The sequence below is a fragment of the Meriones unguiculatus genome, chromosome 14 (assembly GCF_030254825.1).
Source record: "Meriones unguiculatus strain TT.TT164.6M chromosome 14, Bangor_MerUng_6.1, whole genome shotgun sequence".
Lineage (NCBI taxonomy): Eukaryota > Metazoa > Chordata > Mammalia > Rodentia > Muridae > Meriones > Meriones unguiculatus.
Genome location: NC_083361.1, coordinates 36,244,312 through 36,494,739, shown reverse-complemented (window position 1 = coordinate 36,494,739; position 250,428 = coordinate 36,244,312). Strand labels below are relative to the sequence as shown.

Here is a 250,428-nt window from a genome sequence, read left to right as displayed (position 1 = left end):
CAAGGCCAGCTTGGTGAGACTATTTCCAAAGAAAAAGTAAGAAGGCTGAGGGTGTAAATCAGTGGTAGATCACCTGCCTAGAACACCCTGAGTGGGGGGTGGAGATGTGGCTCAGTGATAAGAGCAATTGCTTACCCTGTGTGAGGAGTTAGAAAAAACAAACAAACAAACAAACAAAAAAAAAAACAGAAAGAGAAGCAGCAATCTCTCCTAGCTCATCTGAAGAGACTCCTTACCTCATGGTAGACAGGCCTCAGAAGAAAGGTTTGGGGCTAGTTTGCCTCCCAAGGCACACCAAGTAACTTCCTTCAACTCCTCCCACTCTCTGCTTTCTCCACCACCTCCTGAAAAAGCCACCATATGAATCCATGAAGGGATGAGCCCACTGATTGAGGCTTTAGGATCCAATCACTTCCCAAAAGGCCAACAATCCAAAACTACACTTTATATATATATCTCCCCTATGGAGGCCATTTCATATTCAAACCATAGCAACTGATGAGTAGACGAGGTCTGCTGTACTTGGATCTTTCCAAGACCTCTATAATAAAGTTTAAGCAGGGATGTGGCTCAGGCGGTGGGGTGCTTGTTTAGATTTCACAAGGCCCTGGATTCAGTCCCCAACACTCATAAGCTCTGTCCGTGGTGCCTGCACATATGGAAACCCAGTAGCTGGGAGATGGAGGCAGGAGAATCAAAAAAGTTCAAGGTCATTTTTGGCCACAGAAGGAATTTGAAGCTAATCTAGGGTACATGTACATGAGATATTTATTTAAAAAAAAAAAGGAAGGAAAAGAAAGGAGGAAAGGAGGGGCTGGAGAGATGGCTCAGTGGTTAAAAGTGTATACTGCTCTTCCTGAGGACCTGAGTTCAATTCCCAGTACCCATATCAGGTAGTTTACAGCTGCCTGTAACCCCAGCTCCAGTGGGAATCTCTGACCTCTGTGGGCACCCACATTCATGTGCACATGCCTTCTTACACACACACATAATGAAAACAAATATAAAAAGAAAGAAAGAAAACAAAATCAGGAAGTCAGGAATCCTGGTGCATACTGAAAATCCCCAGCCCCACAGAAGCTGAAGTAGGAATAATGGGTAGTTCCAGGCCAACCCCGGGCTGCACAGTGAGACTTTCTCAGCTGACTACAAAAGCTACAGAGGGTATAAGTAACCGTGTGACAGGGCAGAGCCACTCAAGGTAAGCTGGCTGAGATGAGGAATATGAACAAGGATGAGCGAGTTTCACACAAATTCCAAGGAGTAGGGAAGAAAAGACTGATGAGTCCCTGTAGATTTGGCAAAAAACAAAAACAAAACAAAACCAAAAAAACATTGTGTTCCAATTCTGATGGGAAACACCTGGAGAGATTTCAGCACAGGCGTGCTGGGATCATAGTTTTATTTAAACAAGACAAAAGCAGAATCTTCTTACTGTGCTGGCAATGATACCACTGTCAAAAAGTGGGCTGGGTGGAGGTGGCGAATGCCTGTAATCCTGCGCTCAGGAGATGGTAGTGAGAATATCAGGAGTTCAAGATCATCCTTGGCTACTGGAGACTCTGTCTCCCAAACCAAACTGGACAGTGGTCTGGGATTGTAGTTCAGTAGAGGGCTTTCCCAGCGTGCAGGGGCCCTGTGGCTGCACCCCACCACTGTATAAAAGGCATGGTGCCTCATGTCTATGATCGGTATTTGGGGGATGGAAGCAAGAGGATTTTATGAGCTCAAGGCCAGCTTGAGCTATATGAGACCCTGTATCAACAGCAACAACAACAAATCAAAGGGAAGCAAGCATTAGGGGCATGGAATTTTACAGATTGTGTCTGCAGTGGTGGTGAGCTAAGTCTGGGGGTGGGTGAACACCAAGAAGCCAAGATAAAAAGAAGAAAGGACTCTGAGTTGAAGCTGCCCTGTTGGATATTGAATAGAAGAGCTTAGGTAGGAGGAACCAAGCCTTCTCTTTTGAACATGCCCAGTTGGTGATGACTCTGGAAATCCAAGTCAGGGTATCAGGTAGCTGGCTGGTTATGATGAGAGTGGCGAAGAGGTCAGAGCTGGAAACCCAAGTTTTAGTAACATCAGCAAACAGAAGACATTTAATGCCACAGAGTGGTATAACTTTGAAGGGTAATGTGGATAGGGTTGACTCCGGGCAGAAATTTGGGAACATCTAAGTCATCTCTATGAGAGACAGTGACTTGGGGGCAGGAAGAAAGGCAAATCCTCTCACACGGACAAAAGGAGTGTTGGTGGGGTGCATGGCTCAGTGGTAAAGCACCTGCCTAGAATCCCCCAGGGAGGGGCTAGGGATGTGGCTCAGGGCTACAGAACTTGCCCTAGGCTCAATCCCTAGCACAAAAGAAAGAAGGAAAAGAAGGAAGGGTAGAAAGTACATAATGCTTTAAGAAGCAGGAAGTCGGCCAGCTGTCCCCAAGGCTGCTGAGAGCTGGAGGAGGACATGGAAGACTAGGAGGTTTGTTAAAGCGGACAGGGGTGACAAGCTCAGTGCGTGGTGACCAGGCCAGTTCCACAGACAGAAGCCTCGATCCAGCACAGGGAGGAGGGCTGCAAGGGAAGAACGGGGAGGCAGAATCGAAGCAATTATTATCTTGGTATGAAAATGATAGAGCTGGGTGTAACAGCTCATGCCCATAAAGCTGGAACTAAAGAGGCTGAGGCAGGGGGATTGAATTGCTACAATCCCTAAAGTCATGTCTGAGCTTTAGAGAGAAAGAGAGAGATTTTCTTAGAACAATAAGAAAAATTTTAAGGAGGGCCAGAGAGACAGTGGGTAGTCCCCACCCTGGGCCCTCTTGGTGGAAGGAAAGAACCGGCCCCTGAAGTTGCTTCTGACCTCCACATGCACCCCACAAAATAATAACTTCTCGTCTTTTGAAAATAAAGAAGGACAATGGCAGAGAAACAAAACATACAGGCAAGAGGACCGCAGACACACCCTGCACTTCCAGAGCTACGACAGCAGACGACAGCAGACGGGACTGAGAAAGATAGCGGATCCCGGACCCAGTGGTGGGGGACCAGTTCAGTTGCAGGCAGAGAAGAGGAGCTCTGGAGGACTTCCAAAATGAGGCTGTGCTGCCCACTTGCCAGCTCCTGCTGATGACACCATGGGGGCTTGCTTTGGGAGACCATCAAGCCCTGAGGAGATCCAATGAAGTTTACGTGCCCAGGAGTGTCTACTGGGGACACTCAGTGATGCCAGGCCCTGTCACTTCAGACAGAACTGTGTTTACCTAGTTATGGAGTGGAGAGACAGGTAGCTTAGTCATGCAAAATAGAGACTACAGAGAACAGTTCCAGTGAAGAGGGGAAGGTCACATCTTTCCTAGTCTGGGAGAGGGATGTATGTGCATGCCATCTTATTGCACCATTCATTCACCTATACTTCATTCATTCATATCACCCAACTGAAGTGTCTAAGGCTTCTTGTATACCTGGCCTTGAAACAGATACTGGAGAGGACCGTGACCATTTGGGCCAGTCTGATGGGAGAGCCACACATAAGCAAAGCAAATCACCTTTAATGGTAGTATGGGTTCCAACCAAAAAGCCCAGAGCAGGGCCAGCAGAGGTGATAGGGGTGTCCTAGGAGCCTGGTCATGGCACCAGGCCCACCTGGAGAAGCCCTTGGGGAAGGAAGGAGTTGGTAAAAGGTGGGTTCCACCTGGGTGGTCCACAGAAGGGCTGAGAGAGGGAGTGAATGAAGAAGGGTTAAAAAAAAGGGCCCTGCTGCCCTGCTACCCTGCTACACGGCAGTCCCTGTCCTGGTCTCTGCCCCTGGGGGAGCTAAAACTGCATGAAAGGTCCCCCAAGGGCACCCAGTTTAATAAATCCAACGAGGATAGTTGCTCTGCTTCATGCTTCCCAACCCCTCAGTTCCCTGAGGTCTGCCTTTTCTACGTTCTGGGACACTGCAACCTGTCTATCTATTGACACCCAGGATTCTGGCCACAGTGGCCTCTTCCAGACCTTGAATGGAGGTTCTGACAACTCCTCTAGGGATACAAGCACTAGACCTACTCCCTCAGACCCTGGAGCCCTACCCTCATCTCTGACCCCGATCCAGACTCAAGGGTTACAATCCTCCTCTCTCAGACCCAGAAGTCCAGGCCTTAGCCTCCTCCCTCAGACTCAAGAGTCCAGGGTCCAGTCTTCCTTCCTCAGGACCAGGAGCCTATAAGCCCTCCTCCCTCATACCTAGTTCAGTTTTATTCCTGAAACTCAGGAGTACATACCCACGCCCTCCTCCCTCAGACTTGAGGGTCCATCCCATTTCCACCTCCAATCCTCTCTATCCTCTGACCCTCAGAACCCAGTAATTCCAGCTAGCCTAGCGAGCTTCCAGCTTGGACTGCTCAGGACAAAACACAGGTTCTCTGCACTTCACTGGCTCCCCGGCTTCCAGATTTTGGAGTCTGGGTTTTGCAGCCTCGCCTGGACCCTTGGGGAAACAAATCGCCCTAGGTTCAGCTTGTTGAAGACCCGGCCCCTCCTTCTTAGAGGCCTCCCTCCCCCACCCCTTGTCCCCTTAAAATACCCGGGATCCCTATGGCAACAGGCGCCCGCGACAGGTGCGGGTGTTATTTACGGGTCGAGCCCGAAATAGCCAGTGGGGTGAGGGGGTGAGGGGGTGGGCAGATGGGGCGAGGCAGGGAGCGAGCGCAGCGGGTCCGGAGGGCCGACTGGGCGGAGGCGAGCAAACCCGGACGCTTCGGAGGCATCGCGGAGCTGGGGCCGGCGCGGCGCAGAGGCAGGAGAGCGCAAGGGGCCCGTGCCCGGGAGACCCGGGTGGGAAGACCCAGGGGAGCGAAGGACCCCGAGCTGAGTCTGGAAAGATCCTGGCCTGGCAGGCCCTGGGAGCCTGGGGGAGGGGGAGCCGAGTGACTGCAGACGGACTGACTGAGAGTCCTTTTCCAAGTCCTATGTCCCCCCAGGCTCTTTGCCCTGGTTTTCTGAGCCAGAGTGTGGATCACAGTGCCTTGGTCTGAGCCCTGTTGGAACCCCAGTCTTTCTCCTGGGCCCTAGCCTCTTTTTCTGGACCTCGCCGTGATTCTCAGCCACGTAGAGACTTAGGCTTTTTGTCTGAGTAGTTCCTGGCTTGCCCATTGCCCCCCCCCACCCCGCCCCGAATTCCCGTCCCCCAACCCCCGTCCCCGATCTGCTGTGAATATTGGAGGATCCTTCTTGCCTCTCTGAGACTTGAAAGGATTTGTTACTTTCTCTGTGAAAACCCAAGTCTAACTCTCGTATAATCCGAAGGTGTTCTGATATCTCCCTTCTCAAACTCTGAGCCGGAAGAAACCTAGACCATATTTTCCAAATAAACGAAAACCCTCAGCGTCCCCTCTTTGGGAAAATTCTGAGGCTTATTGGAGACCCCATAAGCAGCTTGTACAGACAGAGCAGGTGCTCCCTCCTGGAGCTCCCCAGTCCCCCTCTTAGAGAGGTGAACCTCAAAGGGAGCCTGGCTTCCCTCTAGGCCTCACCTGTGCCAAATTCATGGGCACAAGTCCAAGTGGCATCCTTAGGTCAAGAATATAGTTTCTTTTTGTTTTTATTTTTAGTTCTGAGGGGCAGAGGCCTCCTCTCTTGCACTTGGGGTTCAGCTTTTGCTCATTCCCAATCTAGTTGACACTGAAACTCCTACTTCTTTCGAAAGTCCAGGCCTTGCTCCCTATCCCGCAGGCGCTCTGTTCAGACAGGTTTCTCTGACGCTTTGAAGCTCTCCTGAGCTCCAACCACTCCCTCCCATCATCATGATGTGGTCTAACTTCTTCATGCAAGAGGAGGACCGTCGTAGGGCAGCTGTGGGCCGGCGTCGTGCCCAGGGACAGCAGAATCTCGGCCTGACTCCGGAGCATGAGGGCAAGATCAAGCTGGTGCTGTTGCTGGCCGCCGTGGGTGCCACGCTGGCTGTGCTGGCTGTGGGCACTGAGTTCTGGGTGGAGCTCAATACATACAAGACCAACGGCAGTGCCGTCTGTGAGGCTGCCCATTTGGGGCTGTGGAAGGTGTGCATCAAGAGACTGTGGCAGGCGGACGTGCCCCCGGGCAGGGAGACCTGTGGCCCAGCTGAGCTGCCAGGAGGTGAGAGGCTGTGTCCTGAGCCAGACCTGTGTGCCGCAGTCAGGCAGAAAGAAACTTATGTCTGGGAAAACCAAAAAGTTTTATCCCCAAGAACAAGTTTGTTCCCAAATCAACCTGTGCTCAGAGAAACTGGAGAGAAAGGGGGCGGGGAGAGGGAGGAGAGATACCCAGGCATAGCCCATTGTCGAGAAGTAGCATATCCCCTCAGAAAATGTGTTTGTAAACGTTGTCTTCTAGCTATGGCCTGTGCCCCGGACCAGCCGGTACCCACTAGAGACAGCCTGTGCTTTCAGACCCAGCTGGTACCCTCAGAACAGCCTGTACCCACCCCCGCCAACCCATATCCCCTAGAACTGCCTGCATTCTCCACCAGACAGCCATGCACCCACAGACAGCCTGTGCCCTTAACTAGAAGCCTGGAGACATCCCACATTCCCACCCTGTGAGCCTCTGTGGAGACAGACCACCCTACGCCCACCCGGAAGTAAAAAAAAATCTATGCTATTCTCTGTTTGCGGATACAATGAAATGAAGTTTTTACTAGGCACCTCTAGCAATTCTGAGTGCAACTTGTACCCCCTTAGAAATGCTTATTCCCAGACCCTCTCACCTTTACATGGTCAGTGTGGACATCCCAACCCTTCTCCCTTGCTCTGCAAACACTCCACACCCTTCATTTCCCCACATGGTGGTTCTTTTCCTCTCAGCTGTGCCTCTCACTCTGACAGAACATGCCCTTTGCTTAGACAAATGGGACATTCTACATACCACCCAGGGAACTAGAGATGTGTTTATTTTACCTCTTTTGACTCGAGGACACTATTTGACACCTATCAGAACCCACTTTGGATATCATTTGTTTGATGAGATCCCTGCCTTGCTGTTCCCCAATGTGTACCTGAGACTTCTCAGGACCCCTCAAGGACTATCTTTCATGCCCTCTGGGCTCTGGATGAATTCCCTTTCATTACTCAACCTCTACTTTTCCAGATGTGATCTGGAACCCAAAATAGGATGTTCTAAGTCTTTGATAGCCAAGTGGGATGCTAGGAACTGTTTGTGTTTTGAATTACCTCTCTGTCCTGATCGGCTATCTTAAACAGTTTCCTTTTGCTGTTTCTCACTGCTTGGGACCATGATTAGGGTGATCCCAAACCTTTGCAGAATGGGATAATGAAAACAAACACAGGATGCTAGCTGGGCCTGGTGATACAATTCTGCAATCATGGGCACTATAGAGGAGGCAGGAGGATCTTGAGTTCAAGGGCAGTGTGGAATACAGAGGGAGATCAGAGACAGCTTGGGAAGCTTTGTGAGATCCTCTCTCAAAAGGCAAAAAGAGAGCTGGGGTCATATCTCAGTGGTAGAACACTTGCCTAGAGTTCCACAGTGAGATACTGGGAGTGTGGCTCAGTGGTAGAGCACCTGTCTAGAATTCTCCAGCGAGGGACCGGAGCATAGTTCAAGGATGGATTGCCCCCGTATCTGCTCTACAGGGGAGAAAAATTCAAGCTTAGTGCTCAGTCTGGCCTCAGGCTAGTTCTATGTGGTTTGACTCTTAGGTGTCTCTGTTCCTAAGAACTATACTTTACTGTACGTCACTAGTGCTTAAGAAGGTCTCAGAGATCTTCAAGGTCTTTGGGAGCAACTGTCCTCTGTGACTTCACTGTGTATGATGAGGTCCATCACATCCCTTGCTGTTCCCTCTACTTCTCAGGACTTCACCCTGACCATGGTGGCACAAACCAGCACTCAGGAGGTGCAAGCAGAAAGACCAAGAAGTCAGTCAGCTTGGCTACAGAGTGAGTTGTAGGCCAGCCTGGGCTACATAACACCTTGGATCAACAGTTGTGTCTGTTGGGTATCAGAGAGTGTCTCACCCTGTTGCTTCCCGAGCAAGTTTGCCCTGTCCTCCAGGGGACATGGACACAAAGTCCTGTTACTAGCAGCCAAATGGGATGCCAGGCACCACACCCAGCCCCAGAAAAGACTGTGGTTCTCTTATGGGTACAGACTGTATCCCCTACTAGTGGCTGCAAAGAGCATCTTTCTTTCCCTTTGTCTCTTGATGCTGTAGGATAGGCTGACACTTGTTGTTGCTCTGGCCTGGAAACCACAAACCCTTCTTCCATGAGCTGGTATTGTGCATACCTCATACCCTCACTTGATGTGGATTTATCCACTTGTCCCTTCATAGCTCTCCTTCAATTTATAAAGCTCCATTTCCACTTCTCCAAACTGTCTGGCCTCTTTTTCAATGTTCTCTACTCCCTGTGGTTCTTTTCCCTCCTGTCTGTTCTTTTGTATCTCAGTTTCCCCATATGTAGAATAAAAGAATAGGTCAGAGTGTAATGCACTTCAAGAGCCCGGATGTAGGGAATGGGCAGAGTGCTTGCCTTGTATGCACAAAGTCCTGAGTTTTTTTCCTCAGCACTACATAAACCAGGCAGTACACACCAGCAGTTCTAGCATTTGGAAGATGGAGGCAGGAGAGTCAGGAGTTCAAAGCCATCCTTAGCTTCATAGCCAGTTCAAAGTCAGCTTAGGATATAAGAAACACTGTCTTAGGAAGTTAAAACTGCTGTTTTTAACTTTAAGATTTCTCATATTTAAATTAACAATGCTTTGAGTAAATCTTACATATGTTTACACAAAATTATTGTCTTCTTTTGCACGGTCCTTCTTATGGGTCTGTCTTTTAAAAAGTTTCTTTTCAAAGACAAGGTCTCATGTAGCCCTGACTGGCACCACACTATTTAAAAAGCTTATTTCCCAAGTTGTGCATGTTATATGCCTTTAGTCCAAGAACTTGGAAGGCAGAAGCAGGAAGATCTCTGTGAATTTGAGACCAGCCTGGTCTATGTAGCCAATTCCAGGACAGCCAGGGCTACACAAGGAGCCCCTGTCTCGAAGAAACTTCTTTCCTAATTCAGTTTTCTGATGTGTATGGCATGCATACATGTTTTGACTTAGAAACATAGAGTTTGAGTTTATATACATGTATGTTTTGATTTGAGGAAATGGTATATGTAATTTTATGCTGTTTTCAATGTGATTTTTCTTGATTAATACTGTGATTTCCAAATCTCTTTCACTTGCTTATGTTTTTGTAGTTTATAGCAACTCTGTGCTATAAAGCTGTCCATGAGAGCACCTGTCTCAATTGCCCAAGAGATGGACACAAGGTTAATTTCTATTCCATCTTAGTAAACAACCACATCTATATTCCTATGTGTGTGTTTTTTTTTTCCTTCTCTGAATATCCAGACATAAAATTGTGTCATAGGGCATTGACATACAGGCGTGTGTCAATGGTGGTTAGTGTTAGTGGTAGAGATGTGTTCTGGGAAATGCATGTCTAGGCCAGTTCATCTCGAGAACACCGAAGTGTATACTTACATAGATTAGGATGGCTTCTGTATGACAGAATCTTGCTTTATTTCATTTTTATTTTTTAAAAGTTATGTGTATGTGTGGTGATGGTGTGTGCCTGTGCGTGCAGGTACCCACAGAGTTCAGAAAACGGCATTGGATCCTTTAGCACTGAGTTGCTCGTAAGCTGCCTGATCTCAGCAGGGGTGGGTGGTATGTGCTCTTAACCACTGACCCATCACCTGGCAGCAAGGTGACATACTGTCACCGTGCCTCAGTCATCCACATGGCCCTCTACTAACTGAACTGTTGTCACCTACTATACACTTGTACTTCGTTTTCTAAGTATGTAAAAGTCCTTCACAAGTAGACCAGTGACAGTTTACAGTCCCAGCTGCTTCCTCTTGTCCCTCTGATGCTTGATGCTGCCCTTTCAACATTGGCCCAGCTAATTGATCTGAAGTGGCACCTCCCTGCTGCTTCAAGTTGCGTTTCTCTGACTCCTGCTGCAGCAGGGTCTCTCTTCATGTACTTGTGAACTATCCAGACTTGCCCTCCTGTGAATAACTATTCATATCTGTTGCCCATGTTTCAACGGGGTTATTTCTCTCCCCACTTCCTAATCTGCAGGAGCCCTTTGTTCATGCAGCATAGGAGAGAGGAACCTTTCCTGAGTCTCTTAGCCTCCTGGTTCTTGCATCTTGGTGTTCTTTGTTGAATAAAATGGTAACTCATTTTCAATCCACTTGCTTCTCAGACTCGCATGAAGGAGCCAGGAGAGAGATTATCAGCTTATTTAAAGAGGAAGAATTGGAGGGCCAGAGAAGTTAATGGCTCACTTGTGCCAAAGACTTAGACTGCAGGGTTTGGGGTTAAAATCTCAGTCTCTGAACATTAGTGATGTGGCAGATGATATTTACATCATAGTGTCATTTCCCATCTTTGTGCATTTATTTATTTATTCCCTTCTCACACCTGTGTGTGCTTGTGCTTGTGTGTGTGTGTGTGTGTGCGCGCGCGCACGCGCGCGCGCGAGTGCTCGCATGCACACATGCACACACACACACACACACGCAGGCATGCACACAGGTCAGAGGTCAACCCATACAAGTTTTCTACCTTGTGGATTCCAAGGATTGAACAGGGGTCATCAGGCTTAGCACCTTTCTATGCTGAACATTTGTTCAGCCTGATTCTTCTCCTCTGTGGGTCAGCTATACTAACACTCTATTTTTAGCTGGACGCACCCAGCCTTGAGCTTACACACAGTTTCATTTCATCACCTCCCTTCTTTTTTCCTGAACAGAATCAAACTGCACCTACTTCAAATTCTTCACCACTGGGGAGAATTCACACATCTTCCAGAGAACCACCAAGAAAGGTGAGGACATCTACTGTGACAGGGGGCAGGAATCGGGGTAGGATGGCTGCTGTGAAGGAGTGACTGACAGCACCATGCTCAGGGTGGGGTCAGCTTCTGTGGATGTCCCATTTTTGGAGGGTGATGGTAGGTTAAGAGTGGGGAAGATGATCACCAGACCTTGTGTCCAGCACTCTGGCCACTAACTCTGCCTGTGCTGTGGCTTGGGCAAATCATACTTTCTCTGTGTATTGAGCATTATAAGGACATTTTACGTGCTAATTCCAGCACCCAAAGCTCGTTAGCATAGTTGCTGGTTCTTGCTAGAACCCTGCAAGGTTGGGACTTTAGCTTCATAGTTCAGGTGAGAAAACAGATCAGAAATGGTTGAGAGTATTACTGTCCTTTTCCCACAAAAGGGCAGAGGCAAGATCCCAATCTAAATAAATATGAATCTACAGCATCGTATGCAAAAAATGAAACTGTTACGTGTGTACAGTCGTCTATGTGATGGCCTCCAGCCACATGTAACCGCATACTACTCAGGTGCATGGGTGAGGATGTAATTTAATTAAAAATCAAAATGTTTAATTTTAACTTAAGTGAATTTAAAATGGTATCTGGTAGCTACTACTGTACCCAACAGTGCAACTCTGCGGACTTTGTCCTTTCTATCCTAAGCCCAGCGTCGTGACCATCACTCCAGTGCCCCAGTATCTCCCAGAGGAACTGGGGTCACTCCTTATCGCTCACTGTTTTTTTTTTTTAAATAAGGATTTAATGAGTGAGGCAGCTAAACATGTGAGCCCTGGTGCATAATAGGGCCCCTTACCTTCTCCATTCTTTTCTCTTATGAGCTGGGTCAGGTCACTGTGCACCTCTGAGACGATGAAATATCAGCCAAGTGAAGTGGTGCACACCTGTGATCTCAGCACTTGGGAGGCAGAGGCAGGAGGATTCCCTATGAGTTTGAGGCCAACCTGGTCTATAAAGAGTCGAAGACAGCCAAAACTACACAGAGCAACACTGCCTTGAAAAAAGGGGGTGGGGAGAGAGCTGGCAAAAATATCCTGGCACACCCATATGGACCACCCACTATTCTAATCCCAGTTTTCCAGAGCTAAGACTGACAGGGGTGGAGGATTTTACTAGAATTTTCAAGCTGGGAAGTAGTTGGTGAGAATTACAGCCTGGTTGGTTGCAAGATAGTGAATCCCCTTCACCACTCTTCCCTCTCCTTCATCATCTGAACCCAGTGAGGAGAAAAGAATAAGTAGCAGTCGGTCCTCCCAGTGTCCCTGACCTGGCCTTGTCCCCCTTTTTGCTCTGTAGCCTGAGCCGAGTAACTAACTGACCCACCCGAGTCTCCATTCCTTCTACAGTGTAAGTAACACGCTCTCAGGGGGACTTTGAAGTCTTCCATCCTTCTGGTCCTGATTGCTTTTTTTTTTTTTGAGACAGGGTTTCTCTGTGTAGCCTTGGCTGTCCTGGACTTGTTTTGTAGACCAGGCTGGCCTCGAACTCACAGATATCTGTCTACCACTACTTGCCTAGCGCTGGGATTACAGCCATGTGCCATTGAGCCTGGCTGGTTCCGATTCTTATGGAGGAGTGCTCTCCATTCTCCTGTTCCATGCTCACTCCCTCTTCTTTGACCCCTCCTTGCAGACATAAACTTGGCAGCTGCAGTGATAGCTGTGCTGGGACTGACAGCCATGGCCTTGGGCTGCCTCTGTGTCATCATGGTGCTCAGTAAAGGAGCAGAGTTCCTGCTTCGCTTGGGAGCTATCTGCTTTGGCCTCTCAGGTGAGGGCTGAGTGTGGGGGGACCAAGGGGATTGCATGCTGAGAGGTGAGATCCCTACACACTGTTGCATGCTGGGAGGTGGGTTTCCATGCATTGTTACGTGCTTGGAGGTAGAAATTCCATATGCTGTTGCATGCTGGGAGGTGGACCTCCACACATCATTACATACTGGGATGTGGGACCTCTACCAGCTGTTGCATGCTGGAGGCTAGGATCTCCACACACTGCTGTGGGAGCAGTAGGAACGCTACACAGCATTGCATGCTAGAGAGTAGAATCTCCAAGCATTGCTGCATGCTGGGAATGAGGAAAAACCCAAGGGCTCTAGTAGGTTCAAAGATGGAAGAATTCCAAGGACTTTTCCTGGCAAGGTTTATTTAGATTTAAATGCTGTTTTAGACTTGAGCCAGGAGTGCCAAGAATCTTTGCACACTGAGAATGGGATCTCCACTCACTATTCCATGCTGGGAGTAGAGGAGGGGGCAGTCCAACGGCTGTAGTAGGCTCAAAGATGGAAGAATTTCAAAGCCCGTTGTTGGCAGAAGAGCAGACTGTCTCCAAATACTATTTTAGGTTTGGACATGGGCTCTCCAAGGATTGTTTCATGTCAAGGGGAGGGGGTAGTCTCCAGGTACTGTTGTGTGCCAGAAGTTGAAGTGAGTTCATGTAAAATGTAAAAGCTAGGCGCATCCCAAGCTCTGCTGCTGCACATCAATTGCGAGTGCTCCAAACTCTCTTTTAGATTTGGCCTGAAACTGTTGCATACTTAGAGGTAGAGGCAGGACTCTGAGCAGTATTACATGCTGGAGGTCAAAGAAAGTCAAGGGTTGAGTAGGTCTGAAGATGAGAGTCTCAAGCCATTAAGAAGAGCTCCAAACAGTCTATAAATTTTGGACTTGACATCTGCAGGGCTGTATACTATTCTTATAGGTAAAGAAAGAAATGCCACATCTTGTCAAATACAGACCTCAGTAATACCAAAGACTTCTGTTTAGTCTACATCTAGTTCTAAATACTGTAGCGATAGACCAGCTAAAGGTTGCTATTATTTTTTATGTATTTATTTTGTATGTGTAAACGCTTGCCTGCAAGTATCTCTCCCTTTGGCCAAAAATCACTTATATCTCCCCTCTTCCATGATGGATTGTTGGTGGATCGGTGTCATGCAGGTCTTGGGCAGGAAGCCACACAGAGACAAGGTTTGATGCTGAGCTTTCTTGGCCTCTTTTTCACTGAACTGCATCACTGAATTTTGGGATCTTTGCTTCTGTGCTCCTGTGGGTCTTTGCAGGCTTAGAGCTGGTATAGTAGAATGGATGCTTAGATGGAGACCATGTGGTTTATGTCCTAGGGCGATAGGTGTGTCCTGAATCCTGGTGTGTCACAGAGAAGTTCCTTTATTATCCAGAGCTTCCTTGTTGAGCCAGATGCTTTCTAAAGTGATTAGAGAAATCATTCTCATACAAGCTTCATTTCTTTATTCTTTGTGAGTTTGCTAGCACTCATTATGCTCTAGGAGATCCTGGTGCTACAAGGCTACATCAAATAAGATGCCATGTCTGCTACCAAGTGCTTTTCATTCTGGTGAATAATGACTAATAATTACATGTATAAAAACTCAACTACGATTATGATTGGAATGGATGTGCAGGCGACACTGTCATGGGCATGCATCTCAAAGAAACTGCCAGAGTGACATTTAAGCTGATGCTCAAAGGATAGTAAGAGTTATTCCACACACATAAAAATGTTTGCCAAGGGTTCTGGAGAGATGGCGCAGTGGTAAGAACACTGTCTGCTCTCTCAGAGGCCCTGAGTTCAATTCCCAGCAACGGCATGGTGTTTCACAACTGTCTGTGCTGGGATCTGATGTCCTCTTCTGGCACGAAGGTGTACATGCAGATAGAGCACTCATTTACATAAAATAAACAAATAAATCTTTAAATAAAAAGTGTTTACCAGGCATGGTGGCACACATCTTTGATCCCAGCACTTGGGAGGCAGAGGCAGGAGGATTTCTGAATTCCAGGCCAATCTGGTCTATGTAACAAGCTCCAGGACAGCCAGGACTACATAGAGAGATTTCATCTCAACCCCTGTCCCCACAAAAAGTGATTAAGCCAGGCATAGTAGAGAATGCCTGTAATCCTAGTATTTAAACAGATGGAAGAGGATTTCTGAACTTCAGAGCTAGTCTGGTGTACATAATGATGAGAAGGGCAGCTAGAGCTGTGGGAAACTTTGCCTCAAAATGAGGGCGTGGGAGGCTGGGGAAATGGCGCAGTCAGTTAAGTGCTTGCTGTGTAGGCAAGGCTGCCTGAGCTTAGTCGCCAGCACCCACTGAAAGCAAGGCAGCTTTTATAATCTGTACTTTATAAGTCCACAATCCCAGCAGGCTGGCACAGAAAGGAGAGCTTGCTGGCCAGTGAGTCAAGCCAAACTAGTGAGCGCTGGGCCTGTAAGAGACCCTGTCTCAAAAAAATAAGGTGTAGGGCCAGCAAGATGGCTCAGCAGGCATAGGGACGTGAAAACAAGTCTGATGTTCTCTCCCCAACATGGTGAAAGGAGAGAACTGACTCTCACAAGGTGTCCTGTGATTTTCACACATGTGCCATGGTGCACACACACAGACACACACACACACACAGACACACACTCTAAAATGTAATTTTGAAATATCCCCATTCCCCATAATCCTGCCAGAGACAGGGTTTCCCTGTATAGCCTTGGCTCTCTCCTGGAACTCTCTATATAGCCCAGGCTAGCCTCAGACTCAGAGATCTGCCTGCCTCTGTCTCCCAAGTGCTAAAAACATCTTAAAAATAAAGTGGAAAGTAATTGAGAAAGGCATGTGATGGTGACCTCTGTCTGGCTTTCACACATATACACATGGACCGTGGACCTGTGTGTGTGCACACCTGCACAAGTGCACACACACGCACATAGAGGGAGAGAGGAAGGGAAAGAGAGAGAGAGAAGAAAAATGCATGTTAGGCATAGATGTAATATTGCCTGTCCTCCATTGGTGGAATGAGGATAACTGACAGCGAAAAGCTTAAGAAGAGGATCCTGTTTCTTGGTTGATAAAGGGATGAGGAGGTGACAATCCCAAACCTGAACTGGAGTCCCTGGGCTGAGAGCCTCACTCTCTTCCTCCTCCTTCCTCAACAGGCCTGCTGCTCTTTGTCAGCCTGGAAGTGTTCCGGCATTCCGTTAGAGCTCTGCTCCATGGTGGCGTCAGCCCTGAGACCCCTCCAGCTCCACGCCTGGCCTATGAGTATTCCTGGTCCTTGGGCTGCGGTGTGGGCGCTGGTCTAATCCTGCTGCTGGGGGGAGTCTGTTTCCTGCTGCTCACCCTGCCTTCCCCGCCCTGGGGGTCACTGTGCCCCAAGCGGAGTGGCCCAACTGCCTAGAGACCCGGCCTGCTTTCTGCAGGCATCTGCCAAGCCTGCCTCAGTTTCCAACTTTTCACCTATCTTCTAGAGAAACTGTTCTTCCCACTTTGGGGGTCCATTTCACAAAAAGTCTTGGTCTTTCATCTTCTTCTTTTAAATAATGCTTTTGTGGGCATGGGAGATGGCTCAGTAGGTAAAATGCTTGCTGAGCAAGCATGAGGACTTGAGTTTGAGTCCCCAGAACCCACTTTAAAAGCCAGCACAGTGGTACATGTCTGTAATTCCAGTGTTGGAAGGCAGACCCCGGGGAACTCTGGGACTCACTGGCCAGCTAGCCTAGCCAGTTAATGAGGTCCAGGTTCAGCGAGAGAGTCTTTTTCAAAAATTAAGGCAGAACATAGAGGAAGATACCTGATGCTGAACTCTCTCTCTCTCACACACACACACATACACATGCACACATTCACACATACACACACGCACAGATTTTTCTTTCTTGGTAGCTGAATTTGGGTTGCTTGAGGTAGGCTATGTTCAAATGGGGGCCTCCCTGGAGAAACGTGCAAGGACCTGGTGGAGAGATGGGTCTGAGCTGGTGGAAGGCAGGGGTCCCAGAAGGATTTGGGAGTCTTCTTTGTCCAAGTCTGTGCTGATTCACTTGAGGGAGAATCAACTCCTACAACTTCCTGGCATGCCGGGGAAGAGCCTAGGTCTGACTTCACTGTGATCTGATTTGGGATTAAAGGTTTGAAGATGTGACAGCCTTGGTTTGGAGCCTGTCTGTGGTGGAACACACGCGTTCTAGGGTGAAGCAAGGAACCTCTGTCCTCTCCACTCACTGGCCATATGCTGCCTGTCCTGGAGTCACTTGCTCACATGCCCACACAGATGGCAGACAAGAACTTGGAAAAGGTAACGGTTCAGATCACAGACATTGCCACAGCTTGAATCTTGTCCCTCACAAAAGTACATGTGCTAGAGACTGTTAACGAAGCCTTGTTTGGTTACAGTTTCCTGTGTGTGTGTGTGTGTGTGTGTGCACATGCGTGCGCACACTTATATGGTATAAAATGTTGGGTTTCATATGACTTTATTTTAGATTTATTGATTTTTATTTTAGGTGTGAATATTTTGCCTGCATGTCTGTGCACCTTGTGTGTGCTTGGTGCCATTAGAGGTCAGAAAAGGTTATCAGAACCCCTGGCACTGTAGTTACAGATAGTTGTGTACCCCCATGTGAGGGGGCGTCAACCTGGCTCCTTTGCAAGCATAAAATGTTCTCTTAGCTGCTGAGCCATCTCTCCAGTCTCTCATGCGACGCTTGATACAGATATACTTGGACCACTTTATCATCTCCCCGACCCCACTCTCCTATCTAGTCCCAAGTAGTCCCCTTTCTATTTTATTTTATTTTTAAAATTTGAGACATAGTCTCGCTATGTAGTCCAGGCTGCCTCAGTCTCCTGAATACTTGGATTACAGGCCTGTGCTACTGTGCACGTGTGATGGGTTTGTGGTTGGTTTGTTTTGAGACAAAATCTTGCTTTGAAGTCCTGGCTTGTCTGAAACTTACTGTGTAGCCAAGGCTGCCTGCAAACTTGCAGTGATCCTCCTGCCTCAGTGCTGTGATCACAGGAGTGGTTCTATAGACCAGGTGGTTATAAAATAATCATAGCAAAGCAAGGTCACTGGGATTGGCTCTAATTCAACTCAGCTAGTGAAAAGGAGAGATGGGGTTTTCTCAGAGAGCAGAAAGCATGGAGGGACGCGGGAAGACAGCTGTCTGTAAAGAGAAAGGCCCCTGGTGGATCCTTGCCTCCAGCCTCAGAAAGAAGGAAGTGAGATGCTCCACCTGCATTTTATTCCTAAAACACCCAGAACCATAAGGCGACAGGTTTGTTGTCCAAGCACCTGGCAATGATTTGTGACAACATCTCCAGCAGGTGAATCCAGACTTTGGCATCCAGGCATGTGGATGCTTCTAGAATAGAAACTGAAAAGTGTGGAAAGGAGGGGCCATTGAGGCAACTCAGAGGGTAAAGGCACTTGCTGCTAAGACTGAGGACCTGAGTTGGATCCCCAGGACCCACATGGTGGAAGGAGAGGACCAGCTTCAGAAAGTTGTCCTCTGACCTCCGCACGTGCACTCTGACATGTGCACACATACGCACAAATAAAATGTAACCAAACACGTGGAGGCAGGGGCTGGGAAAATGGCTCAGTAAAGTGCATTCCCCGCGAGTGTGAGGACCAAAGTTTGATCTTCAGAATCTATGGCAAAATCTGGGCATGGTGGTTCAGTTCTGTCATCCCAGCGCTGGGGAGGTAGAGCCAGAAGGCTTCCCAGGTCTTGCTCTTCAGGTAGTCTAGCCTCTTCAGGAGACCTGTGTGAGGGGAACTGTCTCAGACAATAAGGTGGGCAGCATCTGAGTAGTGATGCTTGAGGCTGCTATCTGGCCTCCATACACACACACACACACACACACACACACACACACACACACACACGTACCGACACACACGGGAGCACATTCTCATACTATATGCAGGTGTCTTTGTGTGATGATGGGTAGAGTTTGGATAGTATTTGAGATTCACCAAAGGCAGCTGCGTCTTGTTGGGGACATGGAAGACACATAAGAACTTTTTCTTACATTTTCTTAGAAAAAGTATCTTTTATTCTGTAACAATTTAATACATAGAAGCACTCTTCTCCCCTCAACTCCCAAAACATATCCATATACCTTCATCTCCCCCTACCGCTGCTAAACAACTGAGTCCAGTTAGTGCTCCCTGCTGGAATGTTGGGTGATCTTTCTGCCTTGGTCTTGCATAGCTGCTGTGTGTTCTTGAGTGCCGCATGAGGTCCAGAACACAGCATTTCACAGCACTCCTCATCCTGCAGCTCTTAAAATTCTTTCTGCCCCCTTTTCCAAGATGTTCTCAAAGCCACCAGGCAATGAGGAGCTGGTGTCAGTGCCGGAATCTCTCAGCAAGAAGGCCCAGCTCCTCTTATGAAGAACAGTCTTTCCCTGCTCACGTACCACTGTGTGCCTGGCACTGCTTCAAGTGTTTTATCATGTGCTGCAAGCCTGCTGCACTGCTCTCAATGACTCTACCAAAACACAGAGAACTTAAGTGTGGTCCTTCATAAAGCTAGACAGCTATTACATGGAAAAAGTAGATTTCCAACTCAGGCTTTTCATGCCACACTCATATCTGCTACAGAGTGTACAATTGTGAGAAGCCAGAATGATAAGCTCAAAACTCAGGCCTTTCAATTGAAGTCATGCTCATCTTTAATATTGGGCTCTGGAGGCAGAGGCAGGCAAGATCTCTGTGACTTCCAGGACGCCAGGATTATTTATGATGCCCTGTCTCAAAGGTAGTAACAGAAACCCCTCTTCGGCATTAGACTGCCTTCGAATAAAGCCCTCATGCTGTAGTCCTTACCTTCATAAATAGTTGTAAGGATTCTTTTAATCCAATTCTAATTATAAGGAAAATACCAAACAAAATCTAATTGAGGCATTTAGTCAAAAACATGCCTGAGCATGTGGTCAGCAATGGGCAAAGGACACTGAGACTGGAGCACTTGAGACACACAGACCCTTCATTAGCTAGCAGTGGAGTGTCTGTGGTGGTAAAGGGTGGTGACTCCGAAATGACAAGAAATTCGGGTGAGGATGTGGAGGAACTCGAACCTTTATGCACTGTTTCAGACACTGTGGAAGTCAATGTGGAGCTTTCTCAAAAAAACTAAAAACAGAACTACCGTGTTATAAAACTACCCAGCTATACTACTCCTGAGCACATAACCAAAGGCCTGATGTCTTACCACACCCCTCTTCATCCCTGTCCATTGCTGCACTTTTTCAGTAGGAAATGGGATTCATCAGGTCTCCATCATAAATACATAATGAAAATTTGATACAGGGCCAGGAGAGAATGGTTCAGCAGTTAAGCATTTGCTTCACAAGTTTTCGTAAATCAGACTTTGGAATCCCCCAAACCCACACAAATGCCAGGTGTGTTGGGTCAACCAGAACCATCTATGAAAATATGTGTTATTTTAAAAGGGAAAAATCTGTGTTACAGAGATGGCTCAGTAGTTAGAAGCATGTACATGGGGCTGGAGAGATGGCTTACTGGTTGGTTAACAGCAGTGGCTGCCCTTGCAGAAGACCTGGGCTTGAATCCTAGCACCCACTGTGTGGCTCACAACTATCTGTAACTTCAGTTCCGGGGATCTGATCTCTTTTGACCATGGGTTCCAGCCACACTTACGGTACACATACATATATGCAGGCAAAACACTCATAAAATAAGAAAAGATTTTTTTAAAGCATGTATGTGCACAGCAACAGAGTTCAGTTTCCAGAACCCGCTTTCAACCATTCACACTCACCTATAACTCCAGCTCCAGGGATGCCAATGCCCTTTTCTGGCCTCCTCAGGCACACATGTACAAGCACACACATACTTACCCAAAAATAAAAAATAGAAATAAAACTTTTGGGGTGGGGTGGGGTTGAGACAGTTGTTCTGTGTAACAGAGCCCTGGCTCTCCTGGACTGGCTTTGTAGACCAGGCTGGCCTCAAACTCATAGAGATCCTCCTGCCTCTGCCTCCTGCATGCTGCAATTAAAGGCATGCCCCACCACAGCCAGCCCAGAAACAAAACTCTTAATAAAAGGAGGCCAGGTGTGATGATGCACACTTTAATCCCAGCACTTGGGGGGCAGAGGCAAGTGGGATTCTGTGAGTTTGAGGCCAGCCTGGTCTGCACAATCTAGACCAGTCAAGGGGCTACAGAGTGAGACCCAGTCTCAAAATGAATCAAAAATAAAAACCACCAGCCAGTCAAACAAAAACCTCAGAAAGGAAGGAAGTAAAAATTCTGTTTTAAAGAGTGGCTCGCTCCTCCACATGGCTAGAGGAACTTGCTTAAATTCTCTGAGTTTTCATTCCATCAACTTGAGGCCAGCTCGTGGGCTTGGAGCAGCACTGGCTTCTCCAGGCCATGTCAAGGAGCAAATGTGCTAATAATCCCTGCAAAGCTGCTTGGAGGCCTCCTGGCACCAGATCACAGCTGCATCTGTCTTTGCAGTTATTATTGTTTAGCAGGCAGCACTTCGGGCCTGGCATACAGTAGAGGGTGAAGGCGGACCCCTGAAGAGCTGACTGTCTGCCCATGGAAACAGATATTAATCCCATCATCATGCTAATGGCCATGTAATTATAAGCTGAGATAAGTGCTAAGAAAGATCACCAACCATCCTGCTTTCTCTGAGTTTGTGCCTCGCCGGCTCAGGCAATTCCGGAGAGCTGTGTGACAGTGGGGCTGAGCAGGGTGGGAGGACCTCTGGCTTGGGGAAATGGTCCTGCCTTGTGGAATCTCAACCTGGAGCACATGCCTGAGCCAGAGGATGACATCACGTGTCTTCCTCAGTCATCCTCTGCTTTGTTTCCTCTAAGACAAGGTCTCCCACTAAACTGAAAGCTCGGTGTTTTGGCTACAATGGCTGGTCAGCAAGTACCCAGAATCTGCGTGACTCTCTCTGCTCCCCAGCACTAGGGTTACAGGCACCCACAACCATGTCTAGCTTTTAAATGGGTACTGAGAGCCTAAGTATACCCTCATGCTTTCACAGGAAGCATTCTTACCCACTGAGCCATCTCTCCAAGCCCCCAAATCTCCTTTTTACCTGGGATCAAGGCAAGAAAGGGACTGCCCTGAGATAAGACAACCAAAGGAGCTGGCAACCTTCCTCCCCACCTTCCCCAGACATAGCTCCCCCGAGGCAGTCAGCTTTGGTCACTGTGAGAAGAGAGCTGATAGCAGGTGATCAACTTAAAGCAAATGTGGCGGTGGACACCTGTCAGCTCAGAACTTGGGAGGGCTCCAAAGCAAGACCTTTTCTCAAGAAACATGTAGCTCATGTAGAATACAACAGGGAGCGGGTGTATGTGGCTCAGCAGGAGAGTGCTTGCTTAGCATTCACCAGCGAGGGGCTAGGGGTGTGGTGGTAGCAGTGCTTACCAGTGTGGAAGACCTTGAGTGCCAGCCTCAGCACCACAAAGACAGGTAGGTAGGTAGATAGATAGATAGATAGACAGACAGACAGACAGACAGACAGATAGATAGACAGTTTTCAGCCCATGTTCAGCTGGCCCTGTGACTTTGGGTTTTGCAGTAGTAGAGGAGGCCTGCGTACCCATGGCAGCAATAAGCAAAGAGGTGAGTCCTGACATCGCTGTGAAGGACATGCCGCCAGTGACCTCATTTCCTTCTTCTAGGCCTTGCCTTCTAGGGGTTCCACTCTCTCCCAGTCACCACAGGTTGACAACCCAGCCTTTGACTCAAGGCTTTGGGAGCTATTCAAGACCAGGTGACAGCACCTGCCTCATGGTGCCACAAACACAGCATTAGTTTCCATTCCAGGTGAGCAGAGATGGGAGTGGAAGGAGGGCGCATGGACATCTCAAAAATGGAATGGGAGTACCCCTCCCCCCAAAAAAGACAAAAGAATCACAAACTGTGGAACCCTGTGACCAAGCAGTAATTTGTAAAACTATAGTTGTCAACAATGTATCCTTGTGTCCTAGTTTGCTTTCCTATTGCTGAGATAAACATCATGACCAAAAGCAACCCTGGAGGAAACGTTTATTTCAGCTTCCCTTCCAAATCACAGACCCACCACTGGAGGAAGCCAGGGCAGGAACCCAAGGCAGAAGCCCGAAACAATCATAGAGAAATACTGCTTCCTGACTCACCCACTGGCACTTGCCAGCGTTCTTATATAGCTCAGGACTATCTGCCCACAGTGAGCTGAACCCTTCCCTGTCAATCTACAATCAAGACAAGTCCTTGAAGAGATGGCTGTAGGCCAATTGTTTAAGGCAATTCTTCAGCTGAGGCTCTTCCTCAGTGACACTAAGGTTGTGTGAGAATAAACACTAACCAGCATGAGAGCTGAAGAGATAGCTCAGGCCTGTAATCTCAGCACTCAGGGAGGCAGAGGGAGGCGGATCTCTGTGAGATCGATGTCAGGCTGGTCTACAAAGTGAGTCCAGGACAGCCAAGGCTACACAGAGAAACCCTGTCTCAAAAAATCAAAAGAGAGAGAGAGAGAGAGAGAGAGAGAGAGAACAGGGGTTTGTTTCCAGCACCCACATGGTGCCTCAAAACCATCTGTAACTCCAGGTCCAGGAGATCCAATGCCCTCTTCTGGCCTCCATGGGTGGTGTGTGCACACTGCACAGACATACATACAGGCAGAACACCCACACAAATACAATGAGAGCTTAAATAAAATAACTAACCAGCACAGCTCCCGTTCACTTGCATTAACTTAGGTGGCTGAAGCTGACAACAGCGTATCTCTGCATTAACTTGCCTGACTATGATTGCTAAAATCTCATGGTTCCAAAGTACTTAGTACAGATGCTCTTGAAACGATAATGGAGGGGCTGGAGCCTTGGCTCTGTGGTTTAGGGCACCTGTGGCTTCTGCAGAGGATTTGGGTTTGACATCCATGTGGTGACTCTGTAGCTACAGTTCCTACCTCTTTCTTACAGTAGGGGGGCTGGGATTACTGGTGCATGCCGCCATATCCAGCTTTTTCCATGGATTCCAGGGATTGAACTCAGGTCATCAACCCCGTGTGCCTAGCACTTTAATCTGCCAGCTATCTCCCTGGCTCCCACCTGTTTTTTGCAACAGGATCTCTAACCTCTTTTTGTTGGTACAGATGAGGTTTTTCTTTTCTTTTCTTTTTTTCTTTTCTTTTCTTTTTTTCTTCTTCTTTATTTTGGTTTTTGAGACAAGGTTTCTTTTTTAATTATTAATTAATTAATTCACCTTACATCCCAATTGTAGTGCCTTCTTCCTTTTCTCCCATTCCCACCCTCCCTCCCTCCTTCCCCTATCCTCCTTTTCCTCCCCCTCAGAAAAGGGGAGCCCTCCCACTAGCCCACCCCAGCACATTAAGTCATATCCTCTTCCGAGGTGGCCTGGCAAGGCAGCCCGACTAGGGGGAAGTGACAGAAAGGCATGCAACAGAGTCCTTGTTAGAGACAGACCCTCACCCCTGTTCCCTTACCAGGGACTGCACGTGAAGACCAAGCTGCCCATTGGGTACGTATGTGTAGGAGGCCCAGGTCCAGTCCATGCATAGTCCTTGGTAGGTGCTTCAGTCTCTGCAAGCCCCTCTGGGCCCAGGTTAGTTGGTTCTGTTGGTCTTCTTGCGGAATTCCTGAACCCCTCCAGGTCCTTCTATGAGACAAGATTTCTTTGACTCATAGATGCCCTGGCCATCTTGGAGCTCGCTCTGAAGACCAGGCTAGCTGGTCTCAAACTCAGAAATCTGTCTGCTGAGTGATGAGCTTAGAGGTGTGTGCCACCACTGCCCAGCACTGGATTTCCTACCTTCACTGGAACTTGCCAGTTTGGCTGGATGGACTGGCCCCTGTGATGCATCTATCTCTGCCTCTCTAGCGCTTTAGAATAAAAGCACATACTGCTTACTGTTCCCTAACATTGCCTACCATTGTTTCAGTGTGAGTACAGGGGATTGAACACATGTCTTCATGCTTTTTTGTAGCCAGCACTTTGACGACTGAGCCATCTGAGGAAGTGCTCTTTTCCTGGCATCTGTGTTCTCTGCTGCTCCAAATGAGCAGGCAGGTGCTTCTGTGAGACCCTTTGCACTGTGGTCGGTGTCTGTCTGGTTTGACTATGCCCTTTTGAGTGCTTGAGGGTCTGACTCTAAGGGCCTGTAAGATGCTTCTGTGATATGCAAGCTCATGCCTGGGCTGTGCTTCTTCTTCAGGGGAATTCGAAAAGTGAAGTCTAACATTTGAAAGCAGAGACCTTGGTAAAGCAAAAAGGAGAAGTAGTAGAGTTTGTGCTGAGGAAAAAAAGAGGAGCTTCCCTGACCCCATGTAAGAGCTACTTCCTCACTTCCTCACTTCCCAGCTATGTGATCTTGGACAAGCTGTTGAATCTCTGTCTCAGCTTCCTCCTCTGTATTCAGTTGTCCTTAAACCTGGATAATAATAGTATCTGCTTCATAGGACTGTTAGCAAGGTTAGGGAGTAAAGTTTTTAACAGAAGCCTCTCATATTATATACACTTAATAAATATTTTCTTGCTGGATGATGGTGGCACATTCATCTAATCCCAACACTAAGGAGACAGAAGCAGGTGGATCTCTAAGACTTCAAGGCCAGTCTGGTTTACAGAGTGAGTTCCAGGGACAGCCAAAGCTACAGAGAAACCCTGTCCAGAAAATAAGTATAATATAATATAATATAGATTATATTATATATTGATCTATTATAAACAAATATATCAATATTATATATTTATAATACAGAAATATAATGTAAATATATATCTGTTACATATTGATATATTATAAATCAAATATAAACTTACAAATAAAATAGAATCACCTTTTGATGACAGTTATAGTACACAGAGCTTAACATAGTTGATAAAGTGGTAGCTATTTTCTCATTTAACCTTTCTGTCTTCACCTTGCCCTCTGCAGATTCTGACTTTGGCTAAGTTTAGGCAGAGGTCCAGGGTTTCAAATAAGAGCAAGGGGCTGGAGCAGTGGATTGCCTGGAAACAGAGGTGTTAGGGTACACAGTACCAACTCCCTGTGTGGGGCAGGACCTAGAGAGGAGACAGGAGGGAATGAGGGCTGCTCAGATCTTCAGTTCTTGAGAATGCCTCCTTCCCACTCCCCAAGTCTTCCAAACACAGCCTCTGCCAACCCTCTTCCTCCTTCTCTCTCCTTCCTCCTTCCTTATTCTAAAAATACACGTAACAGCACACACATAGACTTGCAGTTATTCTGAAATATTTATTATTTTTTAAAATATTTATTTATTTATTTACATGTGTTTTGTGTTTGGGGAGGTGCACATGTACCACAACATGTATGTATTTGAGGTCAGGGGACAACTTATGGGTGTCAGCTCTTTCTTACCACTAGATATGCGTTGGGGATTGAACTCAGGTCATTGGGCTTGGTAGCAAGTGTCTCTAGAAAATGAGCAACCTCACTGGCACAGTTAGTTGTTTTAGAGACAGGGTCTCATGTAAGCGAGGCTGGCCTTGAACTCATGATTTGGCTGATGATGGTCTTGAACTCCTGATCATCCTGTCCTCAACTCCAGAATGCTGGGATTAGAGGCTTCTACATCACACAAAATTTATGTGATGCTGAGGACTGAACCCAGAACTTTGTGTGTGCTAGGCAAGTGTACTAACTAAACTACCTCCCAGCTTTTTCTGAAAATATAAATGTAAGTGAGTATCTCACAGTTTTATGTAAAGTCTGGTCATCCAGCTTTGAAAGCCTCCTGCACCTGCTGCCCTCCTGCACCAGCACCGAACTGTCACCTAGAGAAGGCGGATTCAGAGTGGTCGCGTAGAGTTAGAGCTTGGCTTAATGGCAGACCCCTTTAATCCTAGCACTCAGGTGTTATCTCTGTGAGCTCGCAGACAACCTGGTTTATAGGTGAGTTCCAGGACATCCCAGGGCTACACAGAGAAACCCTGTCTTGAAAAAGCAAAAGCAAAACAAAAAGAGAGAAAGAAGAGAAGAGAAAAGAGAAGATTCAGAGCTGGATCCAGCAGACACCGAGGAGGCAGGGGCCTACCTGCCCCCTCCCAGCCTGTTTGCTCTCCTTCACGAAGCTGCAGTGTTCTTTATATCTACAGGAGTAGGAGGAAGGGACCAGCAGAGTCTGACAGTGTCAGCCCCAGAAATGAGTCATCATTACTCATTTCATGTGCAGGAGAAAAGAAGAGGCTCTGAAATGTGAGGTGTGAGAAACCACAGGATATGGAGACAGAGGAAGGTGTTGGTCTCTCTCATCAGTGCTTAAAAAATTATAATTATTGAATTTGAGGGCTGGGGCGATAGCTCACTGATGAAGAGCACTGGCTGCTCACCCGGAGGACCACCATTCCATTCCCAGCACTTACACAGTGGCTCACGACCAGCTATAATTCTAGTTCCACGGCATCCAACACCCTTCTCTGGACTCCCCGTGGGCACTGCATACAGGTACAAATGCTGTGCAGATATACATGCAGCAAAACATCCACACCCATAAATATATACACACAAAATTATGATTACAGTTTAATGGGGGAGGTTTGGGGGATGGCTCCATGCTTGTGCTGTGAGAGTTGGTTTTCTCCTTCCAGCACATGGGCCCGGGTGAACTCAGGTGCTCATCAGAATTTCCAGGAAGTGCCTGTCATCGATGACACACATCATTGGCCCATGTTTCAGTGTTTTGAAGTTGCATCAAACTTTCATTGATGGAAGCATGGACCTGAGATGGATCAGAAGATAAAATGCTTGCCACACAAGCATGAGGACCTGAGTTCAATCCCCAACACCCGCATTTTAAAAAATCTGGATTCAGGATGGCTCGGTGGGTAAAACATGCACCACTATTTCTGGTGCTGGGGATTGGACCCAAGGCACTAAGGACTCTAGGCAAGCACTCCATTTTACACGGGCCACGTCCCCACCCACATCGGCCACATCTCGTCTAACCACTCATCCACACACCGACATTTGGGCTGTTGCTTCAACCTCTTGGTCATGGTAAATAATCATGCTACAAACACGAATGCATAAATATCTGTTTGAGAACCGGCAAGGTGGCTCAGCGGATAAAGGCACTCGCCGTCAAGCCTGAGTTCAATTCCAGGAATCCACACCATGTTCGGAGAGGACTGATTCCCACCAGCAGTCCTCTGACCTCCATCCACACAGGTGCCACAGCAAGCACACGCCCACATGAATGCACACACCAATGAATAAATGCAATTAAAATTAAAATACCTGCTCGAGTCCTCATGTTGATTATCTTGGGTCTTCATGCACACTCTGAGTTGCTGAGTCACGGGGTAGGTCTATTTTGGGTTAGAATTGGAAGTATGAACTTCCACTGAGTCAGTCAGTGACTCACACTGAGGAAAGCCCAGTGGGGAGTAGCTTTTGAGAGCCTGACGCTGGCTACCATGGAGAGCAATGCATTGTACCCTTAAAAATTGAGAGGAGTAGATTTGAAGCATTCTCCCCACAAGAAAATGATGAATAGGTGAGGTTTTCGGCATCTATCAGCTTGATTTAGTCATTCCCCAAATGCCAAGTATTTCCAGATGGCATGTCATGCACCATGAATACACACAGTTTTTATTTGTCGATTAAAAACCAGCTGATTAAAGCTGGGTCTGGTTGGCGCACCTGTAACCCCACCATTAGGCCAGAGGAGACGGGGAGCAGAGGAAGAGGATTGTGTGGGGCTGGCCTGGTCTGAGTCCGGGCCAGAGCTATATAGTAAGTGCTTGACTCACTGTCTCAGAATGGATGGATGGATGGATGGACGGATGGACGGACAGATGGGCAGGTGGGCCGGCAGACAGACAGACAGATAGATGGAAAGAAAATCAGGTGTAGTGGTAGGACTATAATCCCAGTGCTTGAGAAGGAGAGGGAGGAGGACTAGAAGTTCAAGGTTGGGCAAGCAAGATGGCTCAACCAGTTAGCTCTCCATGCCCCACATGGTGGCAGGAGAGAACCTACTCCTTCAAGTTGTCCTCGGCTTCCACACAAGTGCCATGGCAGACGCCCTCACACCTCCCCTTTTTATAAATAAAATGTAATAAAAATTAAAAATAAAAGAAGTTCAAGGTCATCCTTGACTACATAATGAGTTCAAGGCTAGACTGCGCTACAATAAATTCTGTCAAAGAAAGGGAAGGAGGGAGGAAGAAATAAAAAAAGGAAGAAGAATATTTAAAAAATCAGGAATGCTTTAAAAATCAATTTAATATTGTGGGTCCAAAACAAAGGCAGGATGATGGCAGGTGTCTTTGCCAGCTGAACTATCTTGCTGGTTACAGGTGTGCACCATCACACCCAGTTTTCAATCTTGGTTTTTCCTGTGCTGGAGTGTAGACTAGCCTGGCCTCGAACTCATAGAGATCCAGTTGCTTCTGCCTCTGCCTCTGCTGGGATTAAAAGCGTGAACCAACACTACCTGGCTGATCATGGTTTTTTGTTTGTTTGTTTTGTTTGTTGTTGTTTGATACTAGCTTTAAGGCCCTTGTAGCTGCCCCCCCCCAAAAGCGATGGCTGCCTCCTGGACCTCGTTTTTTTGTTTTGTTTTGTTTTGTTTTTTTTCTGAAAACGATCACTGGTGTCACCTAGCGGCAGGAATGGTAGCAGTGACAGACACCTACAGCAGGAGCTTCCAGAGCGGAGTAATGGCTATCACCCCTTCCTCCCTTCTAACTGAGACACAATCACCCCCTCCCCAACAACTATCCTTTATATCAATTCAGATTCTGTGAGTCAGAGATTTTAACAGATCTCACGGTGGATGGCAAGGTGGATGTTTCACAGTTCCTGGAGCCTCAGGTGGCAGAATTACCTAGAATTATCTGGAAGCTTCTTCACTCATTGGTGGCATGCTGGGTCTGCATGAATCCAAGGCTGAGCTCACACGTACTAAACAGATACTCTACCACACTGGGCTACATTGCTAGACTTAAGATATATGTATGAAACACGCACACGCACGCACACACATACACACACACACGCACACACACACGCAAACACACACATGCCCACACCTGTGCCTGCACCCACACTCAGGCCTAGAGAGATGGCTCTCCAGAGCACTTGCAGTCCTTGCAGAGGACCCAGATAGAGTTTCCAGCCACACACGACAGCTCATAACCTCCTATAACTCTGGTTCCAAGGCATCGGACACCCTTTGGCTTCTATGGGTACTCTACTCATTGTTGTACTTACACACAGATAAAATACACACGTTGACACATCTTAAAAATTATATTTGAATGTTGGGCAGTGGCGGCACATGTCTTTGATCCTAGCAGAGGCAAACACATCCCTATGAGTTCAAAGCCTGCCTGATTCACAGAGCTAGTTTAGGACAAGCAGGGGTACACGAAATCCTGTGCCCTTGGGGCGGGCTGTGTTGAATGGGCTAGAATGTGGTGTTATATCTTGACTGGGCTTGTTAGGTGAGCAGAGATGAGAGTTTGATTGATGGACTTCAATACCTTGGTGGTCAGCCTCAGAAGGAATAAGGAAGCCGACCCTGGTGGCTAGCTTTAGGGATGTAATTGAACAGTTTTTAGCAAGGCAGAGGGACAGGGGAGAAGGGCGAGGTCTGCCAGAGCCACGTTCGAGACAATTGAGCTAGCCAGAGTCCCTTCACGGTTCCCTCGGTGGCTTTTTTAATTGTGCATGTATGTATGTATGTTTAATTGTGCATCCGTGTGTGTATGTGTCTGTTTCTAAGTTTGAGCATTTGAGTGCAGTGTCCTCAGGAGCATTCGGGATGCCCTGGAACTAGAGTTACATGGGTGGTTGTGAGCCCCTGATGTGGGTGCTGGGATCCCGGTGAACTGTGTGCCTCTGCAAGAGGAGTGCACATGCTTAAACTGAAGCATTTCTCCACACACACAGCCAGGGTGGTCTTGAATTCATGATTCCCTGCCGCCGCCTCCCAAGTACTCAGATTACAGATGTGCACTCTCATGCCCAAGAGCTGCTAGTGATTTTCAAGGGCACAATATGTTGTTGTTGTCATAAGCACAATCACTATGTTTTACAGTGAAATAGAATTCAGCTTTTAGCAAGAAGGAAACCCTGTCACCGAGACAGCACAGATGCTCCTGGAGGGTGTTGTTATGGGAAATGAAGCAGGCCCAGAAAAAGAAGCACCACGTGATAGCACCCAAATGTAGAATCTAAAAGCCCAACCCATGGAAGCAGAGCGTACAATGGATGTTCTAAGAAGCTGGGGGTAGGGGCAGAGAGGTCTGTAGTGCAAAGTCTTGAGTTTGGCTTGGGGGACACTGAGGTGGGCTGTCTTTTTGATTGAGAAGTTTTCTGAATTATTAACCCCATGGGCATACAGACAGCAGGATTTAGGGGTGGGTGGGGGTGGTGAGGTGCCTCTGAGGAGAGTCTGGGCTCAAGAGGCAGTTGAGGGTGTTGCTTCTCACAGACTTCAGAGAAGCCTGGAGGAGCCTCAGCATGCAGGAGAGGAGGTAGGAGGGGCTACCGGTAGCCTCTTTGATGTCTGGATCTAGCAACCTCACTTGGAGAAGTGAGAAATCTAGGAACCTAGGGAGGATATTGCAGACTCACAGGCAGGCTCTCACGGGGCCTGTGAGTCGCTTTCAAGCTGGGGAAGAAAGGGGAAGGCTGCTGTTGGTGTGATGGCCTGGCTAATAGGGAGGAGCTAGTCACCTCCTGACAAGGCCTTGGTGACGGTGACGGAAGGTCACAGTGACAGGCACCACTGCATACTCTGCAGTATATGAGCATGTTTGTACTTCATTCTGTGGAAGAAATACACACACACAGCTGAGAGAGATAGAGACAGAAAGAGGGAGGGGGAAAGGGAGGGACACACAGAGAGATAGACAGACAGAGGGAAAGATAGAACCCTATTGGTTCTGTTAAAGTAGAAAAAAACTGGCTAAGATGGTGGACACCAGGACTCCCAGGTGGGCTGGGTCAGTCACTTTGGTTAAGGGGTCACCCTTAGAAAGGTGAGATCATCTTAAGCCAAGCCAAAGAGATGGGAGGAATAACTAGTTCTTTACGGAGGTACTGGGCTTTTCCTTTCCAGAATCCCCTCACACGTGGCAGCCTGTAAGGCTCTTAAGTCTGCCTGTATTTCTCAAGAGTTAGTCGGAGCATAACTTCTTTCTATCTATTATCTAACCATGCTTTCCTTAACACTTTGGGTTTCCCCAACATTTTGGGTTTCCTTACTCTTTCTCTAAAGCCTCCCTCCCCACTAAGTGGCTGCTTGACTGCCTGATCTCTACACCAGGTTAAATGGCTGGCCTCTTCTCTTCTACCCTCCACCTTCCAGGCAGCTGCTGAAGTTACAGCTTGCTGCCTTGCGGGTTTTCTCTTAATATTTAATGAAATTGTCCTTAAGCTTCTATTTGAGTCCAATCATATATCCATTCTTCCTTCCTTTTCTCTCTCCCTTCCTTCCTTCCTTCCTTCCTTCCTTCCTTCCTTCCTTCCTTCCTCCCTCCCTCCCTCCCTCCCTCCCTCCCTCCCTCTTTCTTTCTTTCTTTCTTTCTTTCTTTCTTTCTTTCTTTCTTTCTTTCTTTCTTTCTTTCCTCACCTCCCTACTCCCATCCTGCCCCATCAGGGTTTCTTTGTATAGACCGGCTATCCTGGAACTTGCTCTATAGACCAGGCTGGCCTCAAACTCAGGGATCCATCTGCCTCTGCCTTCCAGTGCTGGGATTAAAATTGTGCACCACCACTGCTCAGCCTACTTAAATTCTTTTATTAATGAGACAAAGAGCCCCGAGAGAGGATCCTGGCTTCCCCTGTATAAGTTTGTTTGCTCTGAGTTAACCTTCAATCTAGATATCATCCTAAGACTAATAATCCTCCCCCTGCTACAGAGAGGCAAGGATAAGGAGAAAAGCACCAGCTCCATAAATCTCAGAGACAAGACTGACCACTTGACCAGAGGGGCAAGAAGAGACTTTGCAATGACTGACTGCCTTTGTTTCCCCTCCCAGTATAAGCTGCTGGCTAAAGACCACGTGAAGGCAGATTTTTAGGGTGCTAATCCACTTTGTTGTCAGATTGCTGGCTCTCTGAATAAAAAGCAGATTAGAGATTCAGTGCGTATGCCAGGCTGATTACAAAAATATGGAAAATTCCAGGGTGAGGGAGAAATTAATGCAAGCAATCTATTGAATTTGCTGTTTTCAGGACAGCACTTAGCTCCTGAGTCAATCCACACTGAGATGACCCACATTCTGGTTCTCAGTCAGGTGAGGGATAAGCACCTCTCTTACTTTAATGACTTTACATATATATGTATATGCAGATTCTGGGGAATATGTATTTATATGTGCATGGGGGCAGAAGTTATCTTAAGGAAATGTCTACCTCATCTATCTATCTATCTATCTATCTATCTATCTATCATCTATCTACCTATCTATATGTCTATCTATCTATCTATCTATCTATCTACCTATCTATCATCTATCTATCATGTATGTGACTACCCTTTTTCTTGTGCACCTATGGAGGACAGAAGACAACTGATGGGTCTCCATTCTCTCATACCACCACAATGGTCCTGGGGCCCGTAAGCATGTCGTAATGCTGAGCAGCGGGTGCCTTTATCCTCTGAACTGTGTCTGCCCCTTTACCTTGTATTTTCAAAACAGGCTCTTTCCCTGGGACCCAGGGCTGATAGGTTTGGCTAGACTGTCTCAACCTCCAGAATGCTGGAATCAGAGTACAACACTATGCTTGATTTTATGTTGAAGTTTATTAACAGGGATTTTACATGGATGTAAGCCTAGCAGTAAACTGAAAGAAGTGCTCAGAGAAAGAGTAGGACACATCCAAGAGTGTGGGTGTGATTTAAACCACCCAGTACTGGGGATGGGGAAGCAGCTCTCTGGACTGGGTATACAACCATTTCAACTATTCTGCCTCTTTCCAGTGCTTGTGAGATAACATCACAGTTCTCAATTTATGATAGTTTCACAAGTTTAGGTAGCTGGCCAGGTGTAACTTCGCACGTCCTTGTTTTTGTTTGTTTGTTTGTTTGTTTGTTTTATGGTGTTCAAAAGCCAGATTACAACAACAGATGGTTTGTTTGTCAGTGTTTGTTAGTGGAATTAAAAAGGCAAATTTGCAACAGATTAGCAGAAAGATCTAGCTGACCTTTATCAGTGGGCTGCAATCAAGCACACCTCACCCTGAATGAAAGGGTTGAAGGGAGCTGTGTCACAGGGAGGTTGGCTTCACAGGCAACAGGAATGTGAAAAAAGCCGAAAGCAGGAAGCTGTGTGTGAGTGTGAGTGTGAGTGTGAGTGTGTGTGTGTGTGTGTGTGTGTGAATGGTTTCACTCTCCTCACCACCCAGTTAAGGCACAGGGGATTTCCTTACCGTGCCGACCCAGGTGGACTGGAAATTTTCTGGTTTTTGTAAGGTTCAGTCAGATGGCATGGCTCTTAGGACAGGGGACTCCACTGTGGTTTGGGCTGGTCTCCTGGGGCCTGGTTCAGGAAGCCAGTTGCCCACCAAAGCCTCTGGTGGAATGGATTTAATTAGTAGCGGGGACTTTCTCTGGCACTGGTGGTGCAGGCCTGTAATTCCAGCTTCAGAGAGGTTGATGGAGGAAGAGAGGAGGGAAAAACAAACAGGAAGGAGAAAGGAAGAGGAGGAAGGAAGGAAGGAAGAGGAAGAAGAGGAGGAAAGGAGAGGGCTGGGAGGTAACTAAGTAGAGTGCTTAGTATACACAAAACGGAGTGTGGAAGCTCATGCCTGTAATTCCATCGCTCAGGAAATGGAGGAAACAGGAGGAGCAGCAGTTCCAGATCATCCTCGGAATGGGCTGGGGGAGGAGGGGAATGGACAGAGACATGAACAGGGAGAGAAGTGAACCCTAGTCTTATAACTTTTGCACGAGCGCCACCTGGAGGCAAGTGGTGGAGCTGCAGAGAGAACCTGGAAATGTACAGAAGGCTCCCTTGAGGTTTCACGTTGTCCTTAGATGGCTGACCAGGAGGAGACAGATTCCCAATACAGGAGTTGCAGATGAGAAGCGGGCATCCTTGTGAGAGAGCAGGAGAGGAGTAGAAGGTCCAGGTGGGGAATAAAGAAATAGCTGAGTGTTCTAACTCTGCAGCTGCAGGCAGCCTGCCAAAGTGTTTCAATTACTGAGCTGACACCATTTTTTTTTCCTTCTTGCATCTAATATAAAAAAGTGACTGAAAGTCTTTATGACCTAAGATAACTATGAAGGTCATTAGACTCACCTTTTCTGGCAATCAGAGTCACAGGCAAAATTTAGATCAAGGTTGCCCGGCGTGGTGATCCATGCCTTTAATCCTAGCACTTGGGAGACAGAAGCAGACAGATCTCTGTGAGTTTGAGGCCAGCCTGCTCTACATAGAGAGTTTCAGAACATCTAGCATCCGGAACTATACACGGAAAGCCAAAACCAAACAAACAAAAAGAGTGAGTTGAACAATAGGGAAAATTAATGGAATAACCACATCTGTGTCTTTATTAACTTAAAAAAAAAGTATTTTCAGGGAAGCAGAGGCAGGTGGATCTCTGTGAGTTTGAGGCCAGCCTGGTCTACAAAGCGAGTCTAGGACAGCCAGGACTACACAGAGAAACCCCATCTAGAAAAGAAACAAAGAAAGAAGATATATATTTGTGTGTGTGTGTGTGTGCGTGTGTGTGTGCGTGTGTGTGTGCGCGTGCGTGCGCACATGCACAGAGGCCAGAAGATATCAGATCCCCAGAATGTGGAAATCCAGGCCAAGGCGAGCCTCCTAACATCAGTGCTGGAAACGAAGCCCACTCTTCTGCAATAGCAGCCTGCCAGTGTCAGACACGAATCCCATCTCATGGAGTGGTTGGTCACTCCCATGATGTCTGTGTCATGGCTGCACCAGTAACCATTGTACGCGGAAAGGTTTGTAGCTGTGTGATACTAATGTGAGGGAGACTTTGGAACATTCAGGTGTAAATGGGATGTCTTCATCAAATCTCTCCCCTCAAGGCTCAGGTGTGTATTTGGAAGAGGGGGAAGGAAAGACTGTAAAAGCCAAAGGTGGCAGATAATGCCAAAGAACTGACACGTATGAACTCACATAACCGCACAGGCTCAAGACAGACAAAAGTCCCCCAGCAATGAAAGTGGGTGGCTGTCATGTTTGCTTTTTTACTTTTTCATGAGAGGGTCTTACTATGTAGCCCTGGCTGGCCTGGAGCTGCCTATGTAGACCAGGCTGGCCTCAGACTCACAGAACCCCACCTACATCTGCCTCTTGAAGGTGTGCACCACCGCACCCAGCCAGCCACTGAGTTCTGACTGTGTCTATAGTCCCAGATACGAATTCCCTCCTGTGAATCCTGCTTCAGTCCGATCAGCAAGCAGCGGGTTACTCTGCAGCCGGCTTGCCTCTCCTACCCCACAGTGCCCATTGTGCGTGGCTGTGTGGTAGTGTTCACACGGAGTCCATAGCTGAATAACGGATTCTCCCCCAGCAATCCGCAGAATGCTCTGGCACCATGTGGCCTAACCAGCCCGGCAGAAGCTTCTAGTCCAATCCTGTCTTGATGTTCCTCTGTCTTGTAAGTGGTATCATTATCCCGCCCCCCCCCCCCACTTTTGAGACAGGGTCCATGTTGCCCATCAATTGGCTATGTAGCCAAAGATGACTTGGCCTTCTGACCCTCTTGCCTTTACCTTCTCAGTGCTAGAATTACAGGAGTGCATCAGTATATCCAGATATGTGGTGCTGGGAACGGGACTGTGGCCTTCGTGAGTGCTAGGCAAGCCCTTCATCATCTGTGCTACACCCCAGCCCCACTGTGACATGCTACACATGTTTATCACTGCAGTTTCTTCAGCCACCCTCTGCTGCTGCTCCTTCTCGTCCTCTCCCTCTCCCCACTGCTCTCCTTTCTCCTCTCCCCTTTTATGCCTGTGTATGTACATCTAGATTTTGCTAATGAGAGAAAGCATGAAGAATTTTTCTTTCTGAGTCTGGTTGACTTTCAGTTTCATCTATTTTTCCTGAAAATGACAAAATTTCAGTTTCCTTTGCGGCTAAATAAAATTCTCTTGTGTGTTTACTATATGTTAAGCTGTACTTTAAAAACATTTATTTTTTCATCATGCATGTTTGTGTGTGGCTATGTGCACAAGAGTATGTCGGGCCTCCTGGATCTGGGGTTACAGGTACTTGTGACGCCCCCAGTAGTGGTTCTGGCAGCCTAACTCAGCCTAACTCCTTCTGCTCTGGAGGAGCAGCAAATGTTCTTAATTGCAGAGTCATCCCTCAGCCCTTTAAAGCAGTATTTGAATCAATTCCTTGAGAATTTCATGGGACGTATTTTGATCATATTTGCCACCCACCACAGCCCACCTCAGATCCACCGCCTTCTCCACCTACTCAATTTCATTTCCTTTTTATCCTTTTGAATTCATTACTGCCTGGATACCGATGTCAGACCATCCCATGGATCCAGATCAGCCCACTCGGGGCCACACCCCTAAAGAACACCCGTTCTCCCTCTCGCAGATGAGGACTTTGAGCTCACCTCTCCTCTCCAGGCTGGGATGATTTGAGCTGTAATTTCTGTAAGTTTATAGATGCTGCTAGCCACCCGACCGTGTCTTCCAAACTCTGTCTCATTGTAATCATCTACCACCTCTTATAATCTGTCTACACTCTGCTTGTTTTGTTTTTTGAGGCAGTATCTCTCTCGATAGCCCTGATTGTCCATCCTGGAGCTTACCATGTAACCAGGCTGGTCTCCACCTCATGGAGATCCACCAACCTCTGCCTCCCAATTACTGGGCTCAAAGGTGTTCGCCGCTACGCCAGGCTCCACCCTCTTTCTCCATGCTTTCTGAGCGCTGTAAGGATGGAGTATGATATAGATTTCCCACTTAGGGTTAAGTGTTCCAAACTCTCTTATTCTCTTCTCTCATGCATTTGTACCACATTTTCTTTGTTCATTCCTTGGCTGATGGAAATCATTGGGTTCAAATCTTGGCTGTCGTGAACAGTAAGCATGGACATGCAAGTATCACGGTGCTGTGCTGATTGAAGTTCCGTTGTGTGTATGCCCAGACACGGTACAAGTGTTACAGATGGATCATTTGCTAGTTCTGGGTTGTTACTGATTTTTTGTTTGTTATTTTTGTTTGTGTTTTTGGAACCTCCTTTCTGGTTTCCATAGTGGCTGCATCAGCTTACACTCTAAGCAGCAACGAATAAAGGATCCATTTCAGCTCATTCTCTTCAGCATTTTGTCTTTGATTTCCTGGACCATAGCCATGTTGAGTGGGGTGAAATGGAATCTCAATGTAGCCTTGATTTGCATTTCCCTGATGACTAAAGATGTGGAATGCTTTTTCATGTATTTATTGGCTCTTTGTTTTTCTTCTTTTGAGAACTGCATGTTCCTTCCATTGGCCCATTTACTGACTGGATGATGTGTTGTTTGCCTACATCTTTACAGTCTCTGTGCTCACAGCTAGGGTGGCCACCCCATCTCAATGTACGCAATGTATTATGAACAAATTTACCCCTGTTAATCTGTGCATGTGTGTTCTCATTAGTCCAAGAGTGGTGTGTGTGTCTGTGTGTGTGTGTGTGTGTGTGTGTGTGTGTGCAGGCACAACTACTGTCTGTCCTGAGAAATCCCTCAATCCTCTTTTCAGAACACAGACACCCACATATTGAGAGCCCCTCACCCACAGAGGCCAGTCTTGTGCAGTCCAGGACAGCTGGCCTCACCACTAACAGCATCCTATTAGGAGGTCTTCTGTTCACAATGCAAAAGGAAATTACCGTCTTCACTCAGCCCAACCTTTATCCAACACTGCAAACAAAAGACTTTTAGTCCCATAATAATTCTCAGCTTCCTCCCCAGCATGTCCCTCAGGGGTAGACCAGATGACAAAATAAAACAGGACAAATTCATTTTTCTCACAGTCTGGAGGCTAAAAGTTAGAGATCAGATGTCAGTAGTTCTCCAAGGAGAAATTTCTTTCTTTCTTTTTTTCCCAAAAATGAAATAAGAAAAGCTGTTGTCCTTGGCTGGCAGATGGCAGCCTTCCCACTGTGGCCTCATGTACCTTTCTCTCTCTCTCTCTTTTAAAGACAGAGTTTCTCTGTTGTAGCCCTGGCTGACTCCCTTTGTAGAACAGGCTGGTCTCAAACTCACAGAGATCCACCTGCCTCTGCTTCATGAGTGATGGGATTAAAGGTGTGCACCACCATGCCCATCCTAACATTATGTTTTTATATATACCTAAGAAAGATTTATTTCTGTGTGTGTGTGTGTGTGTGTGTGTGTGTGTGTGTGTTACATGTGTATGCACTTGGACAGGTGCGTATATCTATGTGCATGTGCCAGAAGAGGGCATTCCAGTTTCTTTCTTTGTCACTCTCCACTTGTCACAGTTAATTTTAACTGTTAACTTGGCATAGCCTAGGGCCATCTGAAAAGTGTGTCTCGATTGAGGGATTGGCTGCTGGGCATTTCTGTGGGGAACTGTCTTGACTGCTAATTGATGTAGGATGTCCCAGCCCAGTGCACATGGCACCACCCCTAGGCAGGTGTGCTGTATAAGAAAGCCAGTTAGGTAAAGACTGGTCCATGAATGAGCTGGCAAGAGGTCTCCTCCGTGGTTTTTGCTGTACTTCTCTGGCTGTGAAGTGGGTTCCTTGTTTTCGTGAAAGCCAGCAGGCCTGCCTTCAGTTCTTGCCTTGTCCCAAGTTTTTTTCCTGATTTCCCCCAGAGATGGACTGTGACCTAGAAATATAAGTCAAATAAACTCCTTTTCGCCTAGGTTGCTTGGGGCCAGCATGTTTTCTCACAACAGCAGAAAGGGAAGCAGAACACCACTTACTACTTTAAGACAAGGTCCCTCCTTTGCCCAAGACTTGCCCTTTCTCAGCAAGCTGGAAAACCCCAGTGACCTCCTTTTATCCCTAGTAGTCCTCCCCTATTTCCACATATGAGAGAAATAAATGAGATTTGTCTGTGAAGGTCTGTCTTATTTCACTTAACCTGGTAATCCCCAGTTCATCCATTTTCCTGAAAAATGATAGAGTTCCATTTTTTTCTTTTGCAACTGAATACGATTCTCTTGTGTATATATACCAGATTTTCTTTATCCTTTCATCTGTTGATGGACAGCTAGACTGATTCCATGCTCTGGCCTTTGTGACTAGTATTACAATAAGCATGGATGTGCAAGGATAGTTCTTTTTGTTTTAGTCAAGGATGCAGACTGGGCTGGTTAAGGTAACCATTTTTATTTATTTATTTACTTATTTATTTTGTCTTTAAAAATTTTTTAAATGAGCTGGGCATGGTGGCACACACCTTTAATCCCAGCACTTAGGGAGGCAGAGGTAGGCAGATTGCTGTGAGTTTGAGGCCAGTGTGGTCTACAAAGCAAGTCCAGGACAGCCAGTGCTACACAGAAACACCCTGTCTGGAAAACAAACAAAAACTTAAAATACGTCATCATATATCTAAGAGTGTTTTATCCGCATGTATGAATGTATGCCAAATGCATGCTTGGTGTCCAAGGAGATCAGAGAAAGTATTGGGTGTTCGGACACTGAAATTACAGATGATTAGCCAGGTTTGGTGGTAAACAAAGAAACCCTGTCTCAAAAACAAACAAACAAAAGAGAAATTACGGATGGTTCTGAATCACCATGTGGGTGCTAGAAATCGAACCTGGGTGTTCTGCAGGAGCAACAAATACTTTTGTGGTCACTGGGCCATCTCTTCAGCCTCAGGTTCTGATTCTTTCTCCAGAACTCAGCGGAGAAGACTGGGTATAATGATGGCATGTGCTTTTAATCCCTGTGCTGCACAAGTGGAGACAGGAAGATGCCAGGGACATGCTGGCCAGCTGGATTAGCCTAATCAGCAAGTCCCAGGCCAGGTGAGAGACCCTGTCTCAAAAAAACAAAGTTGATGTCCCCTGAGGAACAACACCCAAAGTTGTCATGTGCACCCTCACCCATATGTGCACCCCTCTCCACACACACAGAGAGACAGAGACAGAGACAGACAGACAGAGAGAATGACAGGCAAAGGGAGCTTCAGAAAACAGAAGGATGCTGAGTTGGAAGCAATTAGAATCAAGAAAACGAAGCTGAAGGCATCACCACTCACCCCCGGTTCCTGCATGTTTTGAATCATCTTTCTTATTTCTTGTTAAAGACCAGCTTCCTCCACATGGCAGGGACAGATGGTCCTGAGGGCTCCCAAGTTTTAAAGAGCGTGACTGTGTGCAAGGAGAGGAGATGTGGATCCTCCTTCTCCTCCTGGTGCTCCCAAAACTTAGGCACTTTGTTGAGTGAAGGCTGTGGGGCGAGAAGAGAGGCCAGGAAGGATGGGAGAGACTCCTTTAGGGGCCTGAAACCTCCATGGGCCATCTGTGTGGGCACTACAGCTCACATGTGTGTGCTCCGTCAGCTTGATGCAGGCTGGCGTCACCTGGGAAGGGGAAACACCTTCAGCAGAGGCGTTGCCTCCATCAGACTGGCCTGTGAGCATGTTTGTGGGGCATTTCCTGACTGATGGTTGATGTGCTGTGGTGCCGCCCCTGGGCAGGTGTCCTGGGTTCTATAAGGAAATATGCTGAGCAAGCCAGGAGAAGCGAGTCAGCCGGTTGCAATCCTCTATGGTCTCTGTTCAGTTCCTGCCTCCAGGTTCCCGCTTGACATCATGACCTGACTTCTCTCAGTGATGGAAATATAAGATGAAATAAACCCATTCCCTCTAAGTTGTTTTTGGTCATGGTGTTTTATCATAGCAAATGTAATTCCCAACGTGATGGTGCTAAGAGATGGGGCCTGTGGGACCCAATGGGATCTGTGCACCCCTTACAAGAGACCCTAGAATCTTTCCACCCCTTTCACCATGTGAGGACACAAGTGTGACATTAGCTGTGGTGGCTCTTGGGAAGCTGAGGCAAGAGGGTCCTTAGAAGTTCCAGATCTTGTCTCAGTGTGTGTGTGTGTGTGTGTGTATGTGTGTGTATGTATATGTATGTGTGTGTATATGTATGTGTGTGTATGTGTGTGTGTGTGTGTGTGTGTGTGTGTGTGTGTGTGTGTAGACCAGCAGGTAAAGGTGTCTGCTGCCAAGCCAGGCAAACTGAATTTGATCCCTGAGACCATAAAGTAAAGAGAGCCGACCACCCCCACCTGAGGGTCTGTAGGCAGTTAACTGTTGTTCACAGACATTTTTCAGTAGTGTAGCTTCTGCTAAATTGTCCATTCTGCTGTAATGACTTCTCACCCATATTCCTGACAGAACCCTAATGAAAGTCACTGGTTCATATACCTTCCTCCTTGATGGGAAAATTGAAATGTCCAAATCAATGCCATTTATAACAGCACTTAGAAATAAAAACATCTAAAGTTGCTTAGGGATAAAGCTGACAAAAGATATACAAGACCTGTACACACACACACACACACACACACACAACTCAAACACAAACAGAAAATAAAATAGAGCATATAGATGGTTTAGTAGGCAAGAATGCTTGCTGTGCAATTATGAGGACCTGAGTTCAAATTCCCAGCATCCACTCAATAGTGAAAGATGAGAAGTGACTAAGAAAATTGTCCTCTGACCTTTACTTGTGTACTATAGCATGCACATCCACACACAAAATAACAATTAAACAAAATGGATAAAAACGAAAAAACTATGAGTCAAAAATAAAATAAACAGAATCATTATTAAAAAGAAATAATTAATGGAGTGATATACCTCATTCATGTGTTAGAAGAATAGTGTTACTTCTCAAAAACAAACAAAAATTTAAAAATTGATGTTAAATAAATGAAATAAAAAGGTACTTCTCAGATAGATCTGTAAATTTAATGCAATTTCAATAAAAATCTTGGCTTGCTTTTTTCTAAGGATTTGTTTTTATTTGTCTGTGTGTATCTGTGAATATGTGCACATGAGTGTAGGCAGGTGCACATGGAGGCCAGAAGAGGGCATCAGAGCCCCTGGAGCTGCAGTTACAGGCAGTTATGAGCCATCAGATGTCAATGCTGGAAACCAAGCACTGGTCTCTTATCTGTAAGACCAACAAGTGCTTTTGTTGTTGTTGTTGTTTTTCTGAGACAGGGTTTCTCTGTGTGGCCTTGGCTGTCTTGGACTCACTTTGTAGACCAGGCTGGCCTTGAACTCACAGAGATCCGCCTGCCTCTGCTTCCCAGCATTCTGGGATCACAGGGATGAGCCTCTGTGCCCAGGTACAAGTGCCCTTAACCACTGAGCCATCTCTATAGTTCCATTGGTTGGCTTAAATTTTTTAATTACATTTAAAAATTAATTAGTTAATTAATTAATTTGTGTGTAAGTGTGTGCGCACATGTGAAGGTCAGAGGATAGCTTGTGGAAGTCAGTTTTCTCCTTTTACCATGTGGTTCCTGAGGATACAACTCAGCACCTTTCCCACCATTGCCTCATGAGGTTTCTCAAAGGCCCTGTCTCCACCTCCCTTAAAAAAGTAAAAACACAAAAAAGCTGTTTTTGTGGGCCCTCAAAAGCAACTGGGCCCTCAGCAGACAACAGATCGGCCACCTTTATCTTGAGATGTCAGCCTCCATAAGGTGAAAATTTGTTATTTATAAGTCTTGCAGGCCATGGTGCTTTGTTACAGCAATCAGGATGAAATGAAACATTCTCCCCTTGCTCTCATGCCTTAAACCTTAATTAGGTACAGGCCTGGAGAGGGTGATGGTGTAGGGCTTACAGCCTAGGAAATCAGACTCAGATAAAGATCATGACCTCTGTTTAAGAACCTTTGAGTTTGGGACTCTATAAGCTGTAAGATGTGTGTGTTGTCTGTGTTTGTGTACACATGCATGTCCTGTGTCTTTGTGTTTGGTGACTCTGTAAGTTTTGGTCTGTGGTTCTGAAGAGCTGGTGGCTCTCTGTAAGAACACAGGCTTGCCTGTGGGTGACTGTCTAGCTGTCCCTGTGGGTCTCTGCATAGTACAGCATGTTTGTTTGGCCTCCATCACTGCATCTAGAGTGCTAATGACTCGGGCTGCAAAGGGGAAGCCATGAACTCAACCAAGTTGCTGAGCCTGCTCAGTCTCTTCCCAAAGTAGGCTTTAGTCCCCTCACAGGACATCCCACACCCACTGTAAGATGGTCCCAGAGTCCCAGTTTGTCAAAGATGAGACGGTCTTGAGTAGCTATCCCATCCTGGGGATTAAAAAAGAAAGTCTTCCTTTATGCCCTAGGACACAATTCTGTGTCTACAATCCTGGTAACTCTTGCAGATTTACACAATGCATTTGCCTAGAACAAGAGCTGGTAAACTATGCAAACTACGCACCCTGCTTCCTCCTTTTGTAAACCAGTGCCATGTGTCCCAGGCTGGCTCAGAACTCAAAGAAGCCAAAGATGACCTTGAACTTCCTCTTCCTTCCTCCACTCCTGAGTGCTGGGATTACAGGCTTCCAAAATCACACTCAGTTTATGTAGTACTAGAGAGGCAACCCAAGGCTTTGAATATGCTAGGCAAGCACTCTACCAACTGAATCTAAATATTTGATTTTTAAAAATTCCCATATTCCATATTTCTATGAGTTAGTTTTCTATCCTCTTCTGAAGGGAGTCAATAATTTTTTTTCCCTAACAGATCCAGTAAATAAGATCCCCCAGCCCCTCCTTTTTCTCCTCAGTTAACAGTCTGTGAGTCTGTAAGCCTGGAATTGTCATTATCAGTCATAGACTCATAGGAACAGCTGGTCTGAATAATAATAACACAGAAATAGAAATGGAGATGAGAGGCAAAGGAAGAGAAGATGAAATGGTTTTCATTATGTGGATGCAGGCATCTGAGGATGTCTCCACAGCTCTGTTTTTTCTTCACTCTGGTTACGTAACTTTCCTCCCTTCCTTCCTTCCTCCCTCCCTCCCTCTCTCCTTCCTCCCTCCCTCCCTCCCTCCCTCCCTCCCTCCCTCCCTCCCTTCCTCCCTCCCTTTTCTCCTTCCTTCCCTCTTTATTCTCTCTAAGGTTTTCTTATTTGGATTTTTCTTTTTGTCACTTCCATCCAAGAGGCTAAACTAAGCTAATTGCCGAGGAGGGTATACATAAAATATAAATTAACATATACAAACATTAGAACCCCTACTCAGGCCCAAACTTGATTCTAATTTAGATTAAAGCAATTTTGAGGCAAGATGGTGGCACACCATTTTAATCCCAGTGCTGGGGGGGTAGAGGCAAGGACATCACTGAGTTTGAGGCCAGCCTGGTTCACAGAGCGAGTTCTAAAATAGAGATACACAGAGGAGCCTTACACAGTAGAGTGCTTGCCTAGCATTCCAAAGCTGTAACAACAGCAAAACAGTTCTCAATGGGGCCAAGAGATGGCTCAGCGGGTAAAGGCTCTTGCTGACAAGCCTGACTACTAAATGTGATCCTTGGGACCCAACGGTGGAAGACGAGAACCAACTCTCACAAGTTATCCTCTGACCTCCACAAGTGTGTACCCACTCAGACACATGAAATAAGTGTAATAATAATTTCAAAAGCACCTTTTAAAAAGTTCAAAATGTATGAAATATTGCAACAGTAAAAAATGTGATTCTTGTGTCTATTTATGCATGTATGAATATTAGCATAAATATTACCATACATGGAAAAATACACAAGAATGAAGCCAGGCATGGTGGCACAGCCTATAACAGTAGCACTTGGGAAATGGAAACAGGCGGATCAGGAGTTCGAGATTATCCTTGAACTCAAGAGTTCATGGTTAGTTTGAGGCTAGCCTAGGATGCCTGAGAACCTGTCTCAAACAAACAAAAGAGCATGGGAGATATATAGAGTGCCTTACATACTGTGTGCCTATGGTGACCAGGAGAGAGGGGGAGGAAAATAATTAAGGGTAGATATGGATGTGGGTATATCTCAGTGGGAAAATGCTTGCCTGACATGTGTAAGTTTGATTCTCAATACTGCAGAAAAATTCTAAATTTTTCTAAAGGAAAATTTAGAAACTAAAAAGAATGGTAGGAGGAGGAGAAGTCGATGTCTAGACAATGTCAAGCTATATGTTTCCATTTGTATTATTTATTTTTTTCATTATGATTGAATTATTTTGAAATTAAAAATTTAAAAGGGGGCCAAGGAAAACGATACAAGCCTTTTTTTTTTTTTCTTTTAAATCACAGTATTATACAGGCAGAGACAGGTGGATTTCTGTGAATTTAAGGCCAGCCTATTCTACATAGCAAATTCTAGGCCAGCCAGGGTTGCATAGTGACACTCTGTTTCAAGAAACAAACAAACAACAACAAAAATAAACAAAAGAAAACCCAAACACCAAAAACCATAAAAAGAAAAAACTGTCCAAAAGCTGCTCATGAGCTAAGGATATTTATATGGATGATCCAAATGTTAACACTTGCATTTCTTCCTGTTTTAACACAATGCCTTGCAAAACCAAGTGACAGAATTTTGGGAGCAAAGCTTGTGTGTGTGTATCTGTGTGTCTGTGTGTCTGTATGTGTCTGTGTGTCTATATCTCTGTGTGTCTATCTCTGTGTGTGTATATCTGTGTCTCTGTGTGTATCTATGTCTCTGTGTGTCTGTGTCTTTGTGTCTCTGCCTGTGTTGTGTCTCTGTGTGTCTGTATGTATCTATGTCTCTGTGTGTCTGTCTCTGTGTATGTATCTGTGTGTCTCTGTCTCTGTGTGTGTGTGTGTGTGTGTGTGTGTGTGCACACGTGTGTGTTGGATATGCCTTCCTTATGCACCTCAGGTTGACCTCAAATTCACAGTCTTCTGTTTCAGCCTCCTGAATGTTGGCCTCCAGATGTCACTCACCACAGCTGGCTTCATGTTCATGTTTACACAAGTGATCATTCAGTGTCACTAAAACAAAGAAGCCCATGCTACAGAAACCTTACAATGATGCATTTAAATAGTCAAATTGTGGTCTCTAACTGACAGCATACACATTAAAAACTCAGGGGTAGCTCACCTATCTCATGCTGGGTTTGAACAGTCACATCCCCCTCTCTCTACCTGTGGGGTTAGAAAGTTCCAGACATTCAGGTTTCAGCTGAAATCAAGGCACATTCTCTCTCTCTCTCCATATATATGTGTATGTGCTTGAGCATATGTGTGCAGGAGCCTGTGGAAGCCAGAAGAAAGCACTGGATCTCCTGAAACTGAAGTTACAGGCCATCAAATCATGTGGGTGCTGAGAATGGGACCCAAGTCCTCTGCAAGAGCAGTAAATGCTCTTAACAGCTAAGCCATCTCTCCAGCCACCAGGATACATTTTTTCATGGATCTCTTTCTTTATGTTAGGTCAGGCTGGGATGAATGAACCCCTGGAACAAGCTGAAACCTAGAGCTGAACTGTTTCTAAGGGGTACAGGCAGGGGTGTTCCTGGGGGCAAGGTCCCAGAAGAGCTGTAGCTGGGTCACTCAGTTGTTTTGTTTTCAGTATTTCTGAGGAACCTCCATACTAATTTCCACATGGCTGCACTAGTTTACAACCCAACCAACAGGGGTGGGGCTCATTCCCTTTGCCTACTGTTTAAAAAAAAATCATGATTTTCTGGTATCTTTTCACTTACCTATATCCTCCTCCTCCTGTCTTGGAACATCAGAATGGCTGGTTCTGAGAGAGAAGGGGATGGAGGGAGGAGGGAAGGGGATGTGGAGGAGAGAATATGAATAGAACATGGAATTATAGGCTATAAAGACTTCAGGGAGAGGGTAAAGATTCTGGGGAAGTGCGCCATGAATAGGCTGGGGTGAGGTGGGGCTGAGGAAGTGGGGTGTGAGGCTTGCCAAGGATGTGCATTCATCTACCTCTTGGGGGGTTCTTCATGTGACGAACCTGTAAAACACACCAGGAAGAATTTACATTTGTATTTGTATATACATGTATACGTATGTGTGTGTGTGTGTGTGTGTGTGTGACAGAGAGAGAGAGAGAGAGAGAGAGAGAGAGAGTCACTATGTAGCTCTGGTTGACCTGAAACTCACTCTGTAGACCAGGCTGGCCTTGAACTCACAGAGATCTACCTGCATCAGCCTCCCAAGTGCATCTTATTAGAATCTTTCTCTTGCCTCTCCCTCCAAGCATGGATAACTCCTCTTAACTCACCTTGCCGAGTGCATCTGTAGAAGATGGAGACAAAGAGGAGAAAGATGCAGAGGCAGCTGAAGGTGGTAAGGAAGATGAGTTTGCTGTCTGATGGTCTGGGGCAATTTTCTTCATCTCTTTCATCTGTATAGTGGAGACAGCAATGGCAGCCATATCACAAGATGAAACTGAGAGTGTGTGTCAGTATAGCTGGAGAGGGTTGAACAGGGCCTCACTTGGGGAATTCCATGGGGAATTCCAAGTCAGCATCTCACATATAGCCATAAACTTGATCATTTATTGAGAACCAAGTCACAGGATCTGTATGCTTCCCCAAATGCACACATACAGTTTAGCAGAATGGTAATGAATCCAGACACTCTAGGTGTGGCAGCACATGCCTAGAATCCCAGCTTTCCAGTCAGAGGTGGGAGGATTTTGAGTTCACGCCCAGACTTGACTATATAGTTCCAGGATAGCCTCCAGTGTGTAGTGAAACCTTGCCTGAAAATAAAAATAAAAAAAGCCAGGAGCCAGAAAACCCAGTTACAATACTGGTGGCACTGTCTTGGGAAGCTGTGGGATCTTTTGGACAAGGAGTCTAGCCAGCAGTTAGAAAATATAATCCAGTAGTCATACTTCTGGCCCGATCTCTCTGCTTTCTGGTCCATCAAGATGTGAATAATCCAGGCTCATCACTGTGTGTTTTAGTATCTTTTTTTTTTTTTTTTTTTGAGACAGGGTCTCACCATGTACCCCAGCCTGTCCTGAAACTCACAAAGATGTACCTGGCTCCTGAGTGCTGTAATTAAAGGCAAGCATCGCCATGTTTTGAGTACTCAATTTGATAATTCTTTCTCTCTTTCTCTTTTCTCCCTCCCTCTCATTGTTTATTACTTCATAAACTCACTCATTAAAAACAGAAAACATAGCTATCATAGATCATTCTCCAGAATGTACAGAACAGAAAGGTGGAAATTTTTCATTGATAATGTGATCAATTTGTGGGGCTCAGGTACAGTGTAGGTGTTGAGGGATGTATTCAGTTTGTAATAATCATTATGCAATGTGTATCTTGAGCAAATCTTTGTCTATTAAATAGCTTTTTAAATAAAAGAGAAATCACTCTACTGTCTAAAACACAGCAACTGCTATTGTCTTGCATTCCTCCAAATGCACTTTCCAAAATCCTAAAACCCTTAAGACATGTAAAGAAATCACTTCACTCTCCTGTTCCAATGCTGCCAGTGGAGTCACATGTTCTGCTGGACAAAATCCATGATCAGTTTAAGCACCTGTGATGATTAGTTTTACTTGACAATTTGACACAGTCTAGAATCACCTGGGAAGACACTGTCTAGAACAGCGGTTTTCAACCTGTGGCTCTCAACCCCTTTGGTAAGCCTCTCTCTTGACATATATTTACATCACGATTCATCACAAAACTACAGTTATGAAGTAGCAACAAAAATAATTTTATGATTGGGGGGTCACCCCAACATCAGAAACTGTATTAAAGGGTTGAAGCATTGAGAGGTTGAGGACCACTGCTATAGATTATGTTGGCCTGTGGGCGTGGGGTGGGGGTAGCATTCCTGAAGTTTGGGGCCTGAACCGTGTTAGAGAAAACAAGCTGAGCAGTAAGCTTGCGTGCACGCATTCTCTTTCTGCCTGCACGTACACCTGCACGCCAGAAGAGGGCTTCAGATCCCATTACTGAGGAGTGTGAGCCACCATGTGGTCCTTAGGAATTGGACCTTTGGAAGAGCAACCTGTGAGCCATCTCTCCAGCCCCACTCATTCTCTTTCTGATCTCAGCTGTGGAATTTCGAGGTTTTGGCTCTGGATGTGACTAGCCGTTTCAAGTTCCTGCCTTGATTTTCTTCAACGATGGGCTGTAATCTAGAGTTATAAAACAAATAAACTCTTTTCCCTAGGTTGTTGGTGTTTTGTTTGTTTTTCCTTCTTTTGGCCCAGGTACTTTGTCACAGCGATTGAGATGAAACCGTGACAGGGCTCAGGCCCTAGGTCTTGTTTTCCGCCATTCTATTCTACTTTCCCTCTTTCCTGTTCTCCTTTCTACACCATCTCTCCATTCTGGAAAAACTTTTTCTGTTAGTGGATTTTCCTGTTCTCTCCCCCAAAGGCTTGTCTTCCAATGTCAATGTGTCTAGGTATTTCTCATCCCCCAGGACTGTGGTGGACAGACCCCAAGTAGCCTAATGAGCCTCACTTCCTCCTGGTGTTCACAGAGCTGTGAACACCAGGCTGGCCTTAAATTCCTGATGTAGCTTCCAGATGAAAACTCAGCCCAGAATGAAAGTGTGATTGCAGGCTTGAGACCCAAAGCTGAACTCAACTAAACTCTATCTGCCTTCCTGACCCACATAAGCTGTAACACAAATAAATGGATTTTTAATGGGGCTAAGGATGTAGTTCAGTTTCTTGACTCACTGCCTACCTTGAACAAAGCCCTGGGTTTGATCCCCCAGTACCTCATAAACTGGGTGAGGTGGTCCATGCTGTGCTCTCAGCCCTTGGAGGTGGAGGCAGAAGGGACTAAATCAAGGTTGTCCTTGACTACATCAGGAATTTAAGGCCAGCCTGGTTTACATTTTTATTTTAAAAAATAAAATAAATGTTTTGAGCTTCCAAATTCATGGTTATTTGCTATGTAGCTCTAGACCAATCATGATCACTCAGCACCTTAGCCTTTCCTTTTTGAAGTTTCATTTCTGACTGTGCTCTTCCTGATTCTTGTGATCACCAATGCTTCTCCACTCATGTGCTCACCGCCTTGAAATCAGTTACACGTTACAGCCCTAACAGATTTTATCTCACAGCCATTAGAACTTCACATATTCACATTTAGCTCAAAACCCCCCGTGCTGAGTTGCTGCTTCCAAGTATGTGTCTTCTGGCACATCATACTGTCATTGATTGAAAGACCAAAGGATTAAGAATTAGTGGTTTTTTTGTTTTTTGGGTTTTTTTTGTTGTTTTTTTTGTTTTTTTGTTTGTTTGTTTGGGTTTTTTTGTTTTTTGTTTTTTTTGAAGGGGAGTGTTATTGAATTAAAGTTTAAAGCATAAGCCAGCCAGGTGGAAAAATGTCCAGCCTCCTGCAGGGAGGAACCAGCCTTACAGCATTACTTTCCTGCCCACTAGAGATACAGTTGCAATTGCTAGGAAACCAGCCCAGATGGCCTGGCTGGAACCACTTAAAGAGATACTGTCTCCTGGCAACCCACCATGATGTCCAGGCCAGAACCATGTATGGTCTTGGCGCTTAAAGTAAGCCAATCATTTCAAAAGTCAATTTCCCTTACCCAGTCATGTAACGTCAAGGCATGTAACTCCCTGCTTGCTGTTTTTTCCTTTAAAAACCTTATTCCCCTAGAGTGCCCCAGTGCACACCTCTCTGTTTCCACAAGGATCTTGTGACCTGGGTTCGAGCTTGTATCCAATAAACCCTCCTGTGTTTTGCAGCAGAGTTGATTCCTGGTGGTTTTTGCGGGTCTCATGACCTAAGCATAACACTATCTTCTGATCTACTGGCCTTACTGTACAACTGATTTTCCACTAATTCACTCTGCTGAGACACTCATTTACAAGCACACTGCTGAAACCTGCTTAGAATCCCCATAAGATTCTTCTCTCCCATGCCCAGGTCCCACTTCCCCAATCCCTTGGAGGTATTGCATCTTTATTGCCTCCTTGGATCTCCAGTCAAGTCCCATTTCAAAAGAAGAAATATGTCCACAAAGGAACTGATCTGACCATTTAGAAAGAGGGTGTGTGTTGGGGGGGGGCAGTGAGGTAGTGAGGAGCCAATGAAGCTGAGCAATGATATACTGGGAGGACAATGCCATTAAACCTATCACTATGTAGAAAACATGTGAAATAATTTAAAAGGGGGGCAAGGCATGGCAACCATCTATAATCCCAGCACTTAGGAAGCAGAGACAAGAGCATCAGGACTTCAAAGCCATCCTCCACCACATAGAGTTCATAGAGAGTTTACTCACTATGTATAGGGAGTAAAAGGACAGCCTGGGTCAAGACCAATCTTGTCATCATCATCATCAGTTATAAACATAATCAATTATATCAGCCAGGTGCGGTGGTGCGCGCCTGTAATCCCAGCACTCTGGGAGGGATAGACAGGTGAATCTCTGTGAGTTTGAAGCCAGCCTGGTCTACAAAATGAGTCCAGGACAGTCAAGGCCTTACAGAGAAACCCTGTCTAGAAAAAAATTAATTATATCTATTTATTAATTATTATAACAACTATTATTATAAAATTAAGAAGATGATGTTATAAATATTACAAATATATGTACATATAATTATATAAACATAAAGATATAATTATATTTATAATTATTATAGCATTATTATTATATAACTTAAGAAGCAAGGCTGGGACAATGACTTAGTGGGTAAAGGACCAATTATTAAGGACCTGAGTTCTGTAATACCAATGAGATGGGAGGAGGCAGAAGACTCTCTGAAAGCTCTCAGGCCAGCTAGCCTGGAGTACAATACAATACAAAAAGGAGACTCTGCCTCAAACAAGGCAAGAGGTGAGGATCAACATGTAAGGTTGTCCTCTGATCTCCATATGTATGCTATGGTACCCTTGCACCCAAACTCCAAACTCACACACACAATGTATATGTATATATATATATATATATATATATACACACACACACACACACACACACACATATATATAACATATGCACACACAAAAGTATTTTTAAATTCAAGAACGGAGGGTTGGCTCACTGAGTAAAGGTGTTTGCTGTTAAGAAAATGACCTGAGTTGGATCCCCAGACCCACATAGTGAAAGGAGAGAATCAAGTGTCACAACTCTTCCTCTGACCTCTTCTCACATGCTGTGGCATGTATGTGTACACACGTGCACACATGATAGATAAATAACTGTAATTTAAAGACATGCAAGGAGCGGGTCTGAGGCTGCTCTGCTCACCTGTGACCACCAGCTGTAGAAGCTGACTCAGTGTGGACCACTTCTGGGAGGATGCTCTTCTGTACACACAGAAATACTCCCCAGCATCCTCGGGCTGCAGGTTAGTGAGGTGGAACTCGGCCTCCTTTCCCACTGACCTCTGCTCCTGCTGGTACTCAGAGTTGTACAACTTTCCCAGAGTGACTGTAGCATTCTGGAAATGAGCCCAGCATCGCAGAGTGACATTACTCTTGTACTTGACCACAGAGCTGGGCCAGGCAATGATGGAAGGCCTGGGAAGTTCTTCTGAAAAGAATTCCAAGTTAATTGATTCTTCATCCTAGTGAGCCCCTGCTAGAATTCTGAGGCTTGGAGGGATCATCTTAACTGAGACCCATCTGCTGTGGTGGAACCATTCCCTATGGTCCTGGATTGTATAAAATGAAGAGGGCCAGGAGGAGGGCTCAGCTAGTAAAGGGGTCACTGCCACACCTGATGGAATTTGACCTGTTGCTCCTGTTCATGCCACTTCCCTACCAGGATGGGCCCAAACAAATTTTTTCTCCCTTAAATTGCTTTGTCAGAAATTATGAAGAGCAACAGGAAAAGTTGCTACTGTAGGGTAAAAAAAAAAAAAAAAAAAAAAAAAAAAAATCCAAGCTTACATCCAGGTTTTGGAAACCCACCAACCCCTGAGCTTACTCCAAGTTCAGGACTTGAAATCCCACCAATCCCCACCCTAGAAATCTCCATCCTGGGAAACTCTGTCCGACCAAGAACAGCTACATAAAATCTGCCTCCCACTCAGTTCTCTGATGCCTTTCTCCTGAGCAGGGGAAACCACCCTCTGTGTCTGCCCCAATAAATCTGTGGTGTGAGGTTTGTTGTGCAGTGTGACTTTGTGGTGTTCCTTGGCTCCTGGCTGCCAGGATACCTTTCCCCTAAGAGCTGTAAGCAGCTACTACGGAAGGAGAAGGTTATGGATAGTGGAGCCTGGCAACACAGAGGTCACGTAGAAGGAAACTCACCTCCACCTTCCTCATCTCCACAGCACAGGCACAGCCCTGCAAGAGAGACCTCAGTGAGAGACAGTTCAGTGGCTGTTTCCTCTGACTCGAACACTACCGCCTGGCTGAAAAGGGAGGGTATACAACTGCGGGAGTGAATGAAACTCACAAAGCTCAGGGAGGAAACAAAACCTACAAGGCTCCTGAGGCTTTCCAGGCTCAGAATGTTCACAGAAGCCCTCCCCAAGGGTTATGGAGGCAGTCACCATTGCTGGGGAGAGGGAACTCTAAGGGTGCACAAATTTTGGGCTTTACTAGGTATGTAGCTCTTATGAGTTGTGACTTATGCCAGACCTCCTAATGGAAGTTCCAGGCAGTGACCAGGTGCTCTTGAGCCGTCTAGGTAGACTGCTGTGATCTTGTACTGTATCTGACCTGCATTTTCTCTTTGCTTCTGAATAACACTCCTTGCTGCTAAACCATTTGTTTACATGTCTCCAGTTATTTCAACAAAACACCCAAAACCTGGAAATAGCTGGTCAAGACTGAGACCACCAGTAACAGAACCACTGCTTTGATCCGTTGACGGCACCCTATCTGAAATGATAGAATTTGATTGACTTCTGGTCTGTTGTAGTTTCTTTCTGTTGCTGTGATTAAAAAAACAAAACACTCCGATGAAAAGCACTTTGGGGAGGAAAGGATTAATTTAGCTTACATATCCAGGTAACAATCCATCGTGGAGGGAAAACAAGGCAGTAACTTGGAGGCAGAAACTGTGGAGGAACTGCTTGCTGGCTCACTCACCCCGGCTCACACTTAGTTGGCATTTTTTATTCAGCCCAGGCCCACGTGCCCAGGAATGGTGCCGCCTACAGTAGTGGGCTGGGCCCTCCTCCATAAATCTCGACAATCCCCCAGAGACACGCCCAGTGTGATCTAGGTATTTCCTTAGTGGAGGCTTTCCTCTCAGGTGACTCTAGGTTGTGTCAAATTAACAACTAACGCTAACTAGGACAACCCTGAGGGTGGATAGAGGTGGTGGTAACCATTAGAATGGCCATGACTGGTAAGTAGACTCCTTAATTCTTATTTTGAAATTAGGGGCTGGGGATCTGACTCAGTTGGTAGAATGCTTGTCTGGCATGCTACCCCTAGCCCCACACAGAGTGGGCATTAATTTGCGCTACTGTAATTTCTGCCCTTGGGTGATGGAGGAAGGAGGCTGACTTGGGAGGTGGAGGCAGGAGGACAAACTGAAAAAAACAAAAAACAAAAAAAACAACAACTAAAAGTGAAGGACCAAGGATTACACATTGTGGCATTCTGTTTCATACCTTATCTAGAATATGCAAATGCAGAGAGACAAAAAAGCTCTTAGTGGATGCCAGGAGCAGGGGCGTGGGGAGTTTACAAGCTCAGTGTTTCTGTGGGGGTGATGACAATATCTTGGAACTAGATGAAGGCGGTGGTTGCACAACACTGTGAATCTACCAACTGTCCCTGTTGTGTAGACTTTCAAGTGGCTGGTTTTATGTTCTGAGACTTTTGCCTCAGTCACTGTTTAAAAATCAGTATACCTCGGGTATTTTTACTCTCTCTCATGGAGGTTTGTCTGAATCCATAGCAGCGGTCAGCAGAGGATCAAGCCAGTTAAAATTCCAGCAAGGTTTCTAGGTAGTGCTGGCACACACCTTTAATCCCAGCACTTGGGAGGCAGAGACAGGCAAATCTCTGAGTTTGAGGTCAGCATGGTCTACAGACTGAGTTCCAGGACACCCAGGGCCACACAGAGAAATCCTTAGGGTGGGATGGACTCCGTCATGGAGTGGTAAGGGACTCGTGTGGTTCCACCCCCAGTGAAAAGCTAATTACTGCTGTGAGAAGCTGAACCACTTTGCTTTAGGGGTGTAACCACAGGTAGGTTGCCCATATCCCATTGGAGGATTCCCTACCTACAGATGTATGATCAACACTAATGGGACACTATGAGTTAAAAAAGAGAAAGGAAGGAAAAAGAAGAAAGGAAGGAAGAAAGAAAGAAAGTAAGATAGATGTGATGGGGGAGTCCTGGAGGGGGTTAAGAGGGAGAGTGGGGGTAAATTATTAAGATAGATTGTATATGAGAGATAGCTCATGTTAAGACCACTGACTACCCTTCCAGGGGACCAGGATTCTATTCCCAACAGCCACATGGTGGCTCCTGTCTACAGCTCCAATTCAGTGACACATCTCCTCCAGCAAGGCCACACCTCTTAACCCTTTCCACACAGTCCCACCAACTAGAGACTAAGTATTCAAGTATATGAGCCTATGGGGGCCATTCACCACCACAGTGAGTGAGTGAAGCTGTAGAGCTACAGCTGCCCAGACAGCCCTGCTTTCAGAGACTTGACCAACACAGCAGCTTTCCAACAGGACAGAGGGAGGAGGGCCTGGTCAAACCAGGCTCAGGCTACTGCAGATCCACACTGCCCTCAGCGAGGCTCCTCACATTGGGGCACTTCTTCAGCTTTCTGCTTCATCTTACTTCTGGTGAGCTTTTCATATTGAAATCTATACAAACATTTGTATTCACTTCATTTTTATTTATTTATTATTATTATTATTATTATTATTATATATTTTGAGACATGGTTTCTCTGTGTTGCTCTGGCTGTCCTGGAACTTCCTCTGTAGTCCAGGCTGGCCTTGAACTCATAGAGAGCAGCCTACCTCTGCCTTCTGAGGGATGGGATTAAAGGCCTGAGCTGCCACCACCCTCCTTATTTTTTATTTAACATGTTACTATTTCGTGTGTACATCATGTACACAAAATAGTAAACATCCTTGTGAGAGCATCTAAGTGGATACATGCCACAGCATGCATATGGAGATGAGCTTTCATTCCGGTTCTCCTCCATCATGGGATTAATGTCCAGGAATTAAACACTGTAGTCAAGTGCTTTTGCCCACTGAGTCATCTTTCTGGCCTTATTTTTCTCATTTAAAATCCTTATACAGAGCCAGGCAGTGGTGGTACATACCTTTAATCCCAGCACTCAGGAGGCAGAGACAGGCAGATCTCTGAGTTTGAAGGTAGCCTGGTCTACAGTGATTTCCAGGACAGCCAGGGATACCCAGAGAATCCCTGTTGATGACAGATGGATAGATAGATAGATAGATAGATAGATAGACTTTTTAAATGTGCATGGCTATTTGGCTTGCATGCATGTCTGTGCACCATGTGCATGCCTAGGGCCGGCAGGGGTCAGAAGAGGCCTGTGAAATTTCCCAGACTGGAAATGTGTCTCAGCTTGCCTGTATGCACAAAGGCCTGGGTTTGAACTCCAGTTACAGTGTCACATGTTTGTAATACCAGAACTGGGAAGGCAGATGCAGGAGAATGCAAAAGTTAAGATCATTCTTGCCTCCATGGCAAGTTCAAGGGCAGCCCAGGATACACAAGAGCCTGTCTGAAGGAAGGAACAGGTAAGGGAAGAAGCCTGCCAGCAGAGTCCAACTAGCCCACTTGCATCACAGCTCCCTCCCTGGAACAATTATAACGATGGGGGAGGGAGAGTAGCAAGGATTGATTTGTGCTCTCATCATTTAAGTCCTGTGCATGGGTCTGGAGAGATGGCTCAGCCATCAGGAGCACTGACTGCTCTTGCAGAGGTTTCAGTATCTAACACCTGCATGGCAGCTCACAATCAATTGGAACTCCAGTCTTAAGGGATTCAGCGCCCTCTTCTGACCTCCAAAGGCACTGCAGGTACACATACAGACAGAACACCCATATACATAAAGATAAATACATAATTGAAATTAATAAATCAAATTTTCGTGAGCATACTCTTATTAGGAAATAGTAGTGTTTAGTTTTTACAAATGTAGTTAAGACAAAGCCATCCTGGGCCTCTGATCCATTATGACTGAAGTCACTCAGAATAGAAAAGAGATACAGAGAAGGACAGCCATGAAGACTGAGGCAGTGTTTTACCTACTGATCAAAGAATGTCTACAAAATTGTGCATGGTGACACAGGCCTGTGATCCTAACCCTTCAGAGACTGAGTTAGGAGACCATCTAATATTTAAGGACAACTGGTCTACATAGCAAGTTTTAGGCCAGGCAGGGATAGATAACAGATCTTGTGTGAAAACAAAACAAAAAAAAACAACAGTGGGACTAATAAGATGACCTAGCAGGTAAGTGTGGTTGTAACCAAGCCTGAAGATCTAAGTTCAGTATCCCAAGTTCAAATGGTGGAAGCAGAGCGCCAACTCCAGAAAGTTGTCTTTTGACCTCCACACGTAGGCTATGGCTTGTGTGTGCCCACATACAGACACACAAAAAATAAATAAAAATTGCTGGGCATGGGGATGCATGCCTTTTATCCCAGGAGGTAGAGGCAAGTGGATCTATGTAGGTACCAGGCCAGCCCTAGCCTTAGTGAAATCTCATATGATGGTTTGAATGAAAATGGCTCGCAGAGGCTCTTAGGGAGTGGCACCATTTGAAAGGATTAGCACATGTGGCCTTGCTGGAACAGGTGTGGCCTTGTTAGATGAAGTGTGTCACTGGGAGTGGGCTTTGCGGTTTCAAATGCTCAAACCAGGCCCAGCCTCTCACCTTTCTCTTCCTGCTGCTCCAATGTAGAACTCTCAACTACCTCTCCAGTGCCATGTTTGCCTGCTTGTCATCATGCTTCCTGCCATGATGATAATGGACTACTCCTCTGAACCTGTAAGCCATTCCAATTAAATCCTTTTCACTATAAGAGTTGCCATGGTCATGGTGTCTCTTCACAGCAATAGAAACCCTGACTAAGACACTCCATCTTTAAAAATTATATATAATTTAAAAATGTAAAACAATAACAACAACAAGCAATGCCCCCCAAACACAGTGCCAGTTGCCACCAGAAGCTACAAGAGGGGCATAGAGCCTTTCTTCCCTTCCAGAGGAACCAATGTTGTCTCCACCTTGATCGATCGCTGTAACTCATGTAAAAAAGAAAAATATTTTCCTTTGTTTTAAACCAACAGGTAGGTGGCACTTGAGCACAGAAGCCCCAGTAAAGCAACATAGGGTGTATCAGGATATTTCCTGGAGGAGCTATTTACTCTGTCCAGTGGCTGGAGGTTAGAAGTAACTTTGGGTGAAGACACCCTCTAAAAGGCATACACAGAGAGCAGAGCACTGGTCTGGTGGAGGGGGGAGGCTGTGAGCAGAGGAAGAGGAAGGAACAGGGCAGATGGGGCATTTTGATGCTGCCCCCACACACCCTATCCCTGCTCTTGCACCAGGGAGGAACTAGGGCCCTCTTAAAGGGGAGCTGCCGTATAATGTAACCAAGCCAACAATCCAACCTTTTCTTCATACACTGAGGCCAGTTCCATGAGGTTAGGTTCAAACCCAGGGTATTAAAGTTAGCTCAAGGATGGGAATGGTTGGAAAAATCTGCATAAAACCCATGGCTTACAATTGACAGTTCCTACACCTCAACTTCTTCTGAATTTAGTGGAATGACTAGGCAAGATTGTGAAGCCCAGAAAGGAGATGCAGAAACCCGGTGGAGTTTGCATTTCTTGCAGTAAACAGGGTCTTTTAAGTGTGGCACCGGTACTGATGTACTTGAGATACCCCTGCCTTTCATGCCCTCACATAGACATCCTCATTTCTGCATTTCCATAATCACCACCTTGACCTCACTATGAATTTTTCTCACACAGCCAAGCAATTGTCACAGCCCTGGAGACTCACCCAGACAAAGCACGTATATGAAATCTATGTCCATAGCTCCCCTTCTCCCCAAGCCAAGGTGCAGTCTTTGGCTCTCAGGAAGAAGAGTCAGGGCAGGAGACCACCACAATTCTCTCCTGGCTCTGCGCCGTCCCTGTAACCTCAGGCTGAAGCTTTGCCCTGACACTCAAGTTGCCTGCCTCACTGTTTGCACAGTTTCCTTCCTGAACTAACCCAGGAAGCCAAGGTGCCATGTATGACAACATCTCCCCCAGCCCACGTGCAGCTCTGCCCACCCTGGGACCCGCCCTCCTTAACTGAACTCTTACCTGAGATGTTTAACATTTGATTTGTTCATTTTTGACAATTTCACACTTTCATATAGTATCTTGTGTCACATTCAACCCCTTCCTATTTTCATCAGCCCCCTCTTTCCAAAGTAATCCCACCTCCTACCTTTATGCCCCTCCTCTCCATCCTTTCTACTCTTCCTTCTTTCATTTTTATTTTTAAGTGTTACACTTTCATTATCATTCTCTTCTGGTTATTTGGTCTATTTATTCCATAGCAGTAATGTTATTAAGCAAATTATTTTCTATCCTTTTTTATTTTATTAATTAGAGTTTATTCTAGTTTCTCTCCATGTGTGGTCCTTGGTTGGAGTATTAATCTCAGAAAAGACCTCTGAGCCCAGATTTCTTGGTTCTGTTGCTCTCCTTGTGGAGCTTCTGTGACCTCCAGGTCTTTCTATCTCCCCCTTCTTTCATAAGATTCTCGGCACTCTGACCAAAGTTTGGCTATGAGACTCAGCATTTGCTTTGATACACTGTTGGGTAGAGTATTTCAGAGGCCCTCTGTGGTAGGCTCCTGTCCTGTTCCCTGTTTTCTCCCTCTCCCAATGTCCATCTCGTTTGCCTTTCTGAATGAGGATTGATCATCTTACCCAGGGTCCTCCTTCTTGCTTAGCTTCTTTAGGTGTACAGATTTTAGTATGTTTATCCTGTATTATATAAGTATTATATAATATAAGTGGATATTATGTGTCTAATATCCACTTATAAGTGAGTATATACCACGTGTGTCTTTCTGTTTCTGGGATACTTCAGTCAGGATGATCTCTAGTTCCCACCATTTACCTATAAATTTCATGATTTCCTTGTTTTTAATTGCTGAATACTATTCCATTGTGTAAATGTACCATAATTTCTGTATCCATTCCTCCGCTGAGGGACATCTGCATTGTTTCCAGCTTCTGTATATTACAAATAAAGCTGCTATGAACATGGCTGAGCAAATGTCCTTGTTGTATACTTGAGCATCTTTTGGATATATGCCTAGGAGTGGTATAGCTGGATCTTGAGGTAGCACTATTCCTAATTGTCTGAGAAAGCGCCAGATTGATTTCTGGAGTGTTTGTACCGGTTTACATTCCCACCAGCAATGGAGGAAGGTTCCCCTTTCTCCACAACCTTTCCAGTATGTATTGTCACTTGAGTTTTTTATCTTAGTCATTCTGATGGTTGTAAGGTGAAATCTCAGGGTCGTTTTGATTTGCATTTCCCTGATAGCTAAGGATGTTGAGCATTTTTTTAAGTGTTTCTCTGCCATTTGATACTCCTCTATTGAGAATTCTCTGTTTAGCTCTGTACCCCATTTTTTAATTGGATTGCTTGCTTTGTTGCTGTTTAGCTTCTTGAGATCTTTATATATTTGAGATATTAGCCCTCTGTCAGATATAGGGTTAGTGAAGATCCTTTCCCAATCTGTAGGCTATCGTTTTGTTCTGATGACAGTGTCCTTTGCTTTACAGAAACTTTTCAGTTTCATGAGGTCCCATTTATTGATTGTTGATCTTAGAGCCTGTGCTGTTGGTGTTCCGTTCAGGAAGTTGTCTCCAGTGCCAGTGAGTTCAAGGCTCTTTTTCACTTTTTCTTCTAACAGGTTTAGTGTGTCTGGTTTTATACTGAGGTCTTTGATCCACTTGGACTTTAGTTTTGTTCAGGATGATAAATAGGGGTCTATTTGCATTTTTCTACATGTGGATATCCAGTAAGACCAGCACCACTTGTTGAAGATGCTGTCTTTTTTCCATTGTTTGGTTTTGGCTTCTTTGTCAAATATCCGCAGGTGTGTGGGTTTATTTCTGGGTCTTCTATTCGATTCCGTTGATCCACCAGCCAGTTTCTGTGCTGGTACCATGCAGTTTTTACTACTTTGCCCTATAGTACAGCTTGAGATCAGGGATGGAGATACCTCCAGAAGATCTTTTATTGTAGAGGATTGTTTTAGCGATACTGGGTTTCTTGTTATTCCATATGAAGTTGAGAATTTTTCTTTCAAGGTCTGTAAAGGATTGTGTTGGTAATTTAATGGGAATTGCATTGAATCTGTAGATTGCTTTTGGTAAGATGGCCATTTTTACTATGTTAATCCTGCCAAGCCATGAACATGGGAGATATTTTCATCTTCTGATATCTTCTTCTATTTCTTTCTTCAGAGACTGGAAGATTTTTACTTGCTTGGTTAGAGACACACCAACGTACTTTATGTCCTTTGTGGCTATTGTGAAATTGGTTTTCTTTGAAAGTTTCATAACTTTACAGTATATCTTGATCATACCGTCTGAACTCTCCCCAGGCCCTCCATCACATCTCGCTCTTAACTTCATTTCTTCCTTTTAAAATTATTTATTTTTAAGGGCTGGAGAGATGGCTCAGTGACTAAAAGTACATGCCTATCTTCCAAAGGACCTGAATTCCAGTTCCAGCTCTCACGTCAGGTGGCTCACCACTGCCTGTAACTCCAGCTTCAGGAGACCTGACATTTGTGCCCTCCCATGCACATACACATACATACATACATCCGAAAAGTGAAAATAAACTATTAAAATATGACTTATTTACTTTAAGTTAACATACAAATTGATAGATTTTGTAGACACTTTCATGCATATATATCCTCGTGCTTTTGTTCTTAGTCATCCTTCTTTGTCTTGGCCTCCCCTATCTTCTCCAGTCCTTCCCCCCACCCCAATAGCCCTCCCTTCTGCATTCATAAGACACAACCCAACTGAAATTAAACTTATCAGGTGGATCTCTGTGAGTTTAAGGACAGCTTAGTCTATATAGTGAGTGTGAGGGCAGCCCAAGCTACCTAATGAGACCCCATTTCAAAACAAAAACAAAAGCAAAAGCAACCCAATACAATGTGACTTTATTTGCCTCACAATTACAGGTTAAAGTCCAGCACTGAGAGGTCATTAAGGCAGCAGCAGCTTGAAGCAGTAAGTCATATTGTGTCATAGTCAGGAGCAGAAGGTAATGAAGTAATGCATGCATGCCAATGAGAGACCAAAGGATTAAAAATCAGTGGCTCTTATTTTGAAGTTTAAAGCACAAGCCTGAACTAAGGCCAGCCAAGTGGAGATATGTCCAGCCACCTTGAGGAAGAACTGGCCTTAATGCCCTGAGAGGGAAGAACTAGTTTTACTGCACTCTTTCCTGCCTACTAGAGATACAGTTGCTAGGAAACTGGCCCATCCCCCTAGGGAGGGACATCAGACCATTTATGGTTTGGGAGCCTTCCTATAGCCAATCAATTCAAAATGCAACATCCCCTTTTGTGTTTCCACCAATAGATGCTTGCCAGGCAGGAATCCCCCTGCTTTGGGTGCGATGGGAGGAACCGGAATCTTTAAATCACCCAACTAACCTGAGCATGAGGAACCTGCCTCTCACCACTTCGGCGGTGAGGGTGTGAGCCCAAGCTGCAGCTTGTAATAAAAAGATCCTCATGTGTTTTGCAACGGACTTGACGCCTGGTGGTGGTCTTTTGGGGTCTCGTGATTTGGGCACAACACCAACACCCAACTCTTGTGCTCTCAGAAAATTTGGTGACCCAAGAAATGGTGCTCTCCAAATTCAGAGTAGGTCTTCTGATTCTAATTAAACCCAATTCCGAAAACCTGTCAGACATGACCACAGGCCAACTTAATGTAAACAGTCCCTCATTAAGATGCCCCAAGTGGTTCTAGATTGTGTCAGTTGACAATCAAAACTGAGTATTAGCTGGGTGTGGTGATGTAGGCCTTTAATCCCAGCACTCAAGAAGGCAGAGGCAGGTGGATCCATGTGAGTTCGAGGCCAGCCTGGTCTACAAAATGAGTCCAGAATAGCCAAGGCTACACAGAGAAACCTTGTCTGGAAAAAGCAAAAAAGAAAACAAAAACAAACAAACAAACAAAAAAACCCTAACCATCACACAAGTATAACCCTGAAGGTCTACCTCCAGTGGCCCACTTACACCAGCCATGCTGCCTGTCCCAAAAGTTCCAGGGGACCAAGCACATAGCCTCAGGAACCATTAAAGATGTGGAAGAAGACTGGAGATGAGAAAGAGCAATAGAGGGGTGAATATGACGAAAGCTTATTACACGCCTGTATTGCACAGCTGTAACAAGCTCCCTTACTATAAGCCACTATTTTACATTGATAATTTTCTAATTTAATTTTATTTTATTAATTACAGTTTATTCACTTTGTATCGCCCCTGTAGCTCCCTCCCTCCTCCCCTCCCAATCCCACCTCCTTTCCTCATCCCCATTGGTGCCCCTCCCCCAGTCCACTGATAGAGGATGTTCCCCTCCCCTTCCCTCTGATCCTAGTCTATCAGGTCTCATCAGGACTGGCTGCATTGTCTTCCTCTGTGGCCTGGTAAGACTGCTCCCCCTCAGGGGGAGGTGATCATACATTGATAATTTTTAAAAGAATGGACAAAGTGGTCACTAAGAATATATATGGGGCAATGGTTCAACAGCTAAGAGCACTTACTATTTTTGCAGAGAAACTTCTTCCATTTCCGAGCATGCACATGTTGGCTTACAATCATCAAAACACTCATACACATGAAAATGAATAAATCCTTAAAAAAGAATATAAGCAGATATGTAGGAAACATAATGTAGTATATATAGGTAAATATGTAATTTACATATTCTAGATAGTCAACAGTGCCAGAGATGTTGAGCATGTATTTTGTTGTTATTGTTGTTGTTCTGTTTTTTTTAAGACAGGGTTTCTCTGTGTAACCCTGGATGTCCTGGAATTTGCTCTGTAGACCTGGCTGGCCTTGAACTCACAGAGATCCATCTATCTCTGCCTCCCAAGTACTAGGATTAAAGACATGCACAACCACTGCCCAGCAATAAGTTCTTAAGAAAAATGCAAAACTGAGACTAGGGGTGGAGACAGGTGTCTGTAATCCCAGCACTGGAATGAAGAGGCACCTAGATCTCTGTGAGTTCAAGGTGGACCTGGGCTGCATAGGGAGTTCTAGGACAGCCAAGACTACATAATAGAGAGACCCTTTCTCAAAAACACCAAAGAGGGAAAACATTGTTTAAAAAAATAAAGAAAAATGTATATGTGTATATATGTATGTGTGTGTGTGTGTGTGTGTGTGTGTGTGTGTATTGTATGAGTGTGTGTGAGAGAGAGAGACAGAGAGATAGGCATCTATGCTCAGGCCTGGCCTCTGTTCTATGTGAAGAGTCAGGAAGAGGCAGACATTATCCTGTCCCTGGATGATTCCCAAAAAGCTGGCATCAAGGTTTCACAGAAATTCATAGGGATAATTTGGTCCAAGGTTTCATTTTTCCCCTGGGGCTCTGTGGTGACTTTGGGTAAAGAAAAACAGAGCTGAATTGAGAGGAAGAAAACTTCTAAATTGGAGGGATTCCTACTCACGCCCATTTCCCCTTGTTTTTATCTGGAAATGTTTGAAAGGTATAATCTTCCCTAAATGCTTCATTTTGGGGTAGGTTGTTGAGATACAGTCTCATGGTCAAGCTGTCCTCAAATTTGCTATGTAGCCAAGCATGACTTTGAACTTCCGAATCTCCTATTTCCCAAGTGCTGGGATTACAGATGTGCACCAGTATATACTGTTTTTGCAGGGCTGAGGATCAAGTACAGGGCTTCATGACTAACATCTGTAACTCCATTTCCAGGGGACTGGTTATTCTATTCTGGCCTCCTTAGACACTGCATACACATGATGCACAGACAATAAATGCAGGCAAAACACCCATATACATAAAACAACTTTTTAAAATATTTATTTGTTTATTTATTATGTATACAATTTTCTGTCTGCATGTACACCTGCAGGCCAGAAGAGAACACCAGATCTCATTATAGATGGTTGTGAGCCACCATGTGGTTGCTGGGAATTGAACTTTTAACCTTTGAGCCATCTCTCCAGCCCCCACATAAAATAACTTTTAAAAAGGGAATGATGGGCAAACATGCCACCAATTGAGCCAGTCACAAACCACTTTTTTCATTATTTGATATTTATTGTTTGACTTTATACGTATGGGTTTTTGCATGAATTCGTGTCTATGTACTATTTGTATGCCTGGTGCCTTCAGAGCCAGAAGAGGGAATTGCACACCTGGAACTGGGGTTACAGGTAGTTGTGGCCACAACGTGGGTGCTGGGAAACAAAGCCCCATCCTCTGTAAAAGCAACAAGTGCTCTTAACCACCAAACCATCTCTCTAGCCCCGGTTTCTCATCACTACCATATGGTGAAAATAAATTTCCTGTGTGCCTGTGTGGAGAAACCTGAGAAACCACTGGGTGGGACCTAATTTTTAGATAAACCCGTATTTATTTAGGGTACAGCATAGTATCCTCTATCTATAAGTAACAAGGCTAAGTAAGTGGGCAACAATTAAATTTTGCCACAAAAGTAGCTCTTAATTGGTTTGTAGATTTGAAGCTGCTTTCTGGCAGCCATTTCATGACTGGTAAAATTTCTTATTCAGTACGTAATTGGTTAATGAATTGTTTTTCCTAGGGTGATTGACGTATAATTGACACATAGACATTAAATATGCGGGGACTGGAGAGATGGCCCAGCAGGTACAAGCACTGGATGCTCTCGCAGAGGACCATGGCTCAATCCTAGCATACACATGGTGGTTCACAGCCATCTGTGAATTCAACACCTTCTGGCTTTGCAAGCCTCAGGTATGCACATGGTACAGACATACATGGGCCACACAGCCATACATTCAGGAAAACCACATTAATTTTTTAATTAAATATGTCAAGATCTTACTTTATACATAGTAAATTCATTCAATTTGTACCTGTCAATTATACCTGTTTACCTGGGAAGCAGAAAACAGTCACAACCACACAATGGCCCATTAGAACAAGGAGTGTTCAGTTACTTAACCAAGGTCTATTTGGAGACAACCTCTGGCTATGCCAGGCTTCAACCAGAAAACCTCCCATTATCAGCACGAGTATAGCAGCTACTCCAATCCGAATGAGGTTGCCCATGGTGTAGCCTTCTGTCATGGTACCGTGGGGCTCTGGAGGCTCTGAAAAGGAGATGATCATCACTGGCCACAGAGAGCATCCCTCCTGACTGAATCTGACTCCCAGATGTCTGCTTGCATCCTGGACTGCGTTCTCTAAAGATTTAGCTGTGAGTTGAAATGGGTATTCCTTTACCTTCTCTTCTTTATGTTCAACTCTGCCTCAGCTCTTTTCCTTTTTCTCTTTTCATTTTTGCCTCTGCATTCTTCCATTTCTCTATCTCCCTTAATGTATTAGGAGTTAATCTTAGGCGAAGCACATAGATCAAAGCACATAGATCCACAGAACACAGCAATCAGTGGCAGGTCAGCATGCTTCCTCAGACCACAAAATGCCATGTTGGCAGTGAAATTCAGAGGATTTGAACCTACCAAAGGAAAGTTTGGTTCACCGTGTATCTCCCCTTCAAGAGGATGGAAAGGAACAAGGGAAATAAATGGCTAAGTGGGTAAATATCTCAACCCCAGAACCCACATAAAGGTGAATACAGCAGTGTGTGTATTTATTTTGTGATTTATTTTGTGTGCCTGGCCCTTTAAAGGATTTCCAGTGGCTAGTCCACGGGCCCTATGTGGAATGCTTAGCCATTAGAACTGTTTGACCTTTGTTCTTCAATGTCGATTGCTTCTTAGACTTCTGGGATGTAAAAAAGCCAGCAGAGGATCCAACGGCAGAAGAGTAGAGTCTAGGTGGCAGAAGAGTAGGGTCCAGGAGAAAGAAAGTAGGGTCCAGGAGAAAGAGAGCAGGGTCCAGGTGGCAGAGAGTGGGGTCAGAGAGTAGGGTTAGAGAAGACCGTTGGTGTCGAAGGAAAGAAGATTGAGTAGAGCTATAGAAGAGAAGAGATTGAGCAGAGTGAAAATAAGAGACCGTTGAGCCAAGAGAAGTTGAGCCGAGCCAGAGAAGATATTGTTAGGAGAAGAGCCCACACAGCGAAAAAGGCAAAAAGCTACAGTAGTGCACACCTAAAGCCCGTATGCGCTGTAGTGAGTCAGGAGGAGAACCCACAGGGGCTTGTGGGCCAGCTAGCCTGACATCTGCAGTGAACTTCAAGAGACCCTCTCTCCCACAAGGCAGAAGACAAGGACCGATACCAGCCAAGGCTGTCTTCTGACCTCCACACATGCACCTAGGCATGTGATTGTCTGTGCTTATGCACATGAACACACACACACACACACACACACAAGAAAAGCAGGAGGAGGAGAAGGGGGAGAGGTGGTACTGATGTGATGCTTGGCATTGATCTGTCCTTAAAGAAGCCAGCACACGAATCAGCTCATCCCAAAGACTGCAGCTTCATAACTAAATGCAGCAACAGACCGGTTACCTGCAGGAAAGACCCACAGGGAAAGGCAGGTAACATCACTACTCCACAGAAGATCATTCTTCACCTCATTACTGACCACACAGGCCTTCATATCTGACAGTGAGAGTTCACAAGCAAGGTGTGTGGCATTTAATGGGGCAACATTCTAGAAGGAAACTGGATGATTTTGAAGACTTCAAACGTAACGGAATTATATCAGGGAAAAAAACTCACTTATAATTGCTTACCTATATATAGGAATATGTGTAGGAGACCTCCACAGTGAAAACTTCAAAACACTGAAGAAAGAAACTGAAGAAGACACTAGAAGATGGAAAGACCTCCCCTGCTCATGATTGGCAGAATTCTTATTGTAAGAGTGGCTACATTACAAAAAAGCAATCTGCAGATTTGATGTAATCTTTATCAAAATCATAATGATGTTCTTCACAGTGCTAGAAGAAACGATGCTAAAAACTCATGCGAAGGATGTACAGGAGCCATCAAATAGCAAAACTGATCCTTAGCAGAAAAAGCCATGTTGGAAGCATCATGATACCCAGTCTCAAATTATAGTATAGAGAGATAGCAACAACCACAAGCCCACAAAACACAGAATGGCACTGCATAGACACAGACATGTAGACCATTCAAACAGAACAGATGGCCCAGGAATCAGCCCAATTCTGCCAAAGGGGTCAAAAACATGCTGCAACCAGGAATGGTAGTGCACACCTATAATACCAGTGCTCTGGGGGCAGATTTCTCTGAGTTCCAGGCCAGCCAGGGATATATAATGAAAACTTGTCTTAAAAACAAACAAGCAAAAAAACATTATAGATAAGATATCTGAAGAGGTTAAAAGTAACAGAGCTAACTCCATTTTGTTTGTCAGACTCTATCTTAAGTTGACTGTCCTTAGAGTGACTTGGCCTCCACCCTTGAGTTCCAGGAAAAGCTGCAGAAAGTCCTTAGCAACTTGCAGCCATACACAGCAACTCAGGCTAACTGATAACGATGGGGATGGTCAAGAAAAACATGAGTTGCTCCCAGGTCAAGATATACTTTTGGACTAACTGTTTTTCTCTGTGGTTTGACCACATGCGATTAACCAATTTGTTTACAGTGCATTGCATTCCTTTGATCCTTTGTCCAATCATGTAACATCAAGGCTTGGAAGTCCCTGCTTGCAGTTTTTCCCTTTAAAAACCAAGGTCTCCCTAGACCTCGGGTCGCTCTCCCAACCTGATAATGTCAGGAAGGATTGTGACCCAAGCTCGAGCTTGTAATAAAAGAACTCTCTTGTGTGTTTTCATTTGACTCGTGTTCCTGGTGGTCTCTTGGGGGAAGTCTCATGATCTAAGCATAACAATATTCTCTTTAACAAATGACATTGGGAACAACAATGTTTGCTTGTTGAACATGAAAATAGATCCGTATCTTTTACCCTGCACAAAAATCAATTCTAAATAAGTCAAAGGCCTTAGACCAGACACTACTAGAGGAAAAAAACAAAACAAAAAAATCCACTCAAACATATAGACAGGCAAGGACTGGATAAAAAATTCTTTGTTAGCACAAGAATCCAGAGAACTAACAAATGGGATTACATGAAATTAAAAGGCTTCTATACAAGAAAGGAAACACTCTACAGTGTAAGGAGACATAATGTAGAAAGGGGGAAAAACTTGTACGATTATACTGCAGAGGATTATTATATACAAAAAATAAAGAACTCTGAAAATTAAGCAACAAAAATCATCCAAACAATATATGAACAAATGAACTGAATAGGCAGTTCTCAGAACCAGAAATGGCCATTAAATAGTTGAAAAAGATATTCAGGGAAATGCTAATTAAAACTGTTATGAGAAGCCAGGCATGAGTCCAAGACAGCCAAAACTATAGTGAGAAACCCTGTCATGAGATTCTGTCTTATGAGATTTTATCTTATCTCATAAGATTCTAATCACAATCAAAATGGCTGCGTGAGCATCAACCGGTGCTGGTGATGATGCGGGAGAGAGGCATCCTTAACACTGCTGCTGGGAGTGTAAACTTGTACAGTTACTATAGACATCAGTGTCCCAGCTGTATCATTCCTCGGTACATATGTGGAGGACTCTAAGCCAGCATACCACAGGGATGCCTGCTCATCCATATTAATTGCTACCTTATTCACAATGGCCAGATACAGCGATGGATGAACGAAGCAAGTGTGAAATGTGTACATAAAAAGTTTATGCAGTATGAAGAAAAACAAAGTCATGGTGTCTTCTGGAGTCAATTTTATTAAATGAAATAAGCCAGCTTCAGTAAGATTAGAATCATGTTTCCTTTCAAATGTAGTACCTAGATTTAAAATTATACTTGTGCACATATGTGTGTATTTATATTTGGGGGGGGGGTTTACTAATGTATACAGGGATAGTGAGAAGTGGGGATGAAAAGTAGGGGGAATAAAGAGTGTGTAATGGGATGCATGTAACAGCAAAGCCGACACTGAAACTAAGGGAGAAGAGAAGGAAGCAGCTGGGGTCCGGGAAGATGGCAAGGCAGAGCAGAGGGGGAGGGAATGGGAATAAATGCCCGTATGGAGTCACCTTGATTAAACTTTGTGTGCTAACTATTAGTGGTCAAATACTTGACTAAGGCATCCAAAGGAAAGCTTTGTTTTGACTCACTGTGTGAGGCTGTTGTCGATCCCGGTGGGAAAGGCAGCGCAAGCGCGAGGCAGAGGGCCGTGTTGTCCGCAGCCAGGAAGCAGAGAGCAGTAAACACTTCGGTCAGTTCCCTTTAGCGTTTTTATTTGGACCCCAGCCCTCTGATGGCACCGCCTACCCTCAGGATGAGTCTTCCTACCTCATATCCTAATCTAGATAATCCCTCACGCGCAAGGCCAGAGATGTGTTTTCTTGGTGATTCTAAATCCCATGAAGATTAACTTTATATTAACCTGAAAGATTAATATAAATTATAGGAAGCCAGAGTAGCAGAGTAGCAGTGTACCCCTTCGGCCCTAGCATTTTCAGGCAAAGGCAGGCAAATCTCTGTGACTCTGAGGCTAGCCTGATCTACATAGTGAGTTACAAGGCCAGCTAGGCTACATGCTGAGACTGTCCTCAAAATAATAATAGCAATAATCATAAAAATAGAAATATAGATATTGCATAGCTTTAAAAATGTCTACTAACTATGATCCCCCTACACACATACAACACACAACATACACACACACACACACACACACACACACGCACAGGTATTCACAAAATTACACAAAACCTTACCTATCACAGAGATCTCAAGGAGATCGCTGGGGGTTGAGGCCCGATAGGGAGCCTTCGCCTGGTAGTATACACAACTGTATTTCCCTGAGTCTCTGGCTGTCACGTTCTGAATAGAGAAGTCTACTACCATTCCTGTTGCGCTCCTAGTCTGCACAGGCAATGAGCGTCCCACCTTCAGCAACGCAAACTGTATGGGTCCAAGCACACTGCCAGCTTTCTGGCACTGCAGAGTCACCTTGCTTCCTGCAGTCACTGTGCCCCTGTGGTGGGCTTGCAAGGAAGGTTTAAGTAAGTACCCTAGAAGAAAAAGAGGCTCTGAGCTCAAGGGAAGAAGCTGTGGGCCTGTGCTAACTCTTGATCTTTTTCTCTTTTCCACTCCCACAAACCCTGGGTGGAGCCACATTCCCCCTCCTCTAACTCTTGCTCTGGAGATCCCACCCTCTCCTTCCTCCCTTCTTCTAGTCCCTCCCTCAACCTCTGCCTGAGGATTGCCACAGTCTCTCTGAGGCAGGCCTTCCTCACCTGTGACCAAGAGGAGAAGGGCATCACTGGACTGTGCCAGTGTGCTGTGGAGCCATTTGCTGTAGTATTCACAGGTGTAGTATCCTCCATCATTCTGTTGTAGCTCAGTGATATGGAAATCAGCCATTTCCTCTGAAAAATTATAAGGCTTCACAGAATCCAGAACAACACCTTCCTTTTTTAGTATGAAGTATTTACTTGGGGTAAGGCTGTTACATCGCATTGTCACACTGCTCTTGCTGGGGAGAACTGAGCTGGGCCAGGCACTGAGGCTGGGCTTCGGGAGAGGCCCTGGAAGGAAACGGAGCCCAGAGCTGCACCTGACATACTTACCTGCTCCAAGAGTCGTCTCCATGACACACAGACACACACACACACACACAGACACACACACACATTGTCCCTACTTACCTGCTCCAAAAGTCGTCTCAGTGACACACAGACACACACAGATACACACACACACACACACACTGCCCCTGTCTGCAAACCTAGTCATCCAGTTGTTGACTCCATTTGCCTCCTACCCCTCTTCCATCTTGCCCCCCCCCAACACACACCTTATTTTCTTTAAAGAGGGAGAGAGCACTGGGGAGATAGATCACTTAGTAAAATGCTTTTATTCGTGAATACCAGAGTTTGAATCCTGGAATCCACATACAAATCAGTGTGGTAGTGCATGCTTGTAATCCCATTCTGGGGACGTGGAGACAGCTAGATCCCGGGGCTTCCTGGGATCCTTGTGCACGCACACACACACACACCTTCAACCCTGGGTCCAATGAAAGACCTTGTCTAACCAAAAGAAAGGAAGGAGGAAAGAAAGAAAGAAAAAAGGAAAGAAAGAAGGAAGGAAGGAAGGAAGGAAGGAAGGAAGGAAGGAAGGAGAAAAGAAAAGATGGAGGGAGGGAAAGATGGAGAAAGGGAAAAGAAAAAAAGAATTACAGTACCACCACCACCCAAAACTAAAACAAAAAGGATGGAGGACTCCTGAGAAATAACACCAAAGGTGTTGACTTCTGACTTCTACATGCGTGCACACGTACATGTGTACTCAGATATGTGCCCATGGACATACACAAGGATGATATAAAAGGGGGAAGGAAAAGCAGGGTGTTGAGGGTAAAGGATCAAGAAGAGTTTGCCTTAAGACCCACTTACCATTGTCAGGAATGCTTATTTGCCCAACACACAGCCCTGAGGGGGAAAAAATCACACCTGAGCACAAGTTCCTGTCTGGAGTCATCTCGTCACCATTCTTGAGGGCACCCTGAGAGCACTGTCATGTTATCACTTGGGGTCTGCCTCTCAGGGGGTTGCATGCTCCCTGCTCTGGGATGTGGCTTTGGTTTCTGAGATTGGCCATTATTACCTTGTTGCTCTCATTCCAAGGGTCCCATGTCAGTTCTACAAACTCCCACAAATGCTTCCAATTCTCATCCCTATCCCCAAGCTTCATATCACCCTCTCTGCTAGAGCATGGGTCCCATTGTCTGGGTCATAACCTCTCCTGGGAAGGAGCACCAGCCTTGTAGGACACTGGGGAAATCAGTTAGCCTGCTCCTCATGGTATCAAGACCCTGTGGAGGAAGCTGGGAATGGTGGGACACACCCTTAATTCCAGCACTTAGAAGTCAGAGGCAGGAGGACTTCTGTAAGATTGAGGCCAGCCTGGTCTACAACAGGAGTTCCAGGTCAGCCAGGACTTTGTAGAGAAAGCATGTCTCAAAACAAACAAGTGAAAAAGACACTGGGGACAGCCAGGCATGGTGGTGCACGCCTTTAATTCCAGCACTCGGTGAGGCAGCAGCACTCAGATTGCTGTGAGTCTGAGGCCAGCCTGGTCTACATCATGAACTGCAGGACAGCCAGGACTGCATAGAAAGAGGCTGTCTTAAAACAAATAGACAAAGGGCCTGGAGAGATGGTTCCGTGGTTAATGGCACTGACTGCTCTTCCAGAGGAGGACCCAGGTTCAAATCCCAGCACCCACAGCTCACAAATGTCTGTAACTCCAAGATCTGACACACTCACTAGAGATTGACCTCCTGCCTCCATGCATGCATGCACATCTGCACAGGTGCACACATGTACACACAGACAAAACTTATTTACAATGTACACACAAATAGATAAAGTGTAATAAAATAAAACTAAAATAAAACTTCTCCTGCCTGCACATGGTGTCACCCTAGATGAGGAGCTACAGATGCTGAATGGTTGTTGAGAGAAGAATCAGTCTCCTCCAGGGATGAGTCTCACACAGGTTGACCAATGCTGAGTGGTCACTCCTGGACACATATCCATACGAGTAAAGCTGCATGGACTCACTAGTTGTATATATGTTCTCATGAACATGTATACACACATATGTACATATATATGTTATATATATTGTATATAACAATGATAGTTAAAGAAGAGATTGTAAATTTGGAAAGTCAGACATGAGGACATGGAAGGAAATGAAGAGCAGGAATGATGTAGATGCAGTGTGAAAGAATTAAATTAGCAGAACTAACTCTATGTTGTTTCTCAGACTCCATCAAGGTTAGCTTGTCCCTGGAGTACCTTGGTTTCCAACCGTAAGTTCTCAGAAAGAACCATAGAATGTTCTCAGCAGCTTGCAGTTAGACACAGCAACTGAGGCAGATGAACAAAGACAGGGTCAGTAAAGAAAACAAACAAACAACACAAAACAAAACAAAAGAAGACAAACCCCAAGTTCCTCCAAACATCCCCAAGATAGCCTCAGAACAAGGAACCCTGTAAGTTCGGTCCTGTTCATTGAACATGGCAACATGGAACCAGTAATATTGTTGGGGTTAGACACACATGGGTTGAAATTCAGTTTCCTCAAAATCTCTGAAATTTACAGCAAATCACTTCAGTTTGCAAATTCAGACCAAATTTCTAACCTGTGAAAGCAAACTTAATTTTCTTCAAAAAGTTTTGGAGTTTTTTGTTTTGTTTGTTTTTAAACACAAAGTGAGTCAGAATAGTCTCATTATGTAGCCGTGGCTGGCCTGAACTTGCTATGTAGTCCAGGCTGCCTTCAAACTCACAGAGATCAACCTGCCTCTGCCCCCTCAAAACTGGGATTAAAGATGTTCTACTGTCCATGGTTCATATAAATATATTGTATATGGTTCATATATATATATTTAGAGAGAGAGAGAGAGAGAGAGACACCCATGTAACCCAGGCTGAACTTAAATTCACGAGGTAACTGGATGGCTTTGAACTTCTGATCCTCCTGATTCAACCTGTCTAAAGCTGGGTTACAGATATGTGCCACCACATCCTGCTAAGAAAAGTTATTTAATACTATTTATCCCCTCTTATAGATATTATTATATCAAAAGAGGTGGGTGTGGAGGCACACGCCTGTAATTTCAGCACTTGGGAGCGTAGGCAGGAGGATCTTTATGAGTTCAAGGCCAGCCTGGTCTACATAGTGAGTTCCAGGTCAGCCAGAGCTGCATAGTAAAAGCTTGTCTCAAAATCAATAAATTAATTAAAATAAATAAGCAAGACGGTCTTTCTGAGTTGGTCCCTGACATATCTCAACCATAACAAGTTGGCTTTGTAGAAAAGTAGACAGCTGCTGACTCAACCTTGCTAACAGTACATACAAGTTCCCAGTTTTAATCCTTACACTATATCTATGTTCTATCTGCTTTGTGTGTGTTGGGGGGTGGAGGAGGGAAATCTCACGTAGTCCAGGCTGGCCTGGAACTCCTTATTTAGCTGAAGATGACCTTTACTTATGGTCTGCCTGTCTCTGTATCCCATGTACTGGGATTACAGATTCATGTCCCCATACTTGTTTTTTAGCACTGGGGAAGGAACCAGGGCTTCACACTCACTCGGTGAGCACTCTGTCAACAGAGCTACAGACCAGCTCCTATTTTTTCCTCATTTATGTTACTGCATGTTGAGCATTAGTTTTGTCCTAACACATAGAATGTACTCAGATTTCTGGCTTGTCCTATGTACTGAGGACACCCATCTGGCTACAATCCCCATCTAAGTATCTCACCAGCTTTATGATTTCCTGGAGACTGGGTAGGTGATCCTGAGCAACTTACGGATGCAGAGAAGGGGAAGGAGCCTAGGGATCATGGTGGCTCAGCAGCTGGTCCAAGGATCTTCGTCAGCTCTGTTATCAGCAGAAGAACCTGGCCAGGTTACTGCAGTCTCTCCAACCTCAGGGAGTAGGCAGAGCTGGGTTTGAACTGGCTGCTCAGTTCCTTCTTCCACGTCCACCCTCAGGAAATGTGTTGATGCCATCTGTTGCAACATGTTCCTGTAAACCCCTTCAGAGACTTGCCTCTCTTGGTCCTCTTCTGTCTCAGTCATGTTTCAGACCTTACATGGGTAACCTTCAAAAGACCTAACACTGAGCTTGCCGAGTTCATACTGAGATGATGTGAACAAGTCATTGCTGAGATTTATGGAAATTGGGAAGCAGACATGGTAGTTAGTAGACATTGGCCAATACTCCTTTCCTAACAGAGCTGATCGGATTCTCATTATGGAGGCAGATGCACAGAACCCAGACAGCCTCTCTCTTTCCTATTTTCACTTTATTTGGCTTTGTATTTGAGAAAGGATTCCATGTAGCCTCAAAACTCCTGCTTTCCACATCCTGATGGACACATGCCCCAACATGTGGGTTAGCTAGTGCCAGGAACTGAACCCAGGGCTTTGTGTTTACTAGACCAGCACTCTACCAACAGAGCCACAGCCACAGGCTCAGAAATGCTTTTCCGGCTCAAGTTACATGAGTGAGTACTGGTCATGATTGCATTTGCCTTTGATTTTAGTTTTAGTATGAGAGTTTTGTTTATTTTAGTTTTTGTTTGTTTTGTTTTGAGGTTAAGTCTCAGTATGCGGTCCAGGCTGGCCTCATATTTACTGTTGGTGAGGATGACCTTGAACTTCTTTTCCCCCTGCTTCAATCTCCTGGGTCCTGGGAACAGAGTTTTTAAGTCAAGGAAGCTGCTGAACACATGAAGATGCTAGTGTCAAGAATAGGCCTATAAGCCGGGTGTGGTGGCACAAGCCTGTAATACCAGCACTTAAGGAGGCACAGGCAAGTGGATCTTTGTGAGTTCAAGGCCAGCCTGGTCTACAAGTGAGTCCAGGACAGCCACGGCTACACAGAGAAACCCTGTCTCAAGAAACAAAACAACACAACAACAACAAAGGCTAGGCCTGTGACTCAGGAGTATAGTGCTTCTCTGGGACACTTGAGTCACTAAATGTAATTCCCAATACCATCACCAAAAACAACCCCAAAAGGAGTGATCATGGTAGCATTATCCATAAAAGATCAGACTAGAAGGAGCCCAAAGAGAGTGATAAACAAATCAGGACATAATCATTTAAGAGAATAACCCCAAACTTCAACAAGAATAAATAAATAAAATGCACGTAAGGCCATCAAGTCTCAGAAGCAACATGGAGTGTAAAAGAACCTGGATACAAAGCTAGCTATACAAAGGTCAATGATGGGCAAAACTTGGTCACAAAGAAATCCAGAACTTATTTTCTAAGGGGAAACAGAAACCAACTGGAGACTGTGCCAAGAGAACTTCTAGGAGTGTTAAAATAGTATGGTTTTAGCTATACAATATGAACACCAAGTTGGGAGAAAGAGATATGATACATAATAGGCATGGCAGATGATAAATAGACAGATAGATAGATAGATAGATAGATAGATAGATAGATAGATAGATAGGATACTGTGATTCTCTGTTATCAACTTGACTATATCTGAAATGAACTACAATCTAGAAATGGAGGGCACACCTGTGACCCGGATCTTGAGGCAGGAAGACAACAAGCTTTTGATCCAGATCTTGAGGTGGGATGACACACACTGTTTAATCCAGATCTTGAGATGGGATCACACACATACACACACACACACACACACACACACACACACACACACACTTGATCCAGATCTTGAGACACATCCTTAATCTAGGCCACACCTTCTGCTGGAGGCTTATGTAAGGACAATTGTAGGCATAAAGTCATTGTGTAATTCAAATCTGATTTCTGTACCCCTCAGATCTGGTTCCAGTCCTTGTTCTGAGAATCTCCTGTCTCAATGTTGTGTAAACACTGCTACCCAATTGTCCCCTGAAATGCCAATAAAACAGCTTACAGCAAATTCCTGATCAGGGGGAGAATAGGGCTGGACTTCCTGCCTTCCAGGGCAGGAGGAGCTAGAGGAGGAGGTAGAAAATTCAGACATGGGCAGAGGTCCAGGAAACATCAGGAGGGAGGAGCGGGAGTAGAGAATTCCATAAACCGCGAGTATCTTAGGGATTTACACTGGGAGGAAGCCAGACTAGCTTAGAGAGTGAAGAACAGCTTAAAACTGCTCAGGATTGTGCTGTAAAGATCGATAAACAATATAATTGAGTCTCAATTATCTGGATTAAGAGAGAAACTGAGAAACAAACAAAATTTTACAAAAAATAACTTCAAGAGATAATGGAAGAAGGAAGGGGTTTTATTGTTCTTCACCTGCTTGCACTTACCTTGCCATCACATCCATTGAAGGCTACTTCTTTCAGATTCCAGCTTATACACAAGACCAGCTGAAACACACAGCCTCGTGGGACTGAGCAACTACTAGATTCTTGGCGTTTCCATTCACAGGCGGCAATTGTTGGATTAGTTGGACTACAGCCTGTAAGTCATTCCAATAAATTCGCTTTATGTATACGCAGATTCATTCCACAGTTCTTTGACTCTAGATAACCCTGACTAATACAGATGGATGGATAGACAGAGAGACAGACAGATAGAGGTTTGGAAGATGATTTTATTGGTAAAATGCTTGCCATACAAGCCTGAGGACCTGACTTTGATCTCCTAGGACACACACAAAATGTCAAGAGCAGGTGGCATGCTTGTAATCCTAGCATAAGAAGAGCAGAGGGAAGATCTCTGGGCCTCTATCTAGCAAAGCCAAATAAGTAAACTGAATGCCAAGTAAGAGATCCTGTCTCAAAAAATAAAGAGAACATAGTTGAGAGCACCTGAGGCTGACTTCTTGCCTTCATGTAGACACAAATACACACACATGTGAGTGCGTGTGCACTGGCACACAAATACACTCACATAAAAAATGAAAATTGTATAAATGATAGATAATAGATATATAGAGAGAAGATGATTATTGTTGCATAGATGATAGATTAGATATATGGTAGATGATAAACAGACTAGACAGATAGATGGATGGATAGATAGATAGATAGTTAATAGACATATAGTCAGACAGTCATAGTATTGATCTGGAATGTCTGTTTCCAGCATAAGAGATCAGGCACCTTTAAAAGGTGAGGCCTAGGCACTGGTTGATCATTCCCTCAATCTCTGCTCTGTTTTTATCCCTGCACATCTTGAGGGCAGGGTAAATTTTGAGTTGCAGTCTTTGTGAGTGGGTTGGTATTCCTCTCCCTCCACTAGGATTCCTGTCTGGTCAGAGGATGGCCTATTCAGTCTCCATGCGACTATGGTCTCAGCTAGACTCACCCCCATATCCTCCCAGGAATCTACTGTGTTGTAGGTCTCCAGCTTGTCTCAGGGATGCCCCCACCCACATTTCTCTTTTTTTCATGCTTTCTCTTCTCTCTGAAAGCCCCCTGTCCTCTCTCCCCCACTCATCCCACACCTGATTCCCACCCTCATTTTCCTCCACATTCGCTCCCCTATCTCTTTCTCTCTCTTCAACCACTTCTGCTATTCTATTTTCCCTTAAGAATGAGATTCGATCATCCTCCCTTGGGCCCTCCTTGTTATCTTTTTTTGGTCTGTGGCTTGTAGTATGGTTATCCTGTACTATATGGCTAATCTCGCTTATAAGTGAGTATATACTGTGTGTGTCTTTCTGGGTCTGGTTTATTTCACTCAGGATGATTTTTTCTAGTTTCATCCATTTGCCTGCAAATTTCATGATTTCCTTGTTTTTACTACCTAAGTAGTAATCCATTGTGAATGTACCACATCTTTTTTATCCACCCCATAGGAGAGAGCCAACCCCTGACACTATTGATGATACTTTGCTATGCTTGCAGACAGAAGCCTAGCATAGCTGTCCTCTGAGAGGCTCCACCCAGAAACAGATTGAAACAGATGCCGAGACTCACAGCTAAACCTTAGGCAGAGTGCAGGGAACCTTGTGAAAGAGTTAGGGGAAGATAGAAGGTCCCGGAAGGGACAGGAGTGCCACAAGAAGACCAACAAAGCCAACTAAACTGGACCCAGGGGTAACTTGAGGAGACTGAAACACCAACCAAGTACCATGCATGGATTGCATATAGGACCCCTACACATATGTACTCAATGGGCAGCTTGGTCGCATATGGGTCTCATAGTAAAGGGAGCAGGGGCTGTCTTTGACATGGGCTCTGTTACATGCTTTTCGATCACTTTACCCTGGCAGGGCTGCCTTGCCAGACCACCATGGAAGAGGATGAGCTCAGTCCTGATGAGGCTTGATGGGCACAGGTGGGTTGGTAAGGGGAATGTTGGGTAGGAGAGGGGTATAAGGGAAAGAGGAAGAAGGGTGGAAGTGGAAGGAGAAGAGGGATGGGGCTATGATTGGGATGTAAGGTGAATACATACATACATACATGAAACCGAGAAGATCTTGAATACCTTGGAGTATGCCCTTAAAGAAGATGGTAATATCCTAGCTCTCCCCTCTTCTTCTTTGTTTCCTCCTCCACAAGGAGACTGGCTTTTCTTCACCATCTAATTCTGCCATGATAAACTGTCTCAACAGAGGTCCCAATCAGATGAAACTAGAAAAGATCATCCTGAGTGAAATAAACCAGACCCAGAAAGACACACACAGTATATACTCACTTATAAGCGGAGATTAGCCATATAGTACAGGATACCCATACTACAAGCCACAGACCCAAAGAAGATAAAAAGGAGGGCCCAAGGGAGGATGATCGAATCTCATTCTTAAGGGAAAATAGAATAGCAGAAGTGGTTGAAGAGAGAGAAAGAGATAGGGGAGCGAATGTGGAGGAAAATGAGGGTGTGAAAGGGTTAAACCAACTTTGTAACCTGTTTGTGTTCTAAAGCCTATAGTTTTGAGTTTTAGGTTCAGGTTAAGCTAAAGCCTCTTATACCTCTCCAGAGAATGGAGAAATGTGACCCTATCTGTGAGGACAGATATAAAAAAAGCAAGCAAGCAATGACCTTCACTCAGCAAAAAGAACAACCAGACCCTTGTCTTCAAGATAATGTTTCTTAGCAACCAACCCAGATGGCCCCAATTCTTCTTCTGAGTAGCTCCTGACCTCCAGCCAAGAGTCGCAGCCCTAATCTTCAAGGATGAGCTAACCACCCCCCTCTTCAATTGCAGCTGCATCCACACTTGGCAGGACTGGCCAAGCTTGAGCACCTAAGACTAACCAGTTATCTTACTTTATAGCTTCCTCATACAATCTTAAATTACCAAGACTGCAACTTCAAATCTCCTGCACTTTTTCTTTTAAAAACCTAAGGCCTTTGTCTCCCAGGGCCACTCTTTGCTGACCAGCAGGGGTGGCCCCATTGCACAATGGTTAAATTAAACCTCTTGCTTTTGCATTGAGTCGTGGTCTGTGGGAGTTTCTTGAAGGGTGCGATCTTGAACTCCTGATCTGTGAGACCCCAGGTCTTACAGGTGGGAATCAGATGTAGGAAGAGTGAGGGAGGGAGGACAGGGGACTTGCAGAGAGAAGAGAAACAACTAATCAGACAGAAACCATGAGCAAAAAAATGAAACTTTTCTCTTTATAAGTTGATTTATCTTGAATATTTATTACAGAAACAAAAAGCCAACTGACACACATAGCTAGCTAGAGAGCTATGATGTCCTAAAATGCATCCTAAGTGTACATTTTACTTGGTAAATGATACTACTCTTTAAAAAAAAAAAAAAAGGATGTGAATGTAGGTCAGTAGGTAGAGTGCTTGCATAGAAAAAGCAGCAGAGTCTGATTCCCAGCATTTCATAAAATGAGCATGGTAATGATCCCAGCACTTGGGAGATGGAGGCAGGAGGATTAGATGTTCAAAGTTAAGGCTGTAGGGACTGCTCAGCCATCAAGACCTCTCAGGCTCTTGGAGAGGACATGCATCCAGTTCCCAGCATCTACGTGGACTGGCTCACAACCTGTATCTCCAGCTCCAGGATATCTGCTGCCCTCTTCTGTCATCTGTGCACATGGACACTCACATGCACGCAGCCATACACAGTCACGAACAGACTGTTGCTAAGATTCCTTCTCTGGGAAAGATGTCAACAACATCTCCCCCTCTTCTTCAGGTCCCAGTGACAAACTGAGGTACAAATTCCACCAAAGTTCATTCTAGGGCAGCAGTTCTCAACCTGTGGGACACAACATATCAGATATTTACATCATGATTCATAATACTCACAAAATTACAGTTAGGAAGTAGCAATGAAAATAACTTTATGGTTGGGGTCACCACAGCATGAGGAACTGTATTAAAGGGTGGGCAGCATTAGGAAGGTTGAGAACCACTCCCTAGGGGAATCAATGAGTTTGCTAAGCTTACTTACAGAGCAGTGGGTGAAGGGTTGTGGGCACAAACATGAGTGACCCCAAAGCAGCCACCCTGTGAGGTCTTCACCCAGCATGGTGATAACTCCCCGATGGCTGCATACACAGTGCTCCATCAAGAGTCCTTCCCAACTTGTACTTCTCGCCCCTAACTAAAGCCACATGCAATTAAGTCAGAATTGCAGAAAACTAGTTTGAAGGAGTAGCTGGGTACTCAGGTGAGCATGCTATGACACTTCCCTCCTCTGCTTCTGTGGGAAAGTCACAGGAACCAAACCCAGCTGTGACGATTATTTTGTTGACCTCAGGAAGATAGTGGCAGTTCAGCTCATAGGATAGTCTTGTGCAACACATGTAACTATAAAAATAAGAATCTTTCTTTAAAAGTAGCTAGGCAAATAAATACTTTTTTTTTTTTTCTCACAAAGAAGAAGTCTTCACTGGAGATTTCAAGAAAGGGAACTCCAGTGTGGCCGTTGGCCCACCCCTGTTTCCTCATCTGATGACCCGGCTGTAGCTCTTCTTCTCTTTCTTTGGAACTAAGCACACACAGGTGCCATGAGGTTGCCTGGTCTTACTGGAAGGACCTCACTCATAGCCCTGGCAACAGGCTGAGCATAAGTCACTCCACAGGCTTCATCGGCTCTTAAAGCCTGGGGTTCCTCCACTGGACAGAGAGGAGTATTTGACTGTGAGGATTCTTGATGTGTGGTGGTGCCAGAACTGGAGATCACAATGGGACACAGGCAAGGGGGCAGATAAGATGTAAGACGTGTGGCTAGAAGCAGGGCTGGCATGCTGCCTTCTGGACGAGGCATGGATGCTGCTCGCTCATCAGCTCACAGCAGCTGCGGCTACCTGCACAGGACCCAGGCACTTGTCACTTCTGGCATGAACAGGAAGTGTTTGCCTACATGCATATCTGTACACCATGTGTATGCTGGGTGCTTGTGAATATCAAAAGAGCCTGTTAGATCTCCTGGAACTAGAGGTGTAGATGCTTCTGAGCCAGCATGTGCGTACTGGAAACTGAATCTGGGCTCTGTGAAAGAGCAACAATACTCTAACACATGAGCTATCTCTCCAGCCCCTATATGTAGTTTTCTGCTAAGTAAGACTGAGAGCCATCCTGTTTAAGGCAATAATTTTTCTGATAGTAAAAACAAGTTGGGTTTTATTCTTATTTTACACATTTTTATTTAGTGTGTGTGTTCGTGCACATGTGTAATGGGGATGTGCAGAGGAGAAAGAACAACCTGCAAGAGACAATTATCTTTTTCCAGATATCACACTATAATCACTGGGCTTAGTGCCTTTACCTGATTAGCCATGTCACCAACCCCTAAAAGTTTTAGCCTTTAAAGAAGAGACAGTTTTGATGGTTGGTGATGGTTGGTATTTACCAAAGTTCGAATTTTTTTTTTTTTTTTTGCATTAAAAAGACACCACAAAAGCCAGGCACGGTGGCAAACACCTGTAATCCCAGCATTCGGGGAGTCAGAGGCAGGTAGGTATCTGTGAGTTCGAGGCCAGCCTGATCTACAAGCAAGTCCAAGACAGCCAGAGCTCTGTTAAACAGAGAAACCTTGTCTCAAAATAAAAAAAAAAAAGAAGACAATCTTTATATTCTTACAATTCAAAGTAAAAAAGGTAAATAAAATAACTAAAAAAGGCAGGCTAGGGATATGGCAGAGCCAGCAAAATGTTTTCTGTACAAGAATGAGGACCTGAGTTGTTTTTTACTGTATTATTATTATTAGTATTGTTTATTATTAATATTTCATTATTCTGTCATAGACTACATCCAGAGCACAGCTTCTCCTGCCTCCATTCCTCCCAGTTCCCTGCCACCTCTCCCCTCCTGTCGGGAACCACACAGGGAGAATTATAAAAAGTGAGTAAACCTTTCTGGAGATGCCCCACCAGTTAGCATGGCTATGTTGGATTTTCCCGGAGATGGACATAGTCCCTCAAGGCTTTTGTCTTAAGATTGCTTCATGCTACTACACTTCCCCATGCTTGTCTCATGTCGGATGTGATGGAAAAATCCTCACTGCCTATGCTCTGTGTATTTGTTTCACTTGTTGGGCAGATTTCCTGCCCGTCAAATTGAAGATGTACTTCCATGTACTAGTTCTGGTCAGAATTGATGATTTCATAATTCCTGATACGATGTTATAGGGCTTCTTATTTGATTCGAGTAATTCCAGGCTTCCATTTGCAGCACAAGGAAGCTGCAATAAAAACCTCTATGAACCTCTGGATGTCAAGTACATAAATCTCACTAGAGAGAGGGACAGACTTATGGTTTAAGATAAAGGATTCACCCTGGGTTAAGTCCAGGTTAAGTCAGAGTTGGCACCATGAGTCCTGAGATGTACCATAAGGATAATAATAATATTATTATTTTATTATTATTTAAATTATTATTTGAACTCTCAACAAACCCAGAAATAATAGACAGCTAAGGAATGTCTAATTAAATACAAACCTTGATGGCAGAATATATAAATTGTTTCATTGTAGCTTTTTACACACACACACACCCAGACAAGGTTTCTCTGTGTAGACTTGGCTGTCTTGGACTCACTTTGTAGACCAGGCTGGCCTCAAGCTCACAGAGATCTGCCCTGACTCTGCCTGAGCACTGGGATTACAGGCATGGCCCCCACCCCACCCCCACTTCCATCCCTACCCTGGCTCCTGGCCATTGTAACTCTTTATACATTGTTAACTTATGATGTGAAGAACTATCATTTTAAACTTACCCTAAACATATAGGAATGCAAAAATATGTAGGAAGCCTGCTGTAACAATTTTATCTGCTGCTTCATGACTGTGAGCTAATTCTTCAGACATAGAGGACTTTGTCTTAGACGTATTTAAGCTATGGACATAAAATAAAGAGCATTAAAGCCCACTGGAATTTGCTTCATCCATAAGTTGTATATATGTAAATATGTGTCCCTCTGTCTGATTATCTGTGTATGTGTATATATGCTCATATGTGAATAGGTATGTATATATGTATTTATATCTGTATGTCTGCATGAACGTGCATGTGTGATTGGGTACCTCCTTGTCTTATTTGCCAAATGAATGTCTATATGTGAATGAATGAGAGTCTTCTTTTTCCTTACTCTTTCCCACTGGCTCACAGAGGGTTAATAAGTTCCTGAGCGAGCTGGCTGTTGCTTCTTTGAAAAGTCAAGAATTTTTCCTTTAGCTTAAGCCTTTATAGCCAGCCTGCCCAGTGCCCAGCCCAGCAGGAGGCATTAGCCAGAGAAAGCAGTCTGTTTCCCAGGCCCCCAAATAGCTAGATAGATCAACCTGGTAGCTTAAGAGTTAAAGCATAGAGAAGAAAGAAAGAAAGAAAGAAAGAAAGAAAGAAAGAGAGAGAGAGAGAGAGAGAGAGAGAGGGAGGGAGGGAGGGAGGGAGGGAGGGAGGGAGGGAGGGAGGGAGGGAGGGAGGGGGGAAGGGAGGGAGGGGGGAAGGGAGGAAGGAAGGAGCTAACAGTTTCTAGCCTGAGGAGCTGAGGAGCTGAGGAGCTACCAGCTTTTTGGCTTCTGTCATCCTAAGATTAACCCTGTGTGTCAAGGCTAGGCTTTGTCACTTTCCCCCAGACCCATCCCATCCATCTCTTCCCCCAGAAAAAAGCAGGCGTGCCAAGGACATCAACTGAACATAGAACAAGATACAATAAAAGTAGGTACAAACCCTCACATTAAGGCTGGGCGAGGCAACCCAGTGGGAGGAAAGGGGTCCCAAGAGCAGGCAAAAGACACAGACACCCCACTCCCACTGTCAGGAGTCTACCCCAGACAGCAAGCCCACAACAATAACACATGCACAGAGGACCCAGCACAGACCCGTGCAGGCTCCACAGTTGCTGCTTCAGGCTCGGTGAGTCCCTATGAGCCCTACTCACTGATTCTGCAGGTTGTGTTTTCTTGCTGTCCTGGAACCCTCTGGCTCCCACAATCTTTCCTCTCCCTCTTCCACTGAGTTCCTGAAGCTTCAAGGAGAGCGACATGATGGAGACCTCCAAGGGTTGTCTCTCCAACTAAGGTTTGACGGCGGGGAGGACCTGACTTCTTATCTCCAGCACCCACATAAGTTAGATGTACCATCATGTCCCTGTAACTCCCTGCTGGGCAGAGGAGACAGGAGAATCTGTGGGGCTTCTTGTCCACAAGTCGAGGCAAATCATTAGCCCCAGATTCAGTGAGAGACCTTGCCTCAAAAAAACAGGATGGAGGGATGAAGAGAGAGAGAGATGGTTTAGTGGTTAAGAGCACTTGCTGCTCTTCAGAGGATCCATGGAAGTTCAAATTCTTTAGCATTAAAAAGACATCATAAAAAAGACAACCTTTGGGCTGAGAGGGCTCAGCGGTTAGGAGCATCAGCTGCTCTTCTAGAGGACTCAGGTTCTAATCCCAGCACCCACATGGGAGCTCAAAACCATCTGTGACCCCAAGATCTGTCACCCTCACTCAGACGGACACAAGTACACATGGGCAAAGCACCAACACACATAAAAATAAAAATAAATAAATTATTTTTTTAAAAAGACAATCTTTATATTCTTACAACTAAAAGTAAGAAAGGTAAGTAAAATATAACTAAAAAAGCTGTACTAGGGATATGGCAGAGTTACAGAAAAGTTACAGAACTCCAGCTCAAGGGGATCTGATGCCCTCTTCTGGCTGCACATAAGACACACACACTCACAAATAAATAAATCTGTTAAAACATAGTGGGGAGTAATAAAGGAAAGACAGGTGATACTGGCTTCCACATGCACACATACATCACAAACACACACATGTGAGCACACACAAAATTAACAAAGCATCGACCCAATAATTTATCAAAAGCATTACAATTAGTTGTATATTCGACACATGTAATCTATGCGATGTAAAAGTACATAATTTGCATACTACAAACACAGAGCCAAGCATACCTGAGAAGGCAAACAAAATGCATTCTAAAGGAATTATAAAATAAAGCCTTCTGGATCACACTAACACAATTGTGAACACAGAAACAGATCCATAGTACAAAGGCTTTGGTTTATGTTCTAGCCAACATGCCCTGTCTGTACAGAAAAATACGATTGTGGTTTTCAGTGTAGTAAGTGTAAAACAGTGAAGTATCCAATAAGTATCCATGCCCAGTTCTGTCCTCTGTGGCATTGAAGGAATGAAGAGATGGAGCTGTTATCCCATCCCTGGATAGCTCTAAAAGAGTGGGCAGTGCAGGCTCCATAGAAAAATGAAGAGCTGTTTGTTCTCCTTGACCAAGGATTCATGGCTGCCCTGGGGTGCCGTAGGGCCTGTGGGTAAAGAAGGTTAGGCTGAATTTAGTGGAGAAACTGTTAGGGTGACCTGCCTTAAATAGTGTAAGTTTATTCTATTTTCAATTGTTAATTCTCTACACGCAGAGAGCTAAGTGCTGGCAGGATTTTGGTGTTGTGTCATTTCTATGGCCCACCACCGGGTTTCCTCACCTGCCCAACGGCAGCCTAAGAGGCATATCAGATTTTGTCTGTCTGCTGATTGGTTTTAATAAGGAGCTCACAGCCAGTATCTGGGGCAGGAAGTACTGAGGGCTGAACTCCCTGACAGAGAGAGTGACACAGGGGAGGGGATCCTAGGGACCAAACTCAGGTGTCAGGTCTGGCAACAAGTGCTTTTATCCACGAAGCCATGTCAACTGCTTGAAAAATATTAATTTTGTGGGGCCTCCAAATATAGGTTCTACTCTGAGGTCGCCACACCCACTTCCTCTCCTCTCCATCTTGAGATATTTGGAAGGTACAGAGGTACTTTAAAAAAAAAAAACAAAATAAAAAACAGGCTTTTAAAAAGTTGTGTTGGGGGGAGTAGACATGTGCATCCTGGGGTGGAGCCAGCAGAGGACAGGAGGCCGTTAGACCCCCTTGGGCCTGGACGTAGAGGCAGTTGTGAGCTACCCTTTGTGGACGCTGGGAACTGCACTCAGGTGGTGCAAGAGCAGGACACACTTTTGCTATTGCTGCTGTTGTTATTCTTATTTCCTATATGCGAGTGCACTGTCTGCAGGCCAGAAGAGAGCATTAGACTCCAGTACAGATGGTTGTGGGCCACCATGTGGTTGCTGGGAATTGAACTCAGGACCTCTTGTAGAGCAGAGAGTGCTCTTAACCAGTAAGCCATCTATCCAGCCCCATGGGTAATTTTATATTTCCCAAATTTGAGGCCTCACTGATATTTAATGAGAAAGAACATTGTACTGCTTAGTAATCTAGATATGGTAAATATATCTATGCATAAAGTAAACAGGATAACACAACATGGTAAAAAAAATATACTCTACATAAAATGATATTAGTGCCCATGTGGAAAACCATGAGAAGTCTGCACAGTAAAGCCTGATGTTTAGATAACTCCCATGATGATCAAAACCACGGTGTGATGACAGTAATGTACTATGGGAATTTTCTATAAAAGTAAATTTTTCTTAAGTAGGTTCATAGCTGCTTTGTGGTAATCATTTAATTATTAGTGTAACTACTTAATATACATTTAATTATTTAATTCTTTTTCTCATGTTGATTCATGTATAATTAACAAAAATTAAAGATAGCAAAATTTGTTTTTCTTTTTTACATTGTTTTGTCTTCTGTTTGTTTTTTAAACAAGGGCCTACAATGTAGCCCTTTTTAAAAAGAGATTTATTTATGTATTTAAGCATTCTATTTGCATGTATGCCAGCACGACAGAAGAAAGCATCAGACAGAAGAGGGCAGCAGATCCCACTGTAGATGGTTGTGAGCCACCATGTGGGTGCTGGGAATTGAACTCAGGGCTAGCAACCAGTGCTCTTAACCACTGAGCCGTCTTTCCAGCCCTACAATGTAGCCTTAACTGGTCTAGAACTCACTATGCAGACCAGGCTAGCCTAGAATTCATAGAGATTCACCTGCCTCTGCCTCCTGACAGCTTGGATTAAAGATGTGCACCATCACACCTGACCATTTTTTATTTCTCAGTTGTAACTCCATTAATTTGGTGGCAAAAACAAACAAACAAACAAACAAAAACCAAACAAACCTCATAACTACCCAACAGTTCGTGAAATAGAGAAAATCTTGGTTATTTTACCTGGGTCTGTTTGGTGGTGGCTTCTGGCTGTTCCAGGCTTCAGCCAGGAAAATTACCATAAAGACCACAAATATGGCAGACATTCCCAGCCGGATGATATTAGTCTTGGTATAGTATTCTGATATGTCACTTGGGGAAACTGAAAGAGAATATGATCAGCACTGTTTGGAAGGAGCATCCTTCCTCCCCAAAGTCAGAATCACCCACATCTGACTTGGACATTGGCCAATGGGCATCTGTCCATTCTTTGCAGTTTTAACCCCTGAACACAAAACATAGGGTTTTATGACAGTTGAAATGTGGATTTTTTTAAGAAACCTTATTTTCTGTGTATTCTTTCTGTCTGCTCTGGTTTGTTTTCTGTTGCCATTATAGAAACATTCTGACCAAAAGCTGCCTGGGGGAGAAAAGAATTTATCTCATTGTGCAAGTTACAACCCATGGTCATAGGGAAGCCAGGGCAGGAGCTAAAACTAGAAACCATGGAGAAAGGCTGGAGAGATGGCTCAGTGGTTAAGAGCATTGGCTGCTCTTCTGGAAGGCCTGGGTTCAGTTCTCAGCCACCACATGCAACTCACAACCATCCATAACTCCAGTTCCAGGGCCTCACCCTCTTCTCACCTCCTTGGGCTCCTAGCACCAATGTGATACACAGACATATATACAAATAAAAGCCTCATACACATAACTCTTTAAAAAGAAAAAAGAAGTTGCATTCCAGCTCGCTCTCTGGCTCACTCTGCCTCATGCTTAGCTGCTCTTTCATACATTTCAGGATCACCTGCCTGAGGAATGGTGTCACCCAAAGTGAGCTGGCCTTCCTACATCCGTCACTAAGCAGGACAACCCCTCACAGTCAAACCAGCCTGACCTAGGAAATTGCCCTGCGGAGGCCTCTTATTTCTTATGGACGACTCCAAGCTGAGACAAGTTGACAGTCAGGCCAACTGGGATTCTGCCTGACTTGATTAGGGTTTCTTTCTTTCTCTTTTTCTTTTTTATTAAAAATTCTTTTTTTTTTCTTTTCTTGTTTTTGAGATTTATTTAGTTATTATTTATACACTATTCTGCTTGTGTTTGTGCCTGCTGGCAAGAAGAGGGCACCAGATCTCACTATAGATCATGTGGTTGCTTGGAACTGAACTCAGGACCTTTGGAAGAACAGTTAGTGCTCTTAACCTCTGAGCCAGCTCTCCAGCCCCTTGATTAGGGTTTCTGTTGTTGTAATAAGAAACCATGATTAAGACAATTCATAAAAGAAAGCATTTAATTCTGGGTTTACAGTATGGGAGGGTTACAGCTCATGACCACCATAGTGGGGAGCATTGCAACAGGCAGGCATGGTGCTGGAGCAGTGGCTAAGAGCACACACAAGCCTGAGACAGAGAGCTGACCGGGAATGGCATGGGCTTTTGAAACTTCAGAGTACCCCTCCAGTGACATACCTTCTCCAACAAAGACACACCTCTTGATCCTTCCCAAACGGTTCCATCAACTGGAGACCACGGAATGTATGAGCCTAATGGGGACCATTCCTATCCAAGTCACCACACTGCCTTAGCTCTTTCCTTTATTTATTTTGTCTTTATCTCATTTATAACCTTCTTTTACTTCCTTTCCCCCATCTCCTTTGAAACTTTAGGAATTAGTTTTACAAGCAAAACATAGACCAAAGGAAATTCATAGAACGCAGAAATCTGTGGCAGATCAGCATCTCCCCTCACAGTGCAGAGGTCTGTGGGCCTTGAGCATAGAATAACGTCACTTGGCATCTGAGCCCCTGGGAGTCTCAGCTTCACTCAAGAATGGGCTATTGCAGTATGGCAATAGCACAAAACAGACACATGTACCAAAGGAACCCAACAGACAACCCAGATATAAGCTCACCCAGCTGCAGACAATTTTTGACAGAGATGCCAAAAATTCACATAAAAGGAAAGATAGCCCCTTCAGCAAGTGCTGGGAAACCTGAATTCCCACACACAGAAGGAAACTAGATCCCTATATCTCACCTTGCACAAAAGCAACACCAAATGAATCAAAGACCTTAATATAAGAACTGAAATTTAAAATGTTATAGGAAAACAGTTAAATGTATAGGCATTGGCAAAGATCTGATTTCAGTTCCCAGCACCTATATCAGGCAATTCACAATCATCACTAACTCTAGCTCCAGGGGATCCAGTGCCTTCTTCTGCCTCCTGTGTGCCCTGCACTCATGTGCATGTACCCACACTCATACTCATGAGCACACACACACACACACACACACACATACACATCATTTTCAAAAATATATCTTTTTCAAGAAAGAAAGAAATTCGTACAGTGATGAATCAATAAAATTATAGAATAAACTATATCTTATTAGGGGAAAAAACTGCCATCATAAAATCCTTACTTGCCACTAATATAGCAAGACGATCACTTGGATGTGAGGCCCTGAAGGGGGCTTCTGCCTGAAAGTACACACAGCTGTACCTTCCTGCATCACCGACCGTCACATTCTGAAGGGTGAATTCCACCTTGTTGTTCTCTGAACTCAGAAGCTGTAGGAGTGATGGCCTGCCCTCCTTTAGCAGAGCAAACATTTTATACTCTGTCAAGTTGTGTGGCCTCTCACACTGCAGGTTCACCTTTCCTCCTGTGGTCATCTGGCCTGAGGGGTGGACTTGAATGGAAGGCTTAGACGAGTATCCTGTAAGAGAAACAAGTTCCGAGGGGAAGGGACGCCTGATGTCCTATATTTGTTCTTGTTTTGCAAGGGTCCTGATAATGTTTAATCTTTCCCACAGTCTATCCTGACTCTCAACAAACATATATATATATATATATATATATATATATATATATATATATTAAGTTTGGCTTTAGACAGTTTTGCACATGTACATGGTACATACTGACCGTTTTTACACATCCCCCCTAATGCCCACACTAACAGCCCCACAAATATCTCTTGTGTTTATTTCCATTCGTTTTGTTTGGGGATCTACTGAAACAGGGCCATCTGAGTGACGGTTGCTTTGGAGCTGTCTGTTGGACACGGTGGGCTCAGCACCACAGCTAAAGACAGTGGTCCCTCTCACACAGAGTCTACCCACAGCCAATAGTTTAGTCATAACAGTAGGGCCCTGTAAGTCCTTTCCCTCCTTGACTTACTTGTTGCCATTCTTGTGAAGCACCAGTACAGAAAAGAGCTTCCCCCCCACTCCTACAGATCTGAGGAAAGCTGGGGTGTTCAATGTTGCCCTCATCGCCTCCTGTCCTCCCCACATCTTTTGAAATTGCGCTCTTCTTTATGTATGAGGGTGGGCAGCACGCCACGGCGGGAATGTGAAGGTCTGAGTAGAACTTGTGGGTGTCTCTTCTTCCACCGTGTTGGGCCCCTGATACCAAACTTGGGTTGGCAGCTGAAGCTCTGTCTTCTGAGCCATCTTACCAGCCCTAGACCATGCCCTTTTGTCCCTGCCTGCATTCCCTTAGGTCCATGCTCACTCATCCTTTTCTGAAAATCACCATATGCTGTTCTAAGGTAGCCTCTCCTTACCTGTGACCAACAGTAAGAGGACATCACTGGAAGATGAGATTTTACTGGGGGACTCCTTTATATAGTACACACAGGTATAATATCCAGCATCCCCCTGCTGCAGGTTATTCAGACGGAACTCAGCAGTCCTCTCTGTTAGATGATGTGGCAGCCTGGAATCCAAAATAACACCTCCCTTTCTGAGAACAAGTTGTATGCCCGACCTGGGACTCACACATCTCAGAGTCACACTGCTGTTCTCTGGTGCCACTGAGCTGGGCCAAGCACTGAGGCTAGGTTTGGGAAGCAAATCTGGAAGGAAACAAAAATCAGTCTGAATCTGACACATCCACCTTCTCCCAGGAAGCCCAAGAAGGAAACAGAACATTTGGGATGCAAGCTCAGAGTGGGCATGGTTGAGTCACTTACCATCGCTCCTTGTGTCTGTTTGGCCAACATTTGGCCAACATCTGCAAAACAGTCATGAATGAGGTACAAGCGGATGCTGAGAGCCACCTCTCATTACCATCCTTGGTTCTGAAGAGGATGCCAAAGGCTCTGGCTGAGTTCACACATTAAGAGTGTGCATGTTCCCAGGGCTGGACTCTGGCTTCAGGCCAACTTAGCACCTCCTTTGTTTCCTGAGACTCTCCTCAGCTACCTCTCTGCCTTCCCTCCTAACTTTAGTGCTTCTTGGTTTCCTAAAATCCCACAAATCCCTCTATTCTCACATTCATTCTATCCCCAAATTTTACTTATTTTCACCACTGCTGTTAGATCAGGGTCTGGGTTCTAACCTCCACTCCAGGGATAGACAGAAGCTATGCAGGACACTGGGGAACTCCTATAGCCTGGGTATGAGTCTGGCTTCTTCCTGATGGCAGAAATGCCTTCCATATACCTGGGAGTCTCTGAAAGTCTCTTGGAACAGGGTAACCCTCATAGTAATGGCCGGCTGGTGCTTTAGGTGACATGAATTAGGACAGATATTTCCAAGGTATGAATGAATGACTGGGTGAGTGACACACAAAATAGAAAGAGCCAGGTATCAAAGAATCACCTCTAACCCAAAAAGAGAAAGAGAAAGAGCATTAGAAACCATAAAAGATGGACTCAGGAGTTAAGAACACCAGCTGCTCTTCCAGAAGATCCAGGTGGCTAACAACCAGCTGTAATTCCAGTTCCAGGGGATGTGGCACCCCTTTGGCCTCTACATGCACCAGGCATGCAATTGCAGTGGGCCGCAGTCAGTGGAGAGATGCAGAACTGATAAGAGTGCTGGGAGTAAGAGACCAAATGCTCAGCCTAAAGGGGAGATCTATATCACCACCACCCCGACTATCACCAAAGCTCAGGGACCATCATAGAAGAAGCAGAAAGAGTGTGAGAGATAAGGATGGGAAGGAGTGCTGTGAAATGCTGTCTTCTGGACATGACAGAACTAATTAACTCTGAATTTGCAACAGCTATGGCTACCTGAACCAGACCTGAACAAGATCAAGCCTACCAAAATCTAAGCATAGATGGGTAGAAGATCTTCCCTTACTGAGCAACTAGTGGAGGTTGGTTGTGGCCAGTAGTAGAAGGAGCCACTCTTTTTTTGAGGGTGCATGACCACTTGAAGGTTTCCCATGCTGCAGTGAACCTGAGTTTGATTCCCAGCAACCATGTTAGATACCTTATAACCACCCGTAATTCCAACTCCATGGGATCTGATGCCCCTTCTGACCTTCATGGACATACACACACACACACACACACACACACACACACACACACACAAATTAAAGACATGGAAGAGGAAGATGAGGGCTGGGTATAATCACACATTTTCATTGTGTATATGCATGAAATTCTAAAGTATAAAAACAATTTAAAAAATAATAGGACATGTGAAAACCCCTACAGAAACAGAAAGTTAAGTGTGAAAGTGGAGACAATCTGCTTGGCTCCTCTTCAGATGAAGAAAAGCCAAAGACTCATTCACAAAGTAAGCCTTGGTTAAAACAAAACATAGGTTGTCCTATCCACAGGCTAAAACTACAAATTTTACAAATTTAAGCCCTGTGGGCAATGTAGAATGACAATTGATCCTATGGGACAAGTCAGCATTAGGAATGAATTTGTTTTCCTATCTGTGAGGTTCAAACTCTGAAGTCAAGAATACAGGAGGGTCACAGGCGACCTAAAGGTTAAAGAGAATTGTGGGCAGATATACTATGTTTATTCACCAGCACACAGATCACAGGTATCCAGGTACACACCAACACACATAGGCAGGCAGAGGTACACACAGACAAGCACACAAAAACCACACAAAGGCAAGCACACAGGCCTACAGGCACTTGTGTGTGTGTGTGTGTGTGTGTGTGTGTGTGTATGTGTGCACATACACACAGAGACAGAGACAGAGAAAAGCAATTTTGCAAAGGTAACGGCTCTTGCCTCTGACCTCAAGGTCATATTTATACAGAACCACACAGAAGTGGCATCCTGTCACAGTTATATAAGAGATTGCATCACTTGTTTACTTTTGGGTTTTCTGGACATTCAGTGTCAGCCATTTTGTTGTTGTTGTTGACTCTTGGCCCTGGATATCCAGTGTCAGCCATTTTGTTGTTGTTGTTGCTCTTGGCCCTGGATATCCAGTGTCAGCCATTTTGGTCCAGATATCCATGATGTCTAGGCGGCCCTCACAGCACTTTGCTTCCTATACCTTTTCCATACCTTGCTAGATCACACCCAGGCACTGTTCTGAGATGGGGCTTTCTGATTGAGATACTCTGCAGAGCCTGAAAACAGGGAATGATTCCAGTCTGGAAAACTGAGTACACTCTGATTCAGTTTCTGTGTGGAAGACAGCTGTAGTGATGGGGAGGCCAGCTGCAGACATGTTGAAAAGCTGAGGTAGCAGAAGGCTTGAACTTTGAATGATACAGTGGTCATTGGCCTTACCCTGTGGTGAGAAGCAGACCCCAACACCTCAGGATGACTGGAAAGAATGATAACACACACACATACCTGCGATCAGCAGACAGATCAAATGTTAGGATCTGTGGAACAGGAGAGGGGGTTGAGACACAAACTAAATACATAGAAGACCTATTCAGTGGAATGGTAGTAAAATATTTTTAAATCTAGAGAAGAAAATGGACAGCCAAATACCAAGTTATGTAGGGGGGATGGTGGCACATGACTTTAATCCCAGCACTCCAGAGGCAGAAGCAGGCCGATATCTGTGGACCAGCCTGGTCCACAGAGTCAGTCCAGGACAGCCAAGATTACACTGAGAAACCTTGTCTCAAGAAACAACAACCAAAAAGCCACAACAACAAACAAACAAAAACCATACCAGGTTATAAAGAGACATACCAAAAAAAAAAAAAAAGAAAGCCTCTCCATGGCAAATTATAGTTAAAATGCTAAGACAGCAGAGTGAAGAAATGATATTAAAATTGAAAGAGGGAAAAAAAATATGAAATAAAAAAACAGAAGAAAAAAAACCCCACCAGACCTCTCAACAGACCCTAAACCATGGAAGCATGGAATGGTATATTTCAATTCCTGAAATCGAATAACTTCTAATAAAGATTACTACATACAGATTTAATCAAGAAGTAGGAAAGACCTGACCTTTTTCAACTCAGCAAATCAATACATGAATAGTGGACAAAGAATAAATGTGATTTATGTCAACCAGAAAAACAATCAGAATAATTATAGAAACTGGGAGATTTCTCTCATCAACTGCCCTAAGAGCTGGAGGGAGGCTCTGCAAAGGACCAGAGCTCAGTTCCCAGCACTCACAAGGGAGGCTTACACCTGCCTGTACGTCTAGACTCAGGAGATCCCATGCCCTCTGCTGGCCTCTGCAGGACCTGCATTCATGTGCACATACCCACACAGAGGCACACAGTTAGTGCTGGTGTGTGCCAGCACTAAGAAGGTAGAGGCATGCGAACTCTGAGTTTGTGGCCAGTTCCAGGACAACCAAGGCTACACAGAGAAACACTGTCTTTAAAAGCAAACAAAACAAACAATGAAAACAAGTCTTATAGACCCACAGAGAGAGAGAGAGAGCCGAGGTGCACACCTTTAATCCCAGTGCTCTAATTTCAGGCAGAGGCAAATGTATCTCTGTGAGTTTGAGGCCAGCCTGGTCTACAGAGCAAGTTCCAGGACAGCCAGGTCTACAAAGAGAAACCCTGTCTTTAAAAACAAACAAAACTAACAAACAAGCAACAAAAAACAAGTCTGAGAATGAGAGAGAAAGAGAGAGGGGGAGAGAGAGAGAGCCGAAATGCATACCTTTAATCCTAGCACTTTAATTTCAGGCAGAGGCAAACAAATCTCTGTGAGTTTGAGCCCAGCTTGCTCTACAAAAAGAGTTCCAGGACAGGCAGGGCCACACAGAGAAAAACCTATCTTGAAATTCGAAATAAATAAATAAAATTAGATAAAATTAAAAAAAAGTAAAGAATTGCCCTAAACGTTTCTTCTCTATTTAAATGACAACCAGGACGATAGAATTTTAAAAGCAAGAGTCAACTGTGTCCTCTCTGTGAAGAAATACCCCTTCCCTTGTAAACACACACAAACACTGAAAATGAAAAGATGGAAAATTATATGCCAAGTAAATACCCACAAGCCAACAGAATAGCTATACTTATATCTAACAAAGTAAAGTTCAAGTCAAAATTAATTATAGGATTTAGGCATAATGGAACACACCTTTAATCTAAGCGTTTGGAAGGCAAAGGCAGGCACATCTCTGTGAGTTCAAAGCCAACATGGACTGTATAGTAAGCTCTCTCCAGGCCAGGGAGAGCTACATAGTAAAACCCTGTCTCAAAAAATATAGTTATTTAAAGGATACAAAGATAACCATGTATTAGCAAAAGGAACAATCCAACAAGAAAATGTAAGATCAGGCTTGTGAGATGTATCAAGCAAAGGCACTTGCCACCAAGTGTATGATGATGGACTGATGTGTACAATCTGTACTACAGTAGAAGGAGACAACTGCCTTTCTCAACTGTCTTTTGAACTCCACATGCATGCTATGGTATGCACATGCCCACACACATATGCACATGTATGTCCAAAATAAATAAATAAACAAATGTTAAAAAAAAATAGGTTGCAATGATTCAGTTGAGCTTAGTGACTCATGGCTTCAATCTCAGCACTCAGGAGGCAGAAGTGGGAAGGCTGTGAGTTCAGGGCCAGCCTAGACTATATAGAAAATTCCAGGAAAGCCTAAACTATATAACAAGATGAAAAAAAATTTATATATATATATATATAGAGAGAGAGAGAGAGAGAGACAGAGAGAGACAGAGAGAGACAGAGAGACAGAGAGAATGCTTATACGCCCATTTAATGGACATAAAGTGACAGACATGTCTGCCAGACAAGAATAATGGATGGCTTCAATATACCCCTAGGAAACCTCAGAATTGAACTGTGCTGTGGTTCAATCAAATGAACCTAACAGACATTTAAATGATATTCTATCCAACAGCACTATCCAACACACATTCTTCACAATAACTTCTTCCAAAATAAAGCACATTTGGGCCATTGCTGCAAGGCAGTTTCATCCAGACATTCTTGCAAGAAGGAGGAGGCTCATGGGAGATGGAAGATTCTCAAAGCCCCCACCCCCCAGCATATAAAAAGGAGTCAGCAACTTCCAGGGGAGGCCACTCTGACCAGCCCAACTACAGAGAGAAGAGAACTCTTGGACGGTCCAGCTGCCTGCAAGCTGTGCCAAAAGCGGCAACGTGGCAGCGTTTACGAGCCTTCAGGCATGCTGGTGTGGGCTCTGTGTTGATGCAGCTGAGTCATCCCTACTCCATGGAAGAAGTCCCTCACCCATACTCCTGCTGGGAACCCCAGTAATAATCCACTGGTTCACCAACTTGGTGCACTTGTTTCTTTAGTCTAGGAGCTCCTTTCTGGGGTGAGTAGGTGTGTGCGCTGTGAGTGTTTGTGTGTGTGTGTGTGTGTGTGTGTGTATGTGCATATATATGTTACATCTACCCAGGTAGTCTGCCACATAACTGCCATAAAGCAAGTCTTAATAAACACAAAAATATCTAAATAATTTCTTTTTCAATTATGGTTTTCTTTTCAAGAATGTTTGTATTAGTTTTTTTGGGGGGGAGAAAATTTGTGCATGAGTGCAGGTGTCCTCAGAGGCCAGAAGACAATTTCAGATCTCATGGAGCCCTGGAATTACAGGTGGGTGTAAGCTGCCTGGTGTGAATACTGAGAACTGAACTCCAGTTCTCCACCAGAACAGTAAGTGTGCTTAACTTGAGCACCCTAAACAATTCCTTTTATCTCTACAGTAACTATGAAAATAATTTTAAGGAGAGTATTTAAAACTTACCTGACACCAAGATCTCAAGGTGGTCACTGGGGTGCGAGGCCCAGAAAGGGGCTCCTGTCTGGTGGTAGACACAGCTGTAATTTCCTGTGTCCTTGGGTGTCACATCATGGAGTGAGAAGTCTGCTCTGTTTCCTTCTGAACTCTGAATCTGTACAGGTGATGGAACTCCTTCCTTCAGTAGCATGAACGTTTTATACTCGGTTACATTATCTGCCTTCTGACAGTTCAGGGTCACATTCCCTCCTGCCATCACACTGCTCCATTCATGAGCTTGGAGGGAAGGTTTAGGTAAATGTCCTGAGAAAGAAGAATCCTGTGGTCATACAGAGGAAGGCCTTCCCAGACCTTGGTAAGTTGCACAAAGATGCAACAGACTGCAGTCAAACTCCCCCACCTAAGGAAGCAGCTGGCCTCACATGTGTTCTCTCCTGTGGAATCTGGAGGTTGATGTTCGGAATCCTCCTCAAATTGCTCTTCCACCTTCTTCACCAAGGCAGGATCTCACAGTCAAATCATAGCTCCTGGATCCCCTGTTTCTGCCTTCAGAAGCTGGAGTTACAGCAGGATCACTACACTAAGCCAGCAATCACGTGGCTGCCCTAAGGAACCTCTCTTCCCCCTTCCATATCCCTAGCTACCAAAACCTCAGCTTAAAAAGCATGGGATCTGTGATCTCTTGAATTCTGGTCATTGGGTGATGGAGTTCTGTGCCCTAATCATGGCATGGTCAGAACTAGAGACCGTGCCCATCTGGCATTAAATAAAGTATCTACTAGCTGTTTGAGGTCATGTAAATTCTTATCTTTTATTTTTTTCCTACAAACTTTTTTTTGGAGACAGTGTTTCTCTGTGTAGCTCTGGATGTCCTGGACTCTCTTTGTAGACCAAGCTGGCCTCAAACTCACAGAGATCTGCCTGCCTCTGCCTCCCTGAGTGCTGGGATTACAGGCGTGCGCTACCAAGCCCAGCTTCTTCCTACAAACATTATTCTTTCTTATCCTTATACTACCCAGGCATGAGGACCAGAGTTCAGATCCCCATAAGCCACATAATTACGTGTGTGGCCTGACTGTAACTCCAGCTTCAGAAAGTCAAGAGAGGGGATCTCTCCAAACAAGCTGGCTAATGAAAGTAACTATATCCGGGAGCTATGGCTGTGAGTTCTTGCCTTGGAGAAGAAGGTGGAAGAGCAATTGAGGATTCTGAATATCAACCTCCAGATTCCATGGACATGCACACATATGTACATGCACACCCACATCCTTGGGTGTCCACGCACATGCAAATATACATGCACACACTTGCACAACACACACATACAAAAATGAAAACAATAACTAAAAGTACTCATTTCTGTCACCTCAATCCCTGCCCTCCCCAAATGCTCTGAAGATGATCACCCTTTCTCCCTCCCCTCCTTCCTATGATAGATTGACACATGCCATGCTAAGGAAGCCCCTCGTCACCTGTGATCAATAACAGAAGCGGATCACTGGACGTTGCATCAGAGTTCTCATCTTCATGGCATTCGCAGGTGTAGCATCCAGCATCACTCTGCTGTAAATCTCCGAGATGGAATTCAGTTGTACCGGACCATCCCATAATGAGATGTGATTTAGATATCCACCCTCCTGTCACACCAGTTACTGTCCTGTTATCCAAATTAGTACCATCTTTTTTAATAACACACTTTGCATATTGCATAACAGTTATACACTGCAGAGTCACATTGCTCCTTGTGGGAAGCACAGAGCTGGGCCAGACACTGAGGCTGGGCTTGAATATGGACTCTGGAAGAAAGGCAAAACTCAGAGTTGCATGTGGCGTACCGCCCAGTTCCCTGTGAACCAGTTAAAGAAAGGGATGAAGCAGTCTAAGTACTTGGGATGAAGGATGGGTGGGGGCTTGATTGAAGAGACACTTACCAAAGTTCCCACTTATGTCTGTTTGCCCAACACATAGCCCTGCAAGAGAAGGACTTGTGAGACACAGCACCTCCCTGGAGCTCCCTCATCGCCCTCCCTGATCCCAAGATTCTACTCCTGAGTTCAGACTCTGGCCTCATTTATCCAGGATTTTCTGTGTTCTCCACACTGGACTCTGCCATATTGCTTACTCACCAACAGTCCATGGGAACACATGTGGCATCAGTCTCTACCTGCATGCTGCCATAATAAAATAAGACAAGCCTGACAGTGTGTAATGCTGTAAATTTACTCTCTTGCCATCTATCTGCAAGTCAGTTCCCTGCCTGCATGTGATGCATGTTGTGCCCATGACAGCCAGAAGAGGGCTGCAACATGGCTCATAGTGGCTGAAATCAAGATGTCCAGGCTGTGTGCTCTTTTACACACTCTCAAGGGCAAGACCTATTGTATTACTTAGAAGATCCTAATGATTCTACCAGAAGAATCCTTGAGCTGCTAACTTACAGCGAGCCGGAAGGATGGCTTGCTGAGTAAAGGCACTTAACTTGCTGCCAAGTCTGATGACCTGAGTTCAGTCCTTGCAATCCACATTGTAGAAGGGGAGAGCCTGCTCCTGAAAGTTGTCCTCTGACTTTCCACAGGTGTGTGTGTGTGTGTGTGTGTGTGTGTGTGTGTGTGTAAATCAGACATAGACCAATGGAATGTAATAAACAACTCACAAACAAACCTCTATAGCTGTGGTCATCTGGTTGGCAAGGCTGAATACATTTGAACACATATACAATGACAGCTCAGGCTCAATACTTTTGATGTCTGGGGCCTGTGCATTGTGGGCCAACCAGCAGAGGTCCTGGCTTTTTCCCTCCAGTCTCCTTTAGGTGGGGCAAGCAAAGTTGAAGCCATGACCCTGGTTGAGAGCCACTGGTTTATAGAAGTGTAAACACCCAGAAAAGAAGAAAAGGAGCCAGATGTGGACAGTCACTACCCAACAAGTATGTGTAACAGGTATTGGGTGCCAGGGACCACACCAAGCACATGATAGGGATTAATCAAGGCTGGCAATATGGTTTATGGGTAAGGTCACTTCCTTTGCAAATCTGGCAACCACAGTTATATGCCTGGAACACACACACACACACACACACACACACACAAACACACAGAGATTTATATATGAATATATTTGTACAGCCTGGCGGTGTTGGTATATACCTTTAGTTCCAGCACTTGGCAGAAGCAGGTGGATCTCTGGGTTCGAGGATAGCCTGTTCTACACAACAAGTTTCAGGACAGCCAAGCCTATACAGAGAAACCCTGTCTTGAACCATCTCCCCTTCCCAAAAAACAATAGAGCTATTTATATATAAAAACATCAGGTTAATATTGTCAACTTGAAAGGCTCTAGAAAGACCTAAGTGAAAAGCCTTTGATTATTACCTAGATTAGATTAGCCTCTAAGAACGCCCTTGAGGTATTGTCTTGGTCAGTTTAATCCAGGCGGGAAACCCACCTTAGCCATGGGCGGCATCATGCCAGTGTCTGGGGTCCTGAGCACCAGCATTTACCATTCTGGCTATCCACACAGTGACCAGCTGCCATGAGCAATATGACTTCCCACCGTGACTGATCCCTCAAACTGTGAGTCAAAATAAACCCTTCCTTCCTTGAAGTTAGTAGTGAGTGTGTGTGTGTGTGTGTGTTGTGTGTGTGCTGTGTGTGTGTGTGTGTGTGTGTGTGTGTGTGTGTGTGTGTTACAGACCATGACAGGAGAGGAATGGGAGGGTAGGGAGAGGACAGGGGAGAGACAAAAGATCATATACTTTCTCTCATATGCAAAATATAGTTAGCTCTACTTAATGTGACATGAAAGTAGAGTGGGGACTATTTGAGGCAGACAAAGGAGAATCAGAGAGAGGTAGGGAGGAGAGATGGAGAGGGTAGTTGGGAGATGAAATACAAGCAAGGCATGGTGATCTGTACGTGTCACAGGTAAGCCCATTATTCTGCATGCTAATGAAAATACATAAGCAACCCGAGTGACAAAGATGTTTCCCTTCTTTTGTTTACATTCCATGCAGGTTATCGTAAAAAGCAAGGGGTCTGATCACCCCGTGTTCTTATTACATTTATTCACCAGGGGCTCACATGCCTGCCGCGGTGAACATGTGGAGGACACCTTGTGAAAGTCGGTTCTCACATTCTACCACGTGGGTGTGAGGGTCATCAGGCATGGCAGCAAACATCTCTACCAATGAGCTGCCTCACAGCTCCATCATCATAATGCCTTCATTCATTGTTCCTGCACTTTGTTCTCAGCTGTCCTTCTCGCTGGATGCCCTCCCCTGTCCCCCCTCCCCGACACCTCCAGCTTCTTCCTTTTCCTCTCTCCCAGTCATCCTTTCTGTCTTCCTTTCACATGTAATCCATTTCTCTGTCTATTATCCACCTCCACAGCAATCTCTTCCTTTCCTTTCCTTTGTAACACACACACACACACACACACACTCACAGGATTTGTCTTTCTGAGTCTGGCTTATTTTCCTTAACACCATGAGTAACAGTTGCATCTATTTCCCTGAAAATGTCATGATTTCGTCTTCTAAAGGAAAAAAAAGCTACATAAAGTTCCATTGTGCATATGTGCCTCATTTTCTTTATCTACTCATCTGTTTTGGATATCTGGGCTGTTTTTATTAAAGCTTTTTGGAAGTAGATGGGCTTGGGAGAGAGAAAGACATTTTCTTCACTGATGTAGCCACTGGCTCAGTGGGTAAGAACAAGTCCTGTGAAAGCAAGAGGACTTGAGTTTAAATCTCCAGTACCGACATAAAAATAGGACATGGTTATGCATGCCTGTAAGCCCAGCATTGGGAAACAGAGATAGGAAAATCCAGGAAGCTTCCTACCCAGCCAACTTATTTGAAACAGCAAGCTTCAGCTTCAATAAGAAACTTCAAAAATTAGAGGAGAGAACAAAGAAAGATAGCTAGTATTCTTCTTGGCTTACCATATGTGGGCACACAGGCATCTTCATATGCATGCGCGCACACACGCTATGCACAACACACAACACACATACAACAAATACAAAAGGAAGACTGGAGATGTCTTCTCGTTCACATGGCAGAAAGCCATTGAGAAGTTCAGAACCTACTGATCTGGAGGCAACAGGAAAATCTCACATACTCACAAAATAAAACGTACTCACTTATGCTTTCAGTCTCACTAGCTACCTCACTGTCTTCACCAATCCATCTGCCTCCACGACCCACCCGCCCACCCCACACAGCCCTGCTCCCTCTCACACTTACCAAGATAGAGCAAGAGTAAGAACTGGGAGCTCATGCTGCCCTCAGTCACACTGAGGCTTTCCCAAGAACGCCTCCTCAGCTTGCCATTCCTGTTAAACGTTAATTCCGCCACCAGCAGCGATGGCTTTCCTTCAGGTTTCAATCTTCAGAGCTAGCCCACAGCTTCTGTTTCTTGCTGATAATCAGAGTGGGATCTCTCGACACTATCACGCCACTTCCTACTGGCATGGTTCACACAGACCTCCCACCACACAGAATTCAACCACCTACTTCTAAGCTTATTCGTGCATTCCAACCAAGTTTCTGAGAAAATGCCCATCAAATATTAGTTATCACAGACCTGACCTCTGACCTTTCATTGTTTGGGTAGTTTGATTTGGCTCACTGGAATATCTTTTATTCATTGTTTTATAATTTCATACATGTAAACAATACATCTCAGGCGTTTCCATCCCCAACTCTAAACTCCCACTTCTCTCAGGCACCCACAAGCATCCTCCCCTCCACTTCGTGTTCTCCCTAGACTTTTTTTTAACCCGTTGTGCTGACTTTTATGCCAACTGACACAAGCTAGAGTCATCTGAGAGGAGGGAGCCTCATTTGAGAAAATGCCTTCCTGAGACTGAGCTGTGGGCAGCCCGTGGAACACTTTTTAATCAGTGATCGATGGAGGAGGGCCCAGCCCACTGTGGGTTGTGTTACCTCATTAGCTCGTGGCCCTGGCTTCCATAAGAAAACAGGCTGAGCAAGCCATGCGGAGCAAGCCAGGGAGCTTCTTCATCACCAACTGCCTCCAGGTTCTGCCTAGCTTGACTTACTGCCTTGGCTTCCCTCAGGGAACTGTGACTCCAGATATAGAAGCCAAATAGACCGTTTCCTCCTCAAATAGCTTTTGGTCATGGTGTTTCGTCACAACAATAGTAACCCTAAGACACCCACTGAGTCCAGTTTGATGCCAACTGTCGGAACTGTGACTAGTTTTGTGGGCTTGAATCTGTCAGATAACTACAGCTGCAATGCAAAGCGTCCTGAAGACAGCACTTCACAGCACTCCTGTCTGTCCTCTGCTCTCACATTCGCTCCTCAGCTTCCGTGCTCCCTGAGCCGTGATATAAATGTCTCCGGTAGGGTACCCTATAGTCATCTGTACTCAGCACTTTGGCTAGGTGCACATCTCTATGTTAATTGCTGATTACTGTGGAGAAGTGGTCCCAGCCAAACCCGGCCACGGTTAAAAATAGCACTATTAAGCATGAATACAGAAAAGTCCTTGGGATCCCTTTCTTAGTGCAACCTAGACTTTTTGTTTGTTTGTTTTCTGAGACAGGGTTTCTCTGTGTAGTTCTGGCTGTCCTGGAACTGGCTCTGTATAGACCTGGCTGGCCTTGAACTCAGAGATAGGCCTACCTCTGCCTCCCCAACATTGAGATGCATGTGCCACCACGACCCGGCTTATAACTTAATCTTTAAAAGCTACCAACCCTCTCCTAACCTAAAATAATACTGCAGTTTTTATTTTAAGACATGTTGGTCTCATGCTGGTCTAGAGAAAATTCTAAGTTCTTCTCTACGAAAAGGAGATGGATGATTAACAATGAGAAGAGAGTGACTGTACAAACCACGCTTCCAACCTCTGCTTCAGAAGTGCTGCAACAGCGCCACCTACCTACAGGAGACAAGAGGCTCCTCAAAGAAAGAGACACCAGGCTGGAAAAAAAATCTATCCAAATTAAAAATGAAGAAATAAAATTGCCTTTGTGCTGCACTCACATGTGATTTATATATATACAAGCAGGCAAAACATAAAATGAAACAGCCTGAAAACTTGAGAAACAAACAAAATTCTAAACTGTTGAGGGAAAGGGAAGAGTCAGATGCCCCATGGGCATTGCACTCATGACCCATAGCAGCTGTGGCTATCTGCCCAAGATCAGGCCAGAACGGATGGGGGAGGAGTTGAGGTCCCACTTCTAACTATGGAACTGTTAGAAGTACGTAGCTGCCGGGCTCAGGGCACAGGCTGTAATGCCGGTACTCCAGGAGGCAGAGGCCAGCCTGGTCTACAAAGCAAGTCCAGGCCAGCCAGGGCTACACAGAGAAACCTTCTCTCTCACTCTCTCTCAAACACACACACACACACACACACACACACTGTAGTTGTTGGGGAAGAGGGGAATTTTTCTTTTTTATATTTTGTAAGATCTGTTCAGCCATGCCACAAGCCTTTCATCCCAGCACTAGGGAGGCAGAGGCAGGTGAATATCTCTGAGAGCTCAAGGCCAGCCTGGTCTACAAATCGAGTTCCAAGACAGCCATGGCTGTGCAGAGAAACCCTGTCTCAGAACAATGTTCTTTATTTGATATTTTGTGTTTGAGTGTTTCGCCCGTACATATGTGTATTCACTATGTGTGTGCCCAGGGCTCAGGGAAGTCAAAAGAGAGCTTTGGGTCTCCTGTAACTGGAGTTACAGATGATTGCGGGCATGGAAACTAGGTCCTCCGCAAGAGCAACAAGTGCTCTTAGCTGCTAAGCCCTTTCTCCGGCGCTGGAAGATCATTCTTTTATAGGGTATGGACACTGGCGGATTGCCCATGTTCCACTGAATACCCATGTGCATATGGGCAGCAGTGATTTGACTGACAAGCTGAATCAAGCCAAACTAAAAGTAAAAATTCGGGTTTATTGGGGGCAGGTCTCAGGCAGTGTCACTAACGTCACAGGAGGGGGTCAGTGAAGTCACCATGCAGAGGGAGACAGAAGGGGAAGCAGAGAGAGAAAGCATGCACACACAGAGGAGAAAGGAAGTGCAGAGAGAACAAAATGTCTGGCTTATATAGCGAAGAGCTTCTGGGGGAAAGCAAGTCCAGCTCCTGGGATGGAAAGTTCAGGAAAGAGGACAGGGTGTGCCAGCCATGGCCTGTAACAGGTGGGGACTGAGGGATGCTGGGAGAACCTGGAGGCCTGGTCTGCTCCTGGTTAAATGGGCATCTCAGCTGCTTGTCCCGGGTCTAAATCTCAACATCTTCTTATTCAGTGCTTGGAAGGACACCATGACCACTGCAACTTTTATAAAAGAAAGCACTTAATTGGGTATTTGATTTCAGTTTTAGAGGCTTAGACCACTGTCACCTTAATAGGAAGCATGGCAGCAGACATGATCCTGGAATAGTTGAGAGCTGTACCCTGATCCCTAAGCAGCAGGTAAGGAAAAGGACAAGGCTTGACCTGGGCTTTTTGAAACTTCAAAGCCCATCCCCAGTGACAATCTTTCTCCTCCAAGGCCAAACCTAACCCAACAAAGCAGCACCTCCTAATCCTTCTCAGGTAGTATCACTCTGTGATGACTAAGTATTCAAATATATGAGCTTCTGAGGTAATTCTTATTCATATCACTCACAGGCCCCATATGTTCATATATTTGAATGCTTAGTCACCAGGGAATGGAACTCTGAAAAACTAGGATTAAGGGGTGTGGCTCTTTGTTGAAGGAACTGTGTCCCTGGGGGTGGGTTTTGAGGTTTCAAAAACCCACACCAGGTCTAATCTCTCTCTCTCTCTCTCTCCTTGATCCTTACAGATCAGAGCATAGCTCGCAATTACTTCTCCAGCATCATGACTGCCATGATGACAACAGACTAAGCCTCTAAAACTGTAATGAAGCCCCTAATTAAATCTTTCTTTCTTTCTTTCTTTCTTTCTTTCTTTCTTTCTTTCTTTCTTTTTTCTTTCTTTCTAATGGGTTCAAACTCAGAGATCTGCCAGCCTTTGCCTCCCCAGTGCTGGGATTAAAGGCGGTAGCCACCACCACCACCGGCCTAAATGTTTCTTTATAATAGTTGTCTTGGTCATGGTATCTTTTTACAGCAGAAGAGTGCCTAAGATGGTGGGTTATTTATGTACAGAGAGAAAGCATGAAATTAGAAGAGGGATCTAGAGAAAGCTGAAAGGGATGGATATTAACATATTTCATTGTCTACATATATGAACTGCTCAAAGAATAAATTTTAATACATAAAAAGTGTGGGGTGTGTGTGTGTGTGTGTGTGTGCTTGTGGAGGCCAGAAGAGAGCATTGGGTTTCCTGGAGCTGGGGTTAGAAGCTGTTGTGAGTCACCTGTCATAGTTTTGGGAACTGAACTCAAGTCTATTGGAACAAAACTAACCTCTGAGTCTCCCCAGACCCTGAAAACTTCTCTTAACATCAGGAACAAGACAAAGCGCTGTTCTGAATATTTATTCCTCTAAATTCTCACACAGAAACCTAACTAAAGATGTAGTATTAGGAATTGGGGGTCTGCGGGAAATGAAGGTGAGGTCTCCAGTGAAGAGAATTAGTACCTTTTAAAAGAGTCTCAAGTGGAAGTTAAAGAGAAGGCTCAGAGGTTAGAGCACTTGCAGAGGACTGAGGCTCACTTCCTACATCTACATGGTGGCTGGCGTCCCTCTGTACTCCAGGCCAAGAGAATCCAACACCCTCTTCTGCTCCCATGGACACTGCACACACATGGCATACAGGCATTACTTGCAGGCAAAACACTTGTAAAAATAAAAATAAGGGCTGTAGAGATAACTCAGCAGTTAAGAGCACTGTGTGTTTTTCCAGAGGCCCTGAGTTCAATTCCCAGCAACCACATGGTGGCTCATAATCATCTATCCTAGGATCTGATGCCCTCTCTGGCATGCAGGTGTACGTGCAGACAGAGTATTAATAAACATAAAATAAATAAATCTTTAAAAAATAATAAAAATAAAAATAAGTAAATTACCCCTTTTCTTGACTTTTTAAGACAAGGTATCACTATATTGACTTAGCTGGCCTGGAACTCACTATAGAGACAAGGCTGGTTTCCAACTCAGAGAGCTGCCTGTCGCTGCCTCTCAAATGCTGGGATTAAAGGAGTTTACCACCACACCTGGCTATTATGTTTTTTTAAGAGTCTTAAGTGCTCTCTTTCCACTCCTAACAAGTAAAGATACCAAGAGGTGTCTTCTAAGCGGGAAGCCATCCTCCTCATGGCGGTCAATGACTCCATCTCAGACTTCCAACACCTCCAGAATCATGAGAAATAAATTTCTCTATCTTACATGACATCTAGTTTAAGATATTTTGTTATTATAGCATTAACTAAGACAATAATGATGGTTACTTCTAGCTTGTCCGATGGGCACAGAATGTAAGTGATAACCACAGCAACTGAGCAAGGAAAAACAAATGCATCCAAATTAAAAAGTAGGAAATAAAATTGCCTTTGTTTCCAACAGTTGCTGACTTTAAAAAACTTAGCTATCCAAATAAGTGGCTGCATCTACTTTCCCCCCAAATAGCCAAGTTTAAACATTTTATTACATTTATTCATTTATTGGAGAGAAGCTGAGGACCCACTCCAATCTATGGAGCTATCAGCCTCTGCAGGCACTGCATGCAGAGATGCATGAGGACATACATACAGGCAAAACACCAGGCACATTCCAAATGACAATAACATAACAGGAAGACAGAGGTCAAGGAGCAGGCTGAGCAGGATTCCCAGGTCAGCAGATGGGCTGCCTTCCTGCCTGCATCTGAAGACAGAGGTCAAGGAGCAGGCTGAGCAGGATTCCCAGGTCAGCAGGTGGGCTGCCTTCCTGCCTGCATCTGAAGTGCACGCCAGCCCACTGCTTGCACCTGCATGTTGATGCCTGGAGGCTCTTTGGTGAAACCCCGCTTTACCCATCTGCGAGTGTGCTAGGAAATTAATGACCCTGGAAACAGCCACCAGCAACATCTGCCAAGGGTTGTGATGGGAAAAAATTCTGAAGTGTGTGTTATTTCCCAACCCCCAAGCTCCCCAGTGTCTCCCAGGGCTTCCGTACCACTAAACAAGAGTGTGAGGTTCCAGAAGCTTGTCGGTGCTTGACTCTGGCTGGAACATTCTTAGCAACTTCATTCATGTACCCTTCTCTCCCCCAAGATTCTCTTAAACTTGAATCTTTTTCTCGAGGTGGGATTCTGGAAGAATGCAAAAATGTCTAGAAATCAGATCACAGAGCAGTTTTGTAGTGTGATTCAGGAGTAGACATGGGACAAGTTATGTAGTCTTCAGGATGGAATTAGCTCAGCTTATTCTGAAGTAATGAAAATGTTCATTACAGGGCGAGGAGTGTCAGTAAAGTGCTTACCTAGCATGCATAACAAGCACCCCAGATTCAAAACCCAGCACCTCATAAAACCAGCCCTGGTGGCACATGTCTGTAATCCCAGCACTTGGCAGGAGGAAAGGCAGGAGGATGAGAGCTCAAACTCTTCTTTGGCTGGAGAGCAGGTTTGAGGCCAGCCTGGAGAACATAGCCTGTTATACTTTATAGAGAAATTCCCTCTTATGGACTCATCTTTTTAATCTCAGACTATTTCAGTACATGGCTATCCTTATCGGATAAGAACTGCTTTTGAAAGTAATCTAACCACCACAGACAGTGTCACATCAGGAAAATTCACGTCTTCCTTGACACTGGCTGATATCCAGTCAGCATTCACATTTGCTTAGATGCCACTAAAATGTGATTCTACCATTTTGTAACATGTGGAGCCAAAGCTAGGAATACAAGTCAGTTGGTAATGTGTTTGTCTAAGATGCATAAAGCTCTGGGTTCACCCCAGTACCATAAAAACTGGGCATGGTGGTGCGTATCTATAATACTGGTCCCAGAACTCAGGAGATGAAGCTAAGATATTCAGTAGTTCAAGGTTTCCCTGTTTTGCAGAGAGTTAGAGTACAGAATGGGTCACATAAGGTCTGTCTCAAAAGAAGAAGAGGAAGAGAAGGAGAAGGAGGAAGACCAGTTAGCTCCCACATCAGACAGTTTAAAATTGCCTGGAACGCCAGAGAATTTGACTCCTTCTTTTAGTTTACATAGGCACCTGCATGCTACACACACACACACACACACACACACACACTTTTAAAAAATAAATCTTTTTTAAAAATAGCTAAAGCCATTCTGGTCATGCACACCTTTAACCCCAATACTTGAAAGGCAGACACAGGCAGATTTCTATGAGTTCAAGGCCAGCTTGTCTACATAGCAAGTTCCAGGAAAGCCAAGGGCTACATGAGACTTTGGTGGTTTGAATGAGAATGATCTCCATAGGCTTGAATGTTCCAATGCTTGATCCTCAGTTAGTGGAACTGTTTGGGAAGGATTAGGAGGTGTGGCCTTGTTGGAGGAGGTGTGTCACGGTGGGCAGGTAGAGGTGGGCTTAGAGGTTTCAAAAGCTCATGCCATTTCCAGTTAGTGCTCTCTCTCTCGCTCTCTCTCTCTCTCTCTCTCTCTCTCTCTCTCCCTCCCTCCCTCCCTCCTTCCTGTTTGTGAATCAGATGTAAGCTTTCTGAAGTGGACGTTTCTAATTTATTTGGAAATTCAGTTGTATCATGTGAATGTTTTTTGTTTTGGTCCCAAGTATGGGCTGTAGGAATGTTTTTCCCATCTGGAAAACAACCCCCATCACGCACAGAAGGAAAACAGCCCCTTTGAGAGGGCTTCTGTTGCTGATCAGCTGAAAGCTACCCTCAGCAAGGGGTGTGGTTTTTGTGAGCTGCAAAACATCCTTGTGTAGATTATATAAAGAAGCCCACAGACAGTGATAATGCTTTCTGCATCTCTACTTTTCTGCATTCCTAAGGTTCACATCCTCCGCTGGTCTTCGAAGAGAGAAACACTCCAGGGAACTTCTTGGGCTGCTTTGGCAGAGTTTTGTCACTTTGGTGGACTCATGCATTTGGGTGGAGTCTAGCCGCTTCTACTGAATTGTTCTGCTGCTGAGTGTTGCTGCTTTGTTGTTTGACTAGACTGCTGGCATCCTGATGACTGAGTTTGATAAACCTAAAGAACCAGGACCCTTACCAGCACGAAGTAGATAAAAGAGGTTTACAGCCCATTTCCCTGCTAATCTACCTTCTAAGGTCCTGGGGTTGGAAGGGAGATAAAGGAGTTTAAGAACCTTAAATAAAATAAGTATTTGGAAAAAAAATTAAAGCCTTAGCTACTACTTCAGCACCATACCTGCCTGCCTGCTGCCATGTTCCCTACCATGTGTCTAAAATGATGACATGACTACTACATGGTATCATTAAAAGGAAAGTTTTTATTGCAGATATGAAGGAGAACAGCCAGAGGTATCTGGAAGAGTCCAAAGCAGAGAGAGAAAGTAGTAGACTGAACCCAGTCAGCAGACTGGCCCTGGCTATGAGAGAAGCATGAGCAGAGAAGAGAGAGAGGAAGAGGGTAGACAGAGCGAGAGGTGAAGACAGAGAGTATGGGGAAGAGAGAGAGTGCCTAGGTGAAATAGCAGAGTGATAAGAAATGAGTAGCTGGTGGGAAGGACACTCCTGAGCTGGAAGATGTTTGGGGGGTGGGGGAAGAGATGCTGAGAGGAGTTAGGATGTAAGCATGGACTCTGAAATGTGCATCAGGTTTTACTGAAGGAGCCTGAAGGCCAGCCTGCCACTTTGCTGTGCTAACAGGCCCCACAGACAGCCATTTGCCTCTTTGACCAGTGATGAGGGGAATGGCTCCTTTTATTAGAAGGCACCTGTTCTTGAGGAATGCTGGCTTTTGAGGAAGTGGAGTTTCCTTTGGACATGACACCATGATGATTGTTGCCTGTGAGCCCCAAATTAAGTGCTTTCTTTTATAAATTGCTTTGGTCATAGTGTCTTGTCACAACAATAAAAAAGTAACTAAGACAGAGTTCTTGTCTAAAAAAAAAAAAAAAAAAAAAAAGTTTAGCCATGGTCTAGAGAGATGGCTCAGCAGTTATGAAAACTTATTTTTGCAGAGGATGGGAGTTCAACTCCCAGCATTCACAAGATGGCTCACAACCATCTATAACTCCAGTTCCAGGAGATCCAATGCCTTCTTTTGACCTCTTTGGGCACTAGGCATGCACATGGTTTACATACATACATGTAGACACAACATGCGTAAATAAATATATACATCTAAAATTAGCTGTAACAAATGAATAAAATAGACATTCAGATAAGCCTTATGAAGTGCTTTGAAGAGATATGCTTATTTGGGGTATGGTTGTTGTGGATCAAATCACTGGGCTTCAGATGCTGGATAAGCAGCTGAAGTACCTCTTCAACCAAGGCAGACCTGACCTCCAGGTTCTCCCAGCATCCCTCAGTCCCTATCTGCTGCAGAAAGTGGATGGCACTCTACCCCGAAGCCCAGGAGCAGGGCTTCTCCTTCCCCAGAGGCTCTTCACTATATAATCCAGATATTTTGGTTCCCCCCCTCCTCATGTCTCTCTCTCTCACCTTCCTTCCTTCTGCATTGTCCCCTCTCTTCTCTCTCTCCTTCTTTCTGTGTTTCCTCTCCTCTCTCTCCGCTTTTCTGTCTGTGTACGCAGACACTAGTGGCCTGCTCACAATAAACCTGCTTTTATATACTTCAACTTATCTCATTTCACCACATCAAGGAAGCTAGGCAAACCTGGGGCCTCCTGTATGCAAAGCAAGTTACTCTACCAACTGAATTATAACCCCAGCCCAGATATGCTAATTCAGACGAAAACAATTCTCAGGCTTCTTGTTAAAATAAGAAATCAAGTGAGTCATAGCTTTTAATTGCTTTCTCCCAGCATGTATTTGGAAGAAGAGCAAAATGCCCCTCAGGGTCTTTTGTCTTGATGGAGCTGATTTGTCTTACTTCTTGGGAATATAGAAAATAAAATCAACAAATTATCAGAGAGTAAAATCAATTATAACTACAGGTGTTTCTTTGAGAGTAATTTTCACAAGATGAGGCAGTAATCTTTAAAGGCCTGAGACACCCACAAGACCCTTGTATTCAACGAGTCTGTGTATAGATTTACTCAACAGAAATAGTAACATCATGAATATTCATGTCATTCTCCGTACTGTACCAGAAAACAAGATTGATATTTTTGGGAATGTTCTCAACTCAACACCTTATCAAATCAATTCCTTAAATTAGTTTTATGACTCAGAAAAACATTCTTTTTCCTAATGTAGTATTAAGAAAAAGGATGACTTTTTTTCTAGACAGAGTTTCTCTGTGTAGCCCTGGCTGTCCTGGAACTCACTCTGTAGACCAGATTGGTCTCAAACTCAGAAATTTATCTGCCTCTACCTCCCAAGTGATAGATGATTCTGCTATGGGCATTCTCTGCTGGCAAAATGATCCAGTCCAAGCTAGATTATATAAAAACAGGTTTATTGGATGCAGCTCTTGGTCAGGTTCCCAGGCAAGGGGTCATGGAAGTAGGCGTGGAAAGGGGCAGAAGGAAGAGAGACAAAGAGAGAGAGATGCAGTGGGAGAGGGAGATCAAAATGCTCAGATCATATAGAAAAGAGCTTCTGGGAGAAGGGAAGCCCAGCTTGAAATTAATTTCTGGTTTCTCCTGGGCTGAGAAGTTCAGCATAGAGGGTGGAGTGTGCCAACATGCCCTGTAACAGGTAGGGACTGAGGCATGCTGGGAGAACCTGGAGGCCAGGTCCAATTTGGTTGAAAAGGCACCTCAGCTGCTTGTCCCAGGTCTGAAGCTCAATACCAGTGCTGGGATTAAAGGTGTGTGCTGCCACCACCCAGCCCCTATATTGGCTACATTTCTTTTGCTAACAATGAGCATTTTTTTATTTATTGTGTTTACTCATTTATGGGGGAGTATATTGTGCCACAGTGCACATTTGGAGGCCAGAAGACAACCTCAGAGAATCAGTTCTCTCCTTTTACTGTATGAGTACCCCCCACACCCAAATAAAGTCATCAGGCCTGTGGCAGCAAGCACCCCAACACACTGGCCTGGACATGTACATTTCAAACACCAGAATCTGCAATTGCTTCAGTCAACTAAAATGTTCTGTTAATACTGTTTCAACAGTAGGGATGGAGGAGGGGCCGAGCAGCATTTGGCCTGTTCAAAGTGGAAAGTGAGGCTCGACGCTGGTGGCAGCAGTGGCTCGTGCCTTTAACCTCACCGTGAGCTTCCAGAGATTCTCTTGTCTCTTCCTGCCATCTTGCTGTAGGAACACTAGGACTACAGGCATGCATCTTACCCATATCAGTCTTACTATGGGTTCTGGGCAATTCCAAGTCAGTTCTTCATGCTTGCCTGCCAAGCACTTTACCCACTGAGCCATCCACCAAGCCCAACAGTCCTCATCATATGGATTGCATATATCAGCTCTTTTTCTCTTCAGAGCTAGAGGCAAATGCTATTGAACTTGTCCATTGAACATCGTATCCAATAGGACACTATTGAGCATAGCACCAGGGCATGGTGGGAAGGAACAGCAATGATGGATAGGGCCATTTTTATATTCTATAAGGGCACAGTTGTGCTTTATATTTGTTATGGCTAGTCTTGGTTGTCAGACTCACCAGATCATCTAAGAGAAAAGGTGCTGGGCACATCTATAAGAGATTTTCTTGACCAGATATTTGAAAGAGAAAGATCCATTCTTTCACTGTGGGTGATTCAGATGGCAATTTTTTAAAAGATTTATTTATTTATTATGTATACGGTGTTCTGCTTGCATGTGTATGCGCATGCCAGAAGAGGGTGCCAGATCTCACTATAGATGGTTGTGAGCTACCATGTGGTTACTGGGAATTAAACTCAGGACCTTCTGGAAGAACTGCCAGTGTTCTTAACCTCTGAGCCATCTCTCCACCTCCAAATGGCAAATGTTTAAAAAGGTCCAAGCACACTCTTTATTTTACTTTCTACTGGCCTGCCTTCACATCCTTTTAAAGCATTTTTACTATTTTTAATTATGCATATGTGTGTGCACCTGCATGTGGGTATGTACATGTGGGTGCAGTGCCCATGGACACCAGAAGAGGGCGATAGATTCTCCTATAGCTAGAATGACATGCACTTGTAAGACTCTTGGATCCTCTTTAAGAACAGAAAGCACTGTTACCTGCTGAGCCAGGTCTCCAGCAACAAGGCACACATCTTGTAACAAGGGCCATAATATGAGACCTGAACATCTCACCATGCTAAATGTTCTTAGGAGACTCCTTGGTCCAGCATGCTTGAGACCACTAAATTGGAACACACTACTTTCTTCTTGTCTCCAGCTCTGAGATATGTTGTTTCCTCTACCTATAGTTTTCCCACCTAACTGTTTGACTGACTAATATTTGTGCTTCTTCCAGAAATCTGTTTGAAAACCATTTTCTCTCTTGAGTGTGGTGTAACACTCCTGTTATCCCAGCGCTTTAAGAGCCCAAGGAACAGGATCTCTGGTTCAGGATGGTCTGACTTACATGATGGAGAGAGCCCGTCTCAGAAAAAAGATCTTCACGGGCTAGTGAGGTGGCCCAGAAGATAAAAGTGCTCGCTGCCAAGCTTGACCCAGAGGGATTGCTCCCTTAGACTCACGTGGTAAAAGAACAGAACTGACTCTGACAAGTTGTCCTCTGACCTCCACATGTTCATCATGGCACATGCATGCACCCATGTGCACACACACACATAAATAATAACATGTAATTTAAAATTTTAAAGCACACACAAAAAGAGAAGCATGTGAGAGAGAGAGAGAGAGAGAGAGAGAGAGAGAGAGGATTCTTTCCTCAGTAAAGACTTCTGTGACACTACTTACTGGAAGTTTTTGTTTGTTTTTGTGTATTTGTTCTGAGACAAGGGTTTGTACACCTCAGGCTAGCCTCAAACTCTGTAAACAGGGAGGTTGACCTTGAACTCCCAATCTGTCTTCCTCCACCTCCAAAACACCAGGATTACAAGCATGTGCCACCTGACTTCCTCTGCTACACCTGTATGACCTCACCAGCGTTATCACTGTCCTTTTACTGCCTTTCTGAACAGTTCTTCACAACAGCCAAAACCAAGGGTAACTCTCCTTCCTCTCAGTTTATCCATCAATTCTCTCACTAAAATGAAACACATGAGGGCTCAGCGTGAGAGCATTTGTCGAGCATTGAAAACACAAAGAAAAAGAATCTCACACTGTCTTGAGTCCTTTAATGTTTCCGCATCATAAGTGTGGGAGGAAAAACAACATGATGTGCTAATGAGTGCCTTCAGGTCTGACAGGGGTTGTTTTTACCAGATTCTCTGATGCTTGGGAATTCAGAGATGTCAATTATAACACTGTTACCTGGGCAACCGAGAATCAAGGGGGACCACCATCTCTAATGCCATTGGACGCCTGCAAGGTTATTTTGTGGGACTTATGCTTCAAATGATGGAGTCATAGAAGCAAAACAGGTAATGCATTGACAACTGTAATTAACATTCATAGTTCTCCACACTACAGGGAACTACAGAGCACAGTTATAGTCTTTTAGATATTTTTAGTTTATTGTTTTATGAAATTGAACTCAAGTTATAGTTTCATGGCATGAGAGTCTATCTCTTTATCCTCATCCCTCCCCTCCTTTCTCTTCCCCTGCCCTCTTCCTCTGCTCCTCTTTTCTCTTCTTTCATCCTCTCTCACCATAGTTGTGAAAACAAAGGGAGGGGAAGATAGCATAGAGGATAGAGGCCTCTGGTGTCCAGTCTAATGACCTGAGTTTAAGCCCCTGGTCCACTTGGTGGAAAGAGAAAATCAACTCCTGAGGGTCATCCTCTGACCACAACACATGCTCTGCGACACAGGCACACACACACACATACATGTACACACAACATAAACAATTTTAACAAATTCCAAGCAAGAATTTCTTCTTAATCTCTACTTTATTGTATTGGTAGTACTACATTTGTTTAGTATGTTGGTCTGTGAGTGAGTGTGTGTGTGTGTGTGTGTGTGTGTGTGTGTAAGTCCGAGAACAATTTACAGAAGCTTGTTTTCTCTTTCCCCCATATGATTCCTGGAAATGGTGCTCAGGTCATCAGACTTAACAGCAAATACCTTTACCAATGAGCCATCTTTTTGGCTCATGTTCCTTGAACTACTTATAGCTAGATACAAAGACTTGATTGTTTTTATTTTTTTTCTAAGATTTTACTTATTTAAGGTATGTGTGCTCTATCTGCATGTACGTAGGCATACCACAAAAGGGCATCAGATTCCAGTATAGATGGCTGTGAGCCACCATGTGGTTGCTGGGAATTGAACTCAGGACATCTGGAAGAGCAGCCAGTGCTCTTAACCGCTGAGCCATCTCTCCAGCCCAATACAAAGACTTGAGAAGATCCAGGTGGTAGTGGTGTGTGCATTTAATCTCAGCACTCCAGAGGCAAAAGCAGGTGGATCTCTGAGTTCGAGGCCAGCCTAGTCTACAGAGTGAGTTCCAGGACATACAGGGCTGCACAGAGAAACACTGTCTTAAAAAAAAATAAATAAATAATAAAAAAAAGACTTGAAAAGAATTTTTTTTTTCAAACATGGCCTCACTGTGTACTAGGCAGGCCTTGAAACCTTCCTGCCTCCATTTCCTGAGATAGAAGATTACAGACATGTGCTGTACCAGACATAGAGGTTTGAACTTTTGGAAACCAGAACTTTGTATAGGCTAGACAAGTGCTCTTATATCACAGAGCCACAGACACCCACAGCCCCTCACTTGAGGACTCTAGGCAAGTCTAGAGAAGAAACAGAAGTTTGGGCTGTCAGTTTCCTGTTAACCCTGCCTCGAAAACATACACCATGAAAATGGAAGTCAGAGGCAGAGAGGCAGGGAGTTCTCTGAGTTTGAGACCAGCCTGGTCTACATAGTGAGTTCTAGGACAGCCAGAGTGCCAGAGCTAAATAGAGACCCTGCCTCAAAAATCCAAACACACAGCCAGGCGGTGGTAGCACACTTCTTTAATCCCAGCACTCAGGAGACAGAAGCAGCCAGATCTCTCTGAGTTCAAAGCCAGCCTGGTCTGCAGAGTGAGTTCCAGGACAGCCAGGGCTACACACAGAGAAACACTGTCTTAAAAAACCAAAGCAACAACAACAACAAAACAAAACAAAACACACACACACACAGAGCCCAATGTCTGTAGCCTACTTTGTAGACCCTACTGCCAAGGTGCTCTAGCTAGAGCAAACAGGCATTTCTACATTCTTGCAGCTCCAATCTGCAGTATATCAGCAACAGGAAGTGAGGGACAACCTTGTGACAGCATTGTGGGTGATCGGAGAGGCAAAGAAAACTGTTTCTCTAACCACAGTGAATCTGGCACTAAATGGCTAGATCAGGAGAGACTCTAGTTGTATGCAGACACTGACTAAAGTGTCCGAAAATTAGACTTAGTTCTGCACTAAGTCCCTGGACTCTGTGCAGACCCATCAGTTAAGGGCTCTGTCCCCCAAGACTGGGCCCACATCTAGCGTTAGTTGTAAAAGGTGGGTTTCCCTGACACTTGCACTTCTGCCTCACTTGGCTACAGATCCAATCAATACCCCTTGTCATCTCAGCTGCCATAAGGGCTCAAGGACCTCCGAAAAACAGTCTCCTGACTATTGCAGTTTAGTATAAAAAAATAAGTGGAGTTCTGTGAGAATGACACAGCGCAGTGATTAGGGGAGGACACATCAGGTGATGAGGGAAGGTATGGATGGGGTGGGCTTAGGGAAACAATGACTGAAATGCATTATATACAAATATCACATCGTCAGCATCTAGAAATAAATAAACAAGGATAAGGCGGCCCTGGTGGTTGGAGGCTAAGGCAGAAGTATTAAGAATTCAAGGATTGCCTAGGGTACAAAGTGATTGCCTAGGGTTCAATGCCAGGCTGGAAAATTTAGGAAAACCCTGTCTAAAAAAAAAAAAAAAAAAAAAAAGCTTAAAATGTTTGGGGATATAATTCAGAAGATGAGTATTTGCTTAGGATAATGTCCTGGGTTCTGGGGCTGGTGAGATGGACTGCAGGTAAAGGCACTTGACACTTGACACCAAGCCTAGTGACTGAAGTTTGATGCCTGGGCCCACATGGTGGAAGGAAAGAACCAGCTTCCACATGTGCTCCCATGTACACACACACACACACACACACACACACACACACACACAATCAACCTGGATTTTTTAGACCCTGACTGTGGCTGGAGCCATGGCTCGGTGGCTAACAACGCTCTTGCAGAGCAGTAGAGCTCAGTTTCTAGCACACATTTGGGAAGTCCACAGCTCCAGGGAAATCCATTGACTCAGGATTTCTGGGTATTCGAATTCACATGTACATACTCACAGTCATAACCCATCATTCACACACACATACCATAGTGTAAAAATAAATTAAAATTTATTTTTCAAAGATTTTGGTGAATTCCATCTCCAAAACCACAAAGACATAATAGTGATAACTGCGTGTTGTGGATGTTATTATCAGGGGTGCAAAGCTATCTTTGGCTGCATAACAAGCTCCAGCCTGAAATACATGTTGTTTTTAAAGAATTGTTTATTTTATGTCTATGGGTGTTTTGCTTGCGTGTAAATCTGTGAACCATGTGCCTGCAGTATCCATGGAGCTTCACAAGAACTACGGTTACAGTTGTGGGCCACCATGGGTACAATGGGAACCAAACCTGGGTCCCTTGAGAAAGTACCAAGTGTCCTTCACCACTGAGCCATTTCTCCAGCCTCATTTTTGTCAGCTAAAGTCTTAAATAGTCCAGGCTGGCCTTGTACATTCTATATAATCTGGAATTACCTGGACCCCTGATCCCCCTGCTTCTCTCTCCCAAATGCTGGCGTTACAGGCTGGGCTGCCACACCCAGTTTTATGAGGTGGTAGGGATCGAACCCAGGGTTTGCATCATCCTGCGCATGCACTTACTGAGAGATAGGCCCAGTTCCATCCTGGAATACACAAAACTCTGTCTCAAAAGAAATTAGAAGAAAGATATTCTCTCCCCTCACCCCTCTGTAGTCTTCCTACAGCAAGAAGGCAGCCATCTACAAGCCAAGAATAGCCCTCACCAAAACCCCATGATGTGGGACAAATACCCAGGCCTTGGACCACTAGTCCTACTGTCTATGATGCATAGGGCAGGCTGGGATGGATGCAGAAACACAAAAATAATAGCACTGATTAACTGCTAGGAGAAGATTTGAGCCCCACAGAAGTGAGAGGCTGTGTAGGATTTCCTTCCCTGGGGAGATACAAATAACCGTCACCACCATTTTTCAAAGATCCCAGCAGCAAGCCAAATACAACTTCACTGAAGTTGACTTGGGAGACCATGGAATTATTATGCTCACTTACAAAGCACAGGTGAGGGGGTGCAGGCAGGAGCATTGAAGATGCCAACGCAGAAGCATTAGAAAGTCTGTTCCTAGCATGGATGATGGCTCCTCCATGGCTGCGTAGATGGAGCATCCCTCAGTTAGGCCCCAGATTCTATACAGCCTCTCCACGAGACACCTGCCTCAGGCCACCACATGCAGTTATGGCGGAACTGCATAGAGAACACCTCAGAGGAGCAAATGAATACTCAAGTGAGGGTCCCATGACCCTCTCATTCTATGAGGGAATGTCAGCAGTCCATGGCCCTGATTGTGACTGACACTTACAAGTAAACAAGCTGATCTAATGATGATTTTGATTGTTCTCCTCAGAGGACATAGGCCTACAACACTGGTAGAGAGCACCAACAGGACACTGTACCCCTTAGCATTCACACACCTACACACAAATGATAGACCTGCCACTGCTTCCAGCACTGCCTGTCACTGTACTCAGGGCATGGGACAGCTGGTGTGGAAGGTTTTCAATTACACTTTCTATTGTGAGAACAGCATCAGCACCTGTCATAACCCATTGTCCAGAACAGACAATACCAGCAACTCTGGTCTTAATCACGCCTGTGTATGTGGTCTGCGTTCTAGCGCTGATCAGAAATCAGCCACAGGGTGGCAGTAGCATGCTAACAGTTTACCTTGGATGCGATTTTTGACAGATTTGTGCAGAAGCCTCTCCTGGCTGGAGGAAACAAGCAAGTGAGGGAGGAACCAATCTGAGGAATTAATCCAGCCTCAGGTCAAAGGTTCTTTCCTGTTATCATTAGGGTCAGTCAGGACATTTCGGCAAAGAGTTGACTGACTCCCTCAAGTTGCCCTCTGGTCTCTTCTACATGAAAGCTATGGCATGCATGTAAATATGTAAACACACATGTACACACGCACACAATAATGAAGCAAATACATAAATAAATGTAAAACAGAAGAGAAGTCATACAGGGGACTGATAACGTACCTAAGCAGGTAAAGGTGCTTTCCTTGCAAACCTGAGTCTTAGCCTTAGAACCCACGTAAAGAAAGAAGGAGAAAACTGGTTCCACAAAGTTGTCCTTTGACTTCCACATGTGGTCCGGCATGTACATGTGCACGTACACACATGTATACTGATAATAAATAATAAATATTCTTTAAATTAATAAAAAAATAAGTGTGATAAGGTGATGCACAGCTTGTAATCCCAGCACTCCAGGAGGCAGAGGCAGGCCGATCTCTGTGAGTTGGAGACCAACCTGGTCTACAAAGTGAGTCCAGGACAGCCAATGCTACACAGAGACACCCTGTCTTGAAAAACCAAAAAATAAGGTCAAATATATACTACAGAATAGTGGAAGACCTGAAGGCTGTAAGCCTTCTCTAGAGCCATGTCCAGTATGCAAAGTAGGGGACCCCTGGAAATGAAAATGTCCTCCAACTTGCAAGGGAAAGCTAGCCTCCATCCAAAGACCTCATGTGCCTGCCACGCCCACCTAAGAAGACAAATGTTCCTGACCTTCTTTCTAGACCATAAGGAGTCCAGTAGAAAAGTACTCTGTGAGTTGGAGGCCAGCCTGGTCTGCAAATCCAGTCCTGGACAGAGAAGTATACACAGAGGAAACCCTGTCTCAAAAATAAAAACAAACAACAACCCCTCTTACCCCCTTTTTTCCCAGCTGGAACCATGGAGGCTGTGCCAGAGAATAAAAAGAAGGTTCCTGCTGTGTCAGAAACCCTTAAGAAAAAGCAAAGGAATTTCGCAGTTGAAGGTGAAGTGCCTGCGAAAAAGCTTTGCTGAAGAAGCTGTGGAAGCCAAGGAGGAAGCTCATCTACATGAAAGCCAATCACTATCACAAGGAGTACAGGCAGACCGAACTGAGAATTGGATGGCCAGGATGGCGAGGAAAGCTGGGAACTTCTACGTGCCTGAAGAAGCAAAATTGGCGTTTGTCACCAGAATCTGGGGAATCAACGGTGTAAACCCAAAAGTCGGCAAGGTGCTACAGCTTCTTGTCTCTGACAGATCTTCAATGGCACCTTTGTTAAGCTTAACAAGGGTTCGATTACATTGTGTGGGGCTACCCCAACCTACTGAAGTTGGTGAATGAGCTCATCTACAAGCAAGGCTACGGAAAAATCAACCAGAAGAAAATTGCCTTGACAGATAATTCCTTGATCTCTTGGTAATTTTGGCATCATCTGTATGGAGGATCTAATTCATCAGATCTACACAGTTGGAAAATAACTTCCTGTGGCACTTCAAACTGTCTTCTCCACGAGGTGGAATGAAGAAAAAGACAACTCATTTTGTGGAAGGTGGAGATGCTGGCAACAGGTAAGACCAAATAAACAGGCTTATTAGACAGATGAACTAAAGAATTGTTCATGGTGTTTTTGTAATCTGGTCAGATAATAAATAGTCACAGCTGGAAAAAAACCAAAACAAAACAAAAAATTAATTGGTTCACCACAGTGGCAATTTTGGTGAGTCATGCCCCATCCCACCTGTGTTGTATAATTTGCATCTCCCCTGGAAATTTCAGTCACACAACACTCCTTTACTGCCAAATCTAACCCCAAGGCCCTTCTACAACATTCCTGAATAGAAACCACTAACCTAGACTCAGATAGTAGACCAGATTTGCAAGATCCACCTGCCCTCCCACCCCAGCTTGCCCAGCCTGAGGCTGGTTCACAGATGGTATAGTTTTATAGAGGCTTTCAGAGAAAATGACAGTGAGCCTCTCTCTCTTTCTCTCTCTCTCTCTCTCTCTCTCTTACACACACACACACACACACACAAATGAAATGAAATTAAAAATAAAACAAATAAAAAAGCATTCTGGGATCTTGCAAAATGGCTCAGTGGGGATAGAGGTGCTGTGGTGGTTTGAAGAAAAATGGCCTCCACAGGCTCATATATTTGAATGATTAGTCATTGGGAATGGAACTATTTGAGAAGGATTAGGACTATGAGGCATGGCCTTGGAGTAGGTTGTTGGGGGAACTTTATCTACTGGGCATGGGCTTGAAGATTTCAAAAAGTTCAGACCAGGCACAGTGTTTCTCTTTGTCTAGATATAGCTTTCAGCTACTGCTGTATCACCGTGTGTGCTGCCATGCTCCCCATCATGATAATAGACTAAACCTCTGAAATTGTAAGCAAATCTTCCAATTAAATACTTTCTTTCATAAGAGCTGCCATGGTCATGGTGTCTCTTCACAGCAATAGGACAGCCACTAAGACAGGTGCTTACCACCAACACTGACAACATGAGTTTTATCTGTGGGACCTACTTATAATGTGGAGAAAACCAAGTCCCCAGAGCTCTCTGACCTCCATGCTGTGGTGTGAGAGTGAAGAATGCAGTCTACCACTAGGTGGAGACAAGCCATCATCTTCTCCCTTCAGGGTTAGTGATTGAGAAGGTCAATCACGCAGGCCAACGTTTACCCGAGGAAGGCGGCCCATGTTAAATCATGCTAAAGGAAGGGGAATAATAATTATCCCTTTAATGAGATACTGTACTTTTTCTGCCTTCCCAGAATTCCTGCTCTGACAGAATTCCTACAAGCTACCCTGAGATTCAGCTGGGTCTGCATACCTTTCTGAATCCTGACTTTTTCTACTTTGTCTTTTTCTTTTGGATAGTGGCCAGATCCTAAATGCTTTTCCTGGTGCTTGGGCTTCCTTGCTTTCCCTCTAAAGCTACCCTCCGTACTATCTGGCCAGCCTCCATGCTGGGTCCATTCTAACAGCATGTCCTTGTTTCTCTCTTCTCCATTCTCTTCCTCTGAGCAGCTGCTGAGATTTATAGCTTGCCTGTCCTGAGGTTTTTCCTTTAAATTCTAATAAAATTTTCCTTGTAAGCTGAGTGCTGAACTTGGGTCCTCTGTAAGAGCACAAAGTGTCTTAGACAAAGCCATCTCTCCAGTCCCATGAGTGGCATTTTAAGTAAGACAGACTATGATAGTGTACAAGCACGTAGAAGTAAAAATTTAGATAATAAAATCTGAACATACTCACCATATACATGCATGTGTATATATTTTTGTCTGCCTGCCTGCCTATCTCTCTGTATGCATGTGTGTGTGTATAGTTTGGTTTTACACACAGACGCAGAGACACACACTATTGATAGATAGAAAGATAGATGATGTTTAAGGTTTGTTTTTCTTTTTCTTTCTTTCTTTCTTTTTTTTTTTTTTTTTTTTTTTTTGAGACAGAGTTTATCTGTGTAGTCTGGGCTGTTCTGGACTTAATCTGTATACCAGGCTGGCCTCAAACTCACAGAGATTCACTTGCTTCTGCCTCCTTGAGTGCTGGGATTGCAGGCATGTGCCACTGTGCCAGGCTTGTTTTTATCATTTTGAATCATGTCTATACACACAGATACCTGTTGAAGCAAGAGGCATTGCATTGATTGCCTGGAGCTGGAGTTGTAGGTGATAGGAGATACTTGACATGAAATCTGAGAACTGAACTTGAATTCTCTGCAAATGTGGTACCAGTGATTAACCCTAGAGACATCCCCCATCCCCCATATGCAGAAAGTTTGTATATAAGGTTGTGGTACTTTGTTCTTACTCTGCCCCTGTCCAATAATAAATATTAGAATATTTTTAAAATAAGGAAGAAAGGGAGCAGGCATGGGAAGGGAGAAAGAAAGAAGGGGGCATGGAGAATATTGATTTTCTGTCTTCCATGTGATGAGAATATGTTATGTCATTTAATTCTCACTGGAGCTGACATGGTTTGCCATTTCACACATGGAAACTCAGAGGCTTTTCCATATTGTTCAAGGTTACTCAGGGTAGCAGAGCTGGGAGTTCTCAAAACTGAAAGTTGGGTCAGGTGTGGTGGTATACACCTTATATGCCAGTACTTGGGAGATAGAAGAGGCAGATTTCTGTGAGTTCCAGGCTAGACTGGTCTACAGAGAGAGTTCCAGGACAGCCAAGGCTATATAGAGAAACCCTGCCTTGAAAAACTGAAGCAAATAAACAAACCACAAATCTGAATCTCCATTAAATGGAAAGAGAAGAGAGGAAGTTGAGAATCATACAAGCAGGAGAGTGTGCTCCACCAGATTGGGAGAAGTCAGCAGGAATGCTGAGTGATAGGAATTGCTTCCAGATCTGTGTGTATGATAATGACAAAACATTGTTTACTTAGATAAAAGAGAAAATTTTAATTAATAAAGTCAGGAGATACTGGGAGGCAGCCAGGCTTTGGTAAGTAAGAGACATAACAAGTTGCAAACACAAGCTGCAAGAATGGTTTGAGTTATTTTTACAGTGGTGAGGGCAGCCAAGAGCCTAGTGGGAAGCAGACCAAAAGCGACAGCTTCCAGTTCAAAGTTCTATTACAAGTGCTCTATTTACTTTTGCCCTGACAATGGATCCCTATTGAAGGTAATGCAATGATGGATCTAGAGGAGCTTGCAAATGTGGCTGTAGTTCAGGCAGGATCTCTGTTTGGTCTGTGTTTGGTCTACTTTGCGATAAGGTCAGAGGAGGAGTTAGAAAGGGTTTGGTTAGCAAGCAAGGGAGATGTCATGAAGGAAATGATGAAGCTTCTGCTTCCTGTCTGCCATAAAGAAGCTTCTTAGCCATATTGTTTTACTCCACGGCCAGCTCAGAAATAGGAATTCAAGTGACCATGACTGAATCCATTGAAACCAGAGCCCCAGATAAACAGTTCCTGTGTTGTGTCTGTTGGGTGTGTGGTTGAAGTGATACACAAAATGACAAATGCATCATCACTTCTAGAGATTCTCATCGACAAGACAGCATTAGGTCAGGAGCAACATAGCCCCATGCCTCCTAATCCAGTGTAAGGTGGTATGTGCAGAATAAGCATGTAAAACCTTAATGTAAATTCCAGGACAGTAAACACCCTTCAAAAAGAGTTTGCCAGCTGAGTATGAATGATAGCTTATACCTGTAATCCTGGCACTCAAGAAGCAGAGGCAGGAGCATTTATGCAAGTTCAAGTTATCTTACAGAATGAAACTCTGTTTCTAAAACACCAAAAATAACTACTAATTTAAATTTTTTCCAGGGGTCTGGGGTTGTAGTGTAGGGTTAAGTATTTGCCTAGCATGTACAAGGACATGGGTTCAATATCCTGCATTAAAAAAAATGGAAGAAAAATGAGGATTTTTGTTTGCTTGTTTGTTTTGAGATGGGGGTTCTCTGTGTAACCTTTGCTGTCCTAGACTCGATTAGTAGTCTAGGCTGGCCTCAAACTCACAGAGATCCACCTGCCTCTGCCTCCCTGTGTGCTAGGATTATAGGCATATGGGCCTATAATGGGCATTTTAATCCTATAGATTTGGGAGCCTGGAGAGATGGCTTAGCAGTTATGAGTACTGGCTACTCTTCCAGAGGACCTTGGTTGACTCTGTAACTCCAGTTCCAAGGGATCAGATGCCCTCTTCTGGCCTCCTCGGGGAGCTAGGCCTGAAGGTGACACATATACATGCAGGCAGGCAAACACTCACACGTGTAAAAACATAATTTGCCAGTTGCCAGCCAGGTGGCTCAGTGGGTAAAATGCTTGCCACTAAGCCAGACAGCTGGAGTTCAAACTCTGGACCTACAGGAAGGATATCTATAAAAGAGGGCAGGCCCAGAGTACAATCACAGCTGGCCCAAACTAGCTGAAAATCACAGGAGTAGGACTGTTTAACCTTGAGCTTTTGCTCATGGTTATTTGTTTGTTCGTGCTAAAACACAACCAAACAAAGTCTTCTTGACTCCACACACATGCTGAGGCATATGTATCACCACTTAAAATATATAATTATAAATTTTTGCTGAGAGTGGTAGAATGACCCTATGATCACAGAGTAGCCAGAAAGGAAAAGAGGGGAGGAGGATAAGAGGAAAGGTACAAGAAGGTGAAAGAGGTTTTCAAGGTAGGAAAAGTCACTAATATTAACTGAACATCATTTACCACAGGGCAGTCACTGCCTTTAATCCTTCAGCAAGTCTATAATGTGGTATTAAACCATTTAACAAACACACACAAAATACATAATTATATTATCCAAATCCCTGAGAGGTCTACAAGGAGCTACAGTGATTAAACTAGTGGAGTCTGGAGGCCACAGGATGTTCAAGAGGGGCTGGTCACAGAGGATCCCAGCTTCTCAGCCCATCTCCAGGCGTTCTCTCCTCACCAGGTGCCTAGAACCAGTTTTGCTGGGGCAGGAGGCCACCAAAAGCAGAGCTGCTGCTATACCAGTCAAAAGTAATTATGATGCCCAAGCATATGAGGATCAGGCCTGCCAGCCCCAAACGGATGAGGTTTCCCTGAGAATAGTCGGAGGAGCCAGAACCTGTAGGCCAAAAAGAGGGAGACAAGGTATGGGTCCTGTATCCCAGAGTCTTGGTGCTCTGACACACAGATGGAGCCATGTCTCCAGAGCCGCTGGGTCTGAAGGAGAAGAGGCAGAGCACCTCACCTTCGTAGCTGATGACCAGTGGCTGGCTGACCAGTGACAGAACATAGGGGGCGGAGGGCGTGTGGTAATAGCAGTTGTAGGTGCCAGGGGCATGGGCGCCGTTGAGAGGGAAGTCAGCCCAGGGCTGCACAGAGTCGACGTACTGCAGAGGGGTTGCCACGCCCACGCGGTACAGCGCAAAACTCATGCCTGGCATGTGGCCTGCACAGCGCAGGCTCACGTTGGCTCCTGGGGCCACCACAGGCCCAGGCAGTGCCACCAGTGATGGTCTGGGCAGCTGATCTGTGGAACACAGGCAAGGTCTTACTTAGGCATGCCGGCCGGCCTGCCTGTCTTCGTCCTCCCTGTCCTTCTCCCTTCTGCCTCTCTTCCCATCCACCAAACTCACCTTCCTCTCCTCATATGTTCAAGAATCTCTCAATCTGTTTTCCTATCGTTTCTCTCCTTGTGTATTCTTCCACCCCACCCCGACCCTCTGCCTTAGTCTCTCTCCGGTGCCCTTCTCCCATCCTCCCAGACCTCACCTGCCACCAGCAGTTCCAGGACATCACTAGACTGGGACCAGACACCGGGCCCCCAGTCTGTCCTGCTGTAGCGGCAGTGATAACTGCCTGTCTGGGTCAGAGTCACCTCCTCCAGGAAGAACTCAGCCAGCTCAATGGACACATTCCGGAGGAGCAGAGGGGTGACGACACCAGTTCTGAAGAGTGCAAATCTCCAGGCAGGTTGGGGTGCATGGCACTTCAAGGTCACATTGACTCCAGGAGTCACAACTGCAGCAGGATGAGCCATCAGCCATGGCTGGGGATATGAGGCTGCGGGCGCTTAATAAAGAAGCATGTTTGGGAGGCTGGAGAGATGGCTTAGTGGTTAAGAGTGTTGGCTGCTTTTCCAGTGGACCTGGGTTCAATTCCCAGCACCCACATGGCAGCTCACAACTGTCCATAACTCAAGTTCTAGTGAACACGGCTCCCTCACACAGACATACATGTAGGCCAAACACAAAATATACATTAAGAAAGGGGTGTTTGGGTCCTCAGAACTGTCCAACCCCAAAGCCCCAAATCCTAACTTGGATCTTTATGAAGGAAGGGAGGGCCCAGAGTACAACTATAGCTGGCTCAAACTAGCTGAAAATCACAGGACTAGGACTGTTTAGCTTTGAGCTTTTAGCGGTGGTTATTTGTTTGTTTGTGCTAAGGATCAAACCTGGAGTCTTATGAATTGTGGGTAACCACTCACTCTACCACTAAGATTTAGTGGTACATTAAGATGCAGTGATACACTATACCTTCTGTATTCTATTCTGTACACTATACACACTCAGACCTCCTCCATAAGCTTTGTTTGTTTGTTTGTTTGTTTGTTTGAGACAAGGTCTTGTACGGTGCTGGCCAGCCTAGAACTTACTATGTAGTGGAGAATGACCTTGAACTTCTGATCCTCCTAGATTATAAACCTGTGCTACCCATCAGGACCCTCCCATCTATGCAGTGCTGGGGACTGCTAGGCAAGCAACCTATCAGCTGAGGTACATCCCCAAGTCCTTCTCCACAATTTTAAGGCACAGCTTCAAAATGTCACACCAGAAATGGTTACTTTTGTTTCTATTTGCTATTATTGGTTTTTGTTTTGTTTTTGAGACAAAGCCTCATTATGTAGCATAGTTTGTTCCAGAGCACATTAGTGGTACAGGCTGGCTTCAAATTTGTAATCCTTCTGCCTCAGCTTCCCAAGTGCTGAGATGACAGATATATACACCACACTTAGATAGAAACAATTTATGGGCTCAGAGCAGTGGTGCATGCCTGTAATCCCAGCACTTGGAGAAGTAGAGGCAGGCAGATCTCTGAGTTCCAGGCCAGCCTGGTCTACAAAGTGAGTCCAGGACTTCCAGGGCTACAAAGAGAAACTCTGTCTCAAAACAAACAGACAAACAAACAAACAAACACAACAAAAAAGGAAAAGAAAAAGAAACATTTATGGCTTGCAACATCTACAAAGTGAGTCCAGGGCATCCAGAGCTACAAAGAGAAACTGTCTCAAAAAACAAAACAAACAAACAAAAAAACAACACAAAAAAGAAAAGGAAAAGAAACATTTATGGTTTGCAACATGTCGATAATTACTGCTATGATTTGAACATGTTCCCTGATTTAATCTTTGATATTACAAAGTTGAAAGATTGGTCTTTAACAGGCAATAAAATAGGGGGTGAAAGAGATGACTTAACAGTTAAGAGTACTTCCTGCTTTTGCAGAGGACCTAGGTTTGTCTTCTAGCACCCATATTGGGCAACCCATGACTATTGGTAGTTTCAGTTCCAGAAGGCACATGCACCCAAGCACATATACTCCCACACAGACACAAATACATAATTTAAAATAACAAAAATGAATACTTTTTTCTAAGCAGGTGATGGAATAGAATACCAGGTATAGCCAGGCACAGGTGGCACATGCCTGTAAGGCCAGTACTCTGGGAGGCAGAGGCAGGAAGATCTCTGTGAGTTCGAGGCCAGCCTGGTCTTCAGAGCGAGTCTAGGAAGCCAAGGCTATGCATATCATGTCTAGTGGTGTACTTATGACCATCCTTCAGTGAGGAGAGGGGGTGAGGCTGAGTGTTGGAGCACCCGCCTAGAATGCCCCAGTGAAAGGCTTAGAAGTTTTGCTCAGTGAGAGAGCACTAGCTCACTATGTGCAAGACCATAGGTTCAATCCTTCCCTAGTACATATACAAACAACAAAAACATAACATGCTCAATAAGCCAATAATTCCACTGTTTCATCATAGGTAAATTCTTTGTTGTTTGTTTGCTTGCTTTTTGAGACACTGTTTTCCTCTGTAGCCCTGGCTGTCCTGGAACCTGCTCTGTAGACCAGGCTGTCCTTGAATGCACAGAAATCTTCCTATCTGGTATTTAAGGCATGCACCACCAACATAGGTAAATTCTTTTGTTGTTTGTTTGTTTGTTTGCTTTTGAGACAGGATTTTTCTGTGTAGCTTTGGCTGTCCTGGACTCCACTTTGTAGGCCAGGCTGGCCTCGAACTCACAGCAATCCTCCTGCCTCTGCCTCCCTGAGTCCTGGGATTACAGGTGTGTGCAACCACTCCCAGCTGCCAATTCTCATTTGTAAATAAATTTAAAATGTAAAAGTAATTGTTTAATGATTGGTAACATCCCCAAGGCAGAATATAAGTTTAACACTTAAGACCCAGTATGATCCATGAAATACCAATTTTCATCTGGCAAGAAAAAGAGGAAGTGTGCAAATGTGTGACGTATATAAATACATAGGAAACTTTTTTGTAGAAATTAGGAACACAGAAAGGGGAAGAGAAAGACTGTTGCATCTTTTTGTAACTACTGAGTCTTTAGAATCATGAGTACATATTGGCTTTATCATTTAAAATGAATATAAAATTAGGGGCTGGAAACTGGGGGCAATGACACACACCTGTAATCCTAGCACTCAGAGAGGCAGAGGCAGGCAGATCTCTGTGAGTTTGAGGATAGCCTGGTCTACAAAGTGGGTCCACGACATCCAGGGCTACAAAGATAAACCCTGTCTTGGAAGAAAAAATAGGGGCTGGAGAGATGGCTCAGCAGATAAAAGTACTTGCTGCTTTTGCAATAGCCTGGGGTACGATTATCCACACCACATGGTGGCTCACAACTAACTATAACTCCAGGTCCAGAGGGTCCTACTGCCTCCTCCCGAGCTCTGCGAGCACCAGACACGCATGTATATATACCTACATGCAGACAAAACTCTCATACACATAAAATAAAATAAAAATTAACTGATAACTCAGACATGAATGGCTTCCTAGATTACTTCATTCGAAATTGGAGTATAGTGGAAGAAATTTTGAGAGAAAAGAAACACCTCCTCCATCAGGAAACCCAAGAAGAAACAACCTTGGGGTAGGGAAAACCCTCCTTTTGTGGAAAGCAGACTCCAGTGAGAAAAGCTGGTACAACCGGCATTGAGGAAAGCCTATGTCTGGAGCCCTGGACTATGCCAGGATCGGAGCTTATAGTTTACCTATATAATTACATTAAATCCTCAGTGCAGCCCATTTTCTAAAGAAGGAAATGTAGTCTTCAAGATCCCTAGTTTGTTCAAGGTCATGTAATGAACAAGATTGTATAGGTCTCCTTAACATCCTCCACATTCATGGTCTTTTGATGAAGGAAAGAGACTAGAGAAGAGATGAAAGAGCAGGAGTTAAGGGGGAAAGGAACAGAGGATGGAGAAAGGAGGAGGAGGGAAAAGAAGGAAGAAATGGAAGCAAGTAAGGAGGAAGGGAAGGATACAAGAGAAAAAGGAGAAGAAAAAGAAACAAGGACAGGTAGAAGAATGAAGGGATGGATGGAGGGAGAAGGAAGAGAGGAAGAGAGGGGAATAAGGAAATCTGGGGTGACACTGGGTATCAAAGAATTGTTGGAGATGGGGGAGATGAGTACGTTGGAGCAGTATAAAGGAGAGTATTTGCAATATGCCACTCACCTGTTAGCGTCAAGTCTGTACGACACACGGGCCCTGCGGAAGGTTTGGAGCTTTACAAAGTCCTTTGTGACTACCAGTCTCCCTCACTGGGAGCCCTAGACCCTGGTTACATGGCTTTGTTTTCCTCTGAAAATAAGAATCCTACCCCTGCCTTCTTTAGGACCAAGCAAAAGTGCAGACCTTCATTCCCCACACTTAAGAAGCTGGATATCTGACCCATGAGGACCGGCCTTTCCTCTCCACCTTTCCTAAGAACCATAACCTACTCTGTGGGGTTTCTCCCACTTGGGGTTTGGACGTCTAGATGCCCTCTTCCCTCCAGCACATTTGCCATGAGAACTGAGTACATTCAGTACATTCTCTGACCCCAGATACCCCGTACCTCCTGTTGCCTGGAGATCCACAGGAACCTATGCTCCCTCCAGACTCAGCAATCTGCCTGCCCCCATTTAGGACTCAGGTATCTGGGTACCAGTCCTACTCCTCTGTCTAAATTGGATGCTGAAGTCCAGATGATCAGATATAGCTCTCAGCCCAAACAAGGACCCACACACAGGGGAGGGACAGCTCACAGAGAGTCAACAGCTGGAGGATCAGCAACAGGATCATGGCGGAGTATCTCCGTAGAGCTGGAAGAAAGGCTAGTCCTGCCTTTTACCCTCTGAGGAAATGAAGCAACACCAGAAAGCCAAGTGAGAGCCCTGTTTAGGGAACAGGGGAGTCTGGTGGAGGCTCCTGGGTAACTGTGTCATAGTCTCATTTTCTTGGAAAAAGTTGCAAGAGAAAACAGTCATAGCCTCCAGTGTTCATGAATCAATTTAAAAGGAGGGGAGATGGGCTGGGATTGTTGTAGCTAAGTGGGACACCACTTGCCCAGTATATTCTAGCCCCAGTACTGAGAAGAGAATGAAAATGTGGGGGAGAGAGGGAGGGAAAGGAAGAGAAGAAAAGAAACAAAGCTGAAAAAAGGAAAAAAGGGGAAAAGAACCTTGTTGTACAATGTCTACACTGCTGGTGACAAGGGGAAAGCTCAGGCCCCATTACTGCCCTCACACTGTCCCAGTTTCACTGACTCAGGCCAGATAACTTAATTTTTATTAAGTGCTGTGCAGGGTCTTGGAGGCTCAGGCTTGTAATCCTATCTACTCAGGAAGCCAAGGCAGGAGGATCTCAAGATTGCAGGGCCAATCTGAGCCACTTAATGAGACCCTGTCTCAAAATGAAAAGTAAAGAAAGGGCTGGAAAAGGTGGCTCAACAGTAAAAAATTTGCCTTGTATCCACTATCCAGGGCCTGGGGCCTTGGAATCTCCAGTGCTGGGCATGGTGGCGCAAGCCTGTAATCCCAACACTCAGGAGGCAGAGGGAGGCAGGTCTCTGTAAATTCGTAGGCCAGCCTGATCTACAAAGTGAGTCCAGGACAGCCAAGGCTACACAGAGAAACCTTGTCTCCAATCCCCCACCACCAGGACCACTACCACCCCCGCAAAAAAATTTACCAGCAAGGGGCTAGAGGTGTAGTTCAGTCATGAATGGATAGCCTAGTCTGCCCTGGTTTCAGTCTCCAGCATTAAGGGGCCGGGAAAAAAAGTTGTTAGCTGCATGCTGGTAAAATTTATGTGCTTTATATTATATGCTTTTCTTTAGCACAGACAGTACTTCATCTACTTGGGATCAATTTAGAATTTCCAGAATGAGCTGATGTCTAGATGTGATCTCAATGTAAACCGTTTTTTTTTTTTTTTTTTTTGCAGAAGAACTCTAAGTTACTTCTCCGATGTATTTTCTAAGCTATAAGAAAAAGGTGAGGCCAACAGGTATGCAATATCCTTGTGGTTTAAATCTTTGCCGCCTTGTTCCAGATTGCAGTGACCTAAACCTCACTCCAGAACTACAACTCCCGAAAGGCTTCACGCCCTCGCCTTCCTACTTCACCGCTTCTTCAAGACTCATAGGCACAGCTGGGCGTAGTGTCGCAGGCCTGTAATCTCCGCACTCTGAGAAGCAGAGGCAGGCAGATTTCTGTAAATTCAAGGCTAGCCTAGTCTACAAAGTGAGTCCAGGACAGCCAAGGCTACACAAAGAAACCCCGTCTCAAAACAAAACAAAACAAAAACCCCCACACGCTGTGTAAGGGGAGGATCCTCGCTCCAAGGGAAGGGACTACAACTCCCAGAGAGCTCCGCGGCCTTGCCGCCGCCGAGACCAAGATGGCCGGTAGTAAGTACAGTCTCGGGAACGCGCGCGGTACCTAGGTAGTTTCAGGGAACCCTAGGCTGACCCGTGGCTGAGGCTCAGTCGAGCTTTGGGGCGCGGTGGGATCGGTCCAAGAAGAGGGCCGTGGCAGTCACGAGGGTGTTCTTGCAGAGCAGGATTGGTAAGGGAGGGTTAGAGGTCATCGCAGCTACTCCCAAGGGTGATTGTTCTCCCACCTCTCCAGGAATCTTGACCTTCCTCAAGAATGCCTGGGCCCAGGAGCCGGTGCTGGTGGTGTCCTTCTCTGTCTGGGGCCTCGGTGAGTGCTTCAGGCGCGAATGTGCATCCTCTGCCCTGAGGACATCAGCATTCCACAGTTCATCTTACATCCCCTTGCCTGTCCTATCCCTGCCCTTACCACCCTACACACACAACTAGCCAAAAGATCAGCTAGGCTTGTACTTTGACTCCATAGTGCAGACTTCCTCAGGGAAGTCTGACTTACGCAAATCTTTCAGCAAGCCTCCCTGGTGAAACACCTGCAGTAGGACAGGGTGTAAACAGTTCAGGTGCACAGAAGCCCTGGGGGGTGGGGTTGTGACCGGTTCTAGTTCTAATTCTGAAGGTCTGGGATGAGGTTTGGGATTTGGCAGTAATCACAGTCCCACAGTTGTTAATATCGTTGACACGGAGTGTGATAGTGAAGTTCTAGAACCCACCACCAGCCACCCACTACTCTGGCTTTCAGAGACCTAGAATTCTCTAACATGTGGTTTTAATATAGATTATATATTGAAACAATGATTTGAGGTATACTTGATTGGTTTCTTAAATTTAAAATTCCATTTGTTTATTTATGTGTGTGGGTGTGTGATTGCCACTAGTTAGTTGGCTGTGGTTGGGGTCAGAGGACAATTTACTGGAGTCAGTTCTCTCCTTCCATTCTGAATCCTAGGGATTAAACTCGGGTCGTCAGTCTTGGCAGCAGGTACTTTTACCTGCTTAAGCCCTCTTATTAAAAAAAAAAAAAAAAAAATCCCAAGGTTAAATATTTCATAGAACTGATTTTATTTGTAGTTTTCAGTCTTTTTTTTTTTTAAGACAGGGTTTCTCTGTCTGGGTCTCCTTTGTAGACCAGGTTGGCCTCGAACTCACAGTGATCCACCTGCCTCTGCCTCCCTGAGTGCTGGGGTCACAGGCCTGCACCACCATGCCTGGCTTCTTTTCTTTTAAGAAAAGAATATACAATTTATTAACTCTCATCAGTCTGCCCTGGCTTTGATGTGTTGAGCCACCACCCCTGCTTATCTTTTTCAAATAGTGTGTGTGTATGTATGTATGTATGTATGTATATGCATGTATGTGTGGCCTCTGCCTATAGAGACCAGAAGAGGACATAGGATCCTTTTTCCCATAGAGTGGGATTTATAGGCAGTTGTGAGCTACCTGACATGGCTGCTGGGAATTGAACTCCATCTTCTGGAGGATCAGCAAGTGCTCTTAACTGATGAGCCATGTCTCTTGCCCCCTCCCTCACCTCTTTGTGTGTTTGCTTTTTGTTTTTTGAGACAGGGTTTCTCTGGGTAGTCTTGGCTGTCCTGGACTTCTTTGTAGACCAGGCTGTCTTCAAACTCACAGAGATCCTCCTGCCTCTGAGTGCTGGGATTATAGGTTTGTGCCACCACGCCTGGCTCCTCCCTCACCTCTTAAAAATAAATTTATGTATGTGTTTCTGTATGCCACATGTGTGAGCCTCACAAATGCCAGGTGAGTTTGTTGGAGTTACAGAAATTGTGAGCCATCTAGCCTAGGTGCTAGGAGCTAAATGCTGCACAGGCAACAAGTGTTTGTAACGACTGAGCCATGTCCAGCCCTTAACATGTTCAATTGCAGATGTGAAATAATATGTGACTATTATCTTGTATCAACAGTGCTGGCCTATAACCCTCCCCTCCTGAAGACTCTAGACGATAGCCCACATGAGCTTATCCAAAATCTGTGATGAGCCTTTGGGCCTCATGTGTTCCTGAGTGCTAGGCTCCAGCGGCTATGCTTCTCCCCATTCTAGATTTACACTGACCTATAAGTGGGAATGGTGGAGTGTTGAGGGAGCGCACCAGTGGGCCCTCCTGGTGGTACTGGCCCTTTTTGCTCCTCTTTGCTGGAGCTCAGTTTCCACCCTTTCCCCACTTCTGGAGAGCTACTTCATCCTTGGGTCTTACATTTACGTCTTATTCCACAGCTATAACTATGCCCATGATCAGCCCCTACACCAAGTATGCAGGCATGATCAACAGGGCCATACCCTACAACTACCCAGGTGAGCAGGGATCTGTACGGGGGTGGGGAGGGGTTGGCAGACAGCTGTATAGGAGTCCCTGCTGCATTTGAATGTTCTCTGTCCATACTTTTAACCTAACATGCTTTGAGTTTCTCTCCAGATTTCTGTTCTCTATCCCTGTTGGAGCTATCTCCCTCATTTGTCTGTCTTTGCCTCTGCTCAATCTCTGGCCCTCACTCTCCTCTTTCTCATCTGGAGTCCTGTACTCTCTCTCTGAATATAGAGACAGACCATCTGTTCTCCACAGGACCCTAGAGATCTGCTGGTCTCAGTGGCTCATCTTTCTGTTTTATAGTACCTGTGCGAGATGATGGGAACAAGCCTGATGTGCCCAGCCACCCCCAGGAACCTCAGGGCCCAAGCCTGGAATGGCTGAAGAACCTGTGAATACTCCTGCTGATGGCAGAGGCCCCTTCCCTATTGCCCTCCAATAAAAATGTGAAAACCAACCCCACAATTTTCTTTGGTGGGTTCTTTTGTTGTTTTGAAACAAGAAGTCTCACTATGTAGCCTAAGCTGCCTGGAATTCAGCATGTAGCCAGGGTAGCTTCAAACTTATGACAGTCCTCCTGCCTTGGCCTCCAACCCCCAAACCTGAGTGTGATCAGAGGTGGGAGCAATAGACAGGGGCCTAGACAAGTATACACAGGGAGTCTGTTTATTGGGAAGAGAGGGTTAGTCAAAGGGTGGGCTGGCTAGGGTAGGGTAGGGTAGGAGTTTGTCTGGCCCTCGAGAAACCCAACTTGAATCCAAGGCCTCATCTGCTTCAAAGCCAAAGTCTTCCTCAACCTTAATCTGGAAAGATAAGGAACAAGATGTGAATGAATTAGGAGAAGTACCGCTTCCCCCAAGACAGGCACCAAATCAGCCTGTGTGTAGGCACTGGTTTCCCAGGTCATAAACTTTCTGAATTCAGGCAACACTGACAGGCCTCCCTCTGCTGACTTCCTCTTCTCCCACTGTTCCCGAATCTATAGTCATTTTCTTCTTCAGGCTCTAGCCTGATATTTTTCAACTCTTTCCCTATTCCACCTAACTTCAGTCCTGTGTTGACACTCTGTGCAACCCTCCCCCGTTCTGGATCCCTCAAAGCCCAGCTGAGGATTCTCACCACGCCTTGGCCCCAGCCCTCGGCTCCCACCTGCACTGGGGCCAGTTCTGGAGTCAACGAAGCCCCCAACCGTGGTGCCCGCCGCCTTTTCCGCCCACTGGGCCCCTCGCCAGGGGCTGGGCTGCTGGAGTCTAGAGGTGCAGGTGTTCTTTGGGGTGGGGAAAGTCCTTCTTTCTCTGGAGGCTCGTTCTCAACATTGCCTGGGGTGGGGACATCTGTGCCTTGGCTGCCATCATCCTGGTAAGAGGCAGAATGGAGGCAGCTAGAGACTTCCTGGATTCCCCATTCTCCCAAGCTGCCTGGAGACCAGAACTCACCTCCAGCACGATGGTGAACTGGCTAGCCCGGTAGTCATCCCCATAGGAGTCCAGTACCCTCATGAGGAATCTGTGGACAGAGATGCAGGCACTGGGTATCTTATCTTCTTGGGGAGGGAAATGAAAGATGACCAAGTCCAGGTCTCCCTTTACTTCAGTCTAAAGTTGTCCCAAACCACAAAGGTTTGCACCTCTGTAGCCTGAGATCCCAGCCCGGGAACCTGTCTAACCCCAAGTGTCCTACACTAGGAATGATTGGTGACATCCTTTGCTGGACTAGGTGCTCTGGTGGTAAATTCCAAAGATTGTATTCTAAAGTACAGTGTGACTATCAGCATCTGGAAAGCATTCAATTGAATTCTAATTTTGTTGCTGATAAAGACTGAAGCCTTCAACATGCTTCACAAGTATACCACTGAAATAGAATCCCAAACTTTTTTTTTTTTTTTGAGATAGGGTTTCTCTGTGTAGCCTTGGCTATCCTGGAACTCGATTTGTAGACAAGTCTCACCTCAAACTCACAGATATCAGCCTCTCTCTGCCCTCTAAGCACCTAGATTAAAGCTGTGCACCACCATGACTGGCTTCAAACTTTTTTGTGACAGTGTCTCACTATATCGACCTGAGTGGCTTGCCTTTGCTTCTCAAGTGCTGAAATTAAAGGTGTGCAAAAACGATGGCTTACCTCTCAATGTTTTTGTTTTGTTTTTGAGGCATTGCCAATACTCATCACCAAATAAAACAGCGTGGTAGCCCACACCAGTAATCCTAGCAAGCACGAGGATCACAAGTTCAAGGTTAGCTTGAGGCCGCCCTTAGGCTACAAGGAAACCAAGTCTCCAGGTGGGGAGTGTGAGGTGTGGGAAAAGCTAACTGAACGGAAGGTGTGGTAGAAAACTTCTGATAGCAGGGGCCTCTGACAAGGCCCTGAGCACTGCTCTAGGGCTGTTGATTTCTACATAAAGCAAGGAGGCAAGGCCACCCAAGTCAGGGCTCACTGGCTGTCATAAAGATGCTCACTTTTACAGAGCCAGTGAGGGCACTGTGAGGCTATGAGCAGAGGGACAAGCTGATGTGTGTGTGTGTGTGTTGCGCACTTTTCAAGACAGGGTTTCTCTGTGTTGCCCATCTTAGAACTTGATCTGTAGATCAGGCTGGCCTCACACTTAGAGATCCAGCCACTCGATCTCCTGAGTGCTAAGACTAACGGCATACAACCACCACTGACCGGCTTGTCCATCTTATATTTGAAGACTGTATGCCCAGTCACCAAATTTCTGATATAAAAGATCTGGGGTGGGGCTGGGGACTTGAGTTTGTAACAAGACTGCTGGTGGCAGGGTTGACACATGGCCCAGAGACCCTAAGACAATGTGGCTGTGAGAGCTCAGTGTCATCAGTCTTGCTTAAATTTTACGAGACATTTGTTCAGCTTTAGTGTTTAATTTATCAACTTCAAGTTTATCTACAAAGTAGATATCATCAAGTACCCTGGTCCTACTGTGAAGTAAAATCTTGGGTGGCCAGGAAGAGTGAGCATCACTATAATCTCAGCATTCAGGAGGAAACAAAAGAGGACTGTCAGACTGAGGCCAGCCTCAATACACAGGATAGCCTTTCTCTCAGGCCCAAACAAAAGGTCTGAAGAGATGGCTTAGCTGTTAAGAGCACTTGCTGTTCCATTACCAGGAACCCAGTACCCATAGTAGGTGGTTCATAAACTCTTCCAACTCCAGCTCCTTTTCTGGTCTCTACAGGCACCCACCCACATATGTACACATGAACACAGAAACACAAATGATTTATGTTTTTGTTTTTTCGAGACACGGTTTCTCTGTATAGTCCTGGCTATCATGGACCCACTTTGTAGACCAGGCTGGCCTGAATGCTGGGATCAAACTAGCGTGCCACTATGCCTGGCAACAAATGATTTTTTTTGTTTTTTAAGAAACCAATTAAAAACAAACAGTAATCCCACCCAGCACTTGGGGAGGCAGAGACAGGCGGATCTCTGTGAGTTCCAAGCCAGTCAGGTCTACAAAGCAAGTACAGGACAGCCAAGGCTACACAGAGAAACCCTGTCTTGGAAAAATATAACAAAACAATAACAACAACAAAACAAACAGAAAAAGGAAACAAACAAAGGCTGGAGGGATGGGTGCATGCTGCTTTTCCTGAGGACCTGAGTTCAGGTCCCAGCACCCTCAGTGGGTGGCTCACAACCACCTATATGACTCCAGCTTCAGGGGATCTTCTGGCATCTGTATCCACATGCACATAAATAAAAAATAAAGTTCTCTTTAAAAAAGATTTACTTATTTAGTATTTATACAGTATTCTGCCTGCATGTGTGCCTGCATGCCAGAAGAGGGCACCAGATCTTATTATAAATCCTTATAAGCCACCATGTGGCTGCTGGGAATTGAACTCAGGACCTTTAGAAGAACAACCAGTGCTCTTAACCTCTGAGCCATCTCTCCAGCTGGCCCCCTCCAACCCTCCCCACCCCACACCAAAAATATAAAGTCTTAACAACAAGAAAAAGCTAGGGATGTGCCTCAGTTAGTGGCAAATTTGTCTAGCCTGTGAGGAAACTTGGTTCAGTCCCCACTACCACATAAAACTGGACACAGTAGCACATGCTTGTAATCTCAGCACTTTGGAGGAGAAAGGAAAAATCTCAAGTTCAGGAACAGTCTGGAGATACACGAAACAAAAACAGGCTGGCAAAATGTCTCAAGGCGTAAAAATGGTTGTCAAGTAAGCCTGACAATCTAAGTTTGATCTTCAGAACTCACAATGAAGGAGACAACAGACTTTTTTTTTTTTTGATACAGGGTTTCTTTGTATAGCTCAACAGATCCACCTGCCTCTGCCTCCCCAGTGCTAGGATTACAAATGCCACGGAGCCCGGCTGAGAAGAGACTTTCAAAAGTTGTATGAAGAGGAATGTTAATTTAGTACATGGCTTCTCTGGCAAGAGATCACATCCAAAGATCTTCTAGGTCTGTGTGATCCAGCTAGAATACACAGCTGGTCCAGTCGTGGTCGTACAAACCTTTAATTCCAAACATGCGGTGGTGCATGCCTCTAATCTCAGCATTCAGGGAGGCAGAGGCAGGCGGATCTCTGTGAGTTCAAGGCCAAGCTGGTGTACCAGCTGGTGAGTCCAGGACAGCCAAGGCTACAGAGATACCCTGTTCTTGGGGGAAAAAAAAAGAAAGAAAGAAAAAGAGAGAGAGAGAGAGAGAGAGAGAGAGAGAGAGAGAAAGAAAGAAAGAGAAAGAAAGAAAGCAGAGGGAGAAAAAAAGAAAGAGAAAAAGATGTCTAATTTGTGTGGCAGAAACAGTGACAAATCAGAGAAAGATATGACAAAATAGGATATGCCCAATTCTCAAGAGAAGAGAGAGGAAAGCAAAGCTACTTAAGGGGCAATGAGAGAGAAGCGAAGCAGTTTTACTAGGATAGTAATGAGAGAGGAGAGAGAGAGAGAGAGAGAGAGAGAGAGAACAAGCTAGACACAGGTGAAGGCAGAACAAGCCAGAGAATAAAAAGGAGCCAGAAGATTAGAAAAGGTTGCTGGAGTTAGGCTGAGGCCAAGCAGAGCAATTCAGAGGCCAAGAGAAATTCCAGGTTGAATAAGTTAACTGAGAAAGGAATTGGAGCCAGAACAGCTGAATTGAATGAGCCAGCTATGAGCTCAGAAGAAACAATAAAGGGTGAGCTTATTTAACAGTAAGTCTCAGAGGCTGAAAACATTCTAGGCCTTGGTTAGATTGTATGGAGGCTAGAAGCTTCCAGGACTAGGCCTAGGTTAGCGGAAGGAGGCAATAAGCCTCCGAGACAATGAACTAGGAGAATAGAAGTTCCTTTTACAATTGTCCTCTAACCTTTATATGTGCACTGTGGCATTCATACCCATACTCAACCCCTCCTCCCTAAGCCATAGAACGTTTTATAAGGACAGATGGTACAGGGCACGTGCTGTCAAACAACAGAGCAGACATGGCCATCTTTGGCACATGGTGAAGGTGACTTTCAGTTGAATCATTAAAGTAACTGCTTAATGGCAATTATTTTTAAATTAGTCACCTGCCCTGCGGCTAAGGACATGCAATGTGACCAGTACGACCCAAGAAATGGAATTTTTTAGAGGACTGTTTCATTATATGTATGTGTCTCTGTGTATGTGAGCATTCATGTATAACCATGCCTGAGGAGACCAGAAGGTAACGGCAAATATCCTGGAGCAGGAGCTACAGGAGGTTGTGAGCTGCCTGATGTGGGTGCTGGGAACTAAACTCAGGTCTTCTGGAATAGCATCAGTGCTCTTAACCACCCAGCCACCTCTCCAGTCCCACATTGTTTCCTTTTACAGTCACAGAGACTGAACCCAGGGGCTAGAGAGATGGCTCAGTATTAAGAGCACTGGCTGTCTTTCCAGGTTTGAGTCATGGCGGCTCACAACCTTCTGTAACCCAGGGGATCTAATGCCCTCTTCTGGCATCCTTGTCTACTTTACACGTTTGGTGCACAGGCAAACAGGCAGGCCAAGCACCCATACAAGTAAAATGAAGTTCTAAAAGGACTTCATTTTAAGAGATGGAATGCAGAGCCTTGTAGATTCTAGGCAAATGCTCTACTGCTGGGTCGTATGTCCAGCACTTCTTGGGGAATTTTAGGCAGGCGATCTACTAATGAACCACATATACCCCAGGCCTTCACTGGAGGATTCTAGACAAGTTATTTTATTACTTCTGAAGTCTATCCCCAGCCCTCCTTTTTTTCTTTTCAATAAATTTGATTTATTTTTTATTGTGTACAGATATTTTCCCACATATATGTATACCATGTACATTCCTGATGCCCACAGAGGCCAGACAGTTGAAAGCTGTTGTGGAGGTGGCGGAAATTGAACCTGGGTCCTCTGCAAAAACAGTACACACTCTTCACCACCAATCCACCTCTCTGGTCCTTAAATTTAAATGTTAACTTATCAAATATAAGCAAAAATGGCCGTAGCAGCTTCCACACCTGACAATGAATCACGGGAAACTGACTACTGGGTGAGGCTCTGAGACCATGAAGATAGACCAACAGAGATGGTGGAGAGAGAACAGCCTAGGAGGACTAAGACACCAGGAAAGTGTTCTAAGGGGGGGTCACGGGGGCAAATATGCCAAGCTGTGGAGCTGAGGTGGGAAGAACTGGGTGGACATGGCCTCACGAACTCTGAATCATAAGCATGTTCCTGTGTCAGTGGGACACAGCAGGTGAGCAGCCGGTGTAGAGCTCACATCGATAGCAGTGGCCTGCAGGTGGTACTGATCTGGCTTGTCACAGTGAGTGCTTAGCTCAACCCTCACTGCAGCCTCTTGCTGCTGCTGCTACTCTTAGTGTTGAAGGATGCAGCTCAACACATCTGTGCTGCTTCCTTCCTTCTGTCCTCTCTTACAGTGGGCAAACACTGTCACACATACACTTTACCCTATCCTAGGCCAGCTCTTTTCTCCAAGACCCACTTCCACTTCTCCATTTATCTCATTCTGGGCCCTTATCTTCAGCTTTGTTCTTGTGCCTTGGGAAGCCAGGAAGATGAGAGCTGGTGGAAACGTGTGGGAGCAAAGGTGTTGGGCCCACAGAGCATGCACAATGGTACCTGCGCTCCTGCTGGAGTCTCCGAGTTATCCTTTGCACCTGATGGAGCCTGTTCAAGACTCGCTCATTCACCTGCAGGAAGACAGAAGAAATAAATTGTTTGAATGAGCAGTGTCCTCAAAGACTCTGGTATTTGAATTCATGCTGCCCAGTTGTTGGCACTCTTTGGGGAGGTCTAGGAGGTGTGGCCATACTGGAGGAGGCAAGTCACTGGGGCAGGCTGTGAGCTTTCAAAAGCCCCACACCATTCCCAGGGCTGCTTCTCTGCTTCCTGCTTGCTGTTCAAGATGTAAGATCTTGGCTTCCTCATGCCTCTACTCCACCATTGTAGACGTGAACCTTCTGGAATCCTAAGCTAAAATAAACTCTTGCTTTCTGTGTATGTTTTTTTTTTTCTTTCTTTCTTTTTTTGAGACAGGGTCTCACTATGTAGCTCTGGCTGTTCTGGAACTCACCCTGTAGACTCACCTTGAACTCACAGAGATGCACCTACATCTGTCTCCCTGAGCGCTGGGATTACAGGTATGTGCCACCACTGCCTGGCTAAACTCTTTCTCAAGTTGTCTTGGCCATGGTATTTCAGCACAGCAACAGAAAGGTAATTAATACAGAAGCCCAGGTCGGCTGTTTCGGTCATTGTCTTGTTCATTTACTCTGTTTCTAATGGTGTGTCTTCCATGTACCTGGCTCTATGGAGACATTGCAGCGCCCAAGGCCCTACTTTAATTCACTCCTTTCTCCTGCTCCTCATGAATTGATCCTCCCCCTCATCTTCACCTGACTCTCCAGAGCACACTCCTGGGCTAGGGATGATCTTTCCACATGGATTCCCTATTTTTTTGGCTCACTTTCCCCCAACTGTCATATACTCAGGGAGTCACCTTAGGCCTCCCCCATTCACTCAATCTGTCTATCTGTCTGTCTGTCTGTCTATCTATCTACCTACCTACTTACCTCTCTATCTCTCTATCTTGAGCTAGCATCTTACCATGTAGCCATGGCTGGCCTGGAACTCAGAGAGCACTGTCTCCCTTTATTTTTTCTGAACACTCACATCTTCTTTAATTGGTTTGCTGATTACCTGTCTCCCCATCCACAATGTAAGCTACCTAGTGACAGCAATGTTTCTGTGTGTCCTCAGCCTTAGCAGAGCATGCCTGGTACTGCCTCAGTCAAACCTTGCTGAATGAGATTACAGAACTTTTCACTTTGAATCTGAAATACCCCTTTTTTAGTTACTGTTCTATTGCTATCACGAAACACCATGACCCTGGCAAATCTTATAAAAGAATGCATTTAACTGGGGGGCTTGCTGATAGTTTTAGAGGGTTGGTCCATAATCATCATGGAGGAAAGTAGACAGGTGGGGCTCTAGAGCAGTAGCTGAGACCTTTACATCCTAATCCACAGGCAGAGAAAGAGACTGGGCCTAACATGGGCTTTTGAAACCTCAAAGCCTACCCCCAAACAGTCCTCCAACAAGGCCACACCTCATAATCCTTTCCAAATAGTTTACCAACTGGGGATAAAGCACGCTAACATATAAAGCTATGAGGGCTCTTCTCATTCAGTCACCACACCCTCAAAGGCTCAAGGTTTCAAAGAGTGGCCCTCAGTTGTTGGTAGGAAGCTTGGGAAAGTTTGGGTATTGGTGCCTGCCTAGCAGAAATCAATTACTAGGGTTGGGCCTTTGAAGGTTAGACCCAATATGTGGTTCTTGTCTCCCTCTCTGCTTCCTGGTACAGAATGATGTAAAAAGCCTTTGCCACATGTTCCTGCTGACACAGAATGAACCGCTCCACCAAGTATCCTTGCCACAATGGACTGAAGCCGTGAACCAGAATAAATCTTTCCTCCCTTAAGTTGCTTCTGTTGGGTGCTGAGGTCACAGCAATGTAAAGACCATTATTAATACAAGCACCAAAGTGTATGGCAGACACAGTCTACATGTCAGGTATCAGAGCAGAAGATAGCCTCTGTAATAAGAGCAATCAGAACACCTTTAAGCCAACAGGTCAGGAAGACAACATTCCAGGATCAGAGAACAGCCCCTCAAGTTTCTGAAGACCCCAGCCTACGCATGGGAGGAAAGGGTTAAGACTCAGCCAAATAGAGCCTAAGTCACAGGCTAACATATATGCTCCTTCTAATTAGAAAGAGTGGCACCTGCCTGGCTCTGCCACTCATCAGCTGCAGGGATTCTCACATGTTACTCAGCTTGGGGTTTCTGCATGTGGAATCTATTCTAAGTGGAGTGGATTAAGAACGGAGGCTTAGGGGGTGGAGCAACAACTCAGCAGGTAAGAGTGCTTACTTGGGAAAAGGGGCTGCTGAAGAGACAGCTCATCTATAAAGAACGCTGGTTGTTCTTCCAGAAGACCCAGACTCAAATCCCAACATCCACATAGTAGTTAACAATCAACTCTAATTCCAAGGGATCCAAAGCCCTAGTCCAGCCTCTGTGGGTACCAAGTATGCACATGGTGCACAGACATACATGTAAGCACAATGCTCATAAAATATGCATATATTTTATACATGTATATAAAATATGTAAATATATATATGCACATATAAACATATACAAATACACATAAATAAATATATGAAGAGAGAGACAGAGAGTTTGCTGCTCTCTTAGAAGACCAGATTTTAGAACCCAGCATCCACACTAGATAGCTCACAAGCCCCCTTTCTGGACTCTGACGTTGACCATCCACACTTTGTACCCACTGCTAAACAGCATTTGGAATCCCTCCCAATCTCCTCGTCCCCAGCTTCTCCCCTCCCAGGACATGCACACACTATTGTTACAGGCTGTCACCCCCACCCCTCAAAGATTTGTTGGAATACTAACCCAGTACTTCAGAAAGTGAGCATTTTGAAAAACAGGATGATCTCAGGAGCAGGCAGGTTCAATAGAGGTCACTGGAACACAGCCTAATCTGACTACTGTCCTTTTAAAAGGAGAAACTGAGACACTGACACCCCCCCATACACACACACAGAGAAGCTGTGAGAAGGTGAAGACAAGAAATGGGGTGACACTTCTGCATATCAAAGACTTCCAACAACTGCTGAAGCTGGGAAGGAAGCCTGACTCCTTCTCCCTCAGCACTTAGAGGCTCTGCCAACACCTTGACCACATCCCTAAAACTGTCAAGAAGTGAATATCCTGTTCACCTACCAGTTTGTGATACTTTGTCAGAGCAGCCAGAGCACACTGGATGCAATTGTCTGCCGAGCCTTTCAGACACTCAGACCTGCCTCTGTGCCCCTGTAGGCTGGTGTGTTGGTCATGACCCTCCAGCCCCACATCCCTGTGTGCATTAGTTTCAAGTCCCTGGCCAGCTTCCATTTATCCAAAGAGAAAATCCCAAACTTGTTTGGTGTTCCCGCCTCACTAAGACCTACGTTCTGCCCACTGTTCCTTCCTCCTTCTTACCAAGTGAACTTAATGACTCACTTGATGAATTAATCTGAGATAAAGATCCAAGGAAAATTTAAGAGGCAGAGTAGGTGAGCCTGAGGGTGCCTGGGATTCAGAGCAGGGGATCTACCAGGCTGTAATAAGTGAATGTGTGAGAGTCACCTGTGACACACCAGAAGACAGAGCAGAGTATCTAATGCTGTGATGGTGATTGTTGATGTCTCAACAAGATCTAAAAATCGCCTAAAAGACAAGCTCTTATCTTAACTCTGTGGGAGTTTCTAGACTGGTTTAACTGAGGTAGGAGGATCCACTGTAAATGTGGACAACACCATTCCATGGACTGGAATCTGGAGCTGAATAAAAAGGAAAAGTCACACTGAGCACCAATATTCATTTCTCTCTTCTGCTTGCAACATGACTAACTGTCTCATGTTTTCAACACCATGCCTTCTCTGCCATGACATATCCTCAAACTCTATGCCAAAGTAAGTCTTTCCTCATGTTTTGTCCGGTATTTTGTTACAAGAAATGTAATGAATACAGATGTTCGGGAAGAGAAACACTCAGGGTGCCTGGCACAGAATTAGAGCCTCGTTTTTTCAAGTACAAGAGGAAATGGACAAAGAAGGAATCTAGAAGGAGGAAGCAGCTTAGGCCTGAGGACCCCCAAATGAGAATCTACACTCACCTACCTGCTCGATCTCCCGACAGCGCCGACCTAGCGCCTGGTATTTTCTTCGATTTAGTTCTCGTTGGCGACGCCTGCGACCCCGGGCTGCCTCTTCCTCTTCATCTCGCTCCCGGAGTCCTGAACCACTCAGACCACCGGACACAAACTCCACTTCTGTCTCTAGCTCACTTTCTAGGATGTGGCCACCAAACAGGGGAGGCAGAGCCAGCTCTGAGCCTGGTGGCGCTGAGAATTCTTCAAAGCCCACGGCTGCCATGGTCCTGTAGGGCAAAGAGGTTTCAAGAACCCTGCATTAGTACTCTCCAGTCTCTCCTCAGAGGCTCGGGTCCAGTACTCAGGCCCCATTCCTCATACCCAGGAGCCTAGACCCTAACCTTTCTCCCTCACACCCATGGGTCCAGGCCCCAGTCCTCCCTAACACCTAAGAATCAGACTCTAGCCTGCTCCCGCAGACCTAGAATCCCACACTCCAATCCCCTTGCTCTCAGATCCAAGAGGACACACAACTCTGAAGTCTTCTCTCCTAGGATGCTCCAGTACAGGCCCCGGTACCCCCAAAAAGATACAAAAGAAAGCAACTGCACGAACTACAATCCTCATAATCTCTGAGAGCACTACGGCCGATCGTTGCACACTACGCAGCCGTGTTTTCGGATTATCCGTTTACACAAAGGTCATTTTACTCACCCCTCTCTCTGTTCCAGCTCCATTTCTCGGGTCAAGAGACACCTCAAGCTTCAGAGCAGTGGAGCCGAGCGGAAAACTACCTGTCCCATCAGGCCTCGGGACAAAGGAGCCCTTATTGCCTTCTGGGAAGTATAGTTTCCTACGCCGCCTTCGTTTGCACCCGAAGTTGCGGGTTGAAGCTCTTTTTTTTACTTTAGCGCCTTCACCGGTAGTCTACGTTGTCACCATCTCTATTCCTGTCTCGTCTCCGTGTCTGAGCCAAAGCTATTTTCCGCTTAACAGGCTCAATCCACGGCGTGGTATGAGTTCTCCAGGCCCTGTTCGCCGCTGTTCCTGTCGTCGTTCCGCAGGGCAGCTACTAATAAAGTTGTTGTCCAAACGCTGCCGGAAATGTTGCAGAAGCGGCCAATCAAAATACAGATTTATCGGCGCCGACTAAAACGTCAATAAAGAGCGCGGATAGCTCTGGGGAAGCGGATTTCTTAGAAACGTTCGTGAGAGGATACAAGCGGTGAGTGTGGTGAAGAAGGGAGGGTGGGAAGCCAAGATACTGGGTCTGTAGGAGAAAATGTTGTGGTCGACTTAAATCATAGCCTAAGTAATAATGAGCTATGAAGCGCTTTAAAACCAATATTCAGTACCTGCGTGGATCACAACATAACTTAATTTAGGCCGGAATGGGGCATGTGGGCCAGACAGGTGGAATGTGAGAGCTGAAGGCACGGTGAGGGAAATAGCCAGGTTATGCAAAGGGAAATGGTTGCTCAAAGACCCAGAGGTGTGGGGAGAAGTTGCCAGGTCAGGTGGTACCTGGAGGAGTGAACTGGAGATGTCCACCATGAACAAAACAAACTGTGGAGCCTGCATGCTGTTACAGGAACTGATGAAGAAACTTCAGGGGACTTGGGAGAAGGTGCTCCTTTTATTACTATGAAGGGACAGAGTCAAGGTGCAGTATTAAGGAACCCCGTTCTCACTTTCCTATAGGCCTTGGGATGTCTCTGGCAGATGAGCTCTTGGCTGACCTTGAGGAGGCAGCAGAAGAAGAGGAAGGAGGAAGCTATGGAGAAGAAGAGGAGGAGCCAGCAATTGAGGATGTCCAGGAGGAGACACAGCTGGATCTTTCTGGGGATTCAGTCAAGAGCATTGCCAAGCTATGGGATAGCAAGATGGTGAGGTGGTACTCTATAAGTGAATGTTCTTGGGAGGAGTGGTAGGAACAGCAATTCTTCTTTCTGAGAGCCCTAGTTTCTGACTATGCTCTCCTTCATCAGTTTGCTGAGATCATGATGAAGATTGAGGAGTATATCAGCAAGCAAGCTAAAGCTTCAGAAGGTACCACCTCACCCTCCCTTTCTTCTGTCTGTTCTTCTGACCTCATGGCTCTCTTGCTCCCTGTGCAACACTGAATGTCTCTCCCTCCTCAGCTTCCCCCAGAGCACTCACTCTATTTTCTGTTGGAGTTACTGACCCTTCGAAAACAAACTGCACTGTACCCAAGCATGTTGATGTGTGCTTATAATCTCACCATGTGGGAGACTGAGACAGGAGATGCATGAACGGCTTCAAGTCCATCCTGGGCTACACAGTGAGGTCAGATCAGCCTGGGTAAAATCTTGTCTCAAAAATATTTGCATACATGGAGTTGGAGAGATGGTTCAGAGTATCTGCTACTTTTCCAGAGGACTTGTATTTGGTTCTTAGCATCCACATGCTCATAACTATCTGTAACTCCAGTTCTTGGGGATCTGACACTTTCTGGTCTCCACAGGCATTACAGATACATTATGCACATCAGGCAACACACACACATAATATAAAAAATTTTAGCAGAAAGTGAGATGACACCTATGTTAAAAGAAAGAAAGAAAATATATACATGTTACTTTGTAAAACTGATAAGTCCTATGTGTTTCTTTTTGTGAGAGGAGTTATCTCTGGGTTCCCTGAACAATAGGCCTTTTCCACACCCACAGACCATGTATATGTATGTGTGTGTGTGTGTATATATATATATTCATATATTCTTAAATATGGAGACAGTCTCTCACTCTGTAGCCCAGACTGACCTGGAAGTCACTGGGTGGCCTACAATGGCCTTTAACTCTAACCCACCATCCTTCTTCTGCCTCCGGAGTGTGTAGACTATAGGCAGAAGCAACCATGCCCAGCCTACAGTCCTCACAGAAGAGACTGACTGTGTCCATGCATTAGGTCAGGGAAGAAGTGATACCCCAATTGGAATTTGAGAACTTGTGCCAGCCCTGGGGAAGGAGCAAGGCTCGTCTCAAGTCAGTGCGCCAGGGGTCTCAGAAAGGTTACAACTTCTACAGGACTCCAGTGTCAGGCTGAGGAACTTCCTACTCCATAAAGCCAAGAAAAGTCACAGAAAGTGACATTTCCTGATGTTGGGTCTGATGAGTCAGGCCTGTTCATATCAGATATCTATCTAATGGGGGAAATAGACACAAAGCATGGCTGGCAGAGGTGGCCCAATTCATGCAGAGAAGACATCTCATTCTAAAAGGGGAGGGAAGTGTCTTCATCACCCTTTCAGTTTTAATGACCTAAAGGAACACTTGAGGCCACATTATTCAATACCAATATAATTGTCTATGCATAAAATAGGGTTTTTAGAAACAGACTTAAGGAAGGAACAGTTCAGAGAAATGGAGCAGTACTTGTGAAGGGCAGGAGGAGTGAAACAGCTGTGGGTGCCCAGGAAGGCAAAAAGGATATGCTGTGGAGCTGATGAGTCAGCAGATCTCCCTGGAGTGACTCCTGTGCTGTGTGCACCAAGGCTACAGGTGTGGGGGACATGGACCTAGTACTTGTTCTTGTTGGGCCTCCATAAATATGGGAGACCTTGAGTGCCAGTGTGAGGATCTTGTCCATTAGCCTCAGGGCTTTGGAGAGCCATAGAGGGTTAGTTTTAGAGCAATAAGAGGTCAAGACCATATTGGCCCAGAGGATGGACTGTACAAGAAAGTTGAGAGGCCAGAATAAGGCTCCTGGGGAGGATTGCAAGCCCCTAGTGCGTGCTTCAGTCCCTTACCATCTGCCCCTCCTTTCTGATTCTATCCAGCCTCAGCCCCAGCCCCAGCTTTGTGACTTAAGAGGCATGGGTGTCCCTCTCCAATCTACACTCCTTCTTCTTCGTAGTGATGGGACCAGTTGAAGCAGCCCCTGAGTACCGAGTCATTGTGGATGCCAACAACCTGACTGTGGAGATAGAAAACGAGTTGAGTGAGTGATGGGAAGAGCCATGGCGACACCCTCGTCCTGTGCTCTTCACTCTTTCTCTGTGACCCAAACAGAAGAACAGGCATGAACCTGGGCCTCTTTTGTTTGCTTTTGCTGGGCAAAAACACTTCCCTGACTAGGTTCACCATCTGTAATAAGCTAATTTACATAAAGAGAAAATGCATTCTCCTTTAGCAACGTCTGAATAAGCAGAGCAGGGCTGGTGACACCCCCGCCTTTTTTTTTTTTTTTTTTTTAAGATTATTTATTTATACAGCACTCTGCCTGCATGTGTGCCTGCATGCCATCTCTCCAGGCCCCTGAAGACACTCTTTGACCCCCTTCATAGGCCAGGGTCTGCACCTGCTTCATGCTCCAGGGTGATTGTCTCACCTCCACATCCCTACCTGCAAATTTGGAGGGAAGATAAGGCATGGTTCTTTCCTTAAGGAAGCTGAAGGGGCTGGAGAGATGGCTCAGAGATTAAGAGCACTGGCTGTTCTTCCAAAGATCCTGAGTTCAAGTCCCAGCAACCACATGGTGGTTAATTACCATCTATAGTGATATCTAGTATCCTCTTCTGATGTGAAGGCACACATGTAGGCAGAACACTGTATAAATAATAAATATTTTTTTAAAAAAGGAAGTTGAAAATGCCACTTCCATTCATGTCTTGTAGAACTATGTAGAACAGACTCCCACCTGCACAAAGCACTGGGGACAGCCAGGAAATGTAGACTCCATGCTGGCACCAAACCATGGTTTGGGTTGTTTACTAGGGAGGTGGAAGTGGGTGATGGGATAGCAGCAGATCTGCCTCCCCCTCAGTGGACACCTGCCCTCCCTATCCCATTTAGACATTATCCACAAGTTCATCCGGGATAAGTACTCGAAGAGATTCCCTGAGCTAGAATCTTTGGTCCCCAATGCTCTGGATTACATCCGCACAGTCAAGGTGAGTGGAGAGGAGTCTGTTTCAGAAAGAACTGGGGCCTTGGATGTAGAAATAATGGAGAGCTATGAATGGGGCTCAGTGGGGAGGGGCAGATACTCTTGCTTCTTTCCTCCCCTTAGTTTTGTGGGAGGATCACTGCTGACACAGCCCTTGCCTCTGGCTGCAGTTGAACAGGTATCCTTTTAGCTGGGATCTGAAGGCTGACATCAGAGGCCACAGCTGAATAAGAGCTAAGACCCTGAGTGGGAACAATCAAGGAGGAAGTACAAAGGGGTAGGGAGAGGAGCTTGGACAAGTCAGAAAGGTCAGACAACATTAGACATGGAAGGGTTTGGCTCCTCTGGGAGAAGTGATGGGAGCAGGTGGAGGGGAAGAAGCAGGCAGGGTCCTGTGTCTGTGCAAGAGATCAGGATGGTGGCAGAGGAAGTCTGTCTCTAAACAAGAGTGTGTTCTTGAAGGCTTCTTTAGTGCAGTATGTCTTCCTTGGAGGCCATTTTGCCCAGGTTCTGGGTCAGCAGAGCAAGCAGCACTGATGCTTTAGGCAGTGAAGTTGTAAAACTGTAAAAGGCAAGAGAGGTTTCTAGTATATGAACCTTAGCTTTCCCAGCTTCCTCCAGGAGAGACTTGTGTTAGTGTTGGAGCAGAAGACCTAGTATCTTCTGGGTTTACTACAATTTTTCTCTCTCCTCCCTTTACCCCCCAGGAGCTGGGCAACAGCCTGGATAAGTGCAAAAACAATGAGAACCTCCAGCAGATTCTGACCAATGCTACTATCATGGTTGTCAGTGTCACTGCCTCCACCACCCAGGGGTATGTATGCTGTATGCTAAGGTGCTGCAAGCTTACCATTGGACAGCTAATAGCAGAGACCGGAAAGGGCAGAATGTGGTCATGGTCAGGGTATGCTGGCTGAGAACTATGGCCCCTAGGCTTATAGAATTTGGGATAGCCCCATAGCTACACAAACAAACATGCATACATAGGTGAGAAGGTGGGTGGAGCTGACCACCAGTTAGAAATGTCCCCAGCAGAACTGGAGTCTGCTCCCAACCCTCACCTGCTCCACAATTTAGGCAGCAGCTGTCGGATGAGGAGCTAGAGCGACTAGAGGAGGCCTGTGACATGGCACTGGAGCTGAATGCCTCCAAGCACCGCATTTATGAGTATGTGGAGTCCCGGATGTCCTTCATTGCACCCAACTTGTCCATCATCATTGGAGCATCCACAGCTGCCAAAATCATGGGTGAGGTCCCAGCTGGATCCCATGGGCTGGGTGTGTTGCTTTAGGGTTGCTTTAGAGATGTGGGGTTTGGCCTTAAGAGCTCTAATATATTCTCTGAAGACTGAAGTCAGCCAGCTTTGCAAATACACATAATAGAAGCATAGGAAACCCTTGTTTGGTTTGGTTTGGTTTTTTTTTCAAGACAGGGTTTCTCTGTGTAGCCTTGGATGTCCTGAACTTGTTTTGTAGACCATGCTGGCCTCTAACTCACATAGATCCACCTACCTCTGCCTGCCCAAGTGCTGGGGCATGTGCCACCACACCGGGCGTACAAACTATGCTAGTTTGAGTTGGCTCAAGCAGGTTGCACAGATGACAAGTCAGTCTCTTCCTGCCAGCAGGTCCATTTTGAACCTTGGAGCAGCCACAGAATACTAAAGACAGCTCTCAGACCCTTGGGCTTTCCTACTAGATGGGACAACAAATACTGCCATGTGCTATGCGCCTCTTCCCAGAAGATCCTATAGCTAGAGTTCTTCCCTTCCTTGCAGAGAGATGCTTGCAAAGAAAATATGGGAAAGCTACCATCTTTGTTCACTTAGCTTCAGTCTTGTGTCCCATGGGACAGGATGCTTATTCTCCTGAGGCTGCTGTTTCAGAGTTGACAAGTCTGAGACCAAGGTGCTATCAGACCTCTCCTGAAGCCTCTGCTTGGCTCAGACATGTCTTCTATGTCTTCATGCAGCTATGCCACTGTATCTCTCTCCTTATTTCCTTTTCTTAGAAGAATGCCAGTCAGATAGAATCAGAATCCATATGACCTCATTTTGCCTTAGCCATCTCCTTAAAGATTCTGTGTCCTGGGCCAGAAAGGTGGCTTAGCAGGTAAAAGTACTTGACACAAACCTGACAACCTGAGTGTAGTCCCCAAACCCACATAAAGGGGGAGAGAGCTGAGTCCCATAAGTGTCTTCTGATCTCCATGCACACACCCTACTCACACATAAAATAATAAAAATACTCCTCACCCCACCAAAGGAAAATAAAAAGATCCTATGTCCTGCTAGATGCAGTGGCTCATAACAGTAATCCCAGTATTTGGAAGGCTGAAGCAGAAGGATTGCTTTGAGTTTGAGGCCAGCCTTGGTTACAGAGTGAAATACTGTCTCAAACCAGCCAACAAATGAATGTGTAAGGTTGTCTTAGTCACTGTTCTATTGCTGTGAAGAGACACCTCAATTAAGGCAACTTATAAAAGAAAGCATTTAACTGGGGGCTTGCTTACTCTTTTAGAGGCTTAAGCCATTATCATCATGGCAGGGAGCATGGCAGCAGACAGGTGTGGCACTAGAGATGTAGCTGAGAGCTATATGATGATCCACAAGCACAGAAAGAAATTGGACCTGGCATGGGCTTTTGAAACCTGAAAGCCTACCCCCACTGACACACTTCTTCCAACAAGACCGCACCTCCTAATCCTTCTAATTGATCACTTCCCAGTGACTAAGCATTCTAATATATGAGCCTGTAGGGGGACATTCTTACACCACAAAGGTACATATGAGTTCCTGGCTGTGAGCCCTGTGTTCTTCTGATCTCACCTTTTGTTGCAGGTGTGGCCGGAGGCCTGACTAACCTCTCCAAGATGCCTGCCTGCAACATCATGCTTCTGGGAGCCCAACGCAAGACACTGTCTGGGTTCTCCTCTACCTCAGTGCTGCCCCACACTGGCTACATCTACCATAGTGACATTGTGCAGTCTCTGCCCCCAGTGAGTCCTTTACCTTGTCCCCTGTCCCCTGTCCCCAACCCCCATGCCTTACCTAGCTTGGCTGACAATAGCCCTCAGGCACCTGGATAATGAGGCAACATGGTTTAGAAGAGCAAGGACACCATTCTGTGACCACCACTTGGCAATGAAGATGGTTGGGTGGCTGGAAACTGGGAGCCTTGCAATTGGGCAGCTAGAAGCTGTTAGTGCATGAGCTCACAAATGTGAGACCTACCTACCAGAGCCTGCAGTATGGCTGACCCTAGATGAGAAATGACCATTGCGGTGCATGTTGCCTTTGCCTCTAGAGGTTCAGTTTCTTCCCTTTCTGTTGCTCCAGGATCTCCGGCGGAAGGCAGCCCGGCTTGTGGCTGCCAAGTGCACACTAGCAGCCCGTGTAGACAGCTTCCATGAGAGCACAGAAGGGAAGGTGAGGAGAGGAAGGCATCTGTCCCTGGGGCTTGGGTCTTTCTGTGGGAAGAAGCTACCCCAGAGAGCTCACTGGACTAACAGATGAATGTTTGCGTCTGCAACCCCAACTCAGGTTATCACCTCACTTCTGTGCAACAGATCACTGTAGGTGAAGTGGCTTCATATAAGAGTTTTCGAGGCCTGGAAGCTCATATCTTTAACATTAGTACTTGGGAAGAGGGGGGAAAGGCAGGATGATCACTAGTTTGAGGCAACCTGACCTATATAATGAGTTTCAGTGGGACCCTATCTTTGGAAAAAAAAAAAAAAAGCACAAGGTTGGAGATGTGGCTAAATCAGTTAGGTTCTTCCATGCAAGAGTGAGGACTTCAGTTCAGTTTTCAACATTGACATGGAAAAGCCAAAAACAAAATAAAAAAACAAAAAAGCCAAACAGACACAGTAGTACATGCCTATTACCCCAGTTCTGGGAAGGTGGAGACAGAAGGGTATCTGGAGCTTAGGGCCCTCTCAACCAAATCAGTAAGCTCCAGATTCAGTGAGAGACCCTATCTTAGGAAATAATGTGAGGAACCTGGGTGGTGGTGGTGGCGCATGCCATTAATCCCAGCACTTGGGAGGCAGAGCCAGGCTGATCTCTATGAGTTCAAGGCCAGCCTTGTCTACAGAGTGAGTTCCAGGACAGCCAGGGCTATAAAGAGAAACCTTGTCTCGGAAGAAAACAAACAACAAAACAAACAAAAAATTCAGTAAATGAGATGAAGAGTAAGTGAAGAAGCCATGTGCTATCAGTCTCTGGCCTTGTGTGTGCACACACATACACACTCTCACTGAACTAACATCAGGGTGTTAGTTGGGCTGTTCCTATTTGTAGGCTCCTGGGAAGAAATGTTCCTGCCCCTGTCAGCACCAGAGGCCACCAGCCAAGGCAGCATCTCCAGCCTCTCTGACTCTGCTGGTTTGGGGCCCCTTGTAGGATACTGACCATGCAAGGTACTGTCGCATCTCAGTCATTAACCTAGGCACATCTGCAAAGATCCTCTGCCAGGGGATCTGTAGGTACAGATTCTAGAGGCCAGGGCACCTGACACCAAAGCAGATCCCTGTGTTGAAGGGGCCAGTGTTTTGCCCACCACAGTAAGACCTGTTCTCAATTAGTAGAGAGATGATTCCAATAGTACCTCCTATTTTCCTGGGTGGGCTTAAGAAGTACTGAGTTGCTGCTATGTGCATTGCCCTGCTAGAAATTCCATCACAGCCCAGGTCAGGGGTTCAGTCTCTTTTGCCTTTTGTCGCTATCTAAACATGGCAGTACAGCAGGGACACATGTCAGATGTTTGCTTCCAGGCTTTTGTTTGCTTGCTTTTTGGTACTGGGACTGAATCTAGGACGGTACACATACTAGACAAGTGATCTACCACTGAGCTATATATCCTTAGCTCACCCCCACTTACAGCCCTTTTTAGACAGTTCTTATCTTTAGTCCAGGAAAACCCTGAAGAATTTTTGATCCTCCTGCCCCAGCATTCCTGATAGCTAGGATTGGAGTTTGGTGTTTTCTAGCTGGGACCAAAACAACTAGGTAGAAGGCTGGAAAAGTCTACAGTGGGTCCAGTAGTGCTGCGTGAATACCAGGGACAATAAGGGGAATTGAAAGAGCTTAGATTCTGACTCAGCTAGGATGTGAAGAAGAGCTTTGAGGAAGATTTAATGTGGGCCTGAATAAAGTTAGAGTTTGTTATGTGAATACTTGTGCTATCTATTCACTTGGAAGAGCGTTCTAAATAGAGGGACTAGTGAGTACAAAGAACCTGAGGCTAGAGTTTGGTAAACCCCAGCAGGGAAAGGAGCCTGGTGCACCCAGGAGCAGATAAGAGTAACCTCTGGGGCCTCTGGCTGCTGTGGGGACACTGAGAAGCCAGCTGCAATCTGTTCTGAGAGGCCGGGGGAATCTGTGGTATAAGATTGACGCAGAAGAGATGACATGTTGCCTGCGGACTAGGAACAGAGGGATTCTTCCTGGCCCATTTATGTTCAAAGGGCTCAGATGGAGGCAGTTATCCAGAGGGTGCTGAGCTTGGATGTGGAGGCTGAACCTGAATTCCAAGTTCAAGGGGCACCAGGCACTGAGAACCCACAGGAGAGCATTCCTGGCCCAAGAAGGAAGAACATGTCTTGGGGAGGGCATACTGTTGGGTGGACGGATACACAGTAGATGGGTTGATGATGCATAGACGTGTGGCTGCAGGGACAGTCTACACAGCAGACCACAGCTTCTCACCTCCCGGCCAGGTGGGCTATGAACTGAAGGATGAGATTGAGCGCAAGTTTGACAAGTGGCAGGAGCCACCACCTGTGAAGCAGGTGAAGCCCCTGCCTGCACCCCTTGATGGGCAGCGGAAGAAGCGAGGGGGCCGAAGGTAATGAGCTCTGGTGGGGATAGAAGTTTGGAAGGGAGGCTGGCATTTTCCCAGTCAATTCCCTACATCCTCTTGACACCCACCTGTCCTAGGTACCGCAAGATGAAGGAACGGCTAGGACTGACAGAGATCCGGAAGCAGGCCAACCGCATGAGCTTTGGAGAGGTCAGGCTCACTCCACAGTAGTAGTGGGACCTTGAAAGGTGTTCTCTCTGTAAATCCCGCTGCCATTTCTCTGTAATCCTGGAGCTACCCCAGCCTCCTCCTTCCTTCTTAGCCTCTCATCTCAAACCACCTTCTCCATGGTGATCTTTGAGGCTCTGAGCTGGCTGCCCTTCCACCCAGCTGCCCAGGCTGTACCTATATCTGGCCATCATCTGGGTGGTCCTGAGAGAATCTGCTTAGGTGTGGCCTCGGTAGTGCAGTTTATCCCAATTCTTGGCAGCCTAAATCTGAATGTAGGGAGAAACAGCCACTGTCTACTCAGGTCAGGAACCACAGGGTTCCCAGCTATACCCAAGCATAGTTAGGCTAGGCTCTTACAAGGTCATTCAGTGTAGTCAGTCTGTCTGAGTGGGTGCCCATGAGACTGGCTGATTGGAGACTCCCTGGGTTCTCAGTGGACTGTCCTAGGGGCCTGGCTGAATGTAGCCAGTTTCTTAATAGTAGGTCACTCTGCTCTTACCAGATTGAGGAGGATGCCTACCAAGAAGACCTGGGCTTTAGCCTGGGCCACTTGGGCAAGTCAGGCAGTGGGCGTGTGCGGCAGACACAGGTGAATGAGGCCACCAAGGCCAGGATCTCCAAGACACTGCAGGTATGGACTGGGTCCATGGAAATGGGAGGCAGGTAGAACATGGATGTCTGTAAGCCTGGATCACAGCCTTCCCCTTTTCCTACAGCGGACCTTACAGAAACAGAGTGTGGTGTATGGTGGGAAGTCGACAATTCGTGACCGCTCCTCAGGGACTGCCTCCAGTGTGGCCTTCACTCCCCTCCAGGTACCCACCCTCTTCTACCAGGCATGTGATAGGGTTGTTGTGGAGGCCTTGTTGATCCAGCACATGAATTACTTAGGCGTCCCCAGCGATACAGTAAGTGGCAATGGTGGACAGTTAGAGCTGTGACAAAGTCAGACCAACTTTGGGACTGAGCCTAGGATACTATCTATGTGTTCCAGATAACTCTCTGAGCTTCCCATTCTTTGCTTGGAGATAGCCCTGTTGTCAGAGTAATATCAAGGTGGACTTGAGTGTCACACCAGTCCATAGCATTGAGCAGCATTGAGCATCGTTTAGTAGTGTGAAGCAGAATGGCCTCAGGTTACTCACCACAGAGGTAGGCAAGTTTGTTCCATAATGTCACAAGGAACCGAAGAGCTCCCTAGGTTACCAGAGTGCCTACTGGGCACTGACTAGGTTCCAGGCTTCAGGCATAGAGACAAAGGAGACAAGCTTTGACTTTTGGGGAAGGGGTCATGGGTGGGAGAGAACAGATGAATGAGTCATGTGCACAATGGATTAGAAGGCTATAGGTGCCAGGGAGAAGTAGGAGTGAAAGGTGATGGGACCAGGGAAAGCTTAGCAAGAGAATTGAAAACATTCACTCAAATGCTGGCATTATCATCACTGTGATGGTGTGGGATTTTCAGAAAACTGTGGCTGGCCATGTCCATCAGGGACTCAGCTTCCTCATCCAGAACAAGACAGGAGTGGTAATTTTGGCATCACCTGAGGAAGTTAACAGTCCTGATATCCAAGCCTGGCCCCAGGCCCACTGGGACAAAATCCCTCAGACTGAGAAAGACTCTAGGCACTGTAAATAGTTCCATGTTCATAGGAGTGTCTGGGAGACTCTGACATGTCTGGTTTTCATACTAGAGGGAGGCCTGAGTCTCCCTGCCTCACCTGTCACCCTCTTCCTTCCCATCCCAGGGTCTGGAGATTGTGAACCCACAAGCAGCTGAGAAGAAGGTGGCAGAGGCCAACCAAAAGTATTTCTCTAGCATGGCTGAGTTCCTCAAGGTCAAGGGTGAGAAAAGTGGCACCATGTCCACCTGAAGGGGCCCACACCCAGGTGGCCACCCATTGGAAGGACATGGAGGACTGGAGCTTCTGAAGTGACAGACATCCAGCCAGGAAGTTGTGGTGGAGGCAGCCTGCCATGTTTTGTCCTTGGCCCAAGGCCACAGCATCCAAGGAAAAGGATGAAGAACCTAGGCCTGCCTTCCCAGCACCCATGCTGCTGCTGCCCCAAATGGGCAAAAAGGTCTTCCTCACATTCATCTTTTTTACTTACATGGGAAAAGGAAGTGCTTTTTTAGAAAGAGTACAATTAAATGCACAGTGTCAGGCTCTGACCAGAGGGTGTGATTATTTATGAAAGATCTAGAGGAGTCAGAGCTGTGGGGCTTCTAGTCCAAGTAGCATGGACCTAGCTCTCTTCTGCTGTTGACCTGGAATCTGTGTGTCTCTGACACCATCACCCTGCCCCTTGAGAACATCAGCCTCATGGCCAAACGGTATGGCCACCACAAAGCTCCTTGTTGGGCCTAGAGAATTACTGTTGTCTCTCAGGGTAGAAGCCTCCTGGATCCAAGGTACATCCACACTATGAAGCACCTAAAAGGCCTGGGAGGTGTGTGCAGAAAGCACCCAGCACTGGTTTCATGGTGGAACCTGTTTTAATTCATGTTCGGTGAGGGGTCCATGTCTGAGTCCTCAACAAGGGTGAGACAGGTGGGTACCCTGCCCTGGGAGGCACTAACTCTCAAGCAAAAGAAGTGCACACTACCCACTTGTGAACCAGGGCTCAGCCAAGGGAAAACAGAACAGTATGAATGGCCTTTGCTGTGCCATGAGTCTGTAGAAGGTGAGGGAGATGTCTGCTGGGCTCCAGTTTCTCTGCTTGAGTTTAGCTCTGTGGGTCTGAACATGGACCCAGCTGGTGAGGTCAGGGCTTCTCTTACTCATAATTTTAGCAGGTCTGTATTGGGCTTCCTAGTTCCCTCTCTCTAGGCCTTCATCTGCCTACCCATTCTATCTTGATTCCAGTCCCCTGTGGGTCTGCTGGGGGAAAGCCCTTGGTCCATCACTTCCTTTAGAATGCCTACAGTGTCCCTGGCCTGACTTGCATCTGCCATCGCCAGTGGTGAGTGGAATGGAATATGAAGATGTGAGTCTCAGAATTTAGCTGCAGAGTGCCTTGAGGGCTCTCTATACATGGTTTCTAGTCTTAGAATTTGACTCAGTTTTGGTAAGATAGAGCTTTAAAAAAATATGTATTTCAGCCAGTAATCCTAGATGCGCAGGAGAGTTCTAAGTTCAAAGCTGCTTGGGCTACACAGTGAATTCAAGGCCAGCATGGGCTGTAGGAAAAACCCTGAGTCAAAAAAAGAGAAAGAAAGAAAAATGAAAAATTTAAAGCTGGGGAGAGGTCTGACAAGATCTGGCAAGATAGCACTGTTGGTAAAGTGCTTTTCATAAAAGCATAGGAACCTTAGAAGGCAGACAGGCAGATCTTTGTGAGTCCAAGGACAACCATGGCTACACAGAAAAACCCTGTCTCGGGAAAACAAAAACAGCATAAGAACTTGAGTTCAATACTCAGCACCCATATAAAAAGGTCAGGCATGGTAGTATATATTTGCCATCCCAATGCTGAGGAGGTAGAGACAGGTGACATGGGCCTGGTGAGTGTGGCCTGTCTAAAAACCCTAACTAACAAAAAAATGAGCTGCTGAGACATGACAAGCACTTGCATGTACATCTGCACATAATACATTCATATGTGCACATACACTTCAAGGGGAGGGAGTTGGGTGGAGAGATGGCTCAGTGGTTAACACTGGCTGCTCTTCCAGAGGACCTGGTTTGATTCCCAGAATCCATATGGCAGCCCACAGTGCTTTTATACCTTCAATGCCAAAAGCTCTGACATCCTTTTCTGGTCTCCCTGGGCACTGACACAGTGTGGAGCACAGTATGCATGTAGACTGAGCACCCATACACAATAAAAGTTAAAGGGCCGGGAATACAGTACAGGGTGCTTGCCTATAGGTGTTAAGGCCCTGCCTCGAAACAAGTTTTAAAAAGGCTGCAAAGCTGGAACTTGGCGGTACATACCTGTAATCCCAGCACATGGGAAATGGAAGCAGGAGGACCAGGAATTCACAGTCATCCTCGGCTACAAAGTAATCCCAGGGGGCTGGAGAGATGGCTCAGCGGTTAAGAGCACTGACTGCTCTTTCAGAGATCCTGAGTTCAATTCCCAGCAACCACATGGTGGCTCATGACCATCTGTAATGGAATCTGATTTCCCCTTCTGGTGTGTGTGAAAACAGCATTCATATACATTAAATAAATAAATAAATAAACAAATAAATAAATAAATAAAAGAATCCTGCCAAAAAAGGTGAGAAGTGACTGGAAATAGTTGAATAGTAGGATGCTTCCCTAGCATGTGAAGCCCTGGGTTCCAATCTCCCTGCTGCGGGGGAGGGGGGGAGTGCATTTCCATGTGATATTTATGGTAGGGATTTAAGGACCATGCTTTGAGAAGAGCCTTTGATAAGCTTTTTACATTAGATGCACATTGGAATTATCTCAGGGGAAGAATCAAAACTGGTTCCCAACTCCGAAGGTTAATGCAATTGTTCTAGCATAAGCTTAAGTATCTGGATTCTAACACCCCCCCCGCCCCCCCCCCCCCGTGATTCTAAACTGCCACTAAGCCTGGGAATCATTACTGTGTTCTTAGGACCATCAGCATGCCCTGAGAGCTTGTTAGAAAAAGCAAAATTGGGGACCACCTGGATAACCTGCATTCTACAAGTCAGCAAGAGGTTTCTGATAAGTCTAGAAGCAGTTTCACATTCAGAGCCCACATGAAGTAGCAAAGCTATACATGAAAAACAAACTCTAAAGTGTATGATAAGGGCTGTTAGAAAAATATAGACAAACACAGGTCCCTAAGGTATTACTCTCTTAAATCTCTGTGGCCCTAAGAATATACATTTTAAAAAATTGTGTAAATGTGTGAGCATAAGTGCACCAGCAGATGCCAGATAAGGAAGTCCGATCTGGAACTGGAGTTACAAGCATGTGAACTATCGTGTGGGTTCTGGGAACAGAAGCATGGGTCCTGGTAGGAAAGTGTTCTTAACTGCTGAGCCACCTCCCCAGCCAAATAATACACTGTTTTCTAAGCCATTTTTCCCTCTCTTGCTTCATGCCATTCTGATGAGGTGCGATGCATGTTGCACATTTGTACAAGGAACTTTTATTCGACAGCTAAAGTCTCGGAGGCTGACTATCTCATCTGCTAACCTAGGCCTAGTCCTGGAAGCTTCTAGCCTCTGTACAATCTGACCGTAGGCCTAGAGTGTTTTCAGCCTCTGAGACTTACTGCTTAATAAGCTCACCCTTGTTCTGAGCTCATAGTTGGCTCATTCAATTCAGCTGTTCTGGCTCAAACTCCTCTCCCAGCTAACTTACTCAGTCTAGCGTTTCTCTTGGCCTTTCAATTGCTCTGCTTGGCCTCAACCTAACTCCAGCAACCTTTTCTAATCTTCTGGCTCTTTTTCATTCTCTGGCTCATTCCGCCTTCACCTGTGTCTAGCTTGTTCTGTCTTCAGCCTATCTTTGTATCTCTGCCCTGGTAAAACTGCTTGCTCTCGCTCTCTACATTGCTCCTTAAGTAGCTTCCTTTTCCTCTCCTTCTGGAGCACATCCTATTCTCTCAAATCTCTGTAATTTGTCACTTTTTCTGCCACTCAAACATCCCTTTCAAACATGGGTGCTTCCTTCTACAAACTAATTTTACCTCCATTGTTTGGGATTAAAGGCATGTACCACCACACCTGGTCCTGAGCTTTACCTAAAACTTGCTCTATACCAGGCTGGCCTTGAACTCAGATCTGCTTGCCTCTATTTTTTGGATTAAAGGCGTGTCTGTTTTTCAGCTGGATCACACAGACCTAGAAAGTCTTCGGATGTGATATCTTGCCAGAACAGCTATGTTCTGAATTTAAATTCCTCTACACACGTTCTCTTCAAGTTTGGATTTATCTTATTTTCCATCACCTAGCAGGCAGAGATAGGTCTGGCTTCCCAATTCCTATAAACGTGGTGCTCAACATAAGGCATTGCTCAGACTACTAATTCAAGTACAACTGCATCTACTAATTCAGCAAAAGATTACGGAGTGCTTTATGAGTGCTAACCACTGAGAAATCCGAAGAGGGAGACACAAATAAGCATAAAAAGGGCAGGAGTCGAACAGAATTAAACCGAAGAGGCTGACCTAAGCACTGTGGAAGGGTGGTCCGAGAAGTTTACTCCCTAACAAGCATAACAGCTCAATGAGTAGCCATTCAGATGTAACCGATAGGGTAAAAAGCGCAGTTTCTTCTGCAGCAGCCAGCATCTACAATACCAAAGAAACGGAGCTAACAGGAGAGCGCCCATGTTCCGCTTACTTAACCAGACAGGACAGTTCCATGTTCTGTGTCTTAGTTAAATTCTATATATCCCTGATTCTGCCTTTCCTTCCGCCCAGAAAACACCGAGATTTAAAAATACTCCGAGCAGAAGTACTAGGAGAACGGCTGTGAGGATCAGAAAACATCCTGGACGGCAGGCAAAGGAAGGATGCTCGGAGAACCACACCTGTAGGCAGCTCCCTCCGTTAATAGCTACCCTATTGGCCAAAATGAGATGAGAATGCCCAGGGAAGGGGAGGGGCCTTTTGCCTAGCTCCTCCCCTAAGCCTGGCGGCTCTTTTGATTGGCAGATGACTTCCCCGCAACCCACCGGCCCCGAAGCACCTGTTTGTTTCCCACTAGGTGAGCGGCCCACTCTCCATGCCTTCTGTCGTTTTCCCCTACCCATTTTCATGATCAACCAATGAGTTCAGGGCAGAGGTATCGCAACCAATTACAGCCGCCTTTAAACTTGACGAACAACTTCCCGCCCCTCTGCTTGACTCCTCCCCGCGGCCAATTGATTTAGGAGAAGGGGGCGGACACACCCAATCAAAACGACACAAGCCTCCTGATTGACACCCAGGCCCTCGCGCTGGCGTGTTGTGCTCTGAGGAGGGGAGGAGGAGGAGGAGCCGGGAAAGAAAAACCCGAGCCAATCCAAGTAAGCTGAGCGGGAGGCCAATCGAACGCCGCGCCCTGCAGAGATCAGCCAATCCTAGAGAGGGGGCCGGCCTCATCTTCGCTAGGAACCAATGGGGCGCGCCCGACGACGCAGAGCGACGTGCTGCGGGAGCAATGACGGACCTTTATTCGGGGCTCGGGGGCGGGCCGGCGCCAGAGACGAGAAGAGAGGAGGGGAGGCCTCCTCCGCCGCCGCCATCTTGGACCGGGCCCGTTCAGCTTCCGTGGAGCCGTCGGCAGCCGCCGCCGGGCCTTCCCTCGATCCCCGAATTCCCTACTCGGTCGTCTAGAACAACCCCGGGCCCACTTCCTCTATCAACAACCTAACCCCACTTCCGGCTTTCGCGCCCTCTTATCGCGATAGCGCCCGGGCTCGGGGCGCGAGGAAAGAGGAAAAAAAAAAAAAAAAAAAAAAAAAAGGCGGCGGGCGGGCGCTCGCCTCTCTCCCCCTCCTCGCTTGTCGCGATTCGCTCCGCAGCGGCGGCGCCAGCTCCTGCGGTGAGAGCGTCAGGCTCGACTGGGCCGGACCCCTTCCCCTCTTCCCTCAGCGCCGTCCGGCGGACTTCCCGCTCCGCGACCCCGCCGCCTGTCGCGACACGGCCTCAGCTCCCGCCGGGCCCTGGCCCTGTCCTGGCCGCGCGCTCGGGCCCGGCTGCGGCTCGGGCGGGCGGGCGGGCGGGCGGGCGGGGACCCTCTCCTCCACTTTCAGTCCTTCCGTGTCCGACTCCCGCGTGGCAGCGCGCCGGCCCCGGGTGCGAGCGAGGTGCCTGCCTTCCTCCGCGTCTGGTGGCTGGGCTTGGAGCGATGGGCGCGCGGCGGCCGGGGAGGGGTCTTTCTGCTGTGGGTGTGGGGGTCCCTCCTGCAGTCGTGCCCTCCCCGGGAGCTCCTTTTGGGAGCGTTGCCTCAGTGCACCCGAATGCTCCAGCTTGTTGGTGTCTTGATAGGGGGAAGCTTCTTTGGAAGAGATGGATCTTGTGGAGGAAAAAGTCCCCAAGACCCGAGGGTGCAGTTCCCGTTGTGAGTTGGAGCCTAAGCCAAAGTTTCCACCTTTTTCTCATAGCTCTGGCAGTGAAGTCTCCTAGATGTCCCACTCGACCAATCTTCTTTTAAGGAAGCCTTTTTTTCTTTTTCTTTTTAACACTCCCACTCCAAACCTTAGATTCAGGACTGTCCACAGTATTGCTCACTTCCTAGCTTCACATCTATATATCTTTGAGAGTGGGGTATCAGTGGCCTCTAGCTTTGGGGGGGATGCAAACTCCGTTTACATGCAAGCTATCTGCCTCCATGGATTCGGCTTCCTAGTGATGTCAAGTCTACTGATACTGTGTGGTGAGGCCAGTTTAGCTTTCTTGGGTCTGTGGTTGGAATGTGAGCTTCTATTGGGGCAGTTCAAGCATCTTTTCTCAACAGCTGCTTCTCAGTTCTGGGGCTGTCATCTCCTCAGGAGTAGCTCTGCCTTTTTGTCAAGGGTTTTTCTCTCTGTCTTCCCTTTCTCCCCTCATCACATGGATTGTTTTCTCTCTGCATTTCCATTCTCATCTACCCAGCCCGTGTGTATGTGATCTCCCATAATTGACATTCACTGGATTGAAGGAAGCGTTCCAGAGCTAGAGTGGTCCATCTCACCCCCTGTCACCTTGTAGGCGTGCAAGCATTCCTCGCCTTTGTTGTGTTGTCTTTGTGGGGTAAAAATGTTCCTGCCTTTTTTGTTGTTGGCATCATCCCTTATCTAGCATTTGAGGTGGCCACACCCCCCTGTGTACCCACTTTGATGTTAGGTACTCTTGGGTGAGAGTGGCCTTGGCTAGTGAGACTCCTTTGGTTTTTCTATGGGTCTAAAGTGAAGGTTCCCTGTGCAATGTCTGAGGCTTGGGAGAAAGATCACTGTTGGCATTTTGCTTGGGACTAAAGATACTTAGGGATGACTTCCGAAGGTGTGGGTTTCCCTTTCCCTACCTTTGGTGTTGGACCTCTCTACCTCTGACCAGGATCTACATTATTCACCTCACAGAACCCCCATGTGGTGGTGCCAGCATCCTCCACTGGGTTCAAGTTCACCTCCCGTGCTGCTTGCCACCATCCTGGCTTTAGCGCCTTATATTGTCTATGCTCCAGGATGCTGGTGGGGCCACTCTGCAGTACCAGCTGCAGGATTAAAGTTATGCTCATCGAGTCTCTGGATGACAGTCGTGGCACCTGTGGTGGAAAGGTCTGTATATTATTTTGTTATTGGCTCCTGCTGTGAGTCCAGATTTGAGGATTTGCCACAGCCTTAGAGGATCCTAATGATTGAACCATTACCTGCGTCAAGAGGCTAGCTTCCTCCATGCTGTTTGAGACCCTCTCATCATCTGTGTATATGTTCTCAGGGTAGGTGCTTGCCTACCTCCAAAGGGCCCTGTGGTGATGGCCTTCTCTTAGAGAAGGTCTTGGAAAATGGGATGGGCAGTCTTCTGTGGTGGCACCTCTACTTTGAGGTTCTAGAGCCACTCTGTCTGCTGAGCTTCTGAGCTGTGTACACCTTCTTGGTGTGGAGTGTTTTCTTGTGGAGAGATGATATTGCCTTCACTCTAGCTGAGGCTCCAACCTCTAGAGCACAAAATTTGGGTCTATGGACCTTGTCCTACTCTGTGGAGCAGCCTTTTGCCAGTCAGATATGGCCTTCTCTAATCACAATTTTCCCCGCTTAGATGGCTAAAGTATGACACCTGCTTTTTTTTTTTTAACCTTTTAAAATTATTCTTAGTCTGTGTATTTTGCCTGCATGCATGTAAGTACACTGCCTGTGTGCTGTACCTGAGAAGGCTATTGGTTCCTCTGGAACTAGGGTTATAGCTAGAGAGTTGTGATCTGTGATATGAGTGCTGGGAGCTGAACCTGTATTGTCCACAGAGCAACAAGTGCTCTTTAACTTCTGAGTCATCTTCTGCCCCTAATTTATTTATTTACATGTATGTATGTATGTATATATGTATTTGAAGCTTTCTTTGTTTTGTTTTTGTATGTGTGTGCATGCCCTGGCAGAAACGTGGAGATCAGAGAAAAACTTTAAGAAGTTGATTCTTTGCTTTCACTGTTTGGCCCCAGGGTTTGAATCCAGTTTTCATAGGAAGCACCTTTACCTACTCAGCCATCTCACTGGCCCTTAATTATTTTTTGTTACATTTATTTGTTTTTTTTTTTTGAGACTGTTTAGTCCTGGATGGCCTGGAACTCAGAGATTTGCCTGCCTCTGCCTCCTGAGTACTGGGATTGAAGGTATACCCCACCAACCCTGACCCAACATTTTTCTATTTACTTATATATCAGTTTATGTGGTAAGTGTTTTGAACACCCACATGTGCCTGCTCTTGCACAGGTACACGTGCAGGCAGCATACATGTTTGAAGATAGAGGATATCTTGGTTCTCTCTACCATGTGAATCCTGGAGATTGAACTTAGAATGTTAGGCTTGGTAGCAAGAAACTATTCTGGGCCTCCTCACTGGCCCTTTGTTGTCCCTGTTCTTTGGCACCTTGCTTCTGGCCCCTTTAGGATCTCTGTCATTTTTTTTTTTTTCCTGCCATAGTATTATCCTCTCATTGCAGGATAGTACCACATTTTCCCCTATGTGCAGTCGCAACTATTTTACTCTGGAATTACAGTAGAGCCTCGTTTCCTTAAGGCTGGAATGCCTTGTCCAGGTTCCAGTGGCTTCCCAGAACTTTCCTGCAGGCTCTTGGGACAGAGTGGGTGCTGTAAGCTCTTGTTTAACATTCCTTCCTTCCCTGGTGTAAAACAAAAATGCTGTTGATGGATATGAGAACCAAGACTCACCCCTGGTCAAGATTTCAAACACCCCCTGCTGGTGTCCAGGCACAGTCTCTGGACCAGAGGTGCCTGTTCCACTTGAGTCTCCTGTGGGGCTCTTTGCTGAGTCCTTTTGCTGCTTCATCATCTTGAATATTCCTGGTGTGTAATGTGTTAGCTAATCCTTAGGTGAAAGTGTTGCTCTCTCTTTTTCTCTTTCTCTCTCTCTCTCTCTCTCTCTTTTGATAGGTCCTTTGCTGAAGAGATTTAAGTTCCAGAGTCTGAGGTGTCACCCATACCTACCTCCCCACAGAGTGGGACCCTACAGAGTTAATTTTAAAATTCCTTGCAGAGGAAGTACCAGCCCCATCCACTTGAGGCCTCTTTTTCTAAATCTCCTTAATGCAGTGTCCCATGTGGTGGCTGCTAGCCATCTGTGATTAATACAAGTGAAAAAACTGAGCCAAGCATGACGGTACACTCCTGTAACCTCAGCATTTGGGAGGACAAGGTAGGAATGTGAGTTCAAAGCCATCCTGAGCTATATACTAAGACCCTATTTTGGAAAAGGAAAGATTTCATTTTTTTCATGGCAGTGGTTGTAGTACATTAGGTTGCCATCAGACTGTGCACTTTGAAACATTTCCTACATTGCACCTTCTGTTAAGATTGCCCTGGGTATTCCTTTCCTTGGTAGTAAGGACCCTCAGTCTGGCTCTTCTCTAGGTTGAAACTTTTGGTCCTGGGAATAGGGCTGTTTACACTGGGGCACCCCTGCCCTGTGTTGGTCTAGTTCTCAGAGCCTTGCTTTTTAGTGTACCCACAGGGGAACAGAACAGCTTCTGCTAGAGGTCAGAAATCCTTGTAGTATGACCCTCCTGTCCAGGTTCTATTTCACTGTCAGGTTGTGGATTTCTTGGCCTACAGTCCTCCCCTTGGTCCTTTGTCCTCAGGCCCCCCTGAGTTAAACTCCTCTTCTTTCAGAATAAAAGTAGTCGCCTCTGTAAATTTTGGTTTCTGCCCTGATGGGTTCATGTTCCTGAGTTTAAGTTGCCAGTCTATCTGTTATGGAATTCTTCCATGTGTGCAGGTTTCCTCTCTCACAGCTAAGGGACGTCTTCGCTTCCTTGTCTTTGTAAGATTTCTATCTTCTCTCAGCCCTCTTTGAGGTGTCCAAGTTTCTGTAACCATTGTTAAGTGTCAGGCTCTTCTGGTCAGAAGCATTTTCTGTCTGGGGTTCCAGGATTCTGTTGTGGAATACATTTCTGAGAAGTGTAAGACCCTCTTGTTTGATATCCTGGCCTGTCGTGTATGGATGGGTGCAGGTCTTCATAGTTGCAGAAGTCCCCTGTCATTCTTCCCCTTCAGCTCACACCTAAATACATAGGCTTTTAGCCTTTCCAGGAGCCGCCAGCCTCTTGTCTTCCCTGACTTGCCTGGAGTAGAGATTAGTCACCTCTACTCTCAACCTTTCTGTTGAGAAAGCACCATTTCTAGGGTAACGCCTCCATCCCAGCAGTTCTGTGTGCTGCATGTGCTCTAGTGTCATCAGAGAACAGATACTCCATACTTTTAGACATTTTCTACTTCCCAAGTCAGAGGCCCACAAATAAGATGCAGAATTCTTTTTTTTCTTTAATTTATTTTTATTTTATATACATTGGTGTTTGACTGCATGTATGTTTATATGAGGGTGTTGGATCCCCTGGAACAGGAGTTACAGACAGTTGGGAGCTGCCGTGAGGGTGGTGGGAATTGAACCTGAGTCCTGGAAGAGCAGTCAGTGCTCTTAACCATTAAGCCATCTCTCCAGTCCATGATACAGTATTCTTTGCTCAAATAGTTTCCCAGAATTCATTCTGCTAGTCTCTGTGCTGGGCAGTTGAAGGGATGTAAGAATAGGCTAGATCTCTCTTGTCATCTAGCTGGGGATGTAGCTGGCTGAAAGAGTGCTTGCATGTGCAAGGCCCTAAAGAGTGCTTGCATGTGCAAGGCCCTGAGTTCATCAGGTGGGGAAGAGGACAAGTAAATGTTTCTTCCCTCTACCATCATACCTATCCCGTGATTCTCACCCAAATCCATGTCTGTAAATTTGGACCAGCCAAGGAATAGATGTTAAGTCCTTCCTAATTTTTCCCAACAGCGTCCGTTTTTAAGAGAGTATGAAGAGAGTGCGTCTGTAGGGCAGGGAAGATGGCGGACAAGCGCAAACTCCAAGGTAGTAGACTGTCTAGTGTTCATGTGGCCACGTGCCCTTCTATGAATTTCTCTGGATATTAACTGCCTTGGCAGGATCTTAACAGTCTTCTTCCTTGGCCAGGTGAGATTGATCGCTGCCTCAAGAAGGTGTCCGAAGGCGTGGAGCAGTTTGAAGATATTTGGCAAAAGGTACAGGGCCTGGGAACCTCAAAATCTGGGTCTGTGGGGAGAAGAATCAAGAAGTTTAGAGTCTTGGGGTGTTGACCAGGGAAGCATCTCTGAGATTGACTGTGGGGAGGGGGTCCTAGATTTCCCAGCCAAGGAAGAAAGAGACTGGACCTTTACTGCTATGGCGAGTTCTGGGCAGCCACTCTCACATTGACTGCTGAATTCTTCATCCCTCAGCTCCACAATGCAGCCAACGCGAACCAGAAAGAAAAGTATGAGGCTGACCTAAAGAAGGAGATTAAGAAGCTACAAGTGAGGGGGCTGGGGTTGGACTCCTGTGTCCTATGGGAGGAGGGATGGGGAGAGTGGACTGCCGGGTCCCAGGGAGAAGAGGACACTGAGGGCCCCAGTTCCGCAGGTCTGCAGCCTAATTTCCTTGCTGTTTCTCCATTCAGCGGCTGAGGGACCAGATCAAGACATGGGTAGCATCCAATGAGATCAAGGACAAAAGGCAGCTTATCGAAAACCGCAAGCTCATAGAAACGGTAGGAAACCAGAGCCTCGGTTTTTCTGGGGTGGGGATATGGTCAGGCTTCTGGAACCCTAGAAGGCAGAGGTGGAGCAGCCACTACAGAGTTCTAGGAGGAGTAATGTCTCTACAACTAAGGGAAGGGCAGAGCTGAGGGCTCAGTCTGAGAGATAAGGTCCCCAGGCTGTTTGCAGCATTGCTAGCCCTTATAGCACCTGTCCCATCTTTAAAAGCTCTCCACCCACTGTACTCTTCACAGCAAATGGAACGGTTCAAAGTTGTGGAACGAGAGACCAAAACCAAAGCTTATAGCAAGGAGGGCCTGGGTCTGGCTCAGAAGGTGGACCCTGCCCAGAAGGAGAAGGAAGAGGTTGGCCAGTGGCTCACGGTGAGTTGTGATAGAGAAGGAAGTGAGCACATGGACCCAGACTTAAGTATATATCAGGGACTTAAGGACAAACCCCTCTTCCCTTCTCTTCCCCCAGAACACCATTGACACCCTAAATATGCAGGTGGACCAGTTTGAGAGTGAGGTGGAGTCACTGTCAGTACAGACACGCAAGAAGAAGGGCGACAAGGATGTGAGTGGGGGGCACCGTCATCCATAGGATAGGGGTGGGTGTGACCTGTGAACAGGGACCATCTCGAGGCTCATAGGACCCTGGTTCTGGGTGTCCAAGACACACTTGGAGTAGAGATTGGAGAGGTAGGATGAGGCAGCCGGGCTGGCTGAGTGATGTGGTATAGGGAGGTGAGATGGGATATCTGGGTAGATGGTGGGCCTGTTGTTAGGAGCAGTTTGTGTGGAGATAGACTTAGGTACAGCTGGGACCACAGAATAAGTGAGACCTGAAAGAACAACCAAATTGGGAAGGTACACAGCATTTCAAAAATCCCTGTGTTCTTAGGAGGTGGGTAGTGTGTCTCTGAGAACAGTGGCTATGGAACACCTGGAAAAGGATGGTTTGGGCTAAAGGTATGTGTAGGGTCGCAGATCTTACACTTGTAGGATTGTCGGTTGTGAGGCCAAAGGGAGGTCAACTATGTCTCCTTAATGTGTGACCAGAGAAGGAAGTTGGAATGGAAAGTGAGAGAGATGTCATGATTGGTGTGAGATTTGAGAACCAGGGACTGAGAGGGGGGAAAGAGTGGGTTCTTGACAAAAAGAGAAATTTGGAACTGGCACTAAATTGTTAATTTGTAAAGGGAATTAGAACCTTGGGAGGAGCAGGAGCTCTCTGTGGCTGCTGATGGTAAATTGACAGCAAGTTTTCTTCCCATGGGCTTTATCCTTATTACTATCATTACTGTTGCAGTGAGACAGAATGTATATTCTGAGCAGAGGTCAGAATGGTGGAAGCCTGGGTAAGACTTGTTTACAGGTCAGCCAGACGGAGGCCAAGTTGTAGGGCTAGCATAGGCATCGCAGGTATCTAAGGATCTCCAGATCCACAGGGTTTTGAGAGAGAAGTGGGTTCTTGAGATGTTACCTCAGATTGGTCTTCGCTGGGACGGAGGGTGGGCAGTCACTGCCCAATGGCTAGGAGGAGCTGGAGTGGAACCTTTGGGGTACTGTGGGGACTGGGGACTGAGGACAGGTTCTGTGGGGGCAGGAGGGCTGGGCAGGTGCTCTGCAGCCCCTGAGCCTGGCCCTGGGCTCGCCAGCAGAAGCAGGACCGGATTGAGGGCTTGAAGCGGCACATTGAGAAGCACCGCTACCATGTGCGCATGCTGGAGACCATCCTACGCATGCTGGACAATGACTCCATCCTGGTTGACGCCATCCGCAAGATCAAGGATGATGTGGAGTACTACGTTGACTCATCCCAGGACCCCGACTTCGAAGAGAACGAATTCCTCTATGACGACCTGGACCTCGAGGACATTCGTGAGGCCCTGGGCTGACCTTCATGGCACAGAGGGTGAGGGCAGGAGGCATGGCTGTGCCAACTAAGCATGCTGCTCCCCTGCTCCCACAGCACAGGCGCTGGTCGCCACCTCCCCCCCCAGCCACAGCCACATGGAGGACGAGATCTTCAACCAGTCCAGCAGCACGCCCACCTCAACAACCTCCAGCTCTCCCATCCCTCCTAGCCCAGCAAACTGCACTACGGTGAGTGTCTGGGTTATTAATAACCTAGGTTCCCAAGAGGGTGGGCATGGAGGAGTCAAAAGCCCAGTCTTGCCAGAGGGAGGTAGGTAAGGAAGTGAGGTCTAGGCTTTTTGTGCTCTGTGAGACACTTCCTGGCGTAGATCAGTATAAAAAGCCAAAAGATAGACCCCACGTTTCCAGTCAAGTTCATGTTGCATGGTAGTTGGAGGGATTGGGTGGAGTGTGGGATGCTTCAGAAGCTGAGCAGCTGGATGTTCTTCTCTGACAGGGATCCAGGGCTGAAGTCTGTAAAGAAAGGAGGTTCCTGGGTACTTCACAGGATGGGAGTGAGTTCTGGCTCTCAGAAGACTAGGTACTAGTGAGGTCAGATTTAGGTGTTAAAGAGAATTTTAGGTTGGGTGTTGGAACAGCTCTAGAGCACAAGTCTAGTCAGGTGGACCTATGAGAGGTTAAGAGCAGTAAGGACCCTCCTGCCATCCCTAAAGGATTGCCCTCTCTTTTGGGACCCTGGAGGTCACAGTTTTTTACTCTTTCCCCTGCTTCAGGAAAACTCTGAAGACGATAAGAAGAGAGGCCGCTCCACAGATAGTGAAATCAGCCAGGTGAGTCCAAGTCTGAATCTGATGGCTTGTCACTTTTTTATTCAGTAGTCTCAAATTATTGAAGCTAGGGGGCTAGCGACAATTGGTCTCTTGGGACAGTAGTGTGCCAGAAACAGTGCCGCTTGAGGGCGGGCTGATGACTAATGTGGTTGAGGTGGTCCGGGTCCTGGCCTGCAGAGGAAGACTGGACAATACTGTGGGCAGCAGCAGGTCACACAGGGGAGTTGTGGCAAGACACTTGCAAGTATGAGAGGTGGGCCTGTTGGCCTGAGGGCCTGGTCTTTGTAGATGATCTCTGAAGGAACTCAGCAAGCCCGAGAAGTAAGCTGAAGGTCAAACTGCCTTTCTTGTACTGATTGCAGGAAACAGCTCCTGAGAGAAGAAGGTAGTTATGTGACACCTCTGTGAAATCCTTTGGCTCCTAGTGAATGAACTCTCCTAAGATAGGAACATACCTTAGGAAACAGGCATTTTGGAGCCTTGGGCCACTCTGTGATAATAGAAGAGATAGTCCCAGGTGGGAGAATCTAAGTGGACAGTGAGGCTAATGTGGGGATTAGGGTTAGGGAACAGCAAAGATAATGGAGTGAGGAAGAGACTGGGGCAGGGACTCCTGGGGAGTGGGCCTAGTTTTGCCACCTTAATGGGCTCCCTGACTGTGAAGCAGTGATCCCAGGAAAAAGGTGAATGGCCAGTTCCCTTTGGTGCTTAGTAAGTGAAATTCTTGTGTGGTAGTCAGAAGTCTAGGAGGCAACTTGGCATGGCAGCCTCGTTGTTGGAGCTTAGTGGAAGTAGGGATGCCCTGGTCATTATGCTCTGTAGCGCTCCATTTTACAGTTCTATGACTAGCGGTAGTAGACCTTTAGCTGACATTCAGAAGTATCCTGATTGTCCTAGTTCCCTTACTCTTAAACATTTAGGCTGATCCAATTAATTCCCAAATTGAGGTTCAGTTATTTCGTTTGTTTGATTTGTTTGTTTTGCGAGAGCATCTCATTATGTAGCTTTGGCTGGAATGAACTTCTCCAAATAGACCAGTCTAATATCAAACTCAGAGATCTGCCTGTCTCTGCCTCTCAGGTGTTATGATCAAAGGTGTGAGCCACCACTTCAGGTCTCCAGGGTATTTAAGAGTTTCCCTTGGTCTCTTAAATACAACCTAACATCTGTCAGATTTATGTGAGACAATGTCCAGGGAGCACTTGGGACAGCTGAGTAGGCTGGAAATAAATAGGTCTTAAACATGAAGGTGATTGAGGTCTCCTGTGTGCCCTGGAGAGTGTGAACTGTTGATATCAGGTCAGAAAAGAGCCAGAGAGACAGCAAGAGGGTGGTGGGTAGGGAACAGTCTGGTCTAGTACCTGACCCTCTGTTCTTTCTTTCCTGCAGTCTCCAGCCAAAAACGGCTCCAAGCCTGTCCACAGCAACCAGCACCCCCAGTCCCCAGCTGTGCCGCCCACCTACCCCTCTGGCCCCCCACCTGCCACTTCTGCCTTGAGCTCCACCCCTGGCAACAATGGGGCCTCTACCCCAGCTGCACCTCCAAGTGCCCTGGGCCCCAAGGCCAGTCCAGCTCCCAGCCACAACTCGGGTACTCCTGCTCCCTATGCCCAGGCTGTGGCCCTACCCAATGCCAGCGGGCCCGGCACTGCCCAGCCCCGGCCCCCCAGTGCCCAGCCGAGCGGGGGAAGTGGTGGTGGCAGCGGAGGGAGCAGCAGCAATAGTAACAGTGGCACAGGCGGAGGGGCTGGCAAGCAAAACGGTGCCACCAGTAAGTGGAGGCCAGTTTGGGGGACAGGGCAAGGTGGGCAGTAGCTGACAGCCCCATTTACATTTGCCCTTCTTTCCCCAGGCTATAGTTCTGTTGTGGCAGACAGCCCAGCAGAGGTGGCCCTGAGTAGCAGTGGGGGCAGCAACGCCAACAGCCAAGCCCTGGGACCCACTTCAGGCCCTCACAACCCAGCTCCCAGCACCTCGTAAGTTCTGGGGTGGCAGAGTATGGGCACAGGCCCTCATGCTACCCTTGCTTCAGGATTTCAAGTCCTGCCCTCGGTGGGTGGTGTCCAGTGCATTCTACCTTTACCTCAGTAAGAGTTCTCAGCCCTGCTTCTTAATACTTGGACATGTATACTTTAGTTCCCAGCTTCACCCTCTCTTTTATTTATTTTTCACTCTGGGTGTCAGACTATGCTATTTGCTCATTTCTGTTTGTTCTGAGGCAACCTGACTCCCATGGGTGTGGGGGCTTTTCCTTTCTCCAAGTAAAATGTCCCAGTCCTCCATTTCTTCAGCCTGACATCAGATTACTCCAGGTGTTTCCAAACACATGCTGAATGAAAGATCTTCCACCTTGCCTGCCTCATTACCAGCCCTAGTGGGATTGTACCAAGTGCATCTGTGCAAGGCTACTTATTCTGGAATAGGAGCTTTATTTCAAATCTGCCTTAGTAACAGCTCTGGAACTATCTTATCCCCTGTCTTTTAGCCTCATAAGCTGTAAAGGGATCCTTAAAACCTGTTTTCATACCTCAGTACCTCTGCTGTACTGTAGAGGAATCCCAGAGAGTGAATTCACTTCTGACCACTCCAGCTGTCTTGCCTTTGGCTGCCCGTTTTGAATCCTGTATTCTGTGCCCATCCACCTTCAAGGACCTTAATCTGAATTTCCTCCATTCTTTGCCCAGAAAGGAATCCAGTACAGCAGCCCCATCGGGGCCTGGGAGTGTGGCTTCAGGCTCAGGGAACAACTCAGGGGGACCCAGCCTTTTGGTGCCTCTACCTGTGAATCCTCCCAGTTCTCCAACGCCCAGCTTCAGTGAGGCCAAGGCAGCTGGAACCCTGCTCAATGGTCCTCCACAGTTCAGCACCACCCCAGAGATCAAGGTGAGCTCAGTTGTGGGTCCTGAGCCCATCCCTGTGTGTGCACTTTTCTAGGGGGTTAAGGGGAAGCATCTTAGAAGTTCTCATAAATGGGAGATAGGATTTTAGCATGGTTTTGAAGGGAGAAGAAACAAAGTGACACCTGGTAGAGAGGTTCCTGTGAGGCTATGGGTGGGATGGGGACTAGGCCTTGCTTATCTGTGATTAGTGTACAATGAGTCCCTCCAAGAGACCTAGGGTACAGGTCTGTGGGTGGGCTTGGTGATGGAATAGTTGTACAGAGTGGGTAGAAGCGCCAGTCCCAAGCTGCTTCACCAGGGAAAGCAGTGTGGGGGCTGCAGACCCAACCCACTGATGTTCCCAAGGAGACTGAATGCCCAACACCTTCAAGGCAATAAAAGAGCCTGCAATTCTGCCAGCTACCTCCCTCAAGATGCCCATACTACTGTGGGACGTCCAATGGGCATTCTCCAGCATGTGCTATCTTTATGGAAGTGTGTGCTTGCTCACTGTGAACTTAGTAGGTTCTTTTTTCCTCTGAAATGTGTCAGAATTGCACAGTGGAGAGAGTCAGTGGACCACCTTCTGATGGTGACTTCAGATTTGCAGCTTCCCTATAGCCATGGTGTTTAGCATTATATAGGGAGATCGTCAATAGGGAACTAGCAACAGCAGATTAGGAAGAGTGTACAGAGCCTGTCAGGCTGTGCATTTTTATGCAGCCATCTCTGCTCCAGGTCCTGAGGCTGGGCCCCTTTCTCTTCTCAGGCCCCTGAACCTCTAAGCTCTCTGAAATCCATGGCAGAACGGGCAGCTATCAGCTCTGGTATTGAGGACCCTGTGCCAACGTTACACCTAACAGAGCGAGGTGACAGTCGTGGGATGGTGGGGAGGGCAAAGACCAAAAGGAGGAGCTGATCTCGTCCTCATCATTGAGGGGCCTGGTGGCCCATCCCTCCCTACAGACATCATCCTGAGCAGCACATCAGCACCACCCACCTCAGCCCAGCCACCTCTGCAGCTGTCAGAGGTGAACATACCATTGTCACTGGGTGTGTGTCCACTGGGGCCAGTGTCTCTCACCAAGGAGCAGCTATACCAACAGGCCATGGAAGAGGCCGCCTGGCACCACATGCCCCACCCCTCTGACTCTGAGCGAATTCGGTGAGGGGCTGCTCTGCAGAAGGGGCTGGGGACCCGGGACTCCCCTGTCTGAGGGAGGAGCTGGTTCCTGGGTCCTGAGAGACTAGGTAGAGTATTTGCTTCAAAGTGCTGAGGACTTGCCTTGGGGCTCCCTATAGTAGGTTGGAGTGGGCTTCTGAACACCTTCTTGAAGGCAGGGCAGGAGCTGGAAATTACCCGGTGCTAAATCCTCACTGGTTCACAGGCAGTACCTCCCCCGGAACCCTTGCCCGACACCCCCCTACCACCACCAGATGCCACCCCCACACTCGGACACTGTGGAGTTCTACCAGCGCCTGTCAACTGAGACGCTCTTCTTCATCTTCTACTATCTGGAGGTACAGCAGGGCCCCTGGGGCAGCCTCAGGCCCCCCAGCTCCGCCGCCACCGCTGCCATCCCCCCTCAGGCTGGAGGGGCGAGGTGGGTGTCCCACTGCGGCCACTGGGACCGCATCCCTCCCTTTCCCAGTCCTGGGCCCCCTCAAATCAAAACCTGTCCTAGTCCCAGGGCATTCAAATTGCTCAGACTCAGGCAGAGGCTAGACCATGTACAGTTTCTACTGCCAAGAGCTCTCAGCTCCTGGGAAGCCCTTTAGATGAGGATAGCTGCTGAAGCACAGTAGACACTCCCAGAGACCTCGGTAAACTGACCTGACTGCAGTGAGTCAGCCCCTCCCTTGCTCCTTGAGAAGTTTTCTATATCTCCCATTAGTTTCTCTTCTTTCTCAAAGCTTTTCTGAAAGCAATTCTCACCTCCTGTCTCATTTTCTTCTGGCCATGGTATGTTTTGTACTCTCAGCATTGTCTCCCAGTGGACTCTCCACCCAGCTGGTCTGTGGTGGGGTCCTGGGTCCAGCCCTGATGCCCAAGCCCTTTCCCCCTGCTGCCTTCTCAGTTTAGCTATTTTCTGATCTTCCTCCTGGCATTTTTTTTTTCTCGCAGGGAACCAAGGCACAGTATTTGGCAGCCAAGGCCCTAAAGAAGCAGTCCTGGCGATTCCACACTAAGTACATGATGTGGTTTCAGAGGCATGAGGAGCCCAAGACCATCACAGATGAGTTTGAGCAGGTGAGGGCCCCACCCAACCTTGTCCCACTGGGGTATGGCTAGTGTCCCCAAGCCCAACCCTCAACCCTGCTGGCCCTTCTCCTTCAAGTAATCCTGTAGACTGGCCAAGCTGGTCCTCTACACTGTTCACCTGTCCTAGGATACTGTCCCTTTCCATTTGTCCACTCCCCAGTGCTTTTGTTCTGAGCCACTTTATCTCTTCCAAAGAGAAGCCTTCTTGGAGCTGCCAACTGCCTCCACTGTGCAGACCTGGGTACTTTATTACTTGGGAGTATGGCATTTTCTAGTTGGCATCTCCTGAACCCCTGACCTCCCTTCATTTCCTGGCAACTGTCAGAGCAGGGACTGAGCATACTTGGGAATCTATTTAGACAACCTTCTCAAGTCTCAACCATTAGTTGATTGGAAACCACTCTCCCTAAATACCCTGAAATCAACTGATCTGGGTTTGAGCCCAGCTCCCACTGGATGATCTTGGGCAAGTCCGTGGAAACTCTTCGTTTGTTTTCCTATCTGTAAAAATGGGAGTAACATCACCTACCTCATGGCAGTTGTTACAAGGATTAAATGAGTTATTAACATGTAAGTACTAATGGTGCCTGCTATACAGTGAGCGAGCGTCATGAATTTTTTTTAATTGCTTTCAGTTGGTTTGTTTTACAGTGGCTTTCCCCATACACATTTTCCGCACCTACACTTCCAGGTGCCAAGCTGGCCCTCATCGGTTCCATTCTCACAGAACTCTCTTTTGTCCCCTACATTCTTCCAGACCACTTTGAAGTATTTCAGACACCCGACCTAGGTTCTTCACCTCAGGTTTCCTGTCCCACCGTGGTTTGGTCCTTGACATTAATACATCTCAGGGCATCGCGTTATGCAGAATCTCAGTTAATAGTGAAGTATATGTCCCTGCAGAGCACGTGAATGGAGATGATGCATATGTTGCATTCTAGGCCACCTGTTGATCCCATTCTTCAGACTAGGCCACGTGGCTCTTTGTAGCTGAGGTCCTCCAAAGCTGTAAAGAAACCCTGCTTGGCCCTTTGCATCTCCTTCTCCACTGTGACAGTGAAAACATGTAGGACAATCAGCTTGGTACCTCGATGCCCCTGACAACTGCCTCTCTTGTCCACCTGCCTGGCCCAGATCTCAGCCCCTCTCCACGTCCACTCACTGACCACCTTCTTCCCCGGCCAGGGCACCTACATCTACTTTGACTACGAGAAGTGGGGCCAGCGGAAGAAGGAAGGCTTCACCTTTGAGTACCGCTACCTGGAGGACCGGGACCTCCAGTGACACCAGCCCCCTCTATCTGACCCCTCCCCCGCATGCTGATCCCCCTGCCCAGGTGAGGGCCCTGCCCTGGAAGACTGGGGGAGGCCCAAGGCCATGGGTACCCTCCCCCCCCAGGAAGCAGGGAAGGGGCAGGGAGGTTTTCCTCTCTGCCCTACCCTGGGGCCCTGGGGGCGAGAGCTGCCCCCTCCTCCCCTCCCCAGTGAGGGACATTTTTTGGTAAACCTATTTTCATTTTGGAAAATATTTATGAATAAATAGTTTTATATGACGGCTGGCAGATGCAGCCTCCTATCTTCCCCCAAAGAGTCAGTGGGCAGGAGTGGGGTTCTGTTGGCGGGGCCGCCGGGCCAGCTGGGGGTTGAACTGTGAGTTGTATCGTCGCCTCCGTTCATCTGTTTCTTCCTCTTCTGCCTGCCCTTGCTGGGAGACCTGGCCATGTACTCGGGCCAGCAAGGCCTCTGCTCGGGCTCTCTCAGCTGCTTCCCGCTGAAGACGTTCAGCACGGAGCTTTTCTAAGGACGGTGGCCTATAGGGAGAAGAGCAAGCGCAGAAAGCTTGTATTGAGAGAAGCTACTGCTACAAGAAGAGCAAGTCCTTGAACTCACTCAAAGTGCTGTGCCTCCCTATGATTCTAAGCTCAGATAGCACGCCGGGTCAAGAAAGCACACTGAGCAGTACCCCTTCTGCAGTTGACAGAACCTTCCACCTTACAGACAGAAACATGCTTTTGTTCTCTAACTGCAGCTCAATTCCCAGCACCCACACAGTAGCTCACAACTGTGACAACAGTTCCAGGGCATCTGCCATCAGACAACACATGCAGGCAAACAATTCATGAAATTAAGTCTTTGTCCATCAGTGTAGGCACATGCCTTTAATCTCAGCACTCAAGGCAGAGACAGGCAGATCTCTGAGTTTGAGACTAGCTTGGTCGGTAGGGTTCCAGAACAACTAAGGCTACATTGGCCCTGTCTCAAAAAAAGCTGAGGACAGAGTCAAATAGGACACCCTTCCCTATTGGCTGCCTTTTGCTGTGGCAATGTAGTTTATAAAGGCAGCTGAGTGTGATGGGTGGGACACACACTTTAATCCTAGGACGAGGTGGAGACAGGCAGATCTCTTGAGATCAAGGCCAAAGATCATAGCCAGTTCTAGGACAGCTAGGGCAACATATTACTGAGACCTTGTCTCAGAAAAATCAAAATAATTAAAACCCTGAGGGTCACAAAGACCTTTTTTGTTTGTTTTTTTTTTGTTGGGGGGGAGGGTGGTTCTCTGTGTAGTCTTGGCTGTCCTAGACTCACTTCGTAGACTCCCAACTCAAGAGATCTGCCTGCTTCATCTCCTGGAGCTCTGGAATTACAGGCGTGTGCCACCACAAACAGCTCACAAAGATCTTTTAAGGTAGTTTGTATTTATCAGTAGTACTGAACTACAAATGGAAACTGTTTTGGGTGTATCAGCACAGACATTTGGGAAGCAGAGGCCAGCCAGGGGGACAGAGAATCTGTCCCAAAGAAAAGACAACTGAAGCCAGGCTGGGTGTCCACAATTGTGTTCAGTTTCAGGCGATTCATATTTGGTGCACAGACAAATAAGACACCCATGGACATTAAAGAAAAATCTAAGCCTGTTTACAAGTATCCACATACACCCTGAGCCATAAGAGGAGATATATTATAATCCTAAAACCTGTCTGCACAGAAGTCCCTAACAACATTACCAAAAACTACTTCATCCTGTTTGCCCTGCTGAGCCTTTTTGTGGTACCCAGGCTGATGTGCCAGGACCCCTGAAGTCTCACTCTGCTCAACTCTGGGCTGAGTCTCCTCTTACCCTCTGGGCTGTTGTTTCCGAGGCCATGCCTCTCTGGGGGGATGACTTTCACTGCTGTGCTTTTTCTTTCCCAGGTGCTTCTGCATCTCCCTCAAAGGGTCTAGCCGGTTCTTGATCTTCTCATCTGGGCTTGGGCCTGGAGGGCCACTCCTTTGCCCTGGGGGGAGCTGGTACCAAGGAGGTTGAGTTTGAGCCTCTGCTGCACTCTGGCCCAAGTAGGTCAGGATGCCTAGTGCTTTCTCTTGCCTCTCCTGTGAGGGAAGAAAACAAAATAGTCTTTTTCCATCCCTCTCGGAGCCCTAGATGTAGCAATAGGAAGAGCCAGGTCCTGAGTCCCTGGAGAAACAGGGACTGGTAGGCAGCCATTTAATAAGGGAAATCACAAAGACCATCCAGGGGCCAGCTTTGCAAAGTGCCAGAGGCTTATCTGCAGGAGGAGGAAGAAAAGGAGCACAATGGCCAATACAGTAATGGGAGAATGGAAGCTTCCCAAGTTCAAGGGTAGGCCTTTGGGAGCAGTGTAAGGAAAACCCTGCAAAAAGCAAAGCAGAGGAATAGTTCAGTGGGAGAAGGCACCTTCAAAGTTGGGAGATGTAGGAGAGCCACAGTACAATTCACAATTTGAGCCAGGTGGTGGGTGGCACACACCTTTAATCCCAGCAATCAGGAGGCAGAGGCAGGTGGATTGCTCCAGGACAGCCAAGGCTACACACGAAAACTTTTTTTTTTTTTCAAAAGCACAAATGCCATCTGGAGGTGCATGGCTATGATCCCAGCACTCAGGAGGCCAAGGCAGGGGGATTGAGAATGGGAGGGTACTGTGGTTGTGGGGTTGAGATCTCATCTCAAAATACTTTTTTTTTTTTTTTTAGTCCCATGAAGAAAAGAGATTAACATCAGCTACAATTTACATTCACTATAGCAGTAATCAACCTATTAGGTGGTACCTTTCAGACACATTCTAAATTTTCTGTGTGTCCACCTATCACCATATTCTAACCATTAGTCACGGCCAACCCCCCACCCCAACCCCCAAAGGATTCCATCAACAGGTGAGGCCAGCTTACCTTCTCCTGTCGCTTCTCTTCCTCATGCTCTTTATTGCCTCTTGGCACTCCTTTCCCTTCTTCCAGCAGCTCCTTAAACAGGTCTACAGGGCCAGAGCTTGGAACTCCTGCACCTGCTGCTTCCAGCTCAGGCACTGAGTGCTGGCGCCTGGCTTTCTTCCGTAGGAATTCTGTACGGGCCTGGAAAGAAAGTTAACAGGCAGGGCACTCAGAACCTAGGAAGTGCTGGGGGTCCAAGAAAGGACCATGGGCCTGGTAGTGGTGGCACACATTTTTTTATCCCAGCACTCTGGAGACAGAGACCAGCAGATCTTTGTGTGTTCCAGGCCAGCCTGGTCTATGGATGAAGTTCCAGGACTATACATAAAAACCTTGTCTCGAAAATTCAAAGGAAAAAGAATATGTGTGTGTGAATGTGATGGAGTGGTGGTGGGGTATAGAGATACTGGGAGCCAGAAAAGACACCCATTTCTTAATTTTGGGGGGGAGTTAGGGGGATTTCATGACAGGGTTTCTCTGTAGCCCTGGCTGTCCTGGAACTGATTATGTAGACCAGGCTGGCCTTGAACTCAGACTGACCTGCCTCTGCCTCTGGAGTGCTGGAAATTAAAGCATGGCCATCACCACCACTTGGCTAATACACCATTTCTAACTTGGTGTGCAGAGTGGGTGTTTTTCAAGAGTAAACTGTATTATCAACTATAGTTGGGAGAAGATCCTGGCCTAAAGTAGAAGGCTCCTCAAGCTGGAGTGATGATGCAAGAAAAACAGCTATAAAAAGGAAAACACAAACCCCACTCAGCATATAGGCAGGGTGGAGGTGGGTTGTTCATCCATAGGGTCCCTGCTTAGTGTATGTAGTTTGAAGTTCAGTCCCCAGCACATGTATGTGCAGACTCCCACCTTGTAAGTTAGCCAAACACTGCTTTCTGGACAAACGATCTGAATCCTAGGTACAGCTCCAGTTCACTATTCCAAATTCATTAGTGATTTCCATGCCCTCCCCCACCATGGGTCTGAACTGCTCAGGATAGTCACCGATTCACAATTCTCCCCTCTCTGCAGCCTCAGAGAAGGGAGAAGCCTCAGTATTGGGGATTACATGCTTCACTAAATCCAGCTACTTTCAAAACTTTAAAAGCCCACACAACTTTATGAGCTGATTGGCCAAGGGACTTACGTGTAAACCAAGCTGATCAAGTAACTATTAAAGCCTGTGTATGTGTGTCTGTGGGGGGTCTTCAATACCTATGGCAGAGGCAAGCAGATGTCTGAGTTAGAGACCAGCCTGATCTACATAGACATTTCCAGGCCAGCACCCCCGCCCTTTAAATAACTTTTTTTTAATTGTGTTTTTTTTAAAGATTTATTTATTTTATTATCTATACAACGTTCTGCCTGCACGTACACCTTAACGCCAGGAGAGGGCATAAGATCTCATTATAGATGGTTGTGAGTCACCATGTGGTTGCTGGGAATTAAACTCAGGACCTCTGGACGAACAAGTAGTGCTCTTAACCTCTGAGCCATCTCTCCAGCCCAGTGAGACCCTTTTCAAAGAAAGCCCCTGGGGGTGTTTATCTGGGGGAGCAATGACGAACATGTCCAACGGAGTGAACCTCAGGAACTTGTCCGCCCTTTGCCCTCCTCGCTGAAGCTGTGGCACTCAGGGCAAGATGAACGCACCCCTTTCTAAGGATTCAAAATTGTTCGAAGAGAGATTTCTCAAGACAAGCGCTCGGCAGGAAGGAGCATAGGTATAACTTAACTTGTGCGGGCGACCTATGAAGTAATCAAAATATTTAGCCAACTCTTCATGTGCTAGTCTCCGGTCATTTCAACTACACCAGCGGGAGAATCTGGGAAGGCTTCATGTAAGTCAGCACAAGATTTGCAGAGAGGTCGTCAAGCCTACCGACCCGCGCCTGACAATTGACGGACCCCGCCGTGCTTCGGGGCCGGCCCTAGACTTACCTCTTGCTGAGCGAGCAGCACCTTCCGCTCGCGCTCCTTCTCCTCCTCCCGGGCCTGGGCTTCGTCGCGCCGCACTCGGGCGACATTGTCCTTGTTCCGGACATGCCAACTCTTCTTGGGCAAGATATTCATGGCTCGGGAGCCGACTTCCGACCAGCAGGCCCACTCTCCAACACTTCCGATTGGCGCGAGGATGCCCCTGCCCCATGGTCCCACCCTTGCCTGTGCATTGGTTCTGAGGCAATTATCACGCCCCTTCCTGGCCTTTCTTAGCAGTGATTGGCTGAGAGGCTTTCCATCACAGCCAATCCTAAGCGTCCGCAACCTGAGTTGCTCCACCCCGGACGCTGCTGGAAAAGGCTGGTGATGCAACGCCTTGCCAGCCCTTCAAGCAAACCGAACCCAGCCCTTCCCACAGACAGGGACCGGGCCCCTCCCCAAACCCTGCCCACGGCTTCAGGACCGGGTTTCAAAACGCATAGCGGCCTCTACAGTTGCTCTTTAATACGGCTCAATTGAGATTGTGGCACGGTGGCGGAGGGCGTGGGATTCGATTCCATTGCTTGATATATGAAGTCACTGGAGCTTACAATGGGTCTGAGGGGCTGAAGGTGGGACGGCATTTCCAGCCAGAATGGTCAGAGAGCTCTATTCGTTGAGCTCAGAGCCACAGCTCGCTGAGCTAGGAAGACTTTATTCTGCGCTTCCTGCGGGCAAAGAGGGGTTAAAGTGAGGCACATCTCTTCACCAACGGTCCTCTTTCATTGTTCTCACGAAGCCCTTCCCGGGAAACCAGCCTGGCTCACCGTCTCTATCTGGCGTTTGAGCTCAGAGATGAGGCGTCCGTAAGAGTTAGCCAGGGCTACTGTATATGCCATCAGGATGCTAAGAAAGAGAGGAATGAAAATCACTCTGGGAAAAATACCATCTTCATCTTCCGGCTCAAGAGCATTGGCTGCTCTTCCAAAGGACGGGGGTTCAATTCCTACCACCCAAATGGCAGCTCACAACTACAACTGTCTAACTCAAATTCTGACTCCCTCACACAGACATACAGGCAGGCCAAATACCAACACATATAAAAATTAAATGAATAAGTAAATTATTTTTTAAAAGAAACCAAGATCAGGTCTCTCAAAACTCTTCTTGAGATTCCTAACACCAGCCTTCATCTTCTGCCTCAGACCCAATAGTCCAGACACCAGTCTTCCTTGGATGCCCAGGATCTGGGGTCCAAACAGTAGCCTTTCTTGCTCAGACCAGAGGTCCAGGTTCCGTGTCACCCACGCCCTGACCCTTCATCAAACCCAGAAATCCAGACTCTAGCCCTCCTTCCTCAGACCCAGGGGTCCATACGTCTACCCCATGTCTAGGCTGCAGACCTCCTGACCCAGTGTTCCAAACCCAGACTTTTTTTCTTAGACCTAAGAATCAAGACCCCAGCTCTCCTGCTCCTGATCTAGGCATCCAGGCCCCAGTACCCAGCTCCTTTGGTGGCCAGCCCCAACTCTTTTCTCTTTCAAACACTAAATCATACATATCCAAACTCTGACCTGAAGTCTGGAGCCACTCACCTAGAAAAGATCAGAAGGGGTACAGTAAAAGCCTGGGTCCCCAGAAAGTAGAGAAAGTTCTGGGCAGTCTGAGGGAGGCTGTCAATGGATTCAGGGATCTGGGCCCAGATGGACAATTTCCCTTGGAATGGGCCACACAGCTTAGAAGGTGGGATCCTGCAGGCCGAGACATGTTGGATTCAATCAAGTAGGGCCAAAGTGGGAACCCTGCATGAGCGCAAAGGGAAACAGGAACCTCGTACTTACAGGAAGATGCTGTAAAGCACAGGGACAGCAGAGATTGCCAGACCCACAAGCAGCACCAGGGGAAAAAAGAAATTTGCTGTGGATGCTCGGAAGGTGCGGGAGGCCGGTGAGTAGATGGAAAAGAGTGTCATCTGGTGAGAAGTGAAGAAATAGAGATCTGAGACCTAAGAGTCAATTCTTTGTTTTTCCTCTTGGAGTTTTAGCCTCTTTGGGGCAGAGCCCAGATATCTGAGCCATGTGTTGCTTAGTTCTAGAAGTCAGAATATCTCAGATTCCACCTCCTCTGACTTCCAGTGCCCTCCTCCCCTCCTCGGGGCACAGTACTCAGACGCTCTGGCCTCCTCCTTTCCCTAGCCTGGAAGTACAGTCCCCACCACCTCTCTGCTCAGACCTCAGGATCGTCCTCAGACTCACCTTCTTCAGACAGAAAAGGATCAGGAACTTGGCGGAGTTGATCAAAGGTAGTAAAGGGCAGAAAAAGCTTCCCACCCAGACCACTGTCTGAGCATAGATGAGTCCCAGCACCTCGTCGGGTACCTGGAACTCCAGAGTCCCTGATAGACGACCCAATGCCCCAGGACAGAGGCCACAGAGTATCCTGAAGGACAGGGTGGGGTGGTCATAGGCTTGCCTTTTGGTCTTCTCAAACCTACCATACAGCCCATTCTTTTGAAGAGGCTTGTGAGGAGCTGTGAGGTGTGTTCCCGGACAAGCTCAGTTTGTATAGTTAGCTGGCCTGAAATGCTAAGGTAGTAGGAGTGGGCAGGGCCATCCTGGCACAATTATTTAATCCCAGAATTTAGGAGGCAAAGGCAGGTGGATCTTTGAGTTTGAGGCCAGCCTGGTCTACAGAGAAAGTTCCAGGACAGTCAGGGCTTAAAAAAAGGAATAAAAGGAATAGAGTCAAAGAGAAGTAACCAAAAAACAGGGAGTGGGGATTTCTGGATTTAGAAGGTGAGGGATGCTGGAGTAATGGCATTGGCTGCTCTTCCAGGGGATATACAGTTCAATTCCCAGTACCCACACAGCAGCTCACAACTGTAACTCCAGTTCCAGGGAATCTGATAACCATTGCACACACATACAAGCAGGCAGAAAACCAATGTACATAAAAATAAAACAATCCTTTAAAAAAAAAGTGGGTGGGGTGCTGGGTGGGCTAAATCACTGCCAGCTTCAGGCCAGCCTAAAATACAGTCAGACACTGTCTGAGAAAAATAAAGCACGGATGGGGAGATAGTTAGTGCTTACGAGCCTGAACTGAGCCAGACATGGTGGCACACACCTTTGTTTCCAGCACTTGGGAGGCAGAGGCAGGTGGGTCTCAGTGAATTCAAGACTACCTGGTTTCCATAGAGAATTCCAGGACAGCTGTAGAGATCCACCCACACAAACACACACGGGGTGGCATTGCGGGGGGAGACTACTCCATCAGGTGCCTCACAAACAACTGTAACTTCAGCTCCAGGGAATGACACTCTTTTCTGGTTTTCATGGGCACCTGTACTCACATGCACATACCCACCCCCCAACCTCCCCACCTGACACACATAATTAAAATAAATCAATAATATGTATACTATAAAATATGTATGGATCAGGAGAGATGGCTCAGCACTGCAGAGCAGTTGCTGGACAATCACGAGAGCTAGAGTTAAGATCCCAGACCTCAAATAACAAGTCAGGCATCCTGGCATGCCTGTAACCTCAGCCACCAGAGGACCAGAGATAAGCCATCTCCCTGGCTATGAGACCCAGACTTAGGGAGATATACCCTGCCTCAAAGGAATAGGCAGAGAGCAACAGAGGAAGACATGCAAAGCCCCTTCTGACCACTCTACACATAAGCATACAGAATATGCTCACACAGACACACCAATATATAAATAAGATGAACAAAATAATAAAGATGGCTGGTGTAGCTAAACAGTGATAAACTGCCTTGCTTGTACAAAGACCTCAGTTAAAAAGCAAAGAAAAAATAAAAAAGGTGGAGCAAATCAGTTTTGTGGGTGTGGGTGTGGGGGACGGGCTGCTCCAATAAAGGCAGGGCTACAAGGAAGGACAGGACACTTACTTCCTAGGAAACTGGACCAACATCACGACCAACAGGCCCATCAGCAGATCAAAGAGCACAAGTTTGTACATCTCCTGGCCCAGACGAGTCTCCCAGCACTGAAGAAGAAATCAGTAAGACAGATCCTCCTCCCTGGAGGCTCAGGCAGCTGAGGCAGTAAGCATTGGAGCCCCCACATGAATTGGATGGGTGGGAGCTTCCGTGTTGATAAGCACTCACACCGTGTTCAGCTTCCTCTCAAACCAAGGGAGGGTCCACCCAGTTCCAGGCATCCCTGTCCTATCTCGAGGCCTACGAATGCTACATGTGCACCTGCAGTGTTCTCACCGGAAGCTCTTTGTAATTGTAGCCACAGGCCTTGCATCCTTCTGCCTCCATGTTTCCCCCACACGTGATCTGATTCCACAGAGAGAACAGAAGGAGCACCAGGGAGGCCAGGCGCAAAAACACAGTCCTGCAAGGTGAAGACAGAGGAAGGTACTCACCCTGGTGCAGGGCCGCCTTCTGGATACACACTCATGATTTCCCTCACTATATGCTTTATCCTACCCCACCCAGACTTTTCACAGAGGAAGGAACTGAGTCTCAGTGTCAGGATTTGAGAACAGAACTCCCTATGCATGCGACTTCTTCCCTCTCTCTCTCCTTTTTTTTTTTTTTTTTTTTAAAGATTTTCTTATGTGTTTTCCTGTGCGTGTGTGTGTGTGTGCACCACAAGCATGCTGAGGCCTGCACAGGCAAAAAGAGGGCATCTGATCCCCTGGATCTGAATATTCAGGCACTTGGGAGCTTCCTGATATGGTTGCTGGGAACCAACTCCTGGTGCTCTCCAAGGGTGGGCAGTACTTGCTCTTACCCACTGAGCCATCTCTGCAGGCCCTCTTTGTCTTAAAAAAAAAAAAAAAAAAAAAAAAAAAAAAGGTGTGTGTGAATGCATGCATGCCACAGAGGACAACTCTGTGGAGTGGTTCTGGGGATGAACTCCTATCGCCAGACTTGCACAGCATGTACCTTTATCCTGAGTCACCTCACCGGCCCAGACTTCTGTCTTCTTTATACAACCAGTGACCCTTCTCCACCCATCTCTTTCCCCCACCGCCCCGCGCCCCCAGCCCAGCCCACGAGTCCAGAACCGAAGCAGGATCAAGATGATCTGACGGCTGCGAGTGTAGCCCTCTAGTGAGGTAATGAACTTGAACACAGGAGGCAGCACGACGTTGAACACGGAAATGAAGATGGATGGAAGATAATCCACAAGAAGCTTCAGTAGTGGGGTCTGTTGGACAGGGGGTGTCTCCTGGAGGAAGTGTGGAACAAGGAAAGAAGCAAGCTGAAAATCTTCTTACCTTAGAGGACCCGAAAATCCCAGGAATTGTAGAGCTCAGTTCTCTCCCACAGGGAATCACTCTTGGAAATGTGAGCTCTAGGACCCGAGGACCTCCCTCCTCCAAGACCCTCTGCACCTGCAGCGTCATGGAGTTCTCAGTGGCCCAGTAGATGCCGTAAAAGGCCGCCCCCAGGAGCGCGAGGACCAGCAGGTTGAGCAGCGCCCTCAGGGACCACACCTTGGCTCGCTGGCCCAGCGTCTGCTCTGCAGCATGGCGCCGGGCGATGGCTTCCTCCAGCTCCACCTGAGGCCAAAAGGGACGGCTGCTGCGGATCCAGCCTTCAAGCCTGGCTCTTCAGATTGAACCACTATAGCTTTTGTGCCATACCCTCCAGGGCTGTCCGTGGGACCACTTAGTTCTCGGGCCACTGCTCCTCCTTAGCCTAACTCAGAACTCCAAACACTCTTGGCCCAACCCAGAATCCCAAGACCCGCTCCTTTGAGACTCTGAGCCAGTTCAGCTTTTCAAGCCACGTTCCCATTTCATTTTGGACCAGTTTTAGGCTCTGCCCCTTTCCTAAGAATCCCCTGCCCTAATGCCCTAGTCTCCTTCATGTCAGGCATTCCTAGCGTGGCTTCCCCTTAGCTCTGTCTCTCTTTTAGCAATGCCCTGCTCCTTATCTGAGCAGGGTCTTGTCTGGTCCACAACTAGCGGTAGCCCAGCCTCCCCAGCGCACCTGCAGTTCATACAAAATGATGCGCTGGCGCAACCGCACGTGAACGTCCCCGCAGAGGCCAAAATTCCAAGCTGAGAACACCCGGTGGCTGTAGCTGGTCAGAACCTCTGACTCGGCCAACAGTGTCTCCTTCAACCCAGACACCGAACTGAGAGAAGAGATCATAGGAGAAGTGTAAGTGGGGGCACATAACGGAACCCGAATTTAACAGTCCTGTGAACAGGTGCCACCTGCTGAAGTCAGAGAGATACACAAAGCTTTCAGAACCAAAGCCTAAGAGATCTGGGAAGCAGACACCCTAAAGCAACAGAAGAACCTAGGAGAGACTGCCTGATGTCCAGAGGAAAGAGGGACATAAAAAGACATTCTAGAGAAGAGGCAGGCTGGCCCAACGGCATGCGATTGTAATCTCAGCACAAAGGAAGCTGAATCAGGAGGATTTCAGCAAGTTCAAGGGCCACCTGGATACAAAGGGAGTTTCAGACCAGCCAAACGTTTACAGGGTAACAGAGTAACCGTCTCAAACTGCCCATTAACACAAGTGTTTGGGGGACAGGCGCAAAAACAAGAGAAAAATAGAACTGGAGAGAGACTATGTCTACCTTCACTAGCCTCTCCTTGCCTCCTTGACAACTAGGGAGTGTTCCCTCATGATCTCTGCATCTTTGGGGATTTTATTCATTGTATTTGAACCAGTGGGCACATTTATGAAAACCAGAAAGAATGCCTATATTTCCAAAGAAACTATCCTAGAGATTCTCCCGGCTCCCAAGATTTAAGTATCGTCTCTGCATAACCAGCCAGCCAGCCATGTGTGTGTATGTGTGATTGTTTGTGCGTGTGTATGCATGAGTGCAGTTTGTTTAGTGTGTGCATGAGTACATGGGGCCAGAGGAGTATGTCAGGTGTCTTCCTCTATTTTGTTATTTTCAGAAGGGGTCTTACTGAACCTGCAGCTCACCGTTAGCAGAGCCTGGCTGGCCAGTGAGCGGCTGGGATCCTCCCGGCTCTGCTGCCCTCCCCCACCCCCAGTGCTATGGGCTACAGATGTGCACTGCTGCTCTTCGGTGGGTTTGCGGGTCCAAACCTACTCTGTGCTTTTGCAGCAAGCACTTCAATCACCAAATCCTCAATCATCTCCTCAGCCTTTTTTTTTTTTTTTTTTTTTTGAGGGGGGTAGGGCAGGGTTTCTCTGTGTAGCTCTGGCTCTGGAACTCCCTCTGTAGACCAGGCTGCTCAAACTCACAGAGATCCACCTGCCTCTGCCTCTGCCTCCCAGAGTGAATGGAGTACGAGACAAGGTTTGTATTTTGAGACAGGGTCTCACTATGAGGGTAAGGCTGGTCTCAAAACTATACTACTGCCTTCATCTTGCCAGAGCAGCCTGGGTTCCTTCACCCATTTATTCTTGTTTACACTTGTTCATAATTTATATTTGATCATAATTAAATAGACTGTCTTACAACTTGTGTCCACCTTCAGGACTACAAGCTGGGAAAATGCCTGGTAATCAGGAGACAATATATATATACATATATATAGTAAGTATATATATTTTTTCTCAGTTTGGGAGCATAGCCCCACCCAGTTTTATATAAAAATATTTCCAGCTGGTCAAGGTGGTGCACACCTATAATCCCAGAACTTGATGAAGCAGAGGCAGGCAGATCAATAAGAGGTAGAGACTACAAAGCTAGTCCAGGACGGCCAAGGTTACACAGAGAAACCGTACTCAAAAAACAAAAAATAAAATAAAATAGATTTTAATTCTGAAGAAATGACTTCTGGGGGAGGGGGTCCCTAGCACCTCCAGTTTTCCCCTCTATCAGAATCAGGATGTGGGTATCACTAACCGATGTAGGATGAACAGCAAGTAGATGAAGCTGATGACAAAGACGGAGCACAGGTAGGTGATGGCCAGGTTTGAGCGGGGTGGGTAGAACCCGTAGAACAAAGGGGACCACTCTAGGTAACCCTGGGAAGGGAAAGGCACAACAAGGATGGCTGTGGTGCTGGATGCAGTCAAAGATCTGGGAGTTTGGTGACCTGTACCAGGTCATTGAGGACACCAAGCTTCAAAAGTGAGGATGTCCCTCTGGGAACCATGGCACCCACCTCTCCAGAGAGCAAGTTGAAGAGCTGAGTGGGGAACGTGACTAGGCCTTGAGTGTGAGGGGTGTAGGAACCACAGGGTGAGGAGATGTTAGGGCCAGGGGGACCTGGAGGAGCCCCTTCCAACCAGGTAGGGATCAATTTCATGCAGACTTCAATCACAGATGCCACGACGTTGAGGAAGAGCAGGAAGCGCAGCAAGGAGAAGTAGGACTCAGTGCCTGCTCCAAACTGGCCTACAGAGGGCAGCAAGAGGCATCAGGCCCTCAACAGTGCAGTTAAGACCCAGAGTCCGGATTCCAACCCTCCTCCCTCAGACACAGCTCTCCTCCCTCAAAGCCAGGAGTCTAGAGCACGCCCTGTCTTCCCCTCAGACCCTGGAGTCCAGGAACCAGTCCCCCTCAGACCCAGAATCCCACATTCCAGTCCTCTCCTCTCTGCTTTAGAGGGGTTCAGGCCCTAGCCTTCATCCTTCAGGCCACAGGTCTCTTTCTAAGGCCCAGGGGTAGTTTCCACCCCATCTGGAAACCACACTCCAGCCTTTCTTCCTTAGAGCCCAGGAGTCCAGCCCCCAGACCTCTTCCGTTAAAGCCCACCACACCCCCAATCTTCTTCAGCGTCCATGCCCAGGGCTGTATAGTTTGAAAGCCTTCTTTCATTTTCCCCTTGGTCCTGGAAAGCTGTCGGGTCCAATGGGTAGCCCTAGATTCAGAGCCAGAGGCCAACTGCTCTCTAGCCTGGTTCTTCCTGGAAAGAAAGCAGAGTCATGAGCTGGACATGGTGGTGCAGAGACAGAGGCAGAGTTCCAGGCCAGCCTGATCTACAAATCGAGTCCAGGACAGCCAAAGCTACACAGAAAAACCCTGTCTTGAAAATAAATAAATAAACCAAAAACCAACCCTGTCTTGAAAACAAACAAATAAATAAACCAAAACAAAACAAATAGAAATAAAGCAGTCAGAAAAATCTAATTTGTACTTAAGTCAGTCACAAAATAATGATAGAACAATGTAGTGTACACTTATAATCCCAATAGTGGTGAGGCTGAGGCAGGGGGAGGCCTAGGACAGGCTGGGCAGATTACTGATATGCTTTTGAAATAAAATGAAGGAACTAGGTGTGGTGTGCCATTCAAGAGTGTGGTCCCCTCAACTGGGAGAACAGAGTACAAGGATTAGGGCAAATTCAAGGTCAGTTTGGGATAAGTAGAGATTTTAGGCCAGCCTGGATTACAAGTGAGACCCTATCTCAATAAAACAAAACAGAATGGTTTTTGCAAGTAAGGGTATTTGTGACCAACTTAAACTTGAGTTTGATCCCTAAGCCCCACATAGTAGAGGGAGAAAATTTGTTGGGGGATGTTCTGTATACTATGTATTCAATCCTGATTTCTGTAGCCCAAAATCTGACGGCAGTGAGGACGTTGCCATTGCCATTATTATTGAACCAGCTCCTGTCTCCATGTTGTGTAAAAATTGTTCTCTATCACCTCTGATTGCTTAATAAAGAGCTGAACAGCCTATAGCTGGACAGGAGAGTTAAGGTGGAACTTCCTATCCCAGTGGGGGGATTGAAGGGATGGGGGGAGGGAAGTCGGGGAGAAAGAAAAAGAGAGGGAAAAATGGGGGAGGAAGAGGGAGACAGAGGTGTCATGAGGGAGTTGACATGATGACAGGAATGAAGAAAAGTAATGGGTCACATGACTCAGAAGTAGGATGTGGCCAGCAAAGTCAGGTTTAAATAGCACTGTATCTGTCCAGCTATAATACCTGAGGCAATTAATAAATATAATAGGTCTCTGTGAAATTATTTGGGAGCAAGGGTGGGCATAGAAAAGCCCTTACTTTTCCAAGAATTGACTCCTGCAAGTCGTCCTCCGAGCTCTACCGAAAGCCATGACACACTCATGCATGCTCTCAGGGACACACACACACCAAAATGTAAAAAAGAAAGAATAAACAAAACAAAACACCAAGAAGGAAGTTTGGGAGAAGGAGGAAGAACAAAAATAAAAAATGATTAAGTCTTTCTGATTCTCTTAGCACAAAGTTCAGAGTAAGCCCAGACAAACCTTTGCTAGTGGTAAGGCAATAAAGAAAATAACCCTCTGAAATCAGGAAAAGTTACTGCTAGGAAGGTGTGTCAGAAAAGAGCTGCTCACCTATGTGCCCGCCTTGCCTGCATAGGCCAGGGAAGTTCCCGGGAAGGGTGAGATTCCATTTGGGCAGTTTCTGCAAAGGCCTGAAGGCTCCCCCCTTCACCATCATCTTCAGCCAGTGTTCCCCAAGGGGGCACACCAGGGCCACGGTATCGAAGAGTAGCAGCACTAGGGAGATCATTCAGCACCGAGGCCAGTGAGGGGCCTGGGCATGAAAACAGAGAGATTGGAAGACAGAGGAATCCAGGCTACAGTCCTTTTCCCTCAGACCCAGAGTTCAGGCTCCGGCCCATTTTCTCTCAGACCTAGGGTTAAGGCCTCAGGCCCATGCCCCAACCTTCTCCCTCAGATCCAGGAGTTCAGGCTCCATCATTCTACCTTACATACAGGAATCCAGGCCTCAACCCAGCTTGCTCAGACCTAGGATCTCAGGCTCCAATCTTCTCCCTCGAATACAAGGGTCCGGGCCCCATACCACCTCCCTCAGGCCCAGGGGTCTAGACTCAGGTTCTCCTCCCTTACATCCAGGGCTAGAGATCCCACCATTTCTCTTACAAACAAGATTTAAAACTCTAGCCTCTCTTCCCAAGATTTCTAGATGTGAGTTCCCAACTCCTTTCTACCCCAAGTGTAAGCCCAAACTTCAACTTCCTGCTCTCTTACTGCAGAGCTTCCTACACCGACCCCTCCCAACTCTCTCTTGCAACAGTCTAACTAGGTCTTTGCACAGTTCCTCTTCAGGGGGTCTGAATTTCCTTCTCAGGAAACCCAGGAAGTGAAATTCCCTTCTGCTCTCAGGATCAGGAAGCCAGCTTTTTCTTTTCTTTACGGATGGACCTGAATTTCCAGGACTCTCTCCTACCTGTTCTGGCCTTCCGAGAACTAGACCAGACCGTAGATGGACCCCAGGCTTCCCTGGGACTTTCTTCCATGTTTGTGGAAGTACTTTCTGGACCTGTTGTTTCCGGCTCTGGAGGCCCCCAAGGCGGAGACTGCCCTAGGTAAGGGAGGGGCCTGATGCGGGACTATACCTGGCCAGTAGGTGGCCCGGGGGTGACGATGGTACACTTCCAATGGAGCTGAGCCTCTGCTTTAAAAGGTCTGCTGGGAATTGAAGTCCTTACTGCCTCCTGAGCCTTCATGGCAGCCAGGACCTCAGTATGCCAAACTGGCACTCTGGGCTCAGTGTCCTCAGTTTGTCACCCACAGATACACTCACAAACAGATGCATGTGTAACATTTTATTGGGAGAGATTTATACATTCTGACCTGTCACAGGCCAAGGATGACACTGGGTGGTAGGTTGTGTGGGGCCCAGAAATGGCTCAGACAGAAGCTACTTCTTATAAGAGTGTGTTCCCCTGTGGCCTCTCACTGGCACCTCAGTTTCTCCTTCAGTATGTATAAGATCATGGTCTCTGAAATACTGGTTTGATGATAAAAAGCTAAGAGGAAAACAAGAAGGGCACTCCTGCCCTCTCCTGATGCTGTCCCTGATGCTCCTGTCCCAACACTGAGGACCCACTGGGAGTTTGTCCAAGATGCCAGATGACTACTGGTCCCTGCCCTTGCATTCTGGGAAGTGTGGCCTTTGGAACACCTGATGATTGGTGCAAAGATGGACAGTAATACCCTGATATCAGCAGAGGGAGGTTTGAAAAAGGTCAAGATGCAGAGAGAACCCAGAAGGCCACCCCTAGCTTTGTTTAAGCCAGAGGGAGGGGAATTAGTTGGCAAGAGGGAATCCTCTCCAGGATCCCAGTCACACAAGGGATTCTTGGTTCACAGAATTCCCAAGAAAAGGTTGAACCGGCTGGCAGGCTAATGCAGCACAGCTCATTCTTCCCGGAGCTTTTCCTTGGCTTGGCTGGTGGTGGCCTGGGATGGTGTCTTCCTCTTGCTGGGGCTGCCCCCACCTAAAGCAAGCCCCAGCCCCAGGCAGGCCAGGGCTAGAAAGTGGACCCAGAAATAGACGGAGGACCAGTACCGGAGTGTGTCACCCATGGAAAGGAGCACAAAGCCCATGCACATGTAGTCGTAGGCACGCATCTTCAGGAACCAGTGGACCCAGTCCCAGGCCTGCTGGCCCCTGGGGCTCAGATGTCCCCGCAAGGCTGACTCCAAATAGCCCTCAGCGGCCAGGCACAGCGGGATGGTCATGAAACTTAGGTAGTAGCCAGGGTGGAGACCGTGCCAGTAGGCACTCAGCAGCATGGTCCAGGCACTCCTGGAGGAAGAGATTGAGTCAGGACACTAAGTCCAAGCTTCAGTCCCCACTGTCTCATGCCCTCATCCCTCAGACCGAGGAGGTCTTTCTTCCTGCATCCTGAAAGTCAAGGCTTTGACTCTTTGTTCATCCCTGGGGACTGAACTCAGGACCCTGAACACACTAGGCAATGTACCACTAAGCTGCACCCCCAGCATTCTGAGACAGCTTCTTAAATTAAATTATTATTTCCTTAAGTGTATGTGTGTGTCCAGTATCCGAGGGGGTCAGAAGAGGGCAGAACTGGATGGATGGGTTTCTTGCCCGCACTTCTGTGTACCATGTGCATGCCTGATAACCCTGGAGCCCATAAGAAGGCTCCCCTGGAAATAAAGTTACAGACCGTTGTAAGCTGTCATGTGGGTGTTAGGAACCAAATTCAGATCTTCTGCAAGAGCAGCAAGTGCTCTTAACCACTGAGTCATCTCTCCAAAACTTACTTCCCAAACTTTTCAGGTCACAAATTCAGGCTCTGACCCTCTGCTAAGGAGGACACAGAAAGAAGCATTCTCTACTTCATTCTCCAACTGAGCAGTGACCATGAGCTCATGGGTTCTCTTCCTGCTTAGGGACGGACCCATCTCTCTTGGCACATCAACACACTCCAGTGGCAGAACAATGCTGACTGTACTACGATGAGAGGCAGTGGGGAAACCAGAGGTGAACCTTGTATGCTGTACAATCTCAGCTCTACTCAGAGTTGCCGAGGGAAAACTCAGCCATAGCAAAAAAATATCTCCTGAAGTGGGGTACGGTTTAGTGGTTGTTCATTTTAAAAATTTAATTTAATAAAATTTAATTTATCATTTCTTTTGGTCAACTTGACACAAACTAGTGTCCTCTGAGAAGAGGAAATCTCAATTGAGAAAATGATGTCATCAGAATGGTCTATGCAAGGCTGTGGAACATTTCCTTGATTGCTGATTGATGTGGATAAGCCCACCCTGCCATGGGCAGTGAGACCCTGGGTAGATGGTCCTGGAGAGCGAACTGATTAAGCCACAGGGAGCAAACCAGTAAGCTGCACTACTTTGTGGTTTCTGCTTCAGTTCCTGCCTCCAGGTTCCTGCTTTGACTTCCTTCCACTGTGGACAACTGTAACCTGAAGTAAATAATTTCTTTCCTAAGCTGCTTTTGATCATGGTGTTTTATCACAGCAATAAAAACCCTAAGACAGTGATGGAACACTTGCCTGATATGCCTGGGGCCCTGGAAACCAACATCTCCAGATGTTGCCAGGTGCCCCCTAAGAGGGTAGCACAATTATCCCTAATTGAGAATAAGTTATCAAAATACTGGGACACCTTGGGTTTGACCTGACCCTGATGCCCAGGGTTTTATTACTATCATCTTTAATTGGTAACACTTAAATGTCTTTTTTTTTTTTAAAGACAGGCTTTCATGTAGCTTGCCTCAAAGTCAAGCTGATCGTGCTTCCACTTTCTAAGTGCTGTTATTACATATGCACACCACTACTTAGACATTACCAACTGAATTACATCCCCAGGCCACACTTTTCTAACATTTATTCATCCATCTATGTTAGTAAGTATGTATGTATGTATGATGTATGTGTGTATGTGCTCCTGTGTGCCATGAAACATGTTTAGTGACCAAAGAACAACTTGCTATAGTCAGTTCTTTCCTTCCATCATGTGGGTCTTGGAGATGAAACTTGGGTGGCCAGGCTTGGTGGCAAGTGCCTTTACCAAGTAATTCATCTCAATAACCCTTTTTATTGTTGTCGTTTTGAGGTGTTTCACTTTGTTATCTAGGCTGACCTGTAACTCACAAGCCTCCTGCCATAACCCCCCTCCACTGCAGGGCAGTAAGCACCACCTTTGCTTGGCTGCAGCAGCTACTTCTAGCACCTCTTCCTTAAGTGGCAGCATCACATTACCATCTCCCTCTCCAATCACCCCTCCCCCCCAAGGAGGATATCTGATAGTCTTCAAGCTAAAGAAATAAACTCAGGTCTTTCTTCTTCCTTACGCATGTCCCAGCAGCTTCCTCCTGCTGGGTCTCCCCTTTTTCTGGAAAGGCTCTCCTGTGCCCTGGGACACCTGACAATCCACTGCCTTGGAAGCAGGTCTCGTTTCTGCTCTGTTCCTGCCTTGCACTCTAAGCCCCAACTTGGCTTCTCAAAGCCAGTGTCAGGCCCACTGAGGAACTCCTTCTCTCCACCACCCACATCTAGACACCCAAAGGCTCACATTCAGCTTCCAATTTCACCTCTGCCACCCACACCACTCTGCATTCTCCCTACGAGGCCAGAGAAGATTGCTTCTTCTTTATTTTTTATTATGCTGGAGATAGAATCCAGGGCCTTGTGTACATTAGATATAGAGTGCATCATTGTTTTGTATTTTTGCTTTTTTGAGACAGGATTTCTCTATGTAACAGCTCTGGCTGTCCCAACACTCGCTCTGCAGACCAGGCTGGCCTAGAACTCACCAAGATCCACCTGCCTCTGCCTCCTGAGTACTGGGATCAAGGGCATGCGCCACCACCGCCTGCCTAAATTTTTGCTGTTGTTTGTTTGTTTTTCAAGACAGAGTTTCTCTATAGCTCTTTATAGTTTGTATAGCTTTGATTGTCCTGGAACTAACTCTATAGACCAGGCTAGCTTCAAACTCACAGAGATCCACCTGCCTCTGCCTACTGAGTGCTGGGATTAAAGATGTAAGCCATTACTGCTCACATCTTTGGCTTTTTAAAGATGTGACTTCACTAAGTTGCCCAGGATGTCAAACTTCCGGCCTCAGCCTCCTGGACAGCACTGAGATTACAAGTGTGTGCCGCCATGAGTGATTCAGAGTGAATCTTTAAAAAAAAAAAAAAAAAATTTTTTTTAAGTGGGTGAGGTTGTGGGCTATGCATGCATGTGTAGTAAGGGTTATGCATATAAGGGCAGAGTCTACAGAAGCCACACAAAGTGTCTGATCCCTACGAGCTGGAGTTATAAGTGGTTGTAACTCTGATATGGGTGCTGGGAACTGAACTAGGGTCCTCTGCAAGAACAATATGCAATGTTTATCACTGTGTACTTCTCCAGTCCCTCAGAGTGTATCTTTAAACCACAGTCCCCATCATGCCCAGGCAAACCTAATTTATAAGCTGCCATCATTCATTACTTATCAGGGGATGGTATCTCTGTGTCCACTGATCACATCTGGCAGTTTGGAAAAGGCTGAATGTTTGCCTTGCAAATGAACAAACAAACAAAAAACCAGAAGAATGAGAACAATTTAAAAGTTGGCCAGGCAGAGGACTGGTCTTCAGCTCCCACTGCTCAGGCCACCGAATGGGTTGAAGTCACCACTGGGTGGCCAATAGCTGTTCCGCAGATACTTGAGCAAAATGGGAAGAAGGTAGAAGGAAAAAAATTGGCCAGGTATAGTGACACAAACCTGAAATCTCAACACTGAGGGGGCAGAGCAGGAGGAGAGCTTAAATTTGAGACTTGGCTCGTTCACATAACAAATACAGCACAACCAGAGCTACAGTGTGAGACGTTATCTCAAGAACAAAACAAAAAGTCCAAGCAATAAGCCAGGCATGGTAGTGCACACCTGCACCACGAAGACAGAGGCAGGGAGATCAGGATTCAAGGTGATCTCCCAAACTATCTCCCATCTCCCAGTCTGGCCTACATGAGGCTCTGTCTAAAAACAAACAACATCTGTCAAAATAGCCAAGTGGGTAAACATACCTGAAGCCTGAGGACCTGAGCTCTCTTAGGTCACTCTCCAGGACCTAAGACTGACTACTGACTACACTGTTGAATGAGGTTGAACTTAGGCCCAGAGGACTTACCTAAGCAAGCCCAAGAAACTGTAACTCCCATGAGCCTCAGGGATTGGGGCCTAGTTAGAGAAGTCCCAGACTACCACAGGACTTACTGGGAGATAAAGTTATGCACTGTCTCTGATACCAGGTGGGGCTCCCTCACCTCAGAACGTAGGAACGGAAAGGTGCGCCCTTGTAGATGTACTGTGCCAGCCACCACTGCACGGTCATGTTCCAGTACCGCATGCCATCCCGCACCCGCACGCAGAAGTCTGTGCCATAGCAGTCGATGTTACGGATGGTCTCATAGTCATACTCCAGGGAGGCTGCATTCTCCGGACTGGGGGTGAGGGTGGGGTTGGAGATGAGGATGGGAACAGACACGCAGCTCAGCCAGGCCCCTCCTGACTCCTGCTTCTGTCCCAGCCCGATGCTAAAGGGGGGGGTTCTGGAGAGGCGCCGGCTCCCTCTCTCTCTGGCTGTGACTTCTGAGGGCCACAGGGGAGGATAGGCCAGAGGGATGAAACCTGAAGGTGGGCGGGGTACAGTTCACTAAGAGTGGGGTGCTCTTGTAACTAGTGGAGCCTGATACAGTCACACAAACCTTGAAGGGCTAACCTACTGAGTCCACTGGCAACCAGGCTCAGTAATACTGAGAATAGTTTCCAAGTATGGTCCTTCTGAACTGTGGGGCAGAGCAGCTCGCCAGGAAAGTACCCACTCTACAAAGGTAGTTCATGGTTGCTAGGGAGCTAGTCTAGGTCTTGTGACTTTCAAGCATCTCTGTTGCTAAGGAAAAGGCATTGCTTGGCAACAAAGGCTCAGGCTGTTCAGAAGAATTTCAGAACAGGCCTCTTTCCTGGTCCCTGTAATTGTCACCTCCAGAAATATCAGAGGTTTCCAGGTCTCCAATACCAACATTGTCAGCTACGGAGGAAGATGCTGGACCTATGTGAATCTCCAGTGACTTCTGGACATGGGAGGGAAGGCATCCTTTACCGGTGGGACTTGTAGATTTAAAACAGCATTTAATCTCTGCCTGACTTCTCTGCAGGACACTTTCTCTCTAGCAGTGGGAGGCCGATCCATAGCAAATGGGGTAGTGGCAGTAAGTTCACATCCTGGGGGTACCACTACACCCAACACAATGTCAGTTTATGACAACCAGGAGGTGGTACAACCCTACCAAGGGGTAGAATACAATTTAGGACAGGTTGCTAGCCCAGTCCCCAGTTGGAAGGCTCACAATGGATCCCAGAAACAGATTCAGTTCACTATGGGTTGCTAGGGATGCCATTTCTCTATCAACAAGGAGTAATGCTTCCTAAGTTAAGAACCCTGTAATTAATAGTTTTGTGACTTACCCAGCAATGACGTTGCTGGGGGTTGGGGCAGCCTTACTAGTAAAGGGTTAAGCCTCAGCAATTGGGGGAAGATGACCTGTGCTTGCTGAGAGTGATGCTCTCCTCAGCTGGAGGACAGCAGCCAAAGATGTTATTTCCTTAGAAATAGGACAACCGGGAGGTGTTGTGTGAGAACATCCCATCATGAGCTGCTGGCTCTAAACAAGACAGGCAGTTCAGGGGGTTGATTCCACAACCACAAACAGCAGGGCTCTCAGCAAGAAGAAAGGAACCTCAAGCTGAGACGGTTGCTAGGGATATAACTTCCTCAGCAGAGGGGCAGTTCAATTGCTAAGGAACTGTTTCTCTAGCAACAGAAGATGGGCCCACTACTACCAAAGGATAGTATCTCCAGCAATCAGAAACAACCTGGTTCTTGTGGTGACTCTTCCATGGCAACACAGAGTAGGCATGTGGTTGTTAAGATACCATTTTCCTTTCCCTAGTAATAGAGGGCAATTAGCCATTCTGAGGGATGACAAGTGCTAGCAACAAGGGACAGTCTGTAGGTACTAGGAACACATAGTATCCCTAGTGGCCAGGGAAGGCAGGTGATAGTCACCAGGGGGCCAATATGCTGCCAACCACAGCTGGTAGCCCTACGCCCTGCTCCCTTCCCTACTAGGGGCAGAACCAACCCTTGGTGGTAGGGCTTGCTGGGTCTTGGGCAGCCTCCCTCCCGCGCCTGACCTGCTGGGGGCTGGGTATTGGAGGGTGGGACCGCCGCCAGCCCGGGCTTTGGCAGCCACAGGATAGGCCCCGAAGCCTGCGGCAATGCAACTGCACTCGGCTGTTATCCAGGCCACGTAGAAGCGCATGCGGAAGGCGAAGAAGACCGGGATCATGTAGAACAGGCGGGTGGGCAGCGGGCGGGCGTAGAAGGCGTCCTCACGCACAGCTTCCAGTGGGAAGAGATGGGAGGACAGCAGGAAGAGCAGACCAAAGAGAGGGGCTGGCCAGGCGCGGCGCAGCAGGGGCCTCAGGCTGGGCACAGCTTCGGGGAAGGGCTGTTCCAGCCAATCCAGGTAGGTGCGGTAGCGGAAGAATGGGCCTGTGGAGGGTGGTAAGGAGCAGGTGTCGATGCTGTGTATCTGTGCCTTCTAGGGAGGTGGGAGGTGAAAGGAGGATGGAGAGGGAAATGGGGAAGGAGAGAAAGAGGAGGAGGACAGGAGGTCGTGAACAGAGAAGGAGAAGCTGAAAACTAAAGAGAGCTAGGCAACAAGGGCCAAGGGTCGAAGACAAAGTACTCTAAAGAGAGAGGAAAAAAAGGATAGAAAAGCAAGAGACCAGGAAAGACTGTAGGACAGGATGAGCTGGTTCCTTTTTATAAACTCCTTCTGGACTCTGAGGGAGCATGGGTGATGGAGAGGAGACACGCAGGGAGAGGAGACAATTGTGGTTCCTGAGGTATGATATGGTGTGGAACAGAGCACATCAGTGGGGACTGAATGAAGGGATGGATGCTAAAGCCCTTGTAGGTTTACCACCAACCATGAGTATCGGTTTACACAAAACATCTTTATAGAATAGAGTCAGTCAATGGTTTGTGGGGACGGAAGAGGTTTGGTGTTGATGACTAAAGGCTAGGTAGCTCCTTTTCAGAATGAGGCTATTCTGTAAACAAATACCGCACTGGTGATGGTTTCACAAGTCTATGGATATATAAAAGCCAGCGAGTTGGAGCATTTTAAAATGGATGCATACATGAATAACAGCTCCAGAAGGTTGTGATAAATAAAGACAAAAAGAAAACCAGGGCTGGGGAATACAGGTCAGTGGTAGAACACATGTGTAACATGCACAGTCCCTGGGTTCAATCCCAACCATCTCATACAACAAAAACAAACAAGGAATCTAGCAGGCATGGTGGTATATGCCTGTAGTCCCAGATCCTGGGAGACTGAGGCAGGTCCTGAGTTTAATTAAGACCAGCCTGGACTACATGGGGAGACCCCCTCTCAAACAAAACAAAGGGAGCTAGAGAGATGGTTCAGTAGAGTGCCTACTGCTCTTCCAGATGCCCCAGTCCACATGTTAGGTGGTTTATAACTGTAATTCTAGTTCCAGAGGATCCAACTACCCTTTCCTGGCCTCCACAGGCACTGTGACATGGTGGACATAACAAGTAGGCATGCGTGGGCACATACACGCACACGCACACACACACACACACTTTTTAAAATAAATCAAGTCAAACAAAGAAAGATTCTTATTGGGTAAAGGTGCACACACAGAAGTGATCGTGTGATTTCTATCCCTGATCTTATGAGATGTCAGGCAAGAACCAATTTCATGCACACTACAGCATGCATGCACAAGTGCACACAAACACACATATACACTATTTAAAAAATTAAAAAAATAAAGGAACAAAGCCAAAACCTATGTGACGGGTCATGCCTAGCATGCACAAGGCCCTGGGTTTAGTCCCTAGCACCACATAAACTCATCAGGATGACTCACCTTTCCTTTTTTGTTTTTTTTGAGATAGAGTTTCTCTGTGTAGCCTTGGCTGTCCTGGAGCTTACTGTGTAGACCAGGCTGGCCTTGAACTCACTGAGATCCTCCTGCCTCTGTCTCCCAAGTACTGGGATTAAAGGCATGTGTCACCACAGTCCGGCTTCATGATGACTTTCTAAGTCAGAATGGTGGTACACACCTGTAATGTCACCTACCCAGGAAGCTGAAGTAGGACAACTGAATGTTCAAGGCTTGCCTACAGAAAGCTTGTCTCAAGATGATAAAAAGTTGTTGGGCAGAGGTAGTGCACATCCAGCACTCTAGAGGCAGAGGCAAGTGGATCTGTTAGTTCGAGGCCAGCCTGGTTTACAGAGCATGTTCCTGTCTTGAAAAACAAAACAAGCAAAATAAAACAAACAAAAACATCAAGAGTTAACTTGTGAGTCCGAGGTAGGCAGATCTCTGTGAGTTTGAGGCCACTCTACTACACAGGGTTTCAGAATAACATGGGCTACATAGTGACATCCTGTTTAAACCAAAACCCATCCAAGGTCCTAGGTTCAATCTTTGTATTACTGTGGCCCCAGCAACCCCCACTCAAAAGAGATAGAGATAGAGATAGATAGATAGATAGATAGAGAGGGAGAGAGAGAGAGAGAGAGATTTTCTGAAATGGAAAGATCCTGAGCTACGGATATTTGTCCCTGGACGGTAGAAACCCTAGCTTCCATAGGCCTGTTTCCTTTAGCTCACCCACTAAAAAGGACACAATCCTTCAGGGTTAGTTCCCAGAGTAGACACATGTGCTCAGACAGGACAGCAGTTGACAGAGTACAGGTAGCCCAGGACAGAGCAGGGACATAAAATGGGAACACAACTCTGGGTAGAGTGAGGCAGAGGGTGACGAGCAATGCTGGGCAGCTGACTTACCTGTCAGGATCCCCACATAGCAGTAGCTGTAGCTGAGTGTCTCCATCAAAGAGGGAACATCGGGCAGGAGTCCCAGAGTCGGCTCCTTGCTGAAGCCAGAGGCTATTTCCTTTCTTTGGGCCAGATGCAGGTCCTGGACTTCACTAGCCAGACTCACCAACTGTGGGAAGAGAGAAGAAGGCAAGTGGTCAGTGCCCCCAGGCCATCTTCACACCCATTTTGTTTCAGTTTATAGGTAGGGCTGAGGTCCTACCTCATGGATGGCACTGCCTATTAAGAGTGGTAGAAGAAATGGTTAGTTGGTGGCCATCCCAGGACTAAGTCTGAGACCCTTCCCTTCTATCTCTCTCTTCTTTTTCTGCTTCCGTACAATTTCACAACTTGATTGACTTCCTTTCTTCCTATCGTAGGGCTGACAAAGGGCCTTACATATGCTATGTAAGTGCTCTAACACTGAGCCATATCTCAGGTCCCTCTCCTCTTTAAATCCTGAAGCAAGGTCATGCTACGTTGTCTAGGCTGGCCTAGAACTTATGATCCTCCCAACTCAGTTGAGCTGAGATTACATGCCTGAACCACTAGACCAAGCTTGTTCCTTTCTGACTACACTGGGGGGAGGGGGAGGATGTCCCAGCTGCCCCTCTAGATCTACTCAGCCTATTTTAACCAGAGACAAAATGTCTATGGCCACATCTGTGTCCTCCTGCTTCCCACTAGCTCAGTGGACAGAGGCCCAGCAGATGGAGACAGGCAAGAGAGTGAAGCCAGGGCTTCCCCTACAAGATGGTTTTAAGTAGGAAGGGTCTCTGAAAATCTTTTCCCTTCTAGGCTCCACAACATACAGTTCTTCCTCTGACCCAGCTACTGGTCCAGGGTAGATATGTATGTATGTATGTATGTATCCATCTTTAAACAACTTTTTCCTCTTCACCCAGCCACTGTCAAAAGACAAAAACAAATCACCCGCAAAGCAGCATGTCCCATGGTAACTCTGAATGCCTACAGGCCAATGTATATCAACATGCTTTCACAGTCACCCAGACTTTTTTTCAGACAGGATCTTATATACTCCAAACCATTCTCAAACTTACTATGTAGCAGAGAAAGGTCTTGAACTTCTCATCCTCCTGCCTTCATCTTCTGAGTTCTGGGATTACAGGTGCACACCATAACACTAGCTTTTTTGTTTTATCTTTAAGGTTTATTTTTACGTCTCTGTGTGTATGGCCTATGTATGCAAATGTCCAGAGGCCAGAAGAGGGTGTCAAATCTCCTGGAGATGGTGTTACTGTTGTGGTGAGTTGCTCAGTCTGGGTGCCGGGATCTGAACTCAGGCCTCTGGATGGGCAGCACTGTCAAGTACTGAACCCTCTCTCCAGCCCTGTTTTTTGGAGGGTTTTTGAAGGGAGGATTGTTTTTATTTTGGGGGCTAGGGTCTCTCTAAATAGTCCTGGCTGTCTTGGAACTCTCGATGTACACTAAGCTGGCCTCAACTCACAGAGATCCATCTGTCTCTGCATCCCAAGTCCTGGGATTAAAAGCATGTGACACCATGCCCAGCTTGGGTTTTTTTTATGCTGGGGTTACTTCTATGATCCACCATGCTTGACTTTGATAAAAGGATTCTATCTCAACCGATCAATTCCATTCTACTTCACTTCTCTCAGTACCCATGGCAAATTATTATCAAAGAGACAAATTTGCTGTAGCCTCTCTCCTGGCAAACAAACCAAAACCAAGCAAACCAATAAACTTCTTCCTGAGGGAATCTCAGGCCCCTATAGGAGGAAGTCCATATTCTTTTTGTTGTTTTTTCCAAGACAGGGTTTCTCTGTGTAGTCTTGACTGTCCTAGACTCGTTTGTAGGCCAGGCTGGCCTCAGACACCAGCTTCTGCCTCCCAAGTGCTGAGATTACAGTTGTGTGCCATCACACCTGGCTGAAGTCCATATTTTAAATGGTCAACAAAGCCCCATTTTGCCTGGCTTCTGCTGCCCATTCAACCGCAAGTTATTCAGAAAGTAAAGTTGGCAAAAATAGTTTGCAGCAATCTGCTTGTTCCCATCTACATTGCAGTCCACACACACCCTGAAAGGCTCTTCTTCAAACTCACAGCTGACCAATCCCTGCCTACTGTTGAATTTGCCATATGAACAAAGAACTCTGGAAGCTGGGAGTGGTAGTGCACACCTTTAGTGCCAGCACTAGGGCGGCAGAGGTAGGCAGATCTCTGATTTTGAGGCTAGCCTAGTCTACAAAGTGAGTCCAGAACAACCAAGGCTACACAAAGAAACCCTGTCTCGAAAAAGAAAAAGATTCAGACCCAGGGCTAAGAGTGAAGTTCAGTTGGTTGAATGCTTGTCTTGTGTGCTTGAGGCCCTTGGTTCAATTCCCTATAAACCAGGCACGGTGGTGTATACCTACAACCTGGCACTCAGGAGGTGGAGGAAGAATCAAAAGTTCAAAGTCATTTTTTTCTTTGAGGCCAACATAGGGTGCTACAAAAGACTCTGTCCCAAAAACAAAGCAACAAAACTAGACCTGGTAGTTCCAGCTTGTGCCCTTGGGCCAGATACCTTCCCTTCAGGGTCGTTTTCCCTTTGGAGGATGGTTTGCTACAGACTCAAGAGCGTGTTGGCAAAGCATGCTGGGCAGGTACATTCCAGGTGTGCCAAATGGCTTGTGATAGTGCACTTGGGATATCTCCTTCCCCTGGAATGAGTGGAGAGGTGAAGCCCTGCTCCGGAGTATGTAAGAGGTGAACTCTGTCCTCAGGGAGAAGTGAAGTCCTAAGCTCAGGGTTTGGGAAAGATAATAATCCGTAGTCCTCCCCCAACTATGAGAAAGTTTGAGAGGTAAAAGTAAGGCTCCCAGGGAGACTAAAGGGAGTACTGTTCCCCAAGGCTCACCTTCAGTGTCAACAGCAGCTGGACAGCATTGGTGAAGGGCGTAGGAGTGGGCAGGCCCAGCAGGCTGAGGGCTCGGAAGAAAAGGAGATAGGAGAAGGTCCAGGCAAGAGCCAGGGCATGACAGGAGCTAGAACAGACATGGGAAGTCATAGTGTTGGGTACCTCAGCCTCTGTTTCCTTCTCCTGAGTCTGGCTTCATGACCCCCTCCTATTCAGACAGAAAAGAAAGAGAAGAGGAGAAAAGAGAAAAAGAGAGAGGGGGAGGGATGGAGGGAGGACTAGTAGATGACAGGCAGTGACAGAAGACACACAACCACAGAGAAGAAAAGAATGAGGGGAGTTAAGAGAAGCTTTGTGGTGAAGAAGATATTTTACCTTTCTGCAAGATCCAGAGTTCAGGACTGGGTTACGAATGTCACATGGATATTGAGGGCTGGGGCAAATACACAGGAGCAAGAAGGTACAGAACAAGGTGGGAGAGGAAGAAAAACATCCAAGACATAAAGAAACATGAGATAAACAGGAGACAGCAAGAGACTAAAGGAGAAGCAATGGAAGACCCAAAGAGGAAACAGGTTGCTGTTTCTCTGCATCCTCTTTTCTTTCTCACCACCTAGTTCTCACCAGGGCTGGGCCTGAATGAGGGCCCAGGTTCCCAAGATGGTGATCAGAGAATGCAAAGTGTGGGGGCCACAGGTGAATAAGGTGAGCCCCAGGCCCACAGCTGCTGCCCCCCATCTCTTCAGCCCAGGTCCTGAAAGATAAAGATAAAGTATAAGCCTAGAACCTTAGGGAGGGGTGATCCCCACCCCAGCTCCCACACCCTAATTTTCCACTAGATACGGAACCTGACTCACCAGCTTTCTTAAAGAGGAGGCCAACAGGGATTGAGATAAGAAGGACCATTAGATATGTCCATTCTTCGGGTGTCATGGTCTGGGGGAGGAAGGACTCACGGTGAGAACCAGTATTCCAGTCCCTTCCTCTTCTGAGGATAGTAGAATCCCCTATTTTTGAGAAACCAGGCCTCCGGCTTACTCCACCTTTCAGGACCCAGAAATAAAGCCCCCATCCCAGCCCTCTGCCAATGTAGAAATCAAAAGTACTTCCACTCTCATTTAAGACGCAGATATCCAGACACCTTCCGGACCGGAAAACAATCCTTTTCAAGTCCTCTCTTCTGTGATAACCCAGGAATCTATGTCACCCCCACCCTCCTCTGAGCACAGAGGAGTCCTTTAGGCTGTCTGGATCCCCAATCTCCACTAGGTCTTAGAGTGCCAAAGAACCCAGTACTCCCACCTCCGCCTAGCCCGGAGAACGCCAGTATTTAGCATTCCCGCCTGTTTTCCGAGCTCTGGGCTCCTCTTTAACCTGGACCCCGAAGAGAAGGCAATGACCCTGATCCAATCTGCAGGCACCCTCTGTAGCCCAGCCCCGCGCCGCGCAGCCCAGCCCAGCGTGGATCCGATTTTGCCCTAGCAGATCCACAGGCGGTTACGCCACCCAGCCCGGCCACTCTACGGAAGCTGACCCCGCACCCTGCCACCCTACGATTTTCGCGACGCCACCTTACAACCCCACCGGGGCCCACCTGAACCGTCCGCCGGCCAGAAGGCTGCGGAACAGCCCTCTTTGGCGACAGCCTCGGCTCGGGCCACGCCTCCCCAGCTGAGCACGCCCCCGCACTGCCGGTTCCCGAGGGCGCCGGCGGGGCTGAGCGGTTCAGGACCCGAGAGTGGCTGCTGTACGCGATCCTGCACCGTAGCAGAAGCCAGAACACCGGCGTGCGGCAGGACGCTCCCGGCCGCGTTCGTTCTAGGAGGCCCCAAGGCAAAGAGCTGCCAGTACGTGAGGGGGCGGGTTTCGGGCCAGGAAGGCGGGGCCCAGAGCGAGGAGTCCGGAGGAAACGGGTTGAGGCTGGAGAAGGAGGCGGGACCTGGAGCCCAGCGTTCGGAGAGAGGCAGCTGAATTTCGGATTGCTTCGGACACCCTCGGTAATTCAAGCTCGCGGCGTGGACGTGGGGCCACAAGCTTCGGCTCACTTCAGCGACAGCCGAGTTCTAAAGTCTCGGCTCGGAGTTAGATGAGTTCATAGCCCGGCCGGATATAGGCGGGGACCTCTCGCTTCCAAAAGTCGCTGCTTAGCCTTAGGCGGGCTCAGACGCCGCACGATGTGGGCGGAGCCACATGCTTCGGCTTACTTCGGAGAGAGTCGGAATCGGGCGGGGTGGGGGAGTCAAAGAACAGCAGGATGTGGGCGGTGTCACGTGTCCGGGCTTATTTCAGATAGCTGAGTACTTTTGAGGTCAGTGTCAAATGCCAGTGAGGGCAGAAGTTTTTACCTAACTGTGAAAATAATCGGGTGCAAGTGAACTTGCTTACTAACAGGCGGAGGCAGCAATTCTCGAAGCACCGAGCCTTGTTTTGGGGAAGGAAGGCGGAGCCCCAGAAGACCGAGAAAAGGCGACGGGCGAGATCATTCGCAAGGGGCGGGGCCCACGTGACGCGTGGGCTTGGGGCGGGGCCGAAGCGGTGACCCTCAAGGTCCCACTTCGGGAGACCCCGGCGGCGCCGAGAGCGCTCACCTCAGGCTTTCCGCTGACGTGACGGGATGACGGAGGACGCGCTACGTAGGGCCGGCTCCGCCTGGACTGAGAGTCGGTGCTGGCTAGAGGTTAACTCACTGGCTCTCCCGGAGGACAGTGCGATAGACTGCGCCCGGAGTGCGGCTGCGGGTTCGAGCGTGGGCGAGAACTCCCCAAGTTGGGTAGGGAGCGGGCGGGGCCACAGCTGGAGGGTTGACGGGCTCCGGGTAGGCTCGAATGCCAAACCTCTGCAACTTGGAAGGGGTGGCTGGTTTCGGCTGAGTCGACCTCCCCCGAATCCGAAGGGTGAAAAGGCGTGCGTTCAGGGTGGGACGGGGTTCCCGATTGAGCCGAGCCAGGGATGCTGGACCGTCGAACCGCTTGCGCAAAACAGGACTGGATTCTTTCAAGTCAGACCCAGGGAATCGGCGGGAAAGGCGAACCTCGGAAATCTGGAAGGGGAGGGGCTGGCCTCCAAGTTTCTAGAAGAGGGTGTGGTTTGAACAAGCCGCCACCCTACGTAGAGGTTCCTAGACTTGACGGACACAAGCGAAGAGAAGACACCCGCTTTGTGAAGTGGGCGGTGCACTACTATGGCGGGAGGTCTCTCTGCTGAGACGTGATGCGGTGGCACTCGTTGGGCAGAGATGATAGTCAGCAGGAGCTGAGGGGGAGCCGAACAGTGGGACCTGAGCGAGGGGTATTTGGGACTTCTGGACAGGGCTTGGCAACACCGGCCCCGCCTCTTTGGGTTCAGGAGCAGGGCCTTGCACTAGGGGCGTGGACGGCGTCAGTCGGGTCTGTTTGGGTGACCTAGGCGTCCCCCACTCTGCAGGAGGATGCTGGTGGTGGAGGTCGCTAATGGCCGCTCCCTGGTGTGGGGCGCCGAGGCCGTGCAGGCGCTGCGGGAGCGCCTGGGAGTCGGGGGCCGCACGGTGGGCGCCCTGCCCCGCGGGCCCCGCCAGAACTCTCGCCTGGGCCTCCCGCTTCTGCTATTGCCCGAAGAAGCCCGGCTCCTGGCCGAGATAGGTGCTGTGACCCTAGTCAGCGCCCCGCGCCCGGATCCCCGCAACCATGGCTTGGTAAAAAGCGAAAAGCCCTTGTGGTGGGAAGGCCTGGGAGGGCCTGTCCTGGGAAGAGAGTGTTGGAAGGTTTTAAACAGGGTCGGAATTCCTGTCTTATTAGGGACACAGGGTATGTCTTGGGGTTTACTTCTAAGCTTACTTCTCAGGCTCTAGCATCGTTCAAACGCCAGCAAGAGCAGAGTTTCCAGGAGCAGAGCACTTTGGCAGCCGAGGCCCGTGAGACCCGGCGTCAGGAGCTCCTCGAGAAGATCGTAGAGGGCCAGACTGCGAAGAAGCAGAAGCTGGAACAGGATTCAGGGGCGGATGAAGGCCAGGAGGCCGGTGGAAGCGAAGCTACCCAAGGCAGTGAGACCAGTGACGACAGCCAGGCTCCTGCGGAGCAGGACGGAGCAGGTGAGAAAGAAGAGTAGGGTTTAGAGTTAAGATTTAGGCCAGGAAGCTTTGAGGAATTTTAGTTTGGGATTTTTTGGGTTTTTTGTTGTTGTTGTTGTTTTGTTCTGGGGATAAGAAGAGCTGGGTGGGTTCAGTAAATTCTTCTTTGCACCTCCCCCAGACTCTTCATTTCCCCAGCCAGGCCCTTCAAACGGGGTGACCCCCTTGCCCAGATCAGCCCTGCTCATCCAGCTGGCCACAGCTAGGCCTCGGCCTGTAAAGGCTAAGCCTCTAGACTGGCGCGTGCAGTCCAAAGACTGGCCCCATGCTGGCCGTCCTGCCCACGAGCTGCGCTACAGCATCTACCGAGACCTGTGGGAGAGAGGTTTCTTCCTCAGCGCAGCTGGGAAGTTTGGGGGCGACTTCCTGGTCTATCCTGGTGAGTGTGGGTTGGGGCTGTGGTGGCTATACCTTTCCTGATGTTTTTTATTTGTTTTGCATTTTCTCTTTTATCTCACCTCTTCTACCTGTGGACCCGGAATAGGACAACAAATATGATAGAGCTCTCTTGAACTCTTGGAGAATAGTTTTGTTTGTAACAGAATCTCATTACCTAATAGCCAGAACTACCTTGGAATTTGCTATGCTGCACAGGCTAGCTTTGGAATGCAAGGTCTTCTTTTTCCACCTCCCAAGTGCTGAAATTACAGGTTTGTGACGCAACATCTGTCTTAGTTTAGTAACTTTTCATAAATACTATCTGTGATACAGAAGATTGGCTCAGAAATCCTTACATATAGCATATAGCTGGACGCAGTGGCCCATACCTGTAACCCAGGGCTTAGGGAGGAAGAAGCGCTCTGTGAGCCAGCCTGCACAGAGAAACCATGTCTTGAAAAACAAAAAGAAAAAAAAAAAAAAAAAGAAAAGGAAACCCTTATATATGTGCACAAAACATAAGTGCACATTTACTGCATGATTCTTTATGTAATTAAAAGATAAAAGCAGCAAAGTCACTGATAGGTTAGGAACACAGCAATTAAGCCAGGAGAGGTGGTATATGTCTTTACTCCTAGCACTAGTGTGGCAGAGGCAGGCACATCTCTGAGTTTCAGGCCAGCCAAACTGTATAGTGAGACAGCCTCAAAAAAAAAAAAAAAAAAGAAAAGGAACCCAAAACAAAAAAACAAAAACAGTTGTCTGAGAAACATAGTATTAGTTGTCAAAGAATTAAGTGTAGGATTAGAGTGGGGTATGATGGTACATGCCTCTAATCTCAGCACAAGATAAGAGGAGGCATAGCCGGTTTGAGGCTAGCTTTGGCTATATGATACCCTCATCTCAACAAAGAGAATAAAGAAAGGGGTGTGCAATGGTCATGCCTGTAATCGTAGCACTTCACTTGAGAATCTTGAGACAGGAGGTTTGTCACAAGTTTGAGACCTGCAGAAGCAGCATAATTAATTCAGGCCAGCCAGAACTGGGTTTCAAGACTGTCTGAAACAAAGGGGGAAAAGATGTGGTAGGGTCATGTATGTAAAAAAAACACAATCAAAAGTGAAAAAAATGACAGGTGGTTGAAAATGTATGGTAGAGGCTGGGCATGCTGGCGCAGAGGCAGGTGGATCTCTGTGAGTTAGAGGCCAGCCTGGTCTGCAAAGTGAGTCCGGGATAGCCAGAGCTATTGCATAGAGAAACCCTGTCTCGAAAAACAAAAAAAAAGAAAGAAAATGTATGGTAGATTATATTTTGATGTGGTTATGCAGGTGCATGCATGCCATTTAAATAGCCTTGAACATATATTGAAGTTCTGTTTAGGTCTGAGTATGCTGATGTGATCACCTTTATCCCCAACTACTTGAGAAACTGAAGCAGTATTTCTTGTCCTGGGACTTAAAAACCAATCTATGCAAACATGTCGGGTTTCCAGACAAAACCATTGCAGTTTAAACTAACTAGTTTAACTCTGTTACTACCTAGTCCTATACCTTATTTGTTTATTTTTGAGATAGGGGCTCATTGTTTAGCTCTGGCTGGCTTACAACTTACTATGTAGACCAGGCTGGCCTTGAACTCACAGAGCCTGCCTCTGTCCCACAGGTGCTCAGATTATAAAGACTTGCCCTACCACACTTAGAAATCTCAGTTTTTTGAGTTAAGGTCTACTATGTGACTCTGACTGTCCTCAAGACCCACAAGGATCCAGTTGTCCATCTCCCAAGTGATGGGAGTAAAGGCATCTTTCACCACACCCGAGCTTTCTTTTCTTTTTTTATTTTTTATTTTTTTTATTTTTATGTACATTGGTGTTTTGCCTGCATATATGTGTGTGAGGGTGTTGGGTTCCCTGAAACTGGAGTTACAGACAGTTGTGGGCTGCCATGTGGATACTGGGAATTGAACTGGAGTCCTCTGGAAGAACAGACTGTGCTCTTAACCACTGGCTCGTCTCTCCAGCCCCTTATTTCCTTTCTTATGCAAGGTCTCACTGTTGACTCCCAAGCTGGTGCCCAGCTTACCGCATGACACAGTTGGACGCATTCTTGTTTCAGCCTAATTGCTGGGCCGACAGATGTGTGCCATCACACCCAGCTCTAGCTCTACACACTAAGTTGAACCTAAGCTAAACTGTTTGTTCTTTTCTTGCCTCTTTCTTTCCTTGACAGGGTGATGCATATAACCCTGGCTGGCCTCCACCATGGAAGTGCTGAGGTGATTAAAATGCGTAAGCATTCATGCCCGGCACTGACCAATTAGTTCTAATATGTCAATTATTTCCAAAACAGTAAGTACTCAGTGCCTGGGACACTGAGAGAATCCTTGACCTCCTTTGAAATAGCATCCAAAGCTGGTTATTATAGTGCTTCTAAGTTTATATTAAAATTTTTCCTGATGCTCAAAGTTGCTAAGCCTCCAGAAAACAGTTACAAGATTAGTTTCTCAAGCATTTTAATGTACCCCCTCAGCAGGTTGGAGCCTGTAACAGCCAGAGAGCCTGGCTCCCGGCTAGGCTCTCGCCAGAAACCTAGCTGCCAGGCGGGCACATAGTAGCAGTCCCCTTAGAATGCCACATGGTTTCACAGTTTAGATTCTCATGCCCTCCCTCCTCTTAAGGATTTTGGTTTTATTTATTTTTTTTCTTTTTATGTTTTGAGTGTTCATGTTAGTATGTGTGCCCAAGAAGACTAGAGGATGGCATTGGTTCTCCCCGAGCTGGAGTTACAGGCACTTCTGAGCTGTCTGATGTGTATGCTGCAACTGGGTCCTCTGGGAGAGTGATAGGGGTTCTTCATCACTGAGCCATCTCTCCAGCTCTACATTTTAAATATCCAGTGCCTGGGATTCACCATCTCTACAGTCTTACTCAGATTCCTATCCTGCTGGTTTAGATTCACCTGTTCCAGGGAGAGACTGAGCTGTTCAGTAACTAAAGCCATCAGAGGACATCCTCGCCACTGCCTACATAACACATGTGGCTGCTGGGATATGCCGGCAGCTGGCAGAGCTGAGTGTATTTGATTATTATTATTATTATTTATTATAACATATTCACTTTGTTTTTTTTGTTTTGTTTTTGAGACAGGGTTTTTCTGTCCGAATTGGAACTCCTGAGTTCTGGGATTAAATGCGTGCACTACCACAACTGGCTTTAACTTTTGCACTATCCTATTATAAAATCTTTTGGTTTTAGCCCATTTTAGCCTCTTTTTAGTCTTGGACTGGTTGCGTTTTTGTTTTGTGGTAGCAGTACTAGACCTTGCCTGTGCTTTCTAAGTGGTCTACTTGAGCCTTATCTTTTAATCTTGTGTTTCCTTTTTTTTTTTTTTTTTTTTTTTTTTTAATTTATTTATTTATTTATTTATTTGGGGTAGGATCTCTATGGTTCCCAGGTTGGTCTTGAACACTTAAGCTCAGGGAAGCCCCCAGCCTAAGCCTCTTAAGTGCTTGAGTTTAGTCATGATAGTTGTATATTTAGTCTTATAGATGTATCTTGTACCGTGGAAGTAACCATTCTACTCTTTCTGTTCTGTTTCTTGGCAATTGTAAAGACATCTTGGGTCATCAGAACCAACCTCTACCACATGAAATATCTGTCTCAAAGGAGGAAAAATAGAAGATCCTTAGGAGTAGAGTAGCTGTTTCAGGTGTAGTGGTACATACCTTTATTCTTAGGAGTAAGGATACAGAGGCGGGCAGATCTCTAGGTTTGAGGCCATCCTGGTCTATGTAATGAGTTCCACAACAGCCAGAGCTACATAGAGAGACCCTGTCTCCAAACAAACAAAAAAAAGTGTAGGGTAGCTGTGTCCAAGAGTTTGTGTTTCAAAATATTCAGTGTGTGCTGAAATGTCCATGTAGCCTGTGATTCCAGCCACTTAGGAGGCTAAGACAAGAGAATGAGAATGCCAAGGTTAGGGCCAGTGTGAGCTACAGGACAAGTTCAAGATGAGCGTGGACAACGTAGACTGTCTCCAAAAGTAAAAAGAGAGTGCTAAAGAGATGGCTCAAAGGTTAAGAGCACTTGCTGCATTTGCAGAGGACCAGATTCGGTTCCCAGCACCCATGTGGTGACTCACAACTTTCTGTAACTCCAGTTCTATGGGACCTAATGCCTTCTTCTGGTAAACATGGATCTATACAAGAAAGCAAACATTCATATACTTAAAATGCTTATCTAATCTACACAAAGCCCTGGCTTCCTTCCATACCCAGCACTACAAAGGGAACAAAAATGCAATAAGCAGATCCCAGGTCAAATCCCATCCCAGCCCCAGCAGATGGGAACTGTTATGCATCTGTCTTTCCCACAGGTGACCCGCTGCGTTTCCATGCTCACTACATCGCCCAGTGCTGGTCTGCAGAGGACCCCATCCCACTTCAGGACCTGGTCTCTGCTGGCCGCCTGGGAACCAGTGTCAGAAAGACCCTGCTTCTTTGCTCCCCTCAGCCTGATGGCAAGGTGGTCTACACTTCCCTGCAGTGGGCTAGCCTGCAGTGAGCCAGAGACTAAGGGGGATGTGGCTCTGTGCAGCAAGAATGCTCCTGGATGGTCACCTGAGCTCATCTCACGGAGGCTTGTGCTCTCTTGTTCTTCCTGGTTCTGATTCCAGGGTTTAAACACTACATCCTTTCTAGTCCCGTCCCCCCCCCCTCCCCGTTTTAAGGTGCTTACTACCTGTGTTTTGTATTTCTGTTTGCAAACTGAGCTTATTGAGAGTGGAGACCGTTCCTGTTGGGCTTTGCTGTTTGGCTTAAGTGTCAGCAGTTCTCAATAAATTTGTTGAATAAATGTTTGTGTTTTGAGTCCTTACAATAGCTCTTGTGATGTAGGGCTTTCATTCCTATATTCAGATGAGGAAAGGGAAGGAGAAATTATTTGTCCAGGGTCATAAAACTAATAAGTACCAGGCCTGGGCCTTTATACCTGGTCTCTTTGATTCAGGAGTCTGCCTCGTTGCATTCCACTAAACTATATTTATTGTATGTACACGTGTATGTATGTAGGCATGTGTGTGTCATGGAACATATATCAAGAGGACAACTTGAGAGAGCCTGTTCTGTTTTTCCCATGTGGATCTCAGGGATGGAACTCAGGTTATCAGGCCTACCATGAAACATGTTTAGCTGCTGAGCCATCTCACTGGTCCCCTTGAGATTTCCACAGAACACTTCATGTAAAAGTTATACAGGTCATCTAGAGGAAGATCTCTGAGTTCAACAATAGCTTGGTCTACATAGCAAGTTCCAAGCCATCAAGGCCTGCGTCAAATAGATCAATAAACAAGGGCTGGAGATAGCTCAGTGGTTAAGAGTACTTGCTGTTCTTCTGAGAACCTTTGCAAACCATGCATGTGAAGGTTATAAATAAAAGTGTTGTGTGAGGTGCTTGTGGTGGTGTATTCAGCTCCGGTAAGTCATGCTGAAGAGACAGAAGATCATGGGTTTGATGCCTGCCTGGGCTAAACCTTTGAGTCTATAGAGATGGCTCAGTAGTTGAGCTTTTCCAAAGGACTGGAGTTCAGTTCCCATAAAGGACAGTTCACAACAGTTCACAACTAACTCCATCTTCAGGGAATTTGGCATCCTAGTCTGTCCACAGGCAACTGCACTCAGGTATACATACCTACACAGATATACACATAATTAAAAATACATCAATCTGGGTGTGGTGGTTTATACCTTTAATTCCAGTGCTCAGGTTGGAGAGGCAGTGGGATCTCTGAGTTCAAGGCTCTCCCAGTCTGCATAGCAACTTCCAGGCCTGTAAGGCCTGTTTCAAATAAATCAATAAACAAGGGCTGGAGAGATAGTTCAGTGGTTAAGAGTACTTGGTGTTTTTGCTGAGGACTTGAGTTTTGTTCACAGCACATAATGGGCTTATAACTCTAGTTTCTGGGTATCCAACACCTGGCTTTTGAAGGGCCTAGGCACACAGATGAAGCACTTGTGTATATATATATATGCTGGCAAAACACCTGTACACATTAAATAAATAATTTTTAAAAATTAAAAAAGCAGAAGCTAAACACTAGTGCATGCCTGTAATCTCAGAATGGGGAGGCAGAGGCATGCAGATCTCTATGAGTTGCAGGACAGCCTGGCCTACAAAGTGAGTCTAGGACAGCCGAGACTACACAGTGAACCCTGTCTTGAAAAATCAGAAAAAAGCAATTATAACAAATGTTTGACATGGAAAGTAAACTAGTCTGAATCTCTGTCCCCTATGTTCACTCTGTTTTTCCAGACTAAATGAGCAAGATCCGTACTTTCTCAGTGTACAAATGCAAATCTACATTCTTACCAATCAAACTGGTTAAAATAAAAATATCTCAGCTAGGCCTAGTGTACAGGCCTGTCCTAGTATTCAGGAACAGAGGCAGGGACCTATAAGTTTGAGGCTAGCCTGTCTATGTAGTTCCAGGATAGCCAGGGCTGGCAACATAGAACCTGTTTCCCTTAAAAAAACAAACAAAAACAACAACGAAAAAAAACCCAAGGACTAAAACATCACACACACATACACACACACACACAGACACACAGACACTCATGATAATCTTTAATCCCAGCACTCAGAAGGCAGAGATAGAGGCAGGTAGATTTCTGAGTTCAAGGTCAGTCTGATCTATATAGGGAGTTCCAGGACACCTAGGACTAAGATTCTGTCTCAAAAAAAAAAAAAAAAAACCAAAACAAAAAAACCAAACAACAAGCAAACAATGAAAATGGATTGTAATCCTAGCATTCGGGAGGTATAGATAGGGGGGATTAGGAATTTATGGCATTTGATGGGAAATTCTGTCTCAAAACAACAAATAAGGCTGGGCTATGGTGGCACATGCCTTTAATCCCAGCACTTGGGAGCCAGAGGCAAGCAGATCTTTGTTTTAGGCCAGTTTGGTCTGCAGAATGAGTCCAGGACAGCCAAGGCTACACAGAGAAACCCTATCTGGGGGCGGGGTGGGGGGAGACAAAACAACAGCAATAGGAAAGACTTGCCAATAGGTCAAGGTGATGGAAGCATTTTCTTATTTAAGAGTCCCTCTACTCAGATGGTGGTTGGGGAGATGGACCTTCCACCTTAAACCATGGCCAAGTTAGTTTGTAACTTCATGGAGAAGGCTCCAGGGCTGGTGACTGCTGCCGTGACTTACTCCAAGCCCCGACTGGCCACATTTTGGCAGTATGCCAAGGTTGAGCTTGTTTTACCCCAGCGTGGAAAAAAAAAAAATTCAATGTGCTAAAACTAGTTGATTCAAACAGCTTACAGTTAAAGAAGCTGTGCTGAGTGGTTTGGTGGCCACTGAGGTGTGGATGTTACTTTCTATCAGAGAGATCATAGGCAAACCTGGCGTCGTTGGCTATGATGTTTGAAGACCAATCTAACATCTGATTTTATTTGATTTAATTGAGTGTTCTTGGATCAGTGTACTGAGACTACTATCTGAATAAAATACTAGCTGTCGGAAAAAAAAAAGTTTCTCTTTCTAGATTTGTCTAGGTTTGTGTCTGTTAGGGTTCAAGAATAAGCCGTACGTTGACCACTCAAACACCAGACTCAGACTGATGAAAGTTTATTGAACATTGAACAAACATTGACAGGACTTCAGGAGGCAGACTATGACTCCGGTCTGTTTTAAGGCAGGTGTTTTATACGAAAAACCGTAACCATGTAACAACCAGGTAACCAGGTGTGGGAAACAAGGGGGGTCCAGCATTGTATCATTTTGACTAGCTAAAGGACCGATTTTGTTCCAAGTGTATTGTGTTGTATGGTAGCTATCACTATAAGCTGACTGGCTGGGGTTTAGGGTAGGAGAGCTCTTGGTGCTTTCCAGCTTTCTGGGAGTAAGGAACATAGCAGGGCGTAGCGATTTTACCTCTAACCAAACAAGGAACATAGCAGGGCGTAGCGATTTTACCTCTAACCAAACAAGGAACATAGCAGGGCGTAGCGATTTTACCTCTAACCGAACAAGCATGGGCACTAGGAAGTAAAACGGCTTCTGATATGCTAAGCTTTTGATATGCTAAGGACGACAGCAGGGGTTAATAGAGGAGCCGTAGTTATGCTAAGAAATAAAGTCGGTCTCTACGGAGGAACTGTAGAACTACAATGTCAAAAATGAACCACCACAGCATGCATATTTCAATATTATAAGCCCACTAAAATCCTAGCCCTTGGAAGGGCAAGCGCATTGCCACACGACTGACAGTGGTGGGGAACCTTGGGTGCTGCCCTGAATTCCTTGTAAGTTTTTCCCAAAGGGTCCTTGTTAAAACAAAAAGTGACAACTGCGGTGCATTACTCAATGCCTTCCCCCTAGAAATGGCACCTCATTAATCCATGAATTAACCAAGGACAACACCTCAGCTCTTCAACTCCCCGACCACCTCTCCGCTCAATCCGCTCAGAGCGGCGTCGCTCTGGCCCAGGCGCTGGTCTCTAGAGCGTTCTCGCTTCTGATTGGCGTAGTCGCGGTCCGTGCGTGATGGCGTCACATAAGGCGACGTCGCTATAAGACCGCAGTCCGGCGGCAGCTTTCCTCTTTGTCCCGGGCGTTGAGTTCGTAGGTGAGTTCCCCTAATGTTGTCTAGTTCGCTTTTGGGGTGACGGCGTAAGGTGACGGAGCCATTGGAATGTTCACGAACTTGCTGGGGAAGAGGGGCGGGAGAAAGGTGGCTGGATGTTACTACAACACGGCTGTGGCAATCCCAGTTCCCAGATGCCGAGGGCCGAGCTGGCGCCGCCATGTCCTAGCGGGGTCCTGCCGCGCATGCGCTGCAAGTCTTTTTTTTTTTTTTTTAAGTACACTATTTTTGCGCAGGCGCAGCCCTAGAGAAGTCAACATGCCGGTTGCCAGAAGTTGGGTTTGTCGCAAAACCTATGTGACTCCACGGAGACCCTTCGAGAAATCGCGTCTCGACCAGGAACTGAAGTTGATCGGTGAGTGGCCAAGGTGGAATTTCGGATTGGTGATGGGAAAGAGTTAGGTAGCCATGAGGTCTGTCTCCCACGTGCTCTGCGGCCCCATCTCCACAAAGGATTGTGGTTTAGTTTCTGTAGTTTCCAGTGGAGTAGTAACCCTGACCTTGTTCCCTCCCACCCACGTGCAGGAGAGTATGGGCTCCGGAACAAACGTGAGGTGTGGAGGGTCAAGTTTACCTTGGCCAAGATCCGCAAGGCTGCCCGGGAGCTGCTGACGCTGGACGAAAAGGACCCGCGGCGTCTTTTTGAAGGTGTGTATCAACCCATTTTCAGAAGGAGTGGTTGCTGAGTTTTTAGGTCCTGGGAGGTATGGCACCGAATAAGCTGGGCTGGTGGGGATTATTTGAGATAGGGTCTCCTTGGTGTAGGTTGGCTGAAGGCCAAATGTGGGTCAGTCGAGCCGTAACTACCGGAACTCTAGAAGTGCTGGGTTTTAAAATTTATTTTTATTTTATGTGCATTGGTATTTTGCTTGCATGTATGTGTGTATGAAGGCAAGATTGTGGATTTTGTGAGCTGCCATGTGGGTGTTGGGTCTTGAACCGGGGTCCTGTGGAGGAGCAGTCAGTACTCTTAACCATTGAGCCATCTGTCCAGCCCTCCTTTAAGATAGCATTTTGTAGTGCAATTTATACAATGGAAGGAAAAGCCCTGGTGTTTTGTAGTTGGCATTGCCTTGATTTATATCCAGCATTTCCCATATAGTGAAAGTTACCTCTTATAGTTCTGGGCCAGATGTATTGGTCAAATGTAGGGCAAAGAAAAGTTTGGTGGGATGTGCTCTTGTGTCTTAGTGTGTGCACTTTCTGTCTTCATACTGGATGTTTATATTTAGGTGGTTTAAGAGTAATATAATATTTTCCCATTTGGGGACATCTTATATGTAAGTATTTGTAAAATAATTAGAAGTTGAATATGTTTTAGGGTTCTGGAAGATAGATTTCAGGTTTTTGGAGTTTGGTTTTCCATACTTAAAGGGATTCTTAATTTTTTTTTTCTTTATTTCAGTAGATGGGAGTGTGGTGGGGAGAGGCTTTGAGACAGGATTTCTGTGTAGCTTTGGCTGGCCTTAAACTCCCAAGAGATCTACTGGGATCACAAGCGTGTGTCACCATGCCTGACTGGTTTTCTTAGGTGACTGGGCCTCCACAGTTCATTTTAGCTTATGAGGAATGGTATTATTCTGTATGTTATTGTCCTGCTCCTGTGTAGTTCAGCTTACCTTTGCACTCTGCTTGCCCTTGCTTCCCGGGTACTGTAGTTCATGCTGTGAAAGCTAGAGCTCTTAACCTTGGTGTTCAAGGGTGAATGAAACGCTATAAACTTGAAGTCTGGGGCCAAGTCTGATTTGGGTGCTACTTTGCCCATCCCCAGGCAATGCTCTACTGAGGCGACTTGTTCGAATTGGTGTGCTGGATGAGGGCAAGATGAAGCTGGATTACATTCTGGGCCTGAAGATTGAGGATTTCTTGGAGAGGAGGCTGCAGACCCAGGTGTTTAAGCTGGGCCTGGCCAAATCTATTCACCATGCCCGAGTGCTTATCCGCCAGCGTCATATCAGGTGAGCTGCAGCTAGGCCTGTGACTTACTTTACCGCCCTATCTGCACTGTTGGTTTCATTTGCTAAGCTGCAATCCCTATCTTCTGTGCAGCCCTCGGGAGGTGACAAGTGTGAGTTTACCTTGAGGGTTCAGAATCACCCTGCAAACAGCTTATGGGGAAATTGGAGACAGCCTTGTCTCCCTGTAGTCCAGCGCAAGGGTCACTGCGGCGTAAGCCGTACACCTTGCAAAAGTGTCTGCCAAGCATGCAAGCAGCTGGACAGGTAACAGCTCTTGGTGCTCCGTTGGAGGGAGAGGATTGAGTTGATGTTTGTGGGGTGGCAAAGCAGTCTATGGAATTTGCTCTGTGAGGTCAAATCTAGACATTCACTTCATGATTTATGTGTATTCATTTGCCAGTTGACAGTCCACCTGACTGAAGTGATAATGCAAAGACTAGTTAGGGTGAGTGGAAATTGCATACTCTTTACACTTTCTGTAAATCAGCACTAATTGTGAAAGCCAAATAGGGTATAATCAGATTTTCTCCTTACCAACTTTCATCTATCAGCAGAGGTGTAGACTGAGGGGGCTTGTGGCCTAGTGTCAGTACAAGGTGGGCAGGAAACTCAAAGCATTAGTATTTGCTTTCGTTTCCAGGTTACCATAAGAGATTGAGGCTGTGAGGTGTCAGGAGTGCCCATCGGCCTGTTGTCAAAGGACTGAACCAAATGGTTCAGCCTCTCACCTTGTACTCTTAACCCATTCTTCCCCTTCAGGGTCCGCAAGCAGGTGGTGAACATCCCATCCTTCATTGTCCGTCTGGACTCCCAGAAGCACATTGACTTCTCGCTCCGTTCTCCTTATGGTGGTGGCCGCCCAGGCAGAGTGAAGAGAAAGAATGCCAAGAAAGGCCAGGGTGGTGCTGGAGCTGGTGATGATGAGGAAGAAGATTAAATTAATACCTTTCTGGACTGGAGGACTGTAGTTTTCCAGTGACTAATAAAACAATCGGTAATTGGTTTATTGGTGTGCCTTTGCTGTGAACAGTCTCTGGAATGGAAGATGTAGACCCGTTCCCTACACACGTTACGTTTTTTTTTTTACTGAAAAATCTTCCCAAGAAGGGAGAAGTTTGATTGGCTGGATGCTTGTTAACCTGTACTTTGGCACCCCGACCTCCTCCCCACACCTTGGTAGTCCTTGTTTAGTGGGTTGTAGTAGAAAACAAAATATACCAACTCAGCCCTTTGGAGCCAAACAAGTCTCCAGTGAAGTTTACTGGTTGAAAGCTTGCAGAGTGTGTTCTGTTTTCTAAGTTGTGTGTCTCAAGATGTGGTTTTGTTAAGTGGGAAATAAGCTAGTGAAGCCTTTGCCTAGGGCTGCTTAAGAAATTTTTAGCTTGTGCTCATGGTCAAGAGGGAGGCTGGCTTCCTCATTCTCTACTTTGCCTTGCTGGGAAGCTTGGGTCAGATGGGAGGTTGTGGTTTGATCTCTGCGGAAGTTAGAGCTGTTTGAAATTGCAAGGCAGTTGTCAAGGAAACCTGCTTTCCCTCTTCAGTATTTCAGTCTTTTAAGTGGCCAGCTTCAATGCAGGAAGACCTTACTATAAATCACTGAAGTTGGCATAGACTCTCAAGGCAATGGCAAGTGATAGACCACTATCCAGAGGTCTTGTCTGATGACAATGTTATCCTGGGATTTGTCAGGGCTGGATTCTGTTTAGGACTTTGACCCTTCACCCTTAGATGGTAAGAACGACTTACTGATGTAGGGTTAATAGCTGCCAGTAGTCTTGAAATAAGGTAGTGTGGAGTGGTTGATTGTGGAAAGGTTGAAAGCTTGGGATGTGTTGAATTGAGTCATATGTAGGAAGTAAAATGTATATAGACTAGTAGAATGTGATGGGCAACTGGTGTAGGGTAGTAAACATTTGTGGTGTTAGGGGGAAGTCAGGGCAAGAAAGTGGTTTTGGTGCTTTAAGCAGATAAAAAGCCCAGGCACCCCCTACTGCATTAGATAGCTGTGCTAGGGTGCTTGGTCAGACAGCCTGCCATGGTGTAAGAGCCCTTTATTACCTCTGGGTGTTCAAGGAGTTGATGTTATGTGGTTTGGGGCTAGACTGAGGCCTTTCTGGTCTCTGTCCCATTGCTTCAGGGCAGGGTATAGAAGTAAGCTGGCTCAGCTAGACACAGAAGTAAAAAGGACCTCCTGGTTCCAAGGTTTCCCAAGATCCTTCAGACCAGAAGCAACTAGACCATTTAGAATAATGTTGATTTTTCCATCCTTGTACTAGAAACCTATCCACCCACACTTCCACATGGCCTGTCCAGTCACCAGTCTAGTCCCCTCCTTTTACCCCTACACAGCTTCTGTAGAGTGTGGGAGCAGTGGAATAGTTGTGAGCAGTGGTGGGTGTCAGGACCTGTGTGCTAGTGGGATTGGTCTTAGTAGGTACTACAGGAATTTGGACTTTAACTCACCTGGGGCTTCCCCAGAGAACTGGAAAAGATCTCCCATCTTCATTTAGAATTCAAGAGACCCCCCTGGGTATCAACCCACCCTGGTGTATCAAGTCACTGCACATGCTTTGAAGCCAGACAAGGGAGCCCTACTATGGAAAAAGGATCCAAAAGCTAGCAGCCCCTACTCCTAATTGTTAGGGGACCCACATGAAGAACAAGCTGCACATCTATGTATGTGTAGGGCCTAAGTCCAGACCATACATGCTCTTTGGTGTGTGGTTCAGTGGCCCATCATGGACCCAGGTTTACTTTGTAGGTTGTGTGGTGTTCTTGCCCTCTCTGTCTCAATCCTTCAACTCTTTAGACAGTAGGAGGGGAAAGGGGTGTGATGGACTGGCAGGGAGTTTCAACCATGCTAACTTGATTAAATTAATGAAAAAACTCAAGACAACAGTGAGAACCCTATTCATAATAGCTTTAGTACGAAGTTAGAAATACATGAATTAAGTCTCTTAAACCAAGGAGGTGAAAGTTGTAAGAACAGAAGAAACATTCAAAGACGAGAAGATAGCTCAGTCAGTAAAATGTGTAAATGTATAGAGTTTAAGAGCTGGGAGCTGGCAGGAAATATGTTCAAAATATTTTGCGTTAAAGTTCCTAAAATAAAACATTAAAAAGAATAAGGGAGAGCAGAATGTGGTGGCCCACACCTTTAATCCCAGCACTATGTGAGTTCAAAGCTAGCCTGGTCTACAAAATAAGTTCTAGGACAGCCAGGCTACACTCAGAGAAGCCCTGTCCAGGTGTGGGGATTTGGGGGAAGAGTAGGTGCTGCTTTAATTCTGGTGCTGGGGAGGTGGAGATAGATCCCTGGAGCTCGCTGGTCACTCTTATCTATCCAAATTCATTGGCTCTTGGGTTCAGTGAACAATCTTGGATCTTGTTTCCCTGCCCTTTCCCTCCAAAAAGATGGAAAACCATTGAAAAAGACACTCAGTGTTGAACACATGAACATGTGTTCAAACATGCTTATACCCACATGCACAACACATGAAATTGAAGACACTAGAAGATGGAAAAGCTTCCTGTGTGGTTTTTTTGTTTGTTTGTTTGTTTATTTTGTTGTTTTTCAAGTCAAGAAACCCTTCATGAATAACCATGGCTGTCCAGGAACTCACTCTAGACATGGCTGACTTCAAATTTGAGATCTACCTGCCTTTGCCTCCCAAGTGCTGGGATTAAAGGTGTGCACCACCAGACCTGGCTAAGGCTTCCTGGGTTTGTGAATCACCAGCATGAAAATGAATATATGAACCAAAGCAATATACAGATCCAACACAATCCCCATCAAAACTCCAAAGACATTCTTCACAGAACTGGAGCATACTAAACTGGTGATGGATGCCTATTATCCCAACATTCTGAAGGCCGATGGCTTTGAGGCCAGTCTGGTCCACAGAGTTCCAGGAGTGGAGCAGGATTATCAGAAGTTCAAGGTCAACAACAGTAAACAGCTTGAAGTCAACAAGGGTCTACATCATGTCAGATGTACATTAAACAATGAAAAGAAAAAGACAACAGAGGACCTAGAAACAAACCTACAAAGGATGGAATTTAGGGTTCTGAACGGCAGAAAAGTGCTCTACCACTGAGCTACATCCTCAGCCCTACGTTTACCTTTTATTTTGGGATAGGATTACACTAAGTTGTACATAAGAGCCCTGAACTCATGCGGTAGCCAAGGAGGATTTCACACTTTGCCTCACACTACTTTGCCTCAGCCTCCAAAGTAGCTGAGATCGCAGGACTGTGCCACCAGGCCCACAACTTTTACATTTTAAGCTACGTGTTGTCTTTGAAACTGATATTAAGACACAACAACAAAAAGCAAACCAAACCCCAGTGCGGTTGTGATGTCCTTTAAAAAAATTGTTACTGAACCTTATTTTTTAATTTTTAAATTAAAATTTTAAGGGATTATTTCTAGGTGGATGTGAAAGAGTTTTCTTTCTAAGTTTTCTTTCTTGTTGGGTTTTGTTAATTTTTTTTTTTTTTTTCTGGTCTGATAAACTATGTTGGAATCTGTTTCCTCTTTCTCTAGTTTCAGAATGTCTTTATTTCAAATACACAAACATTTGGGAAAAAGTCACCATCAAAGCTTTCAGAAAGAGAATTTCCAAAGAGGAACTTTTCTGGTGAAAGTGTGTTCAACATGTGGGAATCCACTCAGATTTTCTATTTATTAAGCAATAAAAATAACTTATTGAAGTCAAGGGTCCTTTCCATTTTATGTACATCTCCTAATACTTTGCTAGAAAATTGTTCATAGTGTTCTGCTGTTACTGTTACATTTCAACGAATGTAGGAACACTATGGAGATGGCTCTGTGATTAAGGGCATGCACTGCTCTTGTTGAAATGAGTTAAATTTCCAGCACCCACAGCATGCAGCTCACAAACACCAGTAATTCCAGTTCTAATGTCCTCTCTGTCCTCCATGAGCACTTGTAGTCACATGGCCTATACTCACACAGACACACAAACATATACATAAATAAAGCAATATAAACTTTAAGAAAAAGTGGAGAGGCCTGGGTGGTAGAGGGAGTGGGAAGGGAAACAAGGGTGGGGTCAGGTGGGGGAGAGTGGAGGTGGGAGGTGAAAGGGCTGGGAGAGAGAAGGGAAACAGATGAGAGGGCATCTCTGGGACAAACTGGAGACCCACAATGGGGTAGGCTCCTGGGAGGATATGGGATGACTCTAGCTGAAACTCCCAGCAGCGAGGGATATGGAGACTACAGTGGCCACTTTCTATAGCCAGGCAGGACTTCCAGTGGGAAGAGGGGGACACCAACCCACCCACAAAATCATTGACCCAAAATTGCCCTGTCCACAAGATGTGCAGGGATAAAGATGGAGTAGACATTGAGGGAATGGGCAAACAATGACTGGTCCAACTTGAGACCCATGGGAGAGAGCCGACCCCTGACACTATTAGATATTCTGTTATGCTTGCAGACAGGAGCCTAAAAAAGAAAAGGAAAAAAAGAAAAGAAAAAGTGAATATAGGGTTATACATGCCAGGAGCCGAGGCAGGAGGACAGAAAAACAAAAACAAAAAACCCAATAAAACTTATTGATGTCAATAACTTATTGTTGTGATTAGACACTTACATCACCACATCAAGCTTTCATTTGTGATTATTTGCTTGTTTATTTTAAAAATCATTTTATTTACTTTTTGGGTGTGGGGAGGACACCGAGGACTTTGGAGGTCAGAGGACAATTTGTGGGGATCAGTTTTCTTCGTCCTCTATTCCTGATGATTGAACTTAGGATATCAGCAGTTAAAGGCACTATCACTGGCCCTATTTTATTTATTACTTTTGAGACAAGGTTTCTCTGTATCCTTGCCTGTCCTGGAACTCATTCGGTAGACCAGCTGGCCCTGGACTCAAAGATATGTCTCTACTTCTTTAGTGCTGAGATTGAAGGCATATGCCACCAAGCCTGGCCTATTTATTTATTTTTTAACAGGGTCTGGTGTGTTCTAGGCTGGCTTCTTACTTCTAGGCTATGACCTTGACTTCTTGATCCTCATGTCCAGCCCTCTAAGGTGCTAGGATTTTGGGTATGTTCCTCCCCCTGGCCTCTGGTGGCTAATGTTATTTGAAACATGTCTCATTCTGTAACCTAGGCTGGCATGAAGTTCACTAAGTATGCCAAGATGGCCACAAGCAATGGCAGTTTTCCTGCCTCAGCCTCCTATGAGTTGGAATTATGAGGCTGTACAACCATGATTGTATATTTTCTCATTTCATGGCTTTGATGAGAAATATTATTAAAATTAGCACTCAATGTAAAACCCCTCCTTTCTATTTCATTTCATTTCTCATTTCATTTGATTATTGAGAACTCTCCTGTTTTATTTCCAAACTGTGTGATGTTAAAGTGTAGTTAAGTTGCCAACAGTTCCCAGAATTCCTTGGAGGTCTCTGTTAGGCGTATTTGCAGGTAGAGGGTCATTGCTCCTTGTCCTTGGGATGAGTGGCTGCCAGAGCAGCATACAGACTGGGCTCCTCTGGGGCTTCCTCTGCCTGGGAGGAAGGAGGTGTATCTCTCCTTCCGCTGAGTGTCCTGATGCACAGTTGGGCATAGGTCACATCCTGGGGCTCCTTAGATTCAGCAGGCTGCATTGGAAGAGATTGAGAGGAAGGTATATGCTTGGCTTGGGGAAGGACAGAACCCACCTGACTGTCCACTTCTCTGTCCTCTTCTGCTTGTCCTTTTGTGTTCAGGCATTCACTTGACATGACAGAAGGTAAGAGAGATCCTTCCCTCCTTAGCTTAGAGGGTTTCACCTGGGCATACGTGTCTCCCTGGGGATCTTCCTCGGGTGGTCTCTGTAGTAGGGAAGTCATGAGGTACAGATAGTGTCTCCCTGTTCCCTTGGGGATTCCCTCTGGCCAGTTTTCCACAGAATGGCCAGAGTGACTGATGGGATCTTCCTGTGCTTCCTTCCTACAGTTCTGGATTAACCTGACTCTCTCACCCTTGCTGTCTTGGATTCAGTTGCAGTCCATCTTCCTGAAAACAAGTTTCTGGGGGTTGGAGAGATGGCTCTGTGGTTAAGAGCACTGGCTGCTCTTGCAGAGGACCTGGGTTTGGTTCCCAGAACCCACATGGCAGCCTATACTCATCTGTAACACTAGGTCAGGGTATCTGGCATGCTTTTCTGGCCTCTGGGAGCACTGTGTGGGTGTGGGATGCAGGGACATACATGCAGGCAAAACATCCATACACATAAACCATAAAACAAAACCCCAATTTCTGCCCAAATTCCTGGGGTTCTGCTGTATCCCCTACTGCAGTTGCTGGTTCCTTAGATGTCTCTATGGACCTCTCCACTCAGGCTTCCCCCTCAAAAGATAACGAGACAGATATAAAGGAGTCACACAGGAGACAGAAGTGAGGAGACACGTGGTCCCAGGAAAAGCAGGAGAGAGTGAGGCCATAGCGCACAGGGGGAGGGAGGGAGAACAGGGAAGTCCCCTTCCCACAGACTGTACTGGGCCCTAAGTTTTAGCAGATAGAGACATGGACCTCACCCAGCTGTCCAGCTCCACACCATCCTCAGCTCGCATGTCCTCCACTGAAGCATCTGTCAGAGCAGAACAAGCAGAATGTCTCCTGACCAGAGTCTAGGGTGCCTCAGCCCCCTAGTTTCCTGCCTTGTCCAAGGTGGGGACAGAGAACCAGGGAGTGCTGTGCTATCCTGAGTGTGAAATTCATACAGCAAAGACATCAGCTCCCCTCCTCCATCCCTGCAATTCTGAGACCTCATACATCCCCCTCCCATGACCCTCTTTCTCTCACAAAGACTTTCTTCCTGGGTGGCAGCCGCTGGGTTGGCCCTGGAGAGACAAGATGTCAGTTGTCAGTTTGTTGTGTCAGGCAGGCAGGGGTCTAGGTATCTGGCTGTGACTTACCTATTCTGGGGGCCTCTGTCCCTAGTTACTGGCTCTGCAGCTCCTGCAGGAAGTTCTAATTCTGTCTCTTTCTGGGCTGCAAGGGAGAGGAATCTCAGCTGGGAGAGTGGATGCCCCTCCCCCAGGCCTGTGCATGGAAGGAAGGAAGGAAGAAAGGAAGGAAGGGAGGGAGCTTTACAACACAAGGGTGAGTGAACAAATGTCCCAGAACATGGTGAGGTTAACAGAATGCTGGGCATTGCACAGATTCTGAGATCAAGTGTCTTCTCATTTGAGATCTGCAAGTCTTCCTAAGCTACCTTGCCCCAGTTCGAGGTTTTCCTGAGGCCAGTGTCCTGAGATCCTGTTTGGATGTTCACATGGGAACCCAACACGTTCTGAGACCCAGTCACCCACAGCCTCCTCACCATCCTGTCTGAATTTTCCCTGATGCCTTCGTCGGAGAAGGACGAAGATGAAGATGACGAGGAGCAGGAGAAAGGCCACAGAGACTCCGATCAGAACATTCAGGTAACTGTTAAATCCTGAGGCACAAGTGACATCATGAGTGGGGACCATTGCTGTTTACCTAAGCACCTAACTGTGTGGCAGGCTCATGCTGGGTCTTTGACCACTCCATTTCCCATCCTCACAATCTTGCAATGTGAAACTGTCTTTTTTTCCTATCCAGGCAGTTCACCTGCCTCAGATCCCTTGATTGGAAGTGGCAGAGCTGGCAGCTGAACAGAAGGACTCTGACTCCAGCCCAGTTCCCTCCATCAGAGCTGAGCTCCTTAAGCTAGAGGGAAGGAGCCCGAGAGTCCTGCTATGTGGCCCTGTGCCCCCCCCCCCCCGTACATTTCACCACATTGTGGGGCAGACCCACTGTGGAATCAGGTTACGGAGGCCTCTTCTGTCAGAAGAGGTCACAGTGAAGGCCCGCATAGAAAAAAAAAATAAAGCAGAAAAACCTTAGGCATGTGTTCCCCCTTTATACTCAGAGAAGCAACAGCCCAGAAAGGGAAGGGCTTGTCCAGGGGAGGATCTGCAGAAGCAGCTGTATCAATCCTATAACAAGATATTGCCCATCTGGGCCCCATGATCCAACAGAGTATTTATTTAGCCCTCTGGGTCCTGACTCCATGCAGCTGGAAGGTTTATTCTCAGAACCTTAGGGTCAGGGTGGGGATGTGACTGTTGGGTTCTTTGCTCTCAACCTCAGCCACCTGCCCCACTGTTCATGAGGAGCCTAAATATCTCTCTCTGGATGCATCCTTCTCTAGCTTAACCTTTAATAACGAGCTTTTTGGGTCTCTATTGGGATCTCTGATTGCCTCCAATACTAACATTCTGAAGTAACAGACAAATGAGGACTTTGGTGGGCTAACTCCTGTCAGGCAGCCTTGGGATGAAGCATACTCTGCACAGAAGTGCCTGATACTTACCAGCTCCTGGCATGGGCCTTGAGGGAGGTGGGCTGGAGGCTCCAGTGGGTCCTAGGAAATAGAACAGGGAGAGGATGATAGTTAGATGTAAACTCAGAGATCCTCACTTGGCTCACTACATCTGCCCTGTCACCTCCTAAAGATCCCTGTGTTGCCTAATCCAAACCTAGATTGCAATAGAGGATGGAGTGGACATTACTTAAGGGACCACAGCTGGGATCTGCTTCTCTGCTAGGGGAAGTGTCTTCTGACTAACCCTTCCTATTGTCTCTTATCCCACCCAAGTCAAGAGCCCCCATAGAGTGTGGCTTGTGAGTCACCCTGATATGTCAGGGTCACCTTACCTGAGACTGTGAGCTCCACAGGGGCACTGGCCTCTGACAACAGGTAGGGAGCTGAGTCTCGAGAACCATAGCACCTGTAGGTTCCTGTGTTGGGGTAGGTCACTGCAGTCATGGAGAATTCTGCATGCCACTGGTATTCTTGGGACTTTGATCTTAGTCGCATAGGTTGGTGGGCTGATCCCTCCTTGGACAGAATGAAAGTGTCCACTTTGTCCATTGACTGACACAGCAGGGTCACGTTCTCTCCTGAGAGCACTGTGGAGTTGGGCTTCACTGAGAGGGAAGGAGTGACATGGAGATACCCTATGGAGAAGAGGGATGATGAGAGGCTGCCTTCCTTGTTCTGAGCTGAACCCTCACCTAGGTCTGCTCTAAGGACCTGGAACTATGTCTCTTTTCTCTGACTGAGCTCCTCTCCTGCTCCCCTGTCTATGTATCATCTGTTCCTGCCTAAGAGCCCTGTTCCTCATCCCAGCCATGAACTCCTAGGCTGCCCCATGAGAGCCTGAGCAGAGGCCAGGTACCTGACTGAATCTACTCAGTTTCTCACCTGTGATTAGGATGTCCAGGGGGTCACTTGAGGCTGACCACTCAGAGGAGAGGTTGTGTGCACCATAGCATCTGTACTGGCCTCCCATGTCTTGTCTCATATAGTCTGGTGTGAAGTTGGCCAAGAAGCGGCCAGCCTGAGTCCGCTGGCTACAGTGCTGGGTGAAGTCAGCTTCCCCCACCTTGTACAGAGCAAATCTGTCATAGCTGATGTCAGAGGAACACTGCAGTGTGAGGCTCATTCCAGGGTGCAGGATATAGCCTTGCTGAGTCAGCAGAGAGGGCTTCTTGGACAGGCCTGGAGGGAAGGTGACAGGCTAGAGACTGCGGAGTTGGCTGTTTACCAGGCACCTGTGCCCTCACATCCTGCCCTGCTCATGGCCTTGCTTATTCCCAGGTGTGGGGTCTGGTTCAAAAACCAGGCTCTCCATTTACTCAATCTCTACCTGCAGCTCCCCAGAGGGGCAAGCCTGAGGCAAAGGGCTTAGGGTCTCAAAACTGATTGGTGAGGAAGGTGCTAACTCACCTGAGATGTGTATTTCCAGGGGCTCACTGGGCTCTGACCACAACTGTGGGGTGTCCTTGTAGTAACCATAACATCGGAATGTCCCTGTGTGGTTTGAGGTCATGTGTTCCATAGAGAAGAAGGCGTGGTAATGTGAGATCGAGGGTATACGCTGTGTGTCCAGGGAGCTTAGGAGCTGCTGATCTTCCCTGGTGAGAATGAACTTGTCATATCTTTTCGATGAGGCACACTGGAGAGTCATGTTCCCTCCCAAGGTCACCACAGGGCTGGGCCGGGCTGACAGCCTGAGTTTGTTGTACTTGTGTCTGTAGATTCCTAGGAGAGAAGGAGACACACTCACGTGGAATCACACAGCCACAACATTCTCCAGGGCTCGTCTGTGGGAGGGGAATACTCCTGAGAGCAGCGCATGAGGCTGAGACTCTGACTTTCCCCTTACCTGTCACCACCAGTTCCAGGGTGTCACTGCGCTCTGACCAGCCAGCCTTGCTGTAACAGTAACAGCGATATTGCCCTGCATGTTCCTGTCTCACAGAAGGGATGGAGAACTTGGCCTTGTTCCCAGGCTCCTCTGGGGTTTTTGTGTCCCGGGATTCTTGGCTCCCGACTTTATGCAGAACATATATTTCTGCCCCCAGAGTACCCTGACACCAGATGGTCATGGAAGTCCCGAGAGCCATCACAGAGCCTGGCTCAGCCTTGATGATGGGTTTGTGGAGGTTCCCTGCAAGGAAGTAGGAGAGAAGGAGGTGGGTCTGTGTGAAAGTGGCAGGAGCAGGTCACACTTGGAGATGGCACTTGGGCTGATCCAGAGTATCAGAAAGCCCTGAGAAGACTCATCTCTCCTAGACATCCTGGGTTTCACTCTCATTTTCTGTGCTGGAATCTATGTCTTGTGTTCCACTGTCTTCCATGCTCTGTGCCAATGATCTAAAGAGCCCTAGGTCCTCACATACATCACACCCCAGGCCTCCCTGAGCACCTGTGTTATTTCACCATCATTCTATGGAAAGGCTGTGGCTTCTCACCTGAGACCAGGAGCTCCAGGGTGTCACTAGGATATGACCACAGCTGTGGTCTGTAGCTGTCATGTCTGTAGCATCTGAATATCCACCTCTGGCTGGAGTTCACTGGCCCCACAGGGAACAGGGCTTGGTAATTCTGAATAGAGTGGTTATACTGTGAGTCATGCCTCCATGAGAGCTTCTGTGGTCCTTGCTTAATCAGAATAAACCTGCCATATTCCTGCCCTGAGACACACTGGAGGGTGACATTCCCTCCTGAAGTCACCTCGGGGCTGGGCTGGGCTGACAGGCTGGGTTTACTTGATGCTCCTAGGAGAGAAGAGGAATCAGTTACATGTGTCAGGCCTTATTATAGTCCAGGCCTGTGAGGTGATGGGGGACCACTGACAGCAGACTGACTTCCTAACAGTGAAGCCTGAGGATGGTTTCCTCTCACCTGTCACCACCAGCTCCAAGGTGTTGCTGGCTACTGACCATCCATCATCGGTACCATAGTCACAGCTATATGTCCCTGCATGGTTCTCGTTAATGTATGACATGCGGAATTCAGCCTTCTTCCCATACTCCAGCAGGACCATGGGCCATGAATAAAAATATCCATATTTATAGAGTCTGTACTTTGTGGCTCCCATGGTCCCCTCACACAAGAAGGTCACCTCAGTCTGCTTGGAGACCACAGAGTCTGGCTGTGCTCTGAGGACAGGCTTAGGGAGGTTCCCTGCAAGAAAATGAGTTAAAACCCAGGGCATCCTTCCTCAGATTGCAGTCCTTAACACCACGACCCTCCAGCCTCCTCCAGGATTAGCACACATGGATTTCCCTGGATTTTCCCATTCCCACTGCCCAGGCATCGCTCCAGGATATGAAGAGAAGAACAGGCCAGGACAATGCAGACACTCACCTCCCAGCACTGGGATCCAGAGGTCAAGGGTCAGTCCTGGAAGAGAGTTTCCTGTGAGAGGTTTGTCCTGAAGCGTGAGGAGATCCTCCCCTCTGCTGAACCTCCTGAGACCCTGGGGTTTCCTCATGGGTGAGTGCTCAGCTCCAGGCCAGGGTCATGTCTAGACCACAGTATCCCTCCCCCTCTTCACATCTCACCCAGACAGAGCAGGACTGTGAAGGTGAAGGTCATGGCATCTCCTCCCAGAGGCTGCAACTGTGCCTGAGAGCAGAGCTACAGAGCCTGTCAGGAGTGACAGGAAACATAGGGTGTGGCCCTTGGAGGCAGGGCACTGCTCATGACATGGTTGTATTTCAGCAGCCCCACAGGAAGGGGAACTGCTATCCTCAGCACCAGGCACTGACTTCCCCACTGCTGTGACTAGGCCAGGCTGTAGAACCTCTGCTCTGCCATCATTTCTCACATAGATGACATTTCCACAACCTCATCATTGTCTGCCTCACCTGTCCTCATCACACTCATGGCCATGTTGCAGCAGAAGATATGAATGAATATTTTAAACAGCAATATCAATTTACATGTGGTTTTGCTTTGTTCATTGTCACATTTTTTTTTGTGAAATAGTTCCTTCATTTCAACATTTCTAAATATTTCTGAGGCTTGCTGTCCATATCTGCAAAGAACAAAGCTCATAATCTTCTCATAGTCTCAAGTGATGTGTTTCAGTATGCACCACTGTTTCTGCTTGTTTTCTGATATGTGTACTTTCCATTAGAACTTTAAAATTTGTCTGTATTTATATTCATACATGCATGTGTGTCAAAGCACAAGAATGGAGCTCAGAGGACAATTTTAGTAATCAGTTTTCCTCACATAAAATGTTTCCTGTCCATCAGACTGGGGGCTTTTTTTTAAAGTTTTTTTAAAAAAATATTTTTATTTATTTATATTTTATTTATTTTATGTGCATTAGTGTGAAGGTGTCAGATCCCTTGGAATGGGCATTACAGACAGTTGTGAGCTGCCATGTGGGTGTGGGGAATTGAACCTGAGTCCTTTGGAAAAGCAGACAGTGCTGTTAACCACTGAGCCATCTCTCCAGCCCCAGACTCAGGTCTTGAAGTTGGCAGCAGGCACCCAAACACTGAGCCATCCCACTATCTTAACACATCAGCATCATTTCCCAATTCCTTCCCGCTTCAGTAAGTTTTTTTTGTTTTTGTTTTTGGTCCCAGGTGTCCTGGGCCAAACAGGGCCCCAGGCTTATTTGAGTTTCTGGGGCCCAGGTTGTTGGTGTGGCTGCCATTCTTCTGTCAGTCCATCACACAGTGGTGCTGGCACAGGCGGCATTGTGGGCAGCACTGTATCCTCTCATTGCAGTTGTAAACCAGGAGAAGCTAGCACAGAAGTGGCCTAGTGATGCAACCACACAGGTGCAGCCCGGGTGCAGGGTGGACTCTCTCTGCATGTTGGCGTCAGGCAGGGTTCAGTCTCCCTCCATCTGCTGGTGGCCAGTATCAGCAGCTGCTGGTGCTTTGGTGAGATGACTTCTTGGTTCTGGATCATGGCTTTGGCATCCTTAGTGGTGTCACTGAATTCAAACTCGAGGATAGTAGACTTGCCCCTCAGTGCCTTGCCAAAGATTTACACACTGGTGTTTTCACGGTGCCATAGTTCCAGTAGGAGAGCTCAGCATAATGATTTTATTTCCCTTTATTTCTGTTGTTAGGGATTGATGGCGCAGCCTCCAGTACTCTGGGCACATTCTCTACCTGTGAGCTCCACTCCAGTTTTATCCTCTAAATTTGAATGTTTGGCCTGCTAATTATTTTCCCTTGTTATCTCTTTTCCTATGCTTAGAGATGTAATTATTTTTGTTGTTGTTTTGAGTCAGACTCTGTTGGTGAAGTCGTGGTTGTCCTGGACCTGGTTATGTAGACCAGTCTAAGCTGGAGCTCACAGAGATCCTGCCGCCTCTGCTTCCCAAGTGCTGGAACTAGAGGTGTGGGCTACCACACCCAGCAAGTCTTGGAAAATTTCATACCTGTATATACTGTGTTTACTGAGTCTTCCTCCATCCTCCTTTCCTTTTCCCTCAGCCTCTCTTGCTGGGTCCCCTCTTTACTAACCTGAGTTTCTGGTTGATTCTTTCCCCAATCTGCTCGTTGTGGAAAATGTGCTGTTTAATTTCATGCATCTGTGGAAGTTCCCATTTTCCCTTTCATTTATTGAGTATGAGTGTCATTCCACTGTGGCTGAGTGGATTCTTGATGTGAGCTCATCTTCCTAATGCAGAGACCTGCTCTGTGACCCTCCATGACCTGTCCTGTGAGAGAGTCTCGTTGGGGCACTCTGGGTTGGTAGGCTCTTGCATATTTAGTTCATTTGGTCTGAAGTGTTGCTCCTGTCGGCAGCTGCCTTACTGATGTTTCGTCTAATGTTAAAGTTGCATTAGTGGTTGGTACTATCTCTGCTCTTCCCTAATGTCTGCCGGTACATGATTTTATGTGGGTGTTCATGTGTTAGCTATTTCATTTTAGATTCATTTATTTTGCAGTGATGTGTAGTTTGCCTGCTGTGTACATGTCCACCATGTGTATGTCTTGTGCCTGTGGTATTCAGAAGAGAACATTGGATACCCCAGGACTGGAGTTCCCAGTGGTTGTGAACCACAATGTGGGTGCTGGATCCTGAGGTTGGATCCTCTGCAAGAGAAGGAATTTTTCTTAAGCACTGAGCCATCTCCCCAGCACCATTATATATTCACGTTAAAATCACAGAGTTTATTTATTTATTTATTTATTTATTTATTTATTTATTTAGTTTTTAGGAAGTAATCTCATTCTCATGCTGTAACAAGTGTGTTACTCCAAATTCACACTACAATTCAAATTTATGCCTGGTATCAATACCTAACTACAGTACCAACTTTCTCTTTTCTCTCTCAATTTTAGGAATTAGTTCTTTGAGAATTATAAAAAATGTGGTTTGATTTAACTTCCTCCCAAACTCTTCACCAATCCACTGCCCTTCAAACACACTTAACTTTTTGTTCTCTCTTTCTTCCATGCATTCCAAATTGTGTTGTTTTTATATACTTGGGCATCCTATCAGAGGTCACACCCTCAATGAAAACTGACTCTCCTTCTCCCAGGAGCTATTAGATACCAATAGCTTCTCACCTATGGGTGGGATCTCCCATCTCCCATCTCCATGCTATATTTGGTTGGTATTGAGCCTTTCTAGGGCCTATAGTTGCTGTCTTAGAACTGTGCGCTCATATGTGCAACTCTCTGCAGTGCTCAGAAATGTATTTCCTTCTGGTCATCCACTTTTGGGTTTTCATTTTTTCAGCCCTCTCGTTTGTAATAATGCAACACTAGGAGTGTATTTTATAAGGAGAATTGTCTAGCTCAGCATCTCTTCTCAGGATCAGCCCAGGGTATACATTAGTCCTGTGTATCACATGGAGAATTAGATAGAGGTCATTCAGTACTTCCCCCTTTTTACCCTGAGCAAAACCAAAAACCAAAACCCATGTCAGTGTATACATGTCATTTATCAAATCAGAAGAATGATAAGTTGGCAGAGTACTTGTCTGGTATCCCCAGAGGTGTAGGTTTGTTCCTCAGCTCTGCCCAAATCATATGTGGTGGCTCTTCCTGTGGTTTCTGCCCTCAGGAGATGGAGATTAAGAAGATTAGGAATTTGAGGTAATCATGCAGTGAATTTACAGTCAGCTTGGCCTATACAAGGACCTGTCTCATAAAAGGAGAGAAGTTCCCGAGGAGTATGGGACGGACATGGTTAACTCCATTGTACACATGTATCTAACTTCAAAGAATCAATGAACAGTAAGTAGACTTACTACAAGCTCCCACATTGGACGTATATCCCAAACGTTTTATTATATCCAGTTCTAAGGGGCCCTTCTGAACAAAGCCCCTGCATGTTTTGCACCCCTGTGACTTGCCTTGCGCACTGTGACACATGGCAATGGTATTTCTTCACTACTGATTTCATGTCCAGCTGTTCTTCCCAACCTGATAATCAGTGATGGGTCATGCTGTATGAGCCAGTAAGACTTGTGCTCAGTGCAGTGAGCTCAGTCACAGGATCCTCCCCACAGGCATGAGTCTCAGCAGGAAGATATGCTGCCCTCTTCTGGTTAGATGAGCTCCACATGATGAACATGCCTCAGAAGACTGATATGCACACATGGGGTCCCACCAGATCCCATCAGAGCAGACCTCTGATGCAGATGAGTCAGATGCAGAGAACTGACAGAGGCATCATATTTACTGGTAGATGTGAACTCCTCAGGACATTGGGTCATGCTTGTTCTCCAGCCTTGCCGCATGGATTCCATCCACGGCACCCCACATGTACCATGGTCACTGAGAACATAGTGAGATGGGCTCTTCTGGGTTAGACCTGCATCGTATGTGTTGACCAGAGTTTTCCCATCAGAGAATGGCTCCTGCTGCTTCTTAGGAACAAGAGCATGGTGGGAAGTAGGCGCCTTTCTGTTCTGAATCTCAGTCTTGGGCAAGATCTAAATGACTGTGTACTGAGTGTGGGTTCTGTGTTTGTTTGACTTCTTTGGAATCCACACTGTAGCTAGGTTTGCATTTGTTTGGGCAGTGAGTGGATTCTGTTTTTCTCCAAGTGTGTGCAAATCTTCATTATAGATGTTTGATCAAATTTTGTTTCCTTATCTTTTTGAGGGAACACATTTTCCTTCATTTCTGTGAATGAAACATACATACACACATACAAAGAGGGTAAAAGAGAGAAAGAGCTCATTCCTTTCTTATAGCAATCTTGATTTAGTGAGTAAACCCATGTTGATCATGGGTGACATTCCCTTCACATGCAAATGTAAGTACCTGTTAATATTTCATTCAGGATATTGTGTCTCTCCCTGGTCAGGCTGGAACTGTCCATCTAGCTCCGTGACTGACTAAGTAGCTCCTATTTCCTAAGAACACCTTCGGGGCCAGCTGAGCTGACAGAGAAAGTTTTATTGAGAGTTGTTTGAGAAATAAGAAGTGTGGGTAATGAGCTTCCTGCCTTGTTCTCAGGTGAAATCTCACCATGGCCTGCGTCTGAGAACTTGTGTTTACGTGTTTTCTCTCACTGGACCACTCCCAGCACACTACTGTTTAATCTCTCTCCATCCAGGAAACCAATCCTTTCTACAGTCGTCACCTTCTGGAATTTCCCAGTGGCACCAGTGTGAACTCTAGGCTTCTCACTGACCAGATTCTCTCCTCACTTGTGACAGGTTGTTTGGCCTCTCCTTAGGAGAAGAAGTCTGTGTGTACCACAGGTTATTATTTCCCTGGAACTACTCAGAGGTACCAGGAAAAAGCCTGGTACCTCCTCGGGGATCCCAGTCTCGATAATTTAGCCTGGGAACACAGGGAGTGTTTTTCTATCTTTGGATAGACTTAATCTGTTAAAACTTCCTTCAGAATGACAATTGAGCACCAGTCTCTCAAATGGCCAGACGAGATGCTTTCTGGGTCACTAGTGATAAATTCCTGGATCGTCCTGTTGGGATGATGAGCCAGAGGGAGTCAATTCATTCCCTGAACCTATGGTCTCCAACCCTCTGATGCAGGTCTCCCTCCTTTCACATTCTGACATGGGAGGACTCATCTTCACTCAGTCACATTCCATCTGTGCCTCTTCTTGGAGAAGGGCTCCAAGTAACACCCTCAGGTTATGAAATAATTGTGTAAGCTTTGGGATTTCCTCCCCGGAGACTAGGAGCTGTATCAATTCACTGGGCATTGACTATACCTGAGGGGTTGTTTTTTTTTTTTTTTTTCTTTCAATAAAAGGAGCATCTGCATGAACACAGGTGAATCATCACTTGTGGGCCCAGGATGAACATGCCACGTGTGTTTGGACTTGGTTTGAGTGTCAGGGTGCAAGTAGGCCCATGATGTGGTCTCTGAAGCTTTCATCAGAATGAATTTTCCAAGACTACTGCAACCCACAGTGGAGTGTCATGATCCCATCAAGATTGCTAAATGGCTGGACAAGGCTGAGAGGATCAGTGTACTGTTGAGTTCTAGAAGGATGCAGCATCAGCCAGAGCTGGAGTGTGGTGGGGACTCCTGAGATCAGGGCCCTTTCTCTTCTGATAGCAGAGATATTGTTGGGAAACTGTTAGTGCCCTTTCCTTTGTCATCATGAGCCACAGGTGTACTGCTCTCTGTCCAGACAGTATTTTTATATAGAAACACTGATATAGACCTGCATAGTCATTGCTCATGAAAAGGATCATGAAGTCAGCTTTGGTCCTAAGATGGTGTTCTGATCTTCTTGCCTAAACCATTGAATATCCTTTTCTAAGGAGTAGATGACTGGGACCTCTGGAGAACACTGACATCAGATGGTCATGGATTCCACCCAGGGCATCACAGTGTCTAGCTCAGGCCAAATGATGGGTTTGTGGGATTGCTATTTATGAGATCACAGGCCATGCCCTAGGACATTAGCCAGACCTATACACTGTCTCAGGTGTCCTCTGAACTTTCATCCAGCTGCCATGGGAAATTGCTACACACCTTTATGTTATATCCTGACAATTCAAAACCTGACCAAATGTTGCATAAATTCCTAAGTGTCCATGAGCATGGATTCTTTTCCAGATGAAGGTGTTTAGTTTCCAGCACCCACATGATGTCTCACAATCACCATTACAACATTTTCAGTGGATCTGAGTCCCACTTCCGACTGACATGTACACAATGCATGTACACAAAGTGCACAGACACACACGTAACCAAAGTACAAGAATACAAAGCATGAAATATATTCATCTTCACACAAATAACCTGATCAAGAATGGCATTCACAAATGTGCCAAGCTGCTTTTTCCTTACTTTTTCCACACTGAAATTATTTTCCCACTCTAATTGTTTACTAAGAAGAGCCACCACAGCTGGACTCTTTATTTTCTTGACAATTCATTGATTTTGACTGTGGAATAACTTGCCCCATTGCAAGCTTTCTCTGTTGGTCTCTTGTTTAATAGGAGATAGAGCAAATATATTTGGCAGAAAATTCAGTTTTATATGGTAACACTAAATATTTCTAAAAGTTACTACAGCTATTTGTCATGTAGATTTGCTTTGTAGTCTTACCTTCATCCAACGCTGGTTGTCCTTACACATCTCCTTCAATAGAGCACCCTTTTCCTACATATAATAGGTCTGGACATTGCATTTTAAAACCATATGAAGAGGCTATTGTGCTATTCTTAAGTTTCTCATTGTGTCTGGAAAGCAAGTGTGAGAGACAGAAATATTTTAGTGGTAGAAAGATGACATTGCTCTCTCTCTCTTCCCATCACCACCTCTCTCTTTCTCTCTCTTTCTCTGTGTGTTTGATTCAGCATGTGTCCTCAAGCAAATCTGCCTTCGGGAAGAATAGGTTTGCTGTGGGAGAGATTCGCACTGCTGACTGTGAGCAGGAAGGGGTTCTGTGATGCTGCCAGAAGAAGAACCTTAAGGAAAGATTCAGCAGTGAGGAGGACAGGGGCCAGAGTAGAATGTTAATATAGTTGTGTAAAGGAATGTATAAAGTGTTGAGCAGGGACCTGCAGTACTGCAGAAGTTGGATGGGTGGAGAGTGTAGACAGGTGACTTGAGTCTACACTGAACCTGGACTGTGCTGATGTCAAGAAGACAGTGACAGGAAGAGCTCAGGTCGGAGCTCTTCCTTTGCTCAGGAAGAGTAAGCTTACTCAGGTCAGAGTAAGTTCTGTTTGAGGTTACTATCAGAATGAGAATTGATGGTTGGAGAAACTGGGGAAGTGTCCTCACTGCTGAGGTTGATTAGAGCATCAAACATGGTCATGACAAACAGTGTCAGAGAAGGTTTAGAGAAAGTTATGCAAACCCTAGGTGACTCTCTGTGGGACATTGAGCTCCCTCATGGCCTGACCTTGTGCTTTTTGACTTCTAATTTCCTTATTCCTCTGACTTTATTTCTGTCTGGGGCAGCCCCTGATACTCACACGTCTTCTTCTATACCTCCTTGCTGTTTCCTTTCCCCTCTGTCCCCTTTCTCTCTGGACCACAGTCCCTGATATGACATTGGAGCTCCTGTGTCAGTGTCCTCAGCATGGATGCTCAGGGCTGGAAACTCTCTAGTTGCTCTGTAAGCTACATCTGGTAATTGTCTCACTCTGGCCTTCCTTGTGGTAAAGTAAGGGTAATGATGTCTCTTTCAGAGTTAGTGTGAGAATCAGACAGTCTAGCAACAGAGGAGGATTTAAGTATTGATTCTTATGTCTAAGAATATGAATTGGGGAAGGAGAGTCCATTGGTTAGTTTTTGTCATCTTGACATTGCCTAAAAAATATGGAAAAGAGGAAACATCTCCTAAGGAAGTGCGTCATTCAGGTCAGACTGCACTCATGTCTGTAGGGCATTTATCCTGATTAATAGATGCATCAGAACCCAACACTACACACCTTCTTCAGAGGACGATTCTGGGAAGTATAGGTTGGGATCCTGATATGGTCACGTCCATTTCCTGATTTCAGCATGGAGTTTGTTTATGGAGGTATATGGAGAGAGACCAGAATTTCCCAGATACTGGCTTCTCTGCTGGTTTCATCCAGCCCTTTCTTTTCTGGTTCAGTTTGATGTTGCTCATGCCTACTCACAAGGCTTTATGCAGAAGTCTTTGCATTATTATGAAATATTGGCAATGGTTGAAGTTAGGATGACCAATTAGTCTGTGAGGCAGGGACAATAGATTTTTGCTTATGCTTCCCAGAGCAACCTGTTGTGTTCACCATTTTGCATGACTTCCTGTGAACAAGTGTTGTGTACTGAGTGGAAAGGACAATAAAGCATCTGAACTGGGTAGTGTCATTCCAGCTGCTTGTACCCCTTATATTTACCTCTAATGCAGATACTATCAGCGTATTAATCACTAGAGTTTACTCTAGACATCATAAATCAGGACCAAGACATGCCTCCTCCCTCCATTGGCCTACCAGAGTCAGTTGAAAGTATGATAGTGTCATGAAACATCTTCACAAGAACAGAGTGACATGGTACACTGATAGTAAAGAAAATTGTTCTCTCCTAAGGTAAAGGATATGCTCAGCTGCTAGGTATGGTAGCACACACTTTAAATCTCAGTACTTCCTGAGTGAGGTTTCAAAAGACACACATGGTATATACTCTCTTATATAGACCTATAAGATAGGATAAATATTCTGAAATTTATACACCTAAAGAAATAAACAAGAAAGAGGATTTGGGGTAAGATGACCAATCCCCAGCTAGAAAGACAAATGGGATGGACATTGGAGGTAGGAGAAAACAAGTAACAGGATAGGAACCTACTGCAGAGGGTCTCTGAATGACTCTACTTAGCAGTGTATCAAAGCAGATAATAAGACACATAACCAAACCTTCGGCAGAGTGCAGGGAATCATATGAAAGAAGGAGGAGTTAGTAAGACTTGGAGAGTACAGGAGCGCCACAAGGACCAAATATATCAGGACACAGGGGCTTTTCATGAGACTGTTTCTCCAACCAAGGTCCATGTATGGATATAACCTAGAACCCCTGCTCATATGTAGCCCATGGTAGCTCTGTGTCCAAATAGGTTCTCTAATAAGGGGAACAGGAACTATTTTTGACATGAACTTAACTTCGAGGTCTTCTCTTCCTCCCCCCTGCCCCGAGGGAGGAGCAGCCTTGTTAGGCCACAGAAGAGGACATTGCAGCCAGTCCTGAAGAGACTTGATAAGCTAGGGTCAGATGGAAGGGGAGGAGGTCTTCCCCTATTAGTGGACTTGGAAAGGGGCAGGGAGAAGATGAGGGAGGGAGGGTAGGATTGGGAGGGAAGAAGGGAGGGGGCTACGGCTGGGATACAAAGTAAATAACCTGTGATTAATATAAAATAAATAAATAAATTAAAAAAATCTCAGTACTTGGGAGACAGTGAAAGGTGAATATTTGAGAGTCTGAGGGAACCTTGGTCTACAAAGTGAGTTCCAGGACAGCCAGTGCTCTGTAGAGAGAGACATTTTCTCAAAAACAGTAAAGCTAAACAAAACAAAACAACAAAGATACAAAACCAAAAAGTTCTGCTCATGCA

The 250,428-nt window shown here is 46.4% G+C and overlaps 13 protein-coding genes and 2 pseudogenes across 46 annotated transcripts; 8 read left to right on the top strand and 7 right to left on the bottom strand.

The window, feature by feature from the left end:
* The first annotated feature begins 4,015 nt into the window (after positions 1 to 4,015).
* Positions 4,016 to 16,977, top strand: Cacng6 (calcium voltage-gated channel auxiliary subunit gamma 6). Its single transcript, XM_021649530.2, has 4 exons — positions 4,016 to 6,111; positions 10,790 to 10,864; positions 12,512 to 12,649; positions 15,821 to 16,977. The coding sequence occupies exons 1-4, from the start codon at positions 5,781 to 5,783 to the stop codon at positions 16,060 to 16,062; spliced, it is 786 nt and encodes a 261-aa protein (XP_021505205.1). The 5' UTR covers positions 4,016 to 5,780; the 3' UTR covers positions 16,063 to 16,977.
* A 48,789-nt stretch (positions 16,978 to 65,766) lies between these two features.
* LOC110555991 (T-cell-interacting, activating receptor on myeloid cells protein 1-like) lies at positions 65,767 to 76,297 on the bottom strand. The gene is made up of 5 exons (XM_060366259.1): positions 76,142 to 76,297; positions 73,212 to 73,247; positions 72,051 to 72,341; positions 71,529 to 71,825; positions 65,767 to 66,934 (listed from the first exon to the last, which is right to left on the bottom strand). Exons 1-5 carry the CDS (start codon positions 76,173 to 76,175, stop codon positions 66,774 to 66,776), a joined length of 819 nt encoding a protein of 272 aa, XP_060222242.1. The 5' UTR covers positions 76,176 to 76,297; the 3' UTR covers positions 65,767 to 66,773.
* Positions 76,298 to 81,882: 5,585 nt separating this feature from the next.
* On the bottom strand, positions 81,883 to 136,033 carry Oscar (osteoclast associated Ig-like receptor). 7 transcript variants are annotated; one of them, XR_009585514.1, is made up of 11 exons: positions 134,729 to 136,033; positions 134,157 to 134,189; positions 101,670 to 101,708; positions 101,211 to 101,534; positions 99,745 to 100,041; positions 93,369 to 93,659; positions 92,220 to 92,516; positions 89,819 to 89,957; positions 86,599 to 88,008; positions 85,438 to 85,556; positions 81,883 to 82,473 (listed from the first exon to the last, which is right to left on the bottom strand). XR_009585514.1 is itself a non-coding variant. In XM_060367194.1 (9 exons), exons 1-9 carry the CDS (start codon positions 134,763 to 134,765, stop codon positions 82,449 to 82,451), a joined length of 1,482 nt encoding a protein of 493 aa, XP_060223177.1. In that variant the 5' UTR covers positions 134,766 to 136,033; the 3' UTR covers positions 81,883 to 82,448. The 7 variants fall into 7 exon arrangements, 2 of the variants coding, with proteins under 2 accessions (XP_060223177.1, XP_060223178.1); XR_009585517.1 differs by having other exon boundaries at positions 101,211 to 101,395; XR_009585516.1 differs by lacking the exon at positions 134,729 to 136,033 and adding an exon at positions 134,539 to 134,722.
* On the top strand, positions 123,855 to 124,545 carry LOC110555992 (large ribosomal subunit protein uL30-like; annotated as a pseudogene).
* A 97-nt stretch (positions 136,034 to 136,130) lies between the features above and the next one.
* Positions 136,131 to 139,148, top strand: Ndufa3 (NADH:ubiquinone oxidoreductase subunit A3). Its single transcript, XM_021649522.2, has 4 exons — positions 136,131 to 136,374; positions 136,595 to 136,669; positions 138,593 to 138,670; positions 138,987 to 139,148. The coding sequence occupies exons 1-4, from the start codon at positions 136,365 to 136,367 to the stop codon at positions 139,076 to 139,078; spliced, it is 255 nt and encodes an 84-aa protein (XP_021505197.1). The 5' UTR covers positions 136,131 to 136,364; the 3' UTR covers positions 139,079 to 139,148.
* Positions 139,149 to 139,333: 185 nt separating this feature from the next.
* Tfpt (TCF3 fusion partner) lies at positions 139,334 to 150,952 on the bottom strand. 2 transcript variants are annotated; one of them, XM_021649553.2, is made up of 6 exons: positions 150,589 to 150,952; positions 149,903 to 150,161; positions 145,779 to 145,849; positions 140,120 to 140,189; positions 139,803 to 140,039; positions 139,334 to 139,486 (listed from the first exon to the last, which is right to left on the bottom strand). In XM_021649553.2, the coding sequence occupies exons 1-6, from the start codon at positions 150,609 to 150,611 to the stop codon at positions 139,367 to 139,369; spliced, it is 780 nt and encodes a 259-aa protein (XP_021505228.1). In that variant the 5' UTR covers positions 150,612 to 150,952; the 3' UTR covers positions 139,334 to 139,366. The 2 variants fall into 2 exon arrangements, with proteins under 2 accessions (XP_021505228.1, XP_021505229.1); XM_021649554.2 differs by having other exon boundaries at positions 139,833 to 140,039.
* Positions 150,953 to 150,979: 27 nt separating this feature from the next.
* On the top strand, positions 150,980 to 162,990 carry Prpf31 (pre-mRNA processing factor 31). 2 transcript variants are annotated; one of them, XM_021649521.2, is made up of 14 exons: positions 150,980 to 151,099; positions 151,576 to 151,760; positions 151,863 to 151,923; positions 153,751 to 153,834; positions 154,689 to 154,786; positions 155,490 to 155,596; positions 155,860 to 156,029; positions 157,622 to 157,779; positions 158,120 to 158,209; positions 160,504 to 160,631; positions 160,724 to 160,796; positions 161,320 to 161,448; positions 161,534 to 161,632; positions 162,566 to 162,990. In XM_021649521.2, the coding sequence occupies exons 2-14, from the start codon at positions 151,584 to 151,586 to the stop codon at positions 162,689 to 162,691; spliced, it is 1,500 nt and encodes a 499-aa protein (XP_021505196.1). In that variant the 5' UTR covers positions 150,980 to 151,099; positions 151,576 to 151,583; the 3' UTR covers positions 162,692 to 162,990. The 2 variants fall into 2 exon arrangements, with proteins under 2 accessions (XP_021505196.1, XP_060223176.1); XM_060367193.1 differs by lacking the exon at positions 150,980 to 151,099 and having other exon boundaries at positions 151,697 to 151,760; positions 153,674 to 153,834.
* A 4,964-nt stretch (positions 162,991 to 167,954) lies between these two features.
* Positions 167,955 to 183,903, top strand: Cnot3 (CCR4-NOT transcription complex subunit 3). Of its 8 annotated transcripts, none has more exons than XM_021649534.2 (18): positions 167,955 to 168,294; positions 173,733 to 173,807; positions 173,910 to 173,977; positions 174,194 to 174,268; positions 174,412 to 174,501; positions 174,745 to 174,873; positions 174,971 to 175,066; positions 176,151 to 176,373; positions 176,465 to 176,598; positions 177,144 to 177,200; positions 178,590 to 178,971; positions 179,053 to 179,176; positions 179,885 to 180,083; positions 180,849 to 180,948; positions 181,046 to 181,244; positions 181,468 to 181,600; positions 182,205 to 182,330; positions 183,528 to 183,903. In XM_021649534.2, the coding sequence occupies exons 2-18, from the start codon at positions 173,783 to 173,785 to the stop codon at positions 183,624 to 183,626; spliced, it is 2,259 nt and encodes a 752-aa protein (XP_021505209.1). In that variant the 5' UTR covers positions 167,955 to 168,294; positions 173,733 to 173,782; the 3' UTR covers positions 183,627 to 183,903. The 8 variants fall into 8 exon arrangements, 7 of the variants coding, with proteins under 7 accessions (XP_021505209.1, XP_021505214.1, XP_060223174.1 ...); XM_021649539.2 differs by having other exon boundaries at positions 167,956 to 168,294; positions 176,154 to 176,373; XM_060367191.1 differs by lacking the exon at positions 167,955 to 168,294 and adding an exon at positions 168,760 to 168,813.
* Positions 182,936 to 189,111, bottom strand: Leng1 (leukocyte receptor cluster member 1). The gene is made up of 4 exons (XM_021649544.2): positions 188,504 to 189,111; positions 186,530 to 186,709; positions 185,463 to 185,713; positions 182,936 to 184,152 (listed from the first exon to the last, which is right to left on the bottom strand). Exons 1-4 carry the CDS (start codon positions 188,633 to 188,635, stop codon positions 183,933 to 183,935), a joined length of 783 nt encoding a protein of 260 aa, XP_021505219.1. The 5' UTR covers positions 188,636 to 189,111; the 3' UTR covers positions 182,936 to 183,932.
* On the bottom strand, positions 188,988 to 199,738 carry Tmc4 (transmembrane channel like 4). Of its 2 annotated transcripts, XM_021649543.2 has the most exons (15): positions 199,597 to 199,738; positions 198,738 to 198,939; positions 197,178 to 197,323; positions 196,580 to 196,812; positions 196,318 to 196,439; positions 194,465 to 194,612; positions 193,864 to 194,031; positions 193,534 to 193,697; positions 192,728 to 192,854; positions 192,401 to 192,498; positions 190,738 to 190,921; positions 190,324 to 190,454; positions 190,078 to 190,233; positions 189,310 to 189,388; positions 188,988 to 189,210 (listed from the first exon to the last, which is right to left on the bottom strand). In XM_021649543.2, the coding sequence occupies exons 1-15, from the start codon at positions 199,664 to 199,666 to the stop codon at positions 189,142 to 189,144; spliced, it is 2,097 nt and encodes a 698-aa protein (XP_021505218.1). In that variant the 5' UTR covers positions 199,667 to 199,738; the 3' UTR covers positions 188,988 to 189,141. The 2 variants fall into 2 exon arrangements, with proteins under 2 accessions (XP_021505218.1, XP_060223175.1); XM_060367192.1 differs by lacking the exon at positions 197,178 to 197,323 and having other exon boundaries at positions 199,597 to 199,727.
* A 222-nt stretch (positions 199,739 to 199,960) lies between these two features.
* On the bottom strand, positions 199,961 to 214,360 carry Mboat7 (membrane bound O-acyltransferase domain containing 7). 4 transcript variants are annotated; one of them, XM_021649515.2, is made up of 8 exons: positions 214,085 to 214,360; positions 213,348 to 213,497; positions 213,115 to 213,244; positions 212,491 to 212,617; positions 209,583 to 209,742; positions 206,883 to 207,243; positions 204,953 to 205,129; positions 199,961 to 200,961 (listed from the first exon to the last, which is right to left on the bottom strand). In XM_021649515.2, the coding sequence occupies exons 2-8, from the start codon at positions 213,421 to 213,423 to the stop codon at positions 200,571 to 200,573; spliced, it is 1,422 nt and encodes a 473-aa protein (XP_021505190.1). In that variant the 5' UTR covers positions 213,424 to 213,497; positions 214,085 to 214,360; the 3' UTR covers positions 199,961 to 200,570. The 4 variants fall into 4 exon arrangements, with proteins under 4 accessions (XP_021505190.1, XP_021505188.1, XP_021505191.1 ...); XM_021649513.2 differs by having other exon boundaries at positions 213,348 to 213,426; XM_021649516.2 differs by lacking the exon at positions 214,085 to 214,360 and adding an exon at positions 213,793 to 213,816 and having other exon boundaries at positions 213,348 to 213,426.
* Tsen34 (tRNA splicing endonuclease subunit 34) lies at positions 214,351 to 221,825 on the top strand. 6 transcript variants are annotated; one of them, XM_060367185.1, is made up of 5 exons: positions 214,351 to 214,487; positions 215,914 to 216,160; positions 216,298 to 216,556; positions 216,717 to 216,974; positions 221,347 to 221,825. In XM_060367185.1, exons 2-5 carry the CDS (start codon positions 215,918 to 215,920, stop codon positions 221,532 to 221,534), a joined length of 948 nt encoding a protein of 315 aa, XP_060223168.1. In that variant the 5' UTR covers positions 214,351 to 214,487; positions 215,914 to 215,917; the 3' UTR covers positions 221,535 to 221,825. The 6 variants fall into 6 exon arrangements, with proteins under 6 accessions (XP_060223168.1, XP_060223170.1, XP_021505195.1 ...); XM_021649520.2 differs by lacking the exon at positions 214,351 to 214,487 and adding an exon at positions 215,123 to 215,260 and having other exon boundaries at positions 216,310 to 216,556; positions 216,738 to 216,974; XM_021649518.2 differs by lacking the exon at positions 214,351 to 214,487 and adding an exon at positions 215,123 to 215,260 and having other exon boundaries at positions 216,310 to 216,556.
* A 1,136-nt stretch (positions 221,826 to 222,961) lies between these two features.
* On the top strand, positions 222,962 to 224,462 carry LOC132647196 (ATP synthase subunit g, mitochondrial-like; annotated as a pseudogene).
* A 1,128-nt stretch (positions 224,463 to 225,590) lies between these two features.
* Positions 225,591 to 228,590, top strand: Rps9 (ribosomal protein S9). 4 transcript variants are annotated; one of them, XR_009585511.1, is made up of 7 exons: positions 225,591 to 225,610; positions 225,865 to 225,983; positions 226,154 to 226,276; positions 227,400 to 227,586; positions 227,678 to 227,850; positions 227,987 to 228,031; positions 228,346 to 228,545. XR_009585511.1 is itself a non-coding variant. In XM_060367183.1 (6 exons), the coding sequence occupies exons 2-5, from the start codon at positions 225,887 to 225,889 to the stop codon at positions 227,988 to 227,990; spliced, it is 411 nt and encodes a 136-aa protein (XP_060223166.1). In that variant the 5' UTR covers positions 225,591 to 225,610; positions 225,865 to 225,886; the 3' UTR covers positions 227,991 to 228,031; positions 228,346 to 228,545. The 4 variants fall into 4 exon arrangements, 2 of the variants coding, with proteins under 2 accessions (XP_060223166.1, XP_021505230.1); XR_009585510.1 differs by lacking the exon at positions 227,987 to 228,031; XM_060367183.1 differs by lacking the exon at positions 227,678 to 227,850.
* A 4,629-nt stretch (positions 228,591 to 233,219) lies between these two features.
* LOC110556009 (leukocyte immunoglobulin-like receptor subfamily B member 3) lies at positions 233,220 to 240,609 on the bottom strand. Of its 7 annotated transcripts, XM_021649552.2 has the most exons (15): positions 240,486 to 240,609; positions 240,289 to 240,324; positions 239,824 to 240,105; positions 239,391 to 239,696; positions 238,802 to 239,086; positions 238,363 to 238,677; positions 237,838 to 238,134; positions 237,288 to 237,590; positions 236,944 to 236,994; positions 235,927 to 236,043; positions 235,520 to 235,595; positions 235,407 to 235,444; positions 235,139 to 235,191; positions 234,281 to 234,433; positions 233,220 to 234,220 (listed from the first exon to the last, which is right to left on the bottom strand). In XM_021649552.2, exons 1-15 carry the CDS (start codon positions 240,517 to 240,519, stop codon positions 234,053 to 234,055), a joined length of 2,514 nt encoding a protein of 837 aa, XP_021505227.1. In that variant the 5' UTR covers positions 240,520 to 240,609; the 3' UTR covers positions 233,220 to 234,052. The 7 variants fall into 7 exon arrangements, with proteins under 7 accessions (XP_021505227.1, XP_021505220.1, XP_021505225.1 ...); XM_021649545.2 differs by lacking the exon at positions 234,281 to 234,433; XM_021649550.2 differs by lacking the exons at positions 234,281 to 234,433; positions 239,391 to 239,696.
* Between the last annotated feature and the right edge of the window lie 9,819 nt (positions 240,610 to 250,428).

Coding starts and splice junctions, on each gene's coding strand:
- Rps9 (XM_021649555.2), top strand. CDS start 225,887: ATGCCGGTTGCCAGAAGTTGGGTTTGTCGCAAAACCTATGTGACTCCA. Junction 226,277..227,399: donor CCCGCGGCGTCTTTTTGAAG/GTGTGTATCAAC, acceptor GCCCATCCCCAG/GCAATGCTCTACTGAGGCGA. Junction 227,587..228,345: donor ATCCGCCAGCGTCATATCAG/GTGAGCTGCAGC, acceptor CTTCCCCTTCAG/GGTCCGCAAGCAGGTGGTGA.
- Cnot3 (XM_060367188.1), top strand. CDS start 172,059: ATGACGGTACACTCCTGTAACCTCAGCATTTGGGAGGACAAG. Junction 181,601..182,204: donor TCATCTTCTACTATCTGGAG/GTACAGCAGGGC, acceptor TTTTTCTCGCAG/GGAACCAAGGCACAGTATTT. Junction 182,331..183,527: donor TCACAGATGAGTTTGAGCAG/GTGAGGGCCCCA, acceptor TTCCCCGGCCAG/GGCACCTACATCTACTTTGA.
- Oscar (XM_060367194.1), bottom strand. CDS start 134,765: ATGATCCTGTTGCTGATCCTCCAGCTGTTGACTCTCT. Junction 101,709..134,156: donor TACAGACTTGACGCTAACAG/GTGAGTGGCATA, acceptor CTTCTCTTGCAG/GGCTATGTGTTGGGCAAACA. Junction 100,042..101,210: donor GCTTCTGTTATTGATCACAG/GTGACGAGGGGC, acceptor CTTCTTTCTCAG/GACATTTACCTAAACCTTCC.
- Tmc4 (XM_021649543.2), bottom strand. CDS start 199,666: ATGGAAGAAAGTCCCAGGGAAGCCTGGGGTCCATCTACGGTCTGGTCT. Junction 192,499..192,727: donor ACAATTACAAAGAGCTTCCG/GTGAGAACACTG, acceptor TTTCTTCTTCAG/TGCTGGGAGACTCGTCTGGG. Junction 190,922..192,400: donor TTGGTCCAGTTTCCTAGGAA/GTAAGTGTCCTG, acceptor CCTGTCCTTCAG/GATACTCTGTGGCCTCTGTC.
- LOC110555991 (XM_060366259.1), bottom strand. CDS start 76,175: ATGATCCCTAGGCTCCTTCCCCTTCTCTGCATCC. Junction 72,342..73,211: donor AATAAGCATTCCTGACAATG/GTAAGTGGGTCT, acceptor GTTTCCTTCCAG/GGCCTCTCCCGAAGCCCAGC. Junction 71,826..72,050: donor CCTTCTCCTCTTGGTCACAG/GTGAGGAAGGCC, acceptor TTTTTCTTCTAG/GGTACTTACTTAAACCTTCC.
- Tfpt (XM_021649553.2), bottom strand. CDS start 150,611: ATGGAGCTGGAACAGAGAGAGGG. Junction 145,850..149,902: donor GCTGTCGGGAGATCGAGCAG/GTAGGTGAGTGT, acceptor GTCTTCCTGCAG/GTGAATGAGCGAGTCTTGAA. Junction 140,040..140,119: donor AGTTCACCATCGTGCTGGAG/GTGAGTTCTGGT, acceptor GCCTCTTACCAG/GATGATGGCAGCCAAGGCAC.
- Ndufa3 (XM_021649522.2), top strand. Junction 136,670..138,592: donor CTTCTCTGTCTGGGGCCTCG/GTGAGTGCTTCA, acceptor CTTATTCCACAG/CTATAACTATGCCCATGATC. Junction 138,671..138,986: donor CATACCCTACAACTACCCAG/GTGAGCAGGGAT, acceptor TCTGTTTTATAG/TACCTGTGCGAGATGATGGG.
- LOC110556009 (XM_021649552.2), bottom strand. CDS start 240,519: ATGACCTTCACCTTCACAGTCCTGCTCTGTCTGG. Junction 240,325..240,485: donor CACAGTCCTGCTCTGTCTGG/GTGAGATGTGAA, acceptor ACTCTCTTCCAG/GACTGACCCTTGACCTCTGG. Junction 238,678..238,801: donor CCTGGAACTGGTGGTGACAG/GTAAGGGGAAAG, acceptor CTTCTCTCCTAG/GAATCTACAGACACAAGTAC.
- Leng1 (XM_021649544.2), bottom strand. CDS start 188,635: ATGAATATCTTGCCCAAGAAGAGTTGGCATGTCCGGAACAAGGACAAT. Junction 186,710..188,503: donor TGCTGCTCGCTCAGCAAGAG/GTAAGTCTAGGG, acceptor CTTTCTTTCCAG/GCCCGTACAGAATTCCTACG. Junction 184,153..185,462: donor CGGAAACAACAGCCCAGAGG/GTAAGAGGAGAC, acceptor TTCTCCCTATAG/GCCACCGTCCTTAGAAAAGC.
- Prpf31 (XM_021649521.2), top strand. CDS start 151,584: ATGTCTCTGGCAGATGAGCTCTTGGCTGACCTTGAGGAGGCAGCAGAA. Junction 158,210..160,503: donor ATGAGAGCACAGAAGGGAAG/GTGAGGAGAGGA, acceptor CCTCCCGGCCAG/GTGGGCTATGAACTGAAGGA. Junction 160,632..160,723: donor AAGAAGCGAGGGGGCCGAAG/GTAATGAGCTCT, acceptor CACCTGTCCTAG/GTACCGCAAGATGAAGGAAC.
- Tsen34 (XM_060367185.1), top strand. CDS start 215,918: ATGCTGGTGGTGGAGGTCGCTAATGGCCGCTCCCTGGTGTGGGGCGCC. Junction 216,161..216,297: donor ATCCCCGCAACCATGGCTTG/GTAAAAAGCGAA, acceptor TTTACTTCTAAG/CTTACTTCTCAGGCTCTAGC. Junction 216,975..221,346: donor CGACTTCCTGGTCTATCCTG/GTGAGTGTGGGT, acceptor TCTTTCCCACAG/GTGACCCGCTGCGTTTCCAT.
- Mboat7 (XM_021649515.2), bottom strand. CDS start 213,423: ATGACACCCGAAGAATGGACATATCTAATGGTCCTTCTTATCTCAATC. Junction 207,244..209,582: donor CTATGTGGGGATCCTGACAG/GTAAGTCAGCTG, acceptor CACCCTCCACAG/GCCCATTCTTCCGCTACCGC. Junction 200,962..204,952: donor TTCCGTTCCTACGTTCTGAG/GTGAGGGAGCCC, acceptor CTCTTCCTCCAG/GAGTGCCTGGACCATGCTGC.
- Cacng6 (XM_021649530.2), top strand. CDS start 5,781: ATGATGTGGTCTAACTTCTTCATGCAAGAGGAGGACCGTCGTAGGGCA. Junction 10,865..12,511: donor CCAGAGAACCACCAAGAAAG/GTGAGGACATCT, acceptor CCCTCCTTGCAG/ACATAAACTTGGCAGCTGCA. Junction 12,650..15,820: donor TATCTGCTTTGGCCTCTCAG/GTGAGGGCTGAG, acceptor CTTCCTCAACAG/GCCTGCTGCTCTTTGTCAGC.